This window comes from Salvelinus namaycush, chromosome 21 (assembly GCF_016432855.1).
Source record: "Salvelinus namaycush isolate Seneca chromosome 21, SaNama_1.0, whole genome shotgun sequence".
Classification (NCBI taxonomy): Eukaryota; Metazoa; Chordata; class Actinopteri; order Salmoniformes; family Salmonidae; genus Salvelinus; species Salvelinus namaycush.
In genome coordinates, this window is record NC_052327.1 from 25755047 (window position 1) to 26043404 (window position 288358).

The 288358-nt window shown below is 43.5% G+C and overlaps 6 protein-coding genes across 11 annotated transcripts in view; 2 read left to right on the forward strand and 4 right to left on the reverse strand.

Annotated features, from left to right (window-relative positions):
• Positions 1 to 2700: 2700 nt before the first annotated feature.
• On the reverse strand, positions 2701 to 147918 carry LOC120066244 (breast cancer anti-estrogen resistance protein 1-like). 3 transcript variants are annotated; one of them, XM_039017481.1, is made up of 7 exons: positions 147448 to 147918; positions 43250 to 43927; positions 20686 to 20841; positions 8070 to 8174; positions 6615 to 7829; positions 5408 to 5491; positions 2701 to 4945 (listed from the first exon to the last, which is right to left on the reverse strand). In XM_039017481.1, exons 1-7 carry the CDS (start codon positions 147457 to 147459, stop codon positions 4433 to 4435), a joined length of 2763 nt encoding a protein of 920 aa, XP_038873409.1. In that variant the 5' UTR covers positions 147460 to 147918; the 3' UTR covers positions 2701 to 4432. The 3 variants fall into 3 exon arrangements, with proteins under 3 accessions (XP_038873409.1, XP_038873407.1, XP_038873410.1); XM_039017479.1 differs by lacking the exon at positions 147448 to 147918 and adding an exon at positions 55736 to 56080; XM_039017482.1 differs by lacking the exons at positions 5408 to 5491; positions 147448 to 147918 and adding an exon at positions 55736 to 56080.
• A 9494-nt stretch (positions 147919 to 157412) lies between these two features.
• On the reverse strand, positions 157413 to 207234 carry LOC120066245 (craniofacial development protein 1-like). Of its 3 annotated transcripts, none has more exons than XM_039017485.1 (7): positions 206860 to 207234; positions 206524 to 206656; positions 206109 to 206340; positions 205803 to 205927; positions 202622 to 202747; positions 179709 to 179867; positions 157413 to 158419 (listed from the first exon to the last, which is right to left on the reverse strand). In XM_039017485.1, exons 1-7 carry the CDS (start codon positions 206924 to 206926, stop codon positions 158326 to 158328), a joined length of 936 nt encoding a protein of 311 aa, XP_038873413.1. In that variant the 5' UTR covers positions 206927 to 207234; the 3' UTR covers positions 157413 to 158325. The 3 variants fall into 3 exon arrangements, with proteins under 3 accessions (XP_038873413.1, XP_038873412.1, XP_038873411.1); XM_039017484.1 differs by lacking the exons at positions 157413 to 158419; positions 179709 to 179867 and adding exons at positions 192562 to 192835; positions 192939 to 193002; XM_039017483.1 differs by lacking the exons at positions 157413 to 158419; positions 179709 to 179867 and adding an exon at positions 192562 to 193002.
• A 61-nt stretch (positions 207235 to 207295) lies between these two features.
• Positions 207296 to 213709, forward strand: LOC120066246 (transmembrane protein 170A-like). Its single transcript, XM_039017486.1, has 3 exons — positions 207296 to 207765; positions 211200 to 211370; positions 211522 to 213709. Exons 1-3 carry the CDS (start codon positions 207651 to 207653, stop codon positions 211650 to 211652), a joined length of 417 nt encoding a protein of 138 aa, XP_038873414.1. The 5' UTR covers positions 207296 to 207650; the 3' UTR covers positions 211653 to 213709.
• Positions 213710 to 213970: 261 nt separating this feature from the next.
• Positions 213971 to 253385, reverse strand: LOC120065830 (capping protein, Arp2/3 and myosin-I linker protein 3-like). The gene is made up of 38 exons (XM_039016877.1): positions 253349 to 253385; positions 252945 to 253083; positions 250744 to 250951; positions 248147 to 248268; positions 247761 to 247858; positions 247549 to 247619; positions 247261 to 247410; positions 246590 to 246678; positions 246259 to 246353; positions 246050 to 246136; positions 245734 to 245843; positions 245239 to 245316; positions 245013 to 245089; positions 244836 to 244940; positions 244593 to 244662; positions 243728 to 243809; positions 240796 to 240892; positions 240604 to 240658; positions 238320 to 238492; positions 238055 to 238123; positions 237819 to 237912; positions 237640 to 237738; positions 236829 to 236957; positions 236584 to 236697; positions 236203 to 236378; positions 235900 to 235987; positions 235292 to 235381; positions 235078 to 235144; positions 233328 to 233683; positions 229534 to 229640; positions 227733 to 228459; positions 227530 to 227634; positions 227191 to 227227; positions 218083 to 218157; positions 217582 to 217959; positions 216798 to 216908; positions 215240 to 215344; positions 213971 to 214519 (listed from the first exon to the last, which is right to left on the reverse strand). The coding sequence occupies exons 1-38, from the start codon at positions 253383 to 253385 to the stop codon at positions 214311 to 214313; spliced, it is 5079 nt and encodes a 1692-aa protein (XP_038872805.1). The 3' UTR covers positions 213971 to 214310.
• Positions 253386 to 253672: 287 nt separating this feature from the next.
• LOC120066247 (transcriptional repressor CTCF-like) lies at positions 253673 to 275370 on the reverse strand. Of its 2 annotated transcripts, none has more exons than XM_039017488.1 (11): positions 275206 to 275370; positions 273130 to 273633; positions 272623 to 272977; positions 272350 to 272520; positions 272001 to 272255; positions 271755 to 271904; positions 264921 to 265081; positions 256573 to 256755; positions 256304 to 256454; positions 255960 to 256193; positions 253673 to 255499 (listed from the first exon to the last, which is right to left on the reverse strand). In XM_039017488.1, exons 2-11 carry the CDS (start codon positions 273622 to 273624, stop codon positions 255288 to 255290), a joined length of 2367 nt encoding a protein of 788 aa, XP_038873416.1. In that variant the 5' UTR covers positions 273625 to 273633; positions 275206 to 275370; the 3' UTR covers positions 253673 to 255287. The 2 variants fall into 2 exon arrangements, with proteins under 2 accessions (XP_038873416.1, XP_038873415.1); XM_039017487.1 differs by lacking the exon at positions 275206 to 275370 and adding an exon at positions 273842 to 273880.
• Positions 275371 to 279281: 3911 nt separating this feature from the next.
• Positions 279282 to 288358, forward strand: part of LOC120065831 (microtubule-associated protein 11-like) — a 10572-nt gene continuing 1495 nt past the window's right edge. Inside the window, exons 1-9 of the mRNA XM_039016878.1 lie at positions 279282 to 279800; positions 280831 to 280926; positions 281201 to 281330; positions 281495 to 281581; positions 281791 to 281911; positions 282114 to 282261; positions 282756 to 282838; positions 283022 to 283230; positions 283386 to 283522. Of these exons, the coding sequence (XP_038872806.1) occupies positions 279282 to 279800; positions 280831 to 280926; positions 281201 to 281330; positions 281495 to 281581; positions 281791 to 281911; positions 282114 to 282261; positions 282756 to 282838; positions 283022 to 283230; positions 283386 to 283522 (1530 nt within the window). The remainder of the gene's footprint in view (positions 279801 to 280830; positions 280927 to 281200; positions 281331 to 281494; positions 281582 to 281790; positions 281912 to 282113; positions 282262 to 282755; positions 282839 to 283021; positions 283231 to 283385; positions 283523 to 288358) is intronic.

Consider the following 288358-nt stretch of genomic DNA (forward strand, 5'->3'; position numbering starts at 1 on the left):
TCGTGGCCAAAAGTTTTGAGAATGACACAAATATTAATTTCCACAGATATTTGCTGCTTCAGTGTCTTTAGATATTTTTGTCAGATGTTACTATGGAATACTGAAGTATAATTACAAGTATGTCATAAGTGTCAAAGGCTTTTAATGACAATTACATGAAGTTGATGCAAAGAGTCAATATTTCTAGTGTTGACCCTTCTTTTTCAAGACCTCTGCATTCCGCCCTGGCATGTTGTCAATTAACTTCTGGGCCACATCCTGACTGATGCCCATTCTTGCATAATTAATGCTTGGAGTTTGTCAGAATGTGTGGGTTTTTGTTTGTCCACCTGCCTCTTGAGGTTTGACCACAAGTTCTCAATGGGTTAAGGTCTGGGGAGTTTCCTGGCCATGGACCCAAAATATCGATGTTTTGTTCCCCGAGCCACTTAGTTATCACTTTTGCCTTATGGCAAGGTTCTCCATCATGCTGTAAAAGGCATTGTTCATCACCAAACTGTTCCTGGATGGTTGGGAGAAGTTGCTCTCGGAGGATGTGTTGGTACCATTCATTATTCATGGCTGTGTTCTTAGGAAAAATTGTGAGTGAGCCCACTCCCTTGGCTGAGAAGCAACCCCACACATGAATGGTCTCAAGGTGATTTACTGTTGGCATGACAGAGGACTAATGTTAGCGCTCACCTTGTCTTCTCCGGACAAGCTTTTTCCGGATGCCCCAAATAATCGGAAAGGGGATTCATCAGAGAAAATGACTTTACCCCAGTCCTCAGCAGTCCAATTCCTGTACCTTTTGTAGAATATCAGTCTGTCCCTGATGTTTTTCCTGGAGAGAAGTGGCTTCTTTGCTGCCCTTCTTGACACCAGGCCATCCTCCAAAAGTCTTCGCCTCACTGTGCATGCAGATGCACTCACACCTGCCTGCTGCCATTCCTGAGCAAGCTCTGTACTGGTGGTGCCCCGATCCCGCAGCTGAATTAACTGTAGGAGACGGTCCTGGCGCTTGCTGGACTTTCTTGGGCGCCCTGAAGCCTTCTTCACAACAATTGAACCGCTCTCCTTGGAGTTCTTGATGATCCGATAAATTGTTGATTTAGGTGCAATCTTACTGGCAGCAATATCCTTGCCTGTGAAGCCCAATTTTGTGTAAAGCAATGATGACGACACATGTTTCCTTGCAGGTAACCATGGTTGACAGAGGAAGAACAATGATTCCAAGCACCACCCTCCTTTTGAAGCTTCCAGTCTGTTATTCGAACTCAATCAGCATGACAGAGTGATCTCCAGCCTTGTCCTCATCAACACTCACACCTGTGTTAACGAGAGAATCATTGACATGATGTCAGCTGGTCCTTTTGAGGCATCATTTTTTGCGATTCAGTTCATTTGCCTGGCAAAGAGGGACTTTGCAATTAGTTGCAATTCATCTGATCACTCTTCATAACATTCTGGAGTATATGCAAATTGCCATCATACAAACTGAGGCAGCAGACTTTGTGAAAATTAATATGTGTCATTCTCAAAACTTTTGGCCACGACTGTACAGTACCAGTCAAAAGTTTGGACACACCTACTCATTCAATTGTTTTTCTTTATTTTACTATTTTCTACATCGTCGAATAATAGTGAAAACATCAAAACTATGAAATAACACATATGGAATCATGTAGTAACCAAAAAAGTGTTAAACAAATCAAAATATATTCTATAGTTTAGATTCTTCAAAGTAGCCACCCTTTGCCTTGATGACAGCTTTGCACACTCTTGGCATTCTCTCAACCAGCTTCACCTGGAATGATTTTCCAACAGTCTTGAAGAAATTCCCACATATGCTGAGCACTTGTTAGCTGCTTTTCCTTCACTTTGCAGTCCAATTCATCGCAAACCATCTTAATTGGGTTGAGGTCGGGTGATTGTGGAGGCCAGGTCATCTGATGCAGCACTCCATCACTCTCCTTATTGGTCAAATACTCCTTACACAGCCTGGAGGTGTGTTGGGTCATTGTCCTGTTGAAAAACAAATGATAGTCCCACTAAGTGCAAACCAGATGGGATATCGCTGCAGAATGCTGTGGTAGCCATGCTGGTTAAATGTGCCTTGAATTCTAAATAAATTACAGACAGTGTCACCAGCAAAGCACCCCACACCATCACACATCCTCCTCCATGCTTCACGGTGGGAACCACACATGCGGAGATCATCCGTTCACCTATTCTGCGTCTCACACAGTGGTTGGAATCAAAAATTTCAAATTTGGACTCATCAGACCAAAGGACAGATTTCCACCGGTCTAATGTCCATTGCTCATGTTTCTTGGCCCAAGCAAGTGTCTTCTTCTTATTGGTGTCCTTTTGTAGTGGTTTCTTTATTCTACAATGTAGAAAATAGTACAAATAAAGAAAAACCCTGGAATGAGTAGGTGTGTCCAAACCTTTTTACTGGTACTGTTAAATATATATATATATATATATATATATATATATATATATATATATATATATATATATATATATATATATATAAAATCATGGCGGTCCAGCATACAGAGCCCCAGGGAGGGAGAGACACAGTTGACAAGGAGATCAGGTATCTCTCAGGAGTTGGTGTTCGTGCTGAAGTTACTGGGGTACAATTATCTTCCAATTAACTATAAGCATTTCTAGTATATGCAATTTCACTCACAGCACATAGCTTCTTAAAGAGAGAGTAGGCTTGAAGTTTATTTTTTAATGAAAATATATTAAACATATATTTTCCAGTTATGCAATGTCCTTAACATATATATTTCAAATCTTAAAACACAGATTTGAGACTATAATGACATCACCACAACTACCAGTCTGCTTTGTTTTCAACTTATTATTTTTACTTGATAGGGGTTTCAACTATATCCACAACAACATGTTGCAGTGCTTTATAGTACAATATGTAATCTGATACTTAGAATACAGCCAATCAGGTTTTAGAAAACTGGACAATGGAAACTGGAGTGGCAGCAGATTCCTCTGCTTCATGTGGAGATGTCTCCAGGACTCAAGAACTAGTAAAACCCACCCACTGGCCAAGCTAACTCACATACCTCTGGTACAGCTATTGGAAGTGGAGTTATGATACAGCTGCTGCAAAGTCATTTGAAGTGTCAAGAATGGTTACTGTTATGCAAACAGACATTACCATCAATATTGTGTGTGTGTGTGTACACATACATTTGGTAAAATGCAGAGATGCAGCTCACAAACAACCACTCCCTAATTTGCTCATCAATTTACAAGGGTGTTGAGTGTATGCCAATGATACAAATGCACTTCTCACACCTTTACCCCCATAGCGGGTTTCCCTGGCCTGCAGGGTGCAGTGGTGCTGTCCAGGAAGTGCTAGGGGGAGGGAAAGCAGAGTTATTCCTGTATGAGGTGAGCAGAGAGCCTGGTCTGGAACACAGGCAACTTCTAGAACAGTGGAGCCACAGAGGAGTCCAAACCAACCCTTTTTAGATCACAGAGAGCATGCAGGACTATGAGAGAGTCTGGGAGAGTGTGGTGGATATAACAAGCACTCTAGGAGCAGCAGACAGACGGATAAAGCTTTGTGCTTTGAAGAACAAGGGAAGTTGTAATGCTGAAAAAAATACGTAAATTCATATTTCTTTTAACCTCAGATTTTTTACCTTCAAATCAGATTTGTTCTTTTCATTCTGACTTCTATCTCAAAGGAAGAGATGGTTTTATAAGACAGTCTTCTAATTGGGGCATTTTAATTAGCATGTAGAACTACTCAAATGAATCCTGTCCCATGACAGCAGTATATCTGAGAATGTTATTAACTGTCAGGGAAACCTCTCCCTCCCAGCCCCTACCCAGAATGCCTTACACTCACAACACGATCCCCAGCCTCCTTTGACAGCTCCAAGGAAAGCTATTCATTTTCTGTCAACATATCCTACAGCTCACCTGACAAGTACATTACTTTTACAAAATCCACCATATTTGATCATCTGGGATGAAAAACAGCATTAAGTACTACATACATTGTGTTTGAAATGTAAACATCCTTAATCAACGCATTATACCAATAATGATAACAATTATAATAATCAGAGCAATAATTACAGTATAGCAACAATAATAATAATGGACATTGTCTAAAAACTACATCATGTTTTCCATAAGGTCTCAAAAACATATATATATATATATATATATATATAGTGGAAGTTCATTTTCTTTCACTTTTTTTCTGGCTAATAGTAACTTAAATATTTACAATGATTAATTTACAACCAATGGCCCAGCCCAGTCAGATAATTGTCCTTTTTTGAAATAAAAAGCACAAGAGGAGGATGAAGGGTCCATGTGTCTGTGACAGTGGCCCACTGGGTGGGTGGATGATGTGTGTCCCAGTGTGGACTCCCCACATCAGTGTCTCAGGACAGGAGGTTCACATGGCCACCAGCTGGCCCAGAGCCATGCGGAACTGCTGTGTGCAGCCGGCCAGCTCCCGCACCCTCTCCGTCATGTCTCGCGCCGCACCGGGGGACGGGTACTGCAGCGCTGCAGTCTTGGTGCTCACCACGATGTCCTTGAGTTTGTCACACAGCGTGTTACTGTGCTGGGCCACATGCGCCCGCACCTCTGGGGACTTGGCCTGTCGCGAGAGCGTGTCCCCGATGAACACCAGCTTGTGTGCGCTGAGGATGACAAACTTGCTGTGAGCCACAAAGATCTTGGGCGGCTGGTTGTTGTTGATGGAGGAGTAGAAGGCGTCGATGGCATTGGTGAGGGTGGTGACGTTGGACTCACACTGCTCCGAGTAGAAGAGCAGCAGCTGCCGGTCGCCCATGCTCAGCTTGCTCCGCTGGGCCGTTGGGTAGTGGGGAGGCGGAGTCCAGCCTGAGATATCGTTGTTGATTGGCCGGCTGACTTCCTGCTCCAGTCGCTCAAACTGTTTCAGCTGCAGTAGATGGGAACACAGAGAGTAAATAAATATCTGCCTGATCTGTAAACATCCCATTTGAACTGACTGAAACCTCAGCCTCTGAGACACCAATGTAACACTACAGTCACATATACACTCCCTTATTACTGACAAAGGCTGCGTTTAGAGGCAGCCCAATTCTGATCTTTTTTTTCACCAATTGGTCTTTTGACCAATCAGATCAGCTCTGAAAAAGATCTGATGTGAAAAGATCTGGGCCCGGTTTCCCAAAAGCATCTTAAGGCTAAGTTCATCGTTAGAAGCATAGGATCCTATTGTTCTAAGATGAACTTAGCCTTAAGATGCTTTTGGGAAACCGGGCTCTTATATGATTGGTCAAAAGACCAATTAGTAAAACAAATATCAGAATTGGGCTGCCTGTCTAAACACAGCCATTTACACACCCACTCGCTCACTGACAGACCCACAGGTCCTCACCTGCTGCTGTTCCAGTGTGGTTTTGTTGTGTCTGGTCCCTTTCTCTAATAATTGCCTCTGATTCTTCTCAAACTCCTCCTTACCCTGGAAACCAAAGGACGGTAAGAAGAGTAAACTTACTTACTCTGCTCCAAGCACATAGACACAAACACGCTCAGACAATGCTGGGATGGAATTTGAATTCTACTGGCTCAAGGAAGGATCACCCATATAAAATGATCCGTCTGACTCAACGTGTGATAATTCTCCTAATCAGCAGAGGGCAGTATGAGCTCATATCAGACCAGACCACACACAGCAGCTCTGTCACTACCCTGAGGGTAGCTGACACATGAATTCAGGGTTTGTATGTTAGTGTGCTACACACACATAAAGCACTGAAACAGTGAATATATAAATGTCTTTTAGATAATAATAATTTGGTGGGTGCTTATAGTTTTCCTATTTCACACATGAACAAGTGTGTATTAATATGTATGAGTGAATTGAAAATGTGTTTTTTTGCATATCCCAACTCTGAGAGCAGGGTCACAGCTCTGCCATTATCAACTGCAACCCTGGAGAATTAGGGTTAAGTGCCTTGCTCAAGGGAACATCGACAGACGTTTCACCTTGTCGGCTTCGAACTAGCAACATTTTGGTTACTGGCTCAACACTCTTACCGCAAGGCTACCTGCCACCCACAATGATATCATATCGTCTTAAAATCATCTGTTCCTATTGCATTTTCACAACCACAATACTGCTGCACGTAAGGGCAACAACAGCAGCAATGGACAGAGAAAGTGATGATGTATGATGGGTATGTAGAGAAACACGCCTGCACATGTGGTAATGATGATTGATGATGACACCTGAAGCAGTGCACCGGGGGAGTATGTGTCGCCCACATGGGCAAGCCTTGTATGGGGCATTGATCTGCTGGCTGTGGTGTGGAAATGGAGATACATCTGGAGTCTATCCTCTCTCTCATCTCACACACCGGCGTATCATTGAACACAGACAGACACCATGGCTCGACATGCTTAACATAATCCATGGGCTAATGTAGAATGCTGCTGATTGTTCCGAACCACCGTACCGTTATGAGGAAGTACTGGTGCTGTTGATTCAGAGTACCAATATACACCAAACTAATTCTCTACTGATAAATGAGGACATAAATGTGTGATGATCTGTGCTGTGGTTTCATAAGAGGAGGTTTTACCTGTAAATGCACATAGTCATAGTCCTCCAACCAGCCCTCCTCGGTGGTCTCGTACGGCCGGTCACTGGTCTCCTCCTCGGCAGTGAGCTTGGGCGGTGACGGCAGGGGGCGGGACTGGATGTTGGCTCTCCCGTCTCCCATCTGATAGGCTGAGATGTTGTTGTTGGTCATCTGACCCATGAGGTCAGCGGCGTGGGGGACGGGGGGCAGAGGAAGCTGCTGCTGCTTGTTTGTCCTTTTGAAGAGCAGCGAGGCGTTGCCATGGAGAAAGGAGGCCAGCTGTTTGGTGTCGTCAGGCACACCCCGGGCACACATGACCAGCCGGTCCAGGTCATCCCCACTGCTGCCTGCTGAGGGCGTCATCAGTGCAGGAGGGGCCCAGGCCACAGCATCCAGAACCTGGCTGTACTTGACAAGGCCCTGGAAGGCTTCCTCCATCTTCTGCACCTGCTTGCCCAGCTTGGCCTGTAACGTGCGGTCAGTGGCCTGGGCAGAGTTGGCCACAGCCCCCCTGGCAAACTCCAGCAGGTCCCTGACAGCCACCCTCATCCTTTCCACCGCCTGCCTGATGGCTGGCAGGTTGGCCTCCATCTGGGTGGGGCTGCGCCAGTTCCCACTGATGAAGGACATGAGGAGGGAGACGGAGCCCTCCACCCCCTGCTGCAGGCGAGAGAGGCGCTCCATGGCCTGATCTAGATCCAGGATCAACAGCTTCCCCGGGCCGGCCTGGCTGGGCACCGCCGACTCCCTGACTGGCACCATGTCCAGAGAGGAGGTGGACAGGTTGCTGCGGGTGCTGCCCGTGCTGGAGGCAGACAGGCGTTTGAAGCTGACCGTCAGCTCCTCTGTGGCGCCCGCATCTCGCACCACCTGAGGGGGGATGTCATAGATGGAGTCCTCGCCTGCAGGCCGCTCGCGGGGGAAATCGTACACATCCTGGGGGTCATGGGGTCCACCCTTCCTCAGACTGGCGGGGATGTCGTAGATCTCCTGACCCAGGTGGGCGTCTGGGTGGTGCTTTCCGGTGAGGGGAGGGGGAGGGATATCGTACACGTCTTCAGGGATGGGGGGCTCAGGCCCTCCGGGGATCAGACAGCCCTGGCTCTGGCTCTCCAGACTCTTCAGCTTGGCAAAGTGGGGGGGCACGTCATAGGTCTCCTCCCTGATAGGAGCGTCTGGAACATCCTTACTGACGGAGGGGGGGAAGTCGTACACCTGGGAGGGAGACAGAGGCAACGTCAAACACACACACACTGTACTTACCCTCACTGCCATAGGACATCATAATGATGTCAAACACACATTCTGATAAGGAGAAGGGGTGGTTACTTTAAGACACCACCTATCAAGTACAGATGGTAAAGCCCACTGTGACTGATGAGTATCCTCCTGTGTCCCTCTACAACAACAACAGACAGAGAGGATGTGTTAGTGGTGCAGTAGCTGCAGCCTCACCGTTTGCTGAGAGAGCAGTTGGCTCTTGTCCACACTGGGGGGCGTGTCATAGATGTCTTGACCACTGGTGGGGCCTTTCACCGCCATTGGGGGCGTGTCATACACCTGGGGGGGGGGGGGGGGGGGGGGGGGGGGGACACAATGCACAGAGAGATAAAACACACACACCCCACAATAAAAAACAATTTACATACACACATCAGATATACACACACACACACACACACACACACACACACACACACACACACACACACACACACACACACACACACACACACACACACACACACACACACACATGTTCATACTTGCACACATACAGACATACACATAAATATACAATCAGCAATAAGAGCTCAGTTACAGCTGCAGCAGACTCAATTTATGAGCATATTAAAAAGGGAGGAACAAATTAAATCAAGCTTCTGAGGGCGTGTTGGATGAATCCAGTTTAATGTGGAGGAGGTGGGGAGGGCGGGAGGGACCCAGACACTCTGCCCACTTTGTCTTCTAATCTCGTCTCTCCCTGGGGCCCCTCTTTTCTCCACTGCCTTCCCTACAAGGGGGGAGGGAGGCATTATTGAGGCTGCAGGCTGAGAGGGGGGCAGTGAGGGCGCTGACACACACAACATGGGGACCATCTCTCCCACTCCTACACAGAGGACACACATCCTGTCTGGGACTGCCCTGACACGCACACATGGAGCTGGACGGACTGGAGCATGACCAAAGTTGAAAACAACTGAAGAAAATCTCTTATACAGCAGAGACCTTAACCTCAGTGCTAACTCTGTTCTGACTAAACCTCTGTGACACTGGTCAGTTGTGCCTTGCCTGACGACTCACCCTGAATATATTTCCGCTGCTCTAGCGATCGCTACATTCAGTCTGAAACTGACATCCTAAAGTTGTTGTTTGAGTTCAAAATGAGGGGCACGGTACAAAACAAATTCATCAGCGATTGGATGGTCTCCAACAAATCTAACCAATCAGAGTATCAAAGTTGATAACGTGTCATGTAAGACGGCTCTGGCCCAACCCATCAGTTTCTGGGACCAATCAGAACAGTCAGAATGTGTTTACATTCTAGAAATCATATGGGAGGGAGGCAAATCCAGACTCATCGAGGAGAAAAAACATCAGTTGGCCCAGAGCGATGTGGATATGTAGGCAGGCAAAGTTGTGCATGCATTCGCCACGGTAGGACATGTATGAAAACTATAAGGATATGTGTGTGATGCCCACAAAATGCAACATTCAAAATAATGTGGAGATATTACTGCAACAATGCTGCAGAATGTGTGTTGAGAGGATGCCTATTGCAAAAGTACTCTTTTCTAAGGCACTGTTAAATTCAATACAATCCCACAATGCACTTCAGCCTGGAGCAGCGGCAAGGGAATTAACTTTGCCGTCAGTCTTGTATGAGTAAACTTCTGGAACACACTGCCCTGCAGCAGCCACAGTCCTGTCTCTCTCTCTCTCCAGCCCAGGAAACGTCTGTTGTTTTGCACACTACTTTTACAGCTTTGATTAGTAGAGTATTTCACAACTACACTGAACAAAAATATAAACATTTTTATTTTTTTTATTTTATTTCACCTTTATTTAACCAGGTAGGCTAGTTGAGAACAAGTTCTCATTTGCAACTGCGACCTGGCCAAGATAAAGCATAGCAGTGTGAACAGACAACAACACAGAGTTACACATGGAGTAAACAATAAACAAGTCAATAACATGGTAGAAAAAAAAAAGAGAATCTATATACAATCTATATACAATGTGTGCAAAAGGCATGAGGTAGGCAATAAATCGAGTAATTACAATTTAGCAGAGATACTGGTGTGCAAAAGAGCAGAAAAGTAAATAAATAAAGCAGTATGGGGGGTGAGGTAGGTAAATTGGGTGGGTAGTTTACAGATGGACTATGTACAGCTGCAGCGATCGGTTAGCTGCTCGGATAGCAGATTTTTAAAGTTGTTGAGGGAGATAAAAGTCTCCAACTTCAGAGATTTTTGCAATTCGTTCCAGTCGCAGGCAGCAGAGAACTGGAAGGAAAGGCGTCCAAATGAGGTTTTGGCTTTAGGGATGATCAGTGAGATACACCTGCTGGAGCGCGTGCTACGGGTGGGTGTAGCCATCGTGACCAGTGAACTGAGATAAGGCGGCACTTTACCTAGCATAGCCTTGTAGATGACCTGGAGCCAGTGGGTCTGACGACGAACATGTAGCGAGGGCCAGCCGACTAGGGCATACAGGTCGCAGTGGTGGGTCGTATAAGGTGCTTTAGTAACAAAACGGATGGCACTGTGATAAACTGCATCCAGTTTGCTGAGTAGAGTATTGGAAGCTATTTTGTAGATGACATCGCCGAAGTCGAGGATCGGTAGGATAGTCAGTTTTACTAGGGTAAGTTTGGCGGCGTGAGTGAAGGAGGCTTTGTTGCGGAATAGAAAGCCGACTCTAGATTTGATTTTGGATTGGAGATGTTTGATATGAGTCTGGAAGGAGAGTTTGCAGTCTAGCCAGACACCTAGGTACTTATAGATGTCCACATATTCTAGGTCGGAACCGTCCAGGGTGGTGATGCTAGTCGGGCGTGCGGGTGCAGGCAGCGAACGGTTGAAAAGCATGCATTTGGTTTTACTAGCGTTTAAGAGCAGTTGGAGGCCACGGAAGGAGTGTTGTATGGCATTGAAGCTCGTTTGGAGGTTAGATAGCACAGTGTCCAAGGAAGGGCCGGAAGTATACAGAATGGTGTCGTCTGCGTAGAGGTGGATCAGGGAATCGCCCGCAGCAAGAGCAACATCATTGATATATACAGAGAAAAGAGTCGGCCCGAGAATTGAACCCTGTGGTACCCCCATAGAGACTGCCAGAGGACCGGACAACATGCCCTCCGATTTGACACACTGAACTCTGTCTGCAAAGTAGTTGGTGAACCAGGCAAGGCAGTCATTAGAAAAACCGAGGCTACTGAGTCTGCCGATAAGAATATGGTGATTGACAGAGTCGAAAGCCTTGGCCAGGTCGATGAAGACGGCTGCACAGTAATGTCTTTTATCGATGGCGGTTATGACATCGTTTAGTACCTTGAGCGTGGCTGAGGTGCACCCGTGACCGGCTCGGAAACCGGATTGCACAGCGGAGAAGGTACGGTGGGATTCGAGATGGTCAGTGATCTGTTTGTTGACTTGGCTTTCGAAGACCTTAGATAGGCAGGGCAGGATGGATATAGGTCTGTAACAGTTTGGGTCCAGGGTGTCTCCCCCTTTGAAGAGGGGGATGACCGCGGCAGCTTTCCAATCCTTGGGGATCTCAGATGATACGAAGGAGAGGTTGAACAGGCTGGTAATAGGGGGTGCGACAATGGCGGCGGACAGTTTCAGAAATAGGGGGTCCAGATTGTCAAGCCCAGCTGATTTGTATGGGTCCAGGTTTTCCAGCTCTTTCAGAACATCTGCTATCTGCATATGGGTAAAGGAGAAGCTGGGGAGGCTTGGGCGAGTAGCAGCGGGGGGGGCGGGGCTGTTGGCCAAGGTTGGAGTCGCCAGGAGGAAGGCATGGCCAGCCATTGAGAAATGTTTGTTGAAGTTTTCGATTATCATGGACTTATCAGTGGTGACCGTGTTACCTAGCCTCAGTGAAGTGGGCAGCTGGGAGGAGGTGCTCTTGTTTTCCATGGACTTTACAGTATCCCAGAACTTTTTGGAGTTAGAGCTACAGGATGCAAATTTCTGCTTGAAAAAGCTGGCCTTTGCTTTCCTGACTGACTGCGTGTATTGGTTCCTGACTTCCCTGAACAGTTGCATGCACAATTTCAAAGATTTTACTGAGTTACAGTTCATATGAGGAAATCAGTTAATTAAATTCATTCATTAGGCCCTAATCTCTGGATTTCACATGACTGGGAATACAGATATGCATGTTGGTCACAGATACCTTTAAAAAAGTAAGGGCGTGGACCAGAAAACCAGTCAGTGGCTGCGGTCCAAACACTTAAAAGACACACCCTAAAAACCTTTAGGACTACCTTTAGGACAGCCTTGCAAGAGTGACCAAAAGGGTGTTTAGCATCCCCAGTGGCTCTGTAAGTGTGGAGAATATATTCTCCACTGCTGGCCGGCTCTCCAGGCACCATCGCATGAGCCTGAAACTACAGACTGGCCAAACTCATGTTTCTAAAAATGAATTCAAAGGCACTAATAAGTCATTTTAATTGAATTTGTATTTAATTCTAATTATGTATCAGCCTATATGTGCTATTTATAGACTATAAAGATTTAAAATGTTGTTTAAATGCGCTTTATGAGCTTTATGTACCTACAAACCTATTGTGTCACACTCGCAAATGCTTCAATGTATTTCTTTGTAGGCTACAGCCTTGAAATAATTGAAATACTATAGACCAGGGGTGTCAAACTCATTCCACGGAGGGCCGAGTGTCTGCAGGTTTTTGGTTTTTCCTTTCAATAAAGCCCTAGACAACCAGGTGTGGGGAGTTCCTAACTAATTAGTGATGTTAATTCATCAATCAAGTACAAGGGAGGAGCGAAAACCCGCAGACACTCGGCCCTCCGTGGAATGAGTTTGACACCTGTGCTATAGACGATCCCGCAGGTGAATAAACCAGATGTGGAGGTCCTGGGCTGGCCTGGTTACACGTGGTCTGCGGTTGTGAGGCCGGTTGGACGTATTGACAAATTCTCTAAAACTGTCACGTTCTGACCTTAGTTCTTTTGTTATTTCTTTGTTTTAGTATGGTCAGGGCGTGAGTTGGGTGGGTTATCTATGTTGGTTTTTCTATGTTGGTTTTTCGTTTGGCCTGGTATGATTCTCAATCAGAGGCAGGTGTCGTTAGTTGTCTCTGATTGAGAATCATACTTAGGTAGCCTTTTTTCCACCTGGGTTTCGTGGGTGGTTATTTTCCGTGTCAGTGTTTGTTCCACACGGAACTGTTTTCGGTTGGTATTTCATGTGTCGTTTGTTGTTTTGTTTCTGTGTTCGTTCGTTATAATAAAGAGCATGAACACGTACCACGCTGCGCATTGGTCCTCCGATCCTTCTTACTACTCCTCCTCAGATAAGGAGGAGGACAGCCGTTACAAAAACAACATTTGTGGCAGCTTATGGAAGAGAAATCAACATTCAATTATCTGGAAACAGCTCAGGTGGACATTCCTGCAGTCAGCATGTAACGATGTGCGCTGAGAGTCAGGAAGCAAGTTCAGGGAGTGTTTTAATAAATAAACACAAGATAATACAAAATAAGAAACACGAACAACGCACAGACATGACACTGGAACAGAAACAATGACATCTGGAGAAGGAACCAAAGGGTGTGACATATATAGGGCAGGTAATAAAGGAAGTGATGGAGTCCAGGTGAGTCTGAAGACGCGCAGGTGCACATAACGATGGTGACAGGTGTGCGCCATAATGAGCAGCCTGGAGGCCGGAGAGGGAGCACACGTGACACAGCATGCCAATTGCACGCTCCCTCAAAACTTGAGACATCTGTGGCATTGTGTTGTGTGACAAAACTGCACATTTTAGATTGGCCTTTTATTGTTCCCAGCACAAGGTTCACCTGTGCAATGAAGATGCAGTTTAATCAGCTTCTTGATATGCCACACCTGTCAGGTGGATGGATTCGCTTGGCAAAGGAGTAATGCTCACTAAAAGGGATGAAAATACATTTCTGCACAAAAGTTTAGAGAAATAAAATGTTTCTGTGTATGAAATATTTCTGGGATATTGTATTTCAGCTCATGAAACATGGGACCAACACTTTACATGTTGCGTTTATAATTTTGTTCAGTGTATATAGGTGATGATGGAAGTTATCAAGTCTATGAGCTTGGTAATGAGTTTTAGAGGGCAGTTTAAGGCTACAGCTTTTAGGTTATTGGCTGTATTAAACAGATCTTTGTTGATAATAAACATCAGATTGATGCACCATGTGTGACACACACGTAAATTCACAACCACACAACCCAATCTACTTCCAGGGTCTGACAAGGGACACTCTCTAAAGTTTATGATGCTGAGGCAGGATTATCTGCTAGCTGGCTGTCAATGAGCGTTGCACCTGAGGAGGAACAGAGTAAGTGGTATCTAAGATTCAACTTCATCCTCGTTTCTCTATGACCTGACGGCAAACAGCAGCAGACTGACAAGCCAACTCCTCCATCCAATCCTGAACCCTTATAACACACAGAAAATTGCACTCCCATCTCTCGCCATGTGACTGTACCCAAACAAACAGATTAGCAATTATAATTCTGCACAAACAATGTGATACAATCTGTTCCCCGGGCCTTTGGGGAATTAGAGTGACAGAGAGAGGAGGCAAGAGGGACTACAGTATGAATACCAAATCCACCTCCACAACCATTGGGCACATTGCCAAAACACTGTCAGAATCTTGAATTCAGGCGATGCAATTTGTTTGGAGTTGGTATTCAGTGGGTACACTGATCTGATCGCAGACAGTTTGGAGTTGGTATTCAGTGGGTAGACTGATCTGATCGCAAACAGTTTGGAGTTGGTATTCAGTGGGTACACTGATCTGATCGCAAACAGTTTGGAGTTGGTATTCAGTGGGTACACTGATCTGATCGCAGACAGTTTGGAGTTGGTATTCAGTGGGTACACTGATCTAATCGCAGACAGTTTGGAGTTGGTATTCAGTGGGTACACTGATCTGATCGCAAACAGTTTGGAGTTGGTATTCAGTGGGTACACTGATCTAATCGCAGACAGTTTGGAGTTGGTATTCAGTGGGTACCCTGATCTGATCGCAGACAGTTTGGAGTTGGTATTCAGTGGGTACACTGATCTGATCGCAAACAGTTTGGAGTTGGTATTCAGTGGGTACACTGATCTGATCGCAGACAGTTTGGAGTTGGTATTCAGTGGGTACACTGATCTGATCGCAGACAGTTTGGAGTTGGTATTCAGTGGGTACACTGATCTAATCGCAGACAGTTTGGAGTTGGTATTCAGTGGGTAGACTGATCTAATCGCAGACAGTTTGGAGTTGGTATTCAGTGGGTAGACTGATCTGATCGCAGACAGTTTGGAGGTGGTATTCAGTGGGTACACTGATCTGATCGCAAACAGTTTGGAGTTGGTATTCAGTGGGTACACTGATCTGATCGCAGACAGTTTGGAGTTGGTATTCAGTGGGTACACTGATCTGATCGCAGACAGTTTGGAGTTGGTATTCAGTGGGTACACTGATCTAATCGCAGACAGTTTGGAGTTGGTATTCAGTGGGTAGACTGATCTAATCGCAGACAGTTTGGAGTTGGTATTCAGTGGGTAGACTGATCTGATCGCAGACAGTTTGGAGGTGGTATTCAGTGGGTACACTGATCTGATCGCAGACAGTTTGGAGTTGGTATTCAGTGGGTACACTGATCTGATCGCAGACAGTTTGGAGTTGGTATTCAGTGGGTACACTGATCTAATCGCAGACAGTTTGGAGTGAAAATGAGATGGTTGTGTTACTCCTCTCAGCAGAAAACCAAAGCCAGGGCCCATTGGATTGTCCACTGAACCCACTGACTGATCTTAGGCCTGCTATCTGAACTATCTGAACTATCCCTCCAGTCCCAGCACTATATTCTTTCAGATGCCGTCAAACAGTTTTTCCTCTCTTTCCCTCATTCTCTCCTCCCTCCAGCTGGTTCTCTTTCCCTCATTCTCTCCTCCCTCCAGCTGGTTCTCTTTCCCTCATTCTCTCCTCCCTCCAGCTGGTTCTCTTTCCCTCATTCTCTCCTCCCTCCAGCTGGTTCTCTTTCCCTCAATCTCTCCTCCCTCCAGCTGGTTCTCTTTCCCTCATTCTCTCCTCCCTCCAGCTGGTTCTCTTTCCCTCATTCTCTCCTCCCTCCAGCTGGTTCTCTTTCCCTCATTCTCTCCTCCCTCCAGCTGGTTCTCTTTCCCTCATTCTCTCCTCCCTCCAGCTGGTTCTCTTTCCCTCAATCTCTGCTCCCTCCAGCTGGTTCTCTTTCCCTCATTCTCTCCTCCCTCCAGCTGGTTCTCTTTCCCTCAATCTCTCCTCCCTCCAGCTGGTTCTCTTTCCCTCATTCTCTCCTCCCTCCAGCTGGTTCTCTTTCCCTCAATCTCTCCTCCCTCCAGCTGGTTCTCTTTCCCTCATTCTCTCCTCCCTCCAGCTGGTTCTCTTTCCCTCATTCTCTCCTCCCTCCAGCTGGTTCTCTTTCCCTCAATCTCTCCTCCCTCCAGCTGGTTCTCTTTCCCTCATTCTCTCCTCCCTCCAGCTGGTTCTCTTTCCCTCAATCTCTCCTCCCTCCAGCTGGTTCTCTTTCCCTCATTCTCTCCTCCCTCCAGCTGGTTCTCTTTCCCTCATTCTCTCCTCCCTCCAGCTGGTTCTCTTTCCCTCATTCTCTCCTCCCTCCAGCTGGTTCTCTTTCCCTCATTCTCTCCTCCCTCCAGCTGGTTCTCTTTCCCTCATTCTCTCCTCCCTCCAGCTGGTTCTCTTTCCCTCAATCTCTCCTCCCTCCAGCTGGTTCTCTTTCCCTCATTCTCTCCTCCCTCCAGCTGGTTCTCTTTCCCTCATTCTCTCCTCCCTCCAGCTGGTTCTCTTTCCCTCATTCTCTCCTCCCTCCAGCTGGTTCTCTTTCCCTCTCTTTTACCATGTCTTGCAGCCATTTGTCCTGATATTGGCTGTGTGTTTCTCTATCTGCTTCAGGAGCCTGTGTGTGTGTGTGTGTGTGTCTGTGTGTGTGTGTGTGTGTGTGTGTGTGTGTGTGTGTGTGTGTGTGTGTGTGTGTGTGTGTGTGTGTGTGTGTGTCTGTCTGTGTCTGTGTCTGTGTCTGTGTGTGTGTGTGTGTGTGTGTGTGTGTGTGTGTGTGTGTGTCTGTGTGTCTGTGTGTCTGTGTGTAAGGATGGATGACACAGAAAGTGGGTTCACCTTCAGATCCAAAGCGCATGCAGCTCAGGACATGCTGCTCACTGTGCTTTGTGGAAAAATACAACCTTTTTCTAACGCCTCCAGACAATGAAATATCTACTTCCCCTGCTGGTAATGTATGACCTCCTCTAAAAATAAATGTGGAATCACAGAGCCGCCGTGGGTTTAAACACACAAAGAGAGAGAGAGAGAGAGAGAGACAGAGAGAGAGAGAGAGAGAGAGAGAGAGAGAGAGAGAGAGAGAGAGAGAGAGAGAGAGAGAGAGAGAGAGACAGAGACAGAGACAGAGACAGAGACAGAGACAGAGAGAGAGAGAGAGAGAGAGAGAGAGAGAGAGAGAGAGAGAGAGAGAGAGACAGAGACAGAGAGAGAGAGAGACAGAGAGAGAGACAGAGAGAGAGACAGAGAGAGAGAGAGAGAGAGAGAGAGAGACAGAGAGAGAGAGAGAGACAGAGAGAGAGAGAGAGAGAGAGAGAGAGAGAGAGAGAGAGGAAAGCTTTGACTATGTACAGACTCAGTGAGCATAGCCTTGCTATTGAGAAAGGCCGCCGTAGGCAGACATGGCTCTCAAGAGAAGACAGGCTATGTGCACACTGCCCACAAAATGAGGTGGAAACTGAGCTGCACTTCCTAACCTCCTGCCCAATGTATGACCATATTAGAGAGACATATTTCCCTCAGATTACACAGATCCACAAAGAATTTGAAAACAAATCCAATTTTGATAAACTCCCATATCTACTGGGAGAAATTCCACAGTGTGCCATCACAGCAGCAAGATTTGTGACCTGTTGCCACAAGAAAAGGGCAACCAGTGAAGAACAAACACCATTGTAAATACAACCCATATTTATGCTTATTTATTTTAACTTGTGTGCTTTAACCATTTGTACAACACTGTATATATATAATATAACATTTGTAATGTCTTTATTGTTTTGAAACTTCTGTATGTGTAATGTTTACTGTTAATTTGTATTGTTTATTTCACTTTTGTATAATATCTACCTCACTTGCTTTGGCAATGTTAACACATGTTTCCCATGCCAATAAAGCCCCTTGAATTGAATTGAAAATTGAATTGAGAGAGAGAGAGAGAGAGAGAGAGAGACAGAGAGACAGAGAGACAGAGAGAGAGAGAGAGAGAGAGAGAGAGACAGAGAGAGAGACAGAGAGAGAGAGAGAAAGAGAGAGAGAGAGAGAGAGAGAGAGACAGAGAGACAGAGAGAGAGACAGAGAGAGAGACAGAGAGAGAGAGAGAGAGAGAGAGAGAGAGAGAGAGAGAGAGAGAGAGAGAGAGAGAGAGAGAGACAGAGAGAGAGAGAGAGAGACAGAGAGAGAGACAGAGAGAGAGACAGAGACAGAGACAGAGAGAGAGAGAGAGAGAGAGAGAGGGAGAGAGAGAGAGAGAGAGAGAGAGAGAGAGAGAGAGACAGAGACAGAGACAGAGAGAGAGAGAGAGAGAGAGACAGAGAGACAGAGAGACAGAGAGACAGAGAGAGAGAGAGAGAGAGACAGAGAGAGAGAGAGAGAGAGAGAGAGAGACAGAGAGAGAGACAGAGAGAGAGAGAGAGAGAGAGAGAGAGAGAGACAGAGAGAGAGAGAGAGAGACAGAGAGAGAGAGAGAGAGAGAGAGAGAGAGAGAGAGAGAGAGAGAGAGAGAGAGAGAGAGAGAGAGACAGAGAGAGAGAGAGACAGAGAGAGAGAGAGAGAGACACAGTGAGAGGGAGAAAGAGACACAGAGAGAGGGAGAGGGGGACACAGAGAGAGGGAGAGAGAGACAGAGAGAGAGAGAGAGAGAGAGAGAGAGAGAGAGAGAGAGAGAGAGAGAGAGAGAGAGACAGTGAGATGGAGAGAGAGAGACAGTGAGATGGAGAGAGAGACACAGTGAGATGGAGAGAGAGACACAGTGAGATGGAGAGAGAGAGACAGTGAGAGGGAGAGAGAGACAGAGAGAGGGAGAGAGAGACAGAGAGAGAGAGAGACAGAGAGAGAGGGAGAGAGAGACAGAGAGAGATACAAAGAGAGAGACAGAGACAGAGATAGGTTTAATATTCCCAATACATCAGATATTAATGAGAGGTTAATGAGACACTTCGCAGAAAGACGACCAGTCGAGTCAGGAAGTGTGTCTAAGCCAGCAGAGAGGAAAAATAGCCATCAATCTTGTGAAGAGGACGAAATGACTTCAGTGACATCAGAGACAATAAGTGGCGAGGCAGGACAGTGAGAGGACATGAATACCATACCCCCTCACATACACAGGACACCACCATCACTGGGGTGGTCAAGGGTAAGAGGTCAAAACTAGTGTGGCTCAATTGCTGATGATATGGAAGATGAGAAATTGTATCTTCAGTGATTTGTGTCTGTATGTTGGTGTGTTACTGTAGAGAAGCGGGAGAGTGCAGCATTTGAACATAAATACAGGTGAGAGAGAGAGAGAGAGGCGAGGCAGTGAATGAACTGAGAGAGAAAGCATGCAGGGCATTCTACGCCATTAAAAAACTAATTCAAATTGAAATACTTATTAAAATTTGGCTAAAATGAATTGAATGTGTCATTGAACCAATTGCACTTTATGGCAGCGAGGTGTGGGGTCCACTTGCAAAACAAGATTTCACAAAATGGGACAAACACCTCATTGAAACCCTGCATGCAGAGTTCTGTAAGATTCTCCTACATGTCCAGAGGAAAACTACAAACAATGCATCCAGGGCAGAATTAGGCCAATATCCACTAAAAACTAAAAAAAGAGCAATTCAGTTTTGGAAACATCTAAAATACAGTGACCCCCTCTGATATCATTACCAAGCCCTGCAATGCCAAGAGCTGAGCAAAGAAAAGAGTCCCCTCATCCAGCTGGTCCTGGGGCTAAGTTCACAAACCTGTTCTACTAGCACACTGAAGCCCCAGGATCAGAGCATCCAATCAATCAGAGTAAAACAAATTACAACACAGTCAAGACAAAACTACATTGCTTATTGGGAAACACAAGCACAAACACAAAGAAAAATGCAGTGCTATCTGGCCCTAAATCGACAGTACACCATGGCAAACAATTTGACCATGGTTACTGATCAGAACCTTAGAAAAACATTGACAAAGTACAGGCTCAGTGAGCACAGCCTTGCCATTGAGAATGGTAGACACAGGAAAACCTGGCTCCCTGTAGAGGAAAGGCTGTGCAACCACTGCACAGCAGCAGAAAGAGCTGCATTTCCTGACAAAATGTCAAAAATATAAAACAATTAGAGACTGTCATTTCCCCAAATTTGAAACCCTTATTCAAGGTTTCAAAGACCTCTCTGATGAGAGTAGGCTACCACCCTGTTGGGGGAGGACGCAGAGAGTTGTGGGTTGGCAGCGCACTACATTGCTGCCCGCTATAAGATGAGGGACAGTGTCTGACAGACCAATCAACCTGCACATGTCCTCTACTGTATGCTTATTGTTATTGTTCAATGTATGGTTATTTTGACCTTTGGTTATTGTTGTTACTGTTGTCCCGTTGACAATTTTGATTCTTATTATTTTCATATTGTAAATATCGAAAGTAAGCTTTGGCAATATGTACATTGTTACGTCATGGCAATAAAGCAAATTGAAATGAACTGAAATTGAGAGAGAGAGAGAGAGAGAGAGAGAGAGAGAGAGGACTAGCTGAATCCTCACCTGTTGGCTGTACTGGGCGCGGGTTGGGGGAACGTCATAGATATCCTGTGACTGCTGGGAGGGAGGCATGTGTCTGGGAGGGACGTCATACTCATCCTGCTCCGACTTTTCCGTGTCATACACATACACCTGGCCCACCCGCGTCGGCACCACCACCTGACGGAGAGAGGGAGCGAGAGAGGCATGAGGTTAGTGAAATAGTCCGTTATAAGATTTCAGCAAATTGATGCATCTTTAAGTCTTATGTAGAGTTGAAGTCGGAAGTTTACATACACCTTAGCCAAATACATTTAAACTCAGTTTTTCACAATTCCTGGCATCAAATCAAATCTAATCAAATTTTTATTTGTCACATACACATGGTTAGCAGATGTTAATGCGAGTGTAGCGAAATGCTTGTGCATTCAATCCTAGTAAAAATTCCCCGTCTTAGGTCAGTTAGGATCACCACTTTATTTTAAGAATGTGAAATGTCAGAATAATAGTAGAGAGAATGATTTATTTCAGCTTATATTTCTTTCATCACATTCCCAGTGGGTCAGAAGTTTACATACACTCAATTATTATTTGGTAGCATTGCCTTTAAATTGTTTTACTTGGGTCAAACATTTCAGGTAGCCTTCCACAAGCTTCCCACAATAAGTTGGGTGAATTATGGCCCATTCCTCCGAGTCAGGTTTGTATGCCTCCTTGCTCACACACGCTTTTTCAGTTCTGTCCACAAATTTTCTATGGGATTGAAGTCAGGGCTTTGTGATGGCCACTCCAATACCTTGACTTTGTTGTCCTCAAGCCATTTTGCCACAACTTTGGAAGTATGCTTGGGGTCACTGTCCATTTGGAAGACCCATTTGCGACCAAGCTTTAACTTCTTGACTGATGTCTTGAGATGTTGCTTCAATATAGCCACATAATTTTCCTCCCTCATGATGCCATCTATTTTGTGAAGTGCACCAGTCCCTCCTGCAGCAAATCAATCTTAGTGTATGTAAACTTCTGACCCACTGGAATTGTGATACAGTGAATTATAAGTGAAATAATCTGTCTGTAAACAATTGTTGGAAAAATGACTTGTGTCATGCACAAAGTAGCTGTCCTAACCGACTTGCCAAAACTATAGTTTGTTAACAAGACATTTGTGGAGTGGTTGAAAAACGAGTTTTAATGACTCCAACATAAGTGTATGTAAACTTCTGACTTCAACTGTACTTTATAAAAGAGTGTAAAAACACCAGCAAATCAGCTCCAAGTGATTTCAATTTTCTTCTATTCCAAAATATTCCCACACATAACATAGAGATATACGCTGACTGTACAAACAATAGAACACCCCCCTTTGCCCTCAGAACAGCCTCAATTAGTCGGGGCTTGGACTCTACAAGGTGTTGAAAGCGTTCCACAGGGATGCTGGACCATGTGGACTCCAATGCTTCCCACAGTTGTGTCAAGTTGACTGGATGTCCTTTGGGTGGTGGACCATTCTTGATACACACGGGAATCTGTTGAATGTGAAAAACCCAGCAGTGTTGCAGTTCTTGACACACTCAAACCATTGTGCCTGGCACCTACTATCATACCCCGTTCAAAGGCACTTAAATCTTTTGTCTTGCCTATTTACCCTCTGAATGACACACATACACAATCCATGTCTCAATTGTCTCAAGGCTTAAAAATCCTTCTTTAACCTGTCCCCTCCCCTTCATCTACACTGATTGAAGTGGATTTAACAAGTGACATCAATAAGGGATCATAGCTTTCACCTGGTCAGTCTATGTCATGGAAAGAGCAGGTGTTCCAATTGCAATGAACATTCAGTGTATGTGATCATGTACAAATGTAAGCAAGGTTTGAAATGATTATGTTTCAGTGAAATATTATATATGTTTGGGCATCTTGCAGTCAATTTGCAGTCTACTAATTATTTGTAATTATGTTCCGGCCCCCTGACCATCCGCTCAATAAAAAATTGTCCCTAGTTGATCTAGTTGATGATCCCAGCCGTAGATGATAACAGTAGAGAACACATTATATCCACTCAAGACTCAATCTTAATTAAATTCCTCTGACCCACAGTGAATAGCCAAAACAGCCTGTAACAGAGTCAGGGTCTGGCTTAACCCCAGAGGCAGTAAAAACAGAATGGAGGTCTTGGCAGGTCAGCGTGGGAACAACGCCTGTCCTATGGTCTGCCTATTTACCCACAGTATTATAGTCTCAGTGTTATGTCAACTGTCTGGGCCTGGGAAATGAAAACAGACTGACTGATAACAGCACAATACAGAGACAGTAACTGGAACATAAGCGTCCATCCAAACTAGTACTCAAATTTAGTATTCAATACATCACAGGATATTGAAAATCAAATCATCAGCACTTCCTATCAGGACCATATCATGTCATGTCATCACCACATAATGTCCTGCATCAGTGCTCCTTGGAAGTCTATCTGAGCTCCTCTGGCTGTGTGTGTGTGTGTGTGTGTGTCTTTCTCCTCTCCTCTCACTTCCTTTAATCTGGCCCTGCTATCGATCCCCTGCAGGCAAGGGCTATGGAATCACACAGATAAGGAATGTTGTTATCTCTCTCCCAATCAGGGCACTGGGGAAATCTCTGATTATCTACTCCCAGCTACAGATACACTGCTGCTGCTGCCTTCACTACCGATGGGAGAGGAAAATAGCAGTCCAATCACACACACCAGTGCTAATAAACTGTCTGCAACCTCCCGACTACAGTACCAGTCAAAAGTTTGGACACACCTATTCATTCATGGGTTTTTCTTTATTTTGACTATTTTATACATTGTAGAACAATAGTGAAGACATCAAAACTATGAAACAACACATATGGAATCATGTAGTAACCAATAAAATGTTAAACAAATCAAAATATATGTTACATTTAAAATTCTTCAAATTAGACACCCTTTGCCTTGATGACAGCTTTTCACACTCTTGGCATTCTCTCAACCAGCTTCATGAGGTAGTCACCTGGAATGCATTTCAATTAACAGGTGTGCCTTGTTAAAAGTTAATATGTGTAATTCCTTTCCTTCTTAATGAGGTTGAGCCAATCAATTGTGTTGTGACAAGGTAGGGGTGGTATACAGAAGACAGCCCTATTTGGTAAAAGACGAAGTCCACATTATGGTTAGAACAGCTCAAATAAACAAAGAGAAACGACCGTCCATCATTACTTTAAGACATGAAGGTCAGTCAATCCGGCACATTTCAAGAACTTTGAAAGTTTCTTCAAGTGCAGTCGCAAAAACCATCAAGCAATATGATGAAACTGGCTCTCACGAGGTCCGCCACAGGAAAGGAAGACCCAGAGTTACCTCTGCTGCAGAGGATAAGTTCATTAGAGTTACCAGTCTCAGAAATTGCAGCCCAAATAAAGGCTTCACAGAGTTCAAGTAACAGACACATCTCAACATCACTGTTCAGAGGAGACTGCATGAATCAGGCCTTCATGGTCGAATTGCTGCAAAGAAACGACTATTAAAGGACACCAATAAGAAGAAGAGACTTACTTGGGCCAAGAAACACGAGCAATGGACATTAGACCGGTGGAAATCTGTCCTTTGGTCTGATGAGTCCAAATGTGAGATTTTTGGTTCCAACCACCATGTCTTTGTGAGAGGCAGAGTAGGTGAAGGGATGATCTCCACATGTGTGGTTCCCACCATGAAGCATGGAGGAGGAGGTGTGATGTGTGGGGGTACTTTGCTGGTGACACTGTCGGTTATTTATTTAGAATTCAAGGCACACTTAACCAGCACGGCTACCACAGCATTCTGCTGCGATACGCCCATCCCATCTGGTTTGCGCTTAGTGGGATTATCATTTGTTTTTCAACAGGACAATGACCCAACACACCTCCAGGCTGTGTAAGGGCTATTTGACCAATAAGGAGAGTGATAGTGTGCTGCATCAGATGACCTGGCCTCCACAATCACCCGACCTCAACCCAATTGAGATGGTTTGGGATGAGTTGGACTGCAGAGTGAAGGAAAAGCAGCCAACAAGTGCTCAGCATTTGTGGGAACTCCTTCAAGACTGTTAGAAAAGCATTCCAGGTGATGCTGGTTGAGAGAATGACAAGAGTGTGCAAAGCTGTCATCAAGACAGAGGGTGGCTACTTTGAAGAATCTAAACTATAAAATATATTTTCATTTGTTTAAAACTTCTTGACACTAGGGGGGCGCCATTTCGACTTTGTAAAAATTCGTTCCCAAATTAAACTGCCTCGTACTCAATTCTTGCTCGTACAATATGCATATTATTATTACTATTGGATAGAAAACACTCTCTAGTTTCTAAAACCGTTTGAATTATTTCTCTGAGTGAAACAGAACTCATTCTGCAGCACATTTCCTGTCAGGGAGTGAGATTTCAGAAATCGAGGTCCCTGTTCTGAGGTCAGTTTATAAGTCCCCATGTAAGCCATCGGGCTACATGCACTGCATACGCCTTCCTCTAGATGTCAGTAAGCGGGGAGAATTTGAATGGAGTGGATTGCGCAATCTGGGGCCCTATATAAGACCGTGGAACGGAAGTACCGTTCTTTTCAACGGTGCGCCTGGCGCATCAGGGATATCACAATGGCCTCCTGCAAAGCTTTCGTTTTAGCAGTTCTGTATCTCCGGTCATGTTTTTATTCGTTATAGTTGTTAAAGACATCATAAGGTAGTTAATTTAAACCGACTTATAGCAGTTTATATCAGTTTATTGCGATTTTCCTGGATTTCTTTGTGATGCGCTTTCACGAGTTGGACACCTCTCCAGTGGGTGGCTATCGTTAGCTGCTTTTTCCACATGAGAAGAGGACATCTTTCAACCAAAAGACGATTGTTCTGGAGAAAGGACACCTTGCCCAAGATTCTGATGGAAGCTCGGCAAATAGTAAGCAATCTTTATGTTGTTAATTCGTATTTATGTTGACAAATGTCAAATAATAATTCCGCCATGAATTTCGGTGCGGTCTCGCTTTAGCGCACGCTGTATGCTTGAAGTAACGTTAATTTTAAAAATGTAACACAGCGATTGCATTAAGAACTAATTTGTCTTTCATTTGCTGTCCAACTTGTATTTTTTAGTCAAGTTTATGAATAGTTTTCGATTAGAATAGGTGCCTCTCCAAGATGGCGCCGGACAGATTGCTTGAAGTTTTGGCCACTAATCACATTGTATAACCACGATTTGTGCCGCTAAATATGCACATTTTCGAACAAACTCTATATGCATTGTGTAATATGATGTTATAGGACTGTCATCTGAAGAATTCTGAGAAGGTTAGTGAAAAAATTAATATATTTTGGTGGTTTATACGTTATCGCTATTTTTGCCTTGAATCAATGCTGTTGTGATGTTTGCTATTGTGGTAAGCTAATATAACGCTATATTGTGTTTTCGCTGTAAAACACTTAGAAAATCTGAAATATTGTCTGGATTCACAAGATCTGTGTCTTTCATCTGCTGTACGCTGTGTATTTTTAAGAAATGTTTTATGATGAGTAATTAGGTAATTCACGTTGGTCTCTGTAGTTATTCTAGTCGCTTTGGTGAGAGTTGTGATGGTGGCTGCAATGGTAAACTATGATTTATACCTGAAATATGCACATTTTTCTAACAAAACATATGCTATACAATAAATATGTTATCAGACTGTCATCTGATGAAGTTGTTTCTTGGTTAGTGGCTATTTATATCTTTATTTGGTCGAATGTGTGATAGCTACTGATGGAGTAAAAAAATGGTGGAGTAAAAAAGTGGTGTCTTTTGCTAACGTGGTTAGCTAATAGATTTACATATTGTGTCTTCCCTGTAAAACATTTTAAAAATCAGAAATGATGGCTGGATTCACAAGATGTGTATCTTTCATTTGGTGTCTTGGACTTGTGATTTCATGAACATTTTATTATATGATATCCCTGTGGCTTTAGGCTAGGCTATGCTAGTCAGCTTTTTTGATGGGGGGGATCCCGGATCCGGGTTTGGGAGGTTAGAGGTTAACACTTTTTATGTCATAGTTGTGACGTCTTCACAATTATTCTACAATGTAGAACGTTTAAAAAAATTAAGAAAAACCCTTGAATGAGTAGGTGTGTCCAAACTTTTGACAAGTACTGTATATGTGATAAATATAGAAAATGCACTGTACTGTTCTCTGGTTAGTGTCATTTTTGCCTCAGTGGCTCGACGTTAACGTTTTCTGCCCAAATTCCCCAAAATATTTGGCGATTGGTGTGTATGTGGCACACGTACAGCTAGGCTTACACACTAATGTCAGAAAAAAAAGACGACAGAAAAACCTCAATGTAGCCTATAGATATGAATTGCACAAAAATGTATTGTTTCATGCATTGTTTTCTCTTAATTCAACCCACCCGCCCTTCATCCACACAATATTTCATGACTCTAATCCCGCCCACCCAGCGGATATAGCCGCGGGACTGGGGGTTATGAGTAAACACACACACGAGCGCAGTCTATCCCATTTCCAAAAAACTGAAAGGATCCCTGGCCCTTTCCTCTGGAGCCTAGGCTACAGTGAGGGTGTGTGGTTCTGGTCATGTCTGCTAGCCTGTCTCTTCTCAGTGCCAGACAAGGGCAAAACCAAACATGAAGAAGCAAGCTGAGGAGATCTCTAGACGTCACTGAAGCAGCCATGCCTAGCTCACTACAGGTTTCAGAGGCGATAACTTCACAGAGTTCTGACAGGTTCCCCTGGTCCCATCCCCCCTTCTCTCTAGCTGATCCCCTCACTGCCAGACACCCCACACCCCCTCTGGACACCCCAGTGAGGAACGACGGGAGGGACTGCTCCCTATAGGCCGTCACTATCTCAGCCTGGCCGACAAAGGAAGCATTGGAGTCCATGCAGATGCATGTTAGTGTTCAGCTGATGGGGACCAGGATCAAAGGGTCGTGATTAGCATGACACAGTGACAGAGGAAGTGGATCTCTCCAGTCTGACTGATAGACACTGGATTAGATACAGCCAAGCCACAATCCATACAAAATAATGGAATGACCCCAAGCAAACTTCCAAAGTTGTGGCAAATTGTCTCAAGGACAACAAAGTCAAGGTAATGGAGTGGCCATCACAAAGCTCTGACCTCATTCCTACAGAAAATGTGTGGACAGAACTGAAAAAGTGTGTGCGAGCAAGGAGGCCTACAAAACCTGACTCAGTTACACCAGCTCTGTCAGGAGGAATGGGCCATAATTCACCCAACTTATTGTGGGAAGCTTGTGGAAGGCTACCTGAAACGTTTTACCCAAGTTAAACAATGTAAAGGCAATGCTACCAAATACTAATTGAGTGTATTCTGACCCACTGGGAATAAATCTAAAATCTAATAAAGCTGGAATAAAACATTCTCTCTGCTATTATTCTGACATTTCACATTCTTAAAATAAAGTGGTGATCCTAACTGACCTAAAACAGGGAATTTTTACTGGGATTAAATGTCAGGAATTGTGAAAAACTGAGTTTAAATGTATTTGGCTAAGGTGTATGTAAACTTCCGACTTCAACTGTAAACACTTGCATACACAAATTGCAGGCAGCCTCATGCACCAGCCTTTACTGTTCATTCTGCTCCCCTTCTCTGGCTCTACTTTGTGGAGGTTACCTCAGTAGCCTGCTTGACTGGTATTTAAGAAACCAATCACATTAAATGCTGCAACTCTCCCGGATCCTGTAATAATATTTGCTCTCCCAGTCAGGCTGCCTGCCACTTGAAAGGTGACAGACCAGCTAAACGGGTAATTAAGCCATTGCCCATTAAATAAATCTGACAATCTGCCTCTGTTAATATGTCTCATCCCTGTGTCCTGTCTGTATCCTTCCTCCATCTCCTCCCCTACAGCTTCCCTTAGTTCCCCATTCATTCAGAACCAGTGTCTAAAGAAATAGAGTAGATGTCCTTAACTGACAGCCTATAAACTGAAATAGGACTAAGGAAAAACCCCAGAACAAATTAAATCAACTGAATCAAAGTCATATTTGAATCTCTCCATACAGCAAACTCCCTCCCTCCCTCTCCCTCCTCCTCCCCCCTTTTCTTTCTCCTCCTTTCCCTGCCATTAATTCCTAGTCTCTCCAGACAACCTATTCTCCACAGAGCTAGCCAGCTTCACACACGTTTAAAGAACACAGCAGGTGTTTCATCTAACACATCCTAGGACAATATCGCACAGCCTCCTCTGCAGCCTTCTCTAACACAAAACACTCATTCTCCTCTCATACTGAGATATAGATCAGATCATAACATGTACTGTATGCTCCCCCTTAGCTAAAGAACACCTACATTTTACAACAACATAGTAACAACATACCCGTTCCTTTGTGCTAGACGGGTGATGGGATGGAATATGCAAGCACTACTGACAACATGTCATTCTGAGTTTATTCATAATTATTATTCTTGACTTGTGTATTGTCTGGCATGTTTTTCTGGTTCACATGAATGTAAACAGACTACAGAAATATGGATCACACACACCATCATGTTCCTGAGCGCGTCACACTACTATTGACAGCAGTAAGTGAGAGTCAGATATCTATCACTTAACCTGGCTCTTATCGACAGATCCTCCATAAGCTATTAAAGAGATTAGAGGGCAACATTATTGGTTTTTGGTCATTGATCACATGGTAACGAGCCAGCCCTATCAATGCCCTCCTCAGCTGGCCCTTAACCTCATCTACGTTAATGGAGGATCCCTCTGAGGCCATGAACTGCATAACTAATGGTGATCAATAGTGTGAATTATCAATGAGGAAGGTGTTGGAGAGGGGAGGGCACGATGGCACATATGGGCTTTGGCTCTTAGCCAAGTCCTCATCAATAGTGTTGAAAGGCTTCTGTCAATGGGAGTGTGGGGGGGGGGGGGGGGGGGGGGGCAACACCCAGCAGCCAGCTGTCACAACATTCTATCAGGTCATAATAATGATGTCACTAAAAGACGAGGAGCCATTGAGGTTGTGGAACAATGGAGAGCGGTGACGCTCTGACCTGAGCCCTCACTGCTTTACTGGGCTGGCAGCTGACCATAAGGTCTGTCTGTTGGAACAGAGGTCACCCCGAGGAAAGGAACAGATTGTAGACCCCCCCACCACCCACAGTCCACTGACCCCTAACCCAGCTGACACCATGTCTGTCTGTTCAGATCGTTTCAGAACACAAGAGTTTTTCAGTCCACCTGCAATAGGCAAGGTGGACTTTCTGCTGAGCCTTGTGAAGTGGTCTTTCAAGTGAACAAAGGTCAGAGTACTAAGATTAATATTCCACGTTGGATGTCACATGTTTTAACATGAAACTGCTCACATGCTTTAACATGAAACTGCTCACATGTTTTAACATGAAACTGCTCACATGCTTTAACATGAAACTGCTCACTTGTTTTAACATGAAACTGCTCACTTGTTTTAACATGAAACTGCTCACATGTTTTAACATGAAACTGCTCACTTGTTTTAACATGAAACTGCTCACTTGTTTTAACATGAAACTGCTCACATGTTTTAACATGAAACTGCTCACATGTTTTAACATGAAACTGCTCACATGTTTTAACATGAAACTGCTCACATGTTTTAACATGAAACTGCTCACATGTTTTAACATGAAACTGCTCACTTGTTTTAACATGAAACTGCTCACTTGTTTTAACATGAAACTGCTCACATGTTTTAACATGAAACTGCTCACATGCTTTAACATGAAACTGCTCACTTGTTTTAACATGAAACTGCTCACATGTTTTAACATGAAACTGCTCACATGTTTTAACATGAAACTGCTCACTTGTTTTAACATGAAACTGCTCACTTGTTTTAACATGAAACTGCTCACTTGTTTTAACATGAAACTGCTCACTTGTTTTAACATGAAACTGCTCACATGTTTTAACATGAAACTGCTCACATGTTTTAACATGAAACTGCTCACATGTTTTAACATGAAACTGCTCATATGTTTTAACATGAAACTGCTCACTTGTTTTAACATGAAACTGCTCACATGTTTTAACATGAAACTGCTCACATGTTTTAAAATGAAACTGCTCACATGTTTTAACATGAAACTGCTCACTTGTTTTAAAATGAAACTGCTCACATGTTTTAACATGAAACTGCTCACATGTTTTAACATGAAACTGCTCACATGTTTTAACATGAAACTGCTCACATGTTTTAACATGAAACTGCTCACATGTTTTAACATGAAACTGCTCACATGTTTTAAAATGAAACTGCTCACATGTTTTAACATGAAACTGCTCACTTGTTTTAAAATGAAACTGCTCACATGTTTTAAAATGAAACTGCTCACATGTTTTAACATGAAACTGCTCACGTTTGAACATTTAACTCAGAGTTTTATGACCCATACCATAAGAACTTTTTGATGCTAATAAACGCCATTTAGCAGACACTTTTTTCCAAAGTGACTTACTGCGTGCATACATTTTACATATGGGTGGTACCGGGACTCAAACTCACGACCCTGAAGTTATAAGCACCATGCTCTACCAGCAGAGCTACAAATGACCACATTCAAACACCTTAGATAAGGTGTTACCAATAACCTAATAATCACTAATTTCATACCTATGATTAGGAGAATTCAATGAGATGATAGAAAATGCAGTCTGAATCTACTGCTGTGTGTTTCTGTTACTCCCAGAGGAAGCCCATTTCAGTTCATGCAGCATGAGAGTGTTGTAAAGTTAACACAGTGCCCTGACTAGACCATGAATAACAAAGCTCTGAGTGCTATTGCACAAAAAGGGTCAAAGTCCAAATGCTGAGGGGAGTTGAAGTAACTTCACATATCTTTTTTCTTCATGAGGATTAGGTGGCCGACCTCACAGGAAAATTCCTCCACAGACCCCCCCCCCCCCCCCCCCCCCCCCCCCCACCATCTCCCCCATCTCCGCCTGATGTGAGGCCATCTGTGGCACAAGCTGTGAACATTCATTTTTTTGTAGAGGGGGGATAGAGGGATGTGTAGGGGGGACGGGGGGCACTCTGTGTCCTGCTGGCATAGAGGAATCATTCAGTTGTTCAGCAGATGACATTCCCTCCAAGCCTCTCTTTTCAATGTTATTTTCCTCATCTTTTCCCATACATGGCTGAGGGACTGAGGAGTGGAGCCCCTGCCTCACAGCTGCACAGGTTACAGGCATGATCAGCTGTGATGTCAGCTCCCGTCCCAGCGCAGCACAGGGCATGGCAGGCTGCAGCTGCGTCATGGCAACCCAGCTCCCGGGTCCTCAGCTGGAGTGTGATGTGGCTGCCAGAGAAGAGAGAACTCATCTGCACCACCGCCCACTCCAAGATGGCGGAGAGAGAGAGGGAGGCAATGTGGCTTGGACACGGTACAGGTCAGACACAGAGCACAGAATACAGGACAGAGGAAAGGTCAAATAAGGGTCAATCGAAGCTGTCCAAAAGGTAGTAATTTTATCCTATATGTACACGGTAAACTTCACATTTATAAATGTATGTGACAAGGTTCCAACAGACCACGTCAGCTAGATATAGTAGGGGCATAGGGTTTCAATTCCGAGCATGCTCTTAAATAAGGTTTTAATCCTCCCTCAGACATAAGGTTGTTTAACCTAACATTTTCAAAGCAGCTGGTGTGTGACCCAGATGAGAGCTGATATCCCTCCCAGCGACAGCAGCAGCAGTAAATGGGAGCAGAGAAGTAAAGCCTGGCTGTAGCAGAGTCAGTGTGGGGGGTTGAGACGCTGACGCAGGGTGGTAGATTTACAGCCCCATATCCCTGGTTCCCTGGTCCAGGCTGCAGGATTAATCAGAGCATAATTAACTCCACATTTGTGTCGGAGCTCTCCGACATGTGGCATGCCCCGGGCCAGTGTGGTTCAGCCTGGTGAGCCTGGCAGGACTGGGGTACAGTACTCCTGGAGACAGGGAGCTCCCAACCACTAATCCGCAAAGACCCCCTCAACAGCCCCACAGGCCTGGGATGCATGCCACACATAGCTGCCATGACTGGGCAGGGCGTGAGTGGCTGGGAGCACCACTCTCTACTCCTCTCTCTACAACTCTCTCTTTCTGTGTGTTTATCTACCGTCCCCACATAAAACGCCACAATCTTTCTTCTGCATCTCCTGGCAACACAACACTTAGGTCTGTCTCTGCTCTCTCCAACCTATTCATTCGAATGGACGTGACTGCGTTACCGTGGAAACGCAGTGAGAGCGGTATCCAGGCAGTGACAGGGTATCTGTCACAGGACAGGTCAGAAGAGAACAGGAAAAGCTTTCAATATCTATCTATTCATCTCTACTTTCTATGATTACATAGAGAGATAGTCAAGTGGGAATAGAAATGCTTGTATGTTGTTTGCATCTACTGTATGTTGTTAGCCTAACAATGAGCAGTTGTAAGCATTTCACTGTTAGTCTACACCTGTTTACGAAGCATGTGACAAATAAGATTTGATTTGTTAGGCTATGTTTTTAACATGAATGACATTAGAACATAGCCCAAAGTAGCATTTGGTCCCCATTATTTCAAGCTTCATGTATTTCCTGTCTCCTTAATGAAGGTTAGTCCATTTTATCCCTGACCCTACTGAGAAGACCGTGAAAACATCAAAGAGCCAGCCCCTACTGAAGCCGAGACCACTGGGTTTACTACTCACTAATAGGTCCAACCTCACACACCACATACACACACTCACAAACAAACCCATACATGGACACAATCACACACACATCCTCACACTAATGACTCTCCTCGGAAGTCAGGAGTGTGTGTTGAGTTGACAGAGGAGATGCAGTGTGTGTGTGTGTGTGTGTGAGGACACGCTGGACCCTGTGTTCCTCCACTCCGACCTGGCCTCTCTCTCTCTCCAGTTTGACTCTCCCAGCCCAGAACAAAGAGCGTCTCTGGTTCCTGTGATATCCCATCCCTTTGATGAAGGCCACTGGATAACACAGAGGCTTGTGGGGACCTGTTGTTTATGCTGAGGGCAGATCCATGTCCCCGTGTCCCTCGTTACCCCCCTATCGACTCCCCCCCATCCCTCCCCTCTATCTGATGTAGGCTTTGTGGGGAGGTGATAACAGGACCAGGGCTGGAATTGTACATGAGAGCCCAAAAAGGCCCCACCCGCGCTCCACTGCTCAGGGCACTGTGTCCCCTCTAATTCCCTCTGCACACTCTCACTCTACCCTTCCCTCCTTCTCCCTATTTCCCATACTCCCTTTCTCTCCCCCTTTCTCTACACTATCAGAGCAGAAAATGAGTCCACAGCAGGTAATGGAGGAGAGACCCGGCAGGCAAGAAACAATGCTTTTAAAAACACACACACCGAATGCACACACACACACACACACACACACACACACACACACACACACACACACACACACACACACACACACACACACACACACACACACACACACACACACACACACACACACACACACACACACACACACACACACTGACCTCCTCACTCAGACTGCATCACATCTACAGAGGCAGTGTGTGTGACTCACATATAGATTCACCTGGGTCCGTAGTGAGAGGCTATACAGTAGAGATCCCTCAGTGCTACTGACCAATGAGCCCACAGTCAGTGGTGGAAAAAGTACTCAATTATTGTCAATTATTGTCATACTTGAGTAAAAATAAAGATACCTTAAAGAAAATGACTCAAGTAAATGTGAAAGTCACCCAGTAAAATACTATTTGAGTGAAAGTGCAAAAGTATTTGGATTTAAATATACTTAAGTATCAAAAGTAAATGTATAAATCATTTCAACTTCCTTATATTAAGCAAACCAGACGGCACAATTTTCTTGTTTTTATATTTACTTACGGACAGCCAGGGGCACACTCCAACACACAGACATAATTTACAAACTAAGCATTTGTGTTTAGTGAGTCCACCAGATCAGAGGCAGTAGGGATGGCCAGGAATGTTCTCTGTTTAGTGAGTCCACCAGATCAGAGGCAGTAGGGATGGCCAGGAATGTTCTCTGTTTAGTGAGTCCACCAGATCAGAGGCAGTAGGGATGGCCAGGAATGTTCTCTGTTTAGTGAGTCCACCAGATCAGAGGCAGTAGGGATGGCCAGGAATGTTCTCTGTTTAGTGAGTCCACCAGATCAGAGGCAGTAGGGATGGCCAGGAATGTTCTCTGTTTAGTGAGTCCACCAGATCAGAGGCAGTAGGGATGGCCAGGAATGTTCTCTTGTGTGTGTGTGTGGACCATTTTCTTGTCAAAATGTAACGACTACTTTTGGGTGTCAGGGAAAATATATGGAGTAACAATTACATTATTTTCTTTAGGAATGTAGTGAAGAAAAAGTTAAAGTTGCCAAAAATATAAAAAGTAAAGTACAGCTACACCAAAAAACTACTTAAGTAGTATCTTAAAGTATTTTTACTTAGGTACTTTACACCACTGCCCACAGTAAGAACCACTGTGAGGTGGCAGCCAGATGGGCATCCTCTATCTCCTTCGTCTCTGGGTACCAGCATGTACCCACAGCTCACCAGTCCTCAACTCACCCTCATGCACCAACACCCTTCACAGAGAAATGCCTGAGCAGCCACCATCAAAGAGAGATTACCACATACACACACAGTTCCCATTGGTGATGTAATGGACTAGAAGAGTGAACTCTGTTCCTATAAAGACTAACCTAATCACTTCAGTAATACGCTGTCCCAAACCAAACACACTTCAAGTTGGGCTTCTAAAGCTTGGGTCCAATTGAAGGCCATAACTGAGGACAGGCAGAGCCATTAAAGCTGCATCCCAGCATTGAGTCATTACTATACTAGCACTACTGTTACTGCTGGAGCATGGGCTCAGGCTGAGGAGGACTGACTGGAGCTCCAACCACAGCTACCTGACCCTCCCAGTGTTCTCTTCCCAGAGCACAGCCCAGAACAGCTGGGCAGGGACGCTCACATCTGGAGCCTCTATTTATACACTGTCACAGTCCCAGTGCACAACATTCTGAATGTATTCTGAATGCATGGTGTAGCACCGTGCAGAGATGCTTATCGAGTCACTCAGCTCCAGCTCTACATTACATTGCAGTGGAAAGGCCTGGGGAGCAGGGAGTCTAACGACTGTCACTATCATTCTGCCTCTGAACAAGGCAGTTAACCCACTGTTCCTAGGCCGTCATTGAAAATAAGAATTTGTTCTTAACTGAACTGCCTAGTTAAATAAAGATCAAATTAAAAAATAAAAAATAAAAATTGAGCAGCGTGGGGCAAGGCCTCCCTCTCTCTATCTCCCCCTCCCTCCCTCTGCTCGGGCATATGCAGTGATGTGGGCCAAATCAAAGAGCCCCTTTTAGAAGGGCACTCAATGCGCACCAATTAGGCCCAGAGATACCCTTTTAATCTACGGAGACATTAACTCCAGAGTGCCGCAAAGCACTGCCTAGATTCACACAATCAGACAGGAACGCTTTCGTCGTTAGGAGGATGTCTCCGCTTACATAGACAGAGGAAGTGAGGGAGGGTGTGGGAGAAGGAGAGATATAGAACGGGAGTGAAGAAAGAAAGGAAAGCGATTCCTAAAAAGAATTGGGATTGTGATAGAGTGTGTGGCAGAGAGGAGAAGAGCTCCTCTGGCTCCCAGGCTGAGACGAAGCGAAGCTACAGAGGCAGTGTGGGAGTGAGGCACAGAGAGAGGCAGTGTGGGAGTGAGGCACAGAGAGAGGCAGTGTGGGAGTGAGGCACAGAGAGAGGCAGTGTGGGAGTGAGGCACAGAGAGAGGCAGGGCACATAGAAACATGTGGGTTACAGCTAAAGAAGGCCACAAAATTACAAGCCCATGAGGCAATAACGGGAATACAAAGCACCCATCTCATCTCTATGGATGAGCACACTTCCAAACTCCGGACTGACAGCTGCACCGCTTTTAAACTGATGCTCCAGTCTGCGGAAGAGTGGCTCCTAGCCGTGAACATCTACAGTATCGCTCCCTTTTCCCTCCTCACATTCACTCTCTCTTTTAATTCAATTCTCTCTCTCTCTCTCTCTCTCTCTCTCTCTCTCTCTCTCTCTCTCTCTCTCTCTCTCTCTCTCTCTCTCTTTGACACACACACACATATGTGCCTGTGCGTTCACTTATATATGTGGGTGCTCACACGTACTTATATTTAGTATATTTATGTGCTAGATGGGTGAAGAGATAATGTCCCCGTGCTCAGTGAGAGTTAACTCCAGAGTTAACTACAGGCAGCAGTTACGCCTACAGGCAGCAGATACACCTACAGGCAGCAGTTACGCCTACAGGCAGCAGATACGCCTACAGGCAGCAGATACGCCTACAGGCAGCAGATACGCCTACAGGCAGCAGTTACGCCTACAGGCAGCAGATACGCCTACAGGCAGCAGTTACGCCTACAGGCAGCAGTTACGCCTACAGGCAGCAGATACGCCTACAGGCAGCAGATACGCCTACAGGCAGCAGTTACGCCTACAGGCAGCAGTTACGCCTACAGGCAGCAGTTACGCCTACAGGCAGCAGATACGCCTACAGGCAGCAGATACGCCTACAGGCAGCAGTTACGCCTACAGGCAGCAGTTACGCCTACAGGCAGCAGTTACGCCTACAGGCAGCAGTTACGCCTACAGGCAGCAGATACGCCTACAGGCAGCAGATACGCCTACAGACAGCAGTTACGCCTACAGGCAGCAGTTACGCCTACAGGCAGCAGTTACGCCTACAGGCAGCAGTTACGCCTACAGGCAGCAGATACGCCTACAGGCAGCAGATACGCCTACAGGCAGCAGTTACGCCTACAGGCAGCAGTTACGCCTACAGGCAGCAGATACGCCTACAGGCAGCAGTTACGCCTACAGGCAGCAGATACGCCTACAGGCAGCAGTTACGCCTACAGGCAGCAGATACGCCTACAGGCAGCAGTTACGCCTACAGGCAGCAGATACGCCTACAGGCAGCAGTTACGCCTACAGGCAGCAGATACGCCTACAGGCAGCAGTTACGCCTACAGGCAGCAGATACGCCTACAGGCAGCAGTTACGCCTACAGGCAGCAGTTACGCCTACAGGCAGCAGTTACGCCTACAGGCAGCAGTTACGCCTACAGGCAGCAGTTACGCCTACAGGCAGCAGATACGCCTACAGGCAGCAGTTACGCCTACAGGCAGCAGATACGCCTACAGGCAGCAGATACGCCTACAGGCAGCAGATACGCCTACAGGCAGCAGTTACACCTACACCTACAGGCAGCAGATACGCCTACAGGCAGCAGTTACGCCTACAGGCAGCAGTTACGCCTACAGGCAGCAGTTACGCCTACAGGCAGCAGATACGCCTACAGGCAGCAGTTACGCCTACAGGCAGCAGTTACGCCTACAGGCAGCAGTTACGCCTACAGGCAGCAGTTTCGCCTACAGAAAGCAGTTACGCCTACAGGCAGCAGATACGCCTACAGGCAGCAGTTACGCCTACAGGCAGCAGATACGCCTACAGGCAGCAGATACGCCTACAGGCAGTAGATACGCCTACAGGCAGCAGATACGCCTACAGGCAGCAGTTACGCCTACAGGCAGCAGTTACGCCTACAGGCAGCAGTTACGCCTACAGGCAGCAGTTACGCCTACAGGCAGCAGTTACGCCTACAGGCAGCAGTTACGCCTACAGGCAGCAGATACGCCTACAGGCAGCAGTTACGCCTACAGGCAGCAGATACGCCTACAGGCAGCAGATACGCCTACAGGCAGCAGATACGCCTACAGGCAGCAGATACACCTACAGGCAGCAGTTACACCTACACCTACAGGCAGCAGATACGCCTACAGGCAGCAGATACGCCTACAGGCAGCAGTTACGCCTACAGGCAGCAGATACGCCTACAGGCAGCAGATACGCCTACAGGCAGTAGATACGCCTACAGGCAGCAGATACGCCTACAGGCAGCAGTTACGCCTACAGGCAGCAGTTACGCCTACAGGCAGCAGATACGCCTACAGGCAGCAGTTACGCCTACAGGCAGCAGATACGCCTACAGGCAGCAGATACGCCTACAGGCAGCAGATACGCCTACAGGCAGCAGTTACGCCTACAGGCAGCAGATACGCCTACAGGCAGCAGTTACGCCTACAGGCAGCAGTTACGCCTACAGGCAGCAGATACGCCTACAGGCAGCAGATACGCCTACAGACAGCAGTTACGCCTACAGGCAGCAGTTACGCCTACAGGCAGCAGATACGCCTACAGGCAGCAGATACGCCTACAGGCAGCAGTTACGCCTACAGGCAGCAGTTACGCCTACAGGCAGCAGTTACACCTACAGGCAGGAGCATGCAGTCATTTCTTCAGCAGGAGGTCACACACACCTTCATTTTCACCCCCCTCACTCCACAACGACCCCTCCCCCAAAATGTCTGCCTGCTCCTCCAGATAAGGCCCCCCTCCTCCATCTCCTCCTCCCTACATTTCAGGTGAGCGCCCACCAGGTCTTTTTAAACACTTCTGAGATTACACATTTACTTTCAGAGCAGGTTGTCCACAGAACCACCAGCAGAATCTCAACCCCCCAACCCCCAGAGCAGAGCAGAGGGAAGGAGAGCAGAGGAGATGAGCTTGTACTGTTAGCCCCGGGCTGCCTGCTCCTTATCACAGCGTCTCTCACCTGCAAACAGGCCAGGGTCATTAGATGCTGCAGGTGATAAGAAGGCTTGATCTACCTACCTCGGCCTAATCAAAGGAACCCAGGTTCAAACAGGCCGTCCTGCCTCCACCTCTCCCCTAACCATCTGCTTCACACAAAGCAATGAGCTCTGCCATGAACGTGTCATTCAGTCACACACATTGTACTTTGAATACTTTCTAGACAGTTGCAGGAGAGTGAGGTTGTAAAGATCAGGTAGTAGCTCCAGTTCCCACTCACAGTGGTGTCTGTCATTCCTCCCTACAGTCAAAGTCTGAGTGGTGCAACTCTCAGGCCCCTATCAGCTTAGCAGTTATCACGAGTAAATCAGTGGATTCTCCTACAGACATACAAGAGCAAGTTCATGACATCTAATAGCAACACTGCTAAAGGTACTGAGGGCGATAGCTAAGAATCTTCGTAACTTTGATCAAAGATATCCTTTCTGATGAATTGGGTTGCAGAGACACAGAGTGCAGTGGCGCTTTCAGCTCCAACGCAGCTGGGTGTTTACTGAGGCCATTCAGGTTCTGTGTCTGTCCTCTCAGAAGGGAAGAGGATGGAGGGATAGCGGTGAATTGTTTACTTGTTTCTTTCTCCGGCTGGGCTAAGCTGTTGCCATAGTTTGAAGGAGAGGTGGGGGTTGTTTTTGGGGGCGGTTGGGTGGCATACCATTGCAGCATAAATAGATTAGGTAGAAAACTGAAAAACACAGTCGGATGGAGAGTGGGGACTGAGCGAAAGGAGAGGGGGGGGGGCTGAGGAATTCCAGCCTCTTGGAGGAGTGTGTCAGGGATTTGAAGGGCGCGTGCCGCCTCGCCCCTCCTCAGACGTCCTGTTTGATGTAAGGCCTGCTAACCAATCACAGTTGTTCCAGCTGCTGCTTGGCCTTCTGCAACCCTCTTCCACCTCCTGCCCCCGTCCCCCAGACCCGGACAAGGCCTGGCTGGCACAGCTGACTGGGATCAGGGCGCCCCCCTACTCCCCTTCAAACGCGCTAGTCTGCGGGAGGCTCCTTGTACAGGGGCATTCTTACCACTCTCCTCACCCCTCCACCCATCACCCCTCCGTGAACAGCTTCTACCCTCAAGCCATAAGACTGCTAAATAGTTAGTTAAATAGTTAGTTAAATAGTTAGTTAAATAGTTAGTTAAATAGCAACCTGGACTTCCTTATTTGTCACTTTATTCCTAGTTATATGTACCTATCTACCTCAATTACCTCATGCTCCTGCACATCGAATCAGGTACTGGTACCCAGTGTATATAGCCAAGTCATCGTTACTCATTGTGTATTTATTATTACTTTTATTATTCCGTGTTTTACTTTTCTATTATTTCTCTATGTTCTTTCTCTCTGCATTGTTGGGAAGGGCCCGTCAGTAAGCATTTCACTATTAGTCCACACCTGTTGTTTACCAAGCATGTGATGAATAAAATGTGATGCCAGTCCATCTGACGAAAAGGCTGAGGGGGTCGGGCCTGCCTCCACAACATACCAAGATTAAAAGACAAAACCAAGCTAGCTGCATAACATCATCACACTGTGGAGATGGGGTTAGAGTGAGATGCTGAGTGTGTTAAGCTTCCTGCTTTTCAGATGCTTTGCCAAGTGTTCTGTGTAGCTGTAACCTTGTATTTGTACTAGTTTCTACCTCCTCCAGTTGAGCAGCAAAGGATGCTGAGACAATGCCTGGGTTTTTCATCACTCCCTAATTAGTGTTCATCCCAGTTTGTATGTGAGAGCTTTGTGTGTGTGTGTTTGTATGTGAGAGCTTTGTGTGTGTGTGTTTGTGTGTGTGTGTTTGTGTGTGTGTGTGTTTGTGTGTGTGTGTTTGTGTGTGTGCATCCATGTGTGTGTGTGTGTTGGCTCGGTGTCTGTCATCTCTTCTCTCAGCAGGAACTCCTTATCTTGTATTGAGAAACTGCCAGTGGTGGAGTAGGGGGGCGGGGTGATGCGGTTCAGTATGGGCACAAGGACAAGTGATAACAATTAAGGGCATTCACAAGGTAAATGAGTGCATAAAGAACCTGCACACCACAGCGTTAAGAGCAAAATTAGCTAATGCGTCAGTGAAGAATTACCTTGACAAAAATCCCTACCACTTCACCACCATGTTAGGCATTTCAGATCCTGCCAGTGCCACTAACTTGAGGCTGTGGTGAGATAAAAACCATAGGGGATTTTCACTTGTACTACTCCCTACTAGTGTTGCTTCTCCTCCCTCCTCCCTGTACTGCCTGCTGATGACATACAGTACATGACGCTAAGAGCATTCCAAAAGACTGATGCATCACTCTACTATCATCCAATGGAACATTTGGAAACACCCTGCTCTGGGCTGGAGTGTGAACTCTGTTGAAGTCCTCTGATAGTCTTATCACCAGGCAGAGCTATCATGAAATTATGTTCCTCCTCATAGATCCTTTCCACTGTGACTCTGTGAGCCCTGGCCTTGGACTCATCTTTCGCTCCCGAGTGGCGCAGTGGTCTAAGTCACTGCATCTCAGTGCTAGAGGCGTCACTACAGACCCTGGTTCGATCCCGAGCTGTATCACAACCGGCCGTGATTGGGAGTCCCATAGGGCGGCGAACAATTGGCCCAGTGTCGTCCGGGTCAGGGGAGGTTTTGGCCGGGGTAGGCCGTCATTGTAAAATAAGAATTTGTTCTTAACTGACTTGCCTAGTTAAATAACATCTTTGATCCACTGATGCCTTTCTCTGATGTCGCTCATGTTACCTCAAACAGAGGTTGTCTCAGCCTGGGAGCCATTCACTCTCTTTCTACAGCTGTTATTCTCCTCTCGTTTTCAGGTTGTTTTCAGGTTGCACCCATTGATCATTGATCATTGATCAACCTTTGACAGGTCAAAGGTTCAACACACAGCAGGGGGACACAAAGGCAATGTATGCTTTGCTTTGTCAGTCACTCACTATTGTACATTTCACTCTCTTTTCCTTCTGTGTGCTTCAGTATTTCCGAGTCATCTCAGGACTTATTGAGAGGCAGATTTTCAACATGGCAAGGCCCATCTCCAGCCCCCCTCTGTGAGGGACAAATCTCTGTGGTCATGCCTCTCAGAGAGCCCTGCTAGGGGTTAGGGTGGGGGGGGGGGGGGAGCTAAAGGATTAGATATACTATACTGTATATATTATATAATTCCCTCTCTATGGCAGCAGCAGCCTCATCTAAGACGGTGAGCTGTCTCGTGTGAAACGCCCCCTCCTGCAGGGACCAGGTGCACATTGTCGCTGCCTCCCCATCACTCTTCCATCATCATCATCACACTTCACTTCCCAGCGCTGCTCTCACACATGGCTGAGTGCACTAAGGCAGGCCTGGGGGGCACTCTCTGCAGAACACCAGTCACAACACACTGCACTGTTACCACACTGCCTGGCTGGTACTGGTACCCCCTCCCCTTCCAGCCTGCTGCCTGCTGCATAACAGATCAAAACGCTTACTCACCCAACTCCAGGAGATAGATACCTGAATTATTAAACACCCCATTATTTATTCCAATGTCTGTCCCCCTCTCCTCTCCCCATCCCCCCTCTCTCTCTTTTGGGTTTATTTTATCATTCTATCCTCTGTTTTCTTTCCTGTCATCCCTGCGGCTTTGAAAATGACAGGGAACCTTGAGCTGTTGTTTAGAGTGAGAACAGACAGAGACTGGAGGACATGAGGGAGAAACAATAACAGGAAGATGCTCAGATCCCAACCGGGATGAGGTCAGATGACAATGAGAGCTTAAACCAGCTATTTTGGACCTGAATGTCTAACAAGACAGTCTGTATTTATGGTTTTGGAGGAATGTGTTTGTTGTGTTATGTGAATATGTGTCTCAAAAAGTTTTTCTTACCTTTCCTAGAGGTTTAGAGTCCCAGCTCCTCTTTTCTATGGAGGGGGGGATCTGAGTCTGGTTCAGTGAGGGGGGAACCTGGTAGATATCCTGCCCAGGAACAGGCCCTCTTGCTGAAGGGGGCACCTGGTAGATGTCCTGGACAGGAGCTGGCCCCATGGAGGGAGGCACCTGGTAGATGTCCTGAACAGGGTACCGCTTCTGGGCGAGCATGGGGGCCTTGGGTGGGGCTTGGGGGCCCGTGGGTATCTGGTACAGGCTTGAAGGGGAGTGCTTGCCATGGTTGGGGGGCATCATGTAGATGCTGTCGGGTAGGGCGGGGACAGGCCCAGGGTTGGAGAAGGCAGGGTGCATGGCCGTGTACTGGGAGGAGGGGGAGGGCTTAGTGTAGGCACTCTGCGGGGGGAAGGCCAGCTGGCTCGGGGTCTGGGCAGAGCCAGCCTGGGAGGCCTGGAGGAGTGGAGGCTGCTGCTGCTGGCCCGCCTTGTCATACATGCCCACCAGGATCTTGAGGCGGTTGCCGGGGACGATACCCTGGCGTCCATGCAGAGAGCAGAGCCACCAGCCGTCCAGACCCTGGGTGTCCCGCTCCAGTACCGTCATGATGTCACCCTTCCGGAAGGACAGCTCGTCTGGGGACTCGGCCACATTGTCGTACAGGGCCTTGGCCAGCACGTTCTGCAGAAGACAGGAAAGAGAGGGTTAGTTCATTATTCCTTAACATTTACAGAAAAGATGTGTCTACTACTACTGTTGTAGTACCCTTCAGTGAGAAAGAACTCTTGCTTCCATAATGTTGGACTGTCACATGCCCTAGTGCTGGTGCAGGCTGACTCCCCAGACTTAAGGCCTTCCAGGACAGTGAAATAACTATAATTTACAGCTGACACCTAGCAGGACACAACACAGGCTCCATCTGTCTGCCCAGAGCAAACAGCCACCCACTCACTCTGGGACGCTTTGAAACTAAACTAATATTTGGGGCTGCGCCCCTGACCGGTACCTCCTCCTCTCACTTCCCTGGCACTAGTACAGAGTACGACAAGCCTGGCATGGGGCCAGATCTCTCTCTCTCACTCACACACACACACACACACACACACACACACACACACACACACACACACACACACACACACACACACACACACACACACACACACACACACACACACACACACACACACACACACACACACACACACACACACACACACACAGGGGCCCCCTTCACTAGACCTCAGGTCACACACAGCCCTCCATCAATGTCCCCAAGCTAAATTAACTAAGTCTGATTAGTTAATTGTGAGGAGCCTCCACTTCCTGATTTATTGCCTGGCTTCCCGTTGTCCACCTTAGTGTCTTTGTGTTTATTAAGAGAGGAAGAGAGAGTGAGAGTCAATACTGCCGTATTAATCAGAGGGGACTCTCATTCCTTGCTCCTATTCCTCTGTCTATTCAGCACCCAGGCCTCTACCTAGGAGCAATGCCACACAGGACACAGGGCTGATCATTTACGTGCCCAGAGAGCTCCCGCTCTGTCTCCCGCCCGCTTGCACATGGCTCGCTCCCTCCCCAGCCCAGATTGACTATCACCGGGATGCAGGGCTGAATGCAGGGCTGTGTGCTGGTCTATTGGAGGGACAGTCAGGGCCTATCTCCTGGTCACAGTCTGATAAATGGCCTTCTTGTAATGGGAGAGGGACAGCTGCTCTGAGTCCACGACTCATCACGGCTGAGGAGGTTCTGGACGGGCGGAGCCACACACACACACAGCGCCTTACTATAGCCTCTGAGTGGCTCTCTTGTGGCCAGAAGCTGTCTGCGATGTCACCATGCAGGCCGAACACACACTGACCAGGCAGAGACACACACACACACACACACACACACACACACACACACACACACACACACACACACACACACACACACACACACACACACACACACACATTGACTGTGAAATAATGAGGGGTCCTCAGACTAGTAGAAAGAGCTCATTATACTATGAGTTTTACTCACAGCAACATCTTGACTGAAGCAGAGCTTATGTCTTCAGAGTCACTGAGCTTTCTCAGGACTCCAGAGTGATTCTCCATTTCCCACCAGGGATGTATCAAATCAGCTGGTGTTAATGGATAAATGGATTCTACTCAACGTGGACAGATAAATGGTTTAAAGTAATCCCTACCTTCAAAAAGGATACGTGAAATTTGAATGGTTTAAGAGAGGATGTTAATTAAAACCTTTTCTCAATAGGGGGTGCTGTTTTCACTTTGTAAAAATTTCGTTCCCAAATTAAACTGCCTCGTACTCAATTCTTGCTCGTACAATATGCATATTATTATTACTATTGGATAGAAAACACTCTCTAGTTTCTAAAACCGTTTGAATTATATCTGTGAGTAAAACAGAACTCAAGTTGGAGCAAACTTCCTGTGAGGAAGTGAGAAATCTGAAATCAGGCAGGCTGTTCTGGGGTCAGTTTATTAATTTGCATGCCTTCTATTGGTCGAGATGCACTGCATACGCCTTCCCCTAGATGTCAGCAAATAGTGAGAATTGGAATGGAGTTGCTAGGCAGATCTGAGGCCATATAAAGGGTCTTGGAACGTGGGGTGCAGTCTTTTCAACATTCGCCATGACGCAAGACAGACCTCAGGATGGCGTTCTGGAAAGCTCCCGTTATAGGCCTTAGATATATCCGGCTCTGATTTTATTCGATATAGGTGTTAAAGACATCATAATGTTGTTATTTTAAACCGAGTTATATCAGTTTATATCAGTATATTGCGATTTTCGGATATTTCTTTGTGCTGCGTTATAGTGAGTTGGGCACGTCTGGGCCACATGGCTAATGTTTACTGCTAATTCCAAAGTTGAAGGCGACAATCTACAACCGAGCAACGATTCTTTTGGACAAAGGACAACTTGCCCAAGATTCTGATGAAAGCTCATCAAAAAGTAAGAACTATTTATGATGTTAATTCGTTGTTCTGTTGAAAAATGTAAAACTCCTATTCCGCCATTCATTTCGGTGCGGTCTCGCTTTAACGCACGCTGATGTCGTAGTAACGTTAATTTTAAAAATCTAACACAGCGGTTGCATTAAGAACTAATGTATCTTTCATTTGCTGTCCAACCTGTATTTTTTTGTCAAGTTTATGATTAGTTAATGATTAGATTAGGTGCCTCTCCCAAGATTTCTCCCGACATTTTGTTGGCAGCTTGGCTACTATTCTCATTGTATAACCACGATTTGTGCCGCTAAATATGCACATTTTCGAACAAACTCTATATGTATTGTGTAATATGATGTTATAGGACTGTCATCTGAAGAAGTTTGAGAAGGTTAGTGAAAAAATTAATATCTTTTGCTGGTTTATTCGTTATCGCTATTGTTGGCTTGAATCAATGCTGTTGTGTGGTTGGCTATTGTAGTAAGCTAATATAATGCTATATTGTGTTTTCGCTGTAAAACATCTGAAATATTGGCTGGATTCACAAGATCTTTGTCTTTCATTTGCTGTACGCTGTGTATTTTTCATAAATGTTTTATGATGAGTATTTAGGTAATTCACGTTGGTCTCTGTAGTTATTCTAGTTGCTTTGGTGAGAGTTGTGATGGTGGCTGCAATGTAAAACTATGATTTATACCTGAAATATGCACATTTTTCTAACAAAACATATGCTATACAATAAATATGTTATCAGACTGTCATCTGATGAAGTTGTTTCTTGGTTAGTGACTATTTATATCTTTATTTGGTCGAAATTGTGATAGCTACCTATGCAGGAAAAAAATGGTGTAAAAAAAAAGTTGTGTATTTTGCTATCGTGGTTAGCTAATAGAAATACATATTGTGTCTTCCCTGTAAAACATTTTAAAAATCAGAAATGATGGCTGGATTCACAAGATGTGTATCTTTCATCTGGTGTCTTGGACTTGTGATTTAATGATATTTAGATGCTAGTATTTACTTGTGACGCTATGCTAGGCTATGCTAGTCAGCTTTTTTACTGATGGGGGTGCTCCCGGATCCGGGATTGTGATGAAGTAGAAGTTAACTGAGGTTTGAATAGAATGAGAGTCAGAAGTATAATTTCTTCTATATGCTTAAGTGGCAATGAGGTAATGATACGGGTAGCATGGTGCCTCATATTGCCTAGACTTCCATTTTATCTTTACTCTCCCTTTCCAGCTTGTCCTCTTTATCTATTCCATCCATCTCTCCTTCAGACAAAAAAGAAAGAGATTCCTTTGACGGCCATGCTTTGTCTGCTGCTCTCTGTCATAAGTTCATTTCCTGTTGGAGCGAGGGAGTGGACAGAGAGGACTGATGACATCACAAGATTTGAACTTTGCCTTTATTAGCTGAAGGCCTGCCTGCCTGCCAAATCTCAGTATAACTCACCCACAAATCTCTCCCTGTTTTTCTCACTCTGGCCACAGAAACAGGAAGTGCTTAGAGAATGATTCATGTGCCATTCTGATTGGGTATGAGTAAATAACTAGATGACTACTAGTCTCTCTCCCTACTATAAATTGCATATACGATGTACACACCGCCCCAGACTCAGCTGAGGGTGAGGAGAAATCGCCATGTCTAGAAAACTCAAAGTAGTCTGCCGGGTCACAATTTGTTTCTATTCTGCCAACCTCCAACTCTAGTCAAAACAGCAAGGGCTCATTTGAATCTGTTGTTCCAACAACAATGTTGTTCAGGTGGCCATACTAACCCAGTGGCTCTGTCTGTGCTGTGCTCCATTTCCTTTGTTTGGGGTAGAAACCTGACAATGGCAACAGTGAGTCACGGGAGTCCAGCAGTTTTCTAGCTGTGTATAGCTAAGTCACTATGCTAACACATCACTGTGGAGGTCTCTGTGGTAAAAAAGCCTGCCCCCATCACCCTAGAGCTGGGAGCAGACAAAGTCTGACGGCAAACGTTAGAAAGAGGTGAAGAGAGAGAGAGTAAAAGAGAAGGATATTCATCATCCAGAGGCCTAAAAGTTCATTGACTTGCATTTAGAAGGGTCATGACTAAACGGGGATCTTAAACATTTACACTTAACAGCAAGCTGAAGAAGTTAGGGTAAGAACTAGGGAAAGAGTGATGGTAGAAATGAAGGGAGAGAGATCCACAGGACGAGAGGGAGAGGAAAAAGAGGTGCAGTGGGTCTGGGAGAGGGAAGGAAATGGCTGCAGTGTCCATTCAGACAGCCACTGAGCAGGAAGTAATGTGGCAGCTGGTTGAGCACGCTCAGTGCAGAAAGGTCAGTGAAGGGGAAGGCAGCAAGCGCATGTGTGTGTGTGTGTGTGTGTGTGTGTGTGTGTGTGTGTGTGTGTGTGCGTGTGTGCGTGAACGTGAGAGGGGAGGGCAGGGTGGCCTTTGTCTTTTGCCTCTACGTGACCCCGTGGGACACACACTGGTTAAGTCACAAGAGGGTGTATGTGTGTTTTGTACATGACTGTATATTTGTCCCACGGAGACAGGACCTTGGGCACAGACATTTTATGAAACCCCCTCTCCTCGACTTACAAAGCATCACAGCAATAAGTCATGTCTTTTGCAAACAATACTCTGCCCTTTCTCCTTTGTGCTGTTTCTGTCTCTCTGTTCTCCCCATCCAGCCCCCACCCTTTTAAACAAACGCCCCCTCAGTCATCCAAAGTTTTTATTAGTTTAAAACAGATAGACGCCGCAGTCAAAACAAGGCTGTCTCTGCTGCTTAAATCACATTAGCCACCTGAGCCTGGCCAAACAATGCCACTGGGTTACAAAAAGTAAACTTTTCGTTTTTTGGTTTGGGGGTAGACTTCTGAGAAGTCACTGGCTTTCTCTGGGGCTAAGTAGCATGCAAGCACATAGCCTTTGACTTTTCAGATGCTCACAGCAGCAGTACACAGACTGCAATTACAGCAAAGCCTTGGCTAGGCCTGTGTGTAAGCCAGTGGTATATGACATACTCACAGACAGGGAGCAGACTCAGTATCAGATGGAGGTAGGTGTCTGTCTGTCTGTCTGTCTGTCTGTCTGTCTGTCTGTCTGTCTGTCTGTCTGTCTGTCTGTCTGTCTGTCCTGTCTGTCTGTCTTGTCTGTCTTGTCTGTCTGTCTGTCTGCCTGCCAAGCAGAAAAACAGGGCCAGAGTGAGGGAATGAAGAGATTTATTTATTTATTTATTTTATTTATCCGTTATTTTACCAGGTAAGTTGACTGAGAACACGTTCTCATTTGCAGCAACGACCTGGGGAATAGTTACAGGGGAGAGGAGGGGGATGAATGAGACAATTGTAAACTGGGGATTATTAGGTGACCGTGATGGTTGAGGGCCAGATTGGGAATTTAGCCAGGACACCGGGGTTAACACCCCTACTCTTACGATAAGTGCCATGGGATCTTTTAATGACCTCAGAGAGTCAGGACACCCGTTTAACGTCCCATCCGAAAGACGGCACCCTACACAGAGCAGTGTCCCCAATCACTGCCCTGGGGCATTGGGATCTTTGTTTAGACCAGAGGAAAGAGTGCCTCCTACTGGCCCTCCAACACCACTTCCAGCAGCATCTGGTCTCCCATCCAGGGACTGACCAGGACCAACCCTGCTTAGCTTCAGAAGCAAGCCAGCAGTGGTATGCAGGGTGGTATGCTGAGATGTGACTCAGTCAGTCCAATGGGGATTTTGTTTTGGTCTTTATCAGCTGAGACAGACACTGCTGTGACACACACAGACACAATGTGCTGCTGCTGTGGAGGGTTTGGCGACTTCCCACAAGGTAGCAAGCAACAATTTGGGTCTACCTCATAAAAAGAACAACGAGAAGCCCATATGGGACCATTTTTAGGCAAATAATGTGAACAATAAACTACAGTAGTCAAACAGGGTCTAGCTGCAGGAAAAGAATCCCGAAGGACAAGACTTAACACAAATAACCTATAAGAGACAATAGCATAAGGTAGCCTAGAGGTTAAAGAGGCACACAACACTCTCCTAGTTGAAAATAGGCTATATCAGTAAATTCCATTTTTTATTACTATTTTTGAGAATTTATGTTGTTATTCCAGTGAATGTGTGTATGTGTTGGTGTGTTACACCTTGATCTCTCTCCATGTCCTTGGTATTCTCCGGACGAGCCCAGACCCGTCTCCCACGAGCTCCAGCTCTCAGCGGACCACTCATCGGAACATTCCACAACCTCTACATACACCTCTCCTGTTACCTCACAATCCAAAGGTGTCACAACACCCCTTCTACAACACGCTACACAAAATACAAACACAGACATTCATACTAGCTCTAAAGACTCATTCATAAGGTGGCAATCAACATAACATACTTTCAAATCTTATCAGTCACACCTACAATATATAGGCCAAGTCAAATAAAGGATTTCACACAAATAGACATTCACACTAAAGCATGCTAAAATGTATGCCACTATTATGAATCATCTCTTCTCAAGGTGGAAAAGAAGAGACAAATAACACACAAAGAGCTTCAACCCTTCTCCCTGTCAAGTTTCAACAGCGGTAAGAAAAGATCTCTGATTCTTGTAGCTACAGGCTACAACAAAGTGCTTGAGCTCTGCCCATTGCACAAGACTGAGTAACAGGCTAACTGGTGAGTGTGTGGTGGAACTCCACCCTGTACGCCACACAAAGCTGACAGCAGTTCCACTGTTGTAATCACAGAGCGAGAGAGGAAGGACAATGACACCCAGTTCTGATTTCTCCTATCTACATACCAAAACAATTTCTCCTCTCATCTATAAACACAGGCAGTCGCAATGGCAAAAACATGTACAGAACTCTCAATGCCCGACAATAAATCCTAAAATTACAGCCTTGAGTGGGGATACAGTGGAGAGATACAATGATTTTCCAGAGCGTGAAACGTCATTGTGACCTCAGCCAAACATTCCAGTGGTTAGGTGTGAGAGACAAGGCCAGGAATTCAGGGAGCACTCTGATACATTTCAGGGGAAGGGAAATACAAAGATAGGCCTACTGCTTAGGATGGAATGTGAAGGTTCAACCAAGCAGAAGTGGCACAGCTCCACAGGTTTTTAGAGCATCTGCATGTGCCTCACAGAACTACCTCAGTCAATCTGTTTAGATAAAATATCAGTGGATATGTGTTCTGTGCTGTTAGCTTTGACAACAGCATTCCCTGGCTCATTCAACTGCCCTGAGGGCATCAAACCAACCTGGCTGTGTGAGGAGAAAGCCCAGCGCTATTGTAACTAGATCAGACAGCTGAAAAGCCAGCGCTTTGTGCAGAATCCATTTTGCCTGGTGTAGGCCTAGCTAGCTGTTCTGCTCTGCAATGGGTTTCTTATCTGAACTACCTCCGTCTCTGCCTCTATTCCTCCAGTAAAGCCCAATTATCCCCCACATAAAGCAGGTGCCCTGGGGAGAGTGCAGTTTGACTACAGCAGAAAACATGTGCCCCCAGGCCCTGTTGTTTGCTGCTGAACTGGGAAAAGAGAGATACCGTCAGTGCTACCTGCGGAAGAGACTGGGTGAACTGTGTTTAAGAGATTAGGCCAGCCACAAACCAAGGTCTGTTTCAAACCTCTAGTTTTCTTCAACGTAAAGCTCTTTGAAAAACACCATGAAATTATGATGTTTAGCATCTACATGATGACACCTTCATGACAAAGAACCTAACAGAACAAATTAAACATAATTATTTGCGTGATAGCACACTGTACTGTATGCATTCGGAAAGTATTCTTCCTTGACTTTTCCCATATTTTGTTACGTTACAGCCTAATTCTAAAATGGATTAAATCGTTTTTTTGTCCCTCATCAATCTACACACAACACCCCATAATGACAAAGCAAAAACAGGTTTGCATACATTTTGCAAATGTATTAAAACTTTAAAACTGAATTATCACATTTACAGCCTCGAGTCTTCTTGGGTATGACGATACAAGCTTGGCACACCTGTATATGAGGAGTTTCTCCCATTCTTCTCTGCAGATCCTCTCAAGCTCTGTCAGGTTAGATGGGGAGCGTTGCTGCACAGCTATTTTCAGGTCTCTCCAGAGATGTTCGATCAGGTCCAAGTCCGGGATCTGGCTGGGCCACTCAAGGATATTCAGACACTTATCCAAAAGCCACTCCTGTGTTGTCTTGGCTGTGTGCTTAGGGTCATTGTCCTGTTGGAAGGTGAACCTTTTCCCCAGTCTGAGGTCCTGAGCGCTCCGGATTTTTTTATCAAGGATCTCCCTGTCCTTTGCTCCGTTCATTATTCCCTTGATCCTGACTAGTCTCCCAGTCCCTCCCTCTGAAAAACATCCCCACAGCATGATGCTGCCACCACCATGCTTCACCGTAGGGATGGTGCCAGGTTTCCTCCAGACGTGATACATTCCGGCCAAAGAGTTCAATCTTGGTTTCATCAGACCAGAGAATCTTGTTTCTCATGGTTTGAGAGTCCTTTAGCTGCCCTTTTCCAAACTCCAAGAGGGCTGTCATGTGCTTTTTACTGAATAGTGGCTCACGTCTGGCCACTCTACCATAAAGGCCTGATTGCTGCAGAGACGGTTGTCCTTCTGGAAGGTTCTCCCATCTCCACAAAGGAACTCTGGAGCTCTGTCAGAGCGACCATTGGGTTCTTGGTCAGCTCCCTGACCAAGGCCTTTCACCCGCGATTGCTCAGTTTGTCCGGGCGGTAAGCCCTAGGAAGAGTCTTGGTGGTTCCAAACTTCTTCCATTTCAGAATGATGGAGGCCACTGTGTTCTTGTAGACCTTAAATGCTGCAGACATTTTTTGGTATCCTATCCCCAAATCTGTACCTCGACACAATCCTATCTCTGAGCTCTACGGAAAATGCCTTCGACCTCATGGCTTGGTTTTTGCTCTGACATGCACTGTCAACTGTGGGACCTTATATAGACAGGTGAGTGCCTTTCCAAATCGTGTCCAATCAATTCAATTTACCACAGGTGGATTACAATCAAGTTGTAGAAACATCTTAAGGATGGTCAATGGAAACAGGATGCACCTGAGCTCAATTTTGAGTCTCATAGCAATGGGTCTGAATACTAATGTAAATAAGGTATTTCTGTTTTTTATTTTTAATACATTTGCAAAAGTTTCTAAAAACCTGTTTTCGCATTGTCATTATGGGGTATTTTGTGTAGATTGATGAGGGGAAAAAATTATTGAATCAATTTTAGAATAAGGCTGTAAACACAATGTGGAAAAGTCAAGTGGTCTGAATACTTTCCGAATGCACTGTATTTGAGTCACTAACATCTTCACATGTTCATGTTTGGTATATATTTTACATGTCTGTGTGTACCAATAATCTGTTTTTAACCTATATCTGAAACCCTGTGACTCATGGTTGGTTGTGCAGACACGTCAGAGGTGACAGTTTCACCAGTGTGGAGTGACCCTCCTTGTATCAACCTTCCTGCTACACCTGGGCTGAGTCACAGCCTGGCGCTTGGTGTCCCAGTGGGTATTACTACGCTCAGTGACTGTGTGGCACCTATAATCTCTCTGAGGGAAGGGACTGACTGACTGGCTGAGGGGTTTCACTGCCAGACTTCCCAGGGGATGACAGGGGGAATTCCACCACAGCACCCAGGCAGGCAGGGGGCTGTGAGTCAGTCAGAAATGAGTCAGGCCTAGGAGACAGGGGCGAGAGGCAAGGGCCTTCAAGGGCCTCTTCCTTTGACCCCCACAGACACCCCCACTTACTCACTCAGTCACTACTGCATCCACTTAATCTATTTATACCAGTTTCCCAAACTAGGGGTCGCCTGATTTGAAAATGGGGTCATGAGAGAAAATGTGCGTTTGGTTCATAGAACCAGGGTTAAGTCAGTAACCTCCGGTGGTAGCTAGATGCAGATGTAATAAACAAAATGGTTTCTGTTTTCTTCCTACAAATGTGGCTCTATCTTCTGAATGGTTTAAACTACAAAATATTAGGACATCACTGAAAGATAACTCTCAGGAACACATACATACAGTATGTGCTGTTTCCCTCTACTATGCCCACAAGTCGTTAGAACTGAGTGGACAAGACCAAGCACTAAATCAATGATGTTCTTTTCTACACAAAATATCATACAACATTATTGCCTGATGATCTTCTGAATTTACCAATACCTTTGATGCATTTCAGTCACTTCAAACCATACTGTCTTCAGATTGAAATACAGTCAAAAATATTGTCAAACTGATTTGTAATAGGTTGTCATATTAATAAAAATGTTTTAAAGTTAACATTGGCTGTTGATTACATAACTTGTTTTACATAGAGGGTCACAAATGTTTTTTTATATCAAAATGGGGTCGCTGGCCAAAAAAGTTTGGGAACCCCTGATTTATAAACTAGCATCACGCCTGGCTTCATTAACCCCTCCTTCTGAAATAGCAAGCCGATAGCTAGCTAGCACGTTACAAGGCATTCACTGCATTGTCAAGTTTAGCTTCTCTCAAAATGGCATCCATGATTACTAAGGCCAACCTGGGAAATAAACATCTCTTAGACATGAAGGCTAAACCTTCCATCTACATAACCTCATTACAGTCACCAATCAGCCATTGTTAATTAAAGACAGCTAGGAAAAGTCTAAAAGACATATGGTAATGCCAGTGGTGTTTGTTGATTTTGTAATTACATGCGTTCTAATGTGTGTGTGAAACCCCAGACCAAGGGATAAACAAGGGAACTATCCAATGCCTCTCCAGGGGGTCGGCCCCAGTGCTGCTAAAGAGCATAAACCTCTGACGGAAATGCAGTATGGCCCTGTCAACCAAATACCAAACCCCTGTGTAATTACAGCACTACAAGCTTACAGAATGCCAACACTTTCAAACAATAGCAAGGAACGAAGGGTACTGCCAAGACTCGAGCAGCAGGCCACTGCACTCTTTTCTCTCCCCTCTACTCTCTCTATAAAACCTTAATCTTTCAACTTTCTCCTGAGTCAGCAGAGCCAGCCCAGAGCAGCGGAGCTCCATGGCTCTCCCTCCTGTCTGCCTGTTCCAAAGCCCTTTCTTCTAACAGCGTCTTAAGTCCTCCAACTCTCCCCCTTTCAGAGAAGCGGGGCCTTTACAAACCATACAGGACAGCAGAAAATAACACTAAACTTTGTTCAGGAACTAGTATGAAAAAGACCAAGGAGAGTTTACTTGTGTTCTATTCTTCTCCTTTCGTGTGTAGAATTTTAACTTAACATTTCTATCTACCTAAAATACACAACACAATACACATTCTGAGACGCATAGCACAGCAAACAAAGTAAGTTGTGCTGATAACTAACAAAAGGTAAGATACACAGAAAACATGTTAACTCAAGTTCCCCCCACTCTTGTCCTTCTCTTCCCTCAGTGTGCTGCCCTCCCTCTCTTTTTTCCACATCTCTACTCTTTCCCATTTGGGGCATTTAGTATGTCCTGACAAAAGTGTTCACACAGCAATGGGAACAGCAAACACACACATTACACACTCACCAGATAGTTCATTTTCAGCCCTCTCGTGTGAGTCCGTGCGACAGACTCCAGACAGGAGTAACAGGGCAGCGATTTAGCCCTGGAAACAGACCCCTGTGTCCTGGAAACAGACCCTGTGTCCTGGAAACAGACCCTGTGTCCTGGAAACAGACCCTGTGTCTCGCCACCAGTTAAAGTTCCCTGTTGTCTCTTTCCCAGGCAGAAGGACTTGGGCAGATTCTAACACATTCTCTGGCACTGTGATCTCAAAGTGCAAGAATGAGACTGTCCCATTTACATCTCTCTCTCTCTCTCTCACCGTGTCTGTCCTTTGCTGCTTCTCCCGACTCCCTCTTGCTCTCTGTCTCTGGCCATGGGAGGGAGGGAAGAATGCGCAGTAATCTGACACCCCCCAGTTCCTGCACAATCCCGTTCCCACTCCCGGGCTGTGATTGGTCGAAGGACCTCTTCTTATGTTAATGAATCTTGTCCTCTCTCTCCCCCTGGCTGTGTGGAATGTTTAGTGCCTGTGCTCAGACCTTGGAGGGACACAGACACTGAGTTTTTCAACAACAACAAAAATTACCCCAGCAAAACACACATACCTCCCCCAGCCACCTCGGCTCAATATTTTCCTCCTCACCAATCTCATCTCTATTTGTATTATCTGCCCACTGGCTATAGACTCACTTGGCATTTCCCTCCTCACAAAAACTATTCTTATTTCTCTTTTGTCTCATCAGTCTCCCCTTTTTGCTCAGATACATGAACACATTAATACACACATTATACACTCCGTATTTGATTAGATTTAACCTTAACAAATTCTTATTTACAATGACGGCCTACCCCGGCCAAACCCGGATGACGCTGGGCCAATTGTGCGCCACCCTATGGGACTCCCAATCACGGCCGGTTGTGATACCGTTACATGTTAGTCAATCTAATAATGCATGTCTAAACACTATTACGGGCAGTGTGTTGTTCTACAGCACACACATTCAAATCCAAGACAAGACAATCTATCCACCTGACAGGTGTGGCACATCACGAAGCTGATTAAACTCCATTGTTATTACACAGGTGCACCTTGTGCTGGGGGCAATAGAAGGCCACTCTAAAATGTGCAGTTTTGTCACACAACACAATGCCACAAATATCTCAAGTTTTGAGGGAGTGTGCAATTGACATGCTGACTGCAAGAATGTCCACCAGAGCTGTTGCCAGAGAATTGAATGTACATTTTTCTACCATAAGCCGCTTCCAAGGTCGTTTTAGAGAATTTGGCAGTCCGGCCAACCGGCCTCACAACCGCAAACCACATGTATGGTGTCGTGTGGCTGAGCGGTTTGCTGATGTTAACTTTGTGAACAGAGTGCCCCATGGTGGCTGTGAGGTTATGGTATGGGCAGGTATAAGCTACGGACAATGAACACAGTTGCATTTTATCGATGTCAATTTGAATTCACAGAGATACCTTGACGAGATCCTGAGGCCCACTGTTGTGCCATTTATCCACCTCCGTCACCTCATGTTTCAGCATGATAATGCACGGTCCCATGTCGCAAGGATCTGTTCACAATTCCTGGAAGCTGAAAATGTTCCACAGGCCACAATCAACAGCATGATCAACTCTATGCGAAAGATCTGTCGCGCTGCATGAGGCAAATGGTGGTCACACCAGATACTGACTGGTTTTCTGATCCACGCCCCTACTTTTTTTTAAGGTATCTGTGAACAGATGCATATCTGTATTCCCAGTCATGTGAAATCCATAGATTAGGGCCAAATGAATTTATTTCAATTGACTGATTTCCTCATATAAACTGTAACTCAGTAAGATCATTGAAATTGTTGCATGTTGCATTTATATTTATGTTCAGTATAATATCAACTGGGTAGAATATCTCAGTGTCGGTCATGCAGCCCCTACCCAACAACCACACCACAAAATACATTTGTAAATCATTTTTTTATATCATACAAGGGGTGTCCTTTGAGAAATTAACTTGGTAAATCAGAGTATAACACAATAACTGTATAAGTGTTACGCCCTGATCTGTTTCATCTGTCTTGGTGATTGTCTCCACCCACCTCCAGGTGTCTCCTGTTTTCCCCATTAGTCCCCGGTGTATTTATCCCTGTTTCTTGTCTCTCTGTGCCAGTTCGTCTTGTTTTGCCAAGTCAAACAGCATTTCTCCTAGCTCCTATTTTTCCCAGTCTCTGTTTTTTCAGAGCCCTCCTGGTTTTGACCCTTGCCTGTCCTGACGCCGAATCCGCCTGCCTGACCACTCTGCCTGTTCTGACCTCGAGCCTGCCTATCCCCTTGTACTGTTTGGACTCGGACCTGTTCACTGAATCCCTGCCTGTCCTGAACTCAAGCCTGTCTATCGCCTGGTACTGTTTGGACTCTGACCTGGTTTATGAACTCTCGCCTGTCCCCGACCTGCCTTTTGCCTACTCCTTTTGGTGTAATAAATATCGGAGCTCAACCATCTGCCTCCTGTGTCTGCATTTGGGTCTCGCCCTGTGCCCTTATAATAAGCGTATATAACATAAGTAGTTCCACAAGGGGAATCTCACAAGACTGTTAAGATGCCATTAAAGTACTCCTAAAAATGTGAAGGTTGTTGAAGAAAGCTTTAAGTCCGTATCTAAGGTAGAGTTCACGGCTCAGGGAAAACAAACAATGAGGGATGACACCCAACTCCTAGTCATCCATCTAAACCAGATTAAGCAGGCCAGGAGGTCAAATACAGGCCAACTTGTCAATCAATATTCCAGAACTAAGTCAACACCAATGGCTTCCAATGGAACCATTCAGTCTCCATGCAGATAAGTCTAACACTCAAACATGACTCACCTCCATGTGTCATACTACAGTATACTGATTAAATCAATAGTGGCTAGACTTTGTTATGAGAAAGAAAGGTGAGCAGGATACGGTATAGTTATGAGTGAGGTATGTGAAGGTGAGAGAGTGAGAAAGAGAGAGAGAGAGACTTCCTAACCTCCTGCCAAATGTAATCAAATGTAATCAAATCAAAGTTTATTTGTCACGTGCGCCGCATACAACAGGTGTAGCCCTTACAGTGAAATGCTTACTTACAGGCTCTAACCAATTGTGTGAAAAAAAGGTATGTGTGTGTGTATGTGTGTATAGGTAAGTAAAGAAATAAAACAACAGTAAAAATAAATTTGAAAATAAGAGTAGCAAGGCTATATACAGACATCGGTTAGTCAGGCTTATTGAGGTAGTATGTACATGTAGGTATGGTTAAAGTGACTATGTATATATGATGAACAGAGAGTAGCAGTAGCGTAAAAGGAGGGGTTGGCGGGAGGTGGGACACAATGCAGATAGCATAGCCCAGTTAGCCAATGTGCGGGAGCACTGGTTGGTCGGGCCAATTGAGGTAGTATGTACATGGATGTATGGTTAAAGTGACTATGCATATAAGATAAACAGAGAGTAGCAGCAGCGTAAAAGAGGGGTTGGGGGGGGGGGGGGGGGGGGCACACAATGTAAATAGTCCGGGTATTGGTTACCTGTTCAGAAGTCTTATGGCTTGGGGGTAAAAACTGTTGAGAAGCCTTTTTGTCCTAGACTTGGCACTCTGGTACCGCTTGCCATGCGGTAGTAGAGAGAACAGTCTATGACTGGGGTGGCTGGGTTCTTTGACAATTTTTAGGGCCTTCCTCTGACACCGCCTGGTGTAGAGGAACTGGATGGCAGGCAGCTTTGCCCCAGTGATGTACTGGGCCGTACGCACTACCCTCTGAAGTGCCTTGCGGTCAGAGGCCGAGCAATTGCCGTACCAGGCAGTAATGCAACCGGTCAGGATGCTCTCGATGTTGCAGCTGTAGAACCTTTCGATGTTGCACTGTTGCAGCTGTAGAACCTTTTGAGGATCTGAGGACCCATGCCAAATCTTTTTAGTTTCCTGAGGGGGAATAGGCTTTGTCGTGCCCTCTTCACGACTGTCTTGGTGTGTTTGGACCATTCTAGTTTGTTGTTGATGTGGACACTAAGGAATTTGAAGCTCTCAACCTGCTCCACTACAGCCCCGTCGATGAGAATGGGGACGTACTCAGTGCTCCTTTTCCTGTAGTCCACAATCATCTCCTTAGTCTTGGTTACGTTGAGGGATAGGTTGTTATTCTGGCACCACAAAACTCATCCCAAACCAACTCATCCCAAACCATCTCAATTGGGTTGAGGTCGGGTGATTGTGGAGGCCAGGTCATCTGATGCAGCAGTCCACCACTCTCCTTCTTGGTCAAATAGCCCTTACACAGCCTGGAGGTGTTGGGTCATTGTCCTGTTGAAAAACACATGATAGTCCGACTAAGCGCAAACCAGATGGATTGGCGTATTGCTGCAGAATGCTGTGGTAGCCAGGCTGGTAAAGTGTATCTTGAATTCTAAATAAATCACAAACAGTGTCACCAGTAAAGCACCCCCACACATCACACCTCCTCCTCCATGCTTCATGGTGGGAACCACACATGTTCACCTACTCTGCCTCTCACAAAGACACGGCGGTTGGAACCAAACATCTCAAATTTGGACTCATCAGACCAAAGGACAGATTTCCACCGGTCAAATGTCCATTGCTCGTGTTTCTTGGCCCAAGCAAGTCTCTTCTTCTTATTGGTGTCCTTTAGTACGCAGTCTCCTCTGAACAGTTGATGTTGAGATGTGTCTGTTACTTGAACTCTGTGAAGCATTTATTTGGGCTGCAATTTCTGAGGCTGGTAACTCTAATGAATGTATCCTCTGCAGCAGAGGTAACTCTGGGTCTTCCTTTCCTGTGGCGGTCCTCATGAGAGCCAGTTTCATCATACCGCTTGATGGTTTTTGCGACTGCACTTGAAGAAATGTTCAAAGTTCTTGAAATTTTCCAGATTGACTGACCTTCATGTCTTAAAGTAATGATGGACTGTCGTTTCTCTTTGCTTATTTGAGCTGTTCTTGCCATAATATGGACTTGGTCTTTTACCAAATAGGGCTGTCTTCTGTACAGTATACCACCCTTACCTTGTCACGACACAACTGATTGGCTCAACCTCATTAAGAAGGAAAGAAAGAAGCCAAAGTTCCTGAGTGGTATCAATCTCCATGGTGATTGAGCTGTTTCACTGAAGTAGACTCACTTCTGGTGCTCAATACACGCACACATTCACACACACACACACGTGTGAAGTTCAGAGTTTTACATGGTCTCATGGGACTGTTGTCTCATGCGACCCGTACAACAGTCCCAGTCTCTCTTGTCAGACCCTCGGTGAGATCACAGCTATCAATTAAACAGAGAGCCAGTTCAGACACAGAGATTAGACCATCACATCAGAGTCAGACATTACTTCAATTAGACTCCCTCCCCTCCTCCCCTCTCACTACTTAGCTAATGAGCCACCCCCCACCAGGGCCCACTAATCAATCCCCCTGGCCCAGGAGAGAAGACCTGAGCCCAGAGTAACAGGCTTAACTACCTGTCAAAATACCACAAGGCACAAAGAAAGACATTCAATGATGGTACACACATAGACCTGTAAACCTGACCAGAGAATATTGCAGTGGTGACTAAATATCTCAGAAGAAGAATATATAACAGTGGACTACAAATGAACCGCAGGCGCAGACAGTTGCACCCGCAGCACATAATTCAGACACATCTCTCAGCTAGACCTTCAGTCCAAGTGGGTCTGCATGGCTTGCATCTGGGGTCTGTGGGTTCTGTCGTTGCTATGCAGCAGAACACTGGGTCCATTGTGCTGGTGTTGTCTAGACCATAGCTGTCCAACTGCCCATGCATTCCTCACACCTACACACTGAGTGCCTCTCCTGGCCCAGCCTCACCCGCCACAGCCCTGGTCCCTGGCCCCTAGGGCCCCCTGCTCCAGCCAGCACGCAGCCTTTGTCACTCACACATTGTACAAATGCCTGAAAACACTGGCTCCCCTTCGCCGTGCTCAGACAGAACAGACTTATCATTAAGGAGGACAAGAGATGTAGTTCACCAAATGTGAATAAGGAAATATGGAAATCCTGTTTCCTAGTGAATTGAGGTTATGTTTCTGTCTCTCTGTGAATTCACAGGAAGTACAGAGGTCCTACTGGGACTGTTGCTGGGCAGGACCACAGTCTCTCCCTCCACCATCTCCCCAAAACCAGCTCACAATGGTGAATCACGCGGATCACTAATTACTTAATTAACCCCTTAAAAATGACTTATTCAATAATGTGTACGATGTTTAGCATTAAATGAGCCCATTCTACAGTGAGATTTTATGAATTTTAGTATAAGCCTATGACAATGTGGATTTTAGTATTCCATAATTCAAATAGATATTTAATCATTATTAGGGTTTGACTAAACCTCAAGCTGTCATTTGTACTGATTAACCCTACTACTGTAAGCCTCTGGCTAGTAAGCTGTTATAATTGAAAGGCATTTCTTTTGATTCCAAACAGTTGTATCATGCACACACTCGTATCCAAACTATGCATAATAACAAAGGGTGTCCTGTGGGGAATGGGCCCGTGCTGCAAAACTGTGACATCATTCATAGTGGCTGAGAGTGAAACAATGCACATCCTTGTGTTTGACATCCACCCCCCTGGTCAACAGGAATATTCCTGCAGCTTCGAAGGGCAAAAACTAAAATGCTGATTATTTTGTTGTGACTGTGTCAGTCCTGCTGTGCAGTCTGTAACATAAGGCTTTTCAAAGGCTTAAGATGGAAGAGTGGGGAAATCCTCCAACAACACAGTAATACACTCATCCACAACAAAACACAACCAAGCCTGCATGCACACGTTGGATGGACAGTGACACACACACACACACACACACACACACACACACACACACACACACACACACACACACACACACACACACACACACACACACACACACACACACACACACACACACACACACACACACACACACACACACACATGACAAAGTCTGTCCTCTTACAGGATACAGCATCAAAGATTCTGAAAGTGTGATCTGACATTTTGGATCTTCGCTCCAGACTGGCAGTTTGAGGGAGGAGACTGTTATCTGGAATGCACAGGAAAAAACAAGCTATAGCCTACCGTGATAAATTAACAATATTCACTGTAAGTGTTTACAAATCCCCATCCCCCGAGTAATAGGATTGATCTGAACAGCTTCAACATTCATTTCCATAGATAATTGCATTTGTTTATTCTCTGATTTTATATTTCATTTGTTTTCTTATCAGGAAAGCTTGTTAATACTCTGAGATGATTAAAAACCACAAAGTGAGTATTTCTTTCATCAAAGCTCGCTCCACAAAGCTGCCTGTTCCTCAGTATAAGCGCTCTGAAGCACAGGGGTAATTTCCCTCTCTCTGTTTCGCTGCAATAAAAAGATTAGCATTAATGCGTCAGGAAGCAAATGGCATTATCTCTGTGTGTGGAGAATGGGAGGCTGATTGTATTTCCAGGCTAAACGAGAGAAGATGATCCCTGGAGGAACTCATTGTTTAGGGAAACACGTCTTCCTCACTGAGACGCTTAGACGCTATAGGACCTCAAACTCTCCCAAAATACGCAATCTTTCCACTGCCAAGTTAATTAGATTCTCCTGATCTGCTTTTTCATTTAATCTCTATTATAGTTGGATGTCGTTGTGCTGCCATTAGTTCGGCAGCACTTCCACTGAAGAGTAATCAGCTAAAATCTTGTGAAATCTGCTGCCTGGCTACACAAAAACTGAGGTCAGTTTAATCCACCAGAAGAGACAGAACAAATACTACAACAAATATTATGGTTAAACTCAAATATACTAATTGATTAAAAAAAGTATAATCTTTGTAAATTATATCATAAATAGGACAGGTGGAGTTATGTCACACATGCAGCTAACAAAAATATCTACATTAGTACATTAGAGTGTCTAGTTTGAGAAACAAATGCCTCACAAGTCCTCAACTGGCAGCTTCATTAAATAGTACCCGCAAAACACCAGCCTCAACGTCAACAGTGAAGAGGAGACTCTGGGATGCTGGCCTTCTAGGCAAAGTAGCAAAAAAAAAGCCATATCTCAGACTGGCCAATAAAAATAAAATATTAAAATGGGCAAAAGAACACAGACACTGGACAGAGGAACTCTGCCTAGAATGCCAGCATCCCGGAGTCGCCTCTTCACTGTTGACGTTGAGACTAGTGTTTTGCGGGTACTATTTAATGAAGCTGCCAGCTGAGGACTTGTGAGGCGTCTGTTTCTCAAACTAGACACGCTAATGTACTTGTCCTCTTGCTTAGTTGTACACTGGGGCCTCCCACTCCTCTTTCTATTCTGGTTTGAGACAGTTTGCGTTGTTCTGTGAAGGGAGTAGTACACAGCTTTGCACGAGATCTTCAGTTTCTTGGCAATTTCTCGCATGGAATAGTCTTCATTTCTCAGAACAAGAATAGACTGATGAGTTTCAGAAGAAAGTTATTTGTTTCTGGCCATTTTGAGCCTGTAATCGAACCCACAAATGCTGATGCTCCAGATACTCAACTAGTCTAAAGAAGGCCAGTTTTATTGCTTCTTTAATCAGAACAACAGTTTTCAGCTGTGCTAGCATAATTGCAAAAGGGTTTTCTAATGATCAATTAGCCTTTTAAAATGATAAACTTGGATTAGCTAACACAATGTGCCATTGGAACACAGGAGTGATGGTTGCTGATAATGGGCCTCTGTACGCCTATGTAGATACCCCATTAAAAATCAGCCTTTTCCAGCTACAATAGTCATTTACAACATTAACAATGTCTACACAGTATTTCTGATCAATTTGATGATATTTTAATAGACAAAAAATTTGCAAAAAAACAAGGACATTTCTAAGTGACCCCAAACTTTTGAACGGTAGTGTACGGCATACACAAACACACACAAATACACTCTCACTCACAACAGATACACACACACACAGACAGGAACACAGAGTTACACACACAAAAAACACACACAGACAGAATTACTTACATAGACACAAGACACACAGACTAAGAAAAACAAACACAGTGTCCCTTCAGTCAGGTTGGAATATAGGAATGTGGATCCAACTCTACAATCCACCTAGGGTTGCAAAATTCTGTGAATTTTCAATAAATTCCCTGGTTTTCCAGAAACCCTGGTTTGAGGACTATGGATTTCCTGCTTATTCCCTACTGATTCAAGGAAACCTCCAACCGGGTCTTCGGGAAATCCAGGGAATTTATTGAAAGTTTTATTTTGCAACCCTAACTCTACCATAACTTCGGACTTTCCAACCATCATTTCCAGGAAGGGGACCTTTTCCTACGGGCACAGTGGCAGGACTGAGTCACTACAAAATAATGCAGCTAGGTGGTCACCATCACTAAGCATGTCAAAATAGGCATGACACAATTACAATATACTTGTAATATACCTGTAATATTGATGTTTATCACTATAATCTATAGCTTGAACAACACAGCCAAACCATTCTTTGGAGCAGATGTCTGGAGAATTGGAGATATGTGAAGGATTTCCGCTATGTTCCTTCAAATAACTGCAATAATCCCTTTAGTCATAGGCAGAGTTATATCTCTGAAGATGCCTTTCCCTCTCTCAATCTGACTGATGTGTGTTTGCATTACTGACTCTGCGGTCTTGTATCTGAGGTGTTGGGTGTGAACCGGAGCCCAGCCCTGTATAGATGAAATAACAGGCAGCCCCAGAGAGGTCTTGAGGTGAGAGCACCGGCGCCAGCCATGACAGGCCATCAGTAACTGCCATATAACGTAATATCATTACAATTCTTACTGAAGTGTGACTACGGTCTAATTTAATTTGATTAGTCAGCTCAGCCATTTGTAACTGTCACCTAGGCTACTGTACAGCCTCCCTTGTGGATGGGGATCATGGACCAGGCAAGCTTCTTGAGAGAAATATGGACTATAAATACACTTGTTCAAACGGTAAAGTTTGAATAAAAAAATATGTATTAATTTCAACACAGGTACAATACCTAACCGTGTTCAAGTGCCACATTGATGTTCCTAGCCCTGTGAAACCATGACAACAGATGACAGCTAATGAGGAATAAGTGAACAGTGTGGGTCAGGGTTCACAGAGCTATAATGAGTTCTGTAGCTATGAACTGCATTCTAATCAGCTTTCTTCATCATTTAAAAGAGCTCTCGACTAGTGGAACCATAAAAATAAAAAAGAGACAAAAAACTATTAATTGGAGGAAAATAACATACAGGTCAGAGCTGTTAACTAACTAGTCAACACATATCAGGGCTGAGCAGAGAGAAATGTATACAGAGATATATAGGTACTGTATACTGTATATGGCTCTGGGGATGAGAGCGCACTACTGCCCCCTTGGAGATTACACAAATCAAGGTAACCATGGAATCAGTGGCCACCATAACGTTTGTATTTGTTTATACTGCAAACATAAGACAAGCATCACATAATCACATCCAAATGTCCTTGCAGTATAACCAAAGAGATCTATGTAATTGGACAGCCTTCGACCAAATTAGCACATGGTGCCAACCAGTCGTTGATTTTCCAGGACACTACTGGCCCCTCTGAGATATGTTAGTGATCTGGTGAAGTGACAGGAGTGAAACGTGGTCAAGTTTCCATGTCTCTGTCCTGTGTTTGTCCTACAAGGCCAAAGTGGTGTAAGGTCAGGCGTGTTCACCTTGCGGCTATCACCCTGAGGGCCATCCATTACCCCTGTGAGGCCCACAACCTCTAAGGTTCGCTGGCTCCACTACAGCCCAGTGAAACATGACACTCATTCATCAGGGCCTGGAATGTGTGTTAGTGAGAAACAAGAGGTGGAGGGACCACTGTTTTAACAAAAAGATTTAAGACCAGGTGGGGTGGCGGCTGTAGTGGTGACAAATCATCTGACGACCCACCCCACTGACTATCCCTCTCTGTCTATGACATCACCACACGGACGAGGTCAGGGGTCAGTCAGATCCGGCGTTGTGATCGGTGCATTCCACTGACAGAGGAGGCGGTGTGTGTCAGAGCTGCATGGGGAATAACGGTGTCTAATGAGCAGATCAGTATCAGCACAGCTCTCTGATGCCTGCTGTGTCGCTAACACCACCGAGACACTTAAACACCAGCTCCCTGCTCCACATACTAACTCACACACTCAGCCTGCCTGCCTGCTTGGGATTAAGTGAATAGGCGCTTGTGCCAGTCAAACTGAAAGACAGGCCGGGCTAATAAACCAATTAGTTGCTTGGATAGCATGGAGGCGAAAGGGCTCTTAGACCTCACATAGATGAATTGTAAGGAAACAGACACACTATTCACACTGCTGGTGAACACATACAGTAGGCATACTGTAGTGGCCACACTGCCAACAGCACCACTTCACTGGAACCAACTATTCGTCCATGCCTTGATGTCACCCTCTAGACAAAGCCACCATGCACATTCATATCCTTGTCTCTCACCCCCTGGAATAGGAATGACATCATACACAATACATTTGGAATGGCAAATGAGATTGCTAGGTTGTGTTCCACTTCCAAGAGGCAAAAACACTGGGGGGGCACTGGAATTCATTGGACAATTTGGAGGCTCCACTTTCAGACAGCAGGAGGTGCTTCGACAGTCAATCCCAACCCCAGAGCCAAGGCAGCAAGAGCACTGCCTACAACCACATCAGGAGCACATCATGGTGTCATTATCTCTGGGTGGTGGGGTCAGAACCAACGCAGCCTGGGAAATTGCTATAAAACCTGTGACAGCCTCTAACAGACTGTAGTGTAGAGAATACAGATTGTGGTATTACAGCCCATCACCATGGAGTTCAGTGAATATGAAGAGAGGAGGGTTATAATCAAAATGATGAAAGGGACAAGAAGGACTGATGGACAGGGACATTACAAGCTGATAGCGGACCATGAAGCAACCCCTGTGCAGTGTCACTGTTGTGTTGTACCCTCCCTCTCCTAATACTGTTGTACCCTCCCTCTCCTAATATTGTTGTACCCTCCCTCTCCTAATACTGTTGTACACTCCCTCTCCTAATACTGTTGTACCCTCCCTCTCCTAATACTGTTGTACCCTCCCTCTCCTAATACTGTTGTACCCTCCCTCTCCTAAAACTGTTGTACCCTCCCTCTCCTAATACTGTTGTACCCTGCCTCTCCTAATACTGTTGTACCCTCCCTCTCCTAATACTGTTGTACACTCCCTCTCCTAATACTGTTGTACCCTCCCTCTTCTAATGCTGTTGTGTTGTACCCTCCCTCTCCTAATACTGTTGTACCCTCCCTCTCCTAATGCTGTTGTGTTGTACCCTCCCTCTTCTAATGCTGTTGTGTTGTACCCTCCCTCTTCTAATGCTGTTGTGTTGTACCCTCCCTCTCCTAATACTGTTGTGATGTACCCTCCCTCTTCTAATGCTGTTGTGTTGTACCCTCCCTCTCCTAATACTGTTGTGATGTACCCTCCCTCTTCTAATGCTATTGTGTTGTACCCTCCCTCTTCTAATGCTGTTGTGTTGTACCCTCCCTCTCCTAATGCTGTTGTGATGTACCCTCCCTCTTCTAATGCTGTTGTGTTGTACCCTCCCTCTTCTAATGCTGTTGTGTTGTACCCTCCCTCTCCTAATACTGTTGTGTTGTACCCTCCCTCTTCTAATGCTGTTGTATTGTACCCTCCCTCTCCTAATACTGTTGTGATGTACCATCCCTCTTCTAATGCTGTTGTGTTGTACCCTCCCTCTTCTAATACTGTTGTGATGTACCCTCCCTCTCCTAATACTGTTGTGATGTACCCTCCCTCTCCTAATACTGTTGTGATGTACCCTCCCTCTTCTAATGATGTTGTGTTGTACCCTCCCTCTCCTAATACTGTTGTGTTGTACCCTCCCTCTTCTAATGATGTTGTGTTGTACCCTCCCTCTCATAATGCTGTTGTGTTGTACCCTCCCTCTTCTAATGCTGTTGTGTTGTACCCTCCCTCTCCTAATGCTGTTGTGTTGTACCCTCCCTCTCCTAATACTGTTGTGATGTACCCTCCCTCTTCTAATGCTGTTGTGTTGTACCCTCCCTCTCATAATGCTGTTGTGTTGTACCCTCCCTCTTCTAATGCTGTTGTGTTGTACCCTCCCTCTCCTAATGCTGTTGTGTTGTACCCTCCCTCTCCTAATACTGTTGTGATGTACCCTCCCTCTTCTAATGCTGTTGTGTTGTACCCTCCCTCTCCTAATACTGTTGTACCCTCCCTCTCCTAATACTGTTGTACCCTCCCTCTCCTAATACTGTTGTACCCTCCCTCTCCTAATACTGTTGTACCCTCCCTCTCCTAATGCTGTTGTGTTGTACCCTCCCTCTTCTAATGCTGTTGTATTGTACCCTCCCTCTCCTAATGCTGTTGTGTTGTACCCTCCCTCTCCTAATACTGTTGTACCCTCCCTCTCCTAATATTGTTGTGTTGTACCCTCCCTCTCCTAATGCTGTTGTGTTGTACCCTCCCTCTTCTAATGCTGTTGTGTTGTACCCTCCCTCTCCTAATACTGTTGTGTTGTACCCTCCCTCTTCTAATGCTGTTGTGTTGTACCCTCCCTCTTCTAATGCTGTTGTGTTGTACCCTCCCTCTCCTAATACTGTTGTGTTGTACCCTCCCTCTTCCAATGCTGTTGTGTTGTACCCTCCCTCTTCTAATGCTGTTGTGTTGTACCCTCCCTCTTCTAATGCTGTTGTGTTGTACCCTCCCTCTCCTAATGCTGTTGTGTTGTACCCTCCCTCTCCTAATGCTGTTGTGTTGTACCCTCCCTCTCCTAATGCTGTTGTGTTGTACCTTCCCTCTTCTAATGCTGTTGTGTTGTGCCCTCCCTCTCCTAATACTGTTGTACCCTCCCTCTCCTAATACTGTTGTGTTGTACCCTCCCTCTCCTAATACTGTTGTGTTGTACCCTCCCTCTCCTAATACTGTTGTACCCTCCCTCTCCTAATACTGTTGTACCCTCCCTCTCCTAATACTGTTGTACCCTCCCTCTCCTAATACTGTTGTACCCTCCCTCTCCTAATACTGTTGTACCCTCCCTCTCCTAATACTGTTGTACCCTCCCTCTCCTAATACTGTTGTGTTGTACCCTCCCTCTTCTAATGGTGTTGTGTTGTACCCTCACTCTCCTAATACTGTTGGACCCTCCCTCTTCTAATGCTGTTGTGTTGTACCCTCCCTCTCCTAATACTGTTGTACCCTCCCTCTTCTAATGCTGTTGTGTTGTACCCTCCCTCTTCTAATGCTGTTGTGTTGTACCCTCCCTCTCCTAATACTGTTGTGTTGTACCCTCCCTCTTCTAATGCTGTTGTGTTGTACCCTCCCTCTCCTAATACTGTTGTGTTGTACCCTCCCTCTTCTAATGATGTTGTGTTGTACCCTCCCTCTCCTAATGCTGTTGTGTTGTACCCTCCCTCTCCTAATGCTGTTGTGTTGTACCCTCCCTCTCCTAATACTGTTGTGTTGTACCCTCCCTCTTCTAATGCTGTTGTGTTGTACCCTCCCTCTCCTAATACTGTTGTGTTGTACCCTCCCTCTCCTAATGCTGTTGTGTTGTACCCTCCCTCTCCTAATACTGTTGTGTTGTACCCTCCCTCTCCTAATGCTGTTGTATTGTACCCTCCCTCTCCCAATACTGTTGTGTTGTACCCTCCCTCTCCTAATACTGTTGTGTTGTACCCTCCATCTCCTAATACTGTTGTGTTGTACCCTCCCTCTCCTAATACTGTTGTGTTGTACCCTCCCTCTTCTAATGCTGTTGTGTTGTACCCTCCCTCTTCTAATGCTGTTGTGTTGTACCCTCCCTCTCCTAATACTGTTGTGTTGTACCCTCCCTCTTCTAATGCTGTTGTGTTGTACCCTCCCTCTTCTAATGCTGTTGTGTTGTACCCTCCCTCTTCTAATGCTGTTGTGTTGTACCCTCCCTCTCCTAATGCTGTTGTGTTGTACCCTCCCTCTCCTAATGCTGTTGTGTTGTACCCTCCCTCTCCTAATGCTGTTGTGTTGTACCTTCCCTCTTCTAATGCTGTTGTGTTGTGCCCTCCCTCTCCTAATACTGTTGTACCCTCCCTCTCCTAATACTGTTGTGTTGTACCCTCCCTCTCCTAATACTGTTGTGTTGTACCCTCCCTCTCCTAATACTGTTGTACCCTCCCTCTCCTAATACTGTTGTACCCTCCCTCTCCTAATACTGTTGTACCCTCCCTCTCCTAATACTGTTGTACCCTCCCTCTCCTAATACTGTTGTACCCTCCCTCTCCTAATACTGTTGTACCCTCCCTCTCCTAATACTGTTGTACCCTCCCTCTCCTAATACTGTTGTGTTGTACCCTCCCTCTTCTAATGGTGTTGTGTTGTACCCTCACTCTCCTAATACTGTTGGACCCTCCCTCTTCTAATGCTGTTGTGTTGTACCCTCCCTCTCCTAATACTGTTGTACCCTCCCTCTTCTAATGCTGTTGTGTTGTACCCTCCCTCTTCTAATGCTGTTGTGTTGTACCCTCCCTCTCCTAATACTGTTGTGTTGTACCCTCCCTCTTCTAATGCTGTTGTGTTGTACCCTCCCTCTCCTAATACTGTTGTGTTGTACCCTCCCTCTTCTAATGATGTTGTGTTGTACCCTCCCTCTCCTAATGCTGTTGTGTTGTACCCTCCCTCTCCTAATGCTGTTGTGTTGTACCCTCCCTCTCCTAATACTGTTGTGTTGTACCCTCCCTCTTCTAATGCTGTTGTGTTGTACCCTCCCTCTCCTAATACTGTTGTGTTGTACCCTCCCTCTCCTAATACTGTTGTGTTGTACCCTCCCTCTCCTAATGCTGTTGTGTTGTACCCTCCCTCTCCTAATACTGTTGTGTTGTACCCTCCCTCTCCTAATGCTGTTGTATTGTACCCTCCCTCTCCCAATACTGTTGTGTTGTACCCTCCCTCTCCTAATACTGTTGTGTTGTACCCTCCATCTCCTAATACTGTTGTGTTGTACCCTCCCTCTCCTAATATTGTTGTGTTGTACCCTCCCTCTTCTAATGCTGTTGTATTGTACCCTCCCTCTTCTAATGCTGTTGTGTTGTACCCTCCCTCTCCTAATACTGTTGTGTTGTACCCTCCCTCTTCTAATGCTGTTGTGTTGTACCCTCCCTCTTCTAATGCTGTTGTGTTGTACCCTCCCTCTTCTAATGCTGTTGTGTTGTACCCTCCCTCTTCTAATGCTGTTGTGTTGTACCCTCCCTCTTCTAATGCTGTTGTGTTGTACCCTCCCTCTTCTAATGCTGTTGTGTTGTACCCTCCCTCTCCTAATACTGTTGTGTTGTACCCTCCCTCTTCTAATGCTGTTGTGTTGTACCCTCCCTCTTCTAATGCTGTTGTGTTGTACCCTCCCTCTCCTAATACTGTTGTGTTGTACCCTCCCTCTTCTAATGCTGTTGTGTTGTACCCTCCCTCTTCTAATGCTGTTGTGTTGTACCCTCCCTCTTCTAATGCTGTTGTGTTGTACCCTCCCTCTTCTAATGCTGTTGTGTTGTACCCTCCCTCTCCTAATGCTGTTGTGTTGTACCCTCCCTCTCCTAATGCTGTTGTGTTGTACCCTCCCTCTCCTAATGCTGTTGTGTTGTACCTTCCCTCTTCTAATGCTGTTGTGTTGTGCCCTCCCTCTCCTAATACTGTTGTACCCTCCCTCTCCTAATACTGTTGTGTTGTACCCTCCCTCTCCTAATACTGTTGTGTTGTACCCTCACTCTCCTAATACTGTTGTACCCTCCCTCTCCTAATACTGTTGTACCCTCCCTCTCCTAATACTGTTGTACCCTCCCTCTCCTAATACTGTTGTACCCTCCCTCTCCTAATACTGTTGTACCCTCCCTCTCCTAATACTGTTGTACCCTCCCTCTCCTAATACTGTTGTGTTGTACCCTCCCTCTTCTAATGCTGTTGTGTTGTACCCTCCCTCTTCTAATGCTGTTGTGTTGTACCCTCCCTCTTCTAATGCTGTTGTGTTGTACCCTCCCTCTTCTAATGCTGTTGTGTTGTACCCTCCCTCTTCTAATGCTGTTGTGTTGTACCCTCCCTCTCCTAATACTGTTGTGTTGTACCCTCCCTCTTCTAATGCTGTTGTGTTGTACCCTCCCCTCTTCTAATGCTGTTGTGTTGTACCCTCCCTCTCCTAATACTGTTGTGTTGTACCCTCCCTCTTCTAATGCTGTTGTGTTGTACCCTCCCTCTTCTAATGCTGTTGTGTTGTACCCTCCCTCTTCTAATGCTGTTGTGTTGTACCCTCCCTCTCCTAATGCTGTTGTGTTGTACCCTCCCTCTCCTAATGCTGTTGTGTTGTACCCTCCCTCTCCTAATGCTGTTGTGTTGTACCTTCCCTCTTCTAATGCTGTTGTGTTGTGCCCTCCCTCTCCTAATACTGTTGTACCCTCCCTCTCCTAATACTGTTGTGTTGTACCCTCCCTCTCCTAATGCTGTTGTGTTGTACCCTCCCTCTCCTAATACTGTTGTACCCTCCCTCTCCTAATATTGTTGTGTTGTACCCTCCCTCTTCTAATGCTGTTGTGTTGTACCCTCCCTCTTCTAATGCTGTTGTGTTGTACCCTCCCTCTTCTAATGCTGTTGTGTTGTACCCTCCCTCTTCTAATGCTGTTGTGTTGTACCCTCCCTCTTCTAATGCTGTTGTGTTGTACCCTCCCTCTCCTAATACTGTTGTGTTGTACCCTCCCTCTTCTAATGCTGTTGTGTTGTACCCTCCCTCTTCTAATGCTGTTGTGTTGTACCCTCCCTCTCCTAATACTGTTGTGTTGTACCCTCCCTCTTCTAATGCTGTTGTGTTGTACCCTCCCTCTTCTAATGCTGTTGTGTTGTACCCTCCCTCTTCTAATGCTGTTGTGTTGTACCCTCCCTCTCCTAATGCTGTTGTGTTGTACCCTCCCTCTCCTAATGCTGTTGTGTTGTACCCTCCCTCTCCTAATGCTGTTGTGTTGTACCTTCCCTCTTCTAATGCTGTTGTGTTGTGCCCTCCCTCTCCTAATACTGTTGTACCCTCCCTCTCCTAATACTGTTGTGTTGTACCCTCCCTCTCCTAATACTGTTGTGTTGTACCCTCACTCTCCTAATACTGTTGTACCCTCCCTCTCCTAATACTGTTGTACCCTCCCTCTCCTAATACTGTTGTACCCTCCCTCTCCTAATACTGTTGTACCCTCCCTCTCCTAATACTGTTGTACCCTCCCTCTCCTAATACTGTTGTACCCTCCCTCTCCTAATACTGTTGTACCCTCCCTCTTCTAATGGTGTTGTGTTGTACCCTCCCTCTTCTAATGGTGTTGTGTTGTACCCTCACTCTCCTAATACTGTTGGACCCTCCCTCTTCTAATGCTGTTGTGTTGTACCCTCCCTCTCCTAATACTGTTGTACCCTCCCTCTTCTAATGCTGTTGTGTTGTACCCTCCCTCTTCTAATGCTGTTGTGTTGTACCCTCCCTCTCCTAATACTGTTGTGTTGTACCCTCCCTCTTCTAATGCTGTTGTGTTGTACCCTCCCTCTCCTAATACTGTTGTGTTGTACCCTCCCTCTTCTAATGATGTTGTGTTGTACCCTCCCTCTCCTAATGCTGTTGTGTTGTACCCTCCCTCTCCTAATGCTGTTGTGTTGTACCCTACCTCTTCTAATGCTGTTGTGTTGTACCCTCCCTCTCCTAATACTGTTGTGTTGTACCCTCCCTCTCCTAATACTGTTGTGTTGTACCCTCCCTCTCCTAATGCTGTTGTATTGTACCCTCCCTCTCCCAATACTGTTGTGTTGTACCCTCCCTCTCCTAATACTGTTGTATTGTACCCTCCCTCTCCTAATGCTGTTGTGTTGTACCCTCCCTCTCCTAATACTGTTGTGTTGTACCCTCCCTCTCCTAATGCTGTTGTGTTGTACCCTCCCTCTTCTAAAGCTGTTGTGTTGTACCCTCCCTCTCCTAATACTGTTGTACCTTCCCTCTTCTAATGCTGTTGTGTTGTACCCTCCCTCTCCTAATACTGTTGTGTTGTACCCTCCCTCTTCTAATGCTGTTGTGTTGTACCCTCCCTCTCCTAATACTGTTGTACCCTCCCTCTTCTAATGCTGTTGTGTTGTACCCTCCCTCTCCTAATACTGTTGTGTTGTACCCTCCCTCTCCTAATACTGTTGTGTTGTACCCTCCCTCTCCTAATGCTGTTGTGTTGTACCCTCCCTCTCCTAATGCTGTTGTATTGTACCCTCCCTCTCCCAATACTGTTGTGTTGTACCCTCCCTCTCCTAATACTGTTGTGTTGTACCCTCCATCTCCTAATACTGTTGTGTTGTACCCTCCCTCTCCTAATACTGTTGTATTGTACCCTCCCTCTCCTAATGCTGTTGTGTTGTACCCTCCCTCTCCTAATACTGTTGTGTTGTACCCTCCCTCTCCTAATGCTGTTGTGTTGTACCCTCCCTCTTCTAATGCTGTTGTGTTGTACCCTCCCTCTCCTAATACTGTTGTACCTTCCCTCTTCTAATGCTGTTGTGTTGTACCCTCCCTCTCCTAATACTGTTGTGTTGTACCCTCCCTCTTCTAATGCTGTTGTGTTGTACCCTCCCTCTCCTAATACTGTTGTACCCTCCCTCTTCTAATGCTGTTGTGTTGTACCCTCCCTCTCCTAATACTGTTGTGTTGTACCCTCCCTCTCCTAATACTGTTGTACCCTCCCTCTCCTAATACTGTTGTGATGTACCCTCCCTCTTCTAATGCTGTTGTGTTGTACCCTCCCTCTCCTAATACTGTTGTGTTGTACCCTCCCTCTCCTAATACTGTTGTGTTGTACCCTCCCTCTCCTAATACTGTTGTGTTGTACCCTCCCTCTTCTAATGATGTTGAGTTGTACCCTCCCTCTCCTAATGCTGTTGTGTTGTACCCTCCCTCTTCTAATACTGTTGTGTTGTACCCTCCCTCTCCTAATACTGTTGTGTTGTACCCTCCCTCTCCTAATACTGTTGTGTTGTACCCTCCCTCTTCTAATACTGTTGTGATGTACCCTCCCTCTTCTAATGCTGTTGTGTTGTACCCTCCCTCTTCTAATGCTGTTGTGTTGTACCCTCCCTCTTCTAATGCTGTTGTGTTGTACCCTCCCTCTCCTAATGCTGTTGTGTTGTACCCTCCCTCTCCTAATGCTGTTGTGTTGTACCCTCCCTCTCCTAATGCTGTTGTGTTGTACCTTCCCTCTTCTAATGCTGTTGTGTTGTGCCCTCCCTCTCCTAATACTGTTGTACCCTCCCTCTCCTAATACTGTTGTGTTGTACCCTCCCTCTCCTAATGCTGTTGTGTTGTACCCTCCCTCTCCTAATACTGTTGTACCCTCCCTCTCCTAATATTGTTGTGTTGTACCCTCCCTCTTCTAATGCTGTTGTGTTGTACCCTCCCTCTTCTAATGCTGTTGTGTTGTACCCTCCCTCTTCTAATGCTGTTGTGTTGTACCCTCCCTCTCCTAATACTGTTGTGTTGTACCCTCCCTCTTCTAATGCTGTTGTGTTGTACCCTCCCTCTTCTAATGCTGTTGTGTTGTACCCTCCCTCTCCTAATACTGTTGTGTTGTACCCTCCCTCTTCTAATGCTGTTGTGTTGTACCCTCCCTCTTCTAATGCTGTTGTGTTGTACCCTCCCTCTTCTAATGCTGTTGTGTTGTACCCTCCCTCTCCTAATGCTGTTGTGTTGTACCCTCCCTCTCCTAATGCTGTTGTGTTGTACCCTCCCTCTCCTAATGCTGTTGTGTTGTACCTTCCCTCCTCTAATGCTGTTGTGTTGTGCCCTCCCTCTCCTAATACTGTTGTACCCTCCCTCTCCTAATACTGTTGTGTTGTACCCTCCCTCTCCTAATACTGTTGTGTTGTACCCTCCCTCTCCTAATACTGTTGTACCCTCCCTCTCCTAATACTGTTGTACCCTCCCTCTCCTAATACTGTTGTACCCTCCCTCTCCTAATACTGTTGTACCCTCCCTCTCCTAATACTGTTGTACCCTCCCTCTCCTAATACTGTTGTACCCTCCCTCTCCTAATACTGTTGTACCCTCCCTCTTCTAATGGTGTTGTGTTGTACCCTCCCTCTTCTAATGGTGTTGTGTTGTACCCTCACTCTCCTAATACTGTTGGACCCTCCCTCTTCTAATGCTGTTGTGTTGTACCCTCCCTCTCCTAATACTGTTGTACCCTCCCTCTTCTAATGCTGTTGTGTTGTACCCTCCCTCTTCTAATGCTGTTGTGTTGTACCCTCCCTCTCCTAATACTGTTGTGTTGTACCCTCCCTCTTCTAATGCTGTTGTGTTGTACCCTCCCTCTCCTAATACTGTTGTGTTGTACCCTCCCTCTTCTAATGATGTTGTGTTGTACCCTCCCTCTCCTAATGCTGTTGTGTTGTACCCTCCCTCTCCTAATGCTGTTGTGTTGTACCCTACCTCTTCTAATGCTGTTGTGTTGTACCCTCCCTCTCCTAATACTGTTGTGTTGTACCCTCCCTCTCCTAATACTGTTGTGTTGTACCCTCCCTCTCCTAATGCTGTTGTATTGTACCCTCCCTCTCCCAATACTGTTGTGTTGTACCCTCCCTCTCCTAATACTGTTGTGTTGTACCCTCCATCTCCTAATACTGTTGTGTACCCTCCCTCTCCTAATACTGTTGTATTGTACCCTCCCTCTCCTAATGCTGTTGTGTTGTACCCTCCCTCTCCTAATACTGTTGTGTTGTACCCTCCCTCTCCTAATGCTGTTGTGTTGTACCCTCCCTCTTCTAAAGCTGTTGTGTTGTACCCTCCCTCTCCTAATACTGTTGTACCTTCCCTCTTCTAATGCTGTTGTGTTGTACCCTCCCTCTCCTAATACTGTTGTGTTGTACCCTCCCTCTTCTAATGCTGTTGTGTTGTACCCTCCCTCTCCTAATACTGTTGTACCCTCCCTCTTCTAATGCTGTTGTGTTGTACCCTCCCTCTCCTAATACTGTTGTGTTGTACCCTCCCTCTCCTAATACTGTTGTGTTGTACCCTCCCTCTCCTAATGCTGTTGTGTTGTACCCTCCCTCTCCTAATGCTGTTGTATTGTACCCTCCCTCTCCCAATACTGTTGTGTTGTACCCTCCCTCTCCTAATACTGTTGTGTTGTACCCTCCATCTCCTAATACTGTTGTGTTGTACCCTCCCTCTCCTAATACTGTTGTATTGTACCCTCCCTCTCCTAATGCTGTTGTGTTGTACCCTCCCTCTCCTAATACTGTTGTGTTGTACCCTCCCTCTCCTAATGCTGTTGTGTTGTACCCTCCCTCTTCTAATGCTGTTGTGTTGTACCCTCCCTCTCCTAATACTGTTGTACCTTCCCTCTTCTAATGCTGTTGTGTTGTACCCTCCCTCTCCTAATACTGTTGTGTTGTACCCTCCCTCTTCTAATGCTGTTGTGTTGTACCCTCCCTCTCCTAATACTGTTGTACCCTCCCTCTTCTAATGCTGTTGTGTTGTACCCTCCCTCTCCTAATACTGTTGTGTTGTACCCTCCCTCTCCTAATACTGTTGTACCCTCCCTCTCCTAATACTGTTGTGATGTACCCTCCCTCTTCTAATGCTGTTGTGTTGTACCCTCCCTCTCCTAATACTGTTGTGTTGTACCCTCCCTCTCCTAATACTGTTGTGTTGTACCCTCCCTCTCCTAATACTGTTGTGTTGTACCCTCCCTCTTCTAATGATGTTGAGTTGTACCCTCCCTCTCCTAATGCTGTTGTGTTGTACCCTCCCTCTTCTAATACTGTTGTGTTGTACCCTCCCTCTCCTAATACTGTTGTGTTGTACCCTCCCTCTCCTAATACTGTTGTGTTGTACCCTCCCTCTTCTAATACTGTTGTGATGTACCCTCCCTCTTCTAATGCTGTTGTGTTGTACCCTCCCTCTTCTAATGCTGTTGTGTTGTACCCTCCCTCTTCTAATGATGTTGTGTTGTACCCTCCCTGTCCTAATACTGTTGTGTTGTACCCTCCCTCTTCTAATGCTGTTGTGTTGTACCCTCCCTCTCCTAATGCTGTTGTGTTGTACCCTCCCTTTCCTAATGCTGTTGTGTTGTACCCTACCTCTTCTAATGCTGTTGTGTTGTACCCTCCCTCTCCTAATACTGTTGTGTTGTACCCTCCCTCTCCTAATACTGTTGTGTTGTACCCTCCCTCTCCTAATGCTGTTGTATTGTACCCTCCCTCTCCCAATACTGTTGTGTTGTACCCTCCCTCTCCTAATACTGTTGTGTTGTACCCTCCATCTCCTAATACTGTTGTGTTGTACCCTCCCTCTCCTAATACTGTTGTATTGTACCCTCCCTCTCCTAATGCTGTTGTGTTGTACCCTCCCTCTCCTAATACTGTTGTGTTGTACCCTCCCTCTCCTAATGCTGTTGTGTTGTACCCTCCCTCTTCTAATGCTGTTGTGTTGTACCCTCCCTCTCCTAATACTGTTGTACCTTCCCTCTTCTAATGCTGTTGTGTTGTACCCTCCCTCTCCTAATACTGTTGTGTTGTACCCTCCCTCTTCTAATGCTGTTGTGTTGTACCCTCCCTCTCCTAATACTGTTGTACCCTCCCTCTTCTAATGCTGTTGTGTTGTACCCTCCCTCTCCTAATACTGTTGTGTTGTACCCTCCCTCTCCTAATACTGTTGTGTTGTACCCTCCCTCTCCTAATGCTGTTGTGTTGTACCCTCCCTCTCCTAATGCTGTTGTATTGTACCCTCCCTCTCCCAATACTGTTGTGTTGTACCCTCCCTCTCCTAATACTGTTGTGTTGTACCCTCCATCTCCTAATACTGTTGTGTTGTACCCTCCCTCTCCTAATACTGTTGTATTGTACCCTCCCTCTCCTAATGCTGTTGTGTTGTACCCTCCCTCTCCTAATACTGTTGTGTTGTACCCTCCCTCTCCTAATGCTGTTTTGTTGTACCCTCCCTCTTCTAATGCTGTTGTGTTGTACCCTCCCTCTCCTAATACTGTTGTACCTTCCCTCTTCTAATGCTGTTGTGTTGTACCCTCCCTCTCCTAATACTGTTGTGTTGTACCCTCCCTCTTCTAATGCTGTTGTGTTGTACCCTCCCTCTCCTAATACTGTTGTACCCTCCCTCTTCTAATGCTGTTGTGTTGTACCCTCCCTCTCCTAATACTGTTGTGTTGTACCCTCCCTCTCCTAATACTGTTGTACCCTCCCTCTCCTAATACTGTTGTGATGTACCCTCCCTCTTCTAATGCTGTTGTGTTGTACCCTCCCTCTCCTAATACTGTTGTGTTGTACCCTCCCTCTCCTAATACTGTTGTGTTGTACCCTCCCTCTCCTAATACTGTTGTGTTGTACCCTCCCTCTTCTAATGATGTTGAGTTGTACCCTCCCTCTCCTAATGCTGTTGTGTTGTACCCTCCCTCTTCTAATACTGTTGTGTTGTACCCTCCCTCTCCTAATACTGTTGTGTTGTACCCTCCCTCTCCTAATACTGTTGTGTTGTACCCTCCCTCTTCTAATACTGTTGTGATGTACCCTCCCTCTTCTAATGCTGTTGTGTTGTACCCTCCCTCTTCTAATGCTGTTGTGTTGTACCCTCCCTCTTCTAATGCTGTTGTGTTGTACCCTCCCTGTCCTAATACTGTTGTGTTGTACCCTCCCTCTTCTAATGCTGTTGTGTTGTACCCTCCCTCTCCTAATACTGTTGTACCCTCCCTCTTCTAATGCTGTTGTGTTGTACCCTCCCTCTCCTAATGCTGTTGTGTTGTACCCTACCTCTCCTAATACTGTTGTGTTGTACCCTCCCTCTCCTAATGCTGTTGTGTTGTACCCTCCCTCTTCTAATGCTGTTGTGTTGTACCCTCCCTGTCCTAATACTGTTGTGTTGTACCCTCCCTCTTCTAATGCTGTTGTGTTGTACCCTCCCTCTCCTAATACTGTTGTACCCTCCCTCTTCTAATGCTGTTGTGTTGTACCCTCCCTCTCCTAATACTGTTGCGTTGTACCCTCCCTCTCCTAATGCTGTTGTACCCTCTCTCTCCTAATACTGTTGTACCCTCTCTCTCCTAATACTGTTGTACCCTCCCTCTCCTAATGCTGTTGTACCCTCCCTCTCCTAATGCTGTTGTACCCTCCCTTTCCTAATGCTGTTGTACCCTCCCTCTCCTAATGCTGTTGTACCCTCCCTCTCCTAATGCTGTTTTAATCCCATCACATTGTTATTTGCACAGCCGCTTGGAGACAGCGTGAGAAGAAATTAGCAGTATTTTATCAGTCCTCGATCAGATCTGCTTAAGGAATGATGAACGCCCTGGCTGATGAGCTGGCAATTGGAGCTTCATTTAGAGGCCATGGCTGAGATAGAGCCCTGCACAGTGGGAGCCGCCATTAGAGAGCTGACGGGGCGCACAGCACTGCCACACAACCAAGTATAGCTCAGAGAGAAAAAGAGAGAGAAAGAGAAAAGAGGTGAGTGGGAAGATAAGAACAAGGAGAGGGGAAATTAAGGAGATTGGCAAGTGATGAGTAGTGACTAGAGTGTAGGGGAGATTGATTAAAAGATAAAGGGAGCGATAGGATGGATGGAAGGGATGGAGATGAGAGCAGAAGGGAAGCAACACAGAAAATAATAGCAGCCTCTACACAGTTTCAGCTCGAGAAGAGGCACAAGAGGCACCAGCCCAGCTAACAACAAATGTTCCCACAACTTTAGAGAACGTTCCCTTAACTGCCTGCTACTCAGGCTCAGGGGCTAAGATATGCATATTATTAGTAGATTTGGATAGAAAACACTCTGAAGTTTCTAAAACGGTTTGAATGATGTCTGTGAGTATAACAGAACTCATATGGCAGGCAAAAACCTGAGAAAAAATCCAACCAGGAAGTGGGAAATCTGAGGTTTGTTGGTTTGCCTATCCAATATACAGTGTATATGGGGTCATATTGCACTTCCTAAGGCTTCCACTAGATGTCAACAGTCTTTATAACCTTATTCCGGGCTTCTACTGTGAAGGATGAGGGAATGAGAGCTGATTGAGTCAGGGGTCTGGCAGAGTGCCACGAGCTCACTCAGGCGTGCCCCCGTGAGAGGTAGCTGCGTTCCTTTTAGTTTCTAAAGACAAAGGAATTCTCCGGTTGAAACATTATTGAAGATTTATGTTAAAAACATCCTAAAGATTGATTCTATACATCGTTTGACATGTTTCTACAAACTGTAATGGAATTTTTCAACTTTTCGTCTGGACTAAGTGTGCCTACGCATCGTGAATTTGGATTTTTGAACTAAACGCGTGAACAAAAAGGAGGTATTTGGACATAAATTATGGACTTTATCGAAACAAAACAAACATTTATTGTGGAACTGGGATTCCTGGGAGTGCATTCTGATGAAGATCATCAAAGGTAAGTGAATATTTATAATGCTATTTCTGACTTCTGTTGACTCCACAACATGGCGGGTACCTGTATGGTTTGTTTTTGTGTCTGAGCGCCGTACTCAGATTATTGCATGGTGTGCTTTTTCCGTAAAGTTTTTCTGAAATCTGACACAGCGGTTGCATTAAGGAGAAGTTTATCTAAAGTTCCATGCATAACACTTGTATTTTCATCAACATTTATGATGAGTATTTCTGTAAATTGATGTGGCTCTCTGCAAAACCACCGGATGTTTTGGAGGCAAAACATTACTGAACATAACGCGCCAATGTAAACTAAGATTTTTGGATATAAATATGAACTTTATCGAACAAAACATACATGTATTGTGTAACATGAAGTCCTATGAGTGTCATCTGATGAAGATCATCAAAGGTTAGTGATACATTTTATCTCTATTTCTGCTTTTTGTGACTCCTCTCTTTGGCTGGAAAAATGGCTGTGTTTTTCTGTGACTAAGTACTGACCTAACATAATCAGATGGTGTGCTTTCGTCGTAAAGCCTTTTTGAAATCGAACACTGTAGTGGGATTAACAACAAGTTTATCTTTAAAATGGTGTAAAATACTTGTATGTTTGAGGAATTTTAATTATGAGATTTCTGTTGTTTGCACTTTCACCGGCTGTTGTCAAGTCGATCCCGTTAACGGGATCTCAGCCGATCTCAGCCGTAAGAAGTTAAGAGTCTCATTAGGTCATTAAATAACGTTTTTAGAGGAATGTTTCTGTGATGTGCAAGGATGTCTCCAAGAGACCATCCCCTTAAAACTTCTTGACGCTAGGGGCCAGATTTTTATTTTATTTTTTAATAACGTTCCCAACGTAAACGGACTATTTCTCAGGCCCAGATCGTAGAATATGCATATCATTTACAGATTAGGATAGAAAACACTCCAAAGTTTCCAAAACGGTCAAAATATTGTCTGTGCGTATAACATAACTGATTCTGCAGGCGAAAACCTGAGGAAATCCAACCCGGAAGTGCTTTTTAATTTTTTTAAATCCCTGTTCTGTTGCTTGCCCCACCATTTAAAGGCGTATCAACCAGATTCCTTTTCCAATGGCTTCCTCAGGCTGTGACCAGGCTTTAGACATAGTTTCAGGCTTTTATTTTGAAAAATGAGCGAGATTTTCCAAAACAAGTTAGGTGTCCTTTGATTAGTTCCTGTGTGCGAGAGGGGTAGCTTGACATTTTCTTTCTCTCTTTTATTGAGTAGGTTACGGTCCGGTTGAAATATTATCGATTATGTATGTTAAAAACAACCTGAGGATTGATTATAAAAAACGTTTGACATGTTTCTACGAACATTACGGATACTTTTTGGAATTTGTCTGCCTTTCAGAACGAGGCTGTGGTTTTCTGAACATAACGCGCAACCCAAATGGCGTTTTTTTGTTATAAAACTAATATTTATCGAACAAAAATAACATTTATTGTGTAACTGGGAGTCTCGTGAGTGCAAACATCCGAAGATTATCAAAGGTAAGCGATTCATTTTATTGCTTTTCTGACTTTCGTGACCAAGCTAATATAAGGCTAACTGTTCTAGCATTGACTGATACACTCACAAACGCTTGGATTGCTTTCGCTGTAAAGCATATTTTCAAAATCTGACATGATAGGTGGATTAACAACAACCTAAGCTGTGTTTTCGTATATTTCACTTGTGATTCCATGATTATAAATATTTTTAGGATTATTTTTTGAATTTGGCGCTCTGCAATTCAGTGGTTGTTTAGGAAAATGATGCCGGTAACGGGATCCGTAGCGCCAAGAAGTTTTAACGTCAAATACAACTTACCCAGAACATTCAGATCGTATGTTCTGAGAACATGGCAACCATTTCTGTGTATGTTTGGTTTGATGAAATATTCTCCTAACCCATAGAAAACTGGACACGAATGTCCTTGCAACGTCCCATGAAACGTGTTTATAACATTAATATTGGATATTCTGAGAACATGGTAAGCACGTTCTGGGTATGTTTTGTTTGAAATGAAGGGAACGTTCTCACTCTAACGCCAAAACATGCTAAAAAGGTTCTCAGAAGGTTTTTGCTAGCATAGATATAATGTTCCGATAACTAACGAAAAACTGGACACTCAACCATTAGGGGAACATTACGGGTAACATTACAAAATCGTTCTCTCTCCCTAGAATTGCTAGTTGGGAGGTCAGTGGATGTCTTGAGGCAGTGGCACACTTACTCATTAATCATCACTGTAAACACGCAGTAGAGAACCCACATACATGCACAGTGCACACACCATGGACATTTAGCTAGAACATCAATCAAACTGTTTAACCAAACTGCACCACGCTCCAAAAACGAATCTCTCTGGTTAGTCCTGTGTTACATCTGGCCCTAGCCCATTTCTATAACAGGTTCAACGTTCAGTTGTATATTCATCAACCCGTCAATAGTCAGTACTGACCACACCATGCAGTACTGTACCTACCTCTGATGATGCCCCCTGCAGGCAGTCAAACATTCTACAGAACACCTGGGAAGGAGGAAGTGATGAGATGACAATAATAAGTAAGAGAAGCGAGCAGCAGCTCGACACCAACATGCCCATTTTCATTTAATGCTAATTCTGTTTGGGAAAGCAGTGAAGCACCAACATCCCAGTGTCTGTGAGCATAAGCGTGAGTGTGAGCGTGTGTCAGGACCTAACTTCCTAAACTGTCAAGTCCTGTTCATATTTCATCGTTATGAATCTTGTTCTGGTGGCAGCTCTGCAGTGTGGTCACTAGCTGTCATAGCCACAAAGTCATCAAATCTGATTTTAAACCGAACCCTAACCTTATCTAACCTTAACCACACTACTAACCCTATTGCCTAACCCTAACCTTAAATGAGGACTGAAAAGCACATTTTAGAAGTCATGAATTTTTACAATATAGACAATTTTGACTTTGCAGCTGGTTTGTCTAAGGTCAAATCGCTCAGTTCTGCCTCCAGGACAATACTCATGACAATAAACGTCAACATGCAAATTAGAGGTTGACCGATTAATTGGAATGGCCGATTGATTAGGGCCGATTTCAAGTTTTCATAACAATCGGTAATCGGTATCTTTGGACACCGATTTGGCCATTTTTTTTTTTTACACCTTTATTTAACTAGGCAAGTCAGTTAAGAACACATTCTTATTTTCAATGATGGCCTAGGAACGGTGGGTTAACTGCCTTGTTCAAGGGCAGAACGACAGATTTTTACCTTGTCAGCTCGGGGATTCAATCTTGCAACTTTACGGTTAACTAGTCCAACGCTCTAACCACCTGCTTTACATTGCACTCCACGAGAAGCTTGCCTGTTACGCGAATGCAGTAAGAAGCCAAGGTAAGTTGCTAGCTAGCATTAAACTTATCTTATAAAAAACAATCAATCAATCAATCATAATCACTAGTTAACTACACATGGTTGATGATATTACTAGTTTATCTAGCGTGTCCTGCGTTGCGTATAATCGATGCGGTGCGCATTCGCGAAAAAGGACTGTCGTTGCTCCAACGTGTACCTAACCATAAACATCAATGCCTTTCTTAAAATCAATACACAAGTATATATTTTTAAACCTGCATATTTAGTTAATATTGCCTGCTAACATGACTTTCATTTAACAAGGGAAAATGTGTCACTTCTCTTGCAACAGAGTCAGGGTATATGCAGCAGTTTGGGCCGCCTGGCTCGTTGCGAACTGTGTGAAGACTATTTCTTCCTAACAAAGACAGCCAACTTCGCCAAACGGGGGATGATTTAACAAAAGCGCATTTGCGAAAAAAGCACAATCGCTGCACGACTGTACCTAACCAAAAACATCAATGCCTTTCTTAAAATCAATACACAGAAGTATATATTTTTAAACCTGCATATTTAGCTAAAAGAAATCCAGGTTAGCAGGCAATATTAACCAGGTGAAATTGTGTCACTTCTCTTGAGTTCATTGCACGCAGAGTCAGGGTATATGCAACAGTTTGGGCCGCCTGGCTCGTTGCGAACTAATTTGCCAGAATTTTACGTAATTATGACATAACATTGAAGGTTGTTCAATGTAACAGGAATATTTAGACTTATGGATGCCACCCGTTAGATAAAATACGGAACGGTTCCGTATTTCACTGAAAGAACAAACGTTTTGTTTTCGAAATGATAGTTTCCGGATTCGACCATATTAATGACCAAAGGCTCGTATTTCTGTGTGTTATTATGTTATAATTAAGTCTATGATTTGATATTTGATAGAGCAGTCTGACTGAGCGATGGTAGGCAGCAGCAGGCTCGTACGCATTCATTCAAACAGCACTTTCGTGCGTTTTGCCAGCAGCTCTTCGCAATGCTTCAAGCATTGAGCTGTTTATGACTTCAAGCCTATCAACTCCCGAGGTTAGGCTGGTGTAACCGATGTGAAATGGCTAGCTAGTTAGCGGGCTGCGCGCTATTAGCGTTTCAATCGGTGACGTCACTCGCTCTGAGACTTGGAGTAGTTGTTCCCCTTGCTCTGCAAGGGCCGCGGCTTTTGTGGAGCGATGGGTAACGATGCTTCGAGGGTGGCTGTTGTCGATGTGTTCCTGGTTCGAGCCCAGGTAGGGGCGAGGAGAGGTACGGAAGCTATACTGTTACACTGGCAATACTAAAGTGCCTATAAGAACATCCAATAGTCAAAGGTATATGAAATACAAATGGTATAGAGAGAAATAGTCCTATAATTCCTATAATAACTACAACCTAAAACTTCTTACCTGGGAATATTGAAGACTCATGTTAGAAGGAACCACCAGCTTTCATATGTTCTCATGTTCTGAGCAAGGAACTTAAACGTTAGCTTTTTTACATGGCACATATTGCACTTTTACTTTCTTCTCCAACACTTTGTTTTTGCATTATTTAAACCAAATTGAACATGTTTCATTATTTATTTAAGGCTAAATTGATTTGATTGATGTATTATATTAAGTTAAAAATAAAAGTGTTCATTCAGTATTGTTGTAATTGTCATTATTACTAATTAATTAATTAATTAAATAAATAAAAAATTGTCCGATTAATCGGTATCGACTTTTTTGGGCCTCCTATAATCGGCATCGGTATCGGCATTGAAAAATCATAATCGGTCGACCTCTAATGCAAATGTGCCTGGAAATATTCCACCCTGTAGTAACATGCTATCATTGAGAGTGTAAAATGTCTTGTTAACCTCTCCCAAGCAGTCTCTAAGGTCTTCCTGTGGCTGCGGTGATAACGTGTTGGGGAGGGGAAGTCCCTGGTGACTCTTGCTGAGAGAGGTAAAAGTACAGTAGAGTTCTGGGCGATAAGGGCTGATGAAACAACCTGTTGTTGACACAGCTGGCCTAGCCACCTCTGATCTGCTCTGTTTTATCTCTTTGTCTTTCATTACTTCAAAGCAACAAGGCCCTTTGAACCAACACAGACACAACCTGGCCTAAATATAGACCTTTTCCAGGTTTAGAGAACAACTGCCAAAAAGTGTTAGTGTCACGGTTACAAAGCTTTGGCTAACGTAACATAGTGAGCTAGACAGGTGAGAAGGTATTTAAGTGTGCATTATGGGAACAAACTAATTGAGGTATTAGATATCTGGTAATGTTTCATGTGTCCATGCGTCAAGCAAACAGCACAAAAGACTGTTTGAACTGTCTGAGGAACAATAGCAGTCAGTGCTCCACCTGGGCACCCTATTATTACGCCCCCACGCCCAGCCAGCCCATCTCCCATGGCAGTCCTAGGGACAGGCACCTCAAAGAAACCACAGCCTATATCAGCTTATCACATGACCCAGGTAACTGATCCCCCCTTGCTGAGCCCCACAGTCCTGTTGGTGTCTTTATAGGCCCTGGGAAGCCATTACTCATCACCATGTGTCACCCTGTATGCATCCTCTGTGTCAGGAAAGAGGGCAGGTAATGTCACCAGGGGACTGGAGGGGGGGAAGAGGGTGAGGAGGGGAGGCAGAAGGGGGGGGGGGGGGGGGGGGAGCAGGGGGAGAGGTAGCGGACAGGAGGGGAAAGAAGGAGGGGTGAGAGAAGGGGGAGAGGGAGGGAGAATCATCTCCTGTGGAAAGGTATAACACCTAACACTAACATGACAAGCGGAGAACCACAGTTTCTAAACACCATACTATTACATTTTCCACTCTGTGTAATTGTCTCCAAGTGTAAAGCAGTCTATGCCAGGCTGCCTTCTGCTACAATATACCTCCTTTAGCACACATAAGTGCATACACACACACTTGCATTACGTTTCTGCACCCACACGTTTCTGCACCCACACACACCCCAGTGGAGGTTCCTTAGAGGAGGAAGGGGAGGACCATCCTACTCAATGAATTTCAAAAAAATAAAAATAGTGAAACATTAAAAAAGTTATCATTTTTCAATGAAACTATACTAAATATATTCACTTTGGTTAGAGCCTGTAAGTAAGCATTTCACTGTAAGGTCTACACCTGTTGTATTCGGCGCACGTGACAAATAAACTTTGATTTGATTTTATGTCACCAAATAACTGATTAAAACACTGTTTTGCAAATAAGGTCTACAGTAGCCTCAACAGCACTCTGTAGGGTAGCCCCATGGTTGGTGTAGCAGTAGGACAGCTAGCTTCCGTCCTCCTCTTGGTACATTGACTTAAATACAAAACCTAGGAGGCTCATGGTTCTCACCCCCTTCCATAGACTTACACAGTAATTATGACAACTTCCGGAGGACGTCCTCCAACCTATCAGAGCTCTTGCAGCATGAACTGACCTGTTGTCCATCCAATCAAAGGATCAGAGAATGAATCTAGTACTGAAAGCATAAGCTACAGCTAGCTAGCACTGCAGTGCATTACATGTGGTGAGTAGTTGACTCAAAGAGAGAGAAAGACAATAGTTGAACAGTTTTGAACAAATTCCTTTCTTCCAAAATTAAGAAGAAGCAGCAGAGAGAGAGCTATATTTAATTGTATTTATTTATTCTTCTTAGTTTACCTTTCAATTACTTAGCTAGCTAATGTAGCCTACTCAACAACCTGACTCAGAGAGGAATGCTATTTATGTTAACTAGCTGGCTAAGGCTATCCAACACCGCAACTCTTCCAAGTCAAGGTCATCTTTATTAAATGTATTGCCACCGGGGCCCGGCGGTGTAACCTCTAAACTGCTTGCTGTACACTGTACTGCGTGATTGTACATGGATTGGATTGTGGGTTTACTAACGTGTTAGTTCTAGTAGCTATGTTGAATATGACATTAGCTAATATGGTGACAACGATATAGGCTGTGTAGCAGTTAGTGGTTATGGTATAAAGGTTTGGCTTGGAGAGTTTTTTTTTGTCTGCCACAGACAGCTGTTGTGTTGTGCACTGAAGTCCACAAGTGAATGGAAAAGGTGAGAGGAGGAAAATGCGTAGATGCTAGAAGGAGTTATACAACGAGCAAAGTGATGATGCTGTATACGGCTGCTATGAAAGTTAACTGTGTGTGCGGGTGATCAGTCTGCGATTCTGTTGCAAAATGTTTCTTAACCTTTTACTGCAGTAGGCTAAATCAGGGTCACACAGAGTGATTATTGGTAGTCTTGAACAAATCTACTTTGAAACAAAAGCATACACCTCATACACATGGTTATGGGCTTAAGAAACAGAGGATACCTGTACCATGTCAGATATAGAGTTGAAATGTATTACATTTTGAGTTTGTATCCCATTCTTACACTTTATATACACCACAGAAGACTGAATTATAACAAAACGAAACGGGGATGGACCTACCCTATTTTGTACATTCAGTTTTGCAGCTGTTTGAACTAATCATTACACCCCAGATCAGCTAGATGCAGGCAAGAGTGTGCAAGGCAGTATTGAATGTGTCACTGTCTGTCACGTTCAGTACTCCAATTTGCCTCTCGACCTGGGCAAATTCAAGTAATATGTAGTAAACTAAACCTATCGATGTTACATTGAGCTGGGTGAATTGAATATGAATGTAATAGAAATAAGGCCATACTCGTTAAAAAAATTGTCCTCCCTAATAGTAAACAGCACTGACCACCACTGACTGACACACACACACTAAACAGAGAGAGAGACTAGCACATTGCTGCTTCTGCTGACACAGGCCTCGTGGTCAGAGAGAGGTTACTATGACTACCAGCCCTGAAGGACCCTTTGAGACAGACCGGTCTTGTCCAGTTCTGCTGATAAGACAATCGATGTGGCGCTCCGCATTCTTCTGTGGCGATCCATCAGCACAGGTCACACGCAACACGCCACAATGATTATACATGGGTTATGTCCTCTAACCCACTGCTCATTCTTCATCCTCTCTACACAACACATAACACAGGTTGTCTCACTGGACCCAACAGAGCTGCCTCAGAACACCTACAGCTAGCTCCACTAATCACACTGCCGTCAGAGCATAATGTATGCCTGAAAACACCTACTTCTGTTGTGGGACTCATAGTTAAATGTAAAACATAGTTAAATGTAGCAAAGTGTTTTCTCTGTGGTAAAACAAACAGTGACGGCGGTCAGCCAGAAAGCAGGTCAAGTAAACACGTCCCATCAGCGCTGCATGCAGGGAGCGCAGGCCCTCTGATAATGCATCTCAGCCTCCTCCAATTAGCATTGCTCTGGGGCGGACGGAGGGAGGGAGGGAGTAGGGAGGGAGGGATGAGAAGGGAGGGAGGCAAGGAGGGACGGAGGTGAGGAAGGAGGGGGAGAGGAGGGTGGGAGATGCAGCACATTATGGTATAACAATGTTGTAGCATCACAGTTTACAAAAAATACACATCTAGTCACTATGTTCCATAGTAATAACCGTTTCTAGCGTTTGGGTTGTACAATTATTTTAATACATTTAAAGGACGCATTAAATCAGTCTGTAGATTCTGATTTTAAGCCTCAGACACACCAACTTTCTGCTGATCACATAGCACAGATCGTATGTCGATCAGCCTCTTTAAAAATACTCCAAAATACTCTTGTGACTGCTGTTGATAGCTAATGTTAGCTAACTAGCAAGCTGTGCTAATGTCACAGATAGAACCAGGGGAGCAACTTTGGTTTTAGAAGTGGGGGGGATAAAACGATATAATACAGTTCCAGTCAAAAGTTTGGACACACCTACTCATTCAAGGGTTTTTCTTTATTTTTACTATTTTCTACATCGTAGAATAATAGTGAAGACATCAAAAATATGAAATAATACATATGGAATCATGTAGTAACCAAGAAAGTGTTAGACAAATAAAAATATATTTGAGATTTGAGATTCTTCAAAGTAACCACCCTTTGCCTTGATGACAATTTTGCACACTCTCGGCATTCTCTCAACTAGCTTCATGAGGTAGTCACCTGGAATGCATTTCAATTAACAGGTGTGCCTTGTTAAAAGTTTATTTGTGGAATTTTTTCCCTTGGTGTGACAAGGTAGGGGTGGTATATAGAAGATAGCCCTATCTGGTAAAAGACCAAGTCCATATTATGGCAAGAACAGCTCAAATAAGCAAAGAGAAACGACAGTCCATCATTACTTTAAGACATGAAGGTCAGTCAATACGGAACATTTCAAGAACTTTGAAAGTTTCTTCAAGTGCAGTCGCAAAAACCATCAAGCGCTATGATGAATATGGCTCTCATGAGGATTGCCACAGGAAAGAAAGACGCAGAGTTACCTCTGCAGCAGAGGATAAGTTCATTAGAGTTAGAATTCATGACTAAAGGCTACCAATAATAAGAAGAGACTTGCTTGGGCCAAGAAACACGAGCAATGGACATTAGACCGGTGGAAATCTGTTCTTTGGTCTCATGAGTCCAAATTTGATATTTTTGGTTCCAACCGCCGTGTCTTTGTGAGACGCAGAGTAGGTGATCGGATGATCTCCGCATGTGTGGTTCCCACCGTGAAGCACGGAGGAGGTGTAATGGTGTGGGAGTGCTTTGCTAGTGACACTGTCAGTGATTTATTTATCATTCAAGGCACACTTAAACAGCATGGCTACCACAGCATTCTGCAGCGATACACCATCCCATCTGGTTTGCGCTCAGAGAGACTATAATTTTTTTTTCAACAGGACAATGACCCAACACACCACCAGGCTGTGTAAGGGCTATTATCCAGTTGGATAAACACTCCAAACAGCCTACCCGACCGCTCAGAGGCATCTGCATGGTCCTAAAGCACACCTTTGTCTTGTTTTGTACCACATTCCAAAGATAAAACTGGGGGGGACAAAAATGCAATTTCAGAAATGTGGGGGGGACATGTCCCCAGTGAAAGTTGCGCACCTGGATATTTCACTGTACGTATAAATGTGAAGTAGCCGGTTGGCTTTTCCACTCACTACCAAATATGGTGGTGATAGGAAGCTCAGTGGCCGGCAGTGGGAGAAGATGGATCATGATGGATTTTGGCAGACATTCTTCAAATTTTCTCATCGATTAAACATTTGATCTCAATACAGTTTTCTGTTTCCAAAACTAAAATATGTCATTTCCAAGATGGCGTAGCAGTGTTGTGTTGTGTTTGTCTTTATTTTATCCCGTGTCTTATCCTGTGTAAATAACCTTTTTTTTCTCGTATACATTTTAATCTCACTTTCTATCTACAAACTAAATATACTTTACTGCAACATGCCTCACCCAATGTGGTACGGATTAGAGGTTGACCGATTAATCGTAATGGCGGATGATTAGGGCCGATTTCAAGTTTTCATAACAATCGGTATTCGGTATTTTTGGACACCGATTTGGCCGATTTTTTTGTCAGCTCGGGTATTCAATCTTGCAACCTTACGGTTAACTAGTCCAACGCTCTAACCACCTGCTTTACATTGCACTCCACGAGGAGCCTGCCTGTTACGCGAATGCAGTAAGAAGCCAAGGTAAGTTGCTAGCTAGCATTAAACTTATCTTATAAAAAACAATCAATCAATCAATCATAATCACTAGTTAACTACACATGGTTGATGATATTACTAGTTTATCTAGCGTGTCCTGCGTTGCATATAATCGATGCGGTGCGCATTCGCGAAAAAGGACTTGTCACGTTCCTGACCTGTTTTCTGTTGTTTTGTATGTGTTTAGTTGGTCAGGACGTGAGCTGGGTGGGAATTCTATGTTGTGTGTCTAGTTTGTCTGTTTCTATGTCCAGCCTAATATGGTTCTCAATCAGAGGCAGATGGTAATCGTTGTCCCTGATTGAGAATCATATATAGGAGGCTTGTTTTGTGTTGGGATTTTGTGGGTGTTTGTTTCCTGTCTCTGTGATTGTCTGCACCAGATAGGTCTGTGTCGGTTTTTGCACATTTGTTATTTTGTATTGTTGTTTGTAGTGTTTTCACTTGTTCTTTATTAAACATGTTTAACACTAGCCGCGCTGCACTTTGGTCCTCTCCTTCACCCCTGGAAGAAAACCGTAACAGGACTGTCGTTGCTCCAACGTGTACCTAACCATAAACATCAATGCCATTCTTAAAATCAATACACAAGTATATATTTTTAAACCTGCATATTTAGTTAATATTGCCTGCTAACATGACTTTCTTTTAACAAGGGAAAATGTGTTACTTCTCTTGCAACAGAGTCAGGGTATATGCAGCAGTTTGGGCCACCTGGCTCGTTGCGAACTGTGTGAAGACTATTTCTTCCTAACAAAGACAGCCAACTTCGCCAAACGGGGGATGATTTAACAAAAGCGCATTTGCGAAAAAAGCACAATCGTTGCACGACTGTACCTAACCATAAACATCAATTCCTTTCTTAAAATCAATACACAGAAGTATATATTTTTTAAACCTGCATATTTAGCTAAAAGAAATCCAGGTTAGCAGGCAATATTAACCAGGTGAAATTGTGTCACTTCTCTTGCGTTCATTGCACGCAGAGTCAGGGTATATGCAACAGTTTGGGCCGCCTGGCTCGTTGCGAACTAATTTGCCAGAATTTTACGTAATTATGACATAACATTGAAGGTTGTGCAATGTAACAGGAATATTTAGACTTATGGATGCCACCCGTTAGATAGAATACGGAACGATTCCGTATTTCACTGAAAGAATAAACGTTTTGTTTTCGAGATGATAGTTTCCGGATTCGACCATATTAATGACCTAAGGCTCGTATTTCTGTGTGTTATTATGTTATAATTAAGTCTATGATTTAATAGAGCAGTCTGACTGAGCGATGGTAGGCACCAGCAGGCTCGTAAGCATTCATTCAAACAGCACTTTCGTGCGTTTTGCCAGCAGCTCTTCGCAATGCTTCAAGCATCGCACTGTTTTTGACTTCAAGCCTATCAACTCCTGAGATTAGGCTGGTGTAACCGATGTGAAATGGCTCGCTAGTTAGCGGGGTGCGCGCTAATAGCGTTTCAAACGTCACTCACTCTGAGACTTGGAGTAGTTGTTCCCCTTGCTCTGCAAGGGCCGCGGCTTTTGTGGAGCGATGGGTAACGCTGCTTCGAGGGTGGCTGTTGTCGATGTGTTCCTGGTTCGAGCCCTGTTAGGAGCGAGGAGAGGGACGGAAGCTATACTGTTACACTGGCAATACTAAAGTGCCTATACGAACATCCAATAGTCAAAGGTATATGAAATACAAATCATATAGAGAGAAATAGTCCTATAATTCCTATAATAACTACAACCTAAAACTTTTTATCTGGGAATATTGAAGACTCATGTTAAAAGGAACCACCAGCTTTCATATGTTCTCATGTTCTGAGCAAGGAACTTAAACGTTAGCTTTCTTACATGGCACATATTTCACTTTTACTTTCTTCTCCAACACTTTGTTTTTGCATTATTTAAACCAAATTGAACATGTTTCATTATTTATTTGAGGCTAAATTGATTTTATTGATGTCACGCCCTGAGCATAGTTTGTTTTGTATGTTTCTATGTTTTTTTTTTTTTTTTTTTGTTTTTTTTGTTTTTTTTTTGGGGTGGATCAGCTTAATATTGCGGAAAGAATGTTGCTTCCAATGTAATTGTCTGCATCATTTCCAATCCCCCATATTTTTTTGGGTAAATATATATATCCATACACGCATGCATACATATATACATATATACATACACATACCTATATAGACATACATACTTTTTTAAAGAATATACCTTTATTATTATTCCCCGCAACCCTACCACCGCTCCCCCAATTGGAGTAAACTAATAAACACTTCTGCTTTTACCTTCAATTTATACATCTTATACCTATTTTACAGACACAGACTACTTTATAATAGTTCTCTCTTGTTTGTTCTTAGTCCTTCCTCTATTTCTGTTGTCCATCCAATTTTATTTCCACTTGTAACTGTGCTATTTCACAAAAGCTCCGCACCTATACACATTTCACAGATCCCGTATGCCCTACATTGTTTATCTTGTTATTAGTCCCACCCTTCAGTTCCACTCAACCCTTCCCATCTATCTTCCAACATCATCCATTTCGGATTTTTATTTGCCATATATTTTTCAACTGTGCTGTGATGCTTCACAAAAGATTTGAACCTTCCTATTCTCATAGCTTCTACAGATTGTAAATTAAAAATAAACATTTTTGCTAAAATAATTATTATATTATTGATTGATTGACTATGGCTTTTCAAATCCCCCAGTATTGCTATCTGTAGCGTTAGTTCTAGGCAAATGTTGCAATTCTTCAGCCATTCCTGGACCTGTGACCAAAAACGAGCTACATATGGACAATACCAAAATAAATGATCTAATGACTCTGCCTCCTCACAACAGAATCTGCAGAGCTGGGAAGATTGTATACCCCATATATATAACATTCTATTAGTTGCAAGAATTTTGTACAGTAATTTAAATTGAAAAATTCGAAGTTTTGAATCCGGCGTTGTTTTGCGTATCAATTCATAAACCATGTGCCATGGAATGGGTACATCGAAAATCTCTTCCCAACTATTTTGCAATTTATATGGCACAGCTGTCAGTTTTTTGGTCCTTAAATGAAATTGGTATATGTTTTTATTTATCACACTTTTCTTTAACCATTTATGTTCTTTAATACAGGGCCGACATACAAGTTCCTTACTTTTTTCCCCTTCTACTTGCCTCTTCCATTTTTGTGGTAATGCTGCAATTAATTGGTTGTAATTTTGGGTAGAGCAGACATTTCCATATGTCTGTGTTAGCTGCATGTGTGACATAACTCCACCAGTCCTATTTATGATATCATTCACAAAAATTATACCTTTTTTAAACATTTCTTCGATAAATACAGTTTTTTTATCAATTACTATATTTGAATTTAACCACAATATTTGTTGTACTATTTGTTCCGTCCTTTCAGGTGGATTAAACTGAAATTGCAACCAACTTTCTAAGGCTTGTTTAAAAAATAAGGATATTTTGGAGATTATTTCCTTTTCAAACAACCGAAAGTGAGCAGGTGTAATCTGAATAAAGGGAAAAAGGCCCTTCTTGAACATAGGATGAGACATTCGTACCAATTTACTAGAGAACCAGTTTGGATTTAAGTATAACTTTTGTATGACTGATGCCTTTAGTGAGAGGTCTAATGCTTTAATATTTAATAATTTCTGCCCTCCGAATTCATATTCGTTATATAAATAGGCCCTTTTAATTTTATCTGGCTTGCCGTTCCAAATAAAATGGAATATTTTTTGTTCATATAATTTAAAAAGCAGGTCACTAGGTGTAGGCAAAACCATAAGCAAATAGGTAAACTGTGATATGACTAAAGAGTTAATCAGGGTGATTTTTCCACAAATAGACAAGTATTTTCCTTTCCATGGTAGCAAGATCTTATCTATTTTTGCTAACTTTCTATAAAAATTTATTGGAGTGAGATCATTTCTTTCTTTTGGGATTTTTATACCGAGTATGTCCACATCTCCGTCAGACCATTTAATTGGTAAACTACATGGCAAAATAAAATGTGTATTTTTTAGTGATCCAATACGTAATATGGTACATTTATCATAATTTGGTTTTAATCCAGAGAGGATAGCAAAGGTATCTAGATCCTCTATGAGGCCGTGGAGAGACTCTAGTTGTGGTTTTAAAAGAAAACATGAATCATCAGCGTACAATGACACCTTAGTTTTTAAGCCACGGATTTCTAATCCATTAATATTAATGTTTGATCTAATTTTAACAGCTAACATTTCGATGGCAATAATAAATAGATATGCCGATAGTGGACAACCTTGTTTTACTCCTCTAGATAGTTTAAAACTTTCTGAGATGTAGCCATTATTTACTATTTTACACCTAGGGTTACTATACATAATTTTAACCCATTTTATAAGAGATTCCCCAAAATTGAAATATTCTAGGCATTTATATATAAACTCCAGTCGTACTTTATCAAAAGCCTTTTCAAAATCAGCTATGAAAACCAGACCTGGTGTCCCCGATATTTCATAGTGTTCTATTGTTTCCAGTACTTGCCTTATATTATCTCCAATGTATCGTCCATGTAAAAAAACCTGTCTGATTAGGATGAATAATATCTGACAAAACTTTTTTTATTCTATGCGCCAAGCATTTTGCTAGGATTTTTGCATCACAACACTGAAGTGTAAGAGGTCTCCAATTTTTTAATTGGACTGGATCTTTATATATACCACTTGGGTCCTGTTTCAGTAATAACGATATCAGACCTTCTTGTTGCGTGTCTGATAATCTACCATTTATATAGGAGTGGTTAAAACAAGCTAATAATGGTCCTTTGAGTATATAAAAAAAAGTTTTGTATACTTCCACTGGTATGCCATCCAGCCCTGGAGTTTTCCCATCCTTAAAGGCCCCAATTGCATCAAGCAGTTCCTCCTCTGTAATTTGGCCTTCACATGAGTCTTTCTGTACAGATGTTAATTTTACATTATTAATAGGAAAAAAATCCATACAATTAGTTTCAGTTAGTGGAGATGGAGGAGCCTGAAACGAAAACATATTCTTAAAGTACTTTACTTCCTCTTTCAAAATATCATTTGGTGAATCATGCGTGACTCCATCATTTGTAACAAGTTTTAATACATTTTTTTTGGTAGCATTTCTATATTGAAGATTGAAAAAGAATTTGGTGCATTTTTCCCCATATTCCATCCAGTTCGCTTTATTTTTATAATATATTACACTGGGTCTTTCTTGAATAAGTTCCTCCATTTCTTTTTGTTTTTCCTCTAACTTATTCTGTGCCTCTATGGTACTGTTTTTATTGCTATCTAACTGTACTGTTAGTCCTTCAATTTCCTTTGTTAATATGGACTCTTTTGATCTAAATTCCCTTTGTTTTATAGATGAGTACTGAATTGCATGGCCTCTAAAGGCACACTTAAAAGTGTCCCATACAATAAGGGGATCTGCTGTACCTATGTTATGTCTGAAAAAGTCAGTTATAAAATCTTCTGTCCTAGTTCTAAACAATTTATCATCTAGTAGACTTTGATTAAATTTCCAATATCCTCGCCCACGTGGAAATTCTGTAAGAGAAATATATATGCCAATTATGTGATGATCCGACCGCATTCTGTCCCCTATCAACACTTTTTTAACTTTTGGTGCCAGAGAGAATGGTATAAGAAAGTAGTCAATACGACTAGCTTGATTCAGCCTCCGCCATGTATATCTCACTAAATCAGGGTATTTAAGTCTCCATATATCCACTAATTCCAATATATCCATGACATTCATGATTTCCTTAAGTGCCTGAGGGTGATAGTTTGTAGTGTGATTTCCTTTCCGGTCTATAGAGGTATTTAAGACCGTATTAAAATCTCCCACTATAATAATAGAGTCTATTGTTGCTTGTAGAGTTGATAAATTCTTATATATATTTTCAAAGAAGCTTGGATCATCATTATTCGGACCGTATAGGTTAACAAGCCATATTTGTTTATTGTCCAATAACATATTTAAAATAATCCATCTACCTTGAGGATCTGTTTGGACAATTTGCACATTTGGATCAAAATTATTGTTAATTAAAACCATCACCCCTTTTGAATTTCTTTGCCCATGGGAGAAATATATTTTGCCCCCCCAGTTCTTTTTCCACAAAACTTCATCTAAAACTGTTGAATGGGTTTCCTGTAAACAATAGATATTATAATCCTTCTCTTTTAGCCAGGTAAATACTGATCGTCTTTTCTTATTATCTGCTAAGCCATTACAATTGTAACTGGCTATACTTATTTCACCACTTACCATAATGAGACACACCTTTCATTCTTTTAATCAGAATATATTTTTGTAAACGTACTATTAAAAAGTAACATAATGATTGAGTGTCTATATAGTTGTACCATGATATTTGCATTTCTACTAAGTAAACCTCCAATTGGTCCCTACTATTCCACCCGCTAAAAGGCCTCATCTCGAGATGGCTTGTCATCCCAATGCCCGGTAGACCACCCTCGACCCCCTGTATCCCATAGCCCTGAACCGACTGGGATCCATTCTTTGAAAAGAGCATACAGTGCCATTTACCGAATTGAAGAAGATCAATTACCATATGCATTTCCATTGCCCTCACCTCGATTTGTATTATATATATCTGTGGATCATCCTCTATTGTCCCTAACATCTTTTACTTCTTCCTTCGCAACAGTTGTGGGATACACACATACACCCACACACACTCAGCCCTTACCCCCACACAACCATAAGCTCACTTTCTCAACAATTGCACCATCCCAGAGCCCAACTCAAGATGGGTCATGATTTACAAATGCACTTGCAGTTGCAGCTGCATGAGAAGGCCTGCAAGACCGCACAAAAAATTAGCAAAAATTGAGAGATTTATTTACCATTGTCATATCCTAGATAATGGAGGTCAAATGTACACCTTATTCCTGAAACACCCACAATACGGCCACCCGTCATGACCATGTCCCCACGCATCTCCATGCAGTCCGACTTTGATTTTGTGCCGCCAGGGCCACAATAATATACCCCCTCTCTGAATGTCCGAGTGTGACCCCCTCCCCATGGGTTACTGCAGCTAGTGTTGCCAGCACTGCCACTGCCTGGGTGGGGGCACCCCACCGGAATCCCCACCGGCTAGGTACAAGGTCGTCATGGTTCTCATTAGCAGCTTTGAGAATTTCCTTGTATATTATGCTCTCCCTTTATGGGGCTTTGGCTTTGCAGGACCAACCCTGCCAAGCAGGCTCAGAATCTTGAGGGGGCAGTGCTGCTCTTGGTCTCTGACCTCATTTTAGCTGCATACAGACCGCTTACAGCGGGCACATATAACAGTTAGGGACTTCTCCTTAGTATCTGGGTCATTCAGGTGGGTGTCTAGGGTATAGTGCCATGGACCGTACCATTAAAATAGGATAATAAATAATTAGATATAATTTATAAAAAAATAAATAAAAAATGTAGTTCTCCATGATAGGACAATAAATAAATAAGACGTATAATTCATTATAAAAGTATATCCATCATCTTAACAACATTGAAAGCCCTCTCATACCCGGCTCACAGCAATACATTGGCTCTGGGATATGCAACCATTTCATTACTCACTCACTCAACTTTCCAAACATAACAAATAAAATAAAAAATAAACACAAACCATACCATCCACACATACTGTGCCTTCTGTTTACTTAGTTTTTATCTTCACTATGTTGAATTAGTGCTTGTGTGTTCAATTAGTTATATGTGAAGATTTATAGAAAAGCTATATTTTTTATTGTATTGTTACAATCAGTAACCGGGCTTGAATTGTGTTTATTTCCCTCGTCTATGAGAACTTTGTAATTTTTAAAATAACCATGGAGTAGTCTTTGTGTCTCTGAACAACTGGTTATCAATATATAGTTTATCAACGACGAGAGCTACTCGTTTCGCTTTTAATCTATTTTCTTTGAAAATTGGATACAGAACTTTGCGCCGTTCTGCAATTTCCTTCGGAAACTGATCATTCATGCCAATTTTGGTCCCAGCAAGTCTTTTACCCAGGCTTTTAACCATTATTTTATCTTTAAATGAAGCAAATTTGGCAACGATTGGGCGTTCGTACCTCTGCCCTCTCTGTCCGAAGCGGTGAACGCGTTCAAGTTGGATTTTGTCGATAACTTCGCGTGGAATCTGAAGCGCTGTAAGGAGGAACTCTCTAACTATAGATTCAGGAACTTCTCCTTCTTTTTCTTGGATACCTGTAAGTACCAAATTCTCTCTCATGGATCTAGTTTGTATGTCCAGTAAGGTTTCTTTCAGAACGGTGTTCTCCTTTTTAATTCCATTCATTTCGGTTTCAATCTTATTGACTGTCCCTTTTAGCGCGTGTGTTTGCTTCTCCAATGTCGCAGCTTTTTCATCACTCATCTCTAGGCTTGCCTTCAACTCTTTTATATCCTTACTAACTAATTCAAGTATACCCAGTTTGTCATTTATTGATTTTAACAGATCGGTTTCGACCTTTACCATTCCCGGTGGTGAGAATATTAAATCATCAGTGTCTGTAGAAGAGTCACGTTTTCGTTTTGTAATCGGTTCCCCTGTCTTACTCTCCGTCATGTTTGGTTGTTGCCTGTTTTCGTAATATTTGTCGATAAATGTCTCTAGTTTTAGGATTTGTTTTGTGTTATTGTCCAGATTGAAGGTTATCACTCACCAGATTAAGTAGTGCTAATATTTTAGTCTAATTTAGCAGATATTTCGAATATTATGTTTTATCTTGAGGTGCTCTACATAAATCCCTTCAGTCCGCCATTACCCTTACGTTACCTTTACGTCATACGTTAGCATGAACACTTACTTGCCCCGTTCTCTGTCTCTATGTTTCTATGTTTTGTTTGGTCAGGGTGTGATATGAGTGGGCATTCTATGTTGTTTGTCTAGTTTGTCTATTTCTATGTGTTTGGCCTGATATGGTTCTCAATCAGAGGCAGGTGTTTGTCGTTGTCTCTGATTGGGAGCCATATTTAGGTAGCCTGTTTTGTATTGTGGGTTGTGGGTTATTGTTCCTGTTTTATGTGTACTTGTGTTCACGTTACGGGACTGTTTCGTTGTCGTTTGTTTGTTGGTGTTTTGTTTTGGTTTTTGTTCAAGTATTCTATTAAAATGAATACTCAGCATGCTGCATCTTGGTCCTCCTCTCTTTCGCCCGACGAAGATCGTGACAATTGATGTATTATATTAGGTGAAAATAAGTGTTCATTCAGTATTGTTGTAATTGTTATTATTACAAATACATTTAAAAAATTGTCAGATTAATCGGTATCGGCTTTTTTTGGTCCTCCAATAATCGGTATCGGCGGTGAAAAATCATAATCGGTCGACGTACGGCTCTGCTATTTTTATTCCTTATAACTGGAACCTCCATCAGGAGCTAGCCAGCTAACTAGCTACTAGTCTTTGTTAGCCACGGCTAGCGGACTTCACCTTTTAGCTCGGACACCGCCAGCTTTAGCTCGGACAATACATGCCAGTCTGCACAGCGCGATATCAACCCAGAGCATTTTGGACTGATTTTCTCTACCACATCACCAAATTCCTGCCAATCTGGATCATTACACCGGATCATCGCAGCTAGCTAGCTTCTTCCGAGTGGCTACTGTTAGCTAATGTCTCTGTCCCAAAGCAAGCACCAGTTAGCCTTGAGCTAGCCACGAGCTAGGCCCATATACCAGCTAATTCTAGGGCTACAATACCTCTTTTTCCAATTGGCCTGGACCCTTTGTTGTCGACGCGGAGCCCCGTCGATCCATCACGACTGGTCTGCTGACGTTGTCGCCCAATGTGGTCTCAATGGGATTTTCCGTTGCGATGTCGCCGAAGACCCATCTTCTTTCCCCGGCCCGCTAGCTTTCTAAGCGCCGTGTCTCCCACTTGCCTAGCGTAGTACTGACTACTGAACAGCTCCCTGACTCACCTATTGCTGTTCTTTGTACCCTATGATCACTCGGCTACACAGCTGATGCCCCCTGGACTGTTTCAATAACACGGTACCTCATTTTGTTTATCTGTCGGCCCCAGCCTCGAACTCATGTCCTGTATGTACATAACTGACCCGCTCTGCCCATTCATCGCCATTTACCCGTTGTTGTCTTAGCTCTCCCGATCAACACCTGTGCCTGCTTTATGCCTCTCTCTAATGTCAATATGCCTTACCAACTGCTGTCTCGGCTAGTCCTTATTGTTTTATTTCACTGTAGAGCCCTCAGTCCCGCTTGTCTGTACATTATGCCCTGAATCTATTCCACCACGCCCAGAAATCTGCTCCTTTTATTCTCTGTTCCCAACATACTAGACAACCAGTTCTTATAGCCTTTAGCCGTACCCTTATCCTACTCCTCCTCTGTTCTTCTGGTTATGTAGAGGTTAACCCAGGCCCTGTAGACCCCAGTACCACACCTATTCCCCAGGCGCTCTCATTTGTTGACTTCTGTAACCGTAAATGCCTTGGTTTCATGCATGTTAACATCAGAAGCCTCCTCCCTAAGTATGTTTTATTCACTGCTTTAGCACACTCCGCAACCCTGATGTCCTAGCGTGTCTGAATCCTGGCTTAGGAAGGCCACCAAAAATTCTGAAATTTCCATCCCCAACTACAACATTTTCCGCCAAGATAGAACTGCCAAAGTGGGTGGGGTCGCAATCTACTGCAGAGAAAGTCTGCAGAGTTCTGTCATGCTATCCAGGTCTGTGCCCAAACAGTTCAAGCTTCTACTTTTCAAAATCCACCTTTCCAGAAATTAGTCTCTCCATATGCGAATTGATTGCCCCCCATTTATCTTCAGAGTTCGTACTGTTAGGTGACCTAAACTGGGATATGCTTAACACCCCGGCCATCCTACGATCTAAACTAGATGCCCTCAATCTCACACAAATTATCAAGGAACCCACCAGGTTCAACCCCAAATCAGTAAACACGGGCACCCTCATAGATATCATCCTGACCAACCTGCCCTCTAAATACACCTCTGCTGTCTTCAAACAGGATCTCAGCGATCACTGCATCATTGCCTGTCCGTAATGGGTCCACGGTCAAACGACCACCCCTCACCACTGTCAAATGCTCCCTAAAACACTTCAGCGAGCAGGCCTTTCGAATCAACTTGTCCCGGGTATCCTGGAAGGATATTGACCTCATTCCGTCAGAATAGGATGCCTGGTTATTCTTTAAAAGTGCTTTCCTCACCATCTTAAATAAGCATGCCCTATTAAAAAATGTGAAACTAAGAACAGATATAGCCCTTGGTTCACTCCAGACTTGACTGCCCTTGACCAGCACAAAAACATCCTGTGGCGTACTGCATTAGCATCGAATAGCCCCCGCGATATGCAACTTTTCAGGGAAGTTAGGAACCAATATACACAGTCAGTTAGGAAGGCAAAGGCTAGCTTTTTCAAACAGAATTTTGCATCCTGTAGCACAAATTCCCAAAAGTTTTGGGACACTGTAAAGTCCATGGAGAATAAGGGCACCTCCTCCCAGCTGCCCACTCCACTGAGGCTAGGAAACACTGTCACCACCGATAAATCCACGATAATTGAGAATTTCAATAAGCATTTTTCTACGGCTGGCCATTCTTTCCACCTGGCTACCCCTACCCCGGCCAACAGCTCTGCACCCCCTGCAGCAACATGACTAAGTCCCCCCCCCCCCCCCCCCGCTTCTCCTTCACCCAAATCCAGATAGCTGATGTTCTGAAAGAGCTGCAAAATCTGGACCCCTACAAATCAGCTGGGCTAGACAATCTGGACCCTCTCTTTCTGAAATGATCCGCAGCAATTGTTGCAAGCCCTATTACTAACCTGTTCAACCTCTCTTTCGTATTGTCTGAGATCCCTAAAGATTGGAAAGCTGCCGCGGTCATCCCCCTCTTCAAAGGGGGAGACACTCTAGACCCAAACTGTTATAGACCTATATCCATCCTGCCCTGCCTTTCTAAAGTCTTCGAAAGCCAAGTTAACAAACAGATCACCGACCATTTCGAATCCCACCGTTCCTTCTCCACTATGCAATCTGGTTTCCACGCTCAAGGTCCTAAACGATACCATAACCGCCGTCGATAAAAGACAGTACTGTGCAGCCGTCTTCATCGACCTGGCCAAGGCTTTTGACTCTGTCAATCAGCGCATTCTTATCGGCTGACTCAACAGCCTTGGTTTCTCAAATGACTGCCTCGCCTGGTTCACCAACTACTTCTCAGATAGAGTTCAGTGTGTCAAATCGGAGGGCCTGTTGTCCGGACCTCTGGCAGGGTCTATGCGGGTGCCACAGGGTTCAATTCTCGGGCCGACTCTTTTCTCTATATATATCAATGATGTCACTCTTGCTGCTGTAGATTCTCTGATCTACCTCTACGCAGACGACACCATTCTGTATACTTCTGGCCCTTCTTTGGACACTGTGTTAACAAACCTCCAGACGAGCTTCAAAGCCATACAACACTCCTTCCGTGGCCTCCAACTGCTCTTAAATGCTAGTAAAACTAAATGCATGCTTTTCAACTGATCACTGCCCGCACCCGCCCGCACGACTAGCATCACTACTCTGGACAGTTCTGACCTAGAATATGTGGATAACTACAAATACCTAGGTGTCTGTAAACTCTCCTTCCAGACTCACATTAAGCATCTCCAGTCCAAAATTAAATCTAGAATCGGCTTCCTGTTTCATATTCGTTGCTAAAAAAACAATGGCTCCAGGTCATCTACAAGTCTTTGCTAGGTAAAGCCCCGCCTTATCTCAGCTCACTGGTCCCCATAGCAACACCCACCCGTAGCACGCGCTCCAGCAGGTATATTTCACTGGTCATCCCCAAAGCCAACTCCTCTTTGGCCGCCTTTCCTTCCAGTTCTCTGCTGCCAATGACTGGAACGAATTGCAAAAATCACTGAAGCTGGAGACTTATATCTCCCTCACTAACTTTAAGCATCAGCTGTCAGAGCAGCTTACCAATCTCTGCACCTGTACACAGCCCATCTGTAAATAGCCCATCCCCATATTGTTATTTATTTTTGTTATTTTGCTCCCCAGTATCTCTACTTGCACATCATCATCTGCACAACTATCACTCCAATGTTAATGCTAAATTGTAATTATTTCGCCACTATGGCCTATTTATTTGCCTTACCTCCCTAATCTTACTACATTTGAACACACTGTATATAGATTTTTCTATTGTGTTATTGACTGTATGTTTGTTTACGCCATGTGTAACTCTGTGTTGTTGTTTTTGTCACACTGCTTTGCTTTATCTTGGCCAGGTGTCACACCCTGACCTTAGAGAGCCTTTTTATTCTCTCTTTTGGTTAGGTCAGGGTGTGACTAGGGTGGGTACTCTAGTTTGTATATTTCTATGTTGGCCTGGTATGGTTCCCAATCAGAGGCAGCTGTCTTTCGTTGTCTCTGATTGGGGATCATATTTAGGCAGCCTTTTCCCACCTGTTGTTTGTGGGATCTTGATTTTGTATTGTTGCTTGTTAGCCCTACAAAGCTGTACGTTTCGTTTTGTTGCTGGTTCACATTAATAAAAATGATGAACGCCTTCCACGCTGCACCTTGGTCCAATCCTTCAAACAACGATCATTACACCAGGTCGCAGTTGTAAATGAGCACTTGTTCTCAACTGGCCTACCTGGTTAAATAAAGGTGACATTTAAAATAGACAATGTGTGTTTGTTCTGCCCACTAGGATTAATTTGCTTCCTTCGGAAACAACAGGCTGTGGTCTATCTTGAGTTAGTTATACAAATCTTTGCTAATGTTGTTGCTAACTAAATATAATTTGTATTAAGCCCTTGTTGATACTAGCCAGAAGGCCACAAGTAGATTAATAATGTAGCAAAATTATGAATAAATCACAATGGAATTGTTTTTGAATGAAGCAGCTGCCTGTTAGCAACCGATAGTCAGTGGAGTAGCTAGCTATGTTGTGCTAACTGGCAAATGGTGATGCGAACTGTTTAGCTCATTTTAGCTAACAAGCGAACTAGCACTGGCAGTATGGTATAATGGAGAGTGAAATTCATTATTTCTTCATCATCTTGCTAGATAGCTAGCTTTGTAAAGAATTTAGTATTGTGTGCATTGTGCTGCACTTACCACCCAGTTTGTTACATATTAAGTGTGTGACTGCCTGGCTCAGCTAACTAATAAAGTCCACATTATCAAACCTAACAAATAAAATCCTTCTAAGTTCAAGCACAAAACTCCGCCCCCTGGTGGTACGGGTAGGTAACAACACATGTGCCACGCTGATCCTCAACACAGGGGCCCCTCAGGGGTGTGTGCTCAGCCCCCTCCTGTACACCCTGTTCACTCATGACTGCATGGCCAGGCACGACTCCAACACCATCATTAAATTTGCAGATGACACAACAATGGTAGACCTGATCACCGACAACAACGAGACAGCCTATAGGGAGGAGGTCAGAGACCTGGCCGTGTGGTGCCAGGACAACAACCTCTCCCTCAACGTGATCAAGACAAAGGAGATGATTGTGGACTACAGGAAAAAGAGGACCGAGCACGCCCCCATTCTCATCGACGGGGCTGCAGTGGAGCAGGTTGAGAGCTTCAAGTTCCTTGGTGCCGACATCACCAACTAACACTAACCAAGCACACCATGACAGTCGTGAAGCGGGCATGACAGAACCTATTCCCCCTCAGGAGACTGAAAAGATTTGGCATGGGTCCTCAGATCCTCAAAAGGTTCTACAGCTGCACCATCGAGAGCATCCTGACTGGTTGCATCACTGCCTGGTATGGCAACTGCTCTGCCCCCGACCGCAAGGCACTACAGAAGGTAGTGCGAACGGCCCAGTACATCACTGGGGCCAAGCTTCCTGCCATCCAGGACCTCTATACCAGGCGGTGTCAGAGGAAGGCCCTGAAAATTGTCAAAGACTCCAGCCACCCTAGTCATAGACTGTTCTCTCTGCTACCACATGGCAAGCGGTACCGGAGCGCCAAGTCTAGGTCCAAGAGGCTTCTAAACAGCTTCTACCCCCAAGCCATAAGACTCCTGAACATCTAGTCAAATGGCTACCCAGACTATTCACATTGCCCCCCCCCCCCCTCCTCTCTCACTGCCACTCTCTGTTGTCATCTATGCATAGTCACATTAATTAACTCTACCTACATGTACATACTACCTCAACTAACCGGTGCCCCCTCACATTGACTGTACTGGCACCCAGGTATATATTGTTATTTTTTACCGCTCCTCTTTAATTACTTGTTATTTTTATTTCTTATTCTTATCTGTATTTTTTGAAACTGCACTGTCGGTTAGGGGCTCGTAAGTAAGCATGTCACTGTAAGGTCTACACCTGTTGTATTCGGCGCATGTGACTAATAAAATTTGGTTTGATTTGATAAGGAGAAGACAAGAGATTAAGACATTAATGAGCGAGCTAGGACGGACGTAGTCAATATAACAATTTATTCAGCACTTTTGAAATGTACAGCGACAGAATTCAGAACATGGACCGTTCTTACAGTGTTCTCCCTGTACCTCCTGAGTGGTGCAGCGGTCTAAGGCCCTTCATTGCAGTGCTTGGGCATCACTACAGCCTCGGGGTTGATCCCAGGCTGTGTTACAGCCGGCTGTGAACGGGAGACCCATGAGGCGGCGCACATTGGCCCAACGTCGTCCGGGTTAGGGGATGGTTTGGCTGGCGGGGATTTCCTTGTCTCATTGTACTCTAGCAACTCCTTGTGGCGGGCCGGGCTGACTTTGGTCGTCAGTTGGACAGTGTTTCCTCCGACACATTGGTGCGGCTGGCTTCCGGTTTAAGCGAGTAGTGTGTCAAGAAGCAGTGCAGCTTGGCAGGGTCGTGTTTCGGAGGATGTAACTCTATGGCAGCACCCAATGGGCTTGAATTGTCGAGCTCTCCCAGTAGATTTTGTGGTGACGTAGTGTCCCTATGAGTGACAGAACACTGAGCCAATCACGGCGCAACTAGAGAACATTACCACCCTTACGCTCCTTATTTTCCGCTGGCTGCCCCACCACCACAGAAAGCACTGAGCTAGGCTGAAACACCTGCATTTTGGAGCTGCATTACTCAAGAAAGCAAAAAAGAGACCATGTTTGTATGTGGCTTTATTAACTCAATGATTATTTAATTTTTTAAATTACTAAACAGGTGGGGCTCAAAACAGGTGGGGCTCTTCTCCACCTGCCCTGAATGACGGGTTGCCACTGAAGCTTTATTGTTTTAGTTAGAACAATTCTGATGAAAAGGGGGTGGATTACACTGGAAAAACTGCCCTATCTTTTTCCTTTTTCTTGTCATTCGTGTCGGCTCCCCCCCGTGGAGGTTCATGCTCTCTAATTGGCTCAAAGTCAAGTTGTCAGCCACTGATGAGCAGGGCGATTCTACAAGTAGAAAAGGCAGGTTCATCAGTACCAGGTCGGTACGCAGCAGGTATGTCTATTGTTCTAGCAAGAGAAGGAACGGCCTCCTACGGTGCCTATCGGCCGTCAGTTTTCTCTGTGTGTCTGACCTCTTAAGTCCCCTACTCTCCCTCAGCCTGCTCTCTGCTCTCTCTCTTACCAGGCAGGAGAGGCTGATAGGTCAGACACTGCTCAGTGATCTGTCCTCCTAGTTCCACAACAAGCCAGTGTGTCTAGGTCAGTCAGCACACACACACAAACAAATACAGACACACACATCAACTCAGATCAGCATCACGTAGGGCTGTGACGATTATGGAATTTTGGGGAATTAATAATTGTCATGCAAATGGCCATGGCTATTCTCAAACTTGTCATTTTTGTTGAAAAATATTTTGAGCTTGTAATGTATCATAATGCATCTTTGAAAATTAGCAACAACATTCCTAATGAATACAACACAGTGTTGGTGACAACCCTGTCTCAAAAACTAACTTATTTTGACACGCCCACTTCTAAAATGAATAATAGACGATTATGACGCTAAGTTCGCGTTATTGTCCATAATTGTCGGTTATGTGATTATGCGATAGAGAGGGAGAAAAAAGAAGGAGGGTTGAGCAGAGCTAGAACGCTGCATCCCTGAGAGCACATGAGCAAGAGGCGCAGAGATAGCTTTTTATACCTCCTCATAAGTGGAGTAGGCTAATTGGAAAATGAGTCCTACTTTAAATCAAAATAATAACAATAGCATTTCCTGGCCCTGCTTATTCAGAGATGGAAACTTTTCAAAAGGCTATGCCAGCCCACGCAGGGGAACCGCTTTTATATATTCACCTCTAGCTGTTCCTCCCAAACATGATCGATGAAGTCCCAGGAGGAAGGAGGGGCCTAAATACCGGGAGGACACTGACTGGGGAGCATACCGACAAAGACATTTCATTTCTGGTTCTTCAGTGAATGTTTGTTGTCTAGCAGCAGCATCCCATCAGGATTTAAAGGGGGAGCAGTGGGATGGGGTTTGTCCGGAGGAGGAGATGGAATGAGGGCTGGCTGGAATGAGATTTGTGTTAACGCTGATTTAGAGTCCCTCAGACCAACGTCAATCAACTGTCAGGGCAAGAGCCTGTAAGAAGCCTGAGAGGACTGGGGGGATTAAGGCTGTGAGTTCACAGATGGCACCAAGGTCATCTATTCTCAGGAGAGCACTGCAAAAAGTGAAATAAAGCAAGCCTAAATATCTTATATTGAGTGATAATTCACTTTAAATTTGTTTTTGTTTTCTTGTTTTTTTTTGTACCAAGCTAAATGATCTAACATCATGTAACCTAAAAAAGTCTTAATACAAGTAATTTATCTTATTTTTTTAATTTCGGGAATCTGTTCCAAAGTATTCCCACGCATAATAGAGATATATGTGATCGTATACAAATGTAAGCAAGGTTTGAAATGATTGTTTCAGTCAAATATTACATCTATTAGATTTAACCTTTATTTAACTAGGCAAGTCAATTCTTATTTACAATGACGGCCTACCCCGGCGAAACCCTCCCCTAACACGGACGAGGCTGGGCCAAATGTGCACCGCCCTATGGGACTCCCGATCAAGGCCGGTTGTGATACAGCCTTAGACCTCTGCGACACTGATGATCCCTGCAGTAGAGAGAGTCTGAGTTTTAACTTCTCTAGGGTAGGGGGCAGCATTCGGAATTTTGGATGAAATGCATGCCCAAATTAAACTGCCTGCTTCTCGGGCCCAGAAGATATTATATGCATATAACTGGTAGATTTGGATAGAAAACACTCTAAAGTTTCCAAAACTGTTAAAATAGTGTCTGTGAGTATAACAGAACTGATTTGGCAGGTGAAAACCTGAGAAAAATCCAGTCAGGAAGTAGTTTCTTTTTTGGTTTTGTAGTTTTCTATTCAATGCCATTACAGTATCCATTGACTTAGGACTCAAATTGCAGTTTCTATGCCTTCCACTAGATGTCAACAGTCTTTAGAAATTGTTTCAAGCTTGTATTCTGAAAAATGAGGAAGTAAGAGCAGTCTGAATGAGTGGACCCTAAAGTGTCACAGAGCTTTTTCATGCGCGAGACCGAGAGAGTGCGTTTCTTGTTTACCTTTTAAATTGACGACGTTATTGTCCGGTTGAAATATTATCGATTATTTAGGCTAAAATCAACCTGAGGATTGAATATAAACATCGTTTGACATGTTTCTATGAACTTTACGGATACAATTTGGATTTTTTTGTCTTTTTGGATATAAAGAGACTTTATCGAACAAAAGGAATATTTATTAAGTAAATGAATGTCTGCTGAGTGCAACCATATGAAGATCATCAAAGGGATTAATTTCATCTCTATTTCTGACTTGTGTAACTGTTCTACTTGGCTGGTTACTGTTTGTAATGATTTGTCTAGTGGGCTATGTTCTCAAATAATCGTAAGGTATGCTTTCGCCGTAAAGCATTTTAAAAATCTGACACCGTGGTTGGATTCACAAGAAGTTCATCTTTAAACCTATGTAAAATATGTCTTGTTTTCTGAATTTTTATAATGAGTATTTCTGTATTTGAATTTGGCGCCCAGCAATTTCACTGGCTGTTGAAGAGGTGGGACGCTAACGTCTCACGTACCCAAGAGAGGTTTAAGTTCCTCAGGTGGTTGAAGAACTCCGGGACCTCTCCAAATACTACCGCTGCACCATCTAATTGCACCGTCCACAACCTCAAGGCCCTCCAGCGGGTGGTAAAGATGACCAGTACATCACTGGGACCGTGCTCCCACCCATCCAGGACATCTACTCAAAGCGATGCCTGAGGAAGGCCCGCAGCATCATCAAGAACCCCACACACAAGCTGTTCTCTCCCTTACCATCGGGGAGATGGTATTGGAGCATGAGGTCTGATACCAACAGGCTCAGAGACAGTTTCTATTTGCAAGCCATCAGACTGTTGAACACCTGAACTGGACTGACCACCTGCTCTGATTCTTTGCACCACTCACTCACGCACACAGGTCAAAACAGCTGCTACCAGACTTATTATTATAGCTAAATATGGCAAAATGTAAATACTTGCCCCCCAAAACACATGTAAATATTGGACTATAAATTGTGCCTTCCTGTATTATACTTATGCTAAAATGTTTATTCTATTCTACTAAGTCATTTACTTTAAGTTCATATTCTTATGTTTGTATTCACATCTTGTATTATTTCTTACTGTTGTTGTATTGTTGAAAAGGAACCTGGAAGAAAGCATTTCGTTGGACGGTGTATACCACGTGTCTCCTGTACATACTATACGACTATTAGCATTGCAAAAGGTGGGAAACCTTCCGGGAAATTTCCGAAAATTTCGATGGGGAGTTAAATAAGCCCTGGAAATTTGGGGAATTTTGCTTAAATTCATCAAAAAAGTTAGCTTATAACAGTGAACCTTTTTTGTGGGATACACATAAGGCAATTTTAGGTCTTGTGGCACATTTTGGTTAAACTATCCACAATTCAATCGAATTGCAACCTACTGCATGCACAGTGCATTCTTCCATCACAGGTATGTTCAAGTGCACTCTTCATCACATGTACAGCTGATTCTCAAGATATTGCACACTAATGAGATGCTATTGAGCCCACACTACTACACTGTCTGAGCCAAGGACTACATGCTTTCTGGTAAGTTATGATTACAATACTGGGTGGGGTGAATATATTTTATATGACATACATAATTTTTTGTTAACTAGTAAATAGTAGCCTACAGCAAAGTGTTTTTAAATAATTTCTAACTTGTTAACAATTTCTGCTAGTTAGTTTGTGCTACCATGTGGGTTTTAGCTTGCTTGAGCCTGCTAACTGAGGAGTGTTAATTCACCTGTTTCCATACATGTTTAATGTTAAAACATTTATCTTACAAAGGAGTTGTTTAATGGACTCCCATCCCGGATCTGGGATATTTGTCATCAGAAACCCTGACTAGCATAGCGTAGCCTAGCGCGAACGGTATATAATAAAATATAATTTCATGAAATCACAAGTGCAATATTGCAAAACACAGCTTAGCCTTTTATTAATCCATCTGTCGTCTCAGATTTTGAAATTATGCTTTACAGCGCAAGCAATACTTGCATTTGTGTAAATGTATCGATCGCTCAACAAAACAATAAGAACACCTAGCGTCAGGTAACTTGGTCACAAAAATCAGAAAAGCAATCAAATTAATCGTTTACCTTTGATGATCTTCGGATGGTTTCACTCACGAGACTCCCAGTTAGACACCAAATGTTCCTTTTGTTCCATAAAGATATTTTTATATCCAAATACCTCCGTTTGTTTGCTGCGTTATGCCCAGGAATCCACCGGAAAAAGCGTTCGCGACAACGCCGGAAAAAAATCCAAATTATATCCATAATGTCCACAGAAACATGTCAAACGTTGTTTTTGATCCAACTTCAGGGTGTTTTTCAAATATCTATTCGATAATAAATCAGGACAGTTGGCTTTTCACTAGGACCGAGAGAAACAATGGCTGCCTTTCACTTTTGCGCAAAAATCCCTCGGAGAGCCCCCACCTATCCACTTACGCAATGTGCCCTTTCACGCTCATTCTTCAAAATAAAAGCATGAAACTATGTCTAAAGGCTGTTGACACCTTAGGGAAGACATAGAAAAAGAAGTCTTATTGATATCCCTTTATATGGGCAATAGGAATGCATGGGAACAGAGAGGTCTCAAAAACAGGGCCACTTCTTGTGTCACGCCCTGGCCTTAGTATTCTTTGTTTCCTTTATTATTTTAGTTAGGTCAGGGTGTGACATGGGGAAGGTATGTGTTTTTGTATTGTCTAGGGTGGTTGTATGGTTTAGGGGGTTAAGTAGAGTAGATGGGTTTGTGTTTAGTGTAGGTGTCTAGCTGTGTCTATGGTTGCCTGAATGGTTCTCAATCAGAGACAGATGTCATAAATTGTCTCTGATTGGGAGCCATATTTAAGACAGCCATAGGCACTAGGTTAATGTGGGTAATTGTCTATGTTGTACGTTTGTAGCTTGTGTGTGCACTTACGTCTATAGCTTCACGATCGTTTGTTGTTTTGTTTCAGTTTGTTAAAGTGTTCGTTGCGTGTTTTTTCCTTTCTCTAAAATAAAAGAGAATGTATTTTGCACACGCTGCGCCTTGGTCCACTCTCTCTCAGAAAGACGATCGTGACATCTTGGTTGGATTTTTCTCAGGTTTTCGCCTGCAATATCAGTTCTGTTTAACTCACAGACAAATTTTTTACAGTTTTGGAAACTTCAGAGTGTTTTCTATCCTAATCTGACTATTATATGCATATTCTAGTTTCGGGGGCTGAGAAATAGGATGTTTCAAATGGGTACGCCTTTTTAGCCAAAAGTGAAAACTGCGCCCCCTAGTTCTAAGAAGTTAATCTAACTGCTTAACTATTTATCTGTACATGGAATTGTACTTGTTTTTTTTACAATTTTTTTTTCTAATCTTTACAGGAAAATGCTACGGGCACTATCTGATGTGTGGAGACATTTCACTGCAGCTAATGTAGAAGGAAAATCTGTGTACATTTGCAAATATTGTGCCAAATCATATGTGTAGAATGCAACAAAGATGCCGAGTCATCTGGCCAAGTGCATAAAGTTCCCTCAGCGCTCACAACAAGCAACCTCTGACAAAAGTCCCTCCACTTCTATTCGAGGTGAAAATGATGAATCAGACACTTTATCGATAGCAAAAGCTCATGGTCCTCCTGGAATCAGAAGTTCTTTTGACTCAATGGAGGAACGTAGTCAGAGAAATGCTGATGAATGTCTTGCTCGAGCTGTGTATGCAACTGGTTCACCTCTGATGCTCACAGGCAATGTGTATTGGAAAAGATTTCTGAATGTTCTTCGCCCAGCCTACACCCCTCCAACCAGACATGCTTTATCTACTAATTTGCTGGATGCAGAGTTCAACAGAGTTCAAGTGAAGGTCAAGCAAATCATAGAGAAAGCAGACTGTATTGCAATCATCGCTGATGGGTGGTCAAATGTTTGTGGGCAAGGAATAATTAACTACATCTCCACCCCTCAACCAGTATTCTACAGGAGCACAGACACAAGGACAACAGACACACCAGTCTCTACATTGCAGATGAGCTGAAGGCAGTCATCAATGACCTTGGACCACAGAAGGTATTTGCACCGGTGACAGACAATGCTGTGAACATGAAGGCTGCTTGGTCTAAAGTGGAGGAGTCCTACCCTCACATCACACCCATTGGCTGTGCTGCTCATGCATTGAATCTGCTCCTCAAGGACATCATGGCACTGAAAACAATGGACACACTACAAGAGAGCCAAGGAAATGGTTTGGTATGAGAAGGGTCATCAAGTTATAGCGGCAATCTACCTCACCAAGCAAAATGAGAAGAATAAGAGCACCACATTGAAGCTGCCCAGCAATACCCGTTGGGGTGGTGTTGGCATCAGGTTTGACATTCTCCTGGAGGGGAAGGAGTCTCTCAAAGAAATGGCCATATCACAGTCTGCCGATATGGACAGCCCCATCAAGAGGATCCTCCTGGATGATGTATTTTGGGAGAGAGTGGTAAGCAGCCTGAAACTCCTGAAACCTATAGCAGTAGCCATTGCACGGATTGAGGGAGACAATGCCATCCTGTCTGATGTTCAGATTCTGCTTGCAGATGTAAGAGTATAAATCCGTACTGCCCTGCCCTCTTCACTGTTGCTCCAAGCATTGGAAACTGCAGTTCTGAAATGAAGACTCCTGCCTGAAGCCCATACACACCGCAGCAAACATGTTGGACCCTAAGTTTGCTGGCAAGAGCATCCTGTCTGGTGCAGAGATCAACAAGACTTATAGTATCATCATTACTGTGTCTCACCACCTTGGCCTGGATGAGGGCAAGGTTCTTGGCAGTCTGGCAAAGTACACTTCCAAGCAAGGGCTTTGGGATATGGATGCAATATGGCAGTTGTGCCAACATATCTCATCAGCCACCTGGTGGAAGGGACTTTGTGGATCTGAGGCTCTTTCCCCTGTTGCCTCCATCATCCTCCAAATCCCACCAACATCAGCCGCCTCAGAGCGCAACTGGTCCTTGTTTGGGAACACACACACCAAAGCACGCAACAGGCTGACCAATACAAGGGTTGAAAAATCGGTGGCCATCCGGTCAAATTTGAGGCTTTTTGAGCCTGACAACGAGCCATCATCAACAAGGTTGGAAAGTGACATTGAAGATGAGGCCTCAGAGTCTGATGTCCAAGAGGTGGACATTGAGGAGGTCCAGGGAGAAGACATGGAAGCCTGAGAGGAAGACAACCAAAGCTTTAGTTTCTAGACTATCATTTTACAGATGTATGTAGAAAATGTTTTTGGGAGATGCGATGGATCATTGGGGATCATTCAAAATTCCCTTTCTTTTGTTGTTCAGTGAAATCATCCAATGTGAAGAGTCAACTCATTTAATTAAAGTTCAATTCATAACTACATTGTTTTTTAAAATTTCTATTGGAAGAATTTAATAATTTGCAATTATGTCTACTTATGATAAGGTAAAAGGTTTATGTTTCTGTCTCCATATGATATGGTAAATATATCCAATGCAAAAAACGACATAAAAAAACTACATCCAATGCAAAAATATACATTTAAATGGTATTAATATTAATTTGCATATATTTCCATTAATTCCCATATATTCCCGTTAATTCCCACATATTCCCACGGAAAGTTTCCACCTCTGAATATTCCACAAAATTTGCAAACATAACTAATAAAACGTTAAACTTGAAACGTGGGAGGAGGAGCTGAAAAATAATGCCGCTGCAAAACAACAGCTCCTATGTTCTGTTTAAGCTCAGTGCACACATGGCTGCATGCACACTGTGCCCTTCTCTCACTCCACATTGTGAAACTGAGGCGAATGGTTCAAATGAACCTGCACTGGTGGCATTTAGGGCATATACCTACTCCCTGCCGCTTGGCAACACCAGTTCAAACCAACTTTATTTACGTAGCAGATTTTCCCCGCTTACAATCCTGATTCTACAAGCCCAAAGCTGTGCAGCTCTTGCATGTAATAGCTCTGTAACATTGAAAATCACCTCTACAGCGTTGCAGCGGGGGCCAGCCATCTCACACTCTCACACACACACACACACACACACTGGTTATAGCTAGCTAAAGCCTGTGTAGCAGAATGAGAGATATGACTGCCTTGGCTTTTGAGAGACAGACAGGCTGAGGCCCAGGGCAGGTAGTGCCAGTAGGGTGACCACATTTAAAACACCCAAATGCAGGACAACAGGGTGATTTTGCGGGACATTTGTCGGACAGTGTAGCCTACATGTACCTTCACCCCCCTGCCACGCCTTACTCTGCTAACCTTAATTGGCGTAAGGTCAAAATCGAAGTAAGCATACACCGATTAAAACACCTGTTTTTCTGAGCAATCTTTCGAATTATTAAAACATGTAAACACCTTAATCGGCGTTCCAGCAGTGTATCTGATCCGCACATGTGCTAGCACCAGCCAAGCGAGCCTCCCTCTTTAGCGTGAGTGAAGTCATTTTGGGACAAATTAACATATACGTCTTAGAAGTAGTTTTCACATACAAACTTTATATGTCCAAACTCCAAATCAAATGATTCCCAAAAGTAACATGTTTGCTGTGGTAGAACGTTTATTTTGATTGGTAATTTTCTGGATTTAGTGCCATCAGGTAGCCTGATTTCAGATGTGTCCATGTAAACAGGATTATTAGGGAAATCGTTCTTCTTGCAAAGCAAGTAAATGTTTTAATCAAACTATTTAATTAGTCTGACTATCCAAAGTAATCGCATTATTGTGTGCATGTAACTGCACTCACTACTGTCAATCGAAAGATAATTATTCACAATGAATTGATCTCAATCAGTTTCATGGGAATATGCAATTAGATTTTCTTGAATTAAATCAAATAAAATGTATTGATAAAGCCCTTTTTACATCAGCATATGTCACAAAGTGCCTATACAGAAACTCAGCCTAAAACCCCAAACAGCAAGCAATGCAGATGTAGAAACATGGTGGCGAGGAAAAACTCCCTAGAAAGGCAGGAACCTAGGAAGAAACTTAGAGAGGAACCAGGCTCTGACGGGTGGCCAGTCCTCTTCTGGCTGTGCCGGGTGGAGATTATAAGAATACATGGCCATTAAGGCCAGATCGTTCTTCAATGATGAATGGTGGAAAAATGTGAGCAAATTAGAGCAGATGTTTCGTGTGCAAATTAGAACAGATGGTGTTAACAAACTATGTAGCCTTCCTGTATTTTGTTTTAATCCAAGCACATTCTGCCTAGTGGCGGGAGGTTGAGTTTTGGCAGCATCATACTTTTTTTGTGACTATTCAGCTAACCATCCTAAAACCTCATAAGAAATGAGGTGGTGTTTTTGGTGGAACAGTAAAGTTATAGTAAGCTATTATATTTGGTTCTGTTATGTAGACTACTAATTAATCATTATGTGATCTTCCAAGATTCAGCTTTGATCTAACTTTACTAAATCAACACCATTGTGAGAAGTGGCGGCTCCGGCAGCGCTACAGCCCTGCTCCTGCTGTACCGAACAAAACGTAGGCTATAAGAAGTACCACAGTATGAATCAAAATACCCATAAAGTGGGCAAACAAGGAAATGGTTCCAATCGTTTTTTTCACCATTCATTTTTCCCCATAGAGGATTTTACAAACACTTAAAATAAGGGCTGTGTTTTGTGTAAGCTTACCCTGGTGTGACATTTTGCTAACCATGTAAATCTCTTGAGGACAAGGTGACTTTTATCAATATATTTGTCTGTATTTACCCTCTAAAAATGATACGCTAATTAGCTGCTAATGTGGCTGTCATAAAGAACTACAAATGCCATGATGATCTGGACAAGACTGCCGAATCGAGGTAAGAATCTCGGGATTAACTTTTGAATATTAGTGACATGTAGTAATGAATAAATTGGCTACATTTCTTTAAATTTACAATTCTATGAGCTGTCTTGTGCAAGTTTTAAATTGACACAATACCTGTTAGCAAAGGTGTCAGCTAGAGATGACAAGCAGAAGCTTGCAGGGATTTGTAGTCTTGCATGATGTCTACTTTGATGCTAATTATCATTTTAGAATCTGAGAGTAAATAGAGCTGAATATATTGATAAAAGTCACCTTGTCCGATAAAGATTTACATGGTTATCAAAACCTCACGCCAGGGTAAGCCTACAGGAAGCACAGCCCTTATTTTACTGTAAGTGTTTCTAAAAATTCCCTATGGGAAAAATGAGTGGTGGAAAAACGATTGGAACCATTTCCCTGTTTGACCGCTTGGTTTTATGGGTATTATGACACCTACACTGTGGGGCTCTATTGCCTACTCTTTTGCCTTGAGCAAAATTTGGTGATGCAGAAATGAGAGACCACGTGTGGCTGTTTTACGAAAATCTGGGAAACATTTCTGGTTGGTCTCAGGGAATGTAAAACAGTTCGGAAGGGAGACTTTTAAAACAGGATTTAGTGAAGTAGCAGCACATATGTTGAATGAGCAACTAATTGGCATAGAGAGCCTCACAAATTTGACGAAATTACCTTTATCTTTTAGTCTAATACAGCAATGTACTTACTTGTGTAGCTCTTCGTCAGAAGCACACTTTTAGTAAGTAGTTAATCCTAACTGCCCTCTCCAAGTTTATCTAGAATTTTGCACGAAAGTATTTGAGAAATGTGATTGGTTGATGATAGGCCTATTACATTGGCCTTCGCCTTGTCTTGCGCTGCACAAAATATCAGATCTCAACAACGATTGGAGAAGTGTTAAACATCACCAGTACCACATCATTATGATGTATATATTTTTACAAGTGCAATGTGACTACAAGACACAGGCTGGAAAGTCTGACTGAAATATGTGGTGTTTGAATTTGTTGGTAAAATGCGGACCACGATTATTTAGTTGCGGCACAAATGGACAAAATGCAGGACTGTCCCGCACAATCCGGGATATGTGGTCATCCTAAGAGCCAGATTCTTTCCTCAGGGGTAATAATTCCCCAGAGCATAATGCTGAACTACAGGCCATAGCCCTAACCGAGATCTCAGCGCTCATTCATAAACACATTAACAATATTCAGACCTACTGTACAGACAGACCACCTACCATCACACGAAGCAATAACAACACAGGGGTTAGGTACACAAACCCTGCCATGACCTGATAGACAAACCTTACAGGCTAAGAACACAATAACAATGGCACATCCCGAGACCTCAATTATCTTAAAATATTAACTCTAATGCAATAGCTGTGGCTAGACTCCTCTCTGCTCCCTCCTCTTTCTACAAAACAGTATATTGCGATATATACAGTGCCTTCAAAAAGTATTCATACCACTTGACTTATTACACATTTTATTGTTTTACAGCCTGAATTCAAAATGTATTAAATATATATTTTTATCACCCATCTACACACCATACCCCATAATGACAAAGTGAAAACATGTTTTTAGAAATGTTTGCACATTTATTGAAAATTAAATACAGAAATATCTTATTTACATAAGTATTCACACCCCTGAGCCAATACATTAGAAGCACCTTTGGCAGTGATTACAGCTGTGAGTGTTTCTGGGTAAATCTCTAAGAGCTTTCCACACCTGGGTTATGCAACATTTGCACATTATTATTTTCAAAATTCTTCAAGCTTTGTCAAATAAATAACTATTTTCAGGTTGCCATATGGGACTCAAAGACTACAAGGTGAAGACTCATATTTTCCATCCTTTATATCCCAGGACAGGAGCACAGCAGCAGCAGCAATGGTTCCATGTGTGGGTTTCATCTAGGCAGCTAAACTCCAAAGCCTTTGTTCTGCTCCACTGAACCGTGTTATATTGATATTCACATACCATTAAAATATGCTTTAATGCATAGTGTGTTGGTGTGTGTGTGATCGCGTGTGTGTGTGTATAATGTTACTGGGTTCTGTAGCATGTCCAGGGGCCATGGTGATATGTAGATCAGGGGATGTGTATGATGGACAGCAGAGGAGAGAGCCTCCACCCAGCCAGGGTAACACATTTTTCTCTAAAGCCTACACATACTCTATATGCTGTACACGCAACCAACCCCTATACTTCTCATGGCACACCATGATGTATGTAATGATGACAGCAAAAATAACCTTAAGGTTGGTAACCCAGTACCACTACCGATGGTCACACTTTTCCATTCCATGTAAGCAGAGATCTCTCATGCAAACACACAGGAAAACTCAAACACTCTAAGCTATGTACACTATGGGGAAAGGTGCACATAGAGGTGCAGTAGTCAGATAGAAGGAATTTTCTACAGCTCTTTAACTAACTGCCCTGTGCTTCCCTACCCTGCAGCAGCCTCTTCTCTCCTCAGAGACCTCACTACAATACACACAGACATGATGATGAGGAAAACGAGAAATTACTTCATTACAGAGAAATAAAATTATAAGTTGCTGGTAAATCAAAGCCTAATCATCTGAAAACCAATTAGAACTCTGAGCTACTGAGGCGGGTATCTTCCCTTAATCTACAATAATGATGTGAGACTACAGAGCCACAGAAAATGGGGAAAGTCATCTCTCTGCATGGAAAAAGCACAGCCCCGTTTTCCCATTAGAGTTAAGCCCTTAGTTTGATGTCTATCAATGCATGACATGAACAGAGGAAGGGCTATAGATAGCCAGCTAAAGCTAGCTCATCTGGACTGCATGGGGACTGGGCATAGCCTCCTACTACTATGTGGAGTGTAGAGGCCTGGGCATGAGACATGTCATTGCACATGAGACAACTCCAAATAGAGGCGACCTACATTCATATTATGGATTTCAGTGAGTTTCTGTGTTAGAGAGAGCCTCGTGTAGTCTACATAGAACATCCACATTCACAGAAAGTTAATTTCTCCAAGTTAACTGCTTCGTTAGAGAAGATAAACTGTTTTAAAGGTTTGTTACCATGGAAATAAAACATTCTTTCCAAGGGCAGATTCTTTGGGATCTTAAGATTCCAGAATGGGAGGAGGAAATGGAATAGTGGTTGGAGAGTTGAACTACAGCAATAAATCCGAAACGGTCTGTTATAGGCCATGGTAACATTCATTGTCAGCTTTTATGTAGATTTGAATGAGGGTGCATGCTGAGAACAGGCATATAAATCAACAACTAAAATCAACACCATCGAGTTTATCCGCCACTCAATTTGCTGTGACATGTAATAACGACAATACTGCCACGTTGCATAAGGTCAGTGATTAGTCTCTGTTATATGCGTTAACTAGGCACTGATAGCCAGCCACTATGACTCCATTGTTTCCACAACATTGAGCCCTGCCAGCTCTTTACTCCCTGTCACCATATTTAGAGTAGCCAGCTACTGTGGAACCTGCTGCACTACACACTGACCTGCTGATGGTAGTTTGGTATTAAAGCTGTATTAAAGCTGTTATGCAGCCCCCATTCACAAGTATGTCTGTCTGCCTGTTACGTGCCTGTGATTACCTCCAAGCCAACCCTCCTAAGACCTTGATACTAAAAGCTCTGAGTGTGAATGCAAAAACATACACACATAGGCTAATGTTGAAACACACACTAATGTGAGACCTTGTCAATACTGCCCTGTACCAAGCCAGCCAAGTTTCCAGGCACCCAGTGTGGACAAATGAATGCTCCATTTGTTGACCTGAGTGTACTGGGCATGCCCAGTGCGGTCGCAGCGTATCCCAAAGGGGCCTCTCGGAGATGCTGGGAACGTGATAAGGAAGTACAGATCACACGTCTCCTACTACTGTACTGTGACAACTGTAACAACGTAATAAGGGTCGGCTGTTAGCTCTCCTTTCTGTCACAGACATTCTGTACTACCATGTAACTAACAACAATGTCATTATTGTTAGGGAAATACAGTAACATGGAAATACTGACAATGGAAGTAATGTTGTTAATTATTCATATACTGTACATCTCACCACTTTACCTTTTATCCACCCCTAGTAGATGGAACCACTCCGTCTACAGAACAGACTTGTAGTAAACGAAGAGTAAGGATGAGAGTTGGTTCTGACTGCTGAAGGCAGTGCACTGTGTCTGTCCACTCATGCCCATGAGGGATGAAGGGAGGCTTGCGTGGCTGGGAGACCACTGAGTGAGATTTCCCTGAGGGCCAGCCAAGGAAATTGCAGATCTGCAGAGCTGTCTTGGGCCCTGCTTGATTCCCCTCCAGAAATCCTAGATAAGACTGTCCAATTCTAAACTGCCCCCTTTGACCAGGGGAGGAGGATTTTCAGTAAGCCTGATGCACATTTTCACAAGTCAGGCTGCCGCTCAGACTGCTCTACCTCATCTGCAGCTATCTCAGTGACAATCACTGGCAGCGCAATAACACACATAGACACCTGATCAATGCAGATGTCAAGTCTCTCTGTCTCTCTCTCTCCGTTTCTCTCTAGACTAATAGCCAGGCAGTGATGAGAACGCGTTAGCTAGCTCAGCATGAAGGAACAGGAAGCTCGTAGCAGCCCAGAACAATGCTTCTCCCAGCTGGACTCTCTACCGGTGGCCATTGTGTTGATGGCCAGAGGATGTGCAGCTCTAGCCCCTGGCCTAGCAAACACCAGCTAACACCGTCACTGACACACACATCACTCATACACACACAACACACCCTCAAACACATCTTTCCATCCTCACACCCATTAACAAACACCAGTCAGTCATCAAACACGCATTTATCAACACATTCATCTGCCATCGAAGCACATCGATTACATAATTCAACAAAGTTAACAGGCCAGCGGTTAGTTTTCATAAATCAAATCACATTTTATTTGTCACATGTGCCAGATACAACAGGTGTAGACGTTACTGTGAAATGCTTACTTACAAGCCCTTAACCAACAACGCTTAGTTTTTTAAAAAGTAAGAAAATATTTGCAAAAAAAAAGAATAAAGGTTTGAATACACTAAAGTAAAAAAAAGTTACACATTAAAATAACGAAGCTATATACAGGGGGTACCAGTACCGAGTCAATGTGTGGGGTACAGGTTAGTTGAGGTAATATGTACATGTAGGTAGGGGTAAAGTCACATAGATAATAAACAATGAGTAGCAGCAGCGTAAAAAAAGGGGTCAATGCAAATAGTCCGGGTAGCCATTTGATTAACTGTTTAGCAGTCTTATTGAGGTGTCAGAGGCCTTCCTTTGACACCGCCTGGTATAAAAGTCCTGGATGGCAGGAAGCTTGGCCCCAGTGATGTACCGGGCCGTACGCACTACCCTTTGTCGCGCCTTGCGGTTGGATGCCGAGCAGTTGCCATACCAAGCGGTGACGCAACCAGTCAGGCTGCTCTCGATGGTGTATAAATGGCCTAAATTGTACTATGGAGTTTGAAAAAAAATAAAAAGGCTCAAAGTAACCTTAAGTAAAAGGTACAGTAAACTCATGGTCCAGAATTGAGAAATATAGCTTTGGTTAGGTGGGAAATCCATTATGGGAGCCAACAGCACAAGGTCTTCCGCCCTCCAGCACGGAGTGATTTCTGTCTATTTCCTGCAATTCCCTTCAATCTCCTCAGAGAGTGATTCTGCTGGGAAGCTGACAGCATTACTTTTTACTGTGGGAAAGTACAGCTAGCTACTGTACATCAGCACATCAACCGTTCACTAATATCGGTTAACCCAGAACTAAAATGTAATCAATCAATCAAGTTTATTTTATATAGCCCTTCGTACATCAGCTAATATCTCGAAGTGCTGTACAGAAACCCAGCCTAAAACCCCAAACAGCTAGTAATGCAGGTGTAGAAGCACGGTGGCTAGGAAAAACTCCCTAGAAAGGCCAAAACCTAGGAAGAAACCTAGAGAGGAACCAGGCTATGAGGGGTGGCCAGTCCTCTTCTGGCTGTGCCGGGTGGAGATTATAACAGAACTATGCCAAGATGTTCAAAAATCTGACCAATAATTTGGTCAGATGTTTACATAGTCTGTCCACAAGAGATTAATTGTTCACTATCGCCATGCTTTTCCATGGACAAGAGCATTAAAGCTTCAAATGGGTGATACAGTGTTCTAACGATGCACTAGGGTAGAGGAATTTGATATTATCCTTTAACATTCACCATACCCAGCTAAAAAGGAGGCTTTAAACATACTTAGAGGAGATACATAAATTACAGGGGCCTGAAAATACCGTATTGAATCCAGAAGAACAGAAGGACACCGTGACTTCATTGAGAGACTCAAGGCTGTCTATGGGGTCATGTGACGGGGCTGCATGCCTTGAGTAAAAATACCCCAGCGTCCATCCGTTCCTCCACTCCTCTGGAAATACTGCAGGGGGATATTTCAGGAGCTGCTGCTACCCAGAGACAGACTCTGACTCTCCCTGGACCTGGAGCCGTCCCAAGGCCACAGCTGAGGCGGGTGGCACGGATTCAAAGAGCTTTAGACAGAGCCTTTGCGAAGAGCTGACTGGGCTCTAAAATACAATCCAGACCACATCAGAGAAAACTTACTGTATCCTCCACCATGTCAGCAATATGTTCCACATTCTGCTGTATATTTAGGGGCTATTTCTAGGCTATAACATGCATTCTCATGTAACTGGTGTGAAATGGGTAGCTAGTTAGCGGTGTGCGTCACTCGCTCTGACACCTTGAAGTAGTTGTTTCCCTTGCGCTGCAAAGGCAGCGGCTTTTGTAGAGCGATAGGTAACGATGCTTCGTGGGAGACAGTTGCTGATGTGTTCAGAGGGTCCCTGGTTCAAGCCCAGGTTGGGGCAAAGAGAGGGAGGGAAGCAACACTGTTACACCCACAGAACATCCTCACAGAACATCCTCACATAACATCCTTACAGAACTTGTGTCATCATGAGAGTTATCATAACGGTTGCATAATATCTGCCATCTTGGGTGTTATCCGTAGTAGTAAATTACCACCGCTGTACGCTACCCGTGTGCATACAGTTCCTCTGCCAATTAAACTGTCTACAGACCCTAATTTGTCTCAGATAATGACCTAGATCCATGGAACCAGGGCATGCATATTAATCTGCACATCTGATTTGAACAGCTGAATTTAGTGCTCTTGAACTTAATGTTCACAGGAAATAAATGGTATTTGAGTTATTCTGGGGCTAAAATAGACTCCTGGAAGAGGAGGAGGTGCAGGCTGGGATGATGTGAGCAGAGCAGGGCTGTGTGGGGGTGATGATGACAGGACATCAGGCTGGAGCTGGCCCAGTTTGGCGCAACAACAAGTTCCAGCTCCTGCTGCTCCTGCTGTCTGTCTGTTGGACCTCGCCTGGGCTCAGCTCAGCTCTCAGCCTCTGGGCCCAGACTCTGGAGTGATCCCACATTCCAGCATGGCGGTCCAGGAGTCTGCTCAACAGCTTTCAAACCCGTAGCTGAGACACATAACCTATTCAGGCCATTCCAGAAACGCTGAGGCAACACTGTTAGGATAGTGTTTTTTCTCAATTTGTTTTGGTAGATACATTGGCTGCCAGGGCTCCTGTGAGGATCATATTTCCTGTGCTTCTGAAGCAGCTAGTCCGACTGTACAAATGTGTTTACGTCTTTGCATACAAATTTTGAAAATAAGATCCATTTATGTGACTTGAAAGAGGACTAAAAGCATACAGGATTCTGTCTCTACATCACTCAAGCTCATCATCTCTGTGCTTGAATTTCTCCTTCTATCTATCCATCCAAATAGTGGTATTATTCCCCTTTCCCCCTATTTTCTCTACTTCAATCCCTCTCTCATTTCCTTTCCTCCTTTCACCTCTCTCTATGGCCTCCACATCTTTCACCAAAGCCCTCGTTTCCCTCCTCTATTCCATATTCCATCTCTATCTCTCTCCCTCATCGGCCCCTTCCTCACTTCTCTGGGTTCTGCGAAGTGGAATGATCTCTGAATGAGGAGTAAATTGCTTACCCTCTCGGTTCAAAACCAATTCAGCTGTGGCTCTGAGGATGGCAGCTGAGCAGATGAAGTTCCTGGCCAACTGTGCGACGGGGGCGCAGGATGTGACGGACGGGTCAGCCCACACACTCCAAACAAGCAGCACTGCACGTGTCCGTCAGCTCACAGCAAATACCCAGAGATAAACAACATCACAGGCCACAAGAGGACTGAGAAGCATCAGACAGGTGGGGATATGCGGACTGAGACGCATCAGTCAGGTGGGGATATGGGGAGTGAAAAGCATCAGTCAAGTGGGGATATGGGGGACTGAGAAGCATCAGACAGGTGGGGATATGGGGAGTGAAAAGCATCAGTCAAGTGGGGATATGGGGGACTGAGAAGCATCAGTCAGGTGGGGATATGGGGAGTTAGAAGCATCAGTCAGGTAGAGATATGGGGACTGAGAAGCCTCAGTCAGGTGGGGATATGGGGAGTGAAAAGCATCAGTCAAGTGGGGATATGGGGGACTGCGAAGCATCAGTCAGGTGGGGATATGGGGAGTTAGAAGCATCAGTCAGGTGGGGATATGGGTAGTGAGAAGCATCAGTCAGGTGGGGATATGGGGAGTGAGAAGCATCAGTCAGGTAGGGATATGGGGAGTGAGAAGCATCAGTCAGGTAGGGATATGGGGACTGAGAAGCATCAGTCAGGTGGGGATATGGGGACTGAGAAGCATCAGTCAGGTGGGGATATGGGGAGTGAGAAGCATCAGTCAGGTAGGGATATGTGGACTGAGAAGCATCAGTCAGGTAGGGATATGGGGACTGAGAAGCATCAGTCAGGTGGGGATATGGGGAGTGAGAAGCATCAGTCAGGTGGGGATATGAGGAGTGAGAAGCATCAGTCAGGTAGGGATATGGGGATGGAGAAGCATCAGTCAGGTGGGGATATGAGGGACTGAGAAGCATTACATGCTGACCAGACCGGACACGTCGCGTGCTCGAGCGTCGCAAAAATAAATTTAGAAATCCACGTTATTCAATTATTGCACCCACACTGCTCGCGCGCGCCAACGAGCGTCTGCGACGCCAAGGGCTAAAATAGAACTCCTTTCTATTTCTGACGCAGAATGCGCTGAAAGTCCTACCTCTCCCATCTCCTCATTGGTTTATAGAAGCAGGTACCCACGTGCCATCTCCTCATTGGTTATACCCACGTGGGTGATTGAAAGACAAACTTTGTTGCCGGTTGTCGTGGTAATACTATGAAAGTTTAGATGCGATCACCATATAAGTTTAAAGATGAAAAAGCCTGGAAGGAGGAGAGATGACTAGAAACGATTAGGTTGGCTGTTTTGTGTGTGGATCAATTGTCGGAGTAGAGGTCCTTGTGTATTTCAGGTAAAATAACAACTCAATGTTTATATCCCAGGACAAATTAGCTAGCAACAGTAAGCTAACTAAATACGACAAATTAGCTAGCAAGTGCAAGCTAACTAGCTAAATTGCCATACATGTTTAATGCTTTTCGACCTGTCCCCAAATTAATGTCATTGGTTCAGAGTTTGTTTTGATATTTTAACCTGCGTGTCGTGATTGCGTTTGGTGTAGGGGGACAAAATACATTTATGCACGAGAGCGCACGATGGCTCACGCGCGCAGCCGGTTTGGGTTCCGTGTTAGTCAGGTGTGGATATGAGGGACTGAGAAGCATCAGTCAGGTGGGGATATGGGGGACTGAGAAGCATCAGTCAGGTGGGGATATTGGGACTGAGAAGCATCAGTCAGGTGGGGATATTGGGACTGAGAAGCATCAGTCAGGTGGGGATATTGGGACTGAGAAGCATCAGTCAGGTGGGGATATGAGGGGCTGAGAAGCATCAGTCAGGTGGGGATATGGGGACTGATAAGCATCAGTCAGTTGGGGATATTGGGACTGAGAAGCATCAGTCAGGTGAGGATATGAGGGGCTGAAAAGCATCAGTCAGGTGGGGATATGGGGACTGAGAAGCATCAGTCAGGTGGGGATATTGGGACTGAGAAACATCAGTCAGGTGGGGATATTGGGACTGAGAAGCATCAGTCAGGTGGGGATATAGGGACTGAGAAGCATCAGTCAGTTGGGGATATGGGGACTGAGAAGCATCAGTCAGGTGAGGATATGAGGGGCTGAGAAGCATCAGTCAGGTGAGGATATGAGGGGCTGAGAAGCATCAGTCAGGTGGGGATATGCAGACTGAGAAGCATCAGTCAGTTGGGGATATGCAGACTGAGAAGCATCAGTCAGGTGGGGATATGGGGACTGAGAAGCATCAGTCAGGTGGGGATATGCAGACTGAGAAGCATCAGTCAGGTGGGGATATGGGGACTGAGAAGCATCAGTCAGGTGGGGATATGGGGACTGAGAAGCATCAGTCAGGTGGGGATATGCAGACTGAGAAGCATCAGTCAGGTGGGGATATGGGGACTGAGAAGCATCAGTCAGGTGGGGATATGGGGACTGAGAAGCATCAGTCAGGTAGGGATAAGGGGACTGAGAAGCATCAGTCAGGTGGGGATATGAGGGGCTGAGAAGCATCAGTCAGGTGGGGATATGGGGACTGAGAAGCATCAGTCAGGTGTGGATATGGGGACTGAGAAGCATCAGTCAGTTGGGGATATGGGGACTGAGAAGCATCAGTCAGTTGGGGATATGGGGACTATGAAGCATCAGTCAGGTGGGGATATGAGGGGCTGAGAAGCATCAGTCAGTTGGGGATATTGGGACTGAGAAGCATAAGTCAGGTGGGGACATGAGGGGCTGAGAAGCATCAGTCAGGTGGGGATATGCAGACTGAGAAGCATCAGTCAGGTGAGGATATGAGGGGCTGAAAAGCATCAGTCAGGTGGGGATATGGGGACTGAGAAGCATCAGTCAGGTGGGGATATTGGGACTGAGAAACATCAGTCAGGTGGGGATATTGGGACTGAGAAGCATCAGTCAGGTGGGGATATAGGGACTGAGAAGCATCAGTCAGTTGGGGATATGGGGACTGAGAAGCATCAGTCAGGTGAGGATATGAGGGGCTGAGAAGCATCAGTCAGGTGAGGATATGAGGGGCTGAGAAGCATCAGTCAGGTGGGGATATGCAGACTGAGAAGCATCAGTCAGTTGGGGATATGCAGACTGAGAAGCATCAGTCAGGTGGGGATATGGGGACTGAGAAGCATCAGTCAGGTGGGGATATGCAGACTGAGAAGCATCAGTCAGGTGGGGATATGGGGACTGAGAAGCATCAGTCAGGTGGGGATATGCAGACTGAGAAGCAGTCAGTCAGTTGGGGATATGGGGACTGAGAAGCATCAGTCAGGTGGGGATATGCAGACTGAGAAGCATCAGTCAGGTGGGGACATGGGGACTGAGAAGCATCAGTCAGGTGGGGATATGTGGAACACGGTGTGTTAGGGGAGTCTTCGTCATTTGATTCTGACTTCATCTTCAATCTACTCTACAATCTATACCCTAATGTTGCTGAAATCCAACCCATCCCTTAGCCCTGGTCTTCTATAGCTCAGGACCAAAAGCCATTTAGCTCTGGTTCTACCACCTCCACAGACCAATGACTTCAGAGCCATCTTCCCTTTAACCCCCCCTGAGAGAAACCTGAAGCTCCAATGCCTGCAAGCCCTGATGTCTGCAGCCTTCACTGTAGCCATTTCCCAACTAAGGCCTAAGGCCCTGCCAACCCTGTCATAACAACATTACCAAACCTTATTGACTAAGATTGAACAGGGCCGTCTTGCACTGTCCTGGAACACCTATCTAACCCCAGGAAGACCAGGTAACAGCTGTACCCTTTGACCTCTGACTTCAGTGATCAGTACACCTTCTGTTTGAGGACATGTAGCAGAGCATCTGTGTAGGAAGAGGCACCAGCGACCATATGCCACCTGCTTATCAGAGATCCTAGTGGGAATGAGGAGTGGTGGAGGTATCCCATATGTCCCTACAACCAGCTGGAGCCAAATAGAGAGCTGAAATACCACATCAGCAGTTTATAAGGACATCTCATTTCAAAATCCTAGCTTTAGCCAAAACATTAGATTCTGCATTAATTTAATGCACAGTTTTTACGAGTTAAAGTGGATCTTAAAACTATACCCGCTGACTGAACTGAAATCTAAAATCCTGTGTGTATAAAAAGGCCTTGGTGTTATGCTCTGAGCATAAGTATGGATATAAAAGGCAGCTGAGGAACATTAATGTTTACTGATGAGCATACTGAGCTCCCAGGAGCCCAACCAAAACGCTGGCCCGGTGCTTATAAAATATAACTAAACCGTGTGGTGCTCTGTAAGTCTCTCCAAGTGGAAAGATGCTCCAAGAACCTGCCATACACACAGCATTACAGATAGCCTCCTACTGTCTTGAGTGTGTTGTTGTTATTGTGTATGTGTGTATGTGTGTGTGAGTGTGTATGTGTGAGCGAGAAAGAAAGAAAGTCAATGTATATTTAAGCAATAAGGCATGAGGTATGACAAAACATGTCTTTTTACTGCTCTAATTACGTTGGTAACCAGATAATAATAGCAATAATTAGAGCAGTAAAAATAAATGTTTTGTCATACCCGTGGTATACCACGGCTGTCAGCCAATCAGCATTCAGGGCTCGAACCACCGAGTTTATAATCATGTGTAGAGGTGTGTGACATGGGTGTAATGTGCAGGGTTAGTGTGTATGGGTGTGAGTGTGTGTAATGTGGATGGTTGGTGTGTATGGGTGTGAGTGTGTGTAATGTGGATGGTTGGTGTGAATGGGTGTGAGTGTGTGTAATGTGGGTGGTTGGTGTGAATGGGTGTGAGTGTGTGTAATGTGGGTTGTTGGTGTGTATGGGTGTGAGTGTGTGTAATGTGCAGGGTTAGTGTGTATGGGTGTGAGTGTGTGTAATGTGGATGGTTGGTGTGAATGGGTGTGAGTGTCTGTAATGTGGATGGTTGGTGTGAATGAGTGAGTGTGTGTAATGTGGGTGGTTGGTGTGTATGGTTGTGAGTGTGTATAATGTGGGTGGTTGGTGTGTATGGTTGTGAGTGTGAATAACGTGGGTGGTTGGTGTGTATGGGTGTGAGTGTGTGTAATGTGGGTGGTTGGTTGGTGTGTATGGGTGTGAGCGTGTATAATGTGGGTGGTTGGTGTGTATGGGTGTGAGTGTGTATAATGTGGGTGGTTGGTGTGAGTGTGTGTAATGTGGGTGTGCGTGTGAGCACTGGGTATGTGTGTAATGTGTGTGGAAGGGCTGTGGTCATAGGGGCAGCAATAATCTCCCTTGACTCACAATCACACAAAAAGAAGACAAATAATTGCCTTCACTCAAGCCTGTGAAGCGTGATTTTGTGCGAGAAATCAAAAACCATCTTCAAAATCATAAATTACCTTCTATCTCCCCCAAAAGCTGCAGTAATAACGGGTGGAGTCCTTTCATTATCCTTCACAAGCCAGGCTTAATCCCGGGAACTGGCAATAAAGAGGCACGTTAGGCACATAAAGGTCGCTCCACAAGCGGAAAATGGGAGCCGCAACATTCGGTTAACACTATGGTGCTGCTGATGCAATGGTAATCCGGCAGCTGCATTGATGAGGGATAGGGGCAGCGCCACACAAAAGGTCAACAACAAGTGTCTAAATGACATAGAGTCAGCATCATGAAATCCTTTCCCTCTGTCTAGCTCTATATCTCTCTGTCTAGCTCTATATCCCTCTGTCTAGCTCTATATCCCTCTGTCTAGCTCTATATCTCTCTGTCTAGCTCTATATCTCTCTGTCTAGCTCCATATCTCTCTGTCTAGCTCCATATCTCTCTGTCTAGCGCCATATCTCTATGTCTAGCTCCATATCTCTATGTCTAGCTCCATATCTCTATGTCTAGCTCCATATCTCTATGTCTAGCTCCATATCTCTCGGTCTAGCTCTATATCCCTCTGTCTAGCTCCATATCTCTCGGTCTAGCTCTATATCCCTCTGTCTAGCTCTATATCTCTCTGTCTAGCTCTATATCTCTCTGTCTAGCTCCATATCTCTCTGTCTAGCTCTATATCTCTCTGTCTAGCTCTATATCTCTCTGTCTAGCTCTATATCTGTCACGCCCTGACCTTAGAGAGCCTTTTTATGTCTCCATTTGGTTTGGTCAGGGTGTGATTTGGGGTGGGCATTCTATGTTTTGTTTTCTATGATTTTGTGTTTCTGTGTTTTGGCCGGGTATGGTTCTCAATCAGGGACAGCTGTCTATCGTTGTCTCTGATTGGGAACCATACTTAGGTAGCCCTTTTTCCCTCCTTTCGGTGTGGGTAGTTAACTTTTTTTGTGGCACTAATGCCCTGTAAGCTTCACGGTTGTTTTTCGTTTGTTGTTTAGTTGGCGACATTTTCAAATAAATAGGAAAATGCATGCTAACCACGCTGCACCTTGGTCTTCTTCCAGCATCGGCCGTGACAGAACTACCCACCACCAAGGGACCAAGCAGCGTGCGCCAACCTGGAGGACGAGCTGGACCGGGGAGGAGAGAATTGCAGGGGACAAGACCCGGTCACGGAAGCCCGAGAGGCAGCTCTAAAAAAAAAAATTGGTGGGGGGGGCGCACACGGGGAGATTGGCGGAGTCGGAGTTTAGACCTGAGCCAACTCCCCGTGCTTACCGTGGGGAGCATGTGACTGGTCAGTGATCAGTGTTATGGTCAGTGTTATGGGGTGATGCGCACAGTGTCTCGAGTGAGCATTCACAGGCCGGTGTGCTCTGTGCCAGCGTCCCGCATTTGCCGGGTGGTAGTGGGCATCTAGCCAGAACGGGTTGTGCCAGCTCTGCGCTCGAGACCTCCAGTGCGCCTCCACGGCCCAGTGTATCCGGTGCCAGCGCCAAGAACCAAGCCTCCAGTATGTCTCCCCAGCCTGGTGAGTGCTGTGCCTGCTGCCAGAACCAGGCCTCCTGCATGTCTCCCCAGCCTGGTGAGCCCTGTGGCAGCTCCACGTACCAGACTGCCCATACATCTCCTCACTCCAGTGATGATCCAAGGCAAGAAGCCTCCAGTGATGATCCATGGCAAGAAGCCTCCAGTGATGATCCATGGCACGAAGCCTCCAGTGATGATCCATGGCAAGAAGCCTCCAGTGATGATCCATGGCACGAAGCCTCCAGTGATGATCCATGGCACGAAGCCTCTAGTGAGGAGTCATGGCACGAAGCCTCCCACGACGGCCTCCAGTCCGGAGCCTCCAGCAATGGTCCCCAGTCCGGAGCCTCCAGCGACGGCCTCCAGTCCGGAGCCTCCAGCGTCGGTCCCCAGTCCGGGGCCTCCAGCGTCGGTCCCCAGTCCGGGGCCTCCAGCGACGGTCCCCAGTCCGAGGCCTCCAGCGACGGTCCCCAGTCCGAGGCCTCCAGCGACGGTCCCCAGTCCGTGGCCCGCAACGAGGGTGCCCAGTCCGGGGCCCGCAACGAGGGTGCCCAGTCCGGGGCCCGCAGTGAGGGTCCCCAGTCCGGGGTCGGCGACGAGGGTCCCCGCACCAGAGGTGCCACCAAAGTGGGGTGAGCCAGTGGTGGAGCGGGGTCTGCATCCCGCACCTGAGGCGCCACCGTGGATAGATGCCCACCCAGACCCTACAGGTTCAGGTTTTGCGGCCAGAGTCCGCACCTTTGGGGGGGGGGGGGGGGGGGGGGGGGGGGGGTACTGTCACGCCCCGACCTTAGAGAGCCTTTTTATGTCTCTATTTGGTTTGGTCAGGGTGTGATTTGGGGTGGGCATTCTATGTTCTGTTTTCTATGATTTAGTGTTTCTATGTTTTGGCCGGGTATGGTTCTCAATCAGGGACAGCTGTTTATACTTAGGTAGCCCTTTTTCCCTCCTTTCTTTGTGGGTAGTTGTCTTTGTTTGTGGCACTATAGCCCTTAAGCTTCACGGTCGTTTTTGTATTGTTTATTGTTTTTGTTGGCGTCATTCCAAAATAAAAGTAATGTACGCTCACCACGCTGCACCTTGGTCCACTTCCTTTGACGGCCGTGACAATATCTCTCTGTCTTTCTCCTCCTCATCTTTTCCATCCTCTTTTCCGCTATCTTTTTGCCCTTTCTCCAAATCCTCAATCAGAAATGGCCTAACCTCCATCAGTAGATAAGTCAGAGCAGAGTGACAGGGCTGGCCCACAAGGAATGACACATTTCCACCAAGAGCAGGCTCATGTCAGGGAGGGAACAGGGCGGAGAGAGAGCATCAGGGAGGGGAAAATCAAATGAAATCAATGAAATCAAGTCACGCGCCAAATACAACAGGTGTACAGTGAAATGCTTACTTACAAGCCCTTAACAATGCAGTTTTAAGAAAAATAAGTGTTAAGAAAGTATTTACTAAAATAAACTGAAGTAAAAAATAAATAAAATTAAAATAAAATAAATAAGAAGAAAATAGAAAAATAACAAATAATGAAAAAGCAACAATGAAATAACAGTAACGAGGCAAAATACAGGGGGTACTGGTACAGAGTCATTGTGAAGGGGCACAGGTTAGTTGAGGTAATTAAGGTAATATGTACATGTAGGTAAAGTGATAATAAACAGAATAGCAGCAGCATAAAAATGGGGGGTCAATGCAAATAGTCCGGGTAGCATTTTGATTAGATGTTCAGGAGTCTTATGGGTTGGGGGTAGAAGTTGTTAAGAAGCTTTTTGGTCCTAGACTTGGAGCTCCGGTACCGCTTGCTGTGCAGTAGCAGAGAGAACAGTCTATGACTAGGGTGGCTGGAGTCTTTTTTAGGGCCTTCCTCTGACACCGCCTGGTATAGATGTCCTGGATGGCAGCTGGAAGCTTGGCCCTAGTGATGTACTGGGCCGTACGCACTACCCTCTGTAGGCGGTGATGCAACCAGTCAGGATGCTCTCGATGGTGCAGCTGTTGAACTTTTTGAGGATCTGAGGACATATGCCAAATCTTTTCAGTCTCCTGAGGGGGAATAGGCGTTGTCGTGCCCTCTTCACGACAATGCCTATTGGGGAGGGAACAGGGCGGAGAGAGGGCGTCAGGGAGGGGAGAATGGTGACTGATGGAGCTCACACAGAAGGGCAAAGAGAAAGAGAATGATCCCTCCCTCTCAAATGTACAGAAAAATACTTAAGTCATCCACAGGTTAGTTTATCATCATAAAACCCATTATGCCATAATCAATTCTCATTTCCATTATAACTCAAAACCACACCAACAGATTTCCCTTTATGTTGAATGGTACAGTAATGGCGCACGAGAGCAGACGGCGCTAAATGTCTGAATTAAAGATGGAAACATAAACCTTAATTTATCTGTCGGAATCCATCAATCACCAGATTGGATCCGCTGAGCCTGTGCATACATTATTCATAATGCATCAGTGATTTGGGAAATGTAAATGCACAAAGCAACTGTAACCTTCACTCAGATTAGAGGTTCTTTACATTGCGTGGGCACAGATTAAAGGCTGCGCATAGATGATACATTACTAGCACAGGCTCATGCTCACACACACACACACACACACACACTATTCCACTCTATCTGAGCCGCCTGCTCTCTGCAGCCCAGCGGTCCTACTCTCCGGCCTGCTGTGTGGCGCAGTGGGCTAAGCTGATTACATCTGACTGTTGGTCTAGTGCTTCTCTCAGGTACCTCTTGAGAACTTGAGCATGCAAAAACACTGACTCAGCTGGGGCTCCAGTAATTAGTTTTTGCTTAGAAAATTAATCTAATGGAACAGCAGCCCTGCCGTGGAGTTGATAATCTCTAGTAAGAAAATTACACTATCCACCATAAGGCTCTAAGAGACGTACAGTACAGTAGCCTACTAACTCCCTGACCCACTGCGGGAGCCTATGTCTTAAATCTTAAGCAGAAACACATTAGTCCTGTGTTTGAATGAAATGCTGCTGCATGCTGAATGTCATGCTGTTGTGGAGTCATCAGGGGGTTTACTAGAGGTTTATAAGAGAGGAGATTAGGACTAAATGAGGGGGAGGTCTTACTGCTAGGAGCTACATAACATAATCTCTTTATAACACAATGTTTTGGCTGCAGAAGCAGCAGTGGGCATATTGATGTTGTACAACTCCTAGGGATGGGCATATTGATGTTGTACAACTCCTAGGGATGGGCATATTGATGTTGTACAACTCCTAGGGATGGGCATATTGATGTTGTACAACTCCTAGGGATGGGCATATTGATGTTGTACAACTCCTAGGGATGGGCATATTGATGTTGTACAACTCCTAGGGATGGGCATATTGATGTTGTACTACTCCGAGGGATGGGCATATTGATGTTGTACTACTCCTAGTGATGGGCATATTGATGTTGTACTACTCCTAGTGATGGGCATATTGATGTTGTACTACTCCTAGGGATGGGCATATTACATTTTTTGACTGTTCAGGTGCTTGCTCTATTTTTTGTTGTTGTACTCAAGTACTTGTAATGAAAATACAATACATTTTTAGAACACAAGGCCCGCACTGGAATAAAATGTGTGCATTTATCTATATGCCAACAGTGTACAACAATGCCTAATTTATTTTAAGATTAGCAAAAAACATGATGTAATATAACAGAATAAAATCTAACAGAATATATTTGTAAATGTAAAAGTTGCCAGTGTGGAGTGATCTGGAACTGATACTCTCAAAGAGATCATTTGAAACGGGGCTTTTAGTTTCACATGTTGAAAGACCATTTTTTTCAGGGTTACAAACCAAAATTGGTCTTCTTTTCGATATAGGCAAACAGATATACTTTACTCTGCCTGTTTAGAATTTTCTAAATGGATAAACAATTCCACATTGAGCACTGCATGGGGATGAATTATGGACACAACATCTGTTTGGTGAGTAGGCTTAATGATTCTGATATAAATACGCTGTCTTTCTCAAACAAATGTTTTTGCATATTATCAGTGTGAAACCTGTCTGTGTTTAGGGGGGTTATGGCCTAAGCTAACTAATTCATAATGGTAACAGCAGTTTGCAAAGTAACCGAAGCAGAAAATAGACAAGAACCAATTATTCCAAAACTATAGCTCATTTTTGGAACACATATTTCCTTACTTCAATCATCCAGTCCATTTTACATTTGTGATAAAACTGTCGGCAAGGAATCTAGCTTGTGTATCCCATCAGTTTGAGGCATTTTTTTCTGTAGGCCTAATGGGAGCTTGTGTGCAAACTCGGCACATGTGTGTAGAGGGAGCAGTCGGAATGCAATTGAGTGAGTGAGACATGGAGGGGAAAGGGAATTTATGGAACTGTGCAATTAATGCCTACCTTGGTTTCTTTGTTGTTGTGCCCCACAAATGCACATGTACAAATTGAATACTAGAGTCATAGCAAATGAACATCTTCCAGACAAAATTTCAAAGCACATTCCACCAAATAGTTGTACAGCATCAGAAAAAAATTGGATCTCTGATCAAAGATCGAGTTTTGACGTCCGTTCGAGTACTCGATTACACATGCCCATCCCTTAACTACTCCCCTCTCCTCCCTACACCCTCTCTCCATCCTCCTCTCTCTCTCCTTCCCCATCCCCCTCTCTCCAGCTCATGCTCTTCAGTTGACCCTTTCACTTGCTCACTCGTTTATGCTGCCAACAGCTTTGCATTTCAAATTATGATCAATTCTCTGGACCGCCGCTGTCCTTCTCTGCCAAATTGACTGGCCAATTTCCAGCGAAATAAGTCGCTAAGCCCGCACCTAACCATGTCGGCGATAATGCACACGTGAGCGTGATCGATGGGCGGCCATTATCAGCGCCACTACGCAGATCAGCCAGGAGATTTACGAAGCCAGGGACGGGATGCTTTGGCAGAAGGAACAGACAAAATACACACACACACTCTTGCCGTCTGTCTGTCTGTCTCACAGCTGCTCAATTTGACCCTCACTTACCTCACACATATAGCATTGAGCAAAAGAATTGTGCACCAACATACTGTTCATGACACCCGCATATGCACATCACACAAACATACCACTCTCTTCCCCTGTCATGAAGACGCAAGTATGCACAGCTAATGAGAAGCACATAATGAGATGATGTGATTTAGAGAGCAGTGAAACAACGCGGAGGGGTTATTATGCTCTGACAGTCTAACCAGAAGGCACTGAGAAACCCTGGGTTTCATTATGGCTCTTATAAAGGCCACAGAGGAATATCAATTCAATTCAAGGGGCTTTATTGGCATGGGAAACATATGTTAACATTGCCAAAGCAAGTGAAGAGATAATATACAAAAGTGAAATAAACAATAGAAATTAACAGTAAACATTACACTCACAGAAGTTCCAAACGAATAAAGACATTACAAATGTCATATTGTGTATATATACAGTGTTGTAACGATGTGCAAATGGTTAAAGTACAAAAGGGAAAATAAATAAACATAAATATGGGTTGTATTTACAATGGTGTTTGTTCTTCACTGGTTGTCCTTTTCTTGTGGCAACAGGTCACAAATCTTGCTGCTGTGATGATACACTGTGGTATTTCACCCAGTAGATATGGGAATTAATCAAAATCGGGTTTGTTTTCGAATTCTTTGTGGATCTGTGTAATCTGAGGGGTATGTGTCTCTAATATGGTCATACATTTGGCAGGAGGTTAGCTCTCTCTCTCTCTCTCTCTCTCTCTCTCTCTCTCTCTCTCTCTCTCTCTCTCTCTCTCTCTCTCTCTCTCTCTCTCTCTCTCTCTCTCTCTCTCTCTCTCTCTCTCTCTCTCTCTCTCTCTCTCTCTCTCTCTCTCTCTCTCTCTCTCTCTCTCTCTCTCTCTCTCTCTCTCTCTCTCCTCTCTCTCCTCCCCCCCCCCCCCCCCCCCCCCCCCCCCCCCCCCCCCCAGGAGGTCACAACTATGTGGGAAGCCATCTCTGCCTCAGCGTGGCCCACAGGCTCATATCAAACAGGACAATATAAGAGCATAAGTAGGGACTTCTCCTCAGGGAGGTGAGTGCGGGATTGTGTTTTGTGATGGTGATTTTCCCTTGGAGGGAAGGCATAATATTTTCCCTGGGAGGGAAGGCATAATATCACTGGGGACAAACCAGGAGACAGTGTGAGGAAAATGACACCAGGCTTTGAAATGAGAAGATAACTGCTTAGGTCTCACACTGAGTTGTATAAGGGTGGCAGGTAGCCTGGCGGGTAGGAGCGTTAGGCCAGTAACCGAAAGGTTGCTGGATCAAATCCCAGAGCTGACAAGGCAAAAATCTGTCGTTCTGCTCCTGAGCAAGGCAGTTAACCCACTGATGTTGATTAAGGCAGCCCCCCGCACCGCTCCGATTCAGAGGGGTTGGGGTAAATGAGGAAGACACATTTCAGTTTAATGGATTCAGTTGTACAACTGACTAGGTATCCCCCTTTCCCTTTCCCCCACTGACCAATACACTGTATACTGTACAGCCCATCACAAAGGCCGTACAGCCCATCATATACCAAGACAAAGGCTGTACAGCCCATCATATACCAAGACAAAGGCTGTACAGCCCATCATATACCAAGATAAAGGCTGTACAGCCCATCATATACCAAGACAAAGGCTGTACAGCCCATCATATACCAAGACAAAGGCTGTACAGCCCATCATATACCAAGACAAAGGCTGTACAACCCATCATATACCAAGACAAAGGCTGTACAGCCCATCATATACCAAGATAAAGGCTGTACAGCCCATCATATACCAAGACAAAGGCTGTACAGCCCATCATATACCAAGACAAAGGCTGTACAGCCCATCATACACCAAGATAAAGGCTGTACAGCCCATCATATACCAAGACAAAGGCTGTACAGCCCATCATATACCAAGACAAAGGCTGTACAGCCCATCATATACCAAGACAAAGGCTGTACAGCCCATCATATACCAAGACAAAGAGGAAGAAACTGGAATAAGAAGATGATGGGATAAACATGGAAAGAATAGCAGATGGGGAGGAGAGAAGGAGGGAGGAGGAGAGAAGGAAGGAGGGAGGAGGAGAGAAGGGAGGAAAGAGGGTGGGAGGAGGAGAGAAGGAGAGAGGAGAGGAGGGAGGAGGAGAGAAGGAGGAGGAGAGGAGGGGGGAGATGGCTAGATAGATAATAGGGATGAAGAGAACAGAGAAGAACAGAAAAAGAGAGAGATCGAGGGAGAGCCGCCAAATAGAGTGGCGTTTGCTACTAGAAATAGCCAAGATAATAAATAACAGCAACAGCTACAGAGTCCTGGCTGAGAGATACATGACTGCTGCTGCTGCCAGTCCACCGCCACATAGACTGACAGAGAACCACACTGCAGAGCATTCACACACTTTCTCAGACAGAGGGTTTCACACGTATAAGGATGCACACACACAGAACGGAATTTCAGCACACAGTGCTATTCATTACTGAGCATTCCCACACTGACTCAGAAGGTTTCACACACACGCGCAAGTACTTGCAATGCCTTATGTAAGAATGTTGTTTTACTTCACGCACACATCCCTCTGTTTGCTTGCTGTTGTATTTGTGCTGTTGCCAGTGTCTTCGATCTATGTTGTCAGTTTTGTCTTACATTGTTTTTTGTTGTTGTGCTTTTTTAAACCCAGCCCGCGTCCCCACTGGAGGCCTTTTGCCTCTTGCCAGTCCATCATTGTAAATAAGAATTTGTTCTTAATTGACTAGCCTGGTAAAAAAAAAAATTTAAACATGCACAAACGCATATACATATACATAAGTATGCACACAGTCCTCCCACAAGATACCAGATTATCACACACATACTGCATTGTGACAAGGATTGATGGAGGACAGTAGAAGAATGTAAGATCACATACATAGGGTAGGTCTCCCACACACACTCATTCAACGTCCCACACATATCTACACACCCCTTTACACACACTGTCCTCTAAAACGCACATAGGTACGAACCAATACTCAATCTTCTTGCAGAATCTCTCTCGCACGCACACACGCACACACTCTCTTTTCAGTGAGTGAGCAGAGTGAGAAAAGTAAATTCCCCAGGGACTGTTGGAGCAGGAATATTCTGGCATGCAGCAGTGACTCTGCTCCTCCATTGTGTGTCTGACTGTTTGAGCGTGAGTGAGGACAGACTCCACACAGCCCCAGTCACACCACACACACTGCTCTGCTCTACTGCTCTCCTCTTAGCCATGGGGGCTAGCTTTTCAGAAAGGCTGATGCTACCTTTTCTCCCTGAAATACAGTTCAACGATGGAAGGAGAAAAGTCAAGCAAGATGTATTAGCTGTAGATCAGATAAAACCAACCAGTCACAAGACATGGCCTTTAGTGGAGATTCATATGACAGGCTGACTGTGGATGGGCCCTTGGTAATAGTAGGTCAGCTGTGGCTGACTGATGATAGACACGCAACAGTCAATACCATTACTGAATTCTATAAGACCCTGGATGGGATGACTAGATAGCATCAGAACACCATTTCAGTGTACAGTGCTATTGGAAAAGAAAATAACTGAATGATGGACAGTTGCTATGTGTGGTCCATTGACACCTGATGATGGTATATTTAGGGAAAAAGAGACATGCGGCAGTATACATATGTATGCTTAAATGTTTATTCATATTTCTACCTGCAGCTGTTTATAGCATAAATATGATCATTTCTCCTGAGCTCAGTTGTAAACAAATTGATGTGTCAGCTGACTGCTGGATTAAGATGCTTCCTCAGTGTGTGTGTGTGTGTGTGTGTGTGTGTGTGTGTGTGTGTGTGTGTGTGTGTGTGCGCGAGTACAAAAAACATGTTGACTCACCTTACTTGTAGAGAAACTCCAATGCTCTCCTGTTCTCTTTCATGTCGCCGAAACTGTCTATGACTCTGTCATACAGTAGACTACATGCTTTCAGTTGTTGTTGTCCTGGCTAAAATGCTTGCTCACTAGCCTAACTTCCTTTCATGGGCAACGATGAGCAAGCCAGTTAACATTAGCCTACTAGCCTAGATCTAGCTACATATTGAACTTCCATCCTCTCAGGCCAGGGGCACAATGTATGAATTAACGGTTGGATCAGAATCGCCGTTATAATCATATAATCATTGTTCAGTACCAAGAATTAAGTAAAACCATAAGTCCAAATCAAATCCGTATCTCCATCCATGGCTAATTTAGGAAAGGGACAATTTCAGCTAGCTAGCCACCAGAGGACAACAACACAACGAGATGCAACAATTCAAACAGGCTTCCCTTGACAATTTCTTTGGTACTCCAGGACCATACATTCAGCCTCTTGTGAATTGTGGGGAAATTATGAAACAGACAGACAGACATAATACCAATTATTTCATTTTTTTTCTTTTGGTCAGTTTTTGGGGGAAGCCTGGCTTCCCTTGGAAGGGAGGTTGTGTCTGAGTGTGTGTGTGACTGTGTGTGTGTGTGTGTGTGTGAACTTGGAGGGTGAAGCCAGAGCATCCAAGCTGGGGAGATCACCATGTGTGAATGTTTGTGTTAATGTGTGTGCGTGTTTGAATGCCTGTGTGGGTATGTACATGCATGTGTGTGTGTGTCTGAATGACAAATAGGCTACATCAACTGGTTGATGGTAGCTGGTTGCACCGTTGTAGTACATTCTATTCTATGCATTTTGGATGACTTATAAGCAACCTCACCTCGTGTGTAATAATGCATTTGCTGTGAGTTATGTGTACCTATCTAGTAGAATAGAGATGTACATGTGATAGACACAAAGAAGGAAGGGAGGCTGATGGCTAAATGTTGCCCATACAAATAGCCAGAGCCTGATCGCGATTATGGAAATGCACCAATTATGAATATGTATGTGGAGCATCATCTATGACAAGCGCCAAATGTCAGGCTTCTGAGAGGGAGATATGAGGGCTGTCAATAGAGCCCCGGCAGACGTCCCATTTAACCCCCTTGTGTCCTACATTGCATGGCTGCTGGCAAGGAGGGAGGGAGAGTGAGGGGCGAGAGAGACTGCAGCTGAGCGGAGATGTGCCCTTGGGGAAACTGAGCTCATATTAAAGATAAGAATACTCTGTACTCTGGTAGAGGTGCTACATTCTCAATAGGCCACATCAATTCATGGCATGTTATGAATGCTTGTACATACGGCTGCATGCATTCATGTATATCTGTCCATATGTCCCATTGTACTGTATTCAAGACATGCATATTGCCAAAATGTTTGCATTTGCAAAAGCATGCTACACTGTAAACTATAATAGCAACCTATATACAGTACATGTAGCATGAAAATAAAACACTGGGAAAATGCAATAGATGCTATTATATTCTACGTATAGTAAATCAGTGGATTACAACCTGCAAATGTTAAATTCATAATATCAAAGGAGGGATGACTAAAAAGCCACAGATGTGAATGGTGAATGACAGGGTGTTTAGCATCTAAGCCTTGCAGCGTTGGAACATTGGGACCCCTGCTACTAGCCAACTGGGACTTCATGTTCACCTAAGCATGCTTAACTCTATGGGCTGATCCCATCTAAACATCAGTTTAATTTCCCTCATAATATGGTTGACTGGAGGAATTAACCCATCAAATACAGCAGGAGGATACTCTCCACGGGGACTCACAGTCTATTAGAATTTTGGCAGGCCATCGAGGGAATACACCCATCACCCAAGCAACAACATCGGATGCGTTGAAAAATCTGCATTCCCAATAAGAAGATACAGACTAAAATGTAGCCTACAGAAGACGTTATATTGACAGCTATAACATTGTAATAACAATGTTACTACAGTATTACCGCAAGAATAGTAGTGTACAAATGGAAATGAGCTGTTGTACACCAGCCATCTTCCAAAACACCCCCATATCTAACTTGATTTCTATGGGAAATCTTAAATGATATCTACGCAATGGAAAAGTGTGCAAGAATGATTTGTCCACTGTGTTAGGTGGACAGTCACACCATGGCCCCGTCTGTTTGTCTTTGATTTCCCAGTGACATGTGTGGCAGCCAGGTGAAGGGGCTCAGACTAGTTGGCATGGAGATGAGGGAGTCATTACAGCGCTGGGTTTACCGATGGTGTTTAGGAGACTCGTCATCCTGTCTGCACAGAGAACAGCAGCTGTTGCCATCAAACCCGGGCCGCAAGGCATGGGATTTGCAATCTGGACTGTGTTTGTTGAATACAGCGCAGAGTAGCTACAGTAACTGAGGGTAAAAACATATGTACAAACCAAACCAGTCCTACTCAAGAGTATAATACATACACGCTTAGGAAAAAGGGATCTTCAGCTTTTCCCATAGGAGAACCCTTTTTGTTCAAGGTAGAGCCCTTTTGGGTTCCATGTAGAACCCTGTGTGGAAAGGGTTCTTCATGGAACCGAATAGGGTTCTACCTGGAACCCAAAGTGCTCTACCTGGAACCAAAAATAGTTCTTCAAAGGGTTCTCCTATGGGGACAGCTGAAGAACCCTTTAAGGTTCTGGATAGCACGTTTTTTTCTAAAAGTGTAGCCTAATACAGTTAGTGATTCATAATGTGCTCAAACACTTACCAAAGCAAACAAGGAAATAACGCTTGTTCATTACACATTTACATCGCTGTAATCAAATGAGGCTGTAAGCATGGGTGATTTAAGCAATAAGGCACGAAGGCGTGTGGTAGGTGGCCAATATACCATGGCTAAGGGATGTTCTTATGCCAGACGCAACACGGAGTGCCTGGATACAGCCATTAGCCGTGGTATATTGGCAATATACCACAAACCCCCAAGGTGCCTTATTGCTATTATAAACTGGTCACCAACATGATTAGAGCAGCAAAAATAAATGTTTGTCATACCCGTGGTATTAGGTCTGTTATACCATGGCTTTTAGCCAATCAGCAAGGCTCGAACCACCCAGTTCATAAAATGGTATATATCATGTCTCCAGATGATCTACAGGCAAAGATGCCTCCATGTATTTCAGTGTTCAGGAGACAACCCTGTAATCAGCACATTTTACTCCCTAAGCCTGACATAGGGAAAACAATGAGTTTTGAATTTCAAGCAGCAAGATACACAAACTTGGGATCTCTTCACAAACTGCTAGGGTTGAGATGTGTATTGCAAGAAGGAATCCTCACACAGGTTAGAGCACACTGTTTTAGATATCTGTGTGCATAACAACACATGTCAAGCTAGATAGAACAGTGCTTAGCCAAGGGGAACAGTCATATCCTGAATATCTACACACACCTACAGTACACAACCCAAATACACATCAAAGGATGGAATTGGTACCTTTTGATATGATTAGGGGTACACAATTGGGCTATTTACTGCTGTTGGATTAATGGTGCAAAGCAACAGAAAACACAACAGAAAAAGACAACAGAAAGCAAAAATGGTCTCTCCAGCAAAACTGCATATTCCTGATCCTATTCACATAACTGCATAATCCTATTCACTACAAACATGTTGAAGTATTAAGTGTCCAAGTCCAATACGTTTGGCCTTAGACTCAAACTATACAGGTGGTTACATAATTGCAGTAAAGTTTCAACTCAACACTATGTAACTCACAAAACTCTGGCTGCAACGTTAGCACTCCTACAAGTCAAATTTGACAGTTTGCCAACAGCCTGACAGCTAGCAGTGTGCGTTGGAGCTTGCACTCCTAGAGTGTGGACATTTTTACAAATTAGAGAAACATTGAAAATACTTATCTCATATCATTATAACAGTGGTATTACAATTACATTACAAAAGTAATACACGAGACGTAGCATACTCATCATTGACACATTGCCTAGTGCATTTCAAATGTCAGAGCAGCAAAGGAAATTACACTTGGCCACATTGTATCGCTGACTATCTGTAGTCAACAAAAGTTCATGCCAAATTTAAAATATAACCTTTAAATAAGACTTACCGGAACAGACATCTTGTGATGAGTTGTAAGAGTAGGCTATGTCTCTCCTAGGCTACTTAATAATGAATAGGTTATTTAAAACAAGCAGTGGACTACTTTTCACCAGAAAAAAAATACTTTTCTTCAGGACTCCTTCGATGTCAGGCTTTATTCCATGCTTTTCCTTTAAAATGTATCTACGTCGGTGACAGTTCACCGTACAGGTTGAGTTTGGAATGAATGTCAGGGATATATGGTGGGATTTTCCAAGCTAGGAGCAGCCCACCAAATGCGGCGAAGTCCACCTCATGAACGTCCAGAGAACCCGTGTCTCCAATACCGTAAACACTTTCTCCTATTGTTATTCTATGTCACACGTTTCGTTTATCCTCCCAAGAATCCAATGTATAAAACAAATAGAATAATGTTTTAAATCGCACCAGTGTCATACAGAAGGAAAAAACATTTGCTCAACAATCTTGCTGCGGCCAGGTTGGGCGGCTGCGTGTAATCACTGCTGCTGCTGCGGTTCTAATGGAATCATCAAGTTTTATTTAAAGGGAAGGTCTCCTTTTTTCCACCATCAAAAAGAAGATGCAGCAATAAGCTCGTTTTTTAAAATCGTGATACGGCTATAGCCTGCCCTAACTGATCCTGTTAAACTCATGTGCTTTTGTATTTGATTTTAAAAAATCTATAGAATTCTATGCATTTACATCAGAATAATTTCTGAGTTCCCCAAGGTTGCCCCTTAAAGGGAATGTCTACATTGTTGTCGGCTGCCAGAGTGAATTGTCCAATAGGCTACATTTATGGAAATGTACCACATCTGAAAGAGAGGTTGTTGTCAAATGTATTGCAATAATTAATGTGACGTTTAATCAATGAAACATTTAGTTATACAATAAAGTGGCCTAACCTAGGCTATATGCCTAGGTGGAAGTGCAGGTGTCTTTTGAAGTGATTTTGAGACATATCACAAATCACCTTATGCACTGCTCTATGATCACCCTCTCTTCAAATGCATAAGCACTATGGACCCTAATAAGCACTGTCATGGTATGAATTAATTTATGCTATGCTTGATTAAGAAATCATGATAGTGAACAGGAAACACCTCAGCGATGGTTTGAGATATAATGCATTGTAATACTTTATGAGCATGTACAGTATGACCCCTTTAATCATTCAGACTAAATAACAGACAGTTTGATCCATTGGGAGACACAATTATAAGCCTTGTTATAAGACATTGTAAAGGCTCAAATATGCTTATAAGAAGTTCTAAGGAATTATACCTGGATGAAGTGTTACCAAAGCCTTTAGGAGCTTCCAGTGGTTGGATAGCAGGGAGGGAAGGCATACTGACTATTTGCTCCTGCTGTTATTTGAGATTCTTGTGTCAGTGATTGTTTATAATTATCCTCCCAAAGGTGTTGGCTATTTTAAAATCAGCTTCCCCGTTTGAAAACGAAGCTCTTGGTGAGAGACAGCTACACATGCTTGGAGGTGAAGTGTGTGCCAGATACACTACATGACCAAAAGTATGTGGACACCTGCTCGTCGAACATCTAATTCCAAAATAATGGGCATTAATATGGAATTGGTCCCCCCTTTGCTGCTAAAACCGCCTCCACTCTTCTGGGAAAGCTTTCGACTAGATGTTGGAACAGTGCTGCGGGGACTTGCTTCCATTCAGCCACAAGAGCATTAGTGAGGTCGGGCACTGATGTTGGGCAATTAGGCCTGGCTCACAGTCGGCATTCCAATTCATGCCAAAGATGTTCGATGGGGATGAGGTCAGGGCTCTGTGCAGGCCAGTCAAGTTCTTCCACACTGATCTCGACAAACCATTTCTGTATGGACCTCACTTTGTGCACAGGGGCACTGTCATGCTGAAACAGGAAAGGGCCTTCCCCAAACTGTTGCCACAAAGTTGGAAGCTGAGAATCGTCTAGAACGTAAGTTTATGCTGTAGCGTTAAGATTTCCCTTCACTGTAACTAAGGGGCCTAGCCCGAACCATGAAAAACAGCCCCAGACCATTGTTCCTCCTCCACCAAACTTTACAGTTGACACTATGCATTGGGGCACGTAGCATTCTCCTGGCATCCGCAAAACCCAGATTAGTCCGTTGGACTGCCAGATGGTGAAGCCTGATTCATCACTCCAGAGAACATGTTTTCACTGCTCCAGAGTCCAATGCCTTTGAGCTTTACACCACTCCAGCCAACGCTTGGCATTGCACATGGTGATCTTAGGCTTGTGTGCGGCTGCTCTGCCATGGAAACCCATTTCATGAAGCTCCCGACAAACAGTTATTGTGCTGACGGAACTCGGTAGTGAGTGTTGCAACCGAGGACAGACGAGTTCTGTGAGCTTGTGTGGCCTACCACTTTGCAGCTGAACCGTTGTTGCTCCTAGACGTTTCCACTTCACAATAACAGCACTTACAGTTGACCGGGGCAGCTCAAGTAGGGAAGAGATTTGACAAACAGACTTATGAATTTAAAACACAGATTCAACCACAAAAACCAGAGGGGTTTTCCAATTCCTCGCAAAGAAGGGCACCTATTGGTAGATATGTGAGAAGGGGAAAAAAAGCAGACATTGAAATCTGGTTGAGCATGGTGAAGTTATTAATTACACTTTGGGTGGTGTATAAATACAACCGGGGGGGCTCATTTAGGGTTTAAATTAGGATTTTGTAGGTGTTTAAGTCAGGGTCAGTGTGTGGGTAAAGATTTGTGTTTGAGTTAGTGTAAGGTTTGAGACAACCTCAGTGGAGGATTAAAGGTTACAGTAGGTTCTTCTCACTAATAAGACTCCTTTCCATTGACAACAGCAATGGTCTACAATCTATATAAATGTTGCTTCTCAGCCATCTCTCTCTTCCACATTCCCTTGGCCTTTAATCTGATCTTTATGTCTTCTTTATCCATCCTCTTCCCCTTTCTTTCAATCTGTTGTTTTGTCACGAGGCAAGGCTCATAGTAAAGGCTCTAAGTAAATTAGATTAAGTTTGATAAGCTTTATTGTTCTATTGGAGGAAGTTATTTTGGCGTCATCGTCAAGCGCAGGTTGCACACAAGTATTTCAAGTTCACCTTTGTACATGCAAGTTAGGTGAGAGATGAACAGCGGTAAAATTAAACTGAGCAAAATAAATAGTTAAAGTTGAGTGAGTTTAAAAGGTATTTGAAGGGTAACAGCAAGGTGGAAGTGAGCAGTCATTGAAGGAAGCTGCGAAAATCACTTGGGGCTCACAAAGTCACTTAACCATCCAAGAGAAGTAACAGAAAACATAAGAGAGAAGGTGTATTTGAATAAATATGAGGATGTCTTGCTCTCCACAGCTCTGGAGAGTGTACTGGCCTCTCTCGGTGTGTGTGTGTGTGTGTGTGTGGGGGGGGGGGGGGGGCAATTGAATAAAGATGAGGATGACTGCTCCTCTCCTGAGTCCGTGTAAGACGGCGAGAGACAGAGAGGAGAGAGAGAGTGAGGTGGTGTGTGTGTGTGTGTGTGTGTGTGTGTGTGTAACAGCAGTGTAGAATGGATCATGCAGGCCTCTGCAGACCTAGTTTCTGCTGTGGTGTATGCTGGTGTTGAGGCAGCTTGTGAAGAGATGTGCCAGTGATGAAGAGGAAATGTACTGCAGGAGGCACACACACCTCCACCGGGGAACCTGCTGCCTGCCTCCTACAAAGGCCTACACTGAGTATACCAAACATTAGGAACACCATCCTAATATTGATTTACACCCCTCCCCTTTTGCCCTCAGAACAGCCTCAATTCATGGGGGGATGGACTCCCACAGTTGTGTCAAGTCGGCTGGATGTCCTTTGGGTGGTGGACCATTCTTGATACACACAGGAAACTGTTGAGTGTGAAAAGCCCAGCAGTGTTGCAGTTCTTGATACAAACCGATGAGCCTGTCACCTACTACCACACCCTGTTCAAAGGCACTTAAATATTCTGTCTTGCCCATTCACCCTTTGAATGGCACACATACACAATCCATGTCTCAATTGTCTCAAGGCTTAAAAATCATTCTTTAACCTGCCTCCTTCCCTTCATCTACACTGATTGAAGTGGATTTAACATGTGACATCAATAAGGGATCATAGCTTTCACCTGGATTCATCTGGTCAGTCTGTCATGGAAAGAGCAGGTGTTCTTAATGTTTTGTATACTTAGTGTATATAGCCTATAGAATAATCTCCATCAATTTGTTAAAAAAGTATACTCGGCCATCGCAGACTTTATATGGGCAAACAAAACTCATAGAATAAAAAGGGAAGTTATACATCTCCCTAAGTGTGAGGGTGGTTTTAATCTCCCAGATATGGAATTGTATCAACTCACCACCCAGGGCTTTTACTTGCCACATAATGTTAAATGCACTAAAGAGGAACAATGGGTACATATTGAAGATGAACATGCTCATCCCCGGAATCTTTTCAGGTATCTGTTCTCAAAGATAAAGCTAAGAACATTAACAACTTCATAGTTAAAAACACTATAACAATATGGAGGAAAATGAAACGGATTCTACAAGAACCAATATCACTCCCAAAAAACACAACCATATGGAACAGTCCTTGGATAGCTTTTCAGAATGCACCGATAAAATTGGTCCACATGGAAACCTAAAAGGTATAGAAACCGTAAATTACTTGGTAATAGGAAATACATTTATTTCCTGTCCTACACACAATACCCCATAATGTCAACGTGGATTATTTTTGTATATATATATTTTTTAACGCATTTATAAAAAATGTAATGCTGAAATGTGGAGAATCAATAAGGGTACAACCCCTTTGTTAGTAGAAATTTGCTAAACAAGTCACATAATAGGTGTGCAATAATAGTTTTTCACATGATTTTTGAAAGACTAACTTATTTCTGTACACCACATATAGAATTATCTGTAAGGTTTGAGACAACAACCTCAGTGGAGGATTAAAGGTTACAGTAGGTTCTTCACACTAATAAGACTCCTTTCCATTGACAACAGCAGCAACTGTCTACAATCTATATAAATGCTGCTTCTCAGCCATCTCTCTAGTCCACATTCCCTTGGCTTTTAATCTGATATTTATGTCTTCTTTATCCATCCTCTTCCCCTTTCTTTCAATCTGTTGTTTAGTCACGAGGCAAGGCTCATAGTAAAGGCTCTAAGTAAATTAGATTAAGTTTGAAAAGCTTTATTGTTCTATTGGAGGAAGTTATTTTGGCGTCATCGTCAAGCACAGGTTGCACACAAGTATTTCAAGTTCACCTTCGTACATGCAAGTTAGGTGAGAGATGAACAGCGGTAAAATTAAACTGAGCAAAATAAATAGTGAAAGTTGAGTGAGTTTAAAAGGTATTTGAAGGGTAACAGCAAGGTGGAAGTGAGCAGTCATTGAAGGAAGCTGCGAAAATCACTTGGGGCTCACAAAGTCACTTAACCATCCAAGAGAAGTAACAGAAAATATATAAGGGAGAAGGTGTATTTGAATAAATGTGAGGATGTCTTGCTCTGGAGAGTGTACTGGCCTCTCTCGGAGTGTGTATGCATGTACAGTACCAGTTAAAAGTTTGGACACACCTACTCATTCAAGGGTTTTTCTTTATTTTTACTATTTTCGACATTGTAGAATAATAGTGAAGACATCAAAACTATGAAATAACACATATGGAATCATGTAGTAACCAAAAAAGTGTTAAACAAAATCAAATATATTTAATATTTGAGATTCTTCAAAGTAGCCACCCTTTGCCTTGATGACAGTTTTGCACACTCTTGGCATTCTCTCAACCAGCTTCATGAGGTAGTCATCTGGAATGCATTTAAATTAACAGGGGTGCCTTGTTAAAAGTTATTTTGTGGAACTTCTTTCCTTCTTAATGCCAATCAGTTGTGTTTTGACAAGGTAGGAGTGGAATACAGAAGACAGCGCTATTTGGTAAAAGACCAAGTCCATATTATGGCAAGAACAGCTCAAATAAGCAAAGACAAACGACAGTCCATAATTTCTTTAAGACATGAAGGTCCCTCAATGCGGAACATTTCAAGAACTTGGAAAGTTTCTTCAAGTGCAGTCGCAAAAACCATCAATCGCTATGATGAAACTGGCTCTCATGAGGACCGCCACAGGAAAGGAAGACCCAGAGTCACCTCTGCTGCAGAGGATAAGTTCAGAAGAGTTACCAGCCTCAGAATTTGAAACCCAAATAAATATTTCAAGTAGGTCAAGTAACAGACACATCTCAACATCAACTGTTCAGAGGAGACTGCGTGAATCAGGCCTTCATGGTCGAATTGCTGCAAAGAAACCACTACCAATAAGAAGAAGAGACTTGCTTTGGCCAAGAAACACAGCAATGGACATTAGACCGATGGAAATCTATCCTTCGGTCTGATGAGTCCAAATTTGAGATGTTTGGTTCCAACCGCCGTGTCTTTGTGAGATGCAGAGGTGAATGGATCTCCGCATGTGTGGTTCCCACCGGGAAGCATGGAGGTGGTGTGATGGTGCTTTGCTGTTGACACTGTCAGCACACTGTGTGCAATAATAGTGTTTAATTTTTGAATGACTACCTCATCGCTGTACCCCACACCCTACAAATGGTCCCTCAGTCGAGCAGTGAATTTCAAACACAGATTCAACCACAAAAAGCAGGGAGGTTTTCCAATAAAAAAGTTTTTTAAAACAGACATTGAATATCCCTTTGAGCATGGTGAAGTTCTTTATTACAATTTGGGTTGTGTATCAATACACAGTCACTACAAAGATACAGGCATCCTTCCTAACTCAGTTGCCGGAGAACAAGGAAACCGCTCAGGGATTTCACCATGAGGCCAATGGTGACTTTAAAGTAGTTAGAGTGTCACGATCGTTGAAATGAGTAGACCAAGGCGCAGCGTGCGTAGAGTTCCACATAATTTTAATAAACCGAAACTCACTGAACAAAACAACAAACAACCAACCAAACGAACGAACGAAACGTGAAGCTACTGTTGTGCACTCAGGCAACTAAATGTAGACAAGATCCCACAACTTACAAATGAGGAAATGGCTATCTAAATATGATCCCCAATCAGAGACAACGATAAACAACTGCCTCTCATTGGGAACCATATCAGGCCACCATAGAAATACAAAAACACCTAGATGACCCACCCAAGTCACTATCACGCCCCAACCAACACAGAGAATAAATAGCTTACTATGGTCAGGGCGTGACATAGAGTTTAATGGCTGTGATAGGAGAAAACTGAGGATGGATCAACAACATTGTAGTTATTACTTCACAATACTAACCTAATTGACAGAGTGAAAAGAAGGAAGCCTGTACAGAACAAAAATATTCCAAAACAGGCATCCTGTTTGCATCAAGGCACTAAAGGTATACTGCAGAAAATGTGGAAAAGCAATTTACTTTTTGTCCTGACTACAAAGAGTTATGTATGTGGCAAATCCAATAGAACACATCACTGAGTACCAACTCTCCATATTTTCAAGCATAGTGTTGGCTGCATCATGTTATGGGTATGCTTGTAATCGTTAAGGACTGGGGAGTTTTTCAGGATAAAAAAAAGAAATGGAATGGAGCTAATCACAGACAAAATCCTAGAGGAAAACCTGGTTCAGTCTGCTTTCCACCAGATACTGGGAGATGAATTCCCCTTTCAGCAGAACAATAACCTAAAACATACGGCCAAATCTACACTTACTAAGAAGACAGTGAATATTCCTGAGTTTCCGATTTGCAGTTTTGACTTAAATCTACTTCAAAATCTGTGGCGAGACCTGAAAATAGTTGTCTAGCAATGATCAACAACCAATTTGACAGAGCTTGAATACATTTAGAGACTTACCCAGAAAGACTCACAGCTGTAATGGCTGCCAAAGGTGCTTCTACAAAGTATTGACTCAGGGGTGTTAATACTTATGTATATTAGATATTTCTGTATTTAATTTTCAATACATTTCCAAAAATGTCTAAAAACATGTTTTCACTTTGTCATTATGGGGTATTGTGTGTAGATGGGTGAGAGAAAAAAAATCCATTAAATCCATTTTGCATTCAGGCTGTAACACAACAACATGTGGAATAAGTCAAGTGGTATGAATACTTTCTGAAGGCACTGTACATGCAACTTAAAAGTTTCCTGTCACAAATTTAGATTTTAAATATTTTGGACATCAGAGCAAATCTTGAGGGAAACCTATTTGAGTCAGAAAAGGATATTCATATGATAGGTAAGAACCAATAATTTAAAAAATAATTGTTGTTGGCACAAGATGGAAGGAATGTTGAAACATAACTAACAAAATTACAGGTAACGAAAATGTACACTTAATCCAATGTACAGATTAAAGTATAGAATTTATTACAAATTAAATAAAAATACAAAATTCTACAGCACAACAAGAGTCATCTTGTAAAACTAACAATGACGCAATAACCCATTCCTTCTGGGAGTGCCATGAAGTCCAAAAGTTCTGGAGTTAGAAAGTTGGCTATCAGAAGTATTACAAATGTAATTTTACTTCAAATCCATCTGTCTGCATATTTCAAGACATGTCATATGAGGGGGCAGTGAGATAGTTACCTGATGGATTGGAGGATACTCTTCTCGTCAATTGTCTTGAAAAAAACGTATACTTAAACTGGAAATCAACCAATCATCCATAGTTAAGACCATGAAAAAATCATATGCTTCATTATCTGAATATTGAAAGAGCGTGGGCAATGGAGAGGAACAAAATGGTGCAATTTGAGGACATATGAGGGAGAGTAGTGCAGGCACTGGAGATAGGGGTGAGAGCAGGTGGGTCTGGGCAGGAGGGAGATTGTTGATGTTTGTGTACGTCTGTATGTTGTGTTTTGTATGTTGTATGTTTCATTTTGTATCGTTAGATAAAAAGTAAATAATAATAATTTCCATCCAATATGCAACTGTTTATGTGAGCGTGTTTATGAATAATATGCGTCTCAAATCAAATCAAATGTTATTTGTCACATGCTTCATAAACAACAGGTGTAGACTAACAGTGAAATGCTTACTTACGGATCCTTTCCCAACAATGCAGAGAGAAAGAAAAATATGATTATTTTTGAAATAGTCTCTGCAGTCTTTCCGTGTGTGAGATTATCCCTGCTGAAGAGAGAGTACAGTACACGGGATCTCTATCTAAAACTGTTTATATATAATATAGAGTAAGTTTCATCTGGTAACATGAAGCACAATTAGAAGAAACAAACAAATGTAGAGTTTGCACCCATGGGGATGGAGGGTGGATCCCTATGTAACGTAAACAAGTCAATTACCCTCTATGAAGGATGCACAGGCGTCTCCTCCTTTCCCTTCCAAACACTCAGGCAGGAAACACAGAAGCAGTGGAGGGGGCCTGGATACAGAGGAAATGAGGTTGAAAGATACTGTGTGTGACTGGAGTCTTCTGACCTTATTTAGGACAGAGCAGAGTGGGTAAGATGGCAGGCACCCGCCCAAGGCCTGTGAGGGATAGGAGGGAGGTGGGTTGGGGGTGTAGGACCTGGGGGGGGGGGGGGGGGGGGGGGGTGAGGGAGATAGAAACAGTTGCATTTGGGGAAGAGGGGGGCAGGGAAGGACTGGCAAGGGTATGATGAAATGGTAGTGTGTGTCTGTAGACAGTTGTCTGGAGAGAGGGGAAGAGGAAGGGTGGAATATAAGGCCTTAGGGAGGTGAGGGGTACAAACGAGCAAAACAAGACCATCAGTACTAAAACAACAACTTCAAACTAAATGACGAGATTTATTCCATGTTACAAAGTACAGCAGCAGGATGACAACACAATACAAGTCCAAATTCACCTGTGATTACTCAGACATACTTGAATTCAGACACATTCATTTAACAACCAGTAACTAAAACTAAAGTCCCTGAATTCAGCTGTCTGTCTGTCTCTGTGTGTGTGTGTGTGTGTGTGTGTGTGTGTGTGTGTGTGTGTGTGTGTGTGTGTGTGTGTGTGTGTGTGTGTGTGTGTGTGTGTGTGTGTGTGAGTGAGTGAGTCCCTACTACTGAACAGCCATACAATTACCTTGTAATAGGAGCTGTGTCATTACGTTGAGAAAACACTTGAGGAACGTTTAGCAATCCTCTCCCCTCTTAGCTCAGGTTTAACAAGCAGCTAAGCTGACCTGTTGATAAAACATAGATATTTTATCATGTCAGAATCTCTGATTGTTGTTGGTATAAATAAGGTACATAATAGTGAGACCATTTTTATCTTCAGATTAGTTGAAACAACTCCAGAGAATCACATTGTGCACAACAAGGAGGTGAAATGCAATCAACTTGAACTCTTCCAATGAACAGCGCACCAAACTGAACCACTGCAGGAGGTGGAGGGATGGCACAAATATCTGAGCTGTGTGGATTCTTCCTCTCTTTCAAGTCAATGCCATAAAGTCTGATTCAGAGTTCAAGGTGTGCTACTCATTCTCCTCTTCTCACTCCTGGAATGGTTTCCCTTTTTTTTGGATTATGGCAAATGTACAGAAACACCCGGCCACACAGCCATGTGCTGAGGCAAGCAGGTTAGCAGTGCAACCACACCTCTAAATCGGGAAGAGAGAGGAAGCCACTGAGGCAGACAGTCAGGGGTCTGAGTCCAGGTGACTCAGGTCACACACAGGTCCAGGAACAGATGGCGGTTTAATGAGAGTGCTGAGTGTAAACTGGGTATGTGAGGTCTGATAGGCCAAGGAGCAGCCGGCAGCAGGTACAGTCAGTAGGCCATCCAGAGACATGGACAGTCCAGTGGCCAAGTATTGGGCTGAGAAACCTTGGGAGGAACTGGGCAGGCATGTACAGTTTGTGTGTGTCACAATTGTAAGTGTATCTGTAACATTATTCCTTGTCATCGTTTCATGATGTTGCCGAGACGCACTTTCTTTTCCTGCTCAAACTGCCGGTGGTCAACTCTCTCCAGAAAATTCTTTCTTTCCACATACCTAAAAACAAACACAGAAAAAAGAATTACTAAATCAAACAAACATCTAGCAGGAGATATTAAGAAGCACCCACGTGTGCGCGCACAGACACACACACACACACACACACACACACACACACACACACACACACACACACACACACACACACACACACACACACACACACACACACACACACACACACACACACACACACACACACTCACTGGACTTCATGCAAACTGGAAACAATATATCCTGAGGCTGCATTGATTGTACCTGGGGATTTTAACAAAGCAAATTTGAGAACATGGCTACCTAAATTCTATCAGCATATTGATTGTAGTACTCGCGCTGGGAAAACTCTGGATCACTGCTACTCTAACTTCCCTTCGGCAAATCTGACCACGACTCCATTTTGCTCCTCCCTTCATTTAGGCAGAAACTCAAACAGGATGTAATCGTGACAATGACTATTCAACGCTGGTCTGACCAATCGGCATCCACTCTTCAAGATTGTTTTAATCACGCAGAATGGGACATGTTCCGGGTGGCCTCAGAGAATAATATTGATTTATACGCTGATTCGGTGAGTGAGTTAATAAGCAAGTGCATAGGAGATGTTGTACCCACTGTGACTATTAAAACCTACCCTAACCAGAAACCGTGGATAGATGGCGGCATTCGCGCAAAACTGAAAGAGCGAACCACCGCATTTAACCATGGAAAGTTGACGGAGTATGACCGAATACAAACAGTGTAGTTACTCCCGCGCAAAGCAATCAAACAAGCAAAATGTCAGTATTGAGACAAAGTGGAGTCGCAATTCAACAGCTCAATCACGAGACATATGTGGCAGGGTCTACAGACAATCACAGACTACAAAAAGAAAACCAGCCACGTCACGGACACTGATGTCTTGCTTCCAGACTAACTAAACACCTTCTTTGCCCGCTTTGAGTATAATACAGTGCCACCGACATGGCCCGCTACCAAGGACTGTGGGCTCTCCTTCTCCGTGGCCGATGTGAGTAAGACATTTAAACGTGTTAACCCTTGCAAGGCTGCCGGCCGAGACGGCATCCCTAGCCGCGTCCTCAAAGCATGCGCAGACCAGCTGGCTGGAGTGTTTACGGACATATTCAATCTCTCCCTATCCCAGTCTGCTGTCCCCACATGCTTCAAGATGGCCACCATTGTTCCTGTACCCAAGAAGGCAAAGGTAACTGAACTAAATGACTATCGTCCCTTAGCACTCACTTCTGTCATCATGAAGTGCTTTGAGAGACTAGTTAAGGATCATATCACCTCCACCTTACCTGTCACCCTAGACCCAGTTCAATTTGCGTACTGCCCCAATAGGTCCACAGACGATGCAATCGCCATCACTGCCCTATCTCACCTGGACAAGAGGAATAACTATGTAAGAATTATATTAATTGACTACAGCTAATTAATTGACTCAACACCATAGTACCCTCTAAGCTCATCATTAAGCTTGAGGCCCTGGGTCTCAGCCCCGCCCTGTGCAATTGGGTCCTGGACTTCCTGATGGGCCGCCCCCCAGGTGGTGAAGCTAGGAAACAACATCTCCACTTCGCTGACCCTCAACACTGGGGCCCCACAAGGAGGCGTGCTCAACCCCCTCCTGTACTCCCTGTTCACCCATGACCGCATGACCATGCACGCCTCCAACTCAATCATCAAGTTTGCAGACGACAACAGTAGTAGACTTGATTACCAACAACGACGAGACTATAGGGAGGTGGTGAGGGCACTCGGGGGTGTGGTGTCAGGATAACAACCTCTCACTCAATGTCAACAAAACAAAGGAGATGATCGTGGACTTCGGGAAACAGCAGAGGGAGCACCCTCCTATCCACATCAACGGGACAGCAGTGGAGAAGCTGGAAAGTTTTAAGTTCCTTGGCGTAAGATCCTCCGAAATGGTCCACCCACAGAGACAGAGTGGTGAAGTGCTATGATGAAACTGGGTCTCATGAGGACCGCCACAGGAAAGGAAGACCCAGAGTTACCTCTGCTGCAGAGAATAAGTTCATTAGAGTTAGGAGCCTCAGAAATTGCAGTCCAAATAAATGCTTCACAGAGTTCAAGTAACAAGACACATCTCAACATCACCTGTTCAGAGGAAACTGTGTGGATAAGACCTTCATGGTTGAATTGCTGCAAAGAAACCACTACTAAAGGACACCAATAAGAAGAAGAGACTTGCTTGGACCAAGAAACACAAGCAATGGACATTAAACCGGTGGAAATCTGTCCTTTGGTCTGGAGTCCAAATTGGAGATGTTTGGTTCCAACCGTCGTGTCTTTTTGAGACACGGAGTGTGTGAACGGATGATCTACACATGTGTATTTCCCTGCATAAAGCATGAAGGAGGTGTTATGGTGTGGAGGCGCTTTGCTGGTGACACTGTGTGTGATTTATTTAGAATTCAAGGCACACTTAATCAGCATGGCTACCACAGCATGCTGAAGCAATACCCATACCACCTGGTTTGGGCTTAGTGGGACTATCATTTGTTTTTCAACAGGACAATGACCCAACACACTTCCAGGCTGTGTAAGGGCTATTTTACCAAGAAGGAGAGTGATGGAGTGCTGCATCAGATGACCTGGCCTCCACAATCACCCAACCTCAACGCAATTGAGATGGTTTGGGATGAGTCGGACCGTAGAATGAAGAAAAAGCAGCCAACAAGTGCTCAGCATATGTGGGAACTCCTTCAAGACTGTTGGAAAACCATTCCTCATGAAGCTGGTTGAGAGAATGCCAAGAGTGTGCAAAGCTGTCATCAGGCAAAGGGTGGCTACTTTGAAGAATCTAAAAACTAAAATATTTTGATTTGTTTAACACTTTTTTGGTTACACTATGATTCCATGTGTTATTTCATAGTTTGATATCTTCATTATTATTCGACAATGTAGAAAATAGTAAACATTAAGAAAAACCCTTGAATGAGTAGCCTTGTTCAAAACTTTTGAATGGTACTGTAGGCTTGGAATCACTGGCCACTTTAATAAAAGAACACGAGTCACTTTCATAATGTTTACATACTGCTTTACTCATCTCATATGTACAGTTGAAGTCGGCAGTTTACATACACCTTAGCCAAATACATTTAAACTCAGTTTTTCACAATTCCTGACATTTAATAGTAAAAATTCCCTGTCTTAGGTCAGTTAGGATCACCACTTTATTTTAAGAATGTGAAATGTCAGAATAATAGTAGAGAACGATTTATTTCAGTTTTTTTTCTTTCATCACATCCCCAGTGGGTCAGAAGTTAACATACACTCAAATAGTATTTGGTAGCATTGCATTTAAATTGTGTAACTTGGATCAAACATTTCAGGTAGCCTTCCACAAGCTTCCCACAATAAGTTGGGTGAATTTTGGCCCATTTCTCCTGACAGAGCTGGTGTAACTGAGTCAGGTTCGTAGGCCTCCTTGCTCGCACAAGCTTTTCCAGTTCTGCCCACAAATTTTCGATAGGATTGAGGTCAGGGCTTTGTGATGGCCACTCCAATACCTTGACTTTGTTGTCCTTAAGCCATTTTGCCACAAATTTGGAAGTATGCTTGAGGTCATTGTCCATTTGGAAGACCCATTTGCGAACATGTTTTAACTTCCTGACTGATGTCTTGAGATGTTGCTTCAATATATCCACATAATTTTCCATCCTCATGATGCCATCCATTTTGTGAAGTGCACCAGTCCCTCCTGCAGCAAAGCACCCCCACAACATGATGCTGCCACCCCCCGTGCTTCACGGTTGGGATGGGGTTATTCGGCTTGCAAGCCTCCCCCCTTTTCCTCCAAACATAACGATAGTCATTATGGCCAAACAGTTCTATTTTTGTTTCATCAGACCAGAGGACATTTCTCCAAAAAGTACAATCTTTGTCCCCATGTGCAGTTGCAAACCGTAGTCTGGCTTTTTTATGCCGGTTTTGGAGCAGTGGCTTCTTCCTTGCTGAGCGGCCTTTCAAGTTATGTCGATATAGGACTCGTTTTACTGTGGATATAGATACTTTTGTACCTGTTTCCTCCAGCATCTTCACAAGGTCCTTTGCTGTTGTTCTGGGAATGATTTGCACTTTTCGCACCAAAGTATGTTAATCTCTAGGAGACAGAACGCGTCTCCTTCCTGAGCGGTATGACGGATGCGTGGTCCCATGGTGTTTATACTTGTATACTTGTACAGATGAACGTGGTACCTTCAGGCGTTTGAAAATTGCTCCCAAGGATGAACCAGACTTGTGGAGGTCTACAATTTATTTTCTGAGATCTTGGCTGATTTCTTTTGATTTTCCGATGATGTCAAGCAGAGGCACTGAGTTTGAAGGTAGGCCTTGAAATACATCCACAGGTACACCTCCAATTGACTCAAATTATGTCAATTAACCTAACAGAAGCTTCTAAAGCCATGACATCATTTTCTGGAATTTTCCGAGCTGTTTAAAGGCACAGTCAACTTAGTGTATGTAAACTTCTGACCCACTGGAACTGTGATACAGTGAATTATAAGTGAAATAATCTGTCTGTAAACAATTGGTGGAAAAATTACTTGTGTCATGCACAAAGTAGATGTCCTAACCGACTTGTTAAAACTATAGTTTGTTAACAAGAAATTTGTGGAGTGGTTGAAAAACTAGTTTTAATGACTCCAACCTAAGTGTATGTAAACTTCTGACTTCAACTGTATATACTGTATTCTAGTCAATGCCACGGCGACATTGCTCAATGTAACATTTATATATTCCATTCTTTTACTTTTAGATTTGTGTGTTTTGTTAGATACTACTGCACTGTTGGAGCTAGGAACACATGCATTTCGCTACATCCGCAACAACATCTGCTAAATATGTTGTATGTGACCAATAAAATGTTATTTGATTTCCATCTCCTTTTCCTTCTCCTAGCATGGCCTATGCACACCACATAGAGCCTTCTCTATACATAAGGGACAGCTAGAAAGATACCACTGCACCCAAAGTTCCTCCCCAAAGCCATTACCAGCTGCCTCCCGGCTTACGCCCACCACTGGTTGTTGTCTGGCCCTGGATCAGAGGGAGGGAGGCCTCCTCACTGGCCCCCCAGCCTGTGTGTGACCCCCCGTGGGAGAGCAGGCCCAGGGCATAGCCCTACCATGGGGCTGTCTGGAGCTCCAAGAACAGCTATGTGGTCTCCCAGTGTGGCCTAGTGGACCGCCCTCAGCCCACTGCTGCCTCTCTCTCAGGACCCTGGCTTCCGCAACCACATCCCTCCCAAAGAGACAGAAAAACACTGAGAAGAGGGAGGAACTGGGAGAAAGCAGCCATTTAGCGTGTCGGATAGGCTGTATTTCTGAACTCTCCAACTACAGTCTTTAATTGAATGTATATTTACTTCATCTCACCACTATCTAGATTGGCTGAATATACAGTAAGACTCTTCTCTCTCATCTCCTATACTGAAGCACAGACAGACATAGCCAAAACCAGGGTAAGTGGTGGTAGTGACATCTCTGCCTGCATGGTTGAAAGCCTCCTCTACTCTCAACAGGCAGTGACAGAGTTAATCATCCCAACATCTCCAAGGCTGCTCCAATGATGTCATGCTAGATTAGCATCCCCCCTGGTGGAGACCAAATCATCCCAAAGCAGTGGGACTGGAGAAATGAGAGAGTTAGCTCACACAGAGGAGTGCTGGGGTGCTGGGTAGCCATGGAGACTGGTGCAGGCTGGGTTATGATGATTTCGGGAAGAGATAATACAGAGACCTCAACCAGTGGCAGCAGGTATGTCATCCCCAGCCCCAGAGCAGGCTGGGTAATCACAGGTGAGCAGATGTCTGACTCCTTTTATTGGGTTTAAGAGACAAGTGAACCTTTAAAGGCCCAGTGCAGTCAAAATTCTGTTTTTCCTATGTTTTGCATCATATTGTACAACATCTCATGAAACTATATCAAAAATGTTATTTCCTGATAGTTGCTGGTTGAAAATAAAATGTACACAGGACCTTCTAATCAGCAGGTTTTGCATGAGTGGAGTTTTTGCTTGCCTGGTGATATCAGAAGGCAGTATAAGTTAATAGACCAATAACATAGAGATTTCCAAACCTCTGCCAATAACATCTAGTTTTCAGGTTACATATCCCTCTACGTCCCTCACTCAGACCATTCCCAGTCAGTCCTAGCAAAATTGTAGCTCTAGAATTTTTTTGTTATTGCTAAAAAGCAATTTGTTGTTATTTTTTACCATTTTAATAGAAAAGTATTACAGTAAGGTATTTTATTGTCACCAAGACATTTTCTCATAGAGATAAAAACAGCTACATTGGGCCTTTAAATCAGAGGACTAGCAAAAGGTACCTGTGGAAAGCAACCCGCCTTACAGAACTAGGCTGTATCACCTGACACCTGACTTTCAGTGTCACCCAGGGATGAGCAAAAATGACAAAATACAATGACAAAAAAAGAGAGATCAATGTTTCAAAATGACAAAATACTTGTATTTTATAATGCATTTAATTAAAATACATGTATTTTGTATTTTAAAATACAAAAATATATTTGCAAGTAGGCGGGCCGAACTGCAATAAACATTCTCAGTAACAGTTACAGAACGTTTTACTTGCTATGACTGTGATATGTTATTGTTTCTAGTTGAATGCACTGACTGTAAGTCACTCTGGATTTGAGTGTCTGCTAAATGACCAAAACGTAAAATGTATATATGAAAATGAACATAGAAAAAAACTAAAACAATGTGGGGTCATGTCTAGATGGGATACAGTTTAACCTAATTCTACTAACCTGCTGTGTAAATTCTCCGAAACCGGCTAAGAAAAGTCAATTTTGACAAAACCTTGTTTCGGGGCAGAGCTCATTAGAATAATACTCAGCATTCTTTGCAATTGTCAATTTTTACATACACTTTTATATTTAGTTAATTTGGCAGATGCTCTTATCACACCATAGTACCATCAGACCTCTGATACCAATGCAAGGTGAAAGGGGGCCATGAAAAATGGTGAACCTCTATAAAATATGCTATAGAAAAGTATTTTGAAAATAAACTACAGCTCTCGAAAGTATCTTGTTACAAAATACATTTGAGTGTAGTTCAGCCCAGTGTAAAAAATAGGTAATAAAAATGCATATTTCAAATACACGTAACAGAAATACTGCCTATCTCTGTTGTCACCACTCAGTTGAGAGACCCTCGGCCCTCCTGACAAAATTGGGTCATCTGCACACATTTTTCACCCAATCCGCATCACTTTGTTATTTTGGCATCATTAATTTCTCTGTCATTTCATAATGTGCCCCACAAAGCAGGTCACCTCCCTGTGAGTGAACACTTGAACTAGACTAAGTGATAAGCCTCGAGGTGACAGCCTTTTAGTGGTTGAGGAGATAGGAATATAGCGTGCTGGGTAGTTTGTTGTCTACACAGATTACTTTTATCCCTTAGCTCTCACTGTGAGCTACACACACCATAAGACTGGCCTACATCTCTTCAACATTCATTATTCATGATCAAAAGCAAAGAGATGTTCAGAAGAAAGTTGGTTACATAGTTAATTTAGACCAGGGGATGGGCAACTTTGATGTGGGTGGGAGCCACACAAAGAAAATCGGAAACTCATGAGGGGCCACAGTGGCTCGCAGGTCTGCGTACACACATCCATACCCATATGCAGTTAGTCAACCCTTGCCTTTTGGCGGCCCTAAGCAAAATTTTGTCTCGAGCAAAAAAATATAGCAGCCCCCCTCTTGACAGTGAAGAAAAACAATTGAAGTTTTAGATTTCATTTCCTGCAATTCCACACATTTTGCCATAGGGTTGAGACAAATGTTTTCAATATGATATCTGATGATCAATGGGACCTCACCCGGTCGGTAATTCGACCTTGCTTACTAAAAGTTTAGATAGATGGCCACTAAACTAGCTGGCCACTAAACTAACTATCCAATCTAAAAATGTTTAGCTGACACGGGCTAATTGAGTGACTGTCAGTGACTGACATAATAGAACACATCCTGATGCACAAGCACATTTTGAAATTGCACCCTGTGAATTCTATTATTCAAACTTTTAATATTAAGTTGAGACCCCGAAATGAATCCGCAGGCCTACAAAAAGGGGGTGGCCCATGGGCCGCCATTTGCCGATTTAGAGTCAACTCTCACTCTCATTTCACGGCCTGACTATCTCCTATGTGGTTTGTGCGTGTGACAGAAACAGGCATATGTATGATGCACACATATCTATTAATATCCACAGAACATAGGGGGGGGGGGGGAGGTGGGCAGTGAATATGCACCGCTTTAGTGTAGGTGTCTTTTCACACTCCTGTGGTTGGCTGCTCTGAAACACTCAATGCATACCACAGGCACATAGGACAAGTGCTTCTGTGTATTTGTGGGGCTTCAAAAACGTTCTCAGAAAAGAGCAGGTTAAAAACGCATATGAATACACATGCAATCTCACCTAACCACACACCTATACACTGCAGCAAAGGGCAAGCTATAGTAGTGCATTCATCAGCATCGAGGAGTGAAAGGAAGGACGCCTTATCTGCAGAGCTCCTGGGTAAATGGATGTGGACTGCTATTGCTATGTACAGAGCAGGTGCTGCTCTGCACCCGACTCCCTGCCCCCCTCTAACCTGATATATAACCTGCTCTAGACTGTGTTTTCTTAGCTCTGCTCCGTACATTTCCTTTCCTGTGACGCAGGAACAGGGACCAGCAGCCAGGCTGCATAGCTCATCAGTCAGAGACACAGAGGAGGATGGAGAAGAGGAGAGAAAGATGGTTGTGGGGGGGGGGCTGTTCAATTATTCATCTGTTCAACAGTAACCTTTAGGAAAGAATAATGCCACTGCAGGGCCTCTCTGACAGCAGAGAGAAAATCCTGTTCTGGGAGAAGAGAGGCAGGCATGCAGGGAGATGAGCGCCACTGAAAGCCCTGGATGTCAGGTGATGCTGGTATTCTGAGCAGGCATGCAGATGGACAGCTGCTCCATAGCTACAGGTCAGGCAGGGTGGATTATAGGCATCGATTGAAACTCAAGTGTTAAATTCAAATCTTCCATCCATCATATCTAAACCAATATCACAAAAATCTCAATGAAAATGATCAAATCAACTCGATTGGAGGTACACAACACACTCCCCGCCTCTCATGAGCCATCCAGCCGCTGCCGAGAACCACATAGCGGATTTCTTAACAGGGTTGATAGCAATTGATTTTTAAGAGTATTACTTGCGTTTACCTAGCTCAAATTCTAGATGTCGGATTAAAACTATAGCATCCATAAAGTGAGCATTGGACATAAAAAAATGCTGGACTGACAAAATGTGGAGGTGCAACAGTTTTTATTAAATGTATAATTTATCGCTCTCACGTGCACATTTCCGTCGTTAAGAAACAACGACGTGCTACCTTTTTGTAGCATCTCTGACAATGCACATCTTTTTTCAGCCGAATCTCAGAATTCTAACACCAGGTTGGTTGCTCGGCAACAACACAGCTGCTTACACCATGCTGCCAGTAAAGAAGTGTATGCGAACAAACCTAGGTTACTGTATATAGCTAGCTATATGGTGATATTCAAGCTGAGGTTAATCAATAAATGTAAACAGATATTTAGATTAGCTATGTAACTTTAGCTATCTAGCTAATGTTAGCTTGCTTGTACAAAGTTCAGCAGCTAGCCTCTGTAGCTAGCTAACACCAGTCAGCTGAAAGCTAGCTAGCTAGCTAACGAACAGCCAAATAAAAGGTAGCTAGCCAATGAATGTGGTTTTGTTTTGATTAGCTAGGTATCTAAATAACGTAACGTTATACCAGTCAGATGAGAGTTAACGTTGACTAGGAAGCTAACCAACAAGCAAGGGAAGCTAACTAACTATATTTCGCCAAATAAGGTTTAAGTCATCGTGTGTAAACTGCTGATCTCGTGTAATCGGAGCACAAACAAATATGCACAAATAAACTAGCGAACATCATTGGCTGCTATGATAGGTAACCTTAGTTAGCATTACAATCTTACGTTGGCTAACGTGTATGGACAGTTCATGCACCACCAAATAGCATACTTTCTTACACAAAATATAAATAGTTAGTTACATTAAGTTTAAAATCACAGAACTTTGGTTAACAGCCACCCTACTTCACATTAATTTGCATTGCACAGACCAAGTTATGGTAAGATAAGGTATCCTGATTTCAGACAGGATACTGCAATTAGCTACGCTAAATTTCCTCGAAGAGCAACCAAGACCACACAAACCATAGCCGAGAAAACAAATTGTTTTCTTAAAAAACAGTAAGCTAGTTATGAACTGCATATAGTAAATGGTTGAACCCTAAGCGCACATGTAAACATAACTTCAGTTGTGCTAGCATCAACTTACGAGACACGAATAACAGAATTGCTGTTTCAAGCATGTTTAGAATAAATTCCAGCATCGGCATGAATTCTTTCTCCTGCTGTCTTGTCATTTTTATAAACCAAATTTGTGCTGCCTAATCAACACAGTGTCAAGTTACTTTTCAGTGTGTTCACAGAAAATCTGAAGTCGCCATGCAAAAGCAAAAAGTAGTCAGGGGGTTGCAAATGGTGCACCAGGGTAAAACATCATCACTCAGAATTAGGTTTGCACATGTTGGGGAATATTCAGGAGGTGGAAACTTTCCGTGGGAATATATGGGAAATATATGCAAATTAATATTAATACCATTTAAATGTAGATGTTTTTTGCATTGGATATATTTGCCATATCATAAAGAGACAGAAACATAAACGTTTTACCTCATCATAAGTAGACATAATTGCAAATGATTAAATACCTCCAATAGAAATAAAATAAAAAAATTAACAATTTAGTTACGAATTGAACTTCAATTAAATGAGTTGACTCTTCACATGGGATGATTTCACTGAACAACAAAAGGGAATATTGAATGATACCCAATGATTCATCGCATCTCCCAAAAACATTTTCTACATACATCTGTAAAATGATAGTCTAGAAACTAAAGCTTTGGTTGTCTTCCTCTCAGGCTTCCATGTCTTCTCCCTGGACCTCCTCAATGTACACCTCTTGAACATCAGAGTGTGAGGCCTCATCTTCACTGTCTCTTTCCAACCTTGTTGAGGACGGCTCGTTGTCAGGCTCAAAAATCCTCAAATTTTCCCTGATAGCCACCACTTTTCCAACCCTTGTACTGGTCAGCCTGTTGCGTGCTTTGGTGTGTGTGTTCCCAAACAAGGGCCAGTTGCGCTCTGAGGCGGCTGATGTTGGTGGGATTTGGAGGATGATGGAGGCAACAGGGAAAAGAGCCTCAGATCCACAAAGTCCCTTCCACCAGGTGGCTGATGAGATATGTTGGCACGACTGCCATATTGCATCTCCATCCCAAAGCCCTTGCTTGGAATTGTACGTCGCCAGACTGCCAAGAACCTTGCACTCATCCAGGCCAAAGTGGCGAGACATGGTAGTGATGACAACATAGGCCTTGTTGATCTCTGCACCAGACAGGATGCTTTTGCCAGCATACTTGGGGTCCAACATGTACGCTGCGGCGTGTATGGGCTTCAGGCAGAAGTCTTCACACTTTTCAGAACTGCAATTTCCTCTGCTTGGAGCAACAGTGAAGTGGGCAGGGCAGTACGGATTTCTTCTATTACATCAAGCAGAGTCTGAACATCAGACAGGATGGCATTGTCTCCCTCAATCTGTGCAATGGCTACTGCTATAAGTTTCAGGAGTTTCAGGCTGCTTACCACTGTCTCCCAAAATACATCATCCAGGAGGATCCTCTTGATGGGGCTGGCCATATCGGCAGACTATGATATGGCCATTTCTTGGAGACTCCTTCCCCTCCAGGAGACTGTCAAACATGATGACAACACCACCTCAACGGGTGTTGCTGGGTAGCTTCAATGTGGTGCTCTTATTCTTCTCACTTTGTTTGGTGAGGTAGATTGCTGTTATAACTTGATGACCCTTCACATACCTAACCATTTCCTTGGCTCTCTTGTAGAGTGTATCCATTTTTTTCAGTGCAATGACATCCTTGAGGAGCAGATGCAATGCATTGTGCATTGGTGTGATGTGAGGGTAGGACTCCTCCACTTTAGACCAAGCAGCCTTCATGTTCACAGCATTGTCTGTCACCGGTGCAAATACCTTCTGTGGTCCAAGGTCATTGATGACTGCCTTCAGCTCATCTGCAATGTAGAGACTGGTGTGTCTGTTGTCCTTGTGTCTGTGCTCCTGTAGAATACTGTTTGAGGGGTGGAGATGATGTAGTTAATTATTCCTTGCCCACGAACATTTGACCACCCATCAGAGATGATTGCAATACAGTCTCCTTTCTCTATGATTTGCTTGACCTTCACTTGAACTCTGTTGAACTCTGCATCCAGCAAATTAGTAGATAAAGCATGTCTGGTTGGAGGGGTGTAGGCTGGGCGAAGAACATTCAGAAATCTTTTCCAATACACATTGCCTGTGAGCATCAGAGGTGAACCAGTTGCATACACAGCTCGAGCAAGACATTCATCAGCATTTCTCGGACTACGTTCCTCCATTGAGTCAAAAAAACTTCTGATTCCAGGAGAACCATGAGCTGTTGTTATCGATAAGGTGTCTGATTCGTCATTTTCACCTCGAATAGAAGTATAGGGACTTTTGTCAGAGGTTGCTTGTTGTGAGCGCTGAGGGAACGTTATGCACTTGGCCAGATGATTCGGCATCTTTGTTACATTCTACACATATGATTTGGCACAGTATTTGCAAATGTACACAGCTTTTCCTTCTACATTAGCTGCAGTGAAATGTCTCCACACATCAGATAGCGCCCGTGGCATTTTCCTGTAAAGATTAGAAAGAAATGACAAAAAAAAACAAATCCAATTCCAGATAAATAGTTAAGCAGTTAGATTAAACAACTCCTTTGTAAGATACATGTTTTAACATTAAACATGTATGGAAACAGGTGAATTAACACTCCTCAGTTAGCAGGCTCAAGCAAGCTAAAACCCACATGGTAGGAAAAACTAACTACAAAAATTGTTAACAATTTAGAAATGATTTAAACACACTTTGCTGTAGGCTACTATTTACTAGTTAACAAAAAAATCATCTATGTCATATAAATATATTCACCCCACCCAGTATTGTAATCAAAACTTACTAGAACGCATGTAGTCCTTGGCTCAGACAGTGTAGTAGTGTGGGCTCAATAGCATCTCATAGTGTGCAATATCTTGAGAATCAGCTGGACATGTGATGGAAGAATGCACTGTGCATGCAGAGGGTTGCAATTCCATTGAATTGTGGATAGTTTAACCAAAATATGCCACAAGACCTATAATTGCTTTATGAATTTAAGCAAAATTCCAGGGCTTAACTTCCCATGGAAGATTTCTGGAAATTTACCGGAAAGTGTTCGACCCTTTGCAACCCTACTCAGAATCACTGCTTGCCGAACATTCCATGTGTCATCCTGGTCTCATGTAAAGCCAGGACACTGAAATTAGTATGATATGTTACGTTTGGTATGGTTACATAAGACAGTAGATTACTTAAAACCTCTTAAAGGAACCGCCCCTTTTCCCCCAATTTTCACCTAAAATGACATACCCAAATCTAACTGCCTGCAGCTCAGGACCTGAAGCAAGAATATGCATATTCCTGATACCATTTGAAAGGAAACACTTTGAAGTTTGTGGAAATGTGAAATTAATGTAGGAGAATATAACACATTAGATATGGAAAAAGATAATAAAAAAAATAAAAATGTGTTTTTGAAATGCAAGAGAAAGGCCATAATGTATTATTCCAACCCAGGCACCATTTAGATTTTGGCCACTAGATGGCAGCAGTGTATGCGCAAAATTTTAGACTGATCCAATGAACCATTGCATATATGTTCAAAAATGTGTACCAAGACTGTCCAAATGTGCCTAATGGGTTTATTAATACATTTTCAAGTTCATAATTGTGCACTCTCCTCAAACAATAGCATGATATTATTTCACTGTAACAGCTACTGTAAATTGGACAGTGCAGTTAGATTAACAAGAATTTAAGCTTTCTGCCCATATCAGATATATCTATGTCATGGGAAATTTGCATTTTACTTACAACCTCATGCTAATCACATCAGCCTATGTTAGCTTAACCATCCCGTGGTGGGGACACCGATCCTGTAGAGGTTTTAAACCCCTTCACAGCAGTCAAATGACCAAATCACCCTCTAGTTCATGAGGTGAAATGTAATTAATATTTTTCATAATTAAAAAACATTATTTCAAAACACTTGCTGAAAATCTGGTGTTTGTATGTCAAACATTTTTGTTATATTTCAGTCTTCTGTAATGTATACTGTGCATTCGGAAAGTATTCAGACCCCTTCCCTTTTTCCACATTTTGTTACGTTACAGCCTTATTCTAAAATGGATTAAATAACTTTTTTCCTCATTAATCTACACACAATACCCCATAATGACAAAGCAAAAATAGGTTTGTATACATTTTTGCTAATTTATTAAAAAAAGAAATAAAATACTTTATTTACATAAGCATTCAGACCCTTTGCTATGAGACACGAAAATTAGCTCAGGTGCATCCTGTTTCCATTGATCGTCCTTGAGATGTTTCTACAAATTGATTGGAGTCCACCTGCGGTCAATTCAAATGATTGGACATGATTTAGAAAAGCACACACCTGTCTATATAAAGGTCCCACAGTTGACAGTGCATGTCAGAGCAAAAACCAAGCCATGAGGTCAAAGGAATTGTGATTAGAGCTCAGAGACAGGATTGTGTTGAACCACATTTCTGGGGAAGGGTACCAAAACATTTCTGCAGCATTGAAGGTACCCAAGAACACAGCGGCCTCCACAACATTCTGAAATGGAAGAGGTTTGGAACCACCAAGACTCTTCCTAGTGCTGGCCGTCTGGCCAAACTGAGCAATCGGGGGAGAAGGGCCTTGGTCAGGGAGGTGACCAAGAACCCGATGGTCACTCTGACGGAGATCCAGAGCTCCTCTGTGGAGATGGGAGAACCTTCCAGAGAGACAACCATCTCTGCAGCACTCCACCAATCAGGCCTTTATGGTAGAGTGGCCAGACGGAAGCCACTCCTCAGTAAAAGGCACATGATAGCCCGCTTAGAGTTAGCCAAAAGGCACCTGAAGGACTTCTAAACAGTGAGAAACAAGATTCTCTGGCCTGATGAAACCAAGATTGAACTTTTTGCCCTGAATGCCAAGCGTCACGTCTGGAGGAAACCTGACACCATCCCTACGGTGAAGCATGGTGGTGGCAGCATTATGCTGTGGGGTTGTTTTTCAGCGGCAGGGACTGGGAGACTAGTCAGGATTATGGGAAAGATGAACAGAGCAAAGTACAAAGAGATCCTTGATGAAAACCTTCTCCAGAGCGCTCAGGATCTCAGACTGGGGCAAAGGTTCACCTTCCAACTAGACAACGACCCCTAAGCACACAGCCAAGACAACACAGGAGTGGCTTCGGGACAAGTCTCTGAATGTTCTTGAGTGGCCCAGCCAGAACCCGGACTTGAATCCGACATAACATCTCTGCAGAGATCTGAAAATAGCTGTGCAGACACGCCCCCCATCCAACCTGACAGAGCTTGAGAGGATCTGCAGAGAAGAATGGGAGAAACTTCCCAAATACAGGTGTGCCAAGCTTGTAGCGTCATACCCAAGAAGACTCAAGTCTGTAATCGCTGCCAAAGGTGCTTCAACAAAGTACTGCATCAAGGGTCTGATATTTCAGTTTATTTTATTTTATACATTTGCATGTAGATTGATGAGGGGGAAGAAAACGATGTCAAAAAAGTGAAGGGGTCCAAATACTTTCCGAATGCACTGTATAAAGTGTCATATTGGGATGCAAACTCAAAATTGAATACTATATCTGACATGGTACAGATCTTATTTTTTTTAAAGCCCATAATCATGTGTGTGAGGTGTACACGTTTCTTTCAAAGTAGATTTGTTTAAGAGAAACTCTGTGTGACCCTGATTTAGCCCACTGCAGTAAAAGGTTTTAAGACAAAAATTAGGGTGGTTGGTCGGAGTGGAAGGATGGGCGTATAACGCAAATGTCTAACAACCAAAGGTTCAGTGTTCCAATCTCATCATGGACAACTTTAGCATTTTAGCTAATTACCAACTTTGCAACTACTTACTACTTTTTAGCTACTTAGAAACTACTTGGCATATTAGCTAACCATTCCCATAACCCTACCCCTTTAACATAACTCCTAACCATAACCTTAACCCCTAGCCTAGCTAACTTTAGCCACCTAGCTAACATTAACGTTAGCCTCCTAGCTTACCTTAGTGACAACAAATTGGAATTCGTAATATATCATATGTCATGGAAATTCATAACGTATCGTACGAATTGAAATTCGTAATATATACAAATTACAATTCGTAACATGTGTCAAATGGATGATGGCCGTCCACAAATTAATACATACCATACGAAACATAACATATCATACTATACTGAAGGACAACATAAACGCAACATGTAAAGTGTTGGTCCCATGTGTCTCAAGTTGAGGGAGCGTGCAAATGGCATGCTGACTGCAGGAATGTCCACCAGAGCTGCTGCCAGAGAACTGAATGTTAATTTCTCTGGCTTCCCGAGCGGTGCGGCGGTCTAAGGCACTGCATCGCATCACTACAGACCCGGGTCGACCTCAGGCTGTGTCACAACCGGCCTTGACCGGGAATCCCATAGGGCGGCGCACAATTGGCTCAGCGTCGTCCAGGTTAGGCCGGGGGGGCTTTACTTGGCTCATCACGCTCTAGCGACTCCTTGTGGCGGGCCGGGTGACTTCGGTTGTCAGTTGAACAGGGTGCGGCTGGCTTCCGGGTTAAGCGTGCAGGTGTTAAGGAGCGCGGTTTGGCGGGTCATGTTTCAGAGGACGCATGATTCGACCTTCGCCTCTCCCAAGCCTGTTGGGGAGTTGCAACGATGAGACAAGATCGAAAATGGGGAGAAAAGGGGGTCAAATACAAAAAAAATATATATATAAAATTAAAACTGATGTGTATTTCTGTCTGTAATAAAGCCCTTTTGTGGTGAAAAATGTATTCTGATTGGCTGGGCCTGGCTCCCCAATGGGGATACCCTCCCAGAACCACCCATGGCTGCGCCCCTGCCCAGTCATGTGAAATCCATAGATTAGGGCCTAATGCATTTATTTAAATTGACTGATTTATTTATATGAACTGTAACTCAGTAAAATCTTTGAAAATGTTGCATGTTGCTTTATATTTTTGTTCAGTATAAATGGAGTGTCTCGGATTTACATACAGAATAATACGAAATGCTATACGATCAGGTTGCAGCAGCGTACAGTCAAAAGAAAACAAAATGCTTGCTAACTTGGTTAACTACTTGATTAAATCAACTGTTTTAACCAAGCAAGATAAATAAATGTGGAATCACTACTGAGTGAATTAACAAAATCATTTTGGAACGAACGCTTCCAATAATTTGAATGGTCTGTCGAAGTCAAGGTGTTAAGTTCCTAGTGTAATGGTTAGAGTTCCCACCTGTGGGTCATAACATTGCGGGTTTGCCTCCTGTAGGAGAAATTTTGACCACTCTTTTGTTAAACCTCTTAGATGTAAAGTCCCCTGTTTAGGGGACCTGCCTGGTTCTGGTACCGATTCCGAACGTAATTTTCACTTATAAATCGATTTGTGGACACTGTAGATCAAAACGGCTTGAATTGAGCAATAGCCCTGGTTCCCACGGACACAGAGGCTGCAGTCCAAATTCAAAGTAGACAGACCTTGGCCCTAAACAGCCCTTGAATGGCGTTTTACATTGTCACATCGGAGAGCCAATGTCCGTTGAAATCTTGAAATTGACCTCAAAAACAACCAACCTAAAGCTACGAATGTACCTAGCAAGCTAACGTAGTTAGCTAGCTAGCTACAGTTACCCACAGCTGGCTAACTAGTTTTATAGCTTGGTAATTTATTCCAATATGTTTATGAAACTAGCTACGTTTTATAGGGTCCTCACTACAAGACTAAGCCACTTTGCCAATGCTAAAATCAATGTCATCTATATATTTGTTTTAGTAAGCTAGCCTCTTTAGGATTAGGGGTGGAGTTTACACTTTTGGGGAAAATCGTTCAAAATTTAAACGGCCTCGTACTCAATTCTTGCTCGTACAATATGCATATTATTATTAATATTGGATAGAAAACACTCTCTAGTTTCTGAAACCGTTCTAATTATTTCTCTAAGTGAAACAGAACTCTTTTTACAGCCCATTTCCTATCCGGAAGTGAGATTTCCAAAAGCGAGGTCTCTCTTCAAGAGCTTGTCTATAAAAGGGCATGTCACTTATGACTGTAGAAACACGTCATACACCTTCCCCTGGGTGTCATGCGGAAGTGAGAGCAGAAAGGACTTGATTATCTCGTTCTGGGATTGAATACAACCTCTTGGAGTGAGAGGTCCGTCATTATTTTTTTTTGGAAGGCGCGAACTTGGACCTGGAATCGCCTCCTGGAAAACCGTCGTTATAGTTGAATATGATCTCCGGCTTCGATTTTTTTTGATACATGTCACAATATCATCCTAAAGTATGTTTTTTCAATATAGTTTAATTATATTATTGAAATTTATTCGGGACTTTAGACGTGATGCGTTGGAGGAATTTTTTCAAGAAGGAGAGGTTAGCGCCGCATGGCCAGTGCGCATGCTATTTCAAGAGGGAAATAGTTCGTTCTGGATCCAAACAAAGACGGTTCTGAACAAAGGACCCCTTGTACAACATTCTGATGGAAGATCAACAAAGATAAGGACCCAATTTGGGATGCTATTTCATATATCTGTCGAACTGTGCTATCGCTACGTTTGCCTTGAATCAATGCTGTTTTGTGATAGCTATTGTAGTAAGCTAATATAACGATATATTGTGTTTTCGCTGTAAAACACTTAGAAAATCGGAAATATTGGCTATATTCACAAGATCTTTGTCTTTCATTTGCTATCCACCATATATTTTTCTGAAATGTTTTATGATGTGTAATTAGGTAGTTGACGTTGGTGTCTGTATTTACTCTGGCTACTCCCGTGCTATTTCTGACTGTAGCTATGATGGTAGCAGTAATGTAAAACTGATTTATAGCTCAAATATGCACATTTTTTGAACAAAACATAGATTTATTGTGTAACATGTTATAGGACTGTCATCTGAGGGAGTTGTTTCTAGGTTAGTTAGGTTGGTTCTAGGTTAGTTAGGTTGGCTTTGTGCATGCTACCTGCATGCTACCGGTGCTGTGAAAAATGTCTGTCCTCTTTTGTATTTGGTGGTGAGCTAACATAAATATACGTGGTGTTTTTGCTGTAATACATTTAAAAAAATCGGACATGTTGACTGAATTCACAAGATGTGTATCTTTCATTTGCTGTATTGGACTTGTTAATGTGTGAAAGTTAAATATTTCTCAAAAATATTTTTTGAATTTCGCGCTCTGCCTTTTCAGTGGAATGTGGGAGGAGTTCCGCTAGCGGAACACCCATCCTAAACAGGCTAGCTTACAAAATTCATAATTTTGTCTGACATGCCAAAAATGCAGCCGTGTTGATTAAATTTGACACTTTCCGGCCACCGGAGTATGATACGTGACCACAGTTTGCATTGAATTGTGGGTCATATCAACCCCACAAGTGATCATTCCCTTGAGCTAAATCGAGGGGGCAACGTTAGTGAATTGGACCTCCACTTAAGACAAACTGCATCCAGTTTCGACAAGGATTCCCGCAAGGCAAAGAGGCTAGCGCGAGTGCGGAGGGCGTAAAAATAACATATTTGGACTGCAGCCAGACTATATTTTCTGAACCTGTGTGATGTAGGATGTGAAATCTGAAACCACTTGAACCTGGGATGTCCTTCCTACCATTTAATTTGCTGTCCATCAAATCTTGGCTGAACCCTACATCACAGCCACTGACAAAGGACATCCCTGCAATTGTTACATCGTAGCGGAGCAGGAGAGTGATTTCATCAAGGTAGCAAATTCAGAGATTGATTTATAGACATTAATATAAATACATAGATTTTAATCAAAAACGTTCTGTTTGTTGTAGACAGACAAGATTAATATGAGATTAAAGTAAATCATACAGTATAATGGTTTAAAAGCGGGATTTTTATAATATTACCGTTAAACAACTTTATATCACTTAGGCACAGCAGGCATCAAGTTACTTGCCGTTCATTTTGCATATAAAAGGTCTATAATTTTTACCAAACACAATTAAATGCTTACAATTGCCAACTTATAGGCATGACTCATTTAGGCATCTTAATAAGGCTGGACTGCTGCAGAGCTCAGCCAGGTACAAGCTATCGATCACAAAGCACTTGTCTATAGGGGATTATCTTCATGACTATCCACAGTCCAACCTGCTGATGACTACTGTAGATAGTGTGAGGATTTAGTGACCAGCCGGAGGAAGACGACACGACAGCACCCTCCTCAGGGGATAGGTACTCAGTGTAAAGCCAATTAGTACATACCTGGGCCCACTGATTGTCTTGGTGTCTCCCTCTATATAGGTGTGCCAGGAGATGAGCTCGAGGTGGATTGGGAGCAGACACGGGGACCTGTGAGGACCTCGGACTTTCCTACCTCAGAGAAAGCGTCTTCATCTGATGCACCTTGGCTCTATGTTAAACAAGGCAGGCTATTGATAGAGGGAAGCGTTCCACCTGTAAATATGTGTAGATGATAGTCTAAAGATAAGGGGAGCCGTTTGTTGTTTCGTGTTCCCTTTTTGGCCATGGCCTTTTGGTCAACTGGTTAGTTTATGTGTATTATTTTTACGCTGTTGGACGCTACCTTGAACTGGAATTATTTTGTCGGGCGAAAAGAAAACTTGTTTAGTGACAATACAAAAGAAAAGTAACCACAACCACTGCCTCCGGTCTGTTCATTTCATGCCTCCCGCCTGTGTTAGGGTGTTTCGGACTAGCTGATCCGTCACAACAGATAGAGACCACTGGTATCAGAGACAGATGTGTTCTGTAGCTCAGGATTAGTACTGGACAGTAGATATTATATAGGACCAGTCCATCAGGATAAGGCTGGTGGGTAGAGGCAAAATACTTTTTAACTGATCAGTTTACCAGCCTGTTGAACTGGTGGAATGGTGTTGCAGTACACTGTATGGCATCGCTGGTACTACTAAAGAGAGACTCACCCCTCTTTGCCGCGGTTGTGGATGGCCAGCTCGTCCCCGATGCCTTCCTCATCTTTGAAGGCGTTCCAGTCCATCTTAGACTTCTCTAACGTGCTCATCTTCTGTTTCTTCCCCCCGAGGCGGTTCAGGATGCTGCCCATCCCTACAGGCCTCTTGACACTGAGGGGGACACATGTAAACGTTACACAATAAAAGAGAACACAGTGGGGAGGTGCTTCATTGTGAAGCAGGGCTGATGAAGTTGGCTATTTTTGCAAGCCTCATCTTCAGAAAACAGCAGAGCGAAATTATGACATTTTCAAGGGAGAGCAATAAATGAAATTAGAGCCCGACTGATATTGTCAGCCGATATTGGCCTTTTACCGCTATATCGGTATCAGCCTATAATTCCACTAATAAATCGGATGAAACATGGGAATCTCATGCTTTTCTGAATACTTGATTTGATTAATTTCCCAATGTAAAAAAAACTACATTTGAAACATATTTGTTGAACAATTGCTGTTTTGGATGGCAATTTCTAAGAATTCAGTGTGGAATAATTACACTTGAATTTCCCCGGCGTAAAACAGTGTATCGGCAGATATATCGTAAAGTTTTGTCCCCCAAAAAATCTGAATCGGTATCGGGCTCTAAATGAAATAGTCACAAGCTCTAATCCTCACAATTAAGAAAATTGAATAATATGGGAAGGGAGTGAATGAGGGAAGAGAGGAGAGAAAAGAGACAGGACAGAGGAAATATAGACAGATTTCAGATTATAAAACCAAACAAAACAGGCTCCCAAATTGAAATGATTCTTCTAGCAGTTTATTTCAGAGCATCACCTCATTTCTTTGTGCAGCTGTGTGAACAAAGATGTCAGTCCATTTTGATACAGAAGAAAGTCATCCTGACACTGATGTTTCTCTTGGCTGCAGCAATGAAATGTTAAACAATGTGTGCTGAGAAATAGCTGAAGACATCACACTGGCACGCCTCCCCCACAAGGGGACCTAGGGGGAGGCAGAGGGTCTGTTAGGGTGCTGGCGGAGTGGTTGGGGCACCATCAGACCTTGGAGGTACTGGATGGTGTCAGCGGTCCAAGGACGAGCACTTTCATGCTCAGTTGAGTCATATTGCAGGTCCCTAGAAGAACAGACTCAAAATGTGGTTACACTAATGCTTTCCTCTCTTTGTTTGCATCTGTGTGTGTCAGCAGACAGTAAAGACAGGGTGTGTTTAACAAGGCTGTCTCCTATATCAAGGTTTTTGTGGATAACCAGGAAAGGGAAGTGACACTGAAACGGAGGTCAACAAAAGAAGACATGGCAGCATACACCCTCACACACACACGTTACCTGCACGTGCAAACCCACACACACCCATGTATCCCACTCTAACCATGTTGATAACAAGCCTGTTTATAGAGTTCCAGCTCATTGGAAGTGTGTTACAACAAGCTGCTCATAATCTAAAATGCCTGTAACAGGCTGGCTATAAAATGAAACGGCAAGGAGAGGACAAACACACACTGGCAAACATATACTAATCAATCCAGCTGGAGGTAGGGCCAACGACAAGCCTGAATCAGTAACACATTGTCAGTCATACAGTGCTACTACAGTATATTGCTACTAAAAGTACTGAAGTGAATTAACACAGAGAGAAAGAGAGGAATAGGAGAAAGACCCCTGGTCCACACAAGGCAGATAGTTTTCTCGTTCCACAGAGAGGATAAGGGTGCTTTGAAGAGAAACAAGGGTAAAGTCTGCCTGACAGAATGCATTTGCCACCTGTACAGGGGCTGTCTGCATCGCTCAGAAGATGGCGGGCAAAAGAAACGCAAGGGGGAACTTTTCTTCTGCATTGTTTTGTTTGTGGGTCTTTCTGTGATGCCCTTCAGGAACAGATCAATTTCCTGCAGAATGGCAGAATGCTCACATACACACACACACGTCTTATCCTACCAACACACAACCAAACTCCCCCTCAAGAACACACTCCCTTAGTAATGTACACAAACACACCACGCTGACTGAACATGTCACATAAGCCCATGCTTACACACAGCTTTCTGCCAGCTGTGCCCACTGAGCACTGTTCCCACGGCAGCCTGACATGGGCCAGACTAAACATCCAAATAGCTTAGCACATGCACATCACACACACACCATCGTTCTGCACCTACAAAAACAATAATATCCACTTAGAACACAGTGTATGGTGAACAGAACTACATGGAGTTAAACAAAAACTGATAAATGAATTAAGGTCATATCTAATATTGTTTTTCTTTTCCCCGATCTAATCCTGGAGAAGCTCGCAAGACAAGCACTGCAAATGTCCCAATCACTATACTGCATCATCGGCCTCTGCTAAACACTGGGCTGCTGCTGCTCAGTCATGTGCAAGCAGCAAGCCTTAATGCAGCAAAGTGAGCCTCAGCCTCCCCCAACACAGGCTACAGCGCACAGATCTATAGAGGACAGTTACACAACTCCAGTGTTAATATTTCAACATGTGTGTGACTGTGTAAAGGTTTGTGAGTCTCATATTGTGTCACAACTTCTCTATTACAAGCAATGGCTGCACATGAATGGACAAAGCAATTGATCACATGACACCATTCCATCCTATCTGAAGACTCAATAGCACATTGAAGTGAAATGAAGACAGTTAAAGGAAAATTCCACCCAAAAACTATCAATACTATGTATTGGGTTTCATTAGTCCATTGTTGATATGGTCCCAAAATATTTTTCATGTATGATGCATTTTGCATCATATGATGCAAACTAGAGGTCGACCGATTATGATTTTTCAGCGCCGATACTGATACCGATTATTGGAGAAGCAAAAAAAGCCGATACCGATTAAATCGGCCGATTTTAAAAATGTATTTGTAATAATGACAATTACAACAATACTGAATGAACACTTATTTTAACTTAATATAATACATCGATAAAATCAATTTAGCCTCAAATAAATAATGAAACATGTTCAATTTGGTTTAAATGATGCAAAAACAAAGTGTTGGAGAAGTAAAAGTGCAATATGTGCCATGTAAGAAGGCTAACGTTTAAGTTCCTTGCTCAGAACATGAGAACATACGAAAGCTGGTGGTTCCTTTTAACATGAGTCTTCAATATTCCCAGGTAAGAAGTTTTAGGTTGTAGTTATTATAGGAATATTTCTCTCTATACCATTTGTATTTCATATACCTTTGACTATTGGATGTTCTTATAGGCACTTTAGTATTGCCAGTGTAACAGTATAGCTTCCATCCCTCTCCTCGCCGCTACCTGGGCTCGAACCAGGAACACATCGACAACAGCCACCCTCGAAGCCGCGTTACCCATGCAGAGCAAGGGGAACAACTACTCCAAGTCTCAGAGCGAGTGACGTTTGAAACGCTATTAGTGCGCACCCCGCTAATTAGCTAGCCATTTCACATCGGTTACACCAGCCTAATCTCGGGAGTTGATAGGCTTGAATTCATAAACAGCAGAGCTGCTGGCAAACGAAAGTGCTGTTTGAATGAATGCTTACGAGCCTTCTGGTGCCCACCATCGCTCAGTCAGACTGCTCTATCAAATCATAGACTTAATTATAACATAATAACACACAGAAATACGAGCCGTAGGTCATTAATATGGTCGAATCCGGAAACTATCATCTCGAAAACAAAACATTTGTTCTTTCAGTGAAATACGGAACCGTTCCGTATTTTATCTAACAGGTGGCATCCATCAGTCTAAATATTCCTGTTACATTGCACAACCTTCAATGTTATGTCATAATTACATAACATTCTGGCAAATTAGTTCGCAATGAGCCAGGCGGCCCAAACTGTTGCATATACCTTGACTCTGCGTGCAATGAACGCAAGAGAAGTGACACAATTTCACCTGGTTAATATTGCCTGCTAACCTGGATTTCTTTTAGCTAAATATGCAGGTTTAAAAATATATACTTCTGTGTATTGATTTTAAGAAAGGCATTGACGTTTATGGTTAGGTACACGTTGGAGCAACGACAGTCCTTTTTCGCAAATGCGCACTGCATCGATTATATGCAACGTAGGACACGCTAGATAAACTAGTAATATCAACAACCATGTGTAGTTAACTAGTGATTATGATTGATTGATTGTTTTTTATAAGATAAGTTTAATGCTAGCTAGCAACTTACCTTGGCTTCTTACTGCATTCGCGTAACATGCGGGCTCCTTGTGAGGCAGGTGGTTAGAGCGTTGGACTAGTTAACCGTAAGGTTGCAAGATTGAATCTCTGAGCTGACAAGGTAAAAATATTTCGTTCTTCCCCTGAACAAGGCAGTTAACCCACCGTTCCTAGGCTGTCAATAAGAATGTGTTTTTAACTGACTTGCCTAGTTAAATAAAGGTGTAAAAAATAATAATATCCGATTTCCGATTGTTATGAAAACTTGAAATCGGCCTTAATTAATCGGCCATTCCGATTAATCGGTCGACCTCTAATGCAAACGCAGCATAATTTGATGCAAAATGCATCAAACCAGCGGTATTTCTATATTTTGAAAGTTACTGTATACAGTTAAACAAGGCACACCTGTTAATTGAAATGCATTCTAAGTGACTACCTCATGAAGCTGGTTGAGAGAATGCCAAGAGTGTCAGCTGTCATCAAGGCAAAGGGTGGCAACTTTGACGAATCTAAAATATATATTTTGATTTGTTTCACACCTTTTTGATTACTACATGATTCCATATGTGTTAATTCATAGTTTTGATGTCTTCACTATTATTCTACAATGTACAAAATAGTAAAAAGAAAAGAAAAACCCTTGAATGAGTAGGTGTGTCAAAACTTTTGACTGCCACTGTATTTTGAAAACTTGATTGCTGACATGCAATACATATTGGTACTATATCAACGACGGACTAATGAAAGAAATACATAAAGATATCAAATCAAAATCAAATTTTATTGGTGACAGACATATTTAGCAAATGTTATTGCGGGTGTAGCAAAATGCTTGTGTTCCTAGCTCCAACAGTGGAATTATAAAATATATACATATTAGATCAAGCAATGTCGGAGTGGCATTGCTTTTGGGTGGAGTTTACTTTTTGCATCTCAAGGAGACATAACATGCTTTATTTCTATTTTTATTACAATTAAAAAATAAACATAGGACATTTGGAGACATAACATGAGCAGTTTGAGCTTCTTCAGGAAGTGACTTTGCAGGCTAGCTCAGTGCTGCCCCCTCTCATTGAGTAACTGAAGTTGAAGGCTAACTGGGATACTACAGGCTGCCATTAAATCAAATCAAAGTTTATTTGTCACGTGCGCCGAATACAACAGACCTTACAGTAAAATGCTTACTAACCAACAGTGCAATTTCTAAAATAAATGTTTTTTTTAAATAAAGATATTAGGTGAACAATAAGTAAAGAAATAAAAACAACAGTAAAAAGAAATTGAAAAACAACAGTAGCGAGGCTACAGTTGAATTTGGAAGTTTACATACACCTTAGCCAAATACATTTAAACTTTTCACAATTCCTGACATTTAATCCTAGGAATAATGCCCCGTCTTAGGTAAATTAGGGTCCCCACTTTATTTTAAGAATGTGAAATGTCAGAATAATAGTAGAGAGAATTATTTATTTCAGCTTTAATTTCTTTCATCACATTCCCAGTGGGTCAGAAGTTGACATACATTCAATTAGTATTTGGTAGCATTGCCTTTAAATTGTTTAACTTGGGTCAAATGTGTCGGGTAGCCTTCCACAAGCATCCCGCAATAAATTGGGTGAATTTTGGCCCATTCCTTCTGACAGAGCTGGTGTAACTGAGTCAGGTTTGCAGGCCTCCTTGCTCGCACACGTTTTTTCAGTTCTGCCCACAAAATGTTCTATAGGATTGAGGTCAGGGCTTTGCGATGGCCACTCCAATACCTTGACTTTATTGTCCTTAAGCCATTTTGCCACAACTTTGGAAGTATGCTTGGGGTCATTGTCAATTTGGAAGACCCATTTGTGACCAAGCTTTAACTTCCTGACTGATGTCTTGAGATGTTACTTCAATATAGCCACATAATTTTCCATCCCCATGATGCCATCCATTTTGTGAAGTGCACCAGTCCCTCCTGCAGCAAAGCACCCCCACAACATGATGCTGCCACCCCCGTGCTTCACGGTTGGGATGGTGTTCTTCAGCTTGCAAGCCTCCCCCTCCAAACATAACGATGGACATTATGGCCAAACAGTTATATTTTTGTTTCATCAGACCAGAGGACATTTCTCCAAAAAGTACAATCTTTGTCCCCATATGCAGTTGCAAACCATAGTCTGGCTTTTTTATGGCAGTTTTGGAGCAGTGGCTTCTTCCTTGTTGAGTGGCCTTTCAGGTTATGTCGATATAGAACTCGTTATACTGTGGATATAGATACTTTTGTACCTGGTTCCTCCAGCATCTTCACAAGGTCCTTTGCTGTTGTTCTGGGATTGATTTGCACTTTTCGCACCGAAGTACGTTCATCTCTAAGAGACAGAACGCGTCTCATTCCTGAGCGGTATAACGGCTGCGTGGTCCCATGGTGTTTATACTTGTGTACTATTGTTTGTACAGATGAATGTGGTACCTTCAGGCATTTGGAAATTGCTCCCAAGGATGAACCAGACTTGTGGAGGTCTACAATTTTTTTGTCTGAGGTCTTGGATTTCTTTTGATTTTCCCATGATGTCAAGCGAAGAGGCATTGAGTTTGAAGGTAAGCCGTGAAATACATCCACAGGTACACCTACAATTGACTCAAATGATGTCAACTAGCCTATCAGAAGCTTCTAAAGCCATGACATAATTTTCTGGAATTTTCCAAGCTGTTTACATGCACTAAGTTGACTGTGCCTTTAAACTTCTGACCCACTGGAATTGTGATACAGTGAATTATAAGTGAAATAATCTGTCTGTAAACAATTGTTGGAAAAAAGACTTGTGTCATCCACGAAGTAGATGTCCTAACCAACTTGCCAAAACTATAGTTTGTTAACAATACATTTGTGGAGTTTATTTTGAAGCAATTATTGGTACCATGACTGTCTTTGATACATTTTACTTACACGAAGATTGCCATTTCTCCATTCACTATAATGGGGGATGGATCCCGTTCTGCTAACAATAACTGCAGTACCGTGGTCGGCCTTAAACCTCCGTGGTTTCAATGAGGGGGCAGTCGTTTTCCCCTGATTAAAGGACCAATGATGGATGGAGTGAGAGGGATGAAGGAGAAACTAGAAAGCGACACAAAGCAGTTCCTTAGAGAACAGGCACGATAAACAGTGCAGCTATAGACACATACAGTACATGCCTATACAACGCCACTGTAATCCAGGCTCCAAACTGCTGTGACAGGGGATCAATAGACCATCAGGGCTCAACTGATACTCTATCCAGCCTGTCCCCGTCCCTGTGTGGTGGGCTGGGTCGTGTGCCAGGCTGCAGCACTCCTCTCTCTGTGCCTTTGTGTCTGTCAGGGGAGAATGTTAAACATACTGCCCAGGCTGCAGGGGTGAATGTTAAACATACTGCCCAGGCTGCAGGGGAGAATGTTAAACGTACTGCCCAGGCTGCAGGGGAGAATGTTAAACGTACTGCCCAGGCTGCAGGGGAGAATGTTAAACGTACTGCCCAGGCTGCAGGGGAGAATGTTAAACGTACTGCCCAGGCTGCAGGGGAGAATGTTAAACGTACTGCCCAGGCTGCAGGGGAGAATGTTAAACGTACTGCCCAGGCTGCAGGGGAGAATGTTAAACGTACTGCCTAGGCTGCAGGGGAGAATGTTAAACGTACTGCCCAGGCTGCAGGGGAGAATGTTAAACGTACTGCCCAGGCTGCAGGGGAGAATGTTAAACATACTGCCCAGGCTGCAGGGGAGAATGTTAAACATACTGCCCAGGCTGCAGGGGAGAATGTTAAACGTACTGCCCAGGCTGCAGGGGAGAATGTTAAACATACTGCCCAGGCTGCAGGGGAGAATGTTAAACGTACTGCCCAGGCTGCAGGGGAGAATGTTAAATGTACTGCCCAGGCTGCAGGGGAGAATGTTAAACGTACTGCCCAGGCTGCAGGGGAGAATGTTAAACGTACTGCCCAGGCTGCAGGGGATAATGTTAAACGTACTGCCCAGGCTGCAGGGGAGAATGTTAAACGTACTGCCCAGGCTGCAGGGGAGAATGTTAAACGTACTGCCCAGGCTGCAGGGGAGAATGTTAAACGTACTGCCCAGGCTGCAGGGGAGAATGTTAAACGTACTGCCCAGGCTGCAGGGGAGAATGTTAAACGTACTGCCCAGGCTGCAGGGGAGAATGTTAAACGTACTGCCCAGGCTGCAGGGGTGAATGTTAAACGTACTGCCCAGGCTGCAGGGGTGAATGTTAAACATACTGCCCAGGCTGCAGGGGTGAATGTTAAACGTACTGCCCAGGCTGCAGGGGTGAATGTTAAACGTACTGCCCAGGCTGCAGGGGAGAATGTTAAACGTACTGCCCAGGCTGCAGGGGTGAATGTTAAACGTACTGCCCAGGCTGCAGGGCCTGTTTGAGGAAACACACAGGGTCTGGCTGATAGGAGGCTGGCAGTAATCACAATCCAGTTTATTTGAAGATTGAGGTCTCCCATGACCAGAGCCTCTCTCTATAGCTGTCTCAAACAGGGAGACTGATAACACACAGAGCATGAAGACACACACACTTACTGTACACAGTACACACACGATAAATACACACAACAAAATGGGAATGATGACACACACACGCAGCTCTGCAACCTTGGCACAAGGAAGGAGAGGAGCAGAAAAGGCGAAGCAAGGTGAGGAGAGGTGGGGCTAAGAGCCTCCTCCACCCCCTGCAGACAGACAGGACTGTGACATGGTCGTCTCTCTGGCAGGATGCAGCCGTCATAAAGGCTCCTCAAAACAAACCCTCTCTATTCTTCTACTGTTGCCTCAATAGGAAATACATTCCTCAGCTCGGCCTCCCAACCACATTCCATTGTTCTGCAGAAGAAATTCGTCCCCTTCTCAGGGAGGGCTGCCAGAGTGGGACTGACCCCAGTATTCACCCATAACAAACAAATGGACCACTAGAATAGAGTGGGTGCTGATGGTTAGTTAGGAATAACGACTACTATGCTCTGTTATACTACAGACCAGAACACCATGGTCAAATCCTCTTCGTTGTGGACCTAAAACTTCCCCTGTCTGTCTTACCTGTGCTGAGAGGTCTGTCTGGGCAACGGAGCAGGGAGATGCTTGAATGACCCAGATATCAGGGAAAAAATGTGTAGGAATGCTCCTGGAGCAGTGGCCAGGTAGGACAGAGAGGACCTTAACATCAGCCAGGGAGAGCGAGCAGTATCCAGAGAAAAGAGGGGTTATGCATCACAATGGTCCAATACAACCCAATCCTTTCATTACAAGCGCAAACTTCTAGCCAGTGGACAGTCAGTGATAGGCTATGCACCATGTGATTACGTTCCAGCAGGTATATCTCACTGATCATCCCCAAAGCCAACACGTCATTTGTGACTGGAACGAATTGCAAAAATCACTGAAGTTGGAGACTTATTTCCCTCACCAACTATCTGAGCAGCTAACCGATCGCTGCAGCTGTACATAGTCCATCTGTAAATAGCCCACCCAATCTACCTACCTCATCCCATACTGTTTTTATTTTATTTACTTTTCTGCTCTTTTGCACACCAGTATCTCTACTTGCACATCATCATCTGCTCAAATATCACTCCAGGGTTAATCTGCTAAATTGGCCTATTTATTGCCTTTTTTCTACTGTGTCATTGACTTGTTTATTGTGTTATTGGCTTGTTTATTGTTTACTCCATGTGTAACTCTGTGTTGTCTGTGTCACCATATGTCTGTGTCACCTTATTTTCCACCATAATTTGCAAATAAATTAATAAAAAATCCTACAATGTGATTTTATGATGAAAATTACAGGCCTCTCTCATCTTTTTAAGTGGGAGAACTTGCACAATTGGTGGCTGACTAAATACTTTTTTGCCCCACTGTATATATATTTTTTAATTCTGAGTGTGTTTTGGATACCAGAATAGGGACAGTAGAGTAGGTTTGCTAAAGGCTTTATTCCACTGCAGCCTTGACAGTTTGAATAGAGACCTTTGAAAGCCTTATTATTAAAACAAGCCCATAATATCAAACTAAATGAGCCAACAACAGCCGTACCAGAGCCCCGAGCCCCACTCTGTCCTCCAACTGGCCTACAGTACAGACTCTCTCTCTGGTGCAAGACTCAGGAGACTGAAGTGATGCCAAAATGGACTCAACCGTATTTTGTGTGTGTGTATTCTGACATGCCCATTTGAACTTTCCTCAGAAGATTAAATCCCTCCCTTCCTCTCTCTTTCCATCTCTCTCGCCATCCCTCCCATCTTCAAAGCCTGGTCCAGTCAGGAATGTGTTGCCGGGGTGCTGGTATCTCATGCCCTGCCCTGGGTGAGTAAGTGAGTCAGTGAGTGAGTGACAGCTCTAGGTTAGGGTGAACAATAGGGAACACCTGCTGTGGAGGGGCTCTTATACTGCTGCCACCTGTCCCCAGGTCAGCTGGCCAACCATCCTCTGGCTACTGCCACCTGGTTACACACACAAACCTTGACCTACCTGGCCAGGCACACCCCTGGGACACCACCACAGGTCCCCTCTGGCACTCTGTGACATACACAGCCCCTTCTGTCTCCAAACAGGTCTAGCCACACTGTGCCTGCAGCAGTAGCTCATTACTCTGCGCTGCTCTGTCTGGCTGTGATGTGTCGTAAGTGAATAACGAAACAGCACGTTGGTTAATATCTCCTCTCTCCTGCTGGGCCTCTCCACGGGGGCCTCGCTCCACACTTACACACACTCACCAGCCCTCTAGCTCGCTCTCACACAGGCTATTCATACAGTACTCCTCTCCATGAGTTCCACTCAATATTTCCCCTCTCAGTTTCTCTCAATCTGACTTTCTGTAAAAATCCAGATGGTTTAAACAAATCAGGAATAAAGTGCAGACTAGCCCAGAACTCTTCAGAGGACTGACAACTATGTGATTCAGAAATACATCTCAGGCCATTTTAGTCTGGAGAAATGACATAAAAGCAGACACACAGAGAGCACCAGAGGTCAGGCTGGACCACAGCTAAAAAGAGAAGGGAACGTCAGAGCAGTGGGCCCCAGTGTGCTGTTGCATCAGGCCCTCTTTCATCAGGCCCTCTAACACAGACTAGGCCTGAACCAGAGGGTGGGGATGGGGGTCTCAGGGCACCTCTAACAGTTAAAACTTTACTCCCAGAGGATCCCCCCAGCACACATGTTCCTCTGCTGCTGTGGTTGCCAGGGAAACTGTCAAACATACCAACTCAAAAGGAAAGAGGGAGGTCTGGGGAAATGTGGCTCAGGGTTTGGGTGTCTCAGGTAGGTGTGTGTGTGTGTGTGTGTCTGTGGACATTGTCTGTACAAACAGGAAATAAACATTTGGGATTACAGGATTGTGCATTGGTGGGTTGATGCTATGCAGTACTGCAGACACACTCATACTGACATATCCACTGACACGGCAACATCATTGCAACATGTCTTCTGTAATCTACTGAGACATCTACATGGTGAGTGTAATCTACTGAGACATCTACATGGTGAGTGTAATCTACTGAGACATCTACATGGTGAGTGTAATCTACTGAGACATCTACATGGTGAGTGTAATCTACTGAGACATCTACATGGTGAGTGTAATCTACTGAGACATCTACATGGTGAGTGTAATCTACTGAGACATCTACATGGTGAGTGTAATCTACTGAGACATCTACATGGTGAGTGTAATCTACTGAGACATCTACATGGTGAGTGCTTGTCTTGCTTCTTATCCATAAAACACTGGCTGCCTCTAACCAATAAAAAACGAACAAATCCCATGTAAGAACACAAAAATGATGCCTCCTCAACACAAACGTAAGCACCATCTGAAAGAAAGAACTTCACACACGCACTACAGGCAGGTGTGATGCATCAGGTCCTGTGAAACACAACCTGAGACATACTTTTAACAACACCACCTTCCGCTCCACCCAGTGGGCTTCCACCTACCCACACCTTATAATGGCTGCTAGAGAGCTGTGTGTGTGTGTGTGTGGCAGTCACAGTGTGCACACTGGTTGCTAATGTGTACACAGAGACTGTCAGCTCTCTCCTGTCACAGCTCCCCACACATCACTGACACAATGTGTTCACCTTCCAGTGTTGCAGTTACAGCCTGTCACCACCACAGCCATAGCTTAACCTCACTCAGGCTCAGCCTGTCCTCAGCCAGCCCTGCCAGCTACACATAGACCTGCCTCCTGAAGATGTGCTAGAGGTTACAGGTAGTGCAAGTGGTTTCCTTACAACAACGCCAAGGAGAGGACATTCACAGAAACTTACTATCACATTTAGATATGTTTTTGTCACTGGCCTACTACTACTACTACTACTACACACAATACACCATAATGGCAAAGTGGTATAATGTTTTTACAAATAAAAAATGAAAAGCTGATATGTATTGAGTCAATAAGTATTCAACCCCTTTGTTATGGCAAGCCTAAATCAGTTCAGGAGTAAAAATGTGCTTAACAAGTCACATAATAAGTTGCATGGACTTACTGTGTGCAATAATAGTGTTTAACATGATTTTTTAATGACTACCTCGTCTCTGTACCCCACACATACAATTATCTGTAAGGTCCCTCATTTGAGTAGTACATTTCAAACACAGATTCAGGCCAGGGAGGTTTTCAATGCCTTGCAAAGAAGGGGACCTATTAAGTAGATGGGTAAAAAAAAATCTAAAAGCAGACACTGAATATCCCTTTGAGCATGGTGAAGTTATTAATTACACTTTAGATTGTGTATTAATACAGAGAGCGGAGGGGTTCCTCCAGATGTCTGTAGCCACGGGGAGAGTGGAGGGGCTCCTCCAGATGTCTGTAGCCACGGGGAGAGTGGAGGGGCTCCTCCAGATGTCTGTAGCCACAGGGAGAGTGGAGGGGCTCCTCCAGATGTCTGTAGCCACGGGGAGAGTGGAGGGGCTCCTCCAGATGTCTGTAGCCACGGGGAGAGTGGAAGGGCTCATCCAGATGTCTGTAGCCACGGGGAGAGAATGCAGGACCCCTAAACACACACACATACTAAGGCTGCTGCCTACCTGTAAGGGGTGTACCCAGCTGCTCCTCATCCTCTCATCAGCAGACCCAGGCCAGGAGGAAGTCCTTGAAAGGATAATACACTTTGTGCCCATTAAAATGTCATTGGTAGATCTCCTCTCACAGCTCAAGGCCAATAGAAAAGCCATGCATATCTGATTCTTCCTGCACAAATTACCACTTTAAAAGAACAGAGGTGATGACCCTGATAAATCACAATTATGAAAGAAGATGAGGATTAAAGAAAGTGTTGTTATAAGGTGGTGTAACCATATAAGGTGAGGTTAAAAGCTATACAATGGACATTTCATCTCACCGGTCACCTGACCGGGCAGTGTGTACACACAGCAAACACAGATGCTTCTCTACGGGTGACTACGTCAATCTCCTCAACAGTTATCATGACACCACAGAACTCTACCAAAACATAGAAACCTCAACATAAGATACGACAGACAGCTCGTGCATTCTAGATGGTGCATGTACAGCAGGTTTCTATAAAGAGGTCTCACTGGTATGTGAGGATGCTCTTTGCTCTGCAACTGAATGAGGCTCCTCCACTTAAGGTAGTATCTTTTAGCACCCTCTCATTACAAACATAGCAACGTGTAACACTCAGACATAATAACCTATGGTGGTGAGGCACATCTGATAGCCCTGCTGAAACATAACACCATGACTGGTCCTTCACTTAGGTGCGTTGACACTAGTGCTGAGCGATTCACCAAAATGTTGGTTATTTTTTGTTTTTTTAAAACAACTTAATTGACCGACATCGGTTCAATTATTTGAATTCCATTTCCTTACGTTTTTTTCTGTGAGCTCAATGCGCACATTGCACAGTTTTTCTAGAGATAAATCAGATCCAGCCTGAACTGTCGAATTTAATAGGGAGTTGTTGTTTCCAACAGGCCAATATTCTACATACACTACATGACCAAAAGTATGTGGACACAGTATGTGGTCAAATATCTCATTCCAAACTCATAGGCATTAATATGGAGTTGGTCCTCCCTTTGTTGCTAATTCAGCCTCCACTCTTCTGGGAAGGCTTTCAACTGGATGTTGGAACATTGTTGCCGGGACCTTTTCCCGTTTAGCCACAAGAGCATTAGTGAGGTCCGCCACTGATGTTGGGCAATTAGGCCTGGCTCTCAGTCTGCGTTCCAATTCATCCAAAAGGTGTTCGATGGGGTTGAGGTCAGGGCTCTGTGCAGGCCAGTCAAGTTCTTCCACACCGGTCTCGACAAACCATTTCTGTATTGCCCTCACTTTGTGCACAGGGGGCATTGTCATGCTGAAACAGGAAAGGGCCTTCCCCAAACTGTTGCCATAAAGTTGGAAGCACAGAATCGTCTAGAATGTCATTGTATGCTGTAGCGTTAAGATTTCCCTTCACTGGAACTAAGGGGCCTGAACCATGAACAGCAGCCCCAGACTATTATTCCTCCTCCATCAAACTTTACAGTTGGTACTATGCATTGGGGCAGGCAGTGTTCTCCTGACATCCGCCAAACCCAGATTCATCCTTCAGACTGCCAAATGGTGACGCGTGATTCATCACTTCAGAGAACACAAACAGTTCTTGAGTTGACGTAGCTTCCAGAGGCAGTTTGGAACTCGGTAGTGAGTGTTGCAACCGAGGACAGACAATTTTTACGCACTTTCAGCAATCAGCAGTCCCATTTTGTGAGCTTGTTTGGCCTACCGCTTCCTCGGCTGAGCCGTTGTTGCTCCCCGACGTTTCCTCTTCACAATAACGGCACTTACAGTTAACCAGGGAAGCTCTAGCTGGGCAGAAATTTGATGAACTGACTTGTTGGAAAGGTGGCATCCTATGACGGTGCCACGTTGAAAGTCAATGAGCTCTTCAGTAAGGCCATTCTATTGCCAATGTTTGTCTATGGAGAATGCATGGCTGTGTGCTTGATTTTATACACCTGTCAGCAACGGGTGTGGCTGAAATAGCCGAATCCACTTATTGGAATGGGTGTCCACCTACTTTTGTATATACAGTGTAGTTTAACGCATGAAACATGGTAATTAACTACAAATGACCATAATCCATTTCGCATCTACTTGTCCGGTCTGTGTTTTCTTTTACACCTGCTACGGAAGAAACAGAGGAATGCATGAGCATGAGGTGATATAAAGAGCAGCTTTTGCTTCGCGAGTTCTCTACCTGAAAATACATGATCTAAGTGATTGATAGTTGATATTCAGCAGTCATTAAAGTATGCATTTGAAGAACTACCAAATAGTGATTTTGTTAGACAGATATAAGCAGCAGTTCTATAGAGATGAGATGATGACCTGGAATGAAATAATAAATTCATCAAATAATATACACAACAACTCAAATATTGTATTAAAGTAAAGTAATGTGAATAAATGATGGTTAATAAGTGATAATCAGTAATGGACAGTCACTACCATCAGGGGACTTTTACGAATTGTTTTATTCTGTGTTGTTAGAGTATTCAACCCACATAACGCATAGCGGATTTAATGTCAAATAAATAAATATCGAAACCGAAATCCGTGATTTAAAAACAAATCGAAACGAAACCGACCTCAAAAAGCATTAATCACTCAGCAATAGAGGACACACACATCTATGATGAAGGAAAATAGTTTATGTTCCTAAATCTGGGGAGCACTCGTCGTCTGCCACACCTCTCTCTTCACTAACAGCGCCGCAGACTCATCATCTCTGCTCTATTACCATTCATTAATTCCCTCAGTCACACTCTTCCCCTGTCCCTGGTCCCTACTGCTGCTGGCTCTGACCCCACTTACCCCCTGACCCCTCACCCCTGGAGGGCAACCTGCTCTCCGAGCTCTCAGCGAGATGGGAAACATGAGTGAGCTACAGAGCTCCAGAGGATGGTCCACAGCCATAGAGTCCAATGATGAGAAAACTACTACTGTTGTCGCAGCAGCATACCTCACTGGTAGTCTCTCATCACCCTCTCTACTGTTCTAGATGTAGGCCTATAGAAGCTTTCCTTTCCCGATTTATAAAGTTAAGATCAGAGTTGAGCAGAGACCCTTTAAAATAACACTGCAGAACTTTGTAGAATTCATGAGAATGTTCTGATCTGGGAGCAAAATGTTCCAGTCAGGCTCGAACTCACACACACGCAAAAACGTGTACACACGCACTCAGTCACATACTAAATTGAGAAGTGTGTGCACAAAAATACAGACAGACATGCCTATAATGTATGACTTGGGTGTAGAGTCAGGCCAGACATAATGTATGATAGCTTTCCTCTCCATCTCTGTAAAAACAAAGAAAAGGTTTATTTTTAGGCCCCTGAGATGTCCCTCTATAATTAGAAAAGCAGCCCTCTAAGCTGAGAACATATGGAAATCATTAGCCTTTGCAGACATACTTACTCTCTCACGAAGCATGTGCGTGTGCACACACAAATACATTCACACACACCCACACCGAACATATGTCATACACACAAAAATACAGGAAAATATCAACCAATGCAACTGCCCTGTTCACATTGAAATACTCACACACCATAACACAGGCTTATTTTATAGAGAGACAGTCACAGTCAGGAGCAAAGAGAGGGAAGTTAACAATTACATTAATGAAGAAGGGCAATTCCACGGTAACAGAATAATGCTGAGACCGTGTGTCAAACAAAAACCAATGATTGCAAAGTTAAACAAACCTTACAACTATGCACAGAAAATTGTACAAAAACACATTTACTTGAAGAACAGATGCAAAGTTTGGTAACAGAATGATGGTTTGTGCTGCTGTGCCATCATTATGTTACCAAACTTTGCATCTGCACAGTTCTTCATATGTTTGATCCTGTCCCAAGATCGTTGTGTTTTGGACAAGTGTTTTTGCAACAATGTCTGTGGTTTTGAGTCAATGTAGAATTGTGCCCTCTGTTGGCCTACCACCTACTGGTTTAATGGTGTCCAGGGCAGTGCAGGATGCAATTGCTTTTGCTACTATCTTTGCCAGGAAATGTAAAGTCCTGGAGTGGAAAGAGGGTCACCCACCATCGCATAGTCAATGGCTGCAGGACTTGATTCACTTTTTAAAACTAGAAAAAAAATATGATACATTTTAAAAAGGGAAAAATTATGTATTTCCTCCCTCCTTCAGAGGCAAGACTTTCCAGGTAATTTACCTGCTTTTGTAATTATTATTTATTTTCCAAATATCTGATGTGCCTCCATTCTGTTGAACTGATTTGAAACTGCTGAGAATCTGCTACCATACCCGTCCATGTACCTTTGAGCTGTGCTTCTTGGCCCTGGGGACCATTCAGCCTCTCATTGGGGTTGGGTGCATGAGGGTGCGGGTGGGAATGTGCACCTATTTGGGTCCCCAGGATAAGGATTAAAAAGCACATCCTCTGAACAATGTAAAAAATGGCTATGACCTTGTCTGAAGTTGTCTGAAATTCTAAATCATTAAATATGTAATAACTTGAAATGCGAAAAACTGGAATAAATATATTTATCAACATCCAAATGTGTGTGTGTGTACACAAGACTACAGTAACATTAGGAAGTCTAGAGAAGACAGTCTTACTGTTGTGTCACAGTGGCGATGATGTGCGTGCATGTGTACGTGAGTGTGTGCCCGTCTACGTTCAGAATCAATGTCACCCGGTGTTGAGTAGTGAGGTAACACCACAGAGACAGAGAGCAATCAATCAACCAATCACTAGAATTCCCAACAAGCGGCTCTAAATCTCAGCGGTATGCTAATCGATAGCACTTAGCCTGAACCGCCAGTATTTCACAATGCCGCTGTGGACCACTGTTCTGGCAGATTATAGCCATGCCACACACACACACACACACACACACACACACACACACACACACAGGAGTACCCACAGAGCATGACAGCAGGTCAATCAAATCTATGAACACAACTGCTCTCAATTAGATGGGGGATGGAGGATTGATGAAATGTTGGCTGGTGTTTTTGTTGAGTGCTAGGCTTGGGCGGTATACCGTATACCGGGGTATTTGGAAATAGCCACAAAATGGTTTTTCAATACCGTTTAAAACATTTAATTTTTTTTATAAATCAAAATATTTGTAAGTACTTCTTAAGTAAATACCAGCAGTCAACTTGAGCAATACATTAGGAGATAAAGAAGATTGCGTTCTTCATTACACCTGCCACATCATTTTTCTTTATGAAGCTTACCGGTAGTCCCCAGTCATGTGGTTTTCGTTTACAAGCACACAACGACGAGAGACCGCCTTGTGAGCAGCACGCACCAGGGGATCTAGTTACAGTATGGAATTCACAACTATATGTTTGCCAGCTAGACATCTTATAACTATTAAGTTTACTGTCTAAAATGTTCTAAATGCTCTGCAGTTGTGCATTTGGTTTGCTAATTTATTGTCTAGTTAGCTATCTAGCTAAGTGGCTAGCTTCTTCCAAAATCAAGCTGAGGTAGTCTAACAGCAGAGAAGCCCCTCCTGGTAGTGGCAGTCGGGGCCGTTTAAGATGAGCATGACCTTATTTCTATTACAGCATATTGGATGACTGTCTTTCATATTCCATTCAACCAGCTCAATGTAACATCGATAGGATTAGGCTACTACTTGATACTAAAATTGTCCCTATACCCATCATAAGGTTGCTACAACAGGTCGAGAGAACATTTTTAGTAATCAAGGTGACAGACAGTGACACATTAAATATCGCCTTGCACACTCTTGCCTGCATCTAGCTGATCTAGGGCGTAATCATTAGTCCAACAGTTGCAAACAAGCGTTTCTATTGGACAAATTCAGGTATGTTTATCCCTGTTTCATTCCATTTGCTTCCGTTTAAGATTTTTTTCCAACAGAATCGGTGGAATGCATACGCCCCTGATCACCCGCAAACACAGTTCACTTTCATAGCAGCCACAAACAAACCGCATGATCACTTTGCTTGTTGTACAACTCGTTCTCGCATCTATGCGCTCTCCTCCTCTCACATTTTCCCTTCGTTTGTGGACTTCAGGGCACAACACAAAAAAACAAGCCAACCCTTCATATCATAACCGCTACACACAGCCTACAACGTTGTCACTATATTGGCTAACGTCATAGTCAACATAGCTACTAGAACTAACGCGTTAGTAAACCCGCTACAATCATGCAGTACAGAATACAGAAAGTAGTTTATCAGTTACACCAGCTGGCCCCGGTGGCAATAAATGAATAAAACCAAAAGTTTACCTTGACTTGGAAGAGTTCCAGTGTTGAATAGCCATAGCCAGCTAGCTAACATAAACACCCGGCTCAAACAGAGGCTGAGTGGGCTAAACTAGCTAGCTGCATTCGCTAGCTAAGCAAGTGAAAAAAAAGAAAGATATATATATATAGCTCGCTCTCTCGCTGAGTCAACTACTCACAACATTTTATGCACTGCGGTGCTAGCTAGCTGTAGATTATGCGTTCAGTACTAGATTAATTCTCTGATCCTTTGATTGCATGGACAACATGTCAGTTCATGCTGCAAGAGCTCTGATAGGTTGAAGGACGTCCTCCGGAAGTTGTCATGATTACTGTGTAAGTCTATGGAAGGGGGTGAGAACCATGAGCCTCCTAGGTTTTGCATTGAAGTCAATGTACCCACAGGAGGACAGAAACTAGCTGTCCTGTGGCTACATAATGGTGCAACCCCAGACTGTGCTGTTGAGGCTACTGTAATTTTAATCAATTATTTGGTGACGTGAATATATTTAGTATAGTTTTTTCTAAAAAGGCTAACTTTTTTAATGTTTCACTATGTAAAAAAATATATGAAATTCACTGAGGATGGCCCTCCCCTTCCTCCTCTGAGGAGCCTCCAATGCGTCCTGGATCAAGAGCCTTGCTGCCCAATATTTGTTGTGTGTGTGCAGCAAAATGTGAGTAGCATATTTTTTGTTACTTGTAAAACTTTATGAGCTGTCCTGCAAATAGTTTAGGTAAGAGACTGTATAACATGTTTGCAATACGCTCGTTAGCATTCAGTTAGCACATTCTCAGGGATTTTACATGTACTTGTTAGCATTGCTAACCATCGGATTACAGAGGCTAAGGTGGGTTTCAAAATAGCACCCCTTGTGTTCAGTGCTGATATTACCAAATATCCTGGTAAGGCACAAGGTCGGTATGAAGGTATTACAATTTGGATACTGCCAAAGCTGAGTGCACCACTATGATGCCTTATGCAACGACAGGCACCACAGAGCTCTGATTTTAGCCATCTTTCCTTTATTGTGTTTATTTCATATGTCTCAATACAGTTATCTTGATAGTGCCTCCCTGGAACAGATCTATAAAGGAAGAATTATATAAAATTTAGATAGAGAAAGACAGAGAGGGAGGGAAGGTGTGGGGATAGTAAGAGAGAAAAATAGATTGAGATGGGGTTGAGAGAGGGGAGAAGGGAGGGAGACAGAAAGTGAATGAAAAAGCAGACAAGAGAGCAGTTTTTTGTGCGCAGTAATGGCAGTCAGAAGGCCAGGGCCACATTACAGCGCAGTAGGAGCTCAGACAGACAGAGCTGAACAGTATGGCAGGGAGGCACGTGTTCATTTAAGAGAGGCTGAACTCAATGGAGATCACATGTCTGGGGCCTGTCCTGCTGACTCAGGCCTTCCACTACACTGCTAACCTCAAATCACACGAGAGAGAGAGAGAGAGAGAGAGGGGCTTAACTCCAATCACATAGGACTCAGGAGACAGAGAGAGAGAGATAGAGGTGGTGAGATGGGGTGTAGACAGGACAGGAGAGCCGAAGATGGAGAAAATAATGGAGGGACAAAGGGTGGGAAAATGCAGTCAACACTTTTTTGCCTCTTGTTTAAGGCGGGAAACTAGTGGGTGTAACATGGGAAAGAGAGAGCACCATGGGACCTCCGTAACAGCACAGCGTGTGCCACTGCAACGTTATCTCAACATCCAGAGAGCCTTATGAGCTGATAAGAACAAAATAAAACAACATTTGCCCTGTCCATGCAGCAGGTTGTGATGTGGTTTTAAGGCGAGGTAATTATCTTAATGGGTCTGGTCTACAGGAATGACAAGGGAGGGCTGCTAACTGACTGACGGCTACTTCCTGTTGTCGTACTATAGGTAAGCCCACCCTCTCCTCCTCTACAACAGGAAATGGTTCTGGACACACTGTACATCCTGTAAGGAAAATATCACTTCCTGTCTGGACACAAGCCACCGCCTCAGAGGAAAGATGCGCTCGGCAAATTAAACACCATGGCAACAGAGGGAAGTATTGACATGCAGGGGAGCGGGAGAGGAGAGCAGCTGGAGCTGTCATAGCTAGACAATGATACACACACACATTACACACACAAAATAATATGCACAAACAGAACATATACACAACACACGCACAGACACTATCCAAGCAGCCATAAGTACACGATGCACCAATGCATGATGCACCGCCTGCTGCTACAACACACACACACACATCCACTTCAAACTCACAGCTCCTTCCCCTGACATCCAGTGCAAAGTGCAACTACTCCAAAATACTGTTGTCAAACATGCAAGCTTGAACGGAACATGAATTCACAACTTCACATACACTAAAACGCAGGGCTGAGAATTGCCAGGGACCTCACGATAATATATTATCACGATACGATATGTATTGCGATTTTCACGATACTATATGTTTTGCGATTCGATACTGCGGTTTTATGGCGATTTGATGTTCAAACATATTGCTCACTATATATGTCTGCTGCAGAGACAAGAGAGCATGAGAAAATGAGTTTTCACCAGTCATGGAAAGAAAAGTGCTGAAAATATGTTGAATCACTATTTAAAAAGAAGATGCAGTCCAAGCGAGAAGATGAACAATACCAGAGTTTTGGCGCAGGTACAGCCGACTAGCGCTTTCTAACTATACCATAAAAAAGGTACCTATAGCTTGTTCTCCATCTTGGAGTCAAAGAATTGATATAATATCGTCCAAAATAATATTGCGATATGTAACTATATCGATTTCCCCCCCATCACTACTAAAATGCACTCTAACACTCTCCCTCACACACAACCAGTTGTATCAGAGTAGTGTGAAAGGCGAGCAATAATCCCCTTCCCTGGTTTCTCGAGAGCAGAAAGAGCGGAATGACAGGATCAAAGGCTTTCTGTAAGAGCTGTCAGAAATCAATGGAGTGAAACCGGCAAGGATTATACCCTCATGTCCTAGACACATACACACACCTTTCACAGACTATTCAAACATGGCTGTGGAAACACAATTGACACCACATTATGCAGTTAGCATTACTGTAACTTAAAGATGGAATCTGCAGTAGGGAGAAACAGCGCCACTGGCCACCCCACCACCGTTACTATTATTTTTGTTGCCGAGCTGACAGAAAAACCATGGCAATACATATTGTGCTCTTCTATCGTGCGCAATGAAGTCCGAGGGGGAAAACAATGTTTGTTATTTGCAATAACTTCTTCATTGTTGTAATATCGCAACCAGACGTGGTTCTTTCACCATTAAGGATTCCAGCTTTAAGCAGTGGAAGTACCTCTGTTCCTATACAAATGAAAGTGCTAATTAAGGAAAAACAGTGATATTTAACCGCTCTACAAGTCAAATATTAAGAGACAGGCGTGGGTGTCTGGGTGATGTAGTGACTAGGTGGGGATGTACCTCAGTCCAGGGGCAAGGGAGGAGGGCTCAAATCTTCTGGGTACAGTCTGTACATATGGTGTCTCCTCCTTGGCCTTCAGAAAGCTCTTGGCCTCCTTGGAGTCAGCATCAACCTCTTTGGATACCCTGGAGACAGAAAAAAGACAGACAGATACTTAAACCCAGGACTGTATTAGTGGCAGTCTAACAAACATAAGTAAATATCATCAAGTTACGTAACTCTGTACATTTGTCAAGAAAAGGACACACAGACAAGAAGCCATGGGTTGGCTGGCATTTTAACAAATTCCCACCCTCTCTATAATTCTCTCTCACACACACACATAAAAACATCAGTTTTTCCCAAAAACGCACGGCTGATGTTTCATAAACCCCTTAGGCTAGTCACTGTTTACGAGCCAATGCTTTTGGTTGAGTCCCTCGCTGGTAGTACAAGAATCCCCTCCCACACAAACACACACACTCAGAAACACGAATCAAAATTCTGTAATATCTGACAATACTTTCCCTCCATCTCCTGCCAAGTGGTAATTTTTTATTCAAGGCTATGCCTCTGCCTCTCACTCTTCTGTTTCTTCTCCCTTTCCTCCTTAAACCCTGCACTCGCTTCTAGCACCCCATCTACACAACCATGTGGTCACTTAGGGCCCCTGGTCCCCCAAAAAAAAATATATATTATGTTTTAATTGGAACTCAGTCAGGGTCTCAACTTATTGTTGTGAGTAAGAATAGTAAAACACACCAGGTGCAGGGGGTGGGAACGTTGTGGTGATTTCCATTTGGAGTGGAGAAATAACAAGTAGGGCACTGACAGCTGTCAGTGTAGTTAGCTAGCATGCTAATGTTATCTAGCTAGTTAATGTTATCTGTTGTTGCTACACCGTATTCAAAAGATTAGCCAGCTGGCTATGCAATAGCAGGTTCTTGAGCTGGATTTGTCATAAGCATTTAGGGAAAACTCTGCCACAGATGGATAGGGGAAACCCGTATCTTTGAATTTGCCATCTATTGTTATCTCAAGTTTTGGTAATTTCCATAAATTGCGGCCGCGAGTTCGCCATAGAAATAAAAATAATAAGATGAAGCACCGGTAATATGGATAGCCTGACCATTGAACGATTTGGACTACAGATACATTTTTCTACATTGTAATGACAGGGTGCAAAATTTGGTAGGCTGCTTGCAGGCTATTTTGATGCGCTACAGCAATGACAAATAAATCCATGCTCATGCCATTGTTCTCATAGCTAGAAAAAGTGAAAGGGCAATGACTTTGCTCATGATACACGCCACAAATTATATGTAACACCATCAGTGCATCTGACACGAAACAAAACACCAAAACAAATGTAACATCACAAAATAGATAAACAAGTTTGTGGAATTTTCTTTTGCGGGTACCTTTTCATTATAAAACAGGCACTTGTGATTTCTAGCTACACCAATCAAAGCAGTAGAGAGAGCATGGCCTAAACCATTCATCTTTGGGGAACAGGAGGAGCGGGCTTCCAAAATGCAATCATATCACACGCAATTTTACCATTTATGAAATGGTCATACTGTTTAAATACAGACCAGTTTACCCAATGGATTATGATAATTTGCTGGTAAAAAAGTGGAGGTGAAAAAACATAAGTTTCCACCCTGTATTTTAGAATTGCAGGAAATGTACTGTAGAACTGCACATTTTATCTCTGCCCAATGACAAAATTATAGAATTTAATTAAATGTGTTATAAAAAAAATACTAAATTCTCTCTCCGCCCATTGCAAAATGTGTAGAATTAAAGGAAAGTTACTCTGCGTCAAGAGAGGGGCCACAAATGTTTTGCTGCGAGGTGGGGGGCCCCCCAACCAAATCTCGCTTAGGGCCCCCAAAAGGCTAATGCCGACCCTGAGTGTAGTGGATGATACAGCATCTGAATCCCTCAACAGACACTGCACTCCATCAGATATAATAGACTGTCCTCTCTTCTCAAATAGGACATAATGACAGGGATAAGATGTGCCCATACACCACTGTGGAGGAGAACAGTCCAATATTAAGGTCAACCAGTACATCCCTCTGGGAATACATTCCTTAAGGGAATTGCATCCATTAGGGTCTGGGTTATAGCTGTCTGGGTGCAATGGTAATCATATGTTGCAATAATTAGGGCTTTCAGAGAAAATAAACAAAGTCCTTTAATGTGCTTCATATTATATAGATAATACTACTGGTGAGACCCCGACTAAGTAAAAACACTTTCCCAGCACATTATTTGGCCTGTAAACTGACATTTGGTGTTGTAACTCATAAATCAAAATGCTACAGTATGCTGTGGAATTCAGACACTTTCTCAGGAACAATGTGAAGGTTTCAACTGTTAGGTTGCACTGCCATCAGGTGGTCAAAGAGTGTACATCTATCGGTATATGCATAGACCCCTCCTGCCTGTCTCAGCCTCCAGTATTTATGCTGCAATATTTTATGTGTCGGGGGACTAGGGTCAGTCTGTTATATCTGGAGTATTTCTCCTGTCTTATCCGGTGTCCTATGTGAATTTAAATATGCTCTCTCTCTCTCCCCCATTCTCTCGGAGGACCTGAGCTCTAGGACCATGCCTCAGGACTTCCTGGCCTGATGACTCCTTGCTGTCCCCAGTCCACCTGGTCGTGCTGCTGCTCCAGTTTCAACTTTTCTGCCTGCGGCTATGGAACCCTGACCTATTCACCGGACGTGCTACTTTGTCCCAGACCTGCTGTTTTCAACTCTCTAGAGACAGCAGGAGCGGTAGAGATACTCTGAATGATCGGCTATGAAAAGCCAACTGACATTTACTCCTGAGGTGCTGACCTGTTGCACCCTCTACAACCACTGTGATTATTATTATTATTATTTGACCCTGCTGGTCATCTAAGAACATTTGAACATCTTGGCCATGTTCTGTTATAATCTCCACCCGGCACAGCCAGAAGAGGACTAGCCACCCCTCATAGCCTGGTTCCTCTCTAGGTTTCTTCCGAGGTTCCGGCCTTTCTAGGGAGTTTTTCCCTAGCCACCGTGCTTCTACACCTGCATTGCTTGCTGTTTGGGGTTTTAGGCTGGGTTTCTGTACAGCACTTTGTGACATCAGCTAATGTAAGAAGGGCTTTATGAATAAATTTGATTGATTGATTGTCCACCAGTGGTCTAAACTTACCGGACCTCTTCCCCAGCAAAGTCAAACACCTTAGTGATGGTGACTTTAGAGGGCTCTTTAGGCTCTGGTTGTTGAGGTTCTGATGGAGCCGAAATGGGCTTCTTCGAACTGTCTGTGGGTACAGCCTGGTGGAGATAATAAAACAAAACAGGTGTTAAACATCAGAGTAGTGTTCCAAAAACTGAAAACTTGATTCCAATGCAAAAAACATGCACAACCACCAAACTGTAACAGGAACCCAGGTTCCAACTATCATATGCCTGGTGTGTCTCTACAGGCCAGGAGTTGTTATATTTGGTACAATACCTGCTGTTTAGTAGTAGCCTGTGGCACTGGAGTAGGTGGCTTGGATTTGTGACCAACATCACTCAGAAAACTGGCCCACAAATCATCTGCCTTCTTCTTTTTCTCTTCATCCTCCTCCTTCTTGGGCCTGGGAGTAGAAAACTCTCTCTCCTCCCCCTGCTCTACTTTCTGATCCTCCACACTGCCATCATGCAGTGTCTCCTCTAACTTCAGTCCTCCTTTCTTTCTTTTCCTATGAGGATTGACAAAGAGTGCAGTAGGAAAATAATGTACAAATATAGTAGTACATTGTCATCCACCAATTCCAGCAGACTAACAACATGTACTTTACAAGAAAAACTTAGCAAAACAAAGCAATCACTGCACACAAATGGTCTAAAAACTGAGCCAAACACAAAAGTGTTGAATCACTCACCTCATGCCAATGTGTTGGCCTTTCTTCTTTTTCTTCTTGGTGACATTATCAGACTGTTGGCCACGCTGATCATCCCCTTCCAGACCATCCTCTTTCACACATTCATTCATGTCATCTTCACTAAGGTTGTCATCTGTCATTCAATCACACAACAACCATGATTAGAATACTTGAATTGAATGACAAATACAGTAGCTTTCATCAAGCAACATACATGAAGAATATGACACCTAATATAACTACTGTATAGAGTGGTTATGATTTTCTGTCACGTGTAATAAAATATATTGTCAACTCTAGCATTGCATGTCTATCTGCTTGTGGAAGTAACCTTACCAGATGGGACATAGTCTTGATCTGCATTTGAAGAATAGCCATCGGAATCATAATCTGAGTAATTCATAATTTCCCCTTCAGAAAGAGCCTACACGTTCTACCAATAGTAAACACAGCAGGGAATGTATGAATAGTTGGCTAGATAGCTGTCTCCAGTAACGTCAGCAAGTTACAAAAGCAAAGCACCGGTTGTCTGACAAACCCTGGCTGTAGCTAGTATCACGCGGTTACAAAGTAACTGAGAAAGCTATCAATTTTTTCTAGCTGTATAGCTTATTATACCTTCAACCAAATTAACGAACAAATACTAAACAAGTTTCTACACTACGAAAACGTGTGGCTTTGGTGACTAGCTACAGAAAGGAGCTCAATGAGTAATTATCTGGTAGCTGTTGACTTCCTGTTTTACTACGGCAAGTCCACAGGATCAACAAATCGTTCAGAACGACGGGTTTATAGCATATTTGTTGTTGGAAATTAAATACCGGTTTCTTTGTCGATTGCATTAGTATATTTGTACATGTCAATACTCTTTGTAAATGATGTTTAACAAGCTAGCTAGCGTATTACGATTGTGAAATCCTTTTTGTAGTCCTTTGAGTATGTTAACGGCGTGACGTCAAACCAAGTCGTGTTGACATCAAGCTACATGAGCTAGCTAACAGATATATTCAGGGAGATCAACCAATCCAACCCTTGTGGACTTGCTAGATCCAACATTAATGTTCTCATGGTGTTATTCGGATATTCGTGGTCTCTCACACTTGCTCGTGGTGTCATGTGCATAAGACATGCATAACGGATATAACGAGATTGGATTTGTTCAGCAAATTCTTAGCTTGAATTTGGTCCCAAGGAAAAATGGCACCAATCGAGGCAACGACACATCGCTTAGCGACTTCTCAGGTGAGATTCAATCTAGCTATAGCCTCGCTCTGTTGTATCCAGTCGAACGGTTTTCGCTGTAAACCTAAAGTGAATGTTTCGTTAACCGATTTAACGGTAAATGAACATAGCTAACGTTAGCTTATGTGAACGTACACTAAGTAGCTAATCTTGTGTTAGCTGGCAATAACAACAATATTAGCTATTGTACAAGCGGACAGCTTTAAATTGCCCCTAACGTTAATCCATATATTAGTCACCAATGCAGTGGTCTTTTTAGAGAAAGTGCCATGTGTTTGTGAGAAATATTATTCTCCAGACTACTGTGTGTGAGAGATGTATATAATGTGTAATCTTTAGCAGTTTATATTATTTCGCTGGGTTATTTAGGGGTCAGTTGTACATTATGAATGTGAAACATGAGTACTGGGTAGGTAGTATTGAATTCAGAAGACGTGTCAGAGACAACAGGCATGTGTGTAATGTCTGTGTAACCCAGCATTTCCCAAACTCGGTGAACATTTTAGTTTTTGCCCTAACACTGAGTTTGAGTTGATTTATTCTTGCTTACAGATAAAACTTAAGAAATGCAGAATTTACATTACTAATAATTGCAAAACACTAATTTAAAATACATAATACGTGACATAAATCTTAGCTCTTTCTTAAAACCGCATTGTTGGTTAAGGGTTTCTAAGTATTTCACTGTAAGGTCTACTACACCTGTTGTATTCGGCGCATGTGATAAATAGAATATTGAACAATTGAAAGCATTACAGGAAATGTTTCATGATGGTCATTTAAATATTAAAATGTGATTAAATTTGTTTGATATAATTTTTGTGAGAACCATTTAAGAGCTAGAGTTATTATACAGTCTGATAGCAACTGATTCAAAAGATCAAAGCTTGGTGATTCGTTTACTATTTGAATCAGCTGTGTAGTGCTAGGGCAAAAACAGAAAACGTGCACCGAGTTTGGGAAACCGTGGTGTAACCTCTGGGCAATTCTTTGGTAACAGAATGACGCTGAGACTCCGAAGTTTCACTTTAAAATGCACGCCAAACAAAAACGATACAACTCAATGCACAAGGACTAGCTAGATTACTTTTAACAGTTAACACAGGAAATAAAATAACACATTTAGGCTACTTGAAGAACAGTGCAGATGCAAAGTTTAGTAACAGAATGATGATAAAATCTCTCTGTGACCATGTTTTCCAAAAACTGTTAAGTCTACTCTGAAATAAGATTCAAAATTCTGCAGAAAGAATGAATGGGGTGTCAGCTATGACACCTTGAGTTGAAAAACATCAACAGAATGACATCATGGATACCTGATCAGTACTAAAGAAATGCATAATTATGGATATGAATGTCATTCTCTTCACGGTGATGTATCCTGAATAGGTACACAAAGGTAGAAATATGCAATATCATGCATATTTGGGCATTATTCTACAAACTGGTTATTTTAATGAGCTCTGCCCCCGAACAAGACCACATTTGGTCCGGACTGGACCAAATCTGTATCAATCATAGACTTCTGAGTTTCACAAGTTTGGACATCGTAGTAGAGCACAGTAGAGTTCAGTACAGGGGAAAGGGGGATACCTAGTCAGTTGTACAACTGAATGTATTCAATTGAAATGTGTCTTCCGCATTTAACCCAACCCCTCTGAATCAGAGCAGAGTATAGTTCAGTACTGTAGAGTATTATACTGTACTCTAGTTTGATCTACTGTACTGAACTCGACTCCACTGTAGTACTGAACTATACTCCTTTTCTTTACTGTACTGAACTGTGCTGTCCAAACTTCTGAAACTAGGCGTCTGTGATTGGTTCGGATTTAGTCCGAAATCAAGGCCATTCCGAACCTGACCAAAAATCAACGTTGAAATCAAGGCCAGGGCGGACTGACCAAATTTTAAATTACTTTTCAATGTCCAGGGACGTCCTGTATTGGTTGGTGGTCAGTGGGTGAGGATGCTAGTTACAGTAAATGGAAAGAGAGCGGTGAAATTAACTGGAGAGCGAGAGAGGAAGGGGTTGCCCAGACTGTTTTCACACTCTTGCTTTTACCACAACACAACAGAAAAAGCGGTATGTTAGTGGAAGGGAAGACCGTAACAGGTGACCCAACTGTGGTTTGTGACTACTATGTAGACAATTCTATTGCAGTAATTCTGTTATATATTTTTCCCTCATTCTGTTACTGATTTGGTAACAGATTGATGCATTTTAATTAGGCCTACTTAATAATTCATTAACAAAATTGTCATCAGTAGAAACACGATAACTAATTGGTAGGTCTACTATTACTTTTACTATCCTCCCTCCTCATGAGGGAGAGAAATGTGAAAATATCTTAGATACAGTTCTGTGAAAGTATTTGCCCCTTTCTAATTTTGTCTACTTTGGTGTATTTTTTTAAAATACTGAATTATCAGATCTTCAACCAAAACCTTATATTAGATAAAGGAAAGTTAGTTTACAAATAAAACAAATACCAACAGTCAAGCATGGTGGTGTGATGATTTGGGGATGCTTTGCTGCCTCAGGACCTGGACGACTTGCCTTAATAGAAGGAACCATGAATTCTGATCTGTATCAGAGAATTCTACAGGAGAATGTCAGGCCCTCCGTCTGTGAGCTGAAGCTGAAGCACAGCTGGGTCATAAAGCACGACAATGATCCAAAACACACAATCAAGTCTACATGAAAATGGTTATACATTTTTTGTTATTTGTAAACTCGGGTTCCCTTTATCCAATATTAGGTTTTGGTTGAAAACAGTATAAAAAATTGAGAGAATCAGAAAGGGGGCAAAAATGTTTTTGCAGCACTGTATGTGGGTTTTTTGGTAACAGAATTACAGTACACTAGGCAATATTTTTTTGAACTTACAAAGGCAATTCATTTCTCCGAAACGAAATATAAATGTTGATATTAGGCAGGGGTCTTTACTTCAACATTGTGTTTTGATGTATTTCTAATAACTTTTATGACTTTTTCTGGTTGATGTTTTCTAAGACCCCCTTTCCATTTGTTTGACCAGAAATCAAAGCCTTTGCTTATTCCTAACTTTAGGATGGAAATTGGTTGGAGAAATGTATATATACCTTAATAAAAAACTGACTATTGGCTTTCATTTGACATGCTCCTATGAACTTCACCTGTTGGTGCTCATGGGTCCTTTTACATGGAATAGCTCTATTATATCATGATGCGCTTGCATTTTTTGCATTTTCTAAATTGTATTAATTTAGCAGACGCTCATATCCAGAGCGACTTACAGCAGTAGTTAGGGTTAAGTGTCTTGCTCAAGGGCACATCGACAGATTTTTTTTCCCCCCTAGCCGGGCTTGGATTCAAACCAATACCCTTAACCGCTAGGCTACCTGCCTACACTTACTTCCTTCAGTTGCCTAACTCCCTCTGCTCTTTCTCTCAGAGATGTGGTATGGCGTCTTCTTGTGGGCTGCTGTCTCTTCACTGGTGTTCCACCTCCCCGCTGCTCTCCTGGCCCTCGCCACCCTGCGACAACACAAGATGGCCCGCTTCATGCCCATCGCCATCCTACTGATGGGCATCGTGGGCCTTGTGTGTGGTGGAGTCCTCACCAGTGAGTTATTCACCTCATCTTCTGATAAGCTATAAACATGATCCATTATAGTACACAAACATCACTATTCATCAACTCACTGCTCAAAGCCATGATGTTCAAATTATTTGATACATTGCTCAAAACAAAACAAAAATATTTGTGCTTGTAGGTGCTGCCATAGCTGGGGTGTACAAAGCAGCAGGGAAGAGGATGATCTCCTTGGAGGCCTTGGTGTTTGGAGTGGGCCAGTCCTTCTGTGTTCTCATTATATCCTTCCTCAGAGTCCTAGCTACACTCTAGCACTAGGACACAGGAATTCAAGAAGGGAGTGAGGGGGGAAGAACATGCAATCATCAGGACGGCATATGCAAGAGACAGCTGTTCCTTCAGAGGCCTTATTTTCTATAACCGTTACCGGATGACTCTTTGTTTGATACATGATTATTTTCCAAAGTGGTATATTTCAGGGCTAACCAGAGGCTCTTTCTTCTTCATTCTTTGTTAGTTTTCATTCAGATTGTTGTGTGTGTGGCTGTGGCACTATACTCTGAACTAGCCTTCTCATTTTGTGAGTTATATGTGTATCATACACATGGCTGAGAATGAAACATTCCAGAGAAATTGCACTCTACAATTTGGTTGAGTAAACTCTAAGTTTTACTGTTCAACGGCCTGTAAAAGACTAGCCTATACATGTCTGAGCCTGCATGCCTTTAGAGAAACACTAAAGGAGAACATTTTCTGCTCCTCCCCAAGTCATTCAGCTTAATACAATGTCTTGACTGTGAGGTGTAATATCTTTACAATGAGGCACAGTGCTCGATGATATGACATTGGTATTGACATTTTAAGTCAGACATAGCTACAACTTTAAGCTTTGTGTTATTTCCACATGTGTTTTATAGCATTAGAGATTGTCCATATTCCTACTTGGGATGTGTAAAAGAAAGTTTGTACATAATATTTAAGCCCATTCCAGTTTATTCTGTAAGCATAGAGGCATTCTGTATATTGCTGAGAACCATAGGGCCCTAAACTCAACTCTCGACCTCGAAGCCAGTTCCACTGCGTTTTTTCAAGGACTGATTTAGACCTGGGACATCAGGAGGCTGCAATTAATTGTCAGGTAGAACAGAACACCATCAGGCTCCGGACTTCAGAGTTGAATACCACAAGGAATAGAGTTGATCCATCTATTTTATTCTCTTAAATATTTTTCCATATTGTTAGGGGTATTTTCAGATGGTTGATCAGCGGGTTAAGTCCAGTGTGTATGCAACATGCTTCTTTCTGAGTGAAATCTTAACACAAAACAGTAGCAGACTACACTTGGTTATCTGGCGTCAACACGCTTATAGAATTGTATATCTCTTTCAAGAACCTTTGCTGCATTGCTCAGTTTTTGTTAATTTTATATTGGCCTTGGTGTTAATGGTGAACAGTATATAGGAATAGTGTAATATATTGTTACTTTGGCATTGATTATGCTAAAGGAATAAGAGGCAACTTCACTCTAAACCATGAATGTGAATCTAATTTCCTTAAAATCCCTTGTGGAATTTCTTAAACCTTTACCAAAGAGAACCGAATACAAAATGTACAACTGATTTAGTTTGAACTGAAAGCCCCCATGTCCCAAAATCCTACTTTAAGGATTTTGACAGTGTATCTTGAGTATAAATCTGGAGTTGTGTGTAAGGACACGGGTAAAGTCAAATTTAGCAAGAAATAAATCACATACCATCATAGGAAAGCACAACTTTGTAGAGATCTCTATTACATGCCAAGAGTAGCAAAGACTAGCGAAATCAAGCATTAATTACAGTTACACTAAAATGTTTTTTTAAATTATTCAGCACCACTGCATGCGGATTGTCCAAAACTATCAGCAGATTAGTGACCATTATAAGTGCAGTAATAATACAAGGGGTGGATTGAGAGCAGACAGGTTATAGGAATAAATTAGGATATTGAGGTTGGCTTGGCAATAACACTATTGGGTTATGAATCATTATTGTAATGTAGACATTTGTGGTGATTAAAGTTAACAGCAGGCCAGAGCTGGTCTACTTCCTGGCAGTGACATGTTGAAAGCCATGCTCATCTAAGCCTTGGACACCTCAATTCCACAGAGTTTATTTTTCTAAAGTTCTTTAACTTTCCTCATTGTAGCATGACTGCACACTGTTTGTTATAGCTAGTTGGTTTGTCTCGATTTCCATTAAGTTAATGCTCTTTATTTACCATGTGATTTGAATCCATGGATTGATTTTGTTTTTACAAGGTTGATTTTATTACAGTAAATTAAGTGCCAATTGTTAATATTTTAATGTAATAAAAAAATGTTTACATTATAATCGTTTGAGTAGTGTATTGTTTTACACCCGACTGATTTCAACTCATTTTGACAATACTGCATGACACCAGAGTAGTGTGTCAAGAGTATAGACTGATTATTTATCTCCTGCTCCATCTTTCTGCCTCTCCATACACACAGATGGCACTTCTGTGCCTTTACTGCCTCCACTAGCCAACTCCCAGCAGCAGCATGGCTTAGTGGTGAACGGAGGGAGTAATGTGGCGTTACCAAGGAGAAACTACACACAGATGACTCATCATGAGGGGGCCACTATCCAGGCTGCACTCCATGAGACAGCCTGGCGCTTTATATGATCATCACTGAGATAATGTTTCCTTGGCTGTTTCATGTTTTCCATGCACTTCAGGCAAAACACTGCTGAATATTTGATAAATGAATTAACCAAGGTTTTGTAGCTTTGTGCATTAAATTAAAGCAGTGAGGAAAGTGCACTTAATGACACTTCAAAATCAACTTTTTAATAATTAACAAGTATATGTATGGATTTACTCTTTAAAACATTTAGTTTAGAATTTTTTTTTTCATAATCTGGCGTGCAAGGCAAAGGTAGACATGATAGAAAATAGACTATGAGCAGGTCAATCCATGTGTGTCTCCGGTAAGGGGGGTTCAGTTCTTTGGTCTGATGTTTCTGCCTGTGCTGTGTGCTGCTGTGAGACAGTCTCTCCCCTCTTCTCTACTGTGCTCTCTCCCTGACTGGTCCCCACTGGGCTTGGCCCTGGCTTGTCCTCTGTTATTGGCCAGCTGTCCATCCCCTCGCCAGTCCTCTCCTCCTCTGCTTCACCTGCTGTTTAGATTATTAATAAGACACAGCAGAGATTAGATTTTCAATCTCAAGGACAACAGAGAACAAGACAAAACCAGACTTTTTTACAGGCAGAAAGATAAACCTAACAAAATTGAACAGTGAAAAGAAAAACAAGTTTCTTGATTAGATTTATCATTCAATAAGTAATTTCTGTTTAAACCAAAACAAGGTTATTCTAGATGTTAATAGCTGCACTCTATAGCATGCTGTAAGGTAGATATTTACTGAGGGTTGTGGGCATAAGGATGAAGCATCTCTTTAATAAATCTGTCACATTAAGGACCTGATATTCAGTCTTCCTCAATGTCTGTAATTGAAGGTGATTTGCCAGAAAACTGTGATGAATATCCCTGTGTCAAAATGCTAACAAGTATTTGAGATATAATAGGATGGTAATTGCACTACAGTGTATGTGGTGCTGATGGGTGAGTTATTATTATAGAACAACAGTGGAAGACAAAGCAGAGAGAAGGGGAGGAAGTGAGCATATGCCCATTAGCCCAAGGCTTATAGGTCCCAAACCAAACATTTGTACATTTGGCACAACGCCTCAAAAAGAACAGCCATACACATCTTAAAATCTCTTTCAAACCATTTTCACTTAGTAACTTATTATCCCCCCCCCCCCCCCCCCCCATGTGTAAAAACACTCAGTATAATATGTAATTGTCAAGATTTCTTACTGAGGATTTTACTCACCATCCTTCCCCTCAGGCTGGTCCTCACTACAGGTAGGGAGCTCCCCGGGGTTGGCACGTTTCTGGGCTGGTGACCTCTGCAACCGGGGCAATGTTGCCTTCAGCTCTGAGAAGGAAAGAAACAACCTGCCTCGTGAATTTACCTCATATCCAAAGTGCAGCAGGACATCTATGAACACAGCTAGGATTTTCAATGTATTTGACACACACCTGTGTCAATCAATACATGTTAGAATCAGCGATTCCACTCAGTCTTTCTGGGTAAGTCTCTAAGAGCTTGCACACCTGGATTTTACAATATTTGCACATTATTCCTTAAGAAATTATTCAAGCTCTGTCAAGTTGGCTGTTGAATCTTGCTAGACAGACATTTTCAAGTCTAGCCATAGATTTAAGCTAAAACTGTAACTAGGCAACTCAGGAACATTCAATGTCGTCTTGGTAAGCTACTACTGTGTATATTTGGCCCTGTGTTTTAGGTTTTTGTCCTGCTGAAAGGTGCATTTGTATCCCAGTCTGTTAGAAAGTGGACTGAACAAGGTTTTCCTCTAGGATGTTGCCTGTGCTTATCTCTTAGTTTATTTTTATCGTAAAAAATTCCCTAGGCCTTGCTGATGAAAAGCATACCCATAACATGATGCAGCCACCACCATGCTTGAAAATATGAAGAGTGGTACTCAGTGGTGTATTTTGTTGGATTTTACCCAAATATTATGCTTTGTATTCATATTTTCTTTGCCAAATGTTTTGCAGTTTTACTTTAATGCCTTATTGCAAACAGGATGCATGTATTGGAATATTTGTATTCTGTACAGGCTTCGCTCTTTTCACTCTGTCATTTGGGTTAGTATTGTGGAGTAACTACAATGTTGTTGATCCACCTTCAGTTTTCTCCTATCACAGCCATTAAACTGTTTTAAAGTCACTATTGGCCTCATGGTGAAATCCCTGAGCGGTTTCTTTCCTCTCCGGCAACTGAGTTAGGAACGATGACTGTATCTTTGTAGTGACTGGGCACATTGCGAGGCATTGGAAAACCTCCCTGGTCTTTGTGGTTGAATCTGTGTTTAAAATTCACTGCTCGACTGAGGGACCTTACAGATAATTGTATGTGTGGGGTACAGAGATGAGGTAGACATTCAAAAATCATGTTAAACACTATTATTGCACACAGAGTGAATCCATGCTACTTATTATGTGACTTGTTAAGCAAATATTTACTCCTGAACTTGTTTAGGCTTGCCATAACAAAGGGGTTGAATACTTATTGACTCAAACATTTCAGCTTAAAATTTTTTATGAATTTGTAAAAATGTCTAAAAACAATCTTTTCCCACTTTGACATTATGGCGTACTGTGTGTAGGCCAGTGACACATAAGCTACATTTAATACATTTTAAATTCAGGCTGTAACACAACAAAATGTGGAAAAGGTCAAGGAGTGTGAATACTTTCAAAAAACACTGTATACACACAGTATAGGCTTTATATGGCTCTGATCCTCTGCAGTAGCCTGTGGTATCCAGCAGGAAGTGCTCTCTCTCTGCTGCTGAGCTCACCTTCATGGTCCAGCAGAGCAGCATGTTCTCGGAGGAGAGAGTCGTCGTAGACAGACACAGCTCTCCGCTGGGGAGAGGGCTTCATGCGGGGCCGGGGTTTAGGAAGGGTCTCTAGGGGACGACCAAGACACACAGGACTCAGATACACAATCACACACAACATAACTGGAGGTGGGTATAGGCACTTGAGTCACAATGACATTCATGTTCAAAAAAAGACCAGACCAGGCATTGCACTACCCAACACATGTTTGGCTCACATGTTTGGGATGCCATCCTCTGCCATAATCTGGACCCAAATAACATCAGATGAGTGGGTGCTAAACATTGGTGGTGGATGAAGGGAGTTCCTACCTTCTTAATGTAAAATGCTTTGAGCACTTTTACACTGTAAATTCAAGTAATTCAGTCATTCAAATTAGGCATTGCTGAGTAAAAACCAATACAGTCCAACTCCTGGCAAATGGACTCCCAGGCTTGATCTCAGCTCTGTTCGATTGTGTAAAACAATCTTTCCAAGTGCATTAGGAGCTGCCATCCACAAAATATTACAGAATATGAAAACAGAGAGAGACACTGAAGTAATTATTATGCTCTGAGCATTCACTGTTCTTGCATTATTTAATATTAAGCTCATAATGGAAGACAAATAATCAGAGTGGGAGAGACAAAGAGAAGAGACAAATACAAGCTAGCTTGGTCTTTTTCTGCTCAGATAGAAAAACACCAAAGCTGCTCATATATTTTGTCACCAAGGAGAGGTGAGGACTGTATATAAGTGTACCTTCAGTAACTGATTGTGCTCTCTCAGAGCGCTCCCTGCTCTCCAGGGCAGAGGGTCCCCTGCGTGGCGATGGGGCAGGGGGAGTCTCCTTGCGGGGGGAGGGGCAGGGGGGCTCCCTCTGCTGGGGCTGGGTCTGGCTCTGGGAGGGCTCTGGTTCTGTTCGCTGGGTCTCTGGGCCTGTGGCTTTGCTTGGCTGCCGGGGGAACCCCAGGGATGTCCTAGCTGCAGCAGGGGGCTGCTGGGGGGCAGGGAGAGGGGGTTTGGCTGCCACTGTGGGCTTGGGAGAGAGGGGGCCGATGGGACGTCCTGGGAGGAGGGGCTTATCTGTTCGGAGAGCCTCCAGAGGAGTTAGGCCTGCTCTGATTGGCCACCTGGTGTCTGAGGAGAGAAGGGCGGTTGCACTGAAGTCATTACTGCAACATAACATTTACATATTGGTTTGGACTATGGATGGATTTATTACATGGACATCCATTCACCAGCCTTAAGTGTCAGAATTACCTGAAGCTGATGTGGACATAGTGCGAGGCTTCATCAACGTGGTTGGAGGTTCAGGTTTTTTGTCAAGAATTGCACCTGAGAAAGAGAAGATTTTAGCAAACTGGGAAGTTCACCTACACATACTATGAGCCCCTCCATAATTGAAGCAGCCTGACACACAAAAAAACGAACAAATCCACACAAAAGACATCAAAGGGAGCTGTCACTGTCACCTTTAGAGCACAAGCCATTGGCTGATAGTGCCGAGTTCCCCTCTGAGTGGATGTGTGAACTGACCCCTGACCTCCAGCACTGAGTGACAGATGGACGAAATGACTCCCAGGCTGGCCTGTCTGTGTAGCTCTGACCTCCCGTGAGCCTCTCTGACCTGCTCTAAATTTGGGTCAACTCCAGGTATCACTTTTATTTATAGATGTAGGCTTGATTTCTCTGTTAACCTTTACCTCACTGGCCTTTACCATCTGAAGGTGAATTTGACAGAAATAAGCACAGTTTTTACATTTCTATCAAATCAAAATTAAGAAGAATATTATCTATAGGTTCCTTTGTATTTTCAAGGGTTACTCAAGAAGCACAACAACTGCAGTTGATATTATACTAGCATCTACTGTCAAATCACATCACTAGTGTCACAGCAACACTTTTACTTGACAGTCTACAATTCAACAGTTAGAAGAAGAGACATTGACATCTAGCGCAACCAGCCAACTCTAAGTTGACAGCAAACCTGAGATGCTGCCATGCTCCCGTCAGCAGGAAAGGATCTGTAGGGGAGACCGGGGGTTGGTTGTCACACAGGCTGGTTTTCACAGTGGGGGGGGGGGGGGGGGGGGGGGGGGGGGGCTGTGTAATCCATCTGGTCAATTCAGGTCAGGATAACAAAACATTGAGGTGAGAGGAATAACTGCATTTTTCATCTGTGAAATTAAATATTCATACGCTTGTTATTTCTTTAATAAATAGTTGTATGATGGGAGTATCCATAAACAATTACTTTTATTGAAAATAGGAAAGGGAGAGCTTTATTTCAAGCCTATTTGTGAGTTCCTAGATCAAGCCATGTGGTAACTAGCATCTTAATTAGCATGCTACTTAAGATTAGGAATGGTTGTCACATTGATGTTTAGGTTGCTTGTCACAATCTGACAACCATATCCATTGTAACAATGTGCCCAGTAAGCTAAATTACATTGAAAAGATGCCTAGAAGACTTGTTTTCTGGATGTTGAAAAGACCTCTATGTTTCACAAGTTTGGACAGCACAGTACAGCACAGTCCAGTAGAGTTTAATTCAGCAGAGTACAGTGCAGTATAGTACAGTACAGTTGAATTCAGTATAGTAAAGTACAGCAAAGTAGAGTACCGTACAGTTGAGTTTAATTCAGTAGAGTACAGTACAGTTGAGATACATTATATTGTACTTTACTCTGCTGTACTATACTGTATTCTACTGTGCTCTACTGAACTAGTATACTGTGCTGTCAAAACTTGGGAAACATGGATGTCTATGATTGGTTCTGTTTTGGTCCATTCCGAACCTGCTTGTCCAACAGAGTCAGCAACATTCACAAACACGCACACCTCTTCCTGTTTGAAAAAGCATTCCCTGTTTTCAACAAAACATGGAGTTAACACAAATATTTACAGCTTTACTTTTTTCACTTATGAATATACTACACAGAATATACTACATCGTGTGACATAAGTATAGGGACAGTGTGGAGGAGCAATTCAACAGGTCGGATATGAGGCATATGTGGCAGGGGCTTCTAACGATCAAGGATTACAAAAATAAAGCCTGTCATGTCTCGGACACCAATGCCTCCCTACCAGATGTGCTAAACTCCTTTTTCTCATGCTTCGCACAAAGCTGCCGAGGAAAGCCTCTGAGGAGAACTTGAGTTATGTGCTTACGGTCTCCACGGTGGACATATGTATGTCATTCAAACCTGTTAACCCTTGCAAGGCTGCCGGCCTAGACGGCATCCCTAGCCGCGCCCTCAGAGCATGTGCAGACCAGGTAGCTGTTGTGTTTTCGGACATTTTCAACCTGTCTCTAGCTCAGGCCTGCTTCAAGATGTCCACTCTCATCCGGTGCCCAAGAAAGTGAAAATAACTGAACGACTACCGACCCGTTACACTCACTTTCGTCATCATGAAGTTCTTCGAGAACTTTCTGCTCCCTCTATGGACATTTGTACAGGGTAAAAGGGATCTTGAAGGAGGGCAATCCCTCCATTTTGCAAAGCCATACCCTGTGGACGGCGCTTAATTGGAGCCAGTTTCGGCCTACAACAGGGCAATGACCCAAAGCACAGCACCAAACTATGCAAGAACTGTTTAGAGAAGAAGCAGTTAGCAGGTATTCTGTCTATAATGGAGAGGCCAACACAGTCACCGGATCTCAACCCTATTGAGCTGTTGTGGGAGCAGCTTGACCGTATGGTACGTAAGAAGTGCCCATCAAGCCAATCCAACTTGTGGGAGATGCTTCAGGAAGCATGGGGTGAAATCTCTTCAGATTACCTCAACAAATTGACAACTAGAATGCCAAAGGTTTGCAAGGCTGTAATTGCTGCAAATGGAGGATTCTTTAACGAAAGCAAAGTTTGAAGGACACAATTATTATTTCAATTAAAAATCATTATTCATAACCTTCTCAACGTCTTGACTATATTTCCTATTCATTTTGCAGCTCATTTCATGTATGTTTTCATGGAAAACAAGGACATTTTGAAGTGACCCCAAACTTTTGAACGGTAGTGTATGTATTATTTTATTGGTGTATTATTGTTTCATTCCCACCTGTACTGTCACTTCCTCTTGAATTTGCAGACGTGTTGCTGTGCGTTTTGTTGCTGTGCGTTTTGTTGCCAACCTTACTTTGTTAGCTGACAACTTTACGTATTTTTTTTTCCTTTTTTTATTTTTTATTTTTAATTACCGTTTATATTTTTAGTTTTTCCATCACAACTTTTTTCCCTCATTCAACTTTTTCACTCCGGACGCTTTATCTGGACATGGTTCGTCAGCACATTCAACAGCCGAAGCTAAGTAGTAACATTAACATGATGTCTTCTAATTGCAGTCGCTGTACTCATAATATACAGGAGAACGATCGCCTTATGGCGAGGATAGCTGTGCTGCAAGCCCAGCTTCAGACGCAATCGTTAGGCAAGGGTAATTTCAGTGTAGGAAAGGATGAAACAGCGTCTGTGCCACCAGTAAGTACAGATAGTAACGTTAGTATAAATCCCCCCGCACAGTCCCCGCAGCCGGACAACTTTCTCATGGCTTCTGGAGGGAAATGCTGTAGGAATGCTCAACTGGTGTCGCTCATTCAGCCGACAGAAACTTTCAACCGGTTTTCCCCATTAAGTAGCGAGTCGGAGTCTGAGGCCGAGTCTTCTCGTCTCTACTCCTCCCGTTACGGGGTCTGAGACGCCGAAGGCTCCCACCATTAGCTCTGACAAATTGAAAACCCTAGTCATTAGTGACTCCATTACCCGCAGTATTAGACTTAAAACGAATCACCCAGCGATCATACACTGTTTACCAGGGGGCAGGGCTACCGACGTTAAGGCTAATCTGAAAATGGTGCTGGCTAAAGCTAAAACTGGCGAGTGTAGAGAGTATAGAGATATTGTTATCCACGTCGGCACCAACGATGTTAGGATGAAACAGTCAGAGGTCACCAAGCGCAACATAGCTTCAGCGTGTAAATCAGCTAGAAAGATGTGTCGGCATCGAGTAATTGTCTCTGGCCCCCTCCCAGTTAAGGGGAGTGACGAGCTCTACAGCAGAGTCTCACAACTCAATCGCTGGTTGAAAACTGTTTTCTGCCCCTCCCAAAAGATAGAATTTGTAGATAATTGGCCCTCTTTCTGGGACTCACCCACAAACAGGACCAAGCCTGACCTGCTGAGGAGTGACGGACTCCATCCTAGCTGGAGGGGTGCTCTCATCTTATCTACCAACATAGACAGGGCTCTAACTCCTCTAGCTCCACAATGAAATAGGGTGCAGGCCAGGCAGCAGGCTGTTAGCCAACCTGCCAGCTTAGTGGAGTCTGCCACTAGCATAGTCAGTGTAGTCAGCTCAGCCATCCCCATTGAGACTGTTTCTGTGCCTCGACCTAGGTTGGGCAAAACTAAACATGGCGGTGTTCGCCTTAGCAATCTCATTAGGATAAAGACCTCCTCCATTCCTGCCATTATTGAAAGAGATCGTGATACCTCACATCTCAAAATAGGGTTACTTAATGTTAGATCCCTCACTTCAAAGGCAGTTATAGTCAATGAACTAATCACTGATCATAATCTTGATGTGATTGGCCTGACTGAAACATGGCTTAAGCCTGATGAATTTACTGTGTTAAATGAGGCCTCTCCTCCTGGTTACACTAGTGACCATATCCCCCGTGCATCCCGCAAAGGCGGAGGTGTTGCTAACATTTACGATAGCAAATTTCAATTTACAAAAAAAAAAAAAATGACGTTTTCGTCTTTTGAGCTTCTAGTCATGAAATCTATGCAGCCTACTCAATCACTTTTTATAGCTACTGTTTACAGGCCTCCTGGGCCATATACAGCGTTCCTCGCTGAGTTCCCTGAATTCCTATCGGACCTTGTAGTCATAGCAGATCATATTCTAATTTTTGGTGATTTTAATATTCATATGGAGAAGTCCACAGATCCACTCCAAAAGGCTTTCGGAGCCATCATCGACTCAGTGGGTTTTGTCCAACATGTCTCTGGACCTACTCACTGCCACAGTCATACTCTGGACCTTGTTTTGTCCCATGGAATAAATGTTGTAGATCTTAATGTTTTTCCTCATAATCCTGGACTATCGGACCACCATTTTATTACGTTTGCAATCGCAACAAATAATCTGCTCAGACCCCAACCAAGGAGCATCAAAAGTCGTGCTATAAATTCTCAGACAACACAAAAATTCCTTGATGCCCTTCCAGACTCCTTCTGCCTACTCAAGGACGTCAGAGGACAAAAATCAGTTAACCACCTAACTGAGGAACTCAATTTAACCTTGCGCAATACCCTAGATGCAGTTGCACCCCTAAAAACTAAAAACATTTGTCATAAGAAACTAGCTCCCTGGTATACAGAAAATACCCGAGCTCTGAAGCAAGCTTCCAGAAAATTGGAACGGAAATGGCGCCACACCAAACTGGAAGTCTTCCGACTAGCTTGGAAAGACAGTACCGTGCAGTATCGAAGAGCCCTCACTGCTGCTCGATCATCCTACTTTTCCAACTTAATTGAGGAAAATAAGAACAATCCAAAATTTCTTTTTGATACTGTTGCAAAGCTAACTAAAAAGCAGCATTCCCCAAGAGAGGATGGCTTTCACTTCAGCAGTAATAAATTCATGAACTTCTTTGATCTTTTCATGATCATTAGAAAGCAAATTACGGACTCCTCTTTAAATCTGCGTATTCCTCCAAAGCTTAGCTGTCCTGAGTCTGCACAACTCTGCCAGGGCCTGGGATCGGGAGAGACACTTAAGTGTTTTAGTACTATATCTCTTGACACAATGATGAAAATAATCATGGCCTCTAACCCTTCAAGCTGCATACTGGATCCTATTCCAACTAAACTACTGAAAGAGCTGCTTCATGTGCTTGGCCCTCCTATGTTGAACATAATAAACGGCTCTCTATCCACCGGATGTGTACCAAACTCACTAAAAGTGGCAGTAATAAAGCCTCTCTTGAAAAAGCCAAACCTTGACCCGGAAAATATAAAAAACTATCGGCCTATATCGAATCTTCCATTCCTCTCAAATTTTTTTGAAAAAGCTGTTGCGCAGCAACTCACTGCCTTCCTGAAGACAAACAATGTATACGAAATGCTTCAGTCTGGTTTTAGACCCCATCATAGCACTGAGACTGCACTTGTGAAGGTGGTAAATGACCTTTTAATGGCGTCAGACCGAGGCTCTGCATCTGTCCTCGTGCTACTAGACCTTAGTGCTGCCTTTGATACCATCGATCACCACATTCTTTTGGAGAGACTGGAAACCCAAATTGGTCTACACGGACAAATTCTGGCCTGGTTTAGATCTTATCTGTCGGAAAGATATCAGTTTGTCTCTGTGAATGGTTTGTCCTCTGACAAATCAACTGTACATTTCGGTGTTTCTCAAAGTTCCGATTTAGGACCACTATTGTTTTCACTATATATTTTACCTCTTGGGGATGTCATTCGAAAACACAATGTTAACTTTCACTGCTATGCGGATGACACACAGCTGTACATTTCAATGAAACATGGTGAAGCCCCAAAATTGCCCTCGCTAGAAGCCTGTGTTTCAGACATAAGGAAGTGGATGGCTGAAAACTTTCTACTTTTAAACTCGGACAAAACAGAGATGCTTGTTCTAGGTCCCAAGAAACAAAGAGATCTTCTGTTAAATCTGACAATTAATCTTGATGGTTGTAAAGTCGTCTCAAATAAAACTGTGAAGGACCTCAGCGTTACTCTTGACCCTGATCTCTCTTTTGACGAACATATCAAGACTGTTTCAAGGACAGCTTTTTTCCATCTACGTAACATTGCAAAAATCAGAAATTTTCTGTCCAAAAATGATGCAGAAAAATTAATCCATGCATTTGTTACTTCTAGGTTAGACTACTGCAATGCTCTACTTTCCGGCTACCCGGATAAAGCACTAAATAAACTTCAGTTAGTGCTAAATACGGCTGCTAGAATCCTGACTAGAACCAAGAAATTTGATCATATTACTCCAGTGCTAGCTTCCCTACACTGGCTTCCTGTTAAGGCAAGGGCTGATTTCAAGGTTTTACTGTTAACCTATAAAGCGTTACATGGGCTTGCTCCTACCTATCTTTCCGAGTTGGTCCTGCCGTACATACCTACACGTACGCTACGGTCACAAGACGCAGGCCTCCTAATTGTCCCTAGAATTTCTAAGCAAACAGCTGGAGGCAGGGCTTTCTCCTATAGATCTCAATTTTTATGGAACGGTCTGCCTACCCATGTGAAAGACGCAGACTCGGTCTCAACCTTTAAGTCTTTACTGAAGACTTATCTCTTCAGTAGGTCATATGATTGAGTGTAGTCTGGCCCAGGAGTGTGAAGGTGAACGGAAAGGCTCTGGAGCAACGAACCGCCCTTGCTGTCTCTGCCTGGCCGGTTCCCCTCTCTCCACTGGGATTCTCTGCCTCTAACCCTATTACAGGGGCTGAGTCACTGGCTTACTGGTGCTCTTTCATGCCGTCCCTAGGAGGGGTGCGTCACTTGAGTGGGTTGAGTTACTGACGTGATCTTCCTGTCTGGGTTGGCGCCCCCCCCTTGGTTTGTGCTGTGGTGGAGATCTTTGTGGGCTATACTCGGCCTTGTCTCAGGATTGTAAGTTGGTGGTTGAAGATATCCCTCTAGTGGTGCGGGGGCTGTGCTTTGGAAAAGTGGGTGGGGTTATATCCTTCCTGTTTGGCCCTGTCCGGGGGTATCATCGGATGGGGCCACAGTGTCTCCTGACCCCTCCTGTCTCAGCCTCCAGTATTTATGCTGCAGTAGTTTATGTGTCGGGGGGCTAGGGTCAGTTGGTTATATCTGGAGTACTTCTCCTGTCTTATCCAGTGTCCTGTGTGAATTTAAGTATGCTCTCTCTAATTCTCTCCTTCTCTCTTTCTTTCTCTCTCTCGGAGAACCTGAGCCCTAGGACCATACGTCAGGACTACCGGGCATGATGACTCCTTGCTGTCCCCAGTCCACCTGGCCTTGCTGCTGTTCCAGTTTTAACTGTTCTGCCTGCGGTTATGGAACCCCTACCTGTCCCAGACCTGCTGCTTTCAACTCTTAATGATCGGCTATGAAAAGCCAACTGACATTTATTCCTGATTATTATTTGACCATGCTTGTCATTTATGAACATTTTGAAAATCTTGGCTCTCTCTAATTCTCTCCTTCCCTCTTTCTTTCTCTCTCTCGGAGGACCTGAGCCCTAGGACCATACGTCAGGACTACCGGGCATGATGACTCCTTGCTGTCCCCAGTCCACCTGGCCTTGCTGCTATTCCAGTTTCAACTGTTCTGCCTGCGGTTATGGAACCCCTACCTGTCCCAGACCTGCTGTTTTCAACTCTTAATGATCGGCTATGAAAAGCCAACTGACATTTATTCCTGATTATTATTTGACCATGCTTGTCACTTATGAACATTTTGAACATCTTGGCCATGTTCTGTTATAATCTCCACCCGGCACAGCCAGAAGAGGACTGGCCACCCCTCATAGCCTGGTTCCTCTCTAGGTTTCTTCCTAGGTTTTGGCCTTTCTAGGGAGTTTTTCCTAGTCACCGTGCTTCTACACCTGCATTGCTTGCTGTTTGGGGTTTTAGGCTGGGTTTCTGTACAGCACTTCGAGATATTAGCTGATGTACGAAGGGCTATATAAAATAAACTTGATTTGATTACTGTTGGCACTTTAATCTAAAATAATAATAATTATAATGCTTGATATATTTTTGTCATTATGGCTAATAATGATATATACAGGTATATTATAATATATCCCAACACATATGATAATATACTGTTATATCTTAAAGCGGCAGATACTTGCATATTTCGTAATATATTTAGATATATTAAAATATATCAAACAATTACATGTTTACAATATACCAAATAATGTATTTTTGAAAATATAAGATATATTATTAAAAAGATATCTTCAATATATTTAATTTCCGTAAGGGGTCGCTAGCTGGCACAGCCACAAAGTCATACAATCTGATTTTAAACCTAACCTTAACACTAACCTTAACGACACAGCTAACCCTAATGCCTAACCTTAAATTAAGACCAAAAAGCTCATTTGTTTTCATGAATTTTTACCACATAGCCAATTTTGACTTTGCAGCTGGCCTATCTAAGGGGAAATCGCTCAGTTCTGCCTCCAGGGCAAGATTCGTGACAATAAACTTCAACCTGCGAGGAAAACACTAACCAGTAAGTGTGACAAACAACCCCAGTCTCTCCTACATACAGTGTGAAGAGGAACTAGGAACAGGAAGTCCCAGATCCCAGACACACAGCTGAGGAGGAGTGGGGAGAGTCTTACCCTCTGAGTTGGCTTTCCTCAGCTCCTCTTCTTTGTTCTACAAGGGGATATAAGACAATGTTATTCTTGAGTTACCCTCCTATGTGCTCCTACCTGGACTGAAAATGCAGGCTGCAGTGGATAAGCCCTATTAAATCATTTACAATACCAAGGCTGTCACACCCTCACCATCAGGCCTGAGACATTCAAGGCCATGCCACATTACATTAATGTCACAAAGGTACTGTAATCCTTAATGAATCCCACTACAGCTGTGTGCTCAGAACATAAAGGAAATAGTCAAGTAGAGAACAGGAAGGGTGGTCCACAACCATTCATATCACACACTAACACACACACCTGGCTGGTCTTTGTGTCTGCAGGAGGTGTCTTGGCCACCCCCATGCGGTGGAGCATTACGTGGAGACGCTGCTCAAGGCTGGATGTGCTCTCAGATGCGTGTTTCTGGAAGAGGATGACCAAAAGCATATCTAAATGATGTGCATTTTGTTTATTACAGATTGATTCTATGTGCTTTCTGACCAGTGCAGAGTGGTACCTACCTTTCCATGTGTGGCAGTGCCATCCTCCAGGCCTGTCAGCAGGATGAGGGACTGGGACTTGCCATCCCTGAGGGAGCGCCGTGTGGCCTTCAACCTCCTCTCTCCATCTGGGGTTCTGCTCTTCTCCAGAGTCCGGCTCTTCTCCCTCTCCACCAAGAACCCCCCAATAGGGCTGATGACGGGGCTGGGGGTCAGAGCGCTGGGGGACATGGGGGTCACCTTCTCCTGGGCACGGGCACTGGTGGGCAGGGAGGCGGAGGTGGTGGCGACATCAGAGGGAGTGGCGGGGGCCATGGTGTTGTCCTCTGCTGCTCTTACTGTTGTGGTGGCATCAGAATCATTAACACTGGTGGCATTAGCACCCCTCTCCTCTTCAAATTTCCCCTTTTTGTCTCGCTCCCTCTCTTTTTCCTTCTCTTTTGCCTCCCTAAGTGGTCTGATTAGATCTGCAATGGAGGTCTTTTTGACCTTGCCCTCTGGGCAAACCTCGCCCTTCGACCCCCGGACGGCACGGCCTTTCTTGAAGGCAAAGAAGTCCCCAAACTTCTTCTTGATGTTTTTGGAGGGGGCGGTGGAAAGGGTGGTTGTTTCAGTCGCGGAGGAGGAAGACGTGCTAGAGGAGGTGGTGGTGGAGGAGGGTGGGGCCGGGGCAGACGTGCTGGGAGGGGCAGGGGAAGTTGACTCTGTGGGTTGTGCTTTGTCAGGGATCTCCTCCCTCTGCGCTTTTCTGCAATTGAGGTGAAGCACAAAACAGCAACAACACTACTGAGTCTCCATTCAGTGGTGGTGTTTGTTCAGTGTTCATACTATCTAGTGATGGGATGTCGTGGCTTTGGTGATGGGATCAGTGGGATGCTGTGTATTTGGGATACATTGTTTTCAACCACAGTAGACAAACATTCTGCGAATACATTCTGTTATCTTTCTGTTTGTACAGTATGTATGCATGGTGTGTAGCCATATCTGTCAGTCTTCGTGGAGAGTGTGTGAACATGCATGTGTAGAGAGCCAGTGTTAGTTGGTTTGTTTAGTGTGGGTTTAGAGAGCCAGTGTTAGTTGGTTTGTTTAGTGTGGGTTTAGAGAGCCAGTGTTAGTTGGTTTGTTTAGTGTGGGTTTAGAGAGCCAGTGTTAGTTGGTTTGTTTAGTGTGGGTGTAGAGAGCCAGTGTTAGTTGGTTTGTTTAGTGTGGGTGTAGAGAGCCAGAGTTAGTTGGTTTGTTTAGTGTGGGTGTAGAGAGCCAGTGTTAGTTGGTTTGTTTAGTGTGGGTGTAGAGAGACAGTGTTAGTTGGTTTGTTTAGTGTGGGTGTAGAGAGCCAGTGTTAGTTGGTTTGTTTAGTGTGGGTGTAGAGAGACAGTGTTAGTTGGTTTGTTTAGTGTGGGTGTAGAGAGACAGTGTTAGTTGGTTTGTTTAGTGTGGGTGTAGAGAGACAGTGTTAGTTGGTTTGTTTAGTGTGGGTGTAGAGAGACAGTGTTAGTTGGTTTGTTTAGTGTGGGTGTAGAGAGACAGTGTTAGTTGGTTTGTTTAGTGTGGGTGTAGAGAGACAGTGTTAGTTGGTTTGTTTAGTGTGGGTGTAGAGAGACAGTGTTAGTTGGTTTGTTTAGTGTGGGTGTAGAGAGCCAGTGTTAGTTGGTTTGTTTAGTGTGGGTGTAGAGAGCCAGTGTTAGTTGGTTTGTTTAATGTGGGTGTAGAGAGACAGTGTTCGTTGGTTTGTTTAGTGTGGGTGCATGCAGTACATCTATGCCGTATCTGTGTTAGTATGGAAAGGTGTATTCACTTGGAGGTATACTATATGGATACTTACAGAGGGTCATCAGGGATGATCTTCTTAGTGAAGAACTCCTCTACTCCCTCATCCACCCTGCCAATGGTCTCATTGGCTTCATTCTCTTCACGCTCAGCTGCCTGCTCCTGCACACGGGCGGGCACGCACGCGCGCGCACACACACACACACACACACACACACACACACACACACACACACACACACACACACACACACACACACACACACACACACACACACACACACACACACACACACACACACACACACACACACACACACACACACACACACACACACACACACACACACACGATGCTTATGGTAATACCATTGTGTGACTGAATAGTGTAGGCTGAGTACACTCTCACAGTACACATACTGATTATGATGCTTGCCAACAGATATGCAATAGAGAAAAATATATGTTTACGAACAAACACGCACGCACACACACGCACAATAGATCACCCTCTCTATTCTATAGACCATTAGTGTGTGTGTCTGCAGCAGGAACATCTGTGCTTCAGGTCCCAGGAGAGAACACAACCCCTCAGCCCCACCCTCCCCCTGATCCTCCACAATATGATTATATCTCTCAGACACACCCTTCACCACCACTCTCTCCTCTCCCTCTGTTCTAGTCTGAAGAGCAGCTCTTTAGTTTGGATCATACTGTGATGATTTAAAAGATTCATTATTCACTGTAGCAGGCTGGTGGGAAGAGCAGTTCACAATCTCTTAATGGTTGTCTGTCACTTACTCAAATACAAACAGGCAGTGCACAATATTTTGACAGGTAGTATTGGCGGGCAATTTTCAGGGGTGGAAAGAGAGTGAAGGCGAGGACTGTTTTCTCAGTGTCTCAGTGTTTGAGACGATGTTCTGTATTTAGCCAGTCTATGAGTGTAGCTGCTGCTGAACAGACTGTGAGGGAGAAGAGAGGCCTTTAGGCGCTGTGGTTACAGAGAGCAGGAGAACCAACCCACTGCAGAACAGCTAGAACAAACGTATGCAAATGGTGTGCCACGCCGCATGAGAAATGGATTATAAATCATTTAGTACCTCCCAGCCAATCAGAGAGCAACGATCCCCATCACTCCACTCTATCTTCAGGAAGAGAAAAATACTTGCCATAAAGCACAAGAATGGTGTTTCAATTGATGACAACACACTAACACTTTCATATATACACCCTGTCTATATATATATCTAGCATAGCAACACTTACTGATAGACTGTGTGGTAGGGGTGTGTCTATTGGTTTCTTCATAATGTAGAAGGGGGTGGGACTCTATTGTCTTTGCAGTGTATTTTCTATTATGGTAAATAGGACATCAATAGGTGGCCTTTTCCCACATACAGTACATGTCAATGTAGGTAGAGGGCTCTGCTCATTCAATGATACCTCAAACTAATTCTATAAGTCAATTAACCGTATAACAAGGAGAGCATCAAATCTAAGAGAAATCACTGACATATGTTTGATAATATGATATCTTGGATTTCAAAGGAATAGTCTCCCCCACATTCCCAGAGCATCATTCAGTAGGAGTTCCCACCATTTGCAGAATTCAACTGCTAGGCTGTCTGTGAAATTTCTCATATAGCACTGGACTGGCTGTGCTTTGGCTTCAACATTGCACTAAGTGATGGCAAGTGAATGGTTTATGAGCAAACCTCATGACAACAAGAAGCTCTCTCTCTGCAACATTGACACAAGATATTTTCTGGGGAGGAATGCTGTTACATAAAATCCAAAGCAGATTGTTTTACATTTTTCTACAGATGCAATAAAATGCTACTGCAGGAAAAATATACAGTCGATAGTCATGTGTGAGCATATTCAAAGTGGGCCAGGCAGCAGCCACACCCAGAAGAAGGTGCAGTCCCACCACCACCACCAACCACAGTGAGTGTTACAGCAGAATGACAGTAGACCCTGCCCTTTCCTTTTCCACAGTCAACACAGCCAGCAGCCCTCCAAGCTACAACCACCACCTGGCCCCTTATTTCACCAGGCCAACTAGCTACATTATCAACATGCACATTAGACAAACCTACTTGTGATACACATGCATGTTTTATGTTCATAAAAACCTATAGATCCAGACACAAACAACTAGAAATTCTGCTTCATAACACTTAGCTTCAAGTATATGTGAACTTCTGCCTTTTCCATAGAAGGGTAAAGCGGTTCTATCTGCCTCTCATCTCTGTGGTAACTGAGGAGTAGAGCCGTCCTCTCCAGAAAATCTCTGATCTGAGCTGGCCGCCCGTCCTTCCTGACTGCATAGTGACCCCAGAGGCTCAGATAACCACACAGGGAATACTGCATGAACAATTACTATACAGAAGCACAGGTAACCATGGACAATAGCAACAAATAAACTGTTTCAATTGTATTCCAGGTACACAGGTCACAGGACTGTTTCAATCACTATTCAGGAAAGCAGGTGGCCACGGACATCAGCACTGGAAAGACTGTTTCAATCACTATTCAGGAAAGCAGGTGGCCACGGACATCAGCACTGGAAAGACTGTTTCAATCGTATTCCAGACACACGGGTAACCAGGGACAGAACTGGAAATACAGAATGCAGGCACAAGGGGCACCTTGAATACAGTCTAAATAACAAAGTATAGACACTGTGTTCCAGTAATAACAACACAGGGGATACAGACACCCAGTTAATGTGGTATTGGTAAACATTCCATTGCACAGTGTTACCTGCAATGAGAACAATTATTCCCTTGTTACTACACCAACAACGAATCACACTACAACACCAATGTAGCAGCACTAACAACAACAGACACACAAAACACAGACGCACACAAAAACACACACAGATGATGTTACAAAGAAAACGATTTATTTTGAACTAGTTCTGCTTATAAGATGGCTGCAGCATTGTTTTTCACACATAACAGAGAGCTGTCTTTGATCAGTTGGCAAAACAGACAGTGTCAGAGGGAAATACACACACCCCCCCCACACACAGAGACAGACAGACAGACCACTAGACCTCCATCAATCACCAAGCACCAGCTGAACATTGAGACATTCTAATCAAACACGACGATGAATACATACATGCAAACACATACCCACAGACACACACCCACACACGTGCACAACCATTCCCATTGACAATCCTTAACAATATTACACTGTAAAAGAGGGATTCTCCTAAGGACATTGACAGGAGAGCGATAATGAAAGGGGGGGAGCACTCCTTGATGTGGAAACATGAATAATTAAAATGCTACAGCAGTCACACAGAGCAGAGCCATCCAGAATCAGTGTGGGGAGAGCGTCCTGTTCTGACAGCTCCCAGTCCACTACTGAGAACCACAGGACCACCGTTAATGCAGGGGGAAATATGGAGAAAACACACAGAAATGGCTCCTCAACACATCAACAGCTACAGCAGCAGCACTGACAAGACGATGAAATAGAATCAGATCGACAGAGAGGGGGAAGGAGGAAGATGTAGAGAGAATGCCCAGAGCTGCAAGCCACTGACACTGCCTCTGCTGCTGTGGCTGCAATAACCTGAGTACCGCCATCACAACTCTTCTTCCCTCCCCCTCTATCCCCATTCTCTCTGCTCTCCCCTGATTTTTCTCTTCCCTCATCTCTCTTTCTTGCCATCCCTTCTCATCCATCCTTCTGTCAGAAAGCAACTCTGTCGCTACAATTGATTAGCCTCTCCCTGTATCCCACCCGCTCTCTCTTCTTCTGTCTGTGCCTCCCTTTCTTCCCTTCATCCCCATCCTCCATGGTGCTCGTCGTGTTGCCTCTTACCTGGGTCTTACTGGGCGGCTTGCTGTTCCGGCGGTTGGGTCTGGGCCTGGAGCGGGTGTAGTGCCTCAGTGTGTGGCCGTCGATGGGCAGGTCCATAGGGGCCTGAGGAGGTGCGGGCTCAGGGCGCCGGGGCTCACTGTTGCTAAGAGCCGCAGCAGCTGCAGGAGCAGGAGCAGCGGCAGCATCCGCCTCTCTCCCTGTGTGGGAGGGGCCTTCGGATTTCAGCTGGCCTCCTACTGTGACTGACAGTGTCGTCGTTGACGACAGCGCCTGCACCTTCCCTCCTACCCATGCTCCTTCCTGCTGATAATGCATGCTCTCTCTTGCCTGCTGCTCCGTGTCCACATCCAGGAGACCTGCAGAGAAAGACAGAGACAGGGAATGGTACCAACATACAAAGGCACAGGACGTATGATAGGATGCATGTAAAAATAGGGCAACTAGCTATAACGTGGAGATAACAAACTGGGAGGGGATGTAAGATATAATGGGAGAGAGAGGAGGAGGAGGAGCTGAGAATAGTGATTGAGAGACCATTGATGAAGAAAGGGGGAGGAGAGGAGGACAAATAAAAAAATAAAAACAGACAGAAAATATGACAGAAAATAGACAGAAAATATGGATGGAAGAGGAGTCCGATGGATGACAATAGATATAGGCTCAACGGCACAGAGAAGAGAGGAGACTGATCAGACAGATTTACAACACTGAATCTAAACGATGGAAGAGAGCGGGAGAGAGCAAAAAAGAGATGGCACAAGAGAGAAAGAGATGGGGAGAGAGACAGATTGCAGGTAGCGGCAGAGTAGGACGGCTGGAGAGAGAGGCAAAGGAGGGGGAGGTGTTGTACAATGGTTGTAAGCCGGTGCCCCCCTCTCCCTCCCTCCCCTGTCTCCCCAAGTGAGGTTCAGTGGTCTGAAAGTAACCCGGCCATGCTCCAGTTAGCCACAGCCCTTTTTATTGGACAGGCAGCTGATTATCTTTTGTTAAGGCTAGAGTATTAACCCCCCCCTACCACCTCCATCACCGCCCCCCAGAATGTCCCCTCCGATATGGGACCTTAACCCTACAGCACCATGACAGAGCACTATCACAAGGAGGGGGAACTCCCAAGACGCATTGGGGGACAGCCCCTCTAGTGTTCCGGGCTGCATGAATGACACACATAAGCAATAACCCCTTCACGTTCAGTAAAACACATGGGCTTATAGGTGCCTCTTTTGACAGAGTTTTCAGCAGACAAGGAGCTAAAAAGTGCAGTGTTATTTTCTACTCACAGGAGGAGTGTAACACACTGACACATTTTGACTGGTTCTAAATCTGATTTGGGATGTACTTAAGAGCACATTGCACTAAAGGGATTTACGCAGAACAATCCAGAACCATATTGCTCTAGTGGAATCTCCCTCTTTGTTGTGACTGCTCCATTATTTTTATGTTACTGCCCTTCTGACCCTCTTTAGTTAGAGCTCACTCCTAACTGGATAATTAAATGGTTTAGACACGACCCCTGACCTTTTCAACTGTGAATTCTGGTTGAAACCTTTTTCTAAGCCAATCACAGTGGCGGTTGATTGCAGCTGCCGACATCACAGGTCAAGGCCGTTTTGATGTAGCAGACTGCAGTCAATAACTAAACCTGATTAACACTGTAAACAATCTGCCTAGTTTCATCCCAGACTCCAAGCTTTCCTACTAAAAAGTCTGTAGACTAAATCAGAATTAGACTGATGACAAGCCTGGTTCTTACTTTTCACTGAGGGGGCTGGACGGATACTCTTGGAGTGGATGCTGCTCCTCCAAATGACAGGAACATACTGAGAAAGAGAGAGAAATTCAGTTAGTTGTATTAAACGAACTAATGCAGGTCATGTAGATACTTGTGTAGACTGGTACGATGGTACATACTGTTTAGTATGGTGGGTTATGTGTGTTTTAGAGAGGGGCTATGTTAGAGCTCTTACATCATCCATGGGGAAGTCATGGTCTACCACTCGTAGATGAGGGACGTTGGTTTTGAGTCCAGAGGTGGTCTGCTCCCTCATATGACGGTCCTGAGGTGAGGGAGGGTGGTGATCAGTTATACTAATCGAACACACCCAACACAACGAGTGTTGCGGAGTAGTGAAATACATAGTTCAACTAGTAATTTAACTACATTTTGCAGTAGTTTGGTGGTAGTTGAACTCAGTGTTTTCAGTAGTTAATAACTTGTTTTTTCCATGTATAGGTGTAGCTATCTATTGGAACCTCGCACTACTTTTTTGCTAAAATAAAATATGACCCGTCATCAGACCTGTCTAGTTCTTACATGAAACTGTTGTTCTGTTTAATAGGCGAAATGACACATTCTGTTAACATCCAACTCCAGAGTAATCTGTTCTTGCAATTTGTTGTCTATGACATTTCAAATTTAGATATGATAATTTATCACAAAGTAGTTTGGATGTAGGGAACAACTTTTGTTAAGTAAACTATATTTTTCTTAAGGGTAGATGTAGTGTAGCTTAACTTCTCCCAGTGTGGTAGCTTGGTAAACTCACGCACACACACACACACACCAAACTCTCACCAATTTCTGCTGAGCCACAGACAAGTCCAGCAGAACCTCATCAATGATACTTTCCACCAAGGAGACACTAACTGACAGTTTGAGTTCACTGAAAAAGAAATGTAAAACAAAGAAATATTGGAAGGGGAGAAGTAAATCCTAAGCAACACCAGTGAGCTTAATGAGAGATGTGGGAGGCACTAGGTGGAAAAATTCCATGAGCATGACACAAAACAACAAAGATTATGTACGATGTAACTGTTTGTGTTCTACATAAGCTGTGTTTTTGTTTCAGGGTGGATGTGCGTGTATTCAGCTGTTTACCTTAGTTTGTTACTGATGAGTTCTCCTATGTGCTGCATGAAGGTGTCCTGGATGAACAGGGCTGTCTGTCTGGACTTCTTAGCCACACAGTCAGCCAGCTGCTCACAGACACTTGACCTGTGGGTGACCCTAGGACAGAGGGTCTGGGCTGACTGCAACAAGGCCTGAGCCAGCTCCTGGAACACACATGGCATACCAGTCAGCTGGATGACCTCTCCTGAGACTTTCCCTACCACGTGTTGCAGGTTTAGACATATCTCTTCAATTTGTCTGAATGTTGATCGTCATCAGTGGTTGGTAACTGACAGATGCACACTGATACCATGTGCCTCATATACATTGTTCACACACATGATGCAGAAACAAAAATGGCAGTATTACCTGAATCTCCTCTGTTATTTCGTTGGTGACTGTTTTGGCCGTGTCATTCAGTATGTGTTGCAGCATTGCACCACTAGAGGGTGTCTTCACCAGATCATAAAGTGAAGGCAATAGCTAAAGGTTGAACACAAACTTTTTAGTGATATTTCACCATTCTCAAAATCCTTCATTATTAGGCCTTAGATGTTTATGTCTCAAAAACATAGATGAACATTTTGTATCAGTGGGACTCAAAAATACCTTACCATAATGGAGGTTTTAGTATTATGAAGCACTTCCTCTGCAGCCAATATGTCTGACTGTACTTCCTGTATATTGCAGGGGGCTAAAGGTCGGACACTCTCCTGTAACCTCTGACACAGACCTTGAACCAGCTGAGATGTGGGATGAATCAGACAGACACAGGGTGAGAATGGCAAATGTGCCAGAAATGTAGGAATATGGGAAAGGAACAGACCCTCATACAAACACTAATACACTGAGTGCACAAAAAATTAGGAACACCTTCCTAATATTGAGTTGCACCCCCTTTTGCCCTCAGAACAGCCTCAATTCATCAAGGGGATGGACTCTACAAGTTGTCGAAAGCGTTCCACAAGGATGCTGGCACATGTTGACTCCAATGCTTCCTACAGTTGTATCATGTTGGCTAGATGTCCTTTGGGTGGTGGACCATTAATACACACAGGAAATTGTTGAGCGTGAAAAACCCAGCAGCATTGCAGTTCTTGACACTCAAACCGGTGCGCCTGGCACCTACTACCATACCCTGTTCAAAGGCACTTAAATATTTTGTCTTGTCTACTCACCCTCTGAATGGCACACATACACAATCCATGTCTCAATTGTCTCAAGGCTTAAAAATCATTATTTAACCTGTCTCCTTCCCTTCATCTACACTGACTGAAGTGGAATTAACAGGTGACATCTATAAGGGATCAACGCTTTTACCAGGATACGCTTGGTCAGTCTATGTCATGGAAAGAGCAGGTGTTCCTAATGTTTTGTACACTCAGTGTATATTTCTGTTGCCTCCAAGAACGAGGACTGACCCACCTGTTCAGAGCGTACGGTCTTCAGGCCCTGTTGGAGGTTTAGTATCTGGTCTGGGCCTGCAGACTTTCTCTGGCTGTTCCTGATCAGACACGACTGGATCTGGACACAACAGGTGTTTTATACCAGGGTGACTCGGACATCCATTTTTATCATGCACCTCATGGACAACCCAATCTCACCTTCTGCAGAGCCTCCTCTGTCTTCTCAGGACTGTTACGATACCCGTGTGTGACATCATTCATGGGGATGGATATGTGCTGCAGTGTGAAGTTCCTGTGTTTATGCATACACACAGAGAGAAAAGAAAAGAATAAGGAATGAATCAACCATTCAAAGGCAGGAAAAGAGGGGTAACGTTATCTTTTAGGCAATATTACTGTTTGATGGACTGAAACTCTTCCTCTCTACGACTCACCTCTCTAGAGCGTTGGCCACATCCAGAAATCCCCTGGCTGTCACATTGTTCCTGTCCCAGACCAGAGTCCTGTGTAGAGATATACACTGGGCAGGTCAGGTGTTGGTTAGTTCACGGATATATATAATTCCAGATTGCGGCTAGGGTAGGCAAGATTGGTTCAGGTCAGTTTATGGTTAGGTTGGGTTATAGCTAGGTTAGTTTATGGTTAGGTTGGGTTATAGCTAGGTCAGTTTATGGTTAGGTTGGGTTATAGCTAGGTTACCTGAGTTTAGTGTTGATGAGTAAGGCCTTGGCCAGCATCTTGGCTCCAGTGTCTCCGATGCAGTTGCCACTGATGTCTATCTTAGTGAGGCTGGCATTGCAACCCAGGCTGTTGATGAGGATGGTGGTGCCTGTCTTCAGCTTGGAGTCGCACACTGACAGAGACTCCAGGGGCTGTGGGCATGGCACACACACACGCACACACACCACTGATCTGATCCGTCCAATCAGAGCCCAGAGTCTGGGGCTCTGGGCCTGAGAAAACTTCAGTTGGATTACATGACCTTCAGCCTGACATCTGGCTCTTTGATACTCAGATAAAATGTCTGCCTGATTTCAATGAGCCTTGTATACTGTACGAGTCTCAGCTGCTCAATGTGTAATTACTGAGGCGGGCCTTGTCTTGCTGGAGAAGGATTTGGGGTAATTAAAATACTTTCTTTCACTCAAGGGGAGGTCCTAGAGGACTATGCTTCCACAGAGCCTCTATCATTACACAGCTCTCCTAGCAGGGAACAGGAGAATACTACCACCCAGAAGGCGAGGTCAGTACAGGTGCATCAAAGCTGGGACCGAGAGACTGAAATACAGCTTCTATCTCAAGGCCATCAGACTGTTAAATAGCCATCACTAGCCGGCCTCCACCCAGTACCCTGCCCTGAACTTAGTCACTGTCACTAGCCGTCTACCACCAGGTTACTCATCCTCTAACCTATTTACAGTGCATTCAGAAGGTATTCATACTCCTTGACTTCTTCCACATTTTGTTACGTTACAGCCTTATTCTAAAACGGATTAAATTGTTTATTTTCCTCATCATTTTACAAACAATGCCCCATAATGACAAAGGAAAAACAGGGTAAAAATGTTTTGCTAATGTATAAAAAAAAAAAAAAGCTGAAATATACCATTTACAAAAGTATTCAGACCCTTTACTCAGTACTGTGTTGAAGCACCTTTGGAAGCGATTACAGCCTTGAGTCTACTTGGGCATGATGCTACAAGCTTGGCACACCTGTATTTGGGGAGCTTCTCCCATTCCTCTGCAGATCCTCTCAAGCTCTGTCAGGTTGGATGGGGAACGTCGCTGCACAGCTATTTTCAGGTCTCTCCAGATATGTTCGATCAGATTCAAGTCCGGCCTCTGGCTGGGCCACTCAAGGATATTCAGAGACTTGTCCTGAATCTACTCCTGCGTTGTCTTGGCTGTATGCTTAGTGTCGTTGTCCTGATGGAAGGTGAACCTTCGCCCCAGTCTGAGGTTCTGAGCACTGTGGAGCAGGTTTTCATCAAGGATCTCTCTGTACTTTGCTCCGTTCACCTTTCCCTCGATCCTGACTAGTCTCCCAGTCACTACCGCTAAAAAACATCCCCACAGCATGATGCTGCCTCCACCGTGCTTCACCGTAGGGATGGTGCCAGGTTTCCTCCAGATGCTTGGCATTCGGGCCAAATAGTTAAATCTTGGTTTCATCAGACCAGAGAATGACCATGACCAGCTGTCATGTGCCTTTTACTGAATAGTGGCTTCCGTCTGGCCACTCTACCATAAAGGCCTGATTGGTTGAGTGCTGCAAAGATGGTTGTCCTTGTGGAAGGTTCTCCCATCTCCACAGAGGAACTCTTGGAGCTCTGTCAGCATGACCATCGGGTTCTTGGTCACCTCCCTGACCAAGGCCCTTCTCCCCCGATTGCTCACTTTGGCCGGGCGGCCAGCTCTAGGAAGGGTCTTGGTGGATCTAAACTTATTCCATTTAAGAATGATGGAGGCCACTGTGTTCTTGGGGACCTTCAATGCTGCAGACATTTTTTGGTACCCTTCCCCAGATCTGTGCCTCGACACAATCCTGTCTCGGAGCTCTACAGACAATTCCTTTGATGTCACGGCTTGGCTTTTGCTCTGACATGCACTGTGGGACCTTATATAGACAGGTGTGTGCCTTTCCAAATCATGTCCAATCAATTGAATTTACCACAATCAAGTTATAGAAACATCCCAATGATGATCAATGGAAACAGGGTGCACCTGAGCTCAATTTAAAGTCTCATAGCAAAGTGTCTGAATACTTATGTAAATAAGGTATCGGTTTTTGTAATTTTTATAAATTAGCAAACATGTCTAAAAACCTGTTTTTCGCTTTGTCATTATGGGGTATTGTGTGTAGATTGATGAGGACATTTTTTATTCAATCAATTTTAGAATAAGGCTGTAACATAACAAAATATGGAAAAAGTCAAGGGGTCTGAATACTTTCCGAATGCACTGTACGAAATCAAGCACTCACACACTCCTCCTCCTGAATGAGCTGGACGATACGCTGTAGGACATCTGTTAGAGCTCTGTGGGGAGAGAGAGAGAGAGAGAGAGAGAGACAGAGAGACAGAGAGACAGAGAGACAGAGAGACAGAGAGTGAAGAGACAGCTGACAGGTAGATGGATAGAAAACACAGTGGTTCTGACAGATTAAATGACTCACTTGGACTTCATTGCAAAGTTGCGTCCCAAAGCCAGATGGCGAATGGAGTGACTACGACCGATGGACAGCACCAAGGTGACCATGTCACTCTCAAAACCTGAGAGGAGAGAGATGTATATCAGTAACTCACTGTGGAAGAGTAGACAGTCTGCATGCTGTATATCTGTATGCTTTGAGGAAGCCATCTCATGTCAGCTCAATTCATGTTGAGCCTACTCAGTCATAAATACACCAATTAGGATTCCCAGGAGCCTTTTGAAAGTTGCATTCTCCATGAAAATGAATGGTCTCTATATCTGAGTCACTGGCTAGTGTAGGAGATTGTACCACATCATCATAGTCTTGGTCAGATCCCCAGAAGTGCTCATGCTACATGGTTACAGTAATACACCATAGTTTCCTCTCTTCATTATAAATTGTTGTCCAAGCTCTGTCTGTACTGGATGAATATGGATGAGGAAATGGGTTGGCAGACAGGCAGGTGCAGGAGCCTCAGTGTCCCAGCGGTGCTGTGTCTATTCTGACTGAGACTGATGTGTCTGCCCTTGGTCACTCCTCGGTGCTGCATGGAGGTTTGTCTGTTGGAGGCTGGGAGCCCTGCCTGCCTGATCTTTCCTGCCTGTTCCAGAAATAAAATGGCCTGATTTGAGCTATTTTCAGCAGTCCAGCCTTTGATTGGCTCTACTGTGTTTCCAGAACCAGGTTTAAATTACAGTGCCTTGCAAAAGTATTCATCCCCCTTAGCGTTTTTCCTATTTTGTTGCATTACAACCTGTAATTTAAAATGATATTTATTTGGATTTCATGTAATGGACATACACAAAATAGTCCAAATTGGTGAAGTGAAATTTTAAAAATAACTTTTCAAAAAATTCAATTTTTTAAATATTTTTTTTAAACGGAAAAGTAGTGTGTACATATGTATTCACCCCCTTTCCTATGAAGCCCCTAAATAGGATCTGGTGCAACCAATTACCTTCAGAAGTCACATAATTAGTTAAATAAAGTCCACCTGTGTGCAATCTAAGTGTGACATGATTTGTCACATGATCTCAGTATATACCTGTTCTGAAAAGCCCCAGAGTCTGCAACACCACTAAGCAAGGGGCACCTCCAAGCAAGCGGGATCATGAAGACCAAGGAGCTCTCCAAACAGGTCAGGGACAAAGTTGTGGAGAAGTAGAGATCAGGGTTGGGTTATAAAAAAATATCCAAAACTGTGAACATCCCACGGAGCACCATTAAATCCATTATTAAAAAATTGAAAGAATATGGCACCACAACAAACCTGCCAAGAGAGGGCTGCCCACCAAAACTCATGGACCAGGCAAGGAGGGCATTAATCAGAGAGGCAACAAAGAGACCAAAGACAACCCTGAACGAGCTGCAAAGCTCCACAGCGGAGATTGGAGTATCTGTCCATAGGACCACTTTGAGCTGTACACGCCACAGAGCTGGGCTTACGGAAGTGTGTCCAGAAAAAAGCCATTGCTTAAAGAAAAAAATAAGCAAACACATTTGGTGTTCGCCAAAAGGTATGTGGGTAACTCCCCAAACATATGGAAGAAGGTATTCTGGTCAGATGAGACAAAAATTTAGCTTTTTGACCATCAAGGAAAATGCTATGTCTGGCACAAACCCAACACCTCTCATCACCCCGAGAACAACATCGGCAGGGACTGGGAAACTGGTCAGAATTTAAGGAATGATGGATGGCGCTAAATTCAGGGAAATTCTTGAGGGAAACCTGTTTCAGTCTTCCACAGATTTGAGACTGGGACGGAGGTTCACCTTCCAGCAGGACAATGACCCTAAGCATACTGCTAAAGCAACACTCGAGTGGTTGGGAAACATTTGGGAAACGTTTAAATGTCTTGGAATGGCCTAGTCAAAGCCCAGACCTCAATCCAATTGAGAATCTGTGGTATGACTTAAAGATTGCTGTACACCAGCGGAACCCATCCAACTTGAAGGAGCTGGAGCAGTTTTGCCTTGAAGAATGGGCAAAAATCCCAATGGCTAGATATGCCAAGCTTATAGAGACATACCCCAAGAGACTTGCAGCTGTAATTGCTACAAAAGATGGCTCTACAAAGTATTGACTTTGGGGTGAATAGTTATGCACGCTCAAGTTTTTTTTTGTGGTCTTATTTCTTGTTTGTTTCACAATAACAAATATTTTGTATCTTTAAAGTGGTAGGCCTGTTGTGTAAATCAAATGATACAAACCCCCCCAAAAAATCATTTTAATTCCAGGTTGTAAAGCAATAAAATAGGAAAAATGCCAAATGGGGTGAATTCTTTCGCAAGCCACTGTAGATCATAGTTGAAGAAGATAATGGTATTTTCTCATTTCTATTGGTAGTTCCAAAAGGATGCCTAGTTATAATAATAACGCAGAAAAAACAGGTACTTCGCATTTCATATTATTCATCGAAAACCAAATGTTTTCTTTGGCCTTGAATATAAATTTCCTGCAGCATTCGGTTGCCCTCTGAGATTCCTGCTCAGAAATGTATACAGAATACTCTACTCTAGTGAAGGGGTTTGATCGTAATGATGCCCACACACTGGCCCCCTGCAGAGTCCCCCTGGACAGTTCCCAGAACAGCCCTTCAGCCCCCTCCACTCCCCCTTGGTGAGGCTGGGCTGGTCCTGGGGTCTCCTCATTGTGCTATAGAGCAGGGGATCATCCCATGAGACACACACACACTGAGAATAATGTATGTTATATTGTCTGAATTGTGTGTGATTTATCACCTGCTGGCACCACCTAACACACACACACACACCTCCCTGTACTCTCTTCAGGTAGGAAGAAAATGAGAGAACATCCGATTCAGAGAGCGATAGAGAGAAGGCGTGAGAGAGAGGAGAGAGGGTGAGAAGGAGAGAGAGCGAGAGAGAAAATGGGTGAGGTGAGGAATCATACCATTGTCAGAAAGGTCCAGACTGCTGATGGCCTTGGCTTCAAAGATGTGCTCCTGAATCACCTGGGCGCCAGCAGACCTCAGCTGCACATATAATACACATGATTATCAGCCAGACAAAACCTAGCTCAGCTACCTGGTTAGTGATGATAAAAAAAGTGAACGGTGTGTGTGTGTGTGTGTGTGTGTGTGTGTGTGTGTGTGTGTGTGTGTGTGTGTGTGCGTACAGTACATTGTGATAGAAAAATTACATATTTACCTGATTTGTTTGATACTAATAGTTAGAAATGAATACTTAACAAATAGGAGGATATTTCTGTCCTGTTAGTGTCTGTGTTTTCATGGGCTCCACTAGTTCCCTGCAGCTAATCTGGGCGTATGGTCACCAGAGATGGCTTGAGTTGACAAATGAGTTAAAGACTGCATTACATAGACAAGATGTGGTGGGTGTAACTGAGATAGAGATAGCCAGGAGGAGTTTAGAACAATTCCTCATTGTCTCTAAATCATCCTTGCATCTGGGAAACTAAGCCAGGGAGGGGTTAAGACAACAACCCCCGTGTAGATAATGACAGGATGGACCCAGAGTGGCTTATGATGCTCCTTGGTCTGCATGAGGGGGTTTGAACCAACCATGACTGAGTATTGTTAGTGTCGGCAATATATAGTACTCTGCATTTGTGTAAAGGTTAGGTTACTCGGTCCAACACTCAAGGGTGGGGTGGGGTGGGGGGAGGCTCGACCAGCCTCATTATTGCAATAATTAATCAATATTAAATCATGATTATTTGAAGAAATGACCAAATCTCTCAGTACTGAATTTCCACGACAACATGCATGTGTGTGTGTGTGTATATATATAGGTACCTCACAGCCACTCAGGTCTAGCTCCAGCCCACACAGATGAGTATTTGTGGCAAGACCCTGCAACAACAATCTGCATACAAGACCGATTGAGTTCATTTCACCACAAAAATATGCGTATCAAACTGCAGTATACACATAAATATGTCAATCAAAATGCAAACACATAATTATAAGTAGGCATCAAATTCTGTTTGGCATGCATCACATTTCTATTTCCTGGTTTAACATTCCATCAGTGCTCACCTGAGAGCCTCTGGGGGTAGTTTGGTTCCTGCCAATCCAACGTATCGGAGCTCATTGCTCTTACTGAAGAATTCCTTTACAGTCCTCGTCACTTCCCTCACCTTCCTGGGGACAGAGACAGGTCAGTGGACGGGTTGGGCAACAATAGTCAGAGATGACACATAGCAGGGAGCTCACCTGTGTGAGAAGGGGTTTCTGGACAGGTTGAGGTAGGCCAGGTTGGGGCAGCAGCCTGCTGACAGAGATACAAACAGCTAGGGAGAGAAGAAAGTTGGGGATGTAAAAGGTTCATTGGTTCACATTGGCACAAACATGTGACATCGAAAAGCAGATCAGGTTGTGTATTTTAAATTGAGGAATATGACAGAAACTGGCTGGAGGTGAAAGGACAAAGGCCACTTACAGTGTCCAGAGGGCAGTCTGTGCCACTCAGGTCCAGGTAAGATACAGCATTGGTCCCAGACAGGAACTTAAACAGGTTCTGACAGGTAAAGATGTAAAGCTATTCAGTGCTATGGTCTTGTAGACTAGAGCCAAACCCAACTACAGGGCAACTCAATTCAATAATGTACAGTGGAGTAATACATTTACTGTGATTGAGTTGCCTCCTGTATCATTAAGTCATATCAGTATCAAGTAGCATGCATATCCTGTCACTTGAGACTGTACTGGAAAAACAAACTCCCTTTATGTCAAATAACCTCTATAGACAACCCATTACTGAATATAACCACAGAGTTCATGTTCCATAGCATACACCCTATACATTACAAAATGCATTTAGCTGAGATTAGCAGCGCCTACAGTATGGAGGTTTACTCAAGTGTAATAGTGTATGGAGCGAGCGAGACTGAATTCTAAGAAGTGAACTGAAAACAAATGCTGCCCCCGCACTCACCACAGCTTCCTCTGTAGCCAGAATGCCTGTATTCCCTGACAGGTCCAGGTGACACAGAGAGCTGGAGAAGGCCTTGTTCTGCCGTAACGCCTGAGTCAGACTACCTAGACCTGGATGGATGGAAGGGAGGGAAAGGAATCAGAGAGAGAAAAGAAGCTGCACGGATCTCTATTTATTCACAGTATGTAGCACTAACAAAAGCAACCCAAGTAGTCAGGCATGCTTTCAATAGAATATGTAAAAGCCATTACATTCACATCTGTGTGGAAGATGAACATTTCAAAAGGGTGCAGCAGACAGAAGAGTTGGAATGTACCTTTGGGAGAGACACTAATCCTGGAGAGGGACAGCTGGGTGAGACCATTGGGCAGATTCTCCAGTTCCTGACTGAGAGCTATCACACCTGATGACAGATATCACAACGTTACACACATGAGCAGCTGAGTAGTCACTAGCCATTCCAGGGAACACCAGCAATGGACATTGACAAACCTAAAAAGTTATCAATGGTAACTAAATGCTTGCCTTTGTCCTCTATGTGATTGGCTGACAGGTTGATGGTGTGGATGGCGGAGCAGGTGTGATCTCGCAGGGCACAGGCCATCTTCACTGCAAAATCCCTACAAGAGGAATGGCCAGGAGAGAGAAAGAGGAATGGAAAATAGTTATTCCTGTGAACTAAAATGAATAATAAATGTCAACCAATCACATAAATCAAATGTCATCCAAAGATTTCCCACTTCCTCTGTGCTTCTGGCACCAGGTAGACTGTTTTGGGAGAGAAGGAGAAGGTAGAGAGGGAGGGAGTAAGGGATTTTTAATGAAGGTGAGGTGTATCAGGTAGTAGACTACTCACAGTTTGATCCCACATCCCTCTAGACACACCTCCTCCAAGGTGGAGGATCTGTTGATCATGAAGAGAACCTGCTCTTGGACCTCTGAGCTCTGTGGATAGATACAGAGGGGGAATTATTATTCCTCTGATTTCTATTGAATCATTAGCCATCCCGTCTCCATACACTGGCAGCAAATCTAATCTCAATGAGAATCTCCATCTGATCTCCATCTTCAGTGTCAGTCCTTTTGTCTGGTCGCAAACCACCTTAAATACATTTTCCTGTAGAATATAACTACATCTGTGCAGTTCCAGACAGCTTCTCTCCCTTATCATGAAGGTCATTTCCCTGAACTCCATCATAGCCATGTGATTGCCTAAAGGCACTCCAGTATCACTAACACAAAAGTAGCTAGATTATGAAGTCATTATCGTGCCCTGCCTCCAGGGCACAACAGTCTGTGTGTACATGTGATGACTGTTGATAAGCCCTGCTAGACCCTGCAGCCTAGACCAGGCTGCCAGTTAGGTCAGCCACAGGATCCCATCATCAGCTCACACTGCCAACACGTACAGACAGCCATGACAGGGCCAGAGAGAGCAGTACTCAGGGATAGATAGTGATAACATGAGACAGTAAGCTCTCCAACTGGACCTGGAGAAACAGACCAAGATGTGGCTAAAAAGTTTACCAGTTTGAGGTCTTTGCTGGAGATCTTGGTGAACCATTGGTTGAAGGAAAGTGCGGCCACTGATAAGGCCAAATCTCTGTTTTCCAGATGACTGAAATCCAGGAGGTTGAATTCCCGACAATTCTGGACATAGTAAATGTTGTCCACATCCTGAAATAATATAAATCATAAACACCTTTACTAATATTCTTGATCAATGACTACATCAGTTGATATTAATAGTAGAAAAAAACATTTATCAGAAACATTGAATGTTGTGTCATCATAGGGGGATGGTAACCTACTGACCCATTGGACCTCCTCTCTGCAGGGTAATTCATTGAAGTCACATAGAGCAGCATACGTCTCTGAGAAGCCTCCTGTAGTGTAGAGAACCAAGGAATGGCAGAGCTATTCAAATACTGTACAAATCCACATCCACACACCTACACAATGTCCACATAGTACGATACACACAAATGAGGGGACAATGCTGCAGTGGTGTGATTGATTCTACTGACCACATGGTCCCAGTGTTCCAGTCAGGTGCTCCTCCACCCGGGTTGCCAGGTTCCACATCCGCTCCTGCAGGTCTGGAGGGATCTTCTTCAGGATCTTCCTGAGAGCAGGAAATCGACACACATACATGTCACACATTTTAATCCTCTTAAAATGACAGATATTTACATTAGGTATCCACTTTATCATCGGTATTGGATTGAAATATGATTCAGAAGTGACCTCTCTGAGTAAGAAAACCTCCATTCCTTGGATAGAAGAGGAGCCCTAATCAGTTGGTTAATGGGTAGATGTTTCACCTCAAGGGTTTCTGCTATAAGTATATCACAAGCAACTCTCACCATGTTTGAGGGAGGAAAATGTCCATCTGCATTGCCACGACACTCACCCTGGAGATGAATCAGGGAAGATCTTCTTCAGAGAAGCTGTCACATGACTGACCATAGCCTCAAGGTCCTCAACAGATGTCAGACTGAGAGAGTAGGTCTGTCTGTCCGTCTCAATCACCACCTGAATCGTCAACACATACAGTACAAAGGAGTCTTTCTATCGGTCTGTCACTACAACCACCATGCAGAGATACAGATACACATTCTGAAAGAAAGATTGTCTAAATAGTATAGTGGTTAGTGGACACGAACTCGGAAACACATTAACACCGTCTCTGCTTGTTCATTTGGTGTAACTAAATACCTGTAGACTAGTGATGCAGGGGTTGACTCATAAATCGCAGTCCCGGTGAGTTTGGGGTCAATAACTATTGTGTAGATGGATGTGTGGTTGTGAGGTGCTATACATATTCGACAGTCACAAGATGGGACTTACAATAGGTTTATGGTGCGTCAAGGGAACTGTAGCCTACTGTTCAGATGGGTTAAATGGAAACTGAAATCTGGACACTGACTGTAGGTCTATAACCTCTCACATAGCCTTAATATTAATGTAGGCAAAATGTTGACTGGGGAACAGGAGTGGAGAAACATGATTTCTTTCTTTCAGCATCTTGAGAGAATGTGAATGCCCAGTTAGATACCGTCTGAGGTGCTCTTTATCGGCGTCATAGAAGTTTATAGTATTTCAAACACATAAAACATGCATCCAAGCCAAACTCAAATATTATCATTAACATATTGGGTCGTTTTCACAGATTTCTATTTCCTTACAATCGGTCAAACTGATGTCATTTTGAAATTGTGCACAGAAAATCCCCTGTTTTTTGGGGGGGGGGGGGGGGGGGGGGGGGGGGGTTATTGCATTTTCTCCCCGTTACTTAAACGTCTTTGCCCCGCGGCAGAAGATAACAGAAAACTTTACCGATGTCAACTGAATGAAGCATTCATCAATTTATGACACTCTGGTGAGCAAAGGTTTTATTTAGTCTTCTAGGGCAACAAGTAATGACAGAAGAGAAGCCGCATGCATCTAATTATAGACAAGTTGACTAACAAATAGCCTACAAAAATGTTGGGAAATTTTAAGAAACATCTAAACCAGGCAACATCAAAAATCCTGCACCCCCTGTCAAAACAAACATTCCACCATCTTTGACTGTAGCCTACAGTATGTTTTCTATATAGCGGTTTAGGCTCAGTTGCAGGTTTTCACTTTATCACATATAGTCAGGCAGTTGCGGGTGAACAAACAACTGACCAGCACCCCACTACTGTAGACATTGTGATGAGGGGTGACATGGGCACGTCTGACTTTGTCTCAAAGTGGGGGGGGCAAAAATACAAAAACAAGAACGCAAATGTATCATTCTCCACATTTAATGTCAGCAAGGGTGTTCCATAACTTACATTTCAAATTTCCACTTGCATAGCCATCGAGACACAAGAACTGAGCATGTGTAAAACCCTTTGCTTACGGAAAACCATGTCAAGCGAAGTCGACATTAAAATGCAGTTTAACCCTATTTGGCTAATTTGTTCCCATTGGAAACGACAGGCTGTGGTCTATCTTGGGTTAGTTATAAAAATATTTGGTGTCACTGAACTGAGCAACAGTCAGAGAAAGAATGATAGTGTCTGCACATGTTCACCCCCCCCCCCCCCCCCCCCCCCCCGAGTACCTGAACCAGTGGCAGTGACTAATGTTTCCTACCAACAGGACGTAGAATGTTAACCTCTGCAGCGCTACAGAAGACAAACCACCACAATCTCAGAGCTCTGACTGAAGTCTGGTGACCTTTGACTGCATCCTGTGTATATGGAATGGGACCAGAGGTGCGTAAGGAGGGGATTCTTCAGATGAGTGGATGGAAATCTGAAGTTCACCCCATTTCCTACTGGTATAATTCCATCTCCATATGTGGTAGGTCAAATACTGTAAACATATGGTGATGGGTGGAGGACAGCAACAGCGGCAGGTAGCCTAGTGGTTAAGAGCATTGGGCCAATAACCAAAAGGTCACTGGTTTGATATCTCCGAGTTGACTTGGTGAACAATGATTGATTTGCCCTTGAGCAAGGCACTTAACCCTAATTGCTCCTGTAAGTCGTTCTGGATAAGTATGTCTGCTAAATTACAAAGAAATGACATCTGGAATGTTTTACTGTTCACATTTAACAGCATTGAGTTGGATAATTTGCTATGTGCTTCTGACCTCTTATTCAGCACAAAGCATGTTTTTACAGCGAATAATTTACATGACCAGCAGTGATCAGAGCTAGCTTATGGTCAATCAGGGCTGATATTTTTCAAACAGACATTAAAACCTCTTAACACCCAGGCAGTGGTAACCATGGGTCACAGTGGTCAGCCAGCCATATACCATCGTTTCCCCCTCCCTTTATTTACACAGTACAGGTACTGTATGTGCAACAAATATTTGCAGCCTGGTTCAGGCAGCTTTCAAATGTTTCAATGAAGTACTGAGAAACATACGTCATTCAAGCTGAACAGAACAGACAAGTTAGAAGTGACACACACTACAATACAAAACATGTCACTTAAACACATATAGAAGGACATTATTTGGTTTACCTGATTAAGACTCTCAATGCTGATGGCATAAATCTCTAAATAGCTGAAGGAGCTTTCCACCTGCAGGGAGAGACCAGACTGTGGACAACAGTGAAGCACTGATACAAACACAGAGAATGTATACTGACTCACACAGGTTAATACATGAAAGGGAAGGTGACGGGAAGAGAGAGAAAGAGAGGGGGGGTGAGTGGGAGAGACTGAGGTCCTGTTTGGGGGGGGGGGGGGGGTCCGGGAGCTACGGCTCCAATGAGAGTCAAAGTAAGATAAGAGTTCTCATTACTACGTCAGCTAACAGGGGAGAGTGGGGGAGGGAGGTCATTACGACTGAAACTTAAACAAAACATTTGCCTTCATGGGCCTCCAACCATGGTCACGGTACCTATAGCAAAGTACACAACTGACATAAGCATAAGTGAAGTCATGCCCACTTTCAGTCACATGAGATGACATTTTATTTGTGTTACTTCCCTTTTGTCCACGTGAGGCATTTCTGTTTTATAAGTATACAAACAACACAAACTGAGGCCAGCATAACTTGTTTCTACACTGTATAACAATTATTAGAATGTACTAATACAGGTCCCATCCTCTCTCTAATGCCTTGAGCCGCTCCATTTAACTCTCCCTCTCTATCTAGCGTGCCATGCTCCCTTCCTCCCCTCTCCCTCTCTATCTAGCGTGCCATGCTCCCTTCCTCCCCTCTCCCTCTCTATCTAGCGTGCCATGCTCCCTTCCTCCACTCTCCCTCTCTATCTAGCGTGCCATGCTCCCTTCCTCCACTCTCCCTCTCTATCTAGCGTGCCATGCTCCCTTCCTCCACTCTCCCTCTCTATCTAGTGTGCCATGCTCCCTTCCTCCACTCTCCCTCTCTATCTAGCGTGCCATGCTCCCTTCCTCCACTCTCCCTCTCTATCTAGCGTGCCATGCTCCCTTCCTCCACTCTCCCTCTCTATCTAGCGTGCCATGCTCCCTTCCTCCACTCTCCCTCTCTATCTAGCGTGCCATGCTCCCTTCCTCCACTCTCCCTCTCTATCTAGCGTGCCATGCTCCCTTCCTCCACTCTCCCTCTCGCGTGCCATGCTCCCTTCCTCCACTCTCCCTCTCGCGTGCCATGCTCCCTTCCTCCACTCTCCCTCTCGCGTGCCATGCTCCCTTCCTCCACTCTCCCTCTCTATCTAGCGTGCCATGCTCCCTTCCTCCACTCTCCCTCTCTATCTAGCGTGCCATGCTCCCTTCCTCCACTCTCCCTCTCTATCTAGCGTGCCATGCTCCCTTCCTCCACTCTCCCTCTCTATCTAGCGTGCCATGCTCCCTTCCTCCACTCTCCCTCTCTATCTAGCGTGCCATGCTCCCTTCCTCTGCTCGGTAAGTTAATACTCAACTTGACCTGCAGGTCTCCACTTTTATTTGGAGGTGTGTGCTGGGACTCAGTTGGCACTGGCTGGGTATTTCTTCTAAAGGGAGATACATACCTGACTTCCAGTATCCAAAGTCTATTTTTACAATCATTTCCTCATTCTTCTGTAAGCTCATATCAGACTGTAAATTAGTCCTGACTGACCATAACCAGACTCAAGCAATGGTGTTAACATGTAGTTGATTTATAGTTGGAGCAACTGTATTCAAGACATGAGTAAACACACAAACACTTACCCTGACAGGTTGCTTACTGAGGACAACATAAGATCTCCATAGAGTCATCACCTTGTTGAAAAGTGTAAACAAAAACAAACATGTCAGTAACCACTACAAGATCAAAGACTGTCTGTCTAGTGTGTGTGAGAGAGAGAGAATGGACTACATTGTATGTAGCTAACTGTATTGGAGGTTTATTCAAATTCTCCCCCATTCACATAGCAGTGTAGACTGCCAGCGGTCAGCTTGAGCTAGTCAGCTTAATAGCGCCACTTGCAGGTGGAACCTGGTAACTTCAGCCACATTACAAACAGATAAACTGTATTTCTCTAGGGGTGAACCCTCCTCCTGGAGACCCTTCGGTAGCATTTTGTTCCAGCCCAATATGCAAACACACCAGATTCCAGATAATCGGCTGCTGCTCTTTTGCACATTTAAACACACACAGCTAATATAGTTTAACCCTCTGTGGTCAACATAAACAAATGCCCACAGCGCCAAACAAGCCCCAGCCGATGCCAAGTAGCAGGGTTTTCTTAACCAGCACAGGTTAAACCACCCACCACAGTGATTTGTTGGACCCAGGGAACATGAGGTGCCTACTCACCAGAACCCTGCTCTCAGCCTTCCCCTTGGGTTGGTTTAGCTGCACCTGCCGCATGAGACAAATCTTCTGGGGCTTCAGCAGCTGAGTGATGTGCTCTTCTCAGGAGAGAATAGAGATGAATGAAAATAACAGGGACAGCGAGCCATTCATACAATAATGCAAATATTTCAGATTCAGCCTGGCATACAGACAGCTCTTTGCCAAAAGGATACAGGCACCGCCGTAACACAAATATATATTTTTGGGGGGGGCGGAGGAGAAAGGAGAAAAAAAATAGAGGCCATCTCAATCTTAAATGAACATACAAACAGGAATACATTGAGAAAGATAAGTGACAGGAAAAACAGTGGAGCTCCATACCTTGCAAGCTGTAAGAGATGTCAGTATTGCCAGCCATGATGTTGGGCCCAGCTCTTGTCAGTAGGGGTAAGAGAGAAAGAAGGAGAGAGAGCGTGGGAGTAGCAGCAGCGGAGGCAGCTCAGGCAGGTCTGGGAGGTACACACACACACACATCCTGCTGCTGTCAACCACACTCAGACTGAAACCATAGCAAGCTAGGAGCCCTGAGACAGGAAATGACAACCCTTTCAGTATCACCTTTGCTAAAGATCCTTACATGATCTGCTGCAATAACATAGTAATGTCAAAAGAACTTCAACAAAAAATACAAAGGAAAAAACAGGAGTAGGCCAATATCTTTTTATTAGCTGTACAGTAATACATTCCGCATACCAACAAACAGTATTCATGTTGGTTTTCAGATCATTGTCAAATTTACACAGTACAGCCAGGTACAAAAATGCATCAACCTAGAATTTTGAAGAGCTTGACAAAAGCAATTTAAATGCAATTTCATATAGAAGGAAGCTTCATGTTGTATCAGGTTCAAATGTTCTATGAAAGAAAGGACATTGTTCTCTGATACGACTAACAACCTTTATACAAAATACCTTTCCCTTATAGTTCTCTCCTCCCCTTTTTGAACCTCCTAATCAGAATTCCACAAGGCCCTCTGACCGCGTCTGTATACATCCCACAACAAAACAGCACCGTTAGGACAAAATGGTTTGAGAAATGAACAGTGAACTGGGAGAAACATTCTACTTCACAAGATTACCAAAGCCTTAATAATCATCTTTCATTTACAGTTAAGACCTGAAGCTAGTTCAATTGGACACCTCCCTCCTTTACATTTTCACACAGAACTTGATTAAAGCTTTCCAGAACATGGGCGCAATTTACATCACAATCTCTCTACCTTATCTTGAAAAGTAAAACAAGACGTACATGGTCATCTTTCAAAACCTCTAACAGTAGTCCATGCGGTCGAGATGTTAGGTAGGTTAAGAGTAAGTAAAGCTGCTATCTTCTGTACCTCCCAAAAAAAACACTAGATATTCAGGCTAAAAAGCTCAAAACAGGAAAGGTCATATCTCCAACATGATTTACAGAGTGGGCAAAGCATCCCACTTTAGAGATTAGAAATTCACATACAGCCTGTGTTCCAAACAGCTATGGTTAAGAGTTCCTTTCCCCCAGCATTAAAGTTCTTTAGATCACTAGAAAAAGATTAAAATATGTTTGTAATAAAACTAAAAAAGTATTTACAAGCAAAACCAGCCAAGATTACCATTTGTACAACATAACTGCAGTCTTAAAAACTTTGTGGGTGGATGCATGTCACTTTTCTGATTATAGTAGTTAATGTAAGCCTCTACAAACTCCATAATCTGTGACAAGTATAACAGTAAGTAAAATGTAATATGCAGTGAATAAAGTGTTAAAAAATGGAAGGACTTCCTTTGACAGCTAAAGTAATAGTTTTAGTCTACAGCAGAGGTCCTAGATAACAAGGCTGAAATTATTGGCACTCACTGTTGCCATGTCAAGCTCACAAACAGGTTAAGAAAATAGTTTATTAGTTGGAGGGAAAAACGGGGGGAGAAAAAAAAAAAAAAACCTGACCACTACAGAAAGTCCCAATGTCCACCATGTGTCGAACCTCAGCGACCATCCCTCCATGAAGGAATCCATTATTACACATTTCTCCAACATTCCTCCCAGAAAAAAATATCTACATTTCTACAGACCAAGCAGCTGGAATTTAAACTGTTACAGTGAATGCATGGAAGGAAGTGGATTTGAGAGTGATAAGAAAACACACCGATTTGTTTAAGACAAAAACCAAAAGTGTAAAGCGGAGTGGTTTGTAAGATGGCAGATTGTATGAAGAGGGTAGACTTGTTGAAGGGAAAGGTTGAGACAAGGGGATGTCTTTGAGCAGTCTGTGTGGGCTAGATCACCGGTCCATCATGCTGAGGATCATCTCAGGGGTGAGGTCTCCGTTGGGGGCAGCGTCTGCTACAGGCAGCTCCACCGTCTCCACCCCTGCCTCCTCTGGCTGCTCCACCACCACCTCTGGGGCAGCCTGTTCAACCTCTGGCTCCTTCTTCACTATGATGTTCTCTATAGCGCCGGTATTCTCATCCTCCACCTGAATGATGACTGCAGCTGAGGAGACAGATAACACCAGGTATTATAACTCGACATTAAAATGGTCAGTAAAGCATAAACTGGGCATAGATTTAGACCAGGGATGGGCAACTGGCAGCCCGCCCCCTTTTTGTAGGCCCGCAGATCAATTTAACCAAAATGTAAAAAAATACTAGGAACACCGTCCTTATATTATGTTGCACCCACTTCTGCCCTCAGAACAGCCTCAATTCATCATGGCATGGACTCTACAAAGTGTTGAAAGCGTTCCAAAGAGATACTGGCCCATGTGGACTCCAATGCTTTCCCACAGTTGTGTCATGTTGACTGGATGTCCTTTGGGGGGTGGCCTATTCTTGATACACATGGGAAACTTGAGAATCGCAGAGTTCAGATTTTATGTGGCCCCTACCCCCATCAAAGTTGCCATCCCTGATTTAAACATTGCATGATATTGGATCAGGGAGATTTAACTCACCTGCAGCAGCCTTGCCTTTGGGGGCAGCCTTGCTGGCTTTGGCGGGTGGGGAGGGTTTGGGGATGTTCTTGGGAGGTCTGCCGCGTTTCCTCTTGACAGGTGGCTCTACAGGAGCAGGAATAGGTTTGGTGGGTGGAGCCTGCTCCAACTCCATCTCCTCCTCTTCCTCCAGCAGTGCTGCTTCAGCCTCATCCTCTTCATCAATGTCATCCAGCTCAGGATCAGCATTGTCCTCTGGAGGTGGGAAGTTTAAGAGTCTAACACTGATCTCATTACATCCAAAGAGCAATAGTTTATAGGACACTACAATTAGCTATGTTTCAGTATAAGAAAGGGCCTCTCACCACTGTCGTCATCGTCATCATCATCATCATCGTCGTCCTTCCTTGAGCGCATCTTCCTCTTCCTCCCACCTCGTCCTCTCTTGGGTGGGGATCCGTTCTCTCCTTCACTAGGATCCCCGTTACAGTTCTCTGCATGTCTGGCCATGGTGTTCTGAGGAGAGATTTAAAAATAAAATATAAAAGTTTAACAGAAGGATAAAATTAAGGGCTATGCCCCAAAAAATGCATGTATTCTCACAATAAATGTGTGTTTGAGTGAGTGTCCACACCCTGCGGGTGAAGGCCTTGCCACACTTGGTGCACACAAAGGCGGTGGGCACAAAGTTGGGGTCATGGTAGCGCCGGAAGTGCATGTCCAGGAGCTGCTTCTGACGGAAGGTCTTCTCACACTGGCTACAGGCGTAAGGCTTCTCTCCTGTGTGGGTGCGCCTGTGCATCAGCATGTGGCGCTCCTAGTCAATGCAAGGACAGCAAGAAAAACATAAGGACAGAAAACTTTTACCAACTCCATCTCAAAACTATGCTGACTGTCCAGTATCCATAATGAGTGAACGTTTTTTATATTGAGGGACACCTGGAGGTAATGGCAATGAATTAAAATGGATGGTCATCCACCTGAAGAAAATATATATTTTTACCTGACCCTTCCAGAACGTTTTACTTCTTTTTTTTTTTACCTTCCCCCTCCAAAATGATCATTAAAACAAAATAGCAGGGAATATTGAATCCCTTTTTACTAGGCTATCAATGTTGCAGTCGTGATTTCTATCAAATCAATCCCTGGTTGAGAACCACTACTTTATTCATACCATATTCATATTATCCACTAGAGGGCAGCATTTACCACTAAAGGATGATAACTATAAATTACACATGACTTTAAACTGTTAGTGAGCATCCACACTAGAGGAAAGTTTGTTCTACAGTAGCCTACAACGGTCAATCAACTGATCAAAGCATCCTACTGCACGCTGTATATCCTACTGCACGCTGTATATCCTACTGCACGCCTATTATTAAGGAGGTAAAACAGACCATCCAGTGCGTGTTCATTGTCATAAACTAGGTTTCCATCCAACTGGCAACAGATTTTCATGCGAATATTCTCAAATCTGCATAAAAACAATATGCGCATTTTCCCAGAAGAGATGAGTTTGCAGATTAATTGTTGCAGATAAAAGGCTGTGCATGATGACGTAGTGCACATAAAAATATCTTACGCGGTTACATTTCCATTCCCATCCATAAAAAATACAAGTTAAATGAGTTTCCATTGCATTTTCAACTCTGATGGTTCTCACAAAAAAGAAATCCGTTATATAGTGATTGTGCCCACTCTGGTATTTTCACTTGCGTTCTAGCAAACAGTGTAGAGATACAGTACTGTATCCGCACGCTGTTGGCTAGAGCGCACCTATAGCCTACATGAGATTATTATGGACAAAAGAGCGAGATTATTTGTATTTGTCAAATGGCAGCCAAGCATCGATGATCATGTCACCAGAATAAGACCGTGGATATTTATTGAAAAGGAGCATCAAGCTCCTCACCTTGAACCTTCACCACCTGTGAAGTTCATCATAACTTTACATTTAATTTGTAGCCTAATAAACTGCATGTTTTCCCGACCAGTTGTAATAGGAGGACAACACGTCAACACGTAACTCCATGTTTACTTCGATATGATGGTTGTTATATCAATATTTGCGCATAAAAGCATTTCCACCGTCCATTTCTCACATAATGAATTTTTCCAACACAATAAGATCCTACCTTCTCTAGCGTCTTTTGTTTTGTCGACATTTGGGAAGTTTACCTATTTTCTTTTTCAATCAGCCCTGTCATGACAATTTTAATCTGCTAAATGTACTTCACTCTCATAAAAAGGTTGGATGAAAACCTGATTAGTGTGACAACTGAAAACAATACTTCAAATGTAGGCTACATGTAGCCTAATAAAAATATAAAATAGAAACAAATATTTAAATGTAGATTTTCAAACGCGTTTTACCTTGCGCATCTTTTACGTCATGTCATTGCTTGCCTCATTGCTCAAGTGGTTTGCAAGTGATTTCCATTGTTCTAATGGATGTCAATTCATTTGGATCTTCTTTTTCACTGTGCTCATCAAGGTCTGTCCTGTGCAACCATTTAAATACATCAGTGAAACAATGTTATAACTAGCCAGTGATAGATACTCTGTGCATCTTTCCCCGACATTTAATTTTACATTCAGCAATTAACAAGAGCAAGCCTGCTTCTCTCCAAGAAAAGTCTATTAGGCCTAGGATATATATATATATATATATATATATATAAATAATCTCCTACAGATTCTGTAGCCTATAGTTTATCCTGGGATTTCACGAAAAGAGGAATAGCGGAGAGTCTTGAGTCTGTAGCCTATAACGCGCAGGAATAGAGAGGGTAGAATTGTGTAGACGATTAGGCAACTCATTAGATAAATATTAGGGCTACAAATATTTACCTGTCAAAGTGCAAGGGGGAAAAAGTACAAAATGGTAGATACAGTAAGTTCAGATACACCTTAGCCAAATATATTTAAACTCAGTTTTTCATAATTCCTGACATTTAATCCTAGAAAAAATTCCCTGTCTTAGGTCAGTTAGGATCACCACTTTATTTTAAGAATGTGAAATGTCAGAATAATAGTAGAGAGAATGATTTATTTCAGCTTTCATTTCTTTCATCACATTCCCAGTAGGTCAGAAGTTTACATACACTCAATTAGTATTTGGTAGCATTGCCTTTAAATTGTTTAACTTGGGTCGAATGTGTCGGGTAGCCTTCCACAAGCTTCCCACAATAAGTTGGGTGAATTTTCCTCCTGACAAAGCTGGTGTAACCGAGTCAGGTTTGTAGGCCTCCTTGCTCACACACGCTTTTTCAGTTCTGCCCACAAATTTTCTATAGGATTGAGGTCAGGGCTTTGTGAAGGCCACTCCAATACCTTGACTTTGTTGTCCTTAAGCCATTTTGCCCCTGTCCATTTGGAAGACCGATTTGAGAACAAGCTTTCACTTCCTGACTGATGTCTTGAGATGTTGCTTCAATATATCCACATAATTTCCTTCCTCATGATACCATATGTTTTGTGAAGTGCACCAGTCCCTCCTGAAGCAAAGCATCCCGACAACATGATGCTGCCACCCCCGTGCTTCATGGTTGGGATGGTGTTCTTCGGCTTGGAAGCCTCCCCCTTTTTCCTCCTAACAATTCTATTTTTGTTTCATCAGACTAGAGGACATTTTAAAACAAGTTTTAATGACTCCAACCTAAGTGTATGTAAACTTCCGATTTCAACTGTATGTGCATTCCTCCAGGCTGCGCTCGGCAGCAGTCAGGCACGCAAAGCTCCACTATTGATTAGGCCTATGTTATTAGACAATAACATTGTTCTACCTAGGCTACAACAGTGCAATGAGGAAAATTATTATTGTTATCAAATGAGTACACAATTATGTTTGGAAAAATAACATTCCCATTGTAAGCTGCCTATTTCTCAGGTCCAGATGCTAGAATATGCATATAATTGACAGAGTAGGATAGAAAACACTCTAAAGTTTCCAAAACGGTCAAAATATTGTCTGTGAGAATAACAGATTCGAAAACCTGAGGAAATTCAACCCGGAAGTGACTCTTATTTAGAAAAATCCCTGTTCCATTGCCTGCCTTTCCTGCATTTAAAGGGATATCAACCAGATTCCTTTTCCTGTGGCTTCCTCAGGGTGTGAACAGTCTTTAGACATAGTTTCAAGCTTTTATTTTGAAAAATTAGCGAGATTTATCAAAACGCATCAGTGGATACACGGATGTCCCTCCATTAGTTGATGCGCTCGACACTGGTTGCTCGACATTTTCTTTCTCTCCAGTAATGAATAGTTTACAGTCCGGTTGAAATATTATCGTTTATTGATGTTAAAAACAACCTGAGGATTGATTATTTAAAACTTTTGACATGTTTCTACGAACTTTACGGATACTCTTTGGAATTTTCGTCAAGCCTTGATGACCTGTCTAAGGTCTAATAATCTTTATCAAACAAAAAGGAACATTTATTGTGTAACTGGGAGTCTCGTGAGTGCAACCATCTGAAGATCATCAAAGGTAAGCGATTCATTTTATTGCTTTTCTGGCTTTCGTGACCAATCTACACTGCTGCTAGGTGTTCTTAATGTTTTGCCTAGTGATCGACAAACTCACACAAACGCTTGGATTGCTTTCGCTGTAAAGCATATTTTCAAAATCTGACACGACAGGTGGATTAACAACAAGCTAAGCTGTGTTTTGCTATATTGCACTTGTGATTTCATGAATATACATATTAAAAAAAAAATAATAATAATAATAATTTTATTTATTTTTTATTTATTTGGCGCTCTGCAATTTAGCGGTTGTTGATGAAAATGATTCCGCTAAAGGGATCCGTGCGTCAAGAAGTTAAAATTCTAAATCAAATAGCTAAATGGTCCTTGGTATGACCTTCATAAAACAATTCCATATAGCTTAGTGCAATTTGACCCCCTTTTCGTGATAGACAATTGGTAGTTACGATCTTGTCTCATCGCTACAACTCCCCAACGGGCTCGGGAGATGCGAAGGTCGAGTCATGCGTCCTCCGAAACACGACCCGCCGAGCCGCGCTGCTTCTTAACACCTGCTCGCTTAACCCGGAAGCCAGACCCACCAATGTGTCAGAGGAAACACCATTCAACTGACGACTGAAGTCAGGTTGCAGGCACCCGGCCAGCTACAAGGAGTCGCTAGAGCATGATGAGCTAAGGAAAGCCCCCCGGCCAAACCATCGCCTAACCGCAGGACAATCTTCCATGCCACACAGCCTGGTCAATCAAGGTGTGGATGGAGGACCACCAGATCAAGACCCTGTCATGGCCAGCCCAATCTCCAGACCTGAACACCATTGAAAACCTCTGGAATGTGATCAAGAGGAAGATGGGTGGTCACAACCCATCAAACAAAGCCGAGCTGCTTGAATTTTTGCTGCCAGGAGTGGCATAAAGTCACCCAACATCAATGTGAAAGACTGGTGGACAGCATGCCAAAACGCATGAAAGCTGTGATTGAAAATCAGGGTTATTCCATCAAATATTGATTTCTGAACTCTTCCTAACTTAAAACATTAGTATTGTGTTTAAAAATGAATATGAACTTATTTTCTTTGCATTATTTGAGGTCTGACAACACTGCATCTTTGTTATTTTGACCAGTTGTCATTTCTGCAAATAAATGCTCTAAATGACAGTATTTTTATTTGGAATTTGGGAGAAATGTTGTCAGTAGTTTATAGAATAAAAAATGTTATTCTCATTTTACCCAAACACATACCTATAAATAGTAAAACCAGAGAAACTGATAATTTTGCAGTTGTCTCAATTTTTTTCCAGAGCTGTATATGGAGCACACAACAATCACAGCTCTGTAGATTTTGCCGTGAAGAGACAGAATCAATAGATAATTTATTCTGGTATTGCCCCTATGTAGCTTGTTTCTGGTCACAGGTTCAAGAATGGTAAAAAATAATAATAATATCACAACATGCACTTAAAATTAACCTTACAAATAACAGTTTTGGGCGATTTGGATAACCATAGTCAGTCAATAAACAATATAATAATATCCGTAGGAAAGGTTTTCATCTTTAGCTCACAATCTGTGGATAATATACGATTAGAAAGGTTCCAAAATGTTGTAAAACATCACAGCACAATTTAAATATACAGTGGGGCAAAAACGTATTTAGTCAGCCACCAATTGTGCAAGTTCTCCCACTTAAAAAGATGAGGCCTGTAATTTTCATCATAGGTACACTTCAACTATGACAGACAAAATGAGAAGGAAAAAAATCCAGAAAATCACATTGCAGGATTTTTTATGAATTTATTTGCAAATTATGGTGGAAAATAAGTATTTGGTCACCTACAAACAAGCAAGATTTCTGGCTCTCACAGACCTGTAACTTCTTCTTTAAGAGGCTCCTCTGTCCTCCACTCCTTACCTGTATTAATGGCACCTGTTTGAACTTGTTATCAGTATAAAATACACCTGTCCACAACCTCAAACTCCAAACTCCACTATGGCCAAGACCAAAGAGCTGTCAAAGGACACCAGAAACAAAATTGTAGACCTGCACCAGGCTGGGAAGACTGAATCTGCAATAGGTAAGCAGCTTGGTTTGAAGAAATCAACTGTGGGAGCAATTATTAGGAAATGGAAGACATACAAGACCACTGATAATCTCCCTCGATCTGGGGCTCCACGCAAGATCTCACCCCGTGGGGTCAAAATGATCACAAGAACGGTGAGCAAAAATCCCAGAACCACACGGGGGGACCTAGTGAATGACCTGCAGAGAGCTGGGACCAAAGTAACAAAGCCTACCATCAGTAACACACTACGCCGCCAGGGACTCAAATCCTGCAGTGCCAGACGTGTCCCCCTGCTTAAGCCACTACATGTCAAGGACCGTCTGAAGTTTGCTAGAGAGCATTTGGATGATCCAGAAGAAGATTGGGAGAATGTCATATGGTCAGATGAAACCAAAATAGAACTTTTTGGTAAAAACTCAACTCGTCGTGTTTGGAAGACAAAGAATGCTGAGTTGCATCCAAAGAACACCATACCTACTGTGAAGCATGTGGGTGGAAACATCATGCTTTGGGGCTGTTTTTCTGCAAAGGGACCAGGACGACTGATCCGTGTAAAGGAAAGAATGAATGGGGCCATGTATCGTGAGATTTTGAGTGAAAACCTCCTTCCATCAGCAAGGGCATTGAAGATGAAACGTGGCTGGGTCTTTCAGCATGACAATGATCCCAAACACACCGCCCGGGCAACGAAGGAGTGGCTTCGTAAGAAGCATTTCAAGGTCCTGGAGTGGCCTAGCCAGTCTCCAGATCTCAACCCCATAGAAAATCTTTGGAGGGAGTTGAAAGTCCGTGTTGCCCAGCAACAGCCCCAAAACATCACTGCTCTAGAGGAGATCTGCATGGAGGAATGGGCCAAATACCAGCAACAGTGTGTGAAAACCTTGTGAAGACTTACAGAAAACGTTTGACCTCTGTCATTGCCAACAAAGGGTATATAACAAAGTATTGAGATAAACTTTTGTTATTGACCAAATACTTATTTTCCACCATAATTTGCAAATAAATTCATTAAAAATCCTACAATGTGATTTTCTGGATTTTTTCCTCATTTTGTCTGTCATAGTTGAAGTGTACCTATGATGAAAATTACAGGCCTCTCATCTTTTTAAGTGGGAGAACTTGCACAATTGGTGGCTGACTAAATACTTTTTTGCCCCACTGTATATGGCACATGGAAACCAAACACGGGTGGTCTATAGTGAAAGAAGGGACGGGCTGAGTGGTGATTAAAGAGCTTACGTTTGGTAATGTATTACTGTTATGTGACTGCTTTAAATAAAAGTACCATGTATGTAAAACGTATATGTAGCAAAAAAGCTGTAAAAAACTAAGATATTTGTCCTCCGAAGAGGGGTGTGTGGGAGGGGTTAATAAAAATAAAATAAACCTTTTTTTTTTTTTTTTAAAGGACTGACGCCTCAACACTGCGATGCAGTGCCTTAGACTGCTGCGCCACTCGGGAGGCCCTACATGCATTACAATGCTGTAACAAAACGGGTTAGGCAGCCTTTTTGTAAATTTTTTCCTCTTTATGATGATCAGGACCTGTTAGTGGTAGTTTTGTGATAACGGCACTGTAATTTTAATTTAGTTGTTTTCTTAATATTAACAATTACATTTCATAAAAATTAAAAAAAGTTTAAACCAGGGGTTGGATCCAAAATTATTTTCCAACCGTGTCGTTCTAAACAGAACCATAATATTTTTGTTTCACTGTTCTGACCAGTAAAACTGGTTAGAACAAAAAAGTACAGTTTTTTATCATTTCTTTCTGTTCCTTTATAAAATTCATATATTTGTACATTTAGCTCGACATTATATTTCTTCACCAATCTTGCAGTGCGGATAGAGCAGCTTGCTATGGAGCAGGCAAGCTATAGTTCAGTGAGTTGTTTACATGCGTGATGGAAAGACAAGGCGTGAGGTTTGCAACAAATTTTACGGGTGGGGAAAAAGGGTGGAGGCAGCTTGGCTTAAAGCGCTGGGCATCTGGTGATGACATGCATTATCTGAATTAGGCCCACAGAATTATACCTACGGAGGGGCGGCTTAAATGGAGGAACTTTTAATGTCTGAACTTCAGAGTTGGCTTAACGTTGGACCAGAGAAACTAGCTAACAAGCTTACATGCGCACACACAGGCAAATATTTTCAGATGGCAGACAGACACTGGAAGAAGTTTCTGATTGAAAGGAGGGTTTTGCATAGGTGCTTTGTAGCATTTTTTTGTGGGACTGGAAAAACATGTCGGTAAAGCAAAAGGTTATTAACCGGTTCTAATGCGTTTAAAATAATGGTTATATTCAGGAAAAGTATTGATCACTTCCATTCCAGTTTTCGGGTTCTGTTCCCTGAACCGGTTCATACCCCTAACATTTACTCCAGTCTAGATTCTCTATCATCCCAGGTTAGAGACAGCAGGACCTCACCTGTCTGCAGCAGTAATCACACTGGTCACACTTGAAGCGTTTCTCGTTCTTGTGGGACTTCTGGTGCTGGATGAGTGCGTAGCGCTCGTGGAACACAGCATCGCAGTAACGACATTTCCTGCCCTGCTCAATGAACGAGTGCTGTTTTCGCAGGTGGACGCCTGGAGGGGGGGGGGGGGGGCAAAAAAAAGCTTATTGAGAGAGATGTCATCAATATAAACAAGTTCAGTCACAATTAGGGCTGTGGCAATCATGAAATTATCAGCCGGTGAATGTCAAGCAAATAACTGTCGGTCTCCCTGTAATTTACCGTTAATTAACAAACACATTTAGCATCTCCTGGCTTCCACACACAGCCTACAAGCCAATGATGCAGACAATTGGAACATATACATTTTTAAAAGTCCAATAAATCCATGTAATATAGCGTACACCACCACAATAAATCCATGTAATATAGCCTACACCATCACAATAAATCCATGTAATATAGCCTACACCACCACAATAAATCCATGTAATATAGCCTACACCATCACAATAAATCCATGTAATATAGCCTACACCACCACAATAAATCCATGTAATATAGCCTACACCACCACAATAAATCCATGTAATATAGCGTCCACCACCACAATAAATCCATGTAATATAGCCTACACCATCACAATAAATCCATGTAATATAGCCTACACCGTCACAATAAATCCATGAAATATAGCCTACACCGTCACAATAAATCCATGAAATATAGCCTACACCGTCACAATAAATCCATGAAATATAGCCTACACCTTCACAATAAATCCATGTAATATAGCCTACACCTTCACAATAAATCCATGAAATATAGCCTACACCTTCACAATAAATCCATGTAATATAGCCTACACCTTCACAATAAATCCATTATTTATTTTAGACAGGTCTGAAGAAACATGATATGAAGAAAATGTATTCCATTTCAGAAGAACAGAATACTCTGTCCTTATGTTAGGTACTGATCTGGCTATACCAAATGGCTGGGGGCTACACTAGTTCATTTAGCAGACGAGATTTGCTTAAAATTCTGTGGCATTATTTAATTGTAGGGTTGCAATGGGTCAGAATTTTCCAGGAAATAGTAGAAAATTTGGGAATTTTGCTTAAATTCATCAAAATACTTAGCTTATAACAGTGAACCTTTTTTGTGGGATACACATAAGGCAATTTTAGGTCCTGGGGCATATTTTGGCTAAACTATCCACAATTCAATGGAATTGCAACCCTTTGCATGCACAGTGCATTCTTCCATCACAGGTATGTTCAAATGCACTCTTCATCACATGTACAGCTGATTCTCAAGATCTTGCACACTAATGAGATGCTATTGAGCCCACACTACTACACTGTCTGAGCCAAGGACTACATGATTTCTGGTAGGTTTTGATTACAATACTGGGTGGGGTGAATATATTTTTTATGACATAGATGATTTTTTGTTAACTAGTAAATAGTAGCCTAAAGCAAATTTTGTTTAAATCATTTCTAACTTGTTAACAATTTCTGCTAGTTAGTTTTTGCTACCATGTGGGTTTTAGCTTGCTTGAGCCTGCTAACTGAGGAGTGTTAATTCACCTGTTTCCATACATGTTTAATTTTAAAACATTTATCTTACAAAGGAGTTGTTTAATCTAACTGCTTAACTATTTATCTGTACATGGAATTGTATTTGGGGTTTTGTACAATTTTCCCCCCTAATCTTTATAGGAAAATGCCACAGGCACTATCTGATGCGTGGAGACATTTCACTGCAGCTAACGTAGAAGGAAAAGCTGTGTCCATTTGCAAATACTGTGCCAAATCATATCTGAAGAATGCAACAAAGATGCAGAATCATCTGGTCAAGTGCATAAAGTTCCCTCAGCGCTCACAACAAGCAACCTCAAATAGAAGTAGAGGGACTTTTGTCAGAGGTAAAAATGATGAATCAGACACCTTATCGATAGCAACAGCTCATGGTTCTCCTGGAATCAGAAGTTTTTTTGACTCAATGGAGGAACGTAGTCAGAGAAATGCTGATGACTGTCTTGTTCGAGCTGTGTACGCAACTGGTTCACCTCTGACGCTCACAGGAAATGTGTATTGGAAGAGATTTCTGAATGTTATTCGCCAGCATACACTCCTCCAACCAGACATGCTTTATCTACTAATTTGCTGGATGTAGAGTTCAAGTGAAGGTCAAGCAAATCATAAAGAAAGCAGACTGTATTGCAATCATCTCTGATGGGTGGTCAAATGTTCGTGGGCAAGGAATAATTAACTACATCATCTCCACCCCTCAACCAGTATTCTACAAGAGGGCATACACAAGGGACAACAAACACACCAGTCTCTACATTACCGATGAGCTGAAGGCAGTCATCAATGACCTTGGACCACAGAAGATATTTGCACTAGTGACAGACAATGCTGCAAACATGAAGGCTGCTTGGTCTAAAGTGGAGGAGTCCTACCCTCACATCACACCCATTGGCTGTGCTGCTCATTGATGGAATCTGCTCCTCAAGGACATCATGCCACTGAAAACAATGGATACACTCTACAAGAGAGCCAAGGAAATGATTAGCTATGTAAAGCGTCATCAAGTTATAGCAGCAATCTACCTCACCAAGCAAAGTGAAAAGAATAAAAGCACCACATTGAAGCTGCCCAGCAACACCCGTTGAGGTGGTGTTGGCATCATGTTTGACAGTCTCCTGGAGAGGAAGGAGTCTCTCCAAGAAATGGCCATATCATAGTCTGCCGATATGGACAGCCCCATCAAGAGGATCCTCCTGGATGATGTATTTTGGGAGAGAGTGGTAAGCAGCCTGAAACCTATAGCAGTAGCCATTGCACAGATTGAGGGAGACAATGCCATCCTGTTCAGGCTCTGCTTGCAGATGTAAGAGAAGAAATCCGTACTGCCCTGCCCTCTTCACTGTTGCTCCAAGCAGAGGAAACTGCAGTTCTGAAATACTTTAAAAAGTGTGAAGACTTCTGCCTGAAGAGCATACACACCGCAGCAAACATGTTGGACCCTAAGTTTGCTGGCAAGAGCATCCTGTCTGGTGCAGAGATCAACAAGACTTATAGTATCATCATTACTGTGTCTCACCACCTTGGCCTGGATGAGGGCAAGGTTCTTGGCAGTCTGGCAAAGTACACTTCCAAGCAAGGGCTTTGGGATGGAGATGCAATATGGCAGTCGTGCCAACATATCTCATCCGCCACCGGGTGGAAGGGACTTTGTAGATCTGAGGCTCTTTCCCCTGTTGCCTCCATCATCCTCCAAATCCCACCAACATCAGCCGACTCAGAGCGCAACTGGTCCTTGTTAGGGAAGACACACACACATACCAAAGCACGCAACAGGCTGACTAATGGGGTGGCAGGTAGCCTCGTGGTTAGAGCGTTGGACTTGTAACCGAAAGGTTGCAAGATCGAATTCCCGAGCTGACAAGGTAAAAATCTGTCGTTCTGCGCCTGAACAAGGCAGTTAACCCAATGTTCCTAGGCCGTCATTGAAAATAAGAATTTGTTCTCAACTGACTTGCCTAGTTAAATAAAGGTAAAATGTAAAAAAAATAATAATAATAATTAACTACTAGGGTCGAAAAATTGGTGGCCATCTTGGCAAAGTTGAGGCTTTTTGAGCCTGACAACGAGCCATCCTCAACAAGGTTGGAAAGTGACAGTGAAGATGAGGCCTCAGAGTCTGATGTTCAAGAGGTGGACATTGAGGAGGTCCAGGGAGAAGACATGGAAGCCTGAGAAGAAGACAACCAAAGCTTGAGTTTTTAGACTATCATTTTACAGATGTATATTGAAAACATTTTTTGGGAGATGAGATGGATCATTGGGGATCATTCAATATTCCCTTTCTTTTGTTGTTCAGTGAAATCATCCCATGTGAAGAGTCAACTCATTTAATTAAAGTTCAATTCATGACTAAATTGTTTTATTTTTTGGGAGGATTTAATCATGTGCAATTATGTCTACTTATGATAAGGTAAAAGGTTTATGTTTCTGTCTCCATATGATATGGTAAATATATCCAATGCAAAAAACATCTACATTTAAAATGGTATTTCTATTAATTTGCATATATTCCCACAAAGTTTCCACCTCTGAATATTCCCCAAAATGTGCAACCCTATTTAATAGTATGAAGAATACAATTGAACAAAGCTGAATAAAATAGAAAGGATATTTTCTCCCAACGATTTAAGGGAGTGCGCACATGCGGCTATTCTGTGTTGAGCTGTTAACATAAAAATAGGTACTCCTATATGCTTAATTTAGAGTTATTAATGTAACTTGTTGTTCTACAAATGTCGGGCTATATGTTCACCCTGACTACACCGCTCGCGACGCATGCGCAAGCGTTGCAAAATACATTTAGAAATCTAAATTATTCAATTATTGCACCCACTGTTCGCGAGCGTCTGCATTGCAAAGGACTAAAATTGAAGTCAGTTCTATTTGTGACGCAGATTGCGCTGCAAGTCCTGCCTCTCCCATCTCCTCATTGGTTTATAAAAGCAAATACCCACGTGCCACCTCCTCATTGGTTATACCCACGTGGGTGATTGAAAGACAAACTGTGTTGTCAGTCATCGTGGTAATACTATGAAAATTTAGATGCCAATCACCATATAAGTTTAAAGAAGAAAAAGCCTGGAAGGAGGAGAGATGACTAGAAATGATTCGGTTGACCGTTTTATCGGTGGATTAATTGTCGGAGTTGAGAACCTTGTGCATTTCAGGCAAAATAACAACTCAATGTTTATATCCCAGGACAAATTAGCCTGCAACAGCAAGCTAGCTAAATAGGACAAATTAGCTAGCAAGTGCAAGCCAGATAGCTAAATTGCCATAAATGTTTCATGCTTTTCAACCAACCAAATGAATGTAATTGGTTCAGTTTGTTTTGATATTTTAACCTGCGTGTCGTGATCGCGTTTGGTGTAGGGGGACAAAATACATGTATGCACGATGGCGCACGCGCGCAGCCAGTTTGGGTTCCGTGTAAGGCTGCATGATGCAACTAATGATGATTAGAAAAAAGTTGCTTGAAAAGGTTGAGCTCTGCTTTGATTTTTGAGCAGGTTGTAAATACTCCATTAATCTCTCATTCATAATTTCACAAGCACTTGATAATGCCTCGAATTTTATGGCGGCACCCCCTTTGTGGCCATAATGCACCCTAAAAAAATCCAGGCCTTTTACGGCCAGTGGCCGTTGTGCCCTTGGCCCGGTGTGCTGTGCCCTTCACCCTGAATGCTGCGCTAAGCACCTCTCATTCACACGACTCCCCATCACGTTATCAGGTCTTTCTCACAGGCTACAAAGTGAAGACAGACATATCCTTATCCAATTCCGAGGTGCATATTGAAAATATTGGAAGAACTGTCCATATTTACTGTCAGCCAAAAGATGAGTAGACTTAACGAACAGCTAAAGCACTAGCCTATGTAAATCTACTACCCCCCATAGTACAAAAGTTTACCTATTCTATTCTGTGCAACAAATAAATATTCCAAACGTAGTCTGGGACAGTTGCGGAATGGAATAGATCCCAAATTAATACAACCACTAGCATAAAAAAAATCATTTTTTACATAATGTGGCTGAAGCAGCAGATCAGAATGTTTAGCTTAAAATTATTAGGTAAACTATTTGGTTACTTCTTCACATTATAAGCGCAGCAATGCGCACATGGCAGTAGGCGCGAATGTGCCATTAGCAGGAAAACACCATTCTGAAACGTGATCGCAAATGCAATTGTGCATGCAATACTTTAATTATAAAGGTGCATTTTTATGGTGAAAATGATCTTCCCCAAACTTGAAACTCACGGGCTGCTTATGTATGCCAGTTAGGCTCTACACACCTTGTAAAGTGGATTACTGTGCTTAATTTTAATAAGTAACTTGGCCATTTTAGTTGTGATACAAACCTTATCAAAACATATAGGCCTATGGGCTAGGCTACATGAGGTGTGCAACTATGATTCAAAAAAGTCGCAAAAAAACATTGTTTCTTATGCCAGGCATCACTCACAAGTGATAATATATAATTCACAAGTGATCGGCTAATACGGTCACCCATCAGACTATTCTTGATTTAATCTTAACTTTACATATACTAAATAATATAGGTGTGAAATTTGTTTTCGATTTAGAATGGACCATTGTCATGCACCTGAAACAAAACAGGTGCAGCATGAAAAAAATACATGTCATCTATGCATTTAAATAGCAAATAGGGGACGCTTTCCCCGTGGTTCATTTTCATGGCAGCCAGGTAGGCTATACTCCTGTTGTAAATATAAGCAATGTGCTGAATATTAGGAAAGTTGAGAAATAAATATAGTTAGGCCTAGCCTATAGAAAGCTGATGGGATCCTCCTCTTTTTTGTAGAGGCCATCACTGTTTTCTTGCGCAATTGCATAGCCTATAGAAATGTTGCGCAAAATTAGTTTATGGGCTCTCCTGAAGTGTTTGATTAGATTTTCAAAAACATTTGCATTGATGTCAGAGTAATTAGAGGGACAATAGAGTGCCAAGTACCAGGCAGTTAGCAAGTTTGGGAGGCTACTAATGACCATCAGCAGCAGAGCTTGGAGAAGCCTAATTACCGTGACTAAATGGTCATGTGGAATTTTACTGCCTTCATGACTCGTGACCGCCAGTACGGTCACCGCAACAGCCCTAGTCACAATTAAGTTTACGGTGGAGATTTCCAAATTATGCTATTAACATATTGGGATAATCAGGCCAAAAGTCAATGACTAGCTATCTAACCCAGGTCACTCTTTCGGGCGATGACTGTGTCACAGTGGGGGCAGTGGAACTTGGCCACGTTCTCTGTGTGCTTCTGCAGGATGTGCATCTTCATGGTTCCACTCTGAGTGAAACGGGCGTGGCAAATATAGCACTCGTATGGCTTCTCTCCTGGAAAACAAAACAGGAAAACATGAGTGCACAAGTTCAACAAATCAGGCCAGTCACTAATTGTGTTTACACAGTATCCCTGCGGCTGTGCCTCACCCGAGTGTGTCCTCATGTGTCTCTTCAGCTTGTAGGTGTCTCTGCTGGCGTAGCTGCACAGACTGCACTGGAACGGACGCTCCCCAGTGTGGGAACGGATGTGCCGCTTTAGCTTGCTCACCTCTACACTGGCATAGTCACACATGGAGCACTTGAAGGGTTTCTCATGAGTGTGCTTGTAGCGACGATGTCGGACCAGCTCTCCACTGGTCACAAAGGCCATGTCACAATCTTGACACTTGTGTGGTCTGGTACCTGTAAACAGAAATAGAGTTATAATGGTATCTAACATGGTAAAATGGACAGGAATATAGAATTGTCTGTCAATGTGACTATGATGTCACCATACCTGTGTGTGTGTTGAGGTGGTTCCTCAGCAGGGTAACGGTCCTGAAGGCCCTTCCACACAGATGGCACTTGTGGGGCCTCTCATCTGTGTGGCTTTTCATGTGTCGGTCCAGGTTGGAGCGGCGGGGACAGGTGTAGCTACACAGCTCACACTGGAATGTTTTCTTCACACCTGGAGCATACAAAGTCAGCACTTGCAGAGGCATTTAGCACCACAACTTGAGTTACAAAATTCCTCATAAACAAAGGACACAGAAAGAAGGGGTAATCTTACCCTTCTTCTTAATTTTGGTAGGTTTGGGGGGTTTCATGTTGCCCACCACCTTCTCTGCGTTGACCTCAGAGAGCATCCCTTCCTGCTGCTCCTCCTCAAAATCGTACACAGACACGTCCATGTTGTCTTTATCCCCCTCTGTGTTGTAGCGCAGATTGCTCTTTTTTGCCTTCTTGATGGTCTTCTTGGCTGGGGGCTGGTAGTCAGGGTCCTTGGCCCATTGTGGTTCTTCAGGCTGGGGCTCACAGTGCAGCTCCTCCTCCTCCTCCTCAGGCTGGACCTGCTGCTCCTCCTGGTGCTGGAGCTCACCCTGCTCCACTGTCTCCACCTCACCATTCGCACCAACCTTCACCACCTGAAGAAGCAGTAGTGTTTTTAATTTCTCTACAACTAGTACATTTAGATATGCACCTGTGGTACAAAACGTTGGTGTACACCCATAGGGAAATATGCTACCATTAGTTCTGAATTATGTCATATTTAGTCATGACGTGCAGTCTCTCTTACCTGGAATCCCTCTGGCAGGGGCAGGGTGTGGCAGATAACAGGGTTTCCGTCTTTGGGCATGGCCGTGGTGTCCACGAAGGTGCCCTGTAGCGCCTCTACAGTGGCCTGGGTGACAGGGACAGCAGAGACAGGGACCTGGACCAGCTGTAGCTCCCCGAGGCCTCCCAGCTGCTGCTCATCCATGTTGACAACCTGCAGAGTGATGATCTGGGTCTCATCCACCGTGGTGACCGTGGCCTCGTGGGCTGTAGCCACAGGGGCATCCATCACCTCAGTCTTCATCTGCATCAGGGCCGGGTCCAGGGAGTCCATTACCATCATCTCCACATTGACTCCCTCCACCAGCTGCTGGGTATCCAGACCAGCAACTCCCTCTGGCTGCTGGTCCATCACCCCCTCTGCTGCTTGCTGGAGCAGGTCTGCCACCACCTCCTCCCCCTCATAGGTGATGAAGTCCTTGGCCTCAACCACAACATCTGTTGGTCCTCCGTCCATTGGTAACACCTGAGAGAATCACCCCAAAACCAATCAACGCACAATCTAAAAATGCAATCTTAACACATAATCATTTATTAATAAATGTTGAAAGTGTACCAGGACGCATGGTCAATCTAGCAAGGCCTAACAGACTGAAAATGGCATACCGGTACTGTGTTCAGTTCAGGCAAGATCTCAAATATGATGCAACTTCCTCAGCTTTCTAAATTGTTACCTGCACTAGAAAGGAATACTTCATCTTTCTAGATCTGCTTGGCTTGCTCAATTTCTCACTCAACTCTCCTGACTGTTACCTGACACTCAACCTGTGGGGAAGACAAACAAGTTGAACATCTAAATAAACCTACTGCATGTATTGAATGCACAGACACATTCGTAGCTAGTTAAGCCAGTCTAGCAAATGTGGCTGACCTGGTATTATCAAAAACAACCTACGAGTATGATGTGACATTCATTCACAGTGAACATGGACAGCGCTTTGATAGTGGACATGAAGTCATATAGGTAGTCATGTTTTTGTACCGCTACCAGCCGGGTTGTAGAGGGAGCTCTACCCTGTTTTTATCCATTCTAGCTCGCTTACGTTAGTGCCGTTGTAGCTCAATGTAGGCTTTGAATCAGACAGCGGACACTGGATGGAAGACGAACTGCAGTGGGCTGGCAGGAGAGGCATTTAGAGCATTTTTTTTTGTTGATAAATCGCATTAATTTGAGGCCGGTGGGAGACGTCGTACTAGTGGAAACGCTCGTAAAAATGACTACCGGAGACATTTATGTTATGTATCTTCCTTGTTTGAATTCGGTCTGCGCAACAAGCCAGCTAACTTTTATATTGCTAGAGAAATAGCGTCTGCTAAAATGTGAAGCCTTTGCATCTAGGACCTTACCGTTTTAAAATGCTTGTTAGCTAACGCTAGAAGTTATAGTTAATGTGGTCATATTAAAACAGTTAACGTTAACTAGCTAATTGGAAAGTTATTTAACGTTAGTTTGATCATTGGACGGGGTTACTAACGTTAGCTTTTGCGAAGGCCGTTATCAAGGTGGGGCAATATTGACAGTAAATCGATCTTGTAAATTATAGCTAATTTCGATTGATAGCTTTACTAACTAACAAAACTAACGTTAGTGGCGTGGAAACCAACGTTGTGTAGATAGGGGTCTAACTAGTTAGATTATGCTTGTGCCATTTAGTAAATCCCGTGTATTGAACTACAATCTGGCGCGCGCTGACTTCATACGCAGCCGCGAGTTTCTATCTTGACACAGGGTAAAAGACGACACAAAGAAGAAAAATAAAATGGACGCCTGGCCTAAACACTAAACCAACACGTTGAAGTATTTAATGATCGATCCATGCCAAAGTGCAAACTAATATAGCTCTAAAAATACTCGTTAATGAGACATTTCGTTGAACTTCTGGGTTATAATGTTTTTTTTGCTAAATGTTCGATAACGATAGAGGGAGACAAACACCCCCCGTCTACCGCCTGGACCGGGAGCCCCATCGTGACACCTAGAGGCCGATTAAAGCTCCTGCAAAACTGCCCCCTTTTCTGGAAAGTACTGTTACTTTACCTGCTCTTCGTCGTTTAATTCCTCGCTGAATTCGACAGAAAGCCCAAAGTATGTTCTTCAATAAGACAGAGATGGCTGAGAATTACGCCCTTCTTCTCTTGCGGTTTTAATCCTCTCCCGCTTTTGCAGAGTGGGCTCCGCACAAAATGGCGGCCTTGTGAAAGTTAGTGCGCCTGTGCATTGAAGGGGGGCGGTGGCGAGAGGGTGGGTGTAAACTGTTCTAAACATTGAATTATGGGGATTGGCCATGTGGGGCGCTACTTTTGAAATACAGTACACCGTCATGAATATATCATTTATGAGGTTATTTGTCATAAATCTGATTGAATTTCTAACTTCATACGAATGTCAATGTCTGTTTTATGATCTTCACAGGCAGTTAAAAGCGGTTGTCACAGGCTGTATTCTATATTTATTCAACAGGCCTATAATAAACACTCCAAATGTGTAGTTGTACCCAAATTATTAAAAACCTATACATTTCATTGAGCCATTCAATTTTGTCATCAATAATTTCCAGATTTTTCTATCAGTTTGAACAATCATTTAAGTATGTATACCCCGTGCCAAACACCTAGGCTACAATATATAGTTCGTATCACATTTGATGCCAGGCAAGATATTTGCTCGACAATATAACAAATATATATATTTTAAAGCTGCAGTCATAAGGTAAATACATCTAGTTTGTTTCTATTAGCACTGTATCTATTCATTCTTAAAGTATTTAATCTCAAGTCTAATTAAACCTCGCTCCACTGTAACTTGAGCCACTTATACACTGAAGAAGCCACTGAAGTCCATTGTTATTTTGAAGTGCTATATAATAAAACTGATCAATCTGCAAACTTAATAATGTACAGTGAATGCCGGTTCTCATCACACCCTGATTCCACTCTATATGGCCAGCACTTTGGTGCTTACATTTAATTCTCTATTGTCATAGATTTGGTGGGCACTGTCATCTGTGATCTTTGTGATATGACTTTCTTTAAGCACGTACTGATGAAACTGTCACTTAATATTTTTTTTTAAAAGTCTACAAACGCTCTACATTTATTCACTCTGTGATAGGGTTGGATCCTATATGCTACTTTTATTATTGTCCTGTAAATGGTTCAGTGCCTATAATTTAGGCTGTGTGTGTAGAATGGGGCATAAAGGAAATGACCTCTATTACTAAATTACTACTAGATTATAGTGATAAGGAAAACAGCATACACATTTGGCTTGTGTATTCATTTGCCTATAACTAATCAGAATTCCATTATGCTTACATAAAAAAGAGAATATTTCAAAATGAGAAGATCCTGCCATGGAAAAGACGACTGGGTGGACATAAAGTGGAAAGGAGGGGAAATAACTCACAACATGCAACAGGACACCTTCAGCTGCGGGGTCTTTGTAATGCAGGTTTGATAGTTATATTTTCAATAATGAATGGTTAACTGTTATGTGACAATTAGGTCAAAAATTATATTTTAGTTTTTGGTGTAGATGGCCAAGGAAGTTGCACAGAACTTCCCCAACATCCCCTCCCAAATTAATATGGAACCTTCAAAAACACATGGAGCAACTGCGAAAAGAAATGACTGAGGATTTACCAAAAATGTCTGGAATGTAATGACATTTAATTCAAAATAAATGTCAATTCTTTATTTGTATGTAGTTGTGTCGGACAGCCATATGTTCAGTTCATGCCTATGATTTCAGAGTTCAACAAAGCCAACAACTGCTTCATGTGTGCCACTGATAAAGAACCTGGATGTGGCCCAAAGACTGACTGGGTTAGTAACTTTATTTAACATGTTTATAATCTTTTGACAACAGTGACGGCATGTAAGACAATTTATGATATAACACAATGGATGGCTAATTCGTCATTCGTCATACTACATTGATATTTGATATGATTTATAACATGTTATGCTTTGTTTTGTTTTAGATTGAATGTTTTGCATGCCAACGGTGGTTCCATGTGCTGTAACTAGGAATGAAGACAAAATAGTTAAACAGAGTAAAGAACACAAACTGGAAGTGCAGTCTTTGTTGTTGAAAATGTATGCTATACCCCATCCACACTGAAGAGGCTCTGGGATAAAGAGAAAGTTAACACTGTGAAATGTCACTGTGAAATGTTTCATACTTATTTGAAGTTAAGTGTCTGTTGACATGTTGGAAAAGATTAAAGGTCTACAAATTCTGTTGAATCTGTCAATATTACATTTTTATTATTTGATTTACTGGCCACCATTACTGTGGTTACATGTTCAGGATATGTATTGACCAGCAAACCCACTGCAGCCTACCTCACTAGCTCACTCTCCATCCCTGCTTTGGACAATTAATAGCATGACTCTCGTACTTTGCCCTTTTCCTTTATGGTTGATATTAACGACGAAAGGAGATATTATCTGTCTCTCTCCTACTGTGTACCGGTGTTAAATACTGTGGAAAAATAAAAAACTGGGAAAATAAGTAATTATTATGGATAAATATTAAAGAAAAGGGTAAACACAACACTGGACTGAACCCCCTAATTGTCAAACTAATATTAATGTACAACAATATAGAAGAGACATAACTAGAGGTTATGCAATGTGGGTGTATATCCACGGCAGCTTCTTAGGTGTGTAATTGACATGACCAAGGAGCTATTGAAATGTAAAACTATGAAAAATGTACGTTAAACCGTGTGATTTTACAGTTCACAAGCAAGAGTGTGCAATATAGAAGGGTACATTCTGCACCATGTTTGAAGTCAGTAGGTCACATGACCAAGGAGTGATTGAAATTCATAATTAAAAAAAATAATAATGTAAAATCTTGTGAGATGAAAATGGACTAACTAAAGGGTGTGCAATATAGAAGGGTAGTCAGTGGACATACTGAACCTTGTTTGAAGTCATTAGGTCACATGACCAAGGAGCGATTGAATTTTTAAATTTGGTAAAATTCATGTAAAAACGTGTGAGATGAAACTGGACAAACTAAAGGGTGTGCACTATAGAAGGGTAGTAGGTGGACATTATGAACCTTGTTTGAGTCCAGTAGGTCATATGACCAATGAGCTATTGAAATTAAAAAATGTAAATAAATAATTTAAAATAGTGCGAGATGTAAAAAAAAAAAAAAAAAATGTGTGCAATGTGTGTCTATGCCATCGGGTTAGCTAGAACCAGTTTTGAAAGTTTTAGGAGTAGTGGTTAAATAGCTATTGAAATTTGAACATTTTGATTTGTCACTATGTTGACGGTCCCTAACTGCTGTTGGTGGACGTAAAGAAAACTAAAGGCGAATATCCAATCTGAAACTGTCTTTACCTCGGTTACAATCTGCTAGCTAAAACCATATGTTGGTTCCCACCAAATAACACAGCCACGAAGCTACACAAATTAGCTTTTTGGTATTCATTTAAGGTTGGGGTTAAGCATAAGGTGAGCAGTGTGGTTAAGGTTAGGTTTAAAATCAATTGTAGAAATGGGCGGGGTTTAGCCATAATTATGATTTTTGTGGCTGTGTTAACTAGTGATAACCTTGTATGTTTGTGTGGCTAAAATGTGATATACCAACTTATTTCAACGTGGTTAGAAATAGGCTATATTATGTTTTAATGTGATGTGATTTCCATGGCAAAGTCATTTGAATACATTCCAGGGTCAACCACACATACATACACACACACACACACACAGGGCAGGGCACGTCATCGTTGATAAATGATTCTGAAAACCCATTTGTTATTGTTGCAGCATCCTCTATGCTGATTTACTTTTGCCGGTGGCTACTTGCGCTTTTGAACATCGCTTCGGAGGCTGCTAGCCCATCTGCAGTAGCAGCTACATGTATGTAGAGGAACGATGATGATGCAGGACCTATGCAATGACTAGGCTACTGTCTTTAAATCAAGAATGGTGTTAACCTTTTGATCACCAAATAGATAGGATGCTGGATCTTATTCGGTTTGATATCAGAGCATTGCTTGATAATCTGTTTGTGTAGGCTACATCAGGAGCGTCTGTAGAATATTCAATCTCTATAGCCTATATTTGACAGGCAGGTGCTTGTTTGCTGCAATGGTTCGGATGATGGAGTCTCAGTGCGAGTATTTCATGTATTTCCCCGCGGTGCCAATCTCCGACCTTTCGGACCCGGCCCGTTACAGAACCCTACCCCGGCGCAGTCACCTCTACCTCGGTGAGACGGTCCGCTTCCTCCTGGTGCTCCGGTGCAGGGACGCGTCCAGCGGAGAGACACCGACAGGCCCGGGGATTGGGATAGTGGGATGCGGGGGAGGTGTTGCTGGGTTCGGCTCGGAGACCCCAAGTGTCCGGGCATGGAGGGAGCTGGCGGGTTCTTTGTGCGCGGTGGCCAGCGTCAGCCCCGGAGAGAGCAGGCACCGGTCGCATCATCTCCACCACGATTACCAGAGCAGCGGTGACGAGGGCACGGAGGAGGCCGAGGATGAGTACGGGGCTCCGGCTTTGACAGGCAGGGTGGATGCGAGATGCCGGGGCTTCAGGGACTGCAGGCCGCTTCTCATCCACAACAGCACGGGGAGTGGGGTTCGGGAGTTCCGCAGGGCGCCGTTGCAGGTATGGAGATCATTATGGGTTATGGGGATCGTTATGGGTTATTTGGTATTGTGTGTGTTTGTTGTGTAACTTTGGTGTCCTAGATTTTGGTATGAACATTTTTGATAGGAATCTACTTATGTCTTTCTTTCTTTCTATATGCCCTTCTACGGGAATTCATCTCTGTATCTGCCCCTATCGGTCTATTCTGCACTAACCCCTTACCTTAGCTATATTTACTCTGACCTGCTCTCACAAGTCACCTCAGAATGCAAACTGACAGTTTTTTTTAACGGATGGCCTCTCATCTCTATTCTGTAATCTGCATCATAACATCAACACCCAGCAGCATCCGCACTGTATATTGGCTGACATACTGGGAACTTTCTTATAAGCCCCATATTAGTGTCAGTATAGAAATTATTTATATTTCCTACTTATATGATAGAACCTAACATGACATCATAAGGGGTTGGTTGGTTGGTTGGTCAGTCAAGAGTCTTTCCTACTGGCCTGTGGAGATGTGTGATTTCTATAGGTAAAGTCCCTTCGTTTGAATGAGTATCATAGAGTTGTAGCTTGCTAGTAAAGTATCAGCAGCAACATCACAGATCACACTAACTAAATCCACTACTGTACTGTTGTATCATAGGCATGGAGATCAGAAAACATCTACAGTATTTGTGTCTGCCTCTGTCTTTTGTTGACCCCGTGACAATAGTGTGTGTGTGTGAGGAGAACAATAGGAACTCCCTGTGTTATCTCTTAATGACTGACTGAAGATGGAGAGGCATTTTGGAGAGACAAAATGCCTCTCCATCTTCAGTCAGTCATTAAGAGACAACACAGGGACCTCTCTCTGTGACTGCAGTAAATAGAGCATGGGTAATATTCACCCTCTGTCTCTTTCTCTGCCTCTTGTCTTCTTCCATCTCTCTTTTTTTGTCTTTCTTTTCCCCTCTTACTTCCTCCCTACCTCTCACTCTGCTGTCTGTCTCTCTCCTTCTCCCTCCCCCTTTCTCCCCCTCACTCCCCCCTCTTTCTCCTCTAGTCTCCATTGGACGAGCCTGTTGTGTTGACTGATGAGGTCATCTTCCCCCTGACCGTGTCATTAGACAAACTTCCCGTCAACACCCTCAAAGTCAAGGTGAGAGGTCAGACTAATTCTGTGTGTGCCAAATGGCACTCTTTTCTCTATGTAGTGCACTACTTTTTATTGCACTATATAGGGAATATTCAATTTGGGATGCAGCCTCAGTGTTCCATTAATGCTTTACATTTTGCGTAAAGAAATTGCATTCATACAGTACCCTTGGAAGGCTTGGTTTTAAATCAAGTGTGAAAAGTGAACAATGACAGCTTTTAAGGGGCTCATTATCTGCATATTGTGTGTGTGTGTTTGTGTGTGTGTGTGTGTCCAGGTGATGGTGACAGTGTGGAAGAGAGAGGCAGAGAAAGCAGAGGTTCAGGAACATGGCTACCTTAGCATCCTACAGCAGCGAGTCCCCACACACACCTTCAGACAAGACCTTAACACCTTCAAAGCACAGGGTACACAAAAACACACATACACACACACTTGTCAACACCTCATCACTGACAAAGCCATCCTACACTCTCTTTGACCATATTAGATATGGATATGAATCAGTTATCTACGTTTATTGACTTAATAAAGCATCTCAGATTTAACTCAGCACCCCCCCTCTCCTCAGTGAGCACCACTCTGACAGTGCTACCGCCCCCTACTGTTCGCTGTAAGCAGATGACTGTCTCTGGGAAGCATCTCACTGTGCTCAAAGGTATGAGGGCCAGATGGCCAGTACTGACAACTCATTTGAGAGTCAATACTAGTTCCACTGACACAATAATTGGATTAGATAGATGGATTAGATTGATGTTACTTAAACTGCTGCCTCCTGACCATATTTCTCCTCTCTCTCCGTATCCACCTATTCCCATTTCAACACTTTTCTTTCCCCCTCTCTTCTCTTCTCTCCCCACTTTCCAGTACTAAATGAGTGTTCTCAGGAGGAGGTGACTGTGAGGGACATCAGGATTCTGCCAAACTTCAATGCCTCCTACCTGCCCATGATGCCAGATGGATCTGTGATGCTTGTTGACAACGTGTGGTACGACTGTGTGTGTGAGAGGGAAAGGGGGGCGGGAGGGGGGTCTGTGTATGTGTGTAACTGTTTTATTTGTGCATTGTGTTGACTGGACAATGTTTGTACCCTACATTGTAAGTTGGTGTCCACACATAGTGTCTTTACTGGTACATCTAATTATTGTCTTCCTCACATCCGTGATGTTATATTTTGTCTATCCTTCCAGCCACCAGTCAGGAGAGGTTGCCATGGAGTCGTTCTGCAGGATGGAGAGTGTAGCCTGTCGACTACCCAGCATGCTCAGCGCCCTTGAGGAATACGACTTCCTGTTCCAGCTGCAGCTCAGCGACATGCCCCAGGACGACTCCAAAGAGGTGAGTGAGTGAGTGAGTGAGTGAGTGAGTGAGTGAGTGAGTGAGTGAGTAGCCCGTCTTCCCCAATTAAGGTGCCACCACCCGGCTGTGGTGTGTATGTGAATATGTTTTTTTCCCTGAGTTAAGTTAAAAACACTATGCAGAAAGCCATTTGTGGTTGCTGAAATTCGAATAGTTTGCCTATTTTGAGTTTGTGACAAAGCAAGTATAGTGTAGAGAATCATTGTACCATCTAAACCGCTGTGAAATATATTTTCCATAATCAAAAATATTGTATTTTCAGCTGTCTGAATCTGGTAAAATACGCAAAAAAATGAAACTTAAAAACAGGAAACATAGAAATAGCGCACATAGAACAGATCAACCACTTCTTATAATTGCTTTTAATGAGAATGACAGAACTGTAACTCACATTTCTATCTGAATTTGGTCAGTTCCCCAAAAAGTAACTTTTGTCACCTCAGAGTGTGATGTGTCACTATGTGTTTATTCAGGGTCTTGAAGTTCCTCTAGTAGCAGTGCTTCAGTGGTCAACTCCCAAGATGCCCTTCACCAACTGCATCTACACACACTACAGGTGCCACTGAATTGCATGTTTGTTGCATGTGCACAATGTCACTTCACTACTCATCTCTGTCTGGCCTACAACTGTTTATGATGTTGCTACCATCCACCCAGAAACATCAGTTTTCTTAGATTAGTTTATTAACTCTCCTTCCCTTCCCTTTTCTCTCCTCCATCCATCCCACTTTCCCTCCAGACTGCCCAGTATCCGGTTGGACCGTCCCAGGTTTGTGATGACCGCCAGTAGCCCCAGCACCGTGCAGACCAAGGACCAGTTTAGGGTCAGATACACTCTGCTCAACAACCTGCAAGACTTCCTGGCTGTACGTCTGGTCTGGACACCTGAGGGTGAGGGGGGTGTGTGGAGGCTCTGGACAGCCAAGGAAGGAAGATTCCTTGACAAATGTACAATCATTGTGACCAATTAGTTTATTAAGTTGTTTTTGCCAATGGTGACGGGTGTCTTATTTCTGTGAAGAACAGTTTAAGCACCTTTCCATTTTCTCAGTTTCTTCTCTCCTTTCTCTACCCCATTTCCCCTCCTTCACCTCCTCCTCCAGGTCATGGGCAGAGTGAGGATGCAGCGTTGGGGGCTGTAGTGTGTCACTCCCCCCTCAGTAACCTGGGCCACTGTCGGAAAGGCTGCACTCTCTCCTTCACTGTCGCCTTCCAGATACTCAAGGCAGGACTCTACGAGGTACAATACACACTGGATGGGGATACACTATTCGGGTGTGTCTGATGATAAAAAAACATTGTATACTTGTTACGCACGCCTCTATGAAGAGGGAACGCAACTCCCTGCTACAAATCAACTCCCCGTGAAGTGAAAGAGGTATGGACTGTAGGTGCGAATAAGGATGACAAAAGTCAGAATTTACCGTTTACTAGGATTTATTTCCTACACGGTAATATGGGGAAAAGGGGCTGGACGAAACCAAAGGAAAGAAAGTAAATATCAAAGCTCCCCCTCTCCTATCTAACCTGCCTACCCACTTAACTTACCTAACTTAGCACCACCTGGTGCCCTAACCAAAATACAGGGGGTGGTCCGCCCAGGTCTTACCTAGTGTGCCTAGACATTGAATATACTACGGGTATATGTATGCCCTCGGGCCTCTTGCCTAAGCGCCTTCCCCTTCCCCCCTGGGAACAAATGAAACAGAATAATTATTAACAATTTCACAAACACTTTGCAACAAAACTGAGTAAACTAACTCAGGCCACTAAAGAACTTTTGACAAAGCAACAAACACAGAACATATCAAAGCTGCTACCAACAACAACTAACACATTACATACCACACTTTCTGTTAAACAACCAACACTATATCATAATCTAATTAGCCAGCCAGCCAGCCAGCCAGCCAGCCAGCCAGCCAGCCAGCCAGCCAGCCAGCCAGCCAGCCAGCCTCTCTCTCTTCTCTCCTCTCTCCTCTCTCCTCTAATCTCTCTCTAATCTCTCTCTAATCTCTCTCTAATCTCTCTCTAATCTCTCTCTAATCTCTCTCTAATCTCTCTCTAATCTCTCTCTAATCTCTCCAAAATATTCAATCTTCTCTCTCTCTCTCATCTTTCTCATGATCTCCCCTCTTCTGAACAGAACACTGGCTTTTATATCTTCTGGTGGCAATGGTGATTAGAGTCAGCTGCTTCTTGACGAGGGGGCGGGGTCAGCTCCAATCATCAATTAGCCTGGGGTCGACCAATCAGCTGCTTGGGGAGTTACAGGAATTTCTCCTGAAACACACACACTCAAATACAAACCAGAACACAGAAACTGGGGAACGTAACACGCCCACCACAAAAATTGCAAACATAGTTTGTAATAACAAAACCCAACGCTTCCCCAGTTAGTAAACCCGTGATAGAGCGTCAGCAACCACATTCGCCGAGCCCTTCACATAAGCTATCTGTACATTATATCTTTGTACAATCAGAGCCCACCGCATAAGGCGGCGGTTCTGATTGTACATTTGCTTCAAGAACACTAAAGGATTATGGTCCGTGAAGACCATTACAGGCAAGGCACTGGATCCCACATATACTTCAAAGAACTGTAAGGCTAGCAATAAAGCTAGCGTCTCTTGTTCAATTGTGGAGTACCTTGACTGACAGGAGTTGAACTTACGGGAGAAGAAACTGACGGGCCGATCCACTCCATCTTCATCTTCCTGTAAGAGAACCGCACCCACCCCCACTATACTAGCGTCAACCTCCAACTTAAAAGGTTTGTCAAAGTTGGGGGCGGCAAGCACTGGGGCACTACAAAGTAGCGCTTTAGCGGACTCAAAAGCATGGTTACAGTCCTTGGACCACCTAAATGGTACCTTGGGACTTAGCAGAGATGAAAGGGGAGCTACTACCGTCGAGAAATTCTTACAGAATGTACGATAGTACCCTACCATCCCTAGGAATCTGCGCAACTGGCGTCGAGTCGTGGGAGCAGGAAAAGCAACAATTGCCTCCACCTTGCCAGTTACTGGGCGCACTTGACCTCGTCCCACTTGTTTCCCTAAGTAAGTCACCGTAGCCTTCCCAAACTCACACTTGGCCAAATTGAGGGTTAAAGAAGCATTCTCCAACCGCTGAAACACACTTTTCAAAGTGGAGAGATGATCAGACCAAGTAGACGAATGTATCACCACATCATCAAGGTATGCAGTACAATTTGGCACATCTGCAAACACAATGTTAACTAGACGCTGAAAAGTAGCAGGTGCATTACACATGCCAAAGGGCATCACAGTGTATTGTACAAAGTTATCAGGCGTAACAAAAGCCGATATGTCAGAAGCTCTAGAGGTCAGAGGCACCTGCCAATAACCTTTTAACAAATCTAACTTACTAACGTAAGCAGCAGAGCCAATTCTATCAATGCAGTCATCTAATCGAGGTAGAGGAAAAGAATCAGACTTTGTAACTGCATTTACTCGACGATAGTCCGTGCATAAGCGGGACGTACCGTCAGGCTTAGGAACAAGAATACATGGGGAACTCCAGGAGCTGTTACTGGGTTTTGCCATGTCATTCTGTAATAAATAAGCTACCTCACTTTTCATTACCTCCCTTTTCTTTATAATTATAACGCCATTCTCAAGACGAACTTTTCAAGAAAAGTTAGACATTGTAAGGATGCCGACGCTACAAAGCCTGTCACAGGCGGGAAAGGGGTTCGTTCGCCACTTTCAAAGTTCCAACTACGAGCGCTATCAATGGCTCACAGGCTCCGAGAATCACTGCAAACTGTACTGCTGGGAATGCCTATTATTTGCAAGTGATCGATTTGGTGTTTGGAGCCACACTGGCTTTGCAAACTTGAGTTGTCTAACCAAGGCAGCAACGAGACACCAAAGTACGGCTGGGCACTTACAAGCAATGGTGCTTTTGAAAACTTTTGGGGACACCCGAGTGGATCTACAGCTCAACGAACAAGCGCGCAGGGCAACGGAGCTGCACAATGAAAAGGTGAAGAAAAATAGGGAAATATTGAAAAGCCTCATTGATTGTGTCATGTTTTTGGGTAAACAGGAACTTTCATTTAGGGGACACAATGAAAGTGCTGACTCCACAAACAAAGGGAACTATGTGGAGCTTCTTTCTTTTCTTTCTGAAAGCAACACAGATTTACAATACCACCTGTCCACTAACAAAGTGTTCATTGGGACGTCAGGCAAAATACAAAATGACCTAATTTATGCTATTGCTGAAGTGATGGGAGAAGAGATCAAAATGGAGATAAAAAAAGCTCCCTTTGTTGCTGTTATGGTGGACGAGACAACAGATGTGGGAAATGCAGCACAGCTCTCACTCGTCCTGCGTTATGTGACGGACACAGGAGTCAAGGAGCGATTTATCCGATTTGAAGATGTGACAAGCGGCAAGCGAGCTGATGACATTGCCGCTCTTATTTTCCGTTTCTTGGAGGAAAATGAATGTAGTCTGGATAAAGTTGTGGCACAGTGTTTTGATGGCGCAGCAGTCATGGCATCTGGACTCAATGCAGGCTAAATTTAAGGAGAGGGCACCGATGGCCTTATTCATTCACTGCTATGCACATCGACTAAATTTAGTACTGACTCAAGGAGCCTCAAAGCTTAAAGAATGCAAGGTCTTCTTTGCCAACCTCAATGGCCTTGCAGCATTTTTCTCACGATCCCCTAAGCGCACGCAACTGCTGGATGACATCTGCAAGCGTCGTCTTCCTAAGGTTGCACCAATGAGGTGGCAATATACATCTAGATTGGTCAATGCAGTCTTTGAAAAGAGAGTTGCCCTAAAGGAGCTGTTTAACCACTTACTGGAACATCATGATGACCATGACGGGGATACTGTGCTTATGGCTGATGGATTTAATGCACGTTTGGATGATTTTGAGTTTTGTTTTTTGCTTGAAACATTCAATGGGATTTTTAATTATTCGGATGTGCTTTTTGGAATTCTACAGAAACAAACTTTGGATGTACAATTCTGCCTGACAAGGGTGAACGAGTTTTGTGACACAATTGAGCGAGAGAGGCGCAGGTTCAGTCAAATCTACGATGACACAGCGCGCATCTCAAGTTCACCCAGCGCACGCAGAGGCCCAGCACAAGGAGACCCTCGCACATACTACCAACAACTCCACAGCAATATTCTGGACAACATTCTTTGCCAGATACGAAACAGGTTTCAAGACCACGAAAAATTAATGTTTCTCTCCCTCCTGGACCCCCAGCACTTTCAGACCTACCGGAAAAAATTCCCGCAAACAGCCTTCTCCAGCTTAACAGAGAGTCACGGAACACTGTTCGACCTATCCAAACTAAAAACAGAACTGACTGTAATGTATGCTATGACTGATTTTGAAGGGAAAAGTCCCTCTGATCTCCTTGATTTCCTTAAGCAGAAAAATCTGAATGAGGACATGGGGCAACTTTACACATTGGCATGTGTGACAGTGACTATCCCTGTGTCCACGGCTTCTGTCGAGCGGTCATTCTCGGCCTTAAAGCGAATCAAAACGTATTCCAGAAATGCTACTGGACAGACTCGGCTTTCAGCATTAGCCTCCATGTCGATAGAAAAGGACTTATTGGTGGAACTAAAACGCACAGATAGACTGTACAACAGAGTCATTGAAGTCTTCTTGAGGAAAGAAAGGAGGAAGGATTTTGTGTTCAAATAATCAGTCTTTGGTGAGTAGGCATACAATGCATTTCATTTTTTATTAAATGTGTATGTATGTATGTTTCGCATTTTATTTCGTTAATATTAAATAGCCTATATATTAACAAAATAAAATGGCAAATAGCCTATGTTGCAAATTATTTGTTTTCTTTCTTTTATTTTCAGTGAATAGTTATGTGTTTTTATCATCACGGTGAAACTGCTTTGGGTGCGACAATGCGCTGTTTAGTGAACACACTGTATTTTTTGGGGGGGGGACTTAAAGCTCAAAGTTTGTGGACCAAAAATGGATAGAAGAAGAATATTAATATAACTCTGTTGCACTCGACTATGTTCTTGCCTATTAGTTGAACTGTACTGTATT

Coding starts and splice junctions, on each gene's coding strand:
- LOC120066244 (XM_039017481.1), bottom strand. Junction 8,175..20,685: donor GCGCCCAGTACAGCCAACAG/GTGAGGATTCAG, acceptor CCCCCCCCCCAG/GTGTATGACACGCCCCCAAT. Junction 5,492..6,614: donor ATGACTATGTGCATTTACAG/GTAAAACCTCCT, acceptor TTTGGTTTCCAG/GGTAAGGAGGAGTTTGAGAA.
- LOC120066245 (XM_039017483.1), bottom strand. CDS start 206,926: ATGAATTACTCAGATTATGATTCCGATGGCTATTCTTCAAATGCAGAT. Junction 206,657..206,859: donor TCAAGACTATGTCCCATCTG/GTAAGGTTACTT, acceptor ATTGAATGACAG/ATGACAACCTTAGTGAAGAT. Junction 193,003..202,621: donor TCCCTTGCCCCTGGACTGAG/GTACATCCCCAC, acceptor TATCCTTTCAAG/GACTTCCTCCTGGCCTGGGT.
- LOC120066246 (XM_039017486.1), top strand. CDS start 207,651: ATGCATAACGGATATAACGAGATTGGATTTGTTCAGCAAATTCTTAGC. Junction 207,766..211,199: donor ATCGCTTAGCGACTTCTCAG/GTGAGATTCAAT, acceptor TCTTTCTCTCAG/AGATGTGGTATGGCGTCTTC. Junction 211,371..211,521: donor GTGTGGTGGAGTCCTCACCA/GTGAGTTATTCA, acceptor TTGTGCTTGTAG/GTGCTGCCATAGCTGGGGTG.
- LOC120065830 (XM_039016877.1), bottom strand. CDS start 253,385: ATGGCTGGCAATACTGACATCTCTTACAGCTTGCAAG. Junction 244,941..245,012: donor AGAAACCCCTTCTCACACAG/GTGAGCTCCCTG, acceptor CTCTGTCCCCAG/GAAGGTGAGGGAAGTGACGA. Junction 238,124..238,319: donor CTCATCAACACTAAACTCAG/GTAACCTAGCTA, acceptor ATCTCTACACAG/GACTCTGGTCTGGGACAGGA.
- LOC120066247 (XM_039017487.1), bottom strand. CDS start 273,865: ATGAAGTATTCCTTTCTAGTGCAG. Junction 272,256..272,349: donor CCACCTCAACACACACACAG/GTATGGTGACAT, acceptor TTCTGTTTACAG/GTACCAGACCACACAAGTGT. Junction 256,756..264,920: donor GTGATTACTGCTGCAGACAG/GTGAGGTCCTGC, acceptor TGCATTGACTAG/GAGCGCCACATGCTGATGCA.